The sequence below is a fragment of the Dermacentor variabilis genome, chromosome 1 (genome assembly GCF_050947875.1).
Source record: "Dermacentor variabilis isolate Ectoservices chromosome 1, ASM5094787v1, whole genome shotgun sequence".
NCBI classification, from domain to species: domain Eukaryota; kingdom Metazoa; phylum Arthropoda; class Arachnida; order Ixodida; family Ixodidae; genus Dermacentor; species Dermacentor variabilis.
The window spans coordinates 106,213,259-106,492,810 of record NC_134568.1 but is presented as its reverse complement, the minus strand read 5'-3'; the positions used below and the strand labels follow the sequence as shown (position 1 = coordinate 106,492,810).

At 46.8% G+C, this 279,552-nt stretch overlaps 2 protein-coding genes, 1 long non-coding RNA gene and 1 other non-coding gene across 7 annotated transcripts; 2 read left to right on the top strand and 2 right to left on the bottom strand.

Moving 5' to 3' along the window:
- The first annotated feature begins 54,973 nt into the window (after positions 1–54,973).
- On the top strand, positions 54,974–145,503 carry LOC142582617 (uncharacterized). Its single transcript, XR_012828460.1, has 3 exons — positions 54,974–55,180; positions 58,116–58,414; positions 145,379–145,503. It is a non-coding gene; the product is annotated as an uncharacterized LOC142582617 (long non-coding RNA).
- On the bottom strand, positions 143,504–174,958 carry LOC142582600 (uncharacterized). Of its 4 annotated transcripts, none has more exons than XM_075692484.1 (6): positions 174,526–174,952; positions 174,314–174,439; positions 173,754–173,893; positions 171,257–171,297; positions 160,676–160,818; positions 143,504–143,813 (listed from the first exon to the last, which is right to left on the bottom strand). In XM_075692484.1, the coding sequence occupies exons 2-6, from the start codon at positions 174,434–174,436 to the stop codon at positions 143,721–143,723; spliced, it is 540 nt and encodes a 179-aa protein (XP_075548599.1). In that variant the 5' UTR covers positions 174,437–174,439; positions 174,526–174,952; the 3' UTR covers positions 143,504–143,720. The 4 variants fall into 4 exon arrangements, with proteins under 4 accessions (XP_075548599.1, XP_075548609.1, XP_075548618.1 ...); XM_075692494.1 differs by having other exon boundaries at positions 174,632–174,952; XM_075692512.1 differs by lacking the exon at positions 143,504–143,813 and adding an exon at positions 146,798–146,860 and having other exon boundaries at positions 174,526–174,958.
- A 212-nt stretch (positions 174,959–175,170) lies between these two features.
- LOC142582593 (rac GTPase-activating protein 1-like) lies at positions 175,171–265,768 on the top strand. The gene is made up of 16 exons (XM_075692472.1): positions 175,171–175,359; positions 175,991–176,084; positions 176,754–176,898; positions 181,151–181,211; positions 181,279–181,400; positions 181,894–182,068; positions 186,527–186,725; positions 188,989–189,224; positions 207,615–207,790; positions 220,901–220,973; positions 221,119–221,227; positions 234,071–234,309; positions 238,419–238,515; positions 252,275–252,347; positions 260,346–260,417; positions 265,650–265,768. The coding sequence occupies exons 2-16, from the start codon at positions 175,997–175,999 to the stop codon at positions 265,699–265,701; spliced, it is 1,917 nt and encodes a 638-aa protein (XP_075548587.1). The 5' UTR covers positions 175,171–175,359; positions 175,991–175,996; the 3' UTR covers positions 265,702–265,768.
- TRNAL-CAA (transfer RNA leucine (anticodon CAA)) lies at positions 249,048–249,120 on the bottom strand. The gene has a single exon. It is a non-coding gene; the product is annotated as a tRNA-Leu (tRNA).
- Positions 265,769–279,552: the final 13,784 nt, after the last annotated feature.

Genomic DNA, 279,552 nt, shown 5'->3' with positions numbered 1-279,552 from the left:
CCTGTGCGTTCAGGTAGAAGTTTGTGAAGTTTTTCACAGAAGGTGCTTTTCGTCATGCAACAAGTACGTTGTTAATTAGCAACCTCATATTCGTCTAAGAAGAACTGCTAGGTTAGTTTGTTGTGCATAATGCACAAATATTTAAACACGTATCATTAAAGAAAGATTAGAGGATCAGTATTTGTTCTGCTGAAGAAATAATATACAGGATGTGCCAACTATCATGCACCAACATTTAAAAATATGCAAATGCCACGTACCTGGACAGAACCAATGTGATGTTTTTTGCCGTCGGTTGGAGATACTCCGATTACCTTTTTTTTGCATTTTGCCTAATTACATAATTAGTCTTAATTAGGTAATCAACCTCTCGAATATTATAATTAGATGAAAAAGGTGAATGAGAAAATTGTAGAGCAACATGAAAAACTCCCGATGCAGCTTTCTGTTGCTCAATACATGTTACATAAAAGAGTTTTTCCGAGCGTGAAAGAAGCCCGCGAATGCACGCAGAATTGCAGCGCGACTGGCAGCTTGAGGCATGGTAGATACCTTAAAGGTACCGTGCCGCCGCCTTCCACCGCTTTTCTTTTTCCAACAGTGCAGCACGCCTTTTTCTTCTTGTCGCGTCGAAGTAGTCGGCTGCAAATGTGTGGCCTTAGGTAGATGACTGCGGTCCGTGGCGCTGTTGTCACCTTCATAAACGGCCGCATAATCCTGGCGTTGTCGGCACAGTCGAGTCTTCTGCTCTTGCGTATAACTCGCTAAGCGGTCAGTTTCCGGATAACACTTCCTACCTCTCATTTCGTTGGGCTGCACTGCTGGGCTTAAGCATTTGTGATGGCAACGTCACTGAAATTAAGAACGACGCAGAACCGTATGCGGCCACGACGCCACGCAGGCCTGAAAGCTTACTGAGCCGAAGCGAACCTGTTTTGAACTGAACCTTGTTGCAAGTCTCGTCTCGGCCAAACAACCCGCGGCGCGCCGAACGCTGCCGGCCTGGTCATGAAATGTGGCGCCATTTCTCGAAGAAAGCGGCGCAAAACCCGTGCCGCGGAACTCACGGACCGCTGGCATTGAAAAGGCACAGGCAACCCTGTTTCAGCGCCAAAAGATGACATTCAAGCGTATGGTGCACTGTATCTGCCTTTTGAACGCCCCCCCCCCCTTTTGGAGAGATAGAGATAGCAAAGAGGAAAGGCAGGGAGGTTAACCAGACGAGCGTCCGGTTTGCTACCCTACACTGGGGGAAGGGAAAGGGGAACAGAAAGAGGAAAGCGGGATAGCGGGAACACTGGCTGTGCACGCAGCAAAGCGCCTGGAAATCAGTAGAGTCAAAGCAAGTGCTCCATCGATACGCTAGGTTGCCGTCATTCTGCTGTCTGAAGCTGATCTTGGTGCTTCATAGCTGGCGATGCACGTTGAAGTCGTCAGTGAAGACCAAGGAGCCGGTTGGCGTCAGCAGTACGTTGTAGTGCGTGGCAGTATATCTTAAGCTAAACCACAGCCTCAGGGCGAATATAATGATACGGATGAGCCATGATGCTTACTCAAGAGTTGCAAGTACTGAATTGAGAGCACCCTGCACTTGCATTGCACTTCGCGCTGACGGAGTGTGCAGGTTATTTAAGAGCATTCAAAAAATATTCATCAGAGACCGGAACATCATAACCACTTGCCGGTCTTCTTCGGGCGATTTGTCAGGAACCCGCGCTGTGCACTCTACAGCCGTGCCCAGCTGTATCACTTGACGTGACTCCGGCTGTGGCATCGGCTGCGGCATCGGCTCTGCCACCGACTGTGTCATCGGCTGTGGCATCAGCTGTGGCTTCGGTTGTGACTTCCGCTGTTCTGGCTTTGGCTGTTGCTTTAGTAGTGAGGACCACCTTGTATTGTTCTTCGCCATGACCTTGTCAGATTTAGATTGCATTGCCCCAGGCCTAGGGGGCAGAGGAGGAGGTGTTGTAGGATGGAGCGTACTCTTCACAGAGGCATCTGCGTTCTTTGAAGTCGGATGGCGTCGGGAGCGTCGCTTTCTAACGGCCGCAACAGCTTCCCGCCGAGACGAATGGTATTTCGCCATCTGCTTCAAGATCTCCTTTTCCTTCTTCATTTTATGGCAGTCCTTCGAGGAAGCATCATGGGACCCAAGGCAATTGGTGCATTTGAGAACCGCGGCTGCACAAGATTCTGCAGCGTGGGGCTCCCTGCAGCGTGAGCAAACTCTCGTGTTCTCGCACACGGCGCTCACGTGTCCCAGCCTCATACAATTTCGGCATTGCAGTGGCCTTGGGATGAATGGTCGTACAGGGTGTCTAAAGTGGCCCACCTTGACGTGCGAAGGGAGAGTCTCGTCCGTGAATATAATTTTCACATAGCGGGATGTGCGGAGGCGATACACATGTGTTATGGCGAGGCCATCAACGACAGGCTTCACTAGAGTCGGCAAGTCGGTGCTGGAGATGGAGACGTCCACGTCGTAAATGTCACCAGTAGTGGAACCACTGTTCACGGGGATGTGTGAGCGGAGCTTAACGCCACCTATTTCTGTAACTTTAGTCAAATTTCTCAACGCAGGCTCATGTGTGACGTCGATAGCCAACACATTTTTTTCGTGTGTTGACTCTAACGTCTGCTATCTGATTTGGCACCACCGCTTCAACTTGCACCGATACGGACTAACTGTCGAGTCGCCTCAGGTTGTCGGTAGCGAGTTCTGGTACAAATAGAATCCTGCTGACTGCGGTATCCTGAGTTGGTCCTACCGTTGGCGTGCTCGAAGACATGGATGCCCTGATGGTGTGTCTTCGTTTCGCCTTGCGGCTCCGCACAAGCTCGAAGGCGTCATCGGAGAAGTCCTCACTGCTGAGTGATCTAAGGATTGGAGTCTGGCATGAATCAGATGGTAGCTGGCCCATGCTGTCGTCCAACTTATCCACGCTGTGGACGTTGTTGAAGGGAAGGACTGCTTCTCATCGAGAACGAGGAATATAGGTTTGTTTACAGTATCTACATAAGGACGTTGCAGTTCATCAGTCTAGCATGACTGCGAGAGAAAGCAGCTGATGAGCCGCGCAACAGCTCTTTAAATACACTCTGTCCTCCCTAGGTGAGGGAAAAACGTTCGACCAGAATCATCGTAGCTGAGCCGCCTTTGAGCGGGAGGGCTTGCACACACACTTCCGCACAGGTTTCACTGCCCCCACAGAGGCGAGACGGCCTTCGCTGAACTGGGTCTTGCCCTAAGGAGGCACCTCTTAATCGCCGAGCTGACCCCCCGCAGAGTGGCCGCCGTGGTTCTCCATTGTTTTGCGTCTTGAAAGGCGCGTGAGACGGCGCCGCCAAATACATTCCTTCAGGAGCTCCCCCGCTCCCGACAGACCAGCTCGGTGATGGCGAGTTCACTAACAAAGCCTGGTTCGCCGACCTCGTCTCGGCATTCCGGCGACGAAGAGTTGCTGACTCGGCGTATTGTTGTTTTCCCAGAGCGAGTCATCGCAGAGGGGCCGGGCGCGTTCCAAGGTCTGGTTCTCTGAATATCGCCGCACCCAGCCGCTCCGGCTGGCTGGGAATATTTTATAGGCCGGTACCCTTGCAGCGGCGGCTAGCTTCCGGCGGCTTCCGGCGGCTAGCTTCCCACGCTATGCGTGCCGCCCTCGCACCTGTTTAAGCTTTTTCCTAGACGCTAGAGCTATACTATGCCCACGCAACCTTGAGCGATCGGAAAGCGCGTTTTCCACTCTTGGCCGGCGGAGAGGGGAGGCTTCGTTCCGGCCGCGAAGCTCTCCACATCTCAGTAAGGTGCCTGGTGGTGGTCTCGTGCTGACGATGCCCTCTCGGGGAGCGCATATTTCCCCCCTCATCTTTTAAGAGATTCAATACATACAAGCATTTGTCTCGCAAACCAGATTTATTTTCAAGGGAATTTTCCACGTCTCATTAATTTCTCTCGTCGTATTCGAGTGCTGATTGCCGTGTTATAGTTTGTTAACGAAGCTTACCCTCAAGTCTAAATATTTTTAAGGCAGTTTTTCCTAGTCTCTAAAGCCGCTCGAGTTCACGCTGCTCCTCTGGCGGTAATTTTTTCCAAGAAATTATGCCTTTCAACCACTCAGAATCGACTGTCGCGGACATCATCAGTCCCTTTCCACATAAGTATGAGGCTCGGAGCAGGAGCTATGGCGCTTGAAAGTAACCGTTGGCTTGACGAACCAACCGACTGAGCTACCTTTCCGGGCAACATTGAAGGATCACGAGTTCAAATCACATGTTATGTTCCTTTTTTTCTTTCTTTTTTAATGTCTTTTCCTTCATTTTTATCACTGTACGGAAACCCTCCTAAAAAAATTATATATCCTCAATTATGTGTGGCCACACATGTGCAGGTCATAAATACCAGGTTCTCTAGCCGAGTGCCATCCATGCGGTATAACCGAGCTCAGATTGGTCCACCTTGACTGATCAAATAGGGCACCACTGTAGGTTAAATGAGGCGTACAACTCCTGCGGGACCCGCCGTGGTTGCTCAGTGGTTATGGTGTTAGACTGCTGAGCACGAGGTCGCGGGATCGGACCCCGGCCACGGCGGCCGCATTTCGATGGGGGCGAAATGCGAAAACACCCGTGTACTTAGAATTAGGTGCGCGTTAAAGAACCCCAGGTGGTCGAAATTTTCGGAGTCCTCCACTACGGCGTGCATAATCAGAAAGTGGTTTTGTCACACAAAACCCCATAATTCGATTTTTAATTTAACTGCTGCGGAGACGGTAGAGTATCCGTCTCCAGTGCAAGAGGACCGTGATTCAAATCCCGGTGCCGCGCAATTCTCCACCGGAAAATACAAAAAAAACCGTGTGTTAAGAAAATTGCACAAACAGGCCTGGAGTGCGGCCTGATCCCGGTGACCAGAACCGGTAACGCACTCTCTCACCAGAGCAGGATTGGCCACCCTGGTGCAGTACTTGGCCACAACCTCCTATATGAATACAACAATCAAACCCCGGCCCTCAGTCCCCAGCAGCCGCGAAGCAACTGACCACGGCGGCGGTCAGATCTGTGACGCTGCAGAGGGTGCTAAGAATACCTGGCTCCGGACAGGCCGCCATTGGAATCTGAACCTGGCAACGTTTAACGTTAGAACGCTATCTAGTGAGGCGAGTCTAGCAGTGTTATTGGAGGAATTAGAGGGTAGTAAATGGGATATAATAGGGCTCAGTGAGGTTAGGAGGACAAAAGAAGCACATACAGTGCTAAAAAGCGGGCATGTACTGTGTTACCGGGGCTTAGCGGAGAGACGAGAACTAGGAGTCGGATTCCTGATTAATAAGGAAATAGCTGGTAACATACAGGAATTCTATAGCATTAACGAGAGGGTGGCAGGTCTTGTTGTGAAACTTAATAAGAGGTAGAAATTGAAGGTGGTACAAGTCTATGCCCCTACTTGCAGTCATGATGACCAGGAAGTCGAAAGCTTTTATGAAGACGTGGAATCGGCGATGGGTAAAGTCAAAACAAAATACACTATACTGACGGGCGACTTCAATGCCAGGGTAGGCAAGAAGCAGGCTGGAGACAAGTCAGTGGGGGAATATGGCATAGGCTCTAGGAATAGCAGAGGAGAATTATTAGTAGAGTTTGCAGAACAGAATAATATGCGGATAATGAACGCCTTTTTCCGCAAGCGGGTTAGCCGAAAGTGGACGTGGAGGAGCCCGAATGGTGAGACTAGAAATGAAATCGACTTCATACTCTGCTCGAACCCTGGCATCATACAATATGTAGACGTGCTCGGCAAGGTACGCTGCAGTGACCATAGGATGGTAAGAACTCGAATTAGCCTAGACTTGAGGAGGAAACGGAAGAAACTGGTACACAAGAAGCCAATGAATGAGTTAGCGGTAAGAGGGAAACTAGAGGAATTCTGGATCAAGCTACAGAACAGGTATTCGGCTTTAACTCAGGAAGAGGACCTTAGTGTTGAAGCAATGAACGACAATCTCATGGGCATCATTAAGGAGTGCGCAATAGAAGTCGGTGGTAACGCCGTTAGACAGGAAACCAGTAAGCTATCGCAGGAGACGAAATATCTGATCAAGAAACGCCAATGTATGAAAGCCTCTAACCCTACAGCTAGAATAGAACTGGCAGAACTTTCTAAGTTAATCAACAAGCGTAAGACAGCGGACATAAGGAACTATAATATGGATAGAATTGAACAGGCTCTCAGGAACGGAGGAAGCCTAAAAACAGTGAACAAGAAACTAGGAATAGGCAAGAATCAGATGTGTGCGTTAAGAGACAAAGCCGGCAATATCGTTACTAATATGGATGAGATAGTTCAAGTGGCTGAGGAGTTCTATGGAGATTTGTACAGTACCAGTGGCACCCACGACGATAGTGGAAGAGAGAATAGCCTAGAGGAATTCGAAATCCCACAGGTAACGCCAGAAGAAGTAAAGAAAGTCTTAGGAGCTATGCAAAGGGGGAAGGCAGCTGGGGAGGATCAGGTAACAGCAGATTTGTTGAAGGATGGTGGTCAGATTGTTCTAGAGAAACTGGCCACCCTGTATACGCAATGCCTCATAACCTCGAGCGTACCGGAATCTTGGAAGAACGCTAACATAATCCTAATCCATAAGAAAGGGGACGCCAAAGCCTTGAAAAATTATAGACCGATCAGCTTACTGTCCGTTGCCTACAAAGTATTTACTAAGGTAATCGCAAATAGAATCAGGAACACCTTAGACTTCTGTCAACCAAAGGACCAGGCAGGATTCCGTAAAGGCTACTCAACAATAGACCATATTCACACTATCAATCAAGTGATAGAGAAATGTGCAGAATATAACCAATCCTTATATATAGCTTTCATTGATTACGAGAAAGCGTTTGATTCAGTCGAAACCTCAGCAGTCATGGAGGCATTACGGAATCAGGGTGTAGATGAGCCATATGTAAAAATACTGGAAGATATCTATAGCGGCTCCACAGCCACCGTAGTCCTCCACAAAGAAAGCAACAAAATCCCTATAAAGAAAGGCGTCAGACAGGGAGATACGATATCTCCAATGCTATTCACAGCATGTTTACAGGAGGTATTCAGAGGCCTGGAGTGGGAAGAATTGGGGATAAAAGTTGATGGAGAATACCTTAGCAACTTGCGATTCGCTGATGATATTGCCTTGCTTAGTAACTCAGGAGACCAATTGCAATGCATGCTCACTGACCTGGAGAGGCAAAGCAGAAGGGTGGGTCTGAAAATTAATCTGCAGAAAACTAAAGTATTGTTTAACAGTCTCGGAAGAGAACAGCAGTTTACGATAGGTAGCGAAGCACTGGAAGTGGTAAGGGAATACATCTACTTAGGGCAGGTAGTGCCCACGGATCCGGATCATGAGACTGAAATAACCAGAAGAATAAGAATGGGCTGGGGTGCGTTTGGCAGGCATTCTCAAATCATGAACAGCAGGTTGCCACTATCCCTCAAAAGGAAAGTGTATAACAGCTGTGTGTTACCAGTACTCACATATGGGGCAGAAACCTGAAGGCTTACGAAAAGGGTTCTGCTGAAATTGAGGACGACGCAACGAGCTATGGAAAGAAGAATGATGGGTGTAACGTTAAGGGATAAGAAAAGAGCAGATTGGGTGAGGCAACAAACGCGGGTAAACGACATCTTAGTTGAAATCAAGAAAAAGAAATGGGCATGGGCCGGACATGTAATGAGGAGGGAAGATAACCGATGGTCACTAAGGGTTACGGACTGGATTCCAAGGGAAGGGATGCGTAGCAGAGGGCGGCAGAAAGTTAGGTGGGCGGATGACATTAAGACGTTTGCAGGGACAACATGGCCACAATTAGTACATGACCGGGGTAGTTGGAGAAGTATGGGAGAGGCCTTTGCCCTGCAGTGGGCGTAACTAGGCTGATGATGATGATGACCCTTGCTGGACGTTCGTAACAGCGAGTAGACGCTGGTGTCATCGCCGTCGGTGTCGCTCTGGAGACCAGTCCGGTTCCCAGACGCAGCCGCCGCTGAAATGGCCATTCCCGGCAGAGGCACGGGGACGTCAACTTGCATCCGCGCCACGCACCATGCCGGCTCTCCAAAGATGTACGCAGAATAAGGAGAAAACGGCTGAGCTAGAGAAATAGCGTCCTGGCTCGCAGACACTTCCCCCCTATTGGAAATGACAAGTAAAAATTCAGCGTACTGGAAGTTATAGCTTGAGTGATATTGTGAACAAACATTAGGAAGAAATCTGAACCAATATTTTTGTAGTTTGTTTGGGCAGTAACTAGCGTATGTAATGCGGTCCTGTACAAGCGGTTTGGGGCCAGAGACCGCATTTTCTTAAGTTTTGACTGGTTGCCCAGATGATCTCGTTTCGTTCTCACTCCGTTCTCGTCTTGAGTGCGCGGAGAACGGCTCTGGATTGTGGCTCAAGTTCTCTTGAAGGTCGGTGACACCGGGAGCTAAAAACATTTCATGCTTAAAAAGTAACCTGAATCGGACGATTAGCCGTGGCTAGCCGTTTTTACAAAAGTAAAGGAACGCTTTTAATGACGTTCAATCAAACGCAAATACATGCATGTTGTTTGAACGCTACAATACAGCATTCTTTTAGGAGCACGAGCGGTTTGGCTTGGCCTTCATTAGCCATCACGATAACACCCTCATCAAGACGAATAGGCCAAGACACCTGTTACAATTACACACCGTAACAGGTGCTGCGCTAGTGCTGTGACTCCTGCCATTGATGACAATGATATTCATATGTTCGCACCCTGTGACTTGCCCTCCTTCAGTAGCGCGGTATTTTTTTGCAAATGCGAGATGCGCTTAAATTCTCACGAGCACTGCGTTCTGAGTCCAGTCAGACTTGCAAAACGATGAACGCCAGCGTCCAGAGCTTCCTGTAGGCAATAAATAGCAACCACGTTACTCGCCCACCCACCACTACTCACCCATCTCCCTCAGATTGCACGCCCTTGCTCTTCTGAACACACAAAGAAACAAAGAAAAACTGTACATATTCACGTGATTGAAACAACACCCCTTCCTGCTTGTCGCTTAGGCAATGACGACCGAGTACTCGCAAGGTTACTCAATGTTGAGTGAACCACAAAATCTCTAGTCGAGTGCTAGAGGTCTAGTGCTTTAGCGTCAATCTCGTTTATACAGGGTGTCCCACATCACTTGAGCTAAGAATTTACAGATGAAAGGCGCGTCGGAAGCGAATTGAATCGAACCCATAATATTCGCAATAGCCTATAGTAACTCAGACATATTTTTCTTAATAACTAACTAATTAATTAAGTTTGATTACCCAACTTTTTAATTGTTGGCTGAGGACCCCAAGTATGATACGCAGATTTGTAGAGCCCCTTCAGGAACCACCGATCGAGTTGTTTCCTTTACGATACGTCTCACGTACTCCTTTTTTCCGGGTTGCAAAGAAAGCCCGTGAAATATGAAAAAGGCCACGTGATGGAACATTTGCACAGTGGTATTGTGCTGCTCTCAAGCGTGTGTTCGGTGAACAAGGTCGGCTGCATCGTGACTGGCGACGAGGTGCGGCAGGGCGTTCGTTATCCCATCGGCAGCGCTCGGCCAGCAGCATGCATTTTCGCCGTCATCCGACGGGAGCCGAGCTTGTTCGCCGAACGCACGCTTGAGAGAAGCACGGTACGACTGCGCAAGCGTTCCGTCACGTGGTTTTTTTTTTCTTTTTCGCGGGCTTTCTTTGCAACCCGGAAAAAAGGACTACGTGAGACGTATCGAAAAGGAAATAACTCGATCGATAGTTTCTGAAGGTGCTTTACAAATATGCGTATCATACTTGAGGTCCTAAGCCAATAATTAAAAAGTTGGGTAATTAAACTTCATTAGGTAGTGAGTTATGGGGAAAACAAAACAAAATGTCTGAGTTGGTATAGGCTATTGCGAGTAGTATGCGTTCGGTTCAATTCGCTTCCGACGCGCCTTTCATTTTTAAATTCTTGGCTCAAGTTATGCAGGACGCCCTGCATATATGGTGCGACTAGTTCACGCGTGTAGCTTGGCCCCTTCCCCAATCGTGTTCGCAGCTGTCTGTGGGACAAGAAACCCGTGAAACTACAACATCGACGTACAGCCACCCTGTGACTGCGCGTTCCTATGTTCCCTAGCGCTCAAGCCACGCGACTGCCACGTAATATTGTCGCGCAAGCTTCAGCATTGAAACTACCAAAAACTTCGAGTCGAACGACAAAGAGAATTGAGCAATAATTCACCCCACTGCGTGTCATTCTGCTTGGAATTTCTCGAATTGGTCTTGCGAACGCCAGCGCGGCACTGCAGCACCACCGATGCTGCTGTTCGCCTGAAAGAGAGAGAGAGATACTTGCAGAAAGTTGGTTGAGAAACGAGCGTGCGTGGGGCCAGCGCAGACAGGTTGACGGGGTCATCCGTCAGCGCTGGCAATGCATGCGTGCGCGCCTGCTCGCACGCACGCACGCACCAGCCAGCCAGCCGACCAGTCTGCTGAAGCCGGCGTTATTGTTTCTGTCAGGCAGCGATCTATTCGCGCTACGCATGGTTGTTGCAAATCCGTGGGATGAGCCCTGCGGATTCACCTTCGCAGCACTCCCTTCCAGGGTCTCCTTTCCCGAGGGTGCGAGGTGCCGCCGATGTGAGCGGTCGGAAAGACGTAAAAAGCGGGTCTGGACCGCGCACTTGGCCGGACGCTCCCGACAAACCCGTGAGACACTCACCCCACCTTCTAAATCCCGTTTTTCTCCCTCTTGCGGAGAGCCCTGACCACCGTCCTTTTTCCTTTTTCTTTCTTTTCTTTTTTATTGTTACTTTTCTTTTGTACACCTCGTGTCGCGCAGCCTGCAACGTTTCCTCCTCAAATCCAGCGCCGCCTCTCTTTCCCAATCCCCGAAGGCCAGTCGACGTCTCGTCTTCGCGCCCCGGCATGTCATTTTGTTTCTCTTTTAGCACTGTGTTTCCCCCCATACACCGACGCTGCATTTCAATCAATAAAGTGATGACTGATATTTGTTGCCTGACTTGCTTGTAGCCTCCGTGCGTCGTCTTCTGGCGTACGATTTGCTCCTCTTTGTCCTTTTTATTCCTCATCCCCCTCACTGCTACGGCGTTTTGTTGTCGTTATACTGTCGTGTTCAGTTGCTCTCTCAGGAGCGGCAAAAACATTGCTTTCCTGCCTCAGCACGATTTGTGCTGATGCCTTTCATAACCGTTGTTCGTATGTGCCTGCGCGATCGTGTTACTGACAGCAGTAAAAGTGACCCATGCCCGCGGCGCTGCACGAAATTGTTTCGTCATTGCAAGCGTATATCGCGTGGCAGGCGCGGAATAATGTTTTTGATCGAAATCGCGCAGGCGCATTCATCTTGAGCATAGTGGAAGGCTACAGTGCAAAAACCGACGAAGACAAAGGAGGCACACAAAGGCATACAGCGCTGTGTCTGTGTGGGGCAGGTTGTCGCGCTGTAGCCTTCCACTATACATCTTGAGTTCCCAACAAATATCTTTTTTTTCTTCCTTCCTTTCTTTCTTTCTTTCTAGGCGAAGCTCTTCTAGCGTCTTCCTGAACTTTGGAAATAATCTAACCGCTATCGAGTGCATGCACAGGAGCACTCTAACCCAGCCGCGCTCCAAGAACTCGTGGAGATCATGTCTTTTTTCACACTTGTCTTTTTTTCACGCTGCAGTTACTCGCTACCTTCATCCCTAGTTTCCGGTGCGCTGTTCCACTGAATTCGCGTGGCGAGCCTATCGTCCATGCTCCCGTGGCCGGCAAATTCGGTGAAGCTGCTCCCGCCACACTTTGCCCGGATCAAAGTCATCACCAAATCTACATCTAGGACGACACCCGATTCGTATTATCGACAGCACCAGCAGCGGGACGCTTAAAGTCGAGCAATACGCTCTGGACAGTCAGAGGGCAGGCAGGCACCGACAGGATGACAGGCTCACACTAGTCTTTTTTTCATGCTGCAGGCTACATTTCCAAACTGCCACTTCGTTGCAAATCTAGTAATCGCTTCATTGTCGTGCTTCTGTGCCCAGAAGCATTGAGTGACCCGTTCTGTTCCTTGTTTCTTTCACTATACGCTGATGTGGAAAGCAATTCTAGCCCATCCAAGCCCGAAGTACTTGCTGGAGTACTCAAAACCGTGAGGGACTGAAATGAAAGATATATTAGAATGGAATCTGTACAAAATTCTATGTCGGAGACAATTCATGAGCTGAAAAAACAGCAAAAAACCGTTTCAGATGCTATATCCGACATCAGTCAGAGACTGGAGCACGTAGAAAGCCAGACGGCCATCCTTCATGAATGGAAACATGATGTCAGCTTATTGCGTGAGAAGATTGAAGGTGCAGTAGCTGATACGAGAACGCTTCGTGCGCGACTTGATGACACGGAAGATCGTTCACGTCGCGACAATCTGGTTTTCTTTTTTCGGCTTACCGGATACTTCAACAGAAAATTCTATGCCGTCAGAGCAGAAAGCCCGAGATTTGGTAAATAACACTTTCAAACTCAGTTTAACGTGCGACCACATAGCGCGCGCACATAGGATTGGTCGCTTCACTCAACAAAACTCGCGGCCGATAATAGTCAAGTTTTCGTCTTACAAAACCAAATAACAAGTTCTCTCAAAGCGTTCTGTTCTAAGAGGGAGCAGCCTGACTGGGAGCGAAGACTTCTGTGAGGCAACGCGAAGTATAAGAATTAGCGGGGAGGGGGAGGAGACAAAGAGGAGGAAAGACAGGGAGGTTAGCCAGTGTAAATACCGGCTGGCTACCCTGTGCTGGGGAAATGGGCAAATGGAATAAAAAGTGAAAGAAGAAGAAGAGGAAAAAAAGAAAATTCGAAATTTCACGCAGTAACGCGACACTACGCGCTACAACACTCAAAGACGGTCGCACAATTCGCATGTCCTTAAAAACTTCAGCAAAGCCCTTAAGGCCTTGAGTGACGAAGCCCGTCTAGACCAGTGTCCTAGAGCTTTTTTCTCTGTAAAGGGGCGATTGTGCAGTTTTTCGAGCGCGGTCACGAGCGCTTTTCTTGGCACTTCGTAACGGGGACAGTCACAAAGGAGGTGCTCAATCGTCTCCTCGCAGCCGCAGGTGTCGTAAGTAGGGCTTTCGGCCATTCCAATGCGGAATGAATAGAAGTTCGTGAATGCCACGCCGAGCCACAGGCGGCACAGAAGTGTTGCTTCCGCTCGTGGTAACCCTGGTGGTAGACGGATTTGCAGACGTGGATCCAATCTGCGGAGACGTGCGTTCGTGAATTCATTGGTGTTTCACAGATTCTGCGTAAGCTCGCGGACGAGGGAGCGAAGACTTGTGGCTGCGTGTGTTCGTCACAGTGGTATTGGTATAACTTTGGCACCATCGTGGGCCGATCGGGCGGCGTCATTCGCACTGCGATTACCCGAAATTACGCAGTGACCCGGTATCCACTGGTAGATTATGTTGTGCCCCTTGTTGATTGCGTGATGGTGGAGTAGTCGGATGTCTGCCACTAGTTGCATATATGGTCCGTGGTTGAAAGGGGACATCAGACACTGGAGAGCTGCCTTCCAGTCACATAAGATGGACCATGAATGTGATGATTTGTGACCAACAAACTCCAGAGCAGCACGCATGAAATGTAAGGTGAAATGTAGGCCCCTACGAGCGTGAGTGCGGCGTTCTTGCAATTTATAGTCAAACATACGTACTGATTGTCGTCATCAGGTGCCACTGGGTGTAACCCATACGTGAAATCGCATCTGATATAAACGATGACTTTGCTGCGGTCGCTACAGGTGGCAGATATGAAAGCTTCATATCCTGATAGGCGGATGGCGCTGTCAATGTTTGGTTCACAAATGACGTTTATTGGAAATTTGTTCTTAAAAACAAACGGACGAAAGTCCGAAATGCGGGATTTAATGCCTCTGACATTCCATTGGACGCTTCCTTGACCTCTTTAAGGAAGGAGTGTAGAGAAGCAGCCATGGTGCTTCTCAAGACCGGGCAGTACCGGATTCAGGGCATCCAGTATTTGAAGTGCGCCTCGAGCCACTGGAGTGTGTATGGCAGTCAGTAGTACTCGTAGCGTGTTCATAAGGACCCTTATCATGGTGACAACTTGTTTGTCGTCGTCTTAGTTGCTGCCAGAAGGTGAAGCACGATTCGGCGAGCATGCTACATCTTGTCGCTCCGCTGGTGGATCTAGCCGTGGCAACGGCGGCCACTCCTCGCATGAGGCAATGACATTGGAGACTTTCCGCTTAGGATCCTCATTGCTACTATTGCTAGTTGTATGTGGAAGTTTGTGGACTGTCAGTAGACGCGGTGCATCCTTAGCAATATCAGTGGGTTTCCTAGATCTCCGGCGACGTGAACGTCGACGTCGCACCTCAGCGGCAGCCTCCCTGTGTGAGGAACCATCCCTGGCCATTTGCCTCAAGACTTTCGCCTCGTTTTTCACATGTGAGCAATTCTTTGAAGTTGCAACGTGAGAGCCTTGACAATTGGCGCACTTTTTGTTTTCTGCACGACAGGCGTCGGAACTGTGCGACCCAGAGCAACGTGAGCACACGGCATCATTTGTGCAAACCGCACTAACGTGCCCTATCCTTTGACACTTCCTGCACTGAAGCGGCTTTGGCACAAAAGGCCGTACTATGTGTCGGAAGTGACCGATCTTGACTTGTGACGGTAGGCTGTCTCCTTTAAAAGTTAACTTCACACACTGCGAGTTTCCCAGGCGACGGGCTTGCAATATGGCAATTCCCTCTGTCGCCGGCTTGATGAGTATGTGCAGGTCAGCATCGCTTATGGAATTATCTACGTTATACACAAGGCCGGTCGTACAGTCGTGATCGTCTTGTTTATAGCAGCGTACGTTGATGCTATCCAGCACCTTAACGTTGCTCAGTATGTCTAGCGCGCTGCGGTTTGTGACATCTATAGCGAGGATGTTCTTACGGGCGTTGATCCTTACATCTTTGTTCTGACCCGGAACAAGTGCCTCGAGCGACACAGATGTGGCTTGGCGGTTGATCCGGTTTAGATTGTCACTAGCAGCCACAGGCACAAATAAAATTGTGAGGCCTGATGGCTTTCCGGTCGGGATCACAGTTGCCTTACTTGTGGAAGGAGATGTCCTGACGAGTCGTCTCTTTGCTTTGTTCTTCGCTACATGCACGAAGTCACTGTCATCCGAGGTTTCATCACTGGTCGCTGAGTAGATCACAGTGTCCTCTCTGTCAGTGTCACTCGGGCGACTAGACCGCTTTCTCGGAGCGGCCGCTGTTGACGTAGAAGGACCAGGAACCCCTCCAGGTGACTCCACGTCCATCGTCGTAGTTAAGGGAGCGGCGTCTCCCACAAAGTAGCATCAAATTCGCAGAGACAAAAAAGCAGCGTTCCACACAGTAGACACTTCGTCGTCACCCTTCAATTAGCGGAATATGACAAAGGACTAAATGCTCCGTACAGGCTTCGTTACAAAAGACTACTCGTGGTAGAGAGAGAGAGAGAGGCAAAGGAAGGACAGGGAGGTGAACCAGAGATTATCTCCGGTTGACTACCCTGTACTGGGGGAGGGGTAAAGGGATGCGGTAGGTGAGAGAGTGAAAAAGATAAAAAAAAATTAATTGAAAAACCTATACACACACACACACACGTACACACGAGCTGTTTCTGTGGGCACTGTCACGAAGCCCGCAAAGGCGTTCCCAGTGTTACGCAGTGTCACCGTACAATCCTACGTCACACAGTGTACAGTTACAATTTGTCAGAAAGTCTCGTGTCTTTTAAGTACCGCAGCAGCGCCTTCATAGCGTACCGTGCTCATGTTCGCATAGGCCATTTTCCAAGGATGTTATCTGTCATTGGGCGCTTGTCCAGTTTGTGTAGGCTGGCTGAGAGGACTACTTTTTGCGGGCTGAAACGAGCGCACTCACAAAGAAGGTGCGCGATTGTTTCATTGCACCCGCAGAAGTCACAAAGTAGGCTGTTGGCCATTCCGATAAGAAAGGAGTACGCATTTGAAAATGCTACTCTACGCCATAGACAGACTAGAAGGGTGCAGTTACGTCGTGAAAGCTCGGGCGGAATACGGAGCTGTAAATTAGGGTCCAGGGTATGAAGGCATGCACTTGTGAACTCGGATGAATTCCATTGAGCTAATGTCAGCTCACGCGCAAGTGCGGAAAGTTTTTTCGCTGCGTCGGCTCTCGAAAGAGGAATGGCAACGCAGTTGACGCCGTCATGGGCAGATCGGGCAGCTGCGTCTGCTCGATCATTGCCATGTATGCCACGGTGACTAGGCAACCACTGATATATTATATCGTGTCCTTCGTCAACTATGCGATGGTGGACTTCTCTAATCTCTGTGACGAGCTGCTCATGTGATCCATGGCGCAGTGCTGAGAGTACACTCTAGGGCTGCCTTGGTATCACAGAAGACTGACCATGCATGGGGTGGTTCCTCCTGAATGAAATGAAGAGCCGCACGCCAGGCTACCACTTCAGCAGCTGTCGTTGATGATACATGTGATGTTTTTAGCTCTATTTTGACGGATCTTGTTGGCATCACCACAGCAGCAGCTGAACTTGCAGGTGTGACTGAGCCATCGATGTAAACGTGTACGTGGCCACTGTGCACCTTATGTAAAAGTCCTAATGTGACCTGCATCAGGGCAAATGACAGCATGTTAGATTTCTTCATGATTCCTGGAATGGTGAGGCGTATTTCATGTCTGTGCAGGCACCATAAAGGTGAGGATGGTCTTGCTGCAGGCATGTAGTTCGATGGCAATGAGGTGGGAGTGGCAACAATTATACGACTGAAAGTTGCATGTGGCCTTTCTGTGGGCAGAGCGGCAAGATGGTGAGAAGGTAGTCGGGCAACGTGCCGAATATGCGCCCTGAGAGCGTCGGTTGCCAAGTACGTTGATATTGGGTCATCTCGAGCTATGACAATCGTTGCCGCTGTAGATGCACACTTTGGAAGACCGAGACACGTCCTTAAGGCTTGAGCTTGTAGTCCCTGGAGTACACGCAGGTTTGTTTTGCAGGTGTTACCAAACACAGGAAGGCTGTATCTCGAGTAACCGAGGAACAAGGCGTTATAAAGCTGCAGCATTGACCGCACCGATCTGCCCCATGACTTTCCGCCGAGAAATTTGAGATGTATTATTGCCGCTAACCTCTTCTTTAGGTATGAAACGCGCAGGCTCCATGATAGGTCGCGGTCGATAATTACCCCTAAAAAGCGGTGTTTCCGTGCATTTGCAACTGCTTGCCCATTGACATTTACAAAGTAACGCTTCATTGCCTTGCGAGTGAATGTAAAAGGGCAGCATTTCTCTGAAGATAGCTCTAAGTTCTGTTTTCGCAAGTACAGTGATGTTAACGTAGCTGCCTTTTGTAGCCGTGCTCGTACCTGCAGTCGTGTTACAGTAGACGCCCAAATGCAGATGTCATCGGCATAGATTGATACTTGAACTGCGTTGGGCAAGCATCTGACTAGGCCAACGAGCACTAGGTTGAATAGCGTCGGGCTCCCCCCAACACTCCGCCTTGCGGTACTCCACGGAATGTTTGGTGTTGAGTCGTGGCGCCATCCTCGGTCATCCTGAAGAAATGCCTGTCGGTCAAATAACTGCACAGCCACTGAAAAGTTCGGCCACCGATTCTGGCTTCAATCAGAGCCTCTGTAATGCCATAATGTGCTATATTATCATACGCGCCTTTTATGTCAAGGAATAATGCCGCAGTGAGTCGTTACAGATGCTTTTGATGTTGAACAAACGTGACCAAATCAATGACATTATCTATAGATCAGCGCCCACGCCGGAAGCCAGCTATAGCATCTGGGTGCACGTTGTAATTTTCCAGGTACCATTCCAGGCGCGTCAAAATCATTATTTCCATTATTTTCTCTACGCAACTGGCCAGAGCGATGGGGTGGTACGATGACAAATCTAACGGTGATTTACCAGGTTTCAGAAGCGGAACCAAGCGGTTGATTTCCATTCACGTGCAACCAAACCGTTGCGCCAAGACTCTTTATAATGGTTTAGCAGCATGAGTTGTGCTTTCTGCCTAAGATTGGTGAGCGCCGCATAGGCAACGCCGTCCGGTCCAGGTGACGAAGAGCGCCTGCAAGTCGCCAGTGCCGCTTCAAGCTCCTCCACCGAAAACATTACATCCATGCGGGAACCCCGTGGCACAGGAGTGCCACATGGTGTAAGTGCGCGTTGGAGCTGCAAGCTGGCAAGTCTTGAGCAAAATTCTTCAGCAATGTCAATTTCTCTACGACCTTGGTGCGAAGCGAGAGATTTGAAAGGAACACGCTGTTGCGGGGATACACGAAGTCCACGCACGGTTCTCCATATCTGAGATAATCGCTGACGTGGATCCAACGACTCACAGAAACGTTTCCATCTTTGAGATTGTAGGGCATGAATGCGGCGTTGAATTTTCTTTTGCATCGGCCTTGCCTCTCTGAGATCATAAATGTATTTAGTTCTTCTGTATCTTCTTTCAGCCCGCCTGCGAATTGCTCGTAGTCGCTGCAGTTCAGCTTCAAATTCTTCATATTTCGGGAAAGGCTGAAAACCACGCGTAGCCTCTTGCATGGCTTTTTGAATTTTTTGTTCCAGGCTTGAATGGTTCCCTTGCTGACATACTTCCTCCATGCGCGACCGAAACGCCGACCACTCAATTCGCCGGATTGTCGTGAAGGTGCATTTATATAGTCCCTTGATCTTCAGGTATGTGGGAATATGGTCGCTTCCATATGATTCGATGTCTGGTAACCATTGGACGTTTCTTTCAAGACGCCGAGAAACCAGGGTCAAGTCTAGGCGCCTGCTGTAAGTAAGCCCGCGTAAATATGTCGGATTACCATCGTTGAGGCAGTAAAGGTCGTGCTGTGTGGCAAAGGATGCTAGTCTCCTTCCCCTGGAGTCCAACTTCAAACTCCCCCCAAACTGAATGGTGAGCATTAAAATCTCCGGTGAGAATCGTAGGGCCGGGTGTCGCTGATAGCACGTCGTACAGTCGTTTAGAATCGAAACCACTTGAAGGAGCAATGTAAACAGCGACGAGTGTGAACGTAAGCTTCTTCGTTTTTGCAATCAAACAAACGTACTGGTTGTCGTCGTGAGGCGGGACTGGGTGCAACACGTACGTCAGATCACATCTAATATATACAATGATCTTGCTCACATCACAACAGGTAGAGCACATGAATGCCTCATAGCCAGAAATTCGTATGACATTCCGCACGTTCGGTTCGCAAATTACGAGGATGCGAAAACGTTTTTCGAAGACAAAGTGTCTAAAAACTGAAATTCTCGATTTGAGACCACGGGCATTCCACTGCAATAGAAATGCTTTCTTGACTTCCTTGTGGAAGGGCAGCGAGGGGCGGGCCATGGTGCTATGCGATGCTTTCAAGCACTGGAGTCAGCGCGTCAAGTATTTGCAGTGCGCTGCGAGCAGCCGGAGTGTCCATGTTTGTCAGTAGTAGACGCATGACATTCGTGAGCGATTTGAGCATAGCAATCACTTGTGAATCCTTGTCTTGCATTTGGTCAACAGAAGTGACATTTGACGTTAAGTGGCGAGTCATGTGCTGTGGCTCTGGCGCGTGGCACGTCTTCAGCAGTGCTGGCCACTCCTTACTTGATGAAGCATGAATAGCAGGTCCGCTTTTATCGTTGACATTCGTGCTCTTACTGGAGACAGATGAAACAGGAGGCGGCGTTGCCAGACGAGACTTTTCCCTTGAACCGGAAGAGGATTTCGTAGACTTTCGTTCCTGGGAGCGATGTCCTCTTATCGCTGCAGAAGCATATCTGTATGATGATCCGTCTCTGGCCATGTTTCTCAAGATTTCCTGCTCTTTCTTTAGGCGTGGACAGTCTTTTGAGGATGCAGCGTGCGAGCCTAGACAATTTGAGCACTTCAGCTCTGTTGCACTGCAAGTGTCAGTGACGTGTTGTTCGGAACATCGTGGGCATATCGTTGTATTGCGGTAGACAGAACTCACATGTCCAATTCTTTGACACCTTCTGCAATGAAGTGGTTTAAGTACGAAAGGTAGTGCCGCATGCCGAAAGTGGCCGACCTTTGCATGTGATGGCAGGCAGTCATCTTTAAACACGAGCCTTACACAAGTCGACTTGCCAAGGCGACGAGCTTGCAGTAAGGCAACCCCATCTGTCGCAGGTCTGATTAAAATTGGCAGGCCGCTGTCGCTAATCGATGTGTCAGTATCGTAAACAACACCAGCCGTGGTTTCGTTGTCCTGCGGAATGAGGTAGTGGACACTTATGTTGCCCAGCAGCTTTGCTGCCATCAAAGCATTGATTGCGATGTTGTGGACATCAATAGCCAGGACGTTCCTTCGAGTATTAATTCCGATATCTTTGATTTCTCCTGGGACAAGAGCCTCCAGAGAAAGGGAAATCGCTTGTCGATTAAGGCGGTTGAAATTGTCGGCAGGCGTGTCCGGCGCTAAAAGAATTGTGTGCGCCGATGGCCTTCGCTGTGGCATGACGGTAGACTTACTTCTAAGATCATTCCAATTCATCAATCTGGTAATACGCATAACCTTCCGAATTATAGGCACATTAGTTTGACTTCAGTGCCCTGTAAGATAACGGAGCATGTAATTTATTCTCAGGTAATCAATCATCTTGAATCTAACAATTTATTTACATCTAGCCAACATGGCTTTCTTAAAACATTCTCCTGTGATACCCAAATTCTTTGCTTTACTAACGATTTGCATTCCAACTATGACGCCGGATTTCTTACGGGCTGTATTTTTCTGGATTTCGCTAGAGCATTTGACAAAGTAAAAGCAGCGCAAGAATTCTATACTGACCTATACATTACCCAGAGGATTCAGGATACCTCCACTAGAAACAGTAACGAACAGGATACAGAAACTCCTCCTATAACTAGCGATGAGGTCAAAAGCGCCTTGCAAGACATGTAACGAGAAAGAGTGGCAGGAGAAAACAGAATAACAGTCGATTTAATCAAAGATGGCGGAGACATAATACTTGGAAAACTGGCGGCTCTATATACGAGGTGTCTATCGACTGCACACCAGCATGGAAGTCATCGTGGAGGGGACGCCCATCACCCCCGAAGACCTCGCAATGCAAGTCAGCGATAAGTTCGCCCCGTGAGAAGGCGAGCACGGCCGGAGTCATTGTTAGGCCTAACCCGGCGCGACGCCCCAAGCACCAGGGAGCCTCCTATCCCTCCGCACTACTTCAAAGTGGTGTTGCGAATCAGCGGTGGTTTTAATGTGTCCGGACAACGCCCATCGACCGTCATGGAGGCACTGTGTGTTTCCACGGGACTGTCAAAGCAAGCTTGCGGCAAGGACAGGGTACGTTTGGACGCCGTCGGCAACTTCGTTGTCGTGGGTACCGAGGATGGGGACCGAGCCGACAGTTATGCGACGCTATCGACGCTAAAGGTGGGAAGTCAAACCTATCCGATTAAAGCTTACTTCCCAACTGAAGATCAAGGGAAAGGCATTATTCGCCAAATTCCTCCGCACCACATCCAACAGCAAATTCAGGAGAATCTGTCCGAGAGCGGCATGAATCCCGACATAGTGGGGTTCCGCCGTCTAGGCGAGTTCGAAACCGTCCTGCTGGTCTTCAGGAGACAGGAAGTTCCTCATTACGTCATGTACGGCGGGGCATGGCACCGATGCAATTTATTCCGGCGCAGAGTGCAAGCCTGCTTGATTTGCTACCAGACCGGGCATCGAGAAGACGTCTGTCCGAATCGAGGCACGACCAAGAAGTGTAGAGAATGCGGAACACCCGACACGGCCGACGGGCACGAGGGCACGCCACATTGCCTGTTGTGCGGCAAGAGGAAGAAGTTTGAGACTCCTTTCATCATCCGCCAGCGCCGACGCCGCGAGCGGCGGGCTCGAGAGCGGGAAGAGCAGCTTCAATCATCGCCGCCACGGGGCGACGGCCACCGCAGCCGGTCCAGGGAGAGGCGCTCGTCGTCACTCTCCTTCGCGGACGGCGGGTCGACGGGTGACGGCGGCGCCACGGCCGGAAGGCGTCGGTCAGGAGCCGGAGCCGATGTCGGAACCGGAGCCACTGCAGCCGGTCGAGATCGCGGAGCGCCGCGAGGCAGCAGCCGGGGGGCCAATCCAACTGTGGAGGCCGGGGCCAACAGCAGCATCAGCAACGAAACCAACAAGGAGCCCAATCACAGGTGACGTCCCAAAGAAACTGGGCCAGCATAGTGGCAGGGAGGGGGAGCGAGGTGCATCCCGAAATAGTTACACTTGACACAGTTAAGAATCTACAGCAAACCATCCAAAACATGCAGACAAAGATCGCACAACAGGATACAAAGATCCGCGCCTACGAGAGCGGTTGCTTCCCACAACCAATGGACAGGGACCGAGACCCTAGCATGGCAACCAGCGCCCTATCAGTTCCCTCACCGATATCCGTGCTTATTAGCATACCAACAACTACAGAAAGTGAAGAGTCCGATATGGACTCCCAGGGTCCACCGAACAAACGAAAAGCCAGCCTCATTCACAGGACTCCCACTACAGCCCCAATTGAGGACGCAGGCCTAATGAAACGCGTAGAGCAACACGTTTAACGCGCGGTCAAGGCGGCTATGGACGCCATCCTCCCTGCGATTTTTGAACGCTTCCAGCACTTAGAGAACCGCATGACGGCACTCGAACAGAACCACAACACGCTACCCGCACAGGTCACACAAATCGAACAATACATCCCAAAATTAGCGCCCGTCCAGCCGGAGCAGACTCTCCCTCACCCCGCGGTCGTCCCTCAGGCGGCACCCGTCAGCGAAGCGGCGGTCCTCCGCCCTTCCCGCCTGGACCTGGCCGTCCACACACTCCCAAACAATCAACCTGGCTGTAACAACAAATAGCACCTATCACGTTTGGCAGTGGAACTGCCGCGGATTCAAAAAGAAGAAGGCCAACCATCATCAGCATGTTAATAACACGGCACAGCAAGAATCCTACAAACCTGATATCATAGCGCTACAAGAAGTCAACATGAAAGCCGGCCTCTCCTTTTACCGGGCTTTCCACTGTCGTAACAACTCCAAGAAAGTCACTACGCTCGTTCGCCGAGAACAGGTGACGGTGATCCACGACATCGAAACTTCTCCCCCCTCGGGCATTCCCCACGTTTTCGTAGAGATCATCCCGACGCGCACGTCAGATCCCAGCTTATTCCTCCTCAACGTATACGTCGCTCCGCATGCAGACCCGAAGCCCGATGCGCTTTTTCGCTCGGCCCTCAAAGTCAGCCGCGACTGCCCCCTGCTCATTGTTGGGGACTTTAACGCCTGTCATACTATGTGGAGATACCTGGGCGACACCCGAAAGGGTAGACATCTAGCAGAAGCCGCGCAAGAGTTGAGCCTCACGCTAATCAACTATACTACCGCCCGCACCAGAATCGGCAGCTGAGGTCAGGTAGACACTAACCCGGACCTGACGTTTGTCGTCCACTCGCAAGACTACGCATGGACGAACACCGGCGAAACTCTGGGAAGTGACCACTGCATCCTTCACACGGAAATCTATGCACGCGGCAAGCGTCGCCGGAAGCATCGCTTCTCGGTTACAAACTGGGACGAATTCCGCGAGTCCAGAAGAATGCGAGCCAGTGAAGGATCCATCGCCAATATGTCATCCTGTATGAGCCAACTCCTGGGCGACGTGGAAGAGCATACGGAACATCTTGACCCAGAAGACGCCCCGGAAACCTCCGACGTCGACAGCAGGCTGCTCCACATGTGGCAGGCAAGATCGAGCATGCTCCGGCGTTGGCAACAGCAGGGGAAAGATAACCAAGCCCTAAAGGAAAGAATCACTCGGCTCGACGCAGAGTTCTCCGATCACGCGACCGAGGTCACCCAGCAGCAATGGTACCAAATATGTGATCGCATGAGGGGACGCCTCAGCGCAGCCCGGACGTGGCACCTCCTACGCCACCTCCTGGACCCGGACACCACCAGGGCCGAAGTCAGAAGAAACATGGCCAAGTTAATCTACAGACATGCTCAGGACCTGAGGGCGTTCCTGGCCGAGATGCAAGACAAGTACATCGGCCCGCAACTGAAGACAGCGTTACCTGCGGCCTACCACGGCCGGCCAAACGCGCACATAGACGCAGACTTTACATTCGCTGAGGTGTCGGCCGCCGCCTTCAAGCTGCGGACGAACTCGGCGCCGGGTTCGGACTGCGTTACAAACAAGATCCTACGCAACCTGGACGAGGCCGCAATAGAGCAGCTCACCGAGTTCATGAACGAATGCTGGAAGACGGGCGCCATCCCGGAAGAGTGGAAGACGTCCACGATCGTCTTTATACCAAAACCAGGCAAACCGCTCAATGCGGACAACCTCAGGCCGATTTCACTCACATCATGTGTCGGCAAACTGATGGAGCACGTGGTCCTAGACATCTCAATGAACACGTAGAAGATGGGGACGAGTTCCCCCACTCTATGTTTGGTTTCAGGCCACACCTGTCCTCCCAAGATGTACTCCTTCAGTTAAAAAGGCAGGGGATGCAACCCGAAAGTCGGGCGGACGCTCGCCGATTCGGGTGCCTCCTGGGCCTCGACCTGAAGAAGGCCTTCGACAATGTCGCCCATGGAGTGGTGTCCGAGGGCCTGACCCAACTGGGTGTCGGAAACCAAGCATACCAATACGTCCGAAACTTTCTCACCGACCGGAAGTGCCAGATCAAAGTCGGCGAACATGAAACTGACATTATAGTGCTGGGGAGCCGAGGCACGCCGCAGGGATCAGTCATCTCCCCTTTTCTCTTTAACGCGGCTATGCGCGGGCTCCCGGACCTGCTGTGCTCTATCCCCGGGCTTCACCACAACCTCTAGGCTGACGACATGACGTTATGGGCAGCGGCGGATGATCCACAAACTCTTCAAGAGATCATGCAACGCGGCATCGACGTCGTACTAGCTTATGCGGAGTCGAGGGGCCTAACGTGCTCACCGGAAAAGTCCGAATACCTCCTGATCAAGCTCGGCAGAAGTAGCTGTCCCAGGGGACTACCACGGAGAAGGCGCTTCCTTGAACTTAAGGTCGGAGAACTTACCATCCCGGAGCGCCCCAGTATCAAAATATTGGGGCTAGACTTTCAGAACACGCTGCGCTGCGGGCTCATGTTAAAGAAACTCCAGAGGGCGACCAACTACACACTACAGCTCATTCGCCGGGTGGCTAATCGGCACCACAGCATGGGCGAGGGCGATCTGCTTCGACTTATGCAGGCATACATAACCAGCAGAACCATGTACTCGACACTATATGTCAAACTCGCAGCCACAGACTTAGCCAAATTAAACACAATGATCAGACGAAGCACAAAGGCAGCCCTGGGCCTTCCGGACCACGCGCCTACCGCAAGGCTAGAGGCCTTAGGTATGCACAACACGATCGAGGAGCTCTTAGACGCTCACCACACAGCCCAAGTCCGTCGTCTCTCGCTAACCCCGGCTGGCCGCACAGTCCTCCGGAAGCTCAGTCTCGAGGCTATCCCCGAGGTTACAGAACACATGACGATTCCGCGAAAGGTCAGGGGGCATATTTATGCCCCCCTCTAGCCCGCAACATGGACCCCGAGTTCCATCAGGGCCGCCGGCAGGCCCGTAGTGAAGCCATTTGGCGACGCTACGGCCTTCAAGATGGAGTGTTCTACACAGACGCAGTCAGACACCCTCGCGGCGACCTCATGACCGCGGTGGTAGCGGATCACAACGGAGGATTGATAGAACACACAACAATCACGCTGGCCGAGTGGTGGAAGCGGAGGAAACCGCGATTGCCATGGCCATGCATGCGGAAGCGAATACCGTCATCAGCGACAGCAAACAGGCCATCGGCAATTTCGTCTGCGGTAGAATTTCCAAACAGGCGTACCATGTCCTCACACGACGCCTCCTAAGCGGCTTGAAAACCCTTGTGTGGACCCCCGCTCACGTGGCTGTGCCCGGCAACGCGTCGGCTCACAGTTTGGCTCGAGATCTCGCGCGCCGAGCCTCGTCCGCGGATGCGGACGGCGTGAATGAGGAGAGACACGAGGAACCCTGCGAGGCTTATCATGAAATAGCCTATAGGTATCACTTGAGAAGTCGCGCGCTCCCACCACCGGCCAAGCAACTCGATAAAACGCAAGCGGTCGCGTTTCGGCGACTTCAGACAAACACATACCCACACCCAATGTACTTTAACAAAATCACAGGGGGCAAGGAAAGCAACCAATGTAGGCTCTGTTCAGAAACAGGAACACTCACACACATAATGTGGGAATGCACCTCGCTTCCGTTTTCTCATCCCCCCGTCAGCAGCGAGACTGACTGACTGGACAGCCTGGCTCAGTTCCGGGGACGTCGATCGACAGCTTGAACTGGTGGACTTGGCGGAGAAGGCCAAGCAGGCCCAGGGCCTTACTTGAGCCCAATCCCTCAGCCACGTCCCCCTTTACCCTTCCCCCTTTCACTAAAGTTTATCACCACCACCCAGAAAACTGGAAGAATGTACACATTATACTAATCCACAAAAAGGGAGACTTTAAAGAATTTAAAAATTATAGGCTCATTAGCTTACTCCCACTCTTATAAAAATATTTCCCAAAATAACCTACAGTAGAATAAGGGCAACACTGGACTTTAGCCAACCAAGGGAACAGGCTGGCTTCAGGAAGGGATACCCTACAATGGACCACATCCATGTCGTTAACTAGGTAACCGAGAAATCCGCGGAGTACAATAAGCCTCTCTATATGGCTTTCATAGATTACGAAAAAGCATTTTATTCAGTAGAGATACCGGCAGTCATAGAGGCATTACGTAATCAAGGAGTACAGAACGCTTACGTAAATACCTTGGAAAATATCTACAGAGGTTCCACAGCTACCTTAATTCTACACAAGAAAAGCAGGAGGATACCTATAAAGAAAGGGGTCAGACAAGGAGACACAATCTCTCCAATTTATTCACTGCGTGCTTGGAAGAAGTATTCAAGCTCTTAATCTGGGAAGGTTTAGGAGTAATGATCGAGGGTGAATATCTCAGCAACCTTCGATTTGCAGATGACATTGTCATATTCAGCAGCACTGGAAACGAATTACAACAACTGATTGAAGACCTTAACAGAGAGAGTGTGAGAGTGGGGTCGAAGATTAACATGCAGAAGACAAAGATAATGATGAATAGCCGGGCAAGTGAACAAGAGTTCAGGATCACTACTCAGCCTCTAGAGTCTGTGAAGGAGTACGTTTACCTAGGTCTATTACTCACAGGGAACCCTGATCATGAGAAGAAAATGTACAGAAGAATAAAAATGGGTTGGAGCGCATACGGCAGACATCTTCAGCTCCTGACTGGAAGCTTATCATTATCATTGAAAAGAAAGGTGTACAATCAGCGCATTTTACCGGGGCAGAAACTTAGAGACTGACAACGAAGCCTGAGTTAAGTACCGTGCAAAGAGCGATGGAATGAAGAATGGTAGGCATATCGTTAAGAGACAGAAAGAGAGCCGTTTGGATCGAAAAGCAGGCGTGTATAGCCGATATTCTAATGGACATTAAGAGAAAAAAATGGCGCTGGGCAGGTCATGTAATGCGTAGGTTGGATAACCGTTTGACCATTAGGGTTACAGAATGGGTACCAAGAGAAGGGAAACGCAGTTGAGGACGGTAGAAGACTAGGTGGAGCGATGAAATGATGAAATTCGCGGGCTCTAGTTGGAATCGGTTGGCGCAGGACAGGGGTAAATGGAGATCGCAGAGAGATGCCTTCATCCTGCAGTGGGCATAAAATAGGCTGATGATGATGATTTTGCAAAGTACACCACGCATTACTGCTATCTAGACTCAGCGCACTAAACATTGATACTAATGTACTTAATTGTACAAAAGGATTTTTAACACGCCGCATGCCTTTCGTAAACACTAATGAAGTTAATCCAACTCTAACACACGTGAAATCTGGTGTTCAACAGGGGTCTGTAGTTGGGCCACTCTTACTTTTGACCTACCTTAACGATCTACTTGATAACATTTGTCTAAAATTTGTCTTTTTGCAGATGACTGCGTAATATATAGCAAAATTACTAATGACGCTAATATGTCCTCTTTTCAGGACGATTTAAACACGCTGCTTACCTGAACTAAAAAATGGCACGTGCAACTTAACGTCAAGAAAAGTAAATCGATGTGAATATCCCGTACTAATGAAGCTTGTCCTGCCTATTTACTTGATAGCATTCCTTTAGAGAGCGTAAGAAACTACAAATATATCAGCGTCCATATAACTTATCCTGGAAGTACCATATCGACTTTATAACGAACAAAGCTAATCGCACACTTGGATATCTTCGCAGAAACTTCTCGCTCGCACCATTATCACTCAAACAATTGTTATACACGACCAGGGGAGTGGCCAGGGGGGAGGGGGGGGGGGCTCATGGGGCTACAGCCCCCCCTCCCCCCGAAATTTTTTCGTGCTGTCATGTGCCGCCGACCAAAACAAGCCCCGGCGCCAGAAACCATTCCGGATTTTGTCTAGAATGTCGTTTACACGTTCCAAAAGACATTTCGGCGCGAACATTGCGAAATCGGGATGGATTTCGCGGCAACGCCCATGCAACGAGAGTCACATAACGCAAGGAGCCCCCATCCGAGCACAGTCTCAAGGGCGTTTTGATGGCGAGCGAGCTCGTCGCGGCATCTCGCCGAGGCCGCGGAATCTACGGAGCGCGTGGGTTTCAATTCTGAAACTTTATGAGTATAAATTTCTTATAAACTTTTGATGCGAAAGGTGCATTGACATCTCCAATGTCATGCTTTAGTTTTCAATTCCGGAACTTTGTGGGTTTAATGTTGTTACAAACAATTGACGCCAAAGATGCATTGACACACTATTAGACAAGTTGACAAAACACGCAGTGAGGTCCGATGAGACGAAGCCACGAAGCTTTGTCGTGGTTCATTTTTTCCGTCATGTCACAGAAAATAATATCAACATTTCTTTTTCACCTACGCCAGAGCCTCCATGTCAAGACACTAAAGCCAGCAAAGGTAACTACGTTCTTACTTATTTTTCTGCTTAGTCTATTATTAGCGAGGGCACATTGAGCCTATTCAATTTTTTCGGGTTCTCGCTACCCGCGGGCTGTCGGAGCCAGCAAGAGCGCAAGCGATTTTCTCCGTGTTGTCCTGACCACCGCGCGGCGCACTTCGATGCGCGTTCGTTTTTCTCTGGCCGCGTGGATTTTCGCCTCGCAGAGTGTTGGACGCTTTATGGCTAGCAGACGAGAAAAAGAAACAATGCATAGTCGCTCGCCGCCATCATAGACGTCAGACTCTGGAGTTTTGCAAGACGCGTAGCGCCACCTGCCGGTGCGAAGAGGCAGTAATTGAGTAGTGCGAAGCCTGACTCCCTCGCTAAGTTGCCTATGCAGCTAGCGACTGCGAAACAACGAGTTAACTAGGTCCATATTGGATTTTGGTCCATATTGCGAGTATTTTGCGCATTTAACACCCAGACAGAGAGCTACGAATTTCTACGCTAGTCGCACGCGCCGACGAACTGCCATAAAGCACTTGCTGGTCAGACTGATGGCGGAAACGACGGCAAACGCAATAGCTCCGCGCACTACGAAGAAACACCGCAATCGACGCTATTGTTGTGTTGTAAATTGCCATGAACGTGAATGACTGAATAACAACGTTCAGTTTTACTGATTTCCATCGCAATCGAATGAAAGGGAAAGGCGAGAGCGCTGGATACGGGCCGTTCAACCTGTTGGGTAATCGAATTACTTGCATTCCCCATAACACAGCGGCTCGCATGAGAAAGTGCGACAATTTTGTTCTGCTGTAATTGTGTTGCGTAACCCTTACGGAGGGCCGTTGTAACCAAGCGAAAACTCAAGAATCTGCAGCAGCCACTCCGTTGGTAACAGAAAAAAACAATGTTGCGAACCATCCTGCTTATGCGTCATCGATATTTCCACCTTTTAACAGGCGTCCGCCTCCGCTTGACTCAACAAGTGGAACAGAGATATTTGGCAGGTCAGTTTAACCAAACATTTTGGTTCGTTTATCAGTTCAAAATCCTGTTCTAGAGCATCGTTGCAGATGACAATCGTCATCTGTCTTGCCCGCATTTCCTTTCTTGAAAATGCTGCGCTCGTTACTTTCCTGTCGAGAATACTCTGTCATGCTGATAACGCGCATGCCGTTCGTGACTTGGAAGTAGCGGGCTCGCAGCGTTAAAGAAAGGAAATGCGGGAAAGACAGATGACGATTATTGTTGCGTGGCAAATATACACCCCAAAGGGTGCAACTGTGTTTAGAGTGTATGTCACGCCTCGAAGTGAAAGCGACGTGATGCTGCCCTTTACATGTCTCCACTGGGACGAAGCGCAGCAGCCGACGAGACGGTCATTTGAGGGATCGCTGACATTTGTGCGCAGGCGCGAGTAAGAGCAGGCGCGAGAGAGAAAATCTGGGGGCTTTTGCTCCTTGAATACATGACTCTGCAGAGGAGGTTTTTGGCGCATGTTGTATACTTTGTCCCTATGCGTGCCGGCATTGGTGAGTGGGGTCGAGTTTACGCTCGGACGCTGGCTGCCGGTGCGGTGAAATATGTGAAGCAGCGGGCACTCGCGCCCCATTAGGCGACCGTTGTGTAGGAAAGACTGTCTCGCTCCTGCGGCGCTCGTGCTAACTCAGGCGTGCCGGATCATAGCTTTCTCGCGTCTTATGGCGATGTACCTTGAAAATAACATCGCAGATGTTTCCGTGGGAGCAGTAGGGACCATAGTAGAGGCCGGGCCGCATACATTGAAAATTTAGAAGTCAGAGCGCATTAGCAACCGCTGTTGAACACAAGTAGCTGGAAGGCCGCTGGTGACGCTCGACGCCCCTGCAACCGCTATAATAATACGTCGCGCTACCCTAACGCCTCTTACTTAACCTAACCTAACGTTAGCCTAACCTAACGTTAACCTAACCAAACACGGCCGAGCAGAAAAGACAATAATACTCACGGCGTAACCACTGTGAGAATACGCCGCGCCACCCTAACGTCTTTTACGCTAACATAGCCTAACCTAACCCAACGTTAACCTAAGCTAGCGTAGGCAAGACGCAGAGCCAATAATCCTCACGGCGTGACATCAGGCAGTGGCGTTCAACCGTGGTTGTTAAGGCGCTGTGCGTTTATTTCACTCAAAGGGAACCACTCAAAAATGCTCCAGAAAAGTCGCGGACAGCAGCATACGAAAAGCTTGCCAAGAGCGAAGATACTGTACCAGGAAAGCAGGCCGGGCCTCTACTATGGCTCCTACTGCTCCCCCGGGAAAATCAGTGATGTTTTTTTGAAGGTAGAGCGCCGTAACGGGCAAGAAAGGTTTAATCCGGCATGACTGACTCAGCACCAGCGCCGCAGGCGCGAGAAAGACTGTCCGATGCAGCTTCAGACCGCTTCAGACACAGCGATTACCAAATGGGGCGTCTGTGCCCACTGCTTCACCGCGCCGGCAGTCAGCGCCGGAGCGTAAACAAATTCGACCCGACTCCGCAACACCGCCACGCCTGGGGGACAAGCGCGTACAACACGAGCAAAGAAACTTATGGGCAAAAGCCCCCAGATTTTTTCACTTGCACACGCTCTTACTCGCGGCTGCGCAGAAACGTCGGGTGCCTCCTAAAGTGCCACGCCCCGCTGTGCACTTAGTAGCAAAATGCATCCCGGCCAGCCTAGGGACAAACGAGTACAAAACGAGCACAGAAAGTTCTCTGGCGTAGTGCTATAGGCAAAGACGGATATTCAAGGAGCAAAAGCCCCCAGATTTTCTCTCTCGCACTCGTTCGTACTCGCGCCTGCGCACAAACGTCGGACGATCCCTCAAATGACCGTCTCATCAGCAGCCGTCTTTGTTTCATTATATCTTCCCGCGTTTGAAGCGACGAGTTATACTATGCTACAGCCTAAACAGCGCCATCATGATCCAGATGTGTAACAGTCTATAAGAAAAAGGGGTTAAAGAGGGGAGGGGGCAGGTTCCTATGTTTTACAAAAAAAGGGAGAGGTAGCGTACTACTCGACGTACTGGCCGCTGGAGGTTCTGCCACCACCGCCCTACGAGAACTATCAGTCGGCACAACAGTGTCTTTCTGCTTGGAGCGAAAGTAAGCGTTGTGTTCAGACGCTCATTTCCATGAAAAGCACATCAAGCATATATCAAAGGCATTACACTTAACCTGAAAAACTTCTGCAAATGCTAGTGACGAATAACAAACGGGGATGGTAGTTAACTGCCCCAGTCAAGACTAACTGACAATGAAAAAAGAACGCTTTTGAACTTATTTATTAAAATGCTGCGTTTCGAGTTAGCGAAGCGATTAATTATGCTCAATGTTTCTCCAACATCATGACAATGGAACAACAAACAAACAAGAAAACAAACAAATGGCAGGCAGACATTCTGCACTACAGCTGTCGTCAGATTACCCACCGCCAAGCGAGCATACCGGTGTGTGAACAGAGGTCTTGAAATCGAATTTTGTGCAATCTGCGATGAGGCCGTTAGTGTGCGCGTAAAACGAAATGCAGCAACACGTGTGCAGCAACACGTTCGGTCGATGTCACCATCGCATACACGAGCTTGTTTAACGCTCGACGCTCCTTGCATGGGGAGTCGCTCACAAGCTCTCCCCTATTCTCAGCGTAAACCGCCTACTCGCTATACAGCGTATGGTGACTGGAAATCCCAGTTGACGTTCAACCGCCAAATCGTGTTTTGCAGCCCCACAAAGCGCTGCTTTTTCGACGACGCGCGCTGTATCGTCCCATAGGGGTTCTTCGTCTGTTTTCTTTGCTTCTTCTTCTTCTTTTTTTTCTCTCTCTCTCTCTTTGTGATCATTTTTGTGCCTGCTGTGCTGCTACTGCACTTCATACCCGGCGGCGTGCTTGCAGCGGGTGCACGGGAGCAGACCCGAACTCCCTCTCGGGCGGTCGGTCATTGATCGCGCAGCGGAGCGGCTCAACAACCAGCGGCGTCAAGTTGATCTTGATTCACGATGCATTGCCACTTTCGGCCCAGTGCTTCTTCGCCCTCCAGGCTATATATATCTATATATCTGCGGATGGAGGAAAACGGGGCAGCTGCGCGCGCGCGTTGCCCTGCTTGATTTGGCGACGACCTTTCCTCGCGCGCAAGCGGTGATCCCCTGCGCCGCACTCCAGTGCGACACGGCCCTTCTCTGGAGATCAACAAAAAGCTGCTAAAACAGAGCATTGGCCACAAGTAGTGCTCTTTACTTGCTTTTGCGAAAGTTCTGTGCTGAAATTTATCGGAATGGAAATGGGAAAATGGCCAGCTAGAGACGTGTTCAATTCTAGCACAGAGAAACACCCAAAGTTTGGAAGAACGGGAATACAAGATCAATGCCACTGTTGGCATAAACGCAAGCACTGGTTGTAATGATATACGTCCTCGTGAACTGCGACGCAAATGTGCGCGCGGGCGGTGCTTTCTTGAAGATGCCGTCACTATACGGAGTACGATGCAGCTGTCTTCGTCACCCAAAACCCGGCATAAGGCAAAAGAGAGGCGTCACCTTTTGCTCACTCTCCACACTAAAGGAGCTTCCGTTACACGCTAACAATTCAACGCCATTAGAAGCGTTATAAGAATGTTTTATTAAATGTACTTTTTATTATACCTATTTAGCGTCCATATTACTCAAAACGCCCGGATAGTAAAGGTGTGTGCGAAAAAATGAAAACAATAAGATGTTCACATCTTAAGGAAAGAATTAACACCCTATATATGAAAGATGCTCGTACGCCTAATAGCATGATCGCTATCGTTAAAATCTGTCCTCACAGCTATAAGAATGTTGGCTTCAAGCGTAACGAACGCATTTTCTACGATGCAAGATGTGACCTTGTGCAAGGTTCCTCGTGAAATGAAGTAGTTCGAGTTTCTCGGCAATTTATGCAAATATATACTATGGCAAAGAAGTCCGACGCGGCTGTGGATGACACGAAGGACGCCGACAGGAAGACTCAACAGCGTAGGCTTAGCCAGTCACACCAGGAACAGCGTCCCGAGCCCCACTTCAGTAGCTCTGGCGATCCGGTTGCGGAGCTCTGCACGGCGCACTTCTTCTTCCTTACAACTTCCCCCCTCGCTGGAGACGGAGCCGCATTGGAGGCCTAAGGCGTCGTGAGGACGAAGGGCTCGTGATACGGCTTGAGCCGGTCTACGTACACAGTTTCGAGGCCTCGGCGACGCAGGTCCGTAGGGGGCGTCAGAGGTTCGATGATGTAGTTCACCGAAGTCTACTGTAGAACCCGGTAGGGTCCATGGTAGCGGGATACAAACTTCGAGCAGACACCTGGTGTCGTAGTAGGAGGCACCCACAACCAAACGAGAACGTCAGGCGAAAACTGGTGCTGGGGGCGCCAGTCGTCATGACGAAATTTCTGTACCGCTTGTTCTTGCTTTGTAAGGGAGCGATCTAGTTGCCGACATTCTTCTGCATACCGGGCTGCTTCGGAAACCAGTGTAGCCTCTGATAAGTTGGGACGGCAAGGAAGAATAGTGTCAATGGGAAATGATGGTTCGCGGCCATATAGAAGAAAGAAGGGAGAAAAGCCCGTCGTTGACTGGGGTGCCGTATTGTAGGCGTACGTGACATGGGGAAGGATGAGATCCCAGTTGGTGTGGTTTGAGGCGACATACATCGAAAGCATGTCGCCAAGAGTTCGGTTAAAGCGCTCTGTCAATCCGTTTGTTTGCGGGTGATATGCGGTGGCACAGCGATGAATAACGCGGCATTCAGAGAGAAGTTCTTGAATGACATCGGTGAGAAAGACGCGACCTCGGTCGCTCAGGAGTTCACGGGGAGCGCCGTGACGTAGAACGAAGCGTTGAAGGAGGAAGGAGGCAACGTCACGAGCCGTCGCGGCTGGCAGAGCGGCCGTTTCTGCGTACCTCGTGAGGGGGTCTATAGCTACAATGACCCAGCGATTGCCAGCAGCTGTGTATGGCAGAGATCCGTATAGGTCTATCCCGACCCGGTCAAAGGGTCGCGAAGGGCACGGCAAAGGTTGCATTGGTCCAGAAGGGCGGCAAGGATCAGGCTTGCGGCGTTGACATTCTGTGCACGAGCGAACGTACTTTTGCACAAATGTGTACATACCGCGCCAATAAAACCTATGACGTAGTCTGGTGTAGGTCTTGAAGAGACCAGCGTGTGCGCACTGAGGGTCGGTGTGGAAAGCGGCGCATACATCTGTGCGGAGCTGCCGGGGTATTACAAGCAGCCATTTGTGGCCGTCGGAACTGTAGTTACGGCGATAGACGATTCCGTCGCGGATGGCGAAGTGCGAAGCTTGTCGGCGTAACGCTCGGGATGGTGGGCGTGCAGGTGAATCAGCGATGTAAGCTATCAAAGATGAAATCCATGAGTCCTTGCGCTGCTCCGAAGCCATGTCGACAGCAGTGAATGGGAGAAGTGGGTCGTCTAGGACGGAGACGGTGACAATGTCGGCGTGGACAGGCGAGCGCGAAGGAGCATCGGCATTGACGTGTTTCTTGCCTGAGCGGTAGACAACCCGGATATCGTACTCTAGGAGCCTCAGTGCCCACCGGGCTAGGCGGCCGCAGGGATCCTTGAGAGACGACAACCAGCAAAGGGCGTGGTGATCGGTAACGACATCGAAGGACCGGCCGTACAGGTATGGACGAAATTTTGTGATGGCCCAGATGATCGCTAGACATTCTTTTTCCGTGGCTGAATAGTTCGCTTCAGCTTTTGAGAGAGTGCGGCTCGTGTAAGCAACAACATATTCTTGGCAGCCGGGCTTTCGCTGGGCGAGCACAGCGCCAAGACCAACACCTTTAGCATCCCTATGGATTTCTGCGGGAGCAGTTGGATCGAAATGGCAGAGTATCGGTGGTCTTGTGAGCAGGCGACATAGCGTCGCGAAGGCATCATCGCAAGCCGGGAACCACGCGGAAAGATTGGGGTCTCCCTGAAGCTGTGTCAGAGGTGCCATTATCGAAGCGAAATTTTGAATAAAGCGGCGGAAGTACGAGCAGAGGCCAATGAAACCGCGCAAGTCTTTTAGAGACATTGGCCTCGGGAATTCTTTAACAGCACGGAGCTTAGCGGCATCAGGGAGAACGCCGTCCTTCGACACGACATGTCTGAGAATTGTCAGCTTGCGTGCCCCAAGGTGACATTTTTTCCGGTTTAGTTGGAGGCCAGCGTCACTGAGACAGCGTAAAACCTGCTCCAAGCGATGAAGGTGAGTAGGAAAATCTAGTGCGAGCGCTACTACATCATACAAATAACACAAGCGGTTGTTCCATTTGAGGCCTCGAAGAGTAGTGTCCATCATCCGCTCATAAGTCGCGGGCGCGTTGCAAAGTACGAATGCCATCACACGAAATTCGTATAAGCCGTCTGGTGTGATGAAAGCCGTTTTAGGCTTATCGTCTGCAGCCATAGGCACCTGCCAATAACCAGAGCGTAGATCGAGGGAGGAAAAGAACTCTGCACCTTGTAAGCAGTCTAGGGCGTCGTCGATCCGCGGCAATGGATAAACATCCTTTCGGGTTATTTTGTTTAGGCGACGGTAATTCACGCAAAAGCGGATCGAGCCATCCTTTTTTTTTAACTAAAACAACTGGCGATGCCCATGGGCTGTCGGACGGTTCAATGACACCACGCTTTAGCATGTCACCTACTTGCTCATCAATGACGCGCCGTTCTGTCGACGATACGCGGTATGGTCTCTGCCGTAGCGGTGAGTGACAACCGGTGTCAATCCGGTGACATACAGTCGTCGTTCGGCCCAGAGAAGTGTTATGGCTGTCAAAAGCAGGGCGAAATTTCTCGAGGAGACGGAGAAGGTCATGGCGTTGCGTGGGGTTTAAGGCGTTGTCGAAGACGTGGCTGAAAACGTCTTCAGGCGATGTGGCAGTTACGGGACTACAGTAGAGGGTGTTGACCTCTGACGATACAATAGGAAGTTCCAACGTGGTAATAGAGTCGTAAGGCTCCACAGTGCCGAGAGATTCACCGCGAAGCAACGTAATCGGGAATGGGAAGTGGTTGTGTACAGGAAGGTGAGTCGCACCAGCTTGAAGGCCAAGGAGCGCAGTTGGGAGTGGTGAGAGCTGGCGATGAACGAAAGCAGTGGAAGGTGTGAAGAGTACAGTACAGTCGGAGGCAACGGAACAGGATATAGGTGCCAGAACGGATGCGTGCGTAGGTATTTGGATGTCGTCAGTGAGGGACAGCTTGGGGCAGGAAAGCGAAACGTCATCAGATATGGCATTGCCAAGCGAAGAGAAGGCGACTTCTGCACGGGAACAATCAATGACAGCTTGGTGACGGGAGAGAAAGTCCCAACCTAAAATTATATCGTGCGAACAGGGGGGAACAACGACGAAATCGACTGTGTAGAGCACTCCTTGAATTTCAAGTCTGGCGGTGCACGCAGCCACCAGCTGGACGTGCTGTGCTGTGGCTGTGCGGAGTAAAGGACCGAAGAAAGGCGTCGTGACTTTTGGTATTGAGCGGCATTGTTTTTCGGCAATCACAGATATGGCGGCACCTGTGTCAATGAGGGCAAGCACAGCGACACCTTCAACAGCGACATCAATAACGTTGGGCGGCGAAAGAAGAGGGCTTGAGCGTTGCGACGATGACGCCCTTCTTGCCTCGGGAACTGCGCCACTTAGTTTTCCGTGTCAGCGGTAGAGGGAGGTCGACGCATCGGGGAGAGCGAGCGACGAAGAGGAGGAGGAGAATGGTGGTCGGAAACTGGGCGAAGGCTTGGGCGGGGAAGGGGTAAATCGCGGTCTAATGGTATCTTCGACTGGTCGCCTGTATACCCCGAAGCAGAGTCGGGTAGATCGGTCGTTTCCCGAGCTCAAAGGTAGGGGACAAGCGCGCAAGCCGAACGTGCGACTCGCTCTCGGAGGACAAAATTGCTGATGCGAAGCCACGTGACTACTGCCAACGTCCGATGTTTCGCCTATCCAAAGCTCCCGGCGCTGCCGGAAAAACCGGCGGACGTGCCGGCGGGACGAACGTTCGTCGAGACGCCAGCATGCAGTGGCCTAGGTTGCCAAGGTTACGTTGGGCCGTCGCCAACAGCAGCTACGCGGCGCTGCGATGACGTTTCAATCTCGATGACTGCTCCGACGACAGGGCTCGGAGCGCGTCAGAGCGCTCCAAGATAGAGGACAGCGATCGAGAAGAACCAGCCGAACGCATGGCGCGCACCCTCTTTCAACCAGCCGAAGACAACACCGCTCGCGAGAGCGCTCCAGAGTGCTCAGAAACGACCAGCCGAAGATAGCATAAGACAACGGATGGTCGTATGCGGCTGTGCGTGGGTCGTCACGTGGATGAAGTGGACGGCGGCGACACAGGCGTGCAACGTGTCCGGGAATACCGCACGAATAGCAGATGAGCCGATTGTCCGCTGTGCGCCAGGGATTAATTATTCGATGGGCTGGAAGTCGTGGCGGCGTGGAGGTAAAAACAAAGCTAGGCATCAGAGGCGGAGCCCGGAAGGTCGGCAGCCGTGGTCGTGCGACGGCGTCGGCGTAAGTCAATGGGGCGGTGAGTTGAGGCGCCCGTTCCAGAGGAAGGGCCTCAGACACTTGTCCTTCTATAATGTGTCGTAGGGTCGGACTAAGGGACGAACTTGACTCCGGCGGGTTGGAGATGAGGAAGAGCTGGCGAGCAACTTCTCGGACGAAAGCCTTGATCTGCGAGAGGAGGGTGGGATTTGAAAAGGAGAGGTCAAGCCGGACAACGATTCCTGATGGGGAAGAGGACGGCGGGTGAGGACGCGTTGACGGTGGAGCTCGTCATCGCTTTGGCACAGTTCAATAACTTGGGCAACATTATAGGGGTTCTTTGAAATGAGCATCTCCAGAGTGCTCAGAAACGACCAGCCGAAGAAACGCGTCCTCGTCGATACCCTTCATGATATGCTTGATTTTATTGCCCTCAGTCATGGATGCATCGACGCGTTTACAGAGATCGATGACATCTTCGATGTAGCTGGTAAAAGTGTCACCAGGCTGCTGAGAGCGCGACTACAGACGCTGTTCGGCACGAAGCTTTTGAACAGCAGGGCGGCCGAAGACCTCGCTGAACTTTGTCTTGAACACCGTCCAGCTTCGGACTTCGCTTTCGTGGTTCCGAAACAACAAGTGGGCAATTCCGGTGAGGTAAAAAGGGACGGTGGTCAATTTCCTGATGTCATCCCATTTGTTGTTCAGACTAACGCGTTGGTATGATGAGAGCCAATCATCAACGTCGTGGTCGTCAGTGCCACTAAATATGGGAGGGTCCCGCTGACGGAGTGTGCCGGGGCATACGGAGGACTGGGGAGCAGGTGATGGTAAGCTTGTGGCGCTTTCGGTGGTCATGATGGCAGGGAGAGTCGGGCTGCGCAATTCCAGGTTTACAGGAGACCCAGCAAACGTCCACAATTATGGCAAAGAAGTCCGACACGGCTGTGGACGACACGAATGACGCCGACAAGAAGACGCAACAGCGTAGGCTTAGCCAGTCACACCAGAAACAGCGTCTAGCCCGATCCCCACTTCAGTAGCGCTGGCGATCCGGCTGCGGAGCTCTGCACGGCACACTTCTTCCTTACAATACCAATATTTGAAAACCTGAAACGTGGCTCCTATGTGGCCCAGTGGTTAGGGCGTCTGGTTTCCCCGTGAAACTCTTGGCTTCGAAGCCACCTCCAAGCATTTCTATCGTAGCCTATTCAAGGATGAATCGCTTCTCGTTTGAGTAGTGTATGCTATATTAAAAATCTCGTGAAAAGTATAGCCAATTGAGGGCGAGATTTTGTCCTTTCGCTTCTGCGTCAGCCAAAAAGCCTTTGTCAAGGTTTCGCGGGACCGAATCCCGGCCAGGGCGACCGCATTTCGATAGGGGTGAAATGCGAAAACACCCATGTACTTAAATTTAGGTTGACTTAAATAATCTCTGGTGGTCCAAATTATTCCGGAGTCACTACTACGGCGTGCCTCATAATCAAATCGTGATTTTGGCACTTAAAACCCCATAATTTAATTTTTTACTTAAGAGCTAGTGTTAATCAAATAAGGATGTTTGTATTATGACACACTAAGCGTGCTCCTCTGGCGACAAACTGATTTACACCCATAAGGGTGACAAAATGATTATCGCGTATAGTAGGATACAACTTTTAAAAAAAACAGTAGTTGGCAACCAAGGCACACGGACCGCGCAGGGTTGTTACTCCGCCAGCCAATCACAGAAGCAAACAAAATCCTCGTCATGCGACAATTCAAAATGGCGTCGTGCTTGATAGCTCCGGAGCGTCCGCTGTTCTTAGAAGAGCCCTTTCATCGGCGAAAGCGATGAGGTGTGCAACAGACATGGACAAAGTGTATGGAGTCTCAGCATTTCACTCTTCAAAAGTCCGCGGTAAACTCATTTCACTGCTGACCCAGTTTTACGCATGAAACTTCACTGCCAACTGAAGTGAAACTTGACAATAAATAGTTGCAACGAAGCAAGTGTTTCATTTCAGTTCAATAAAGAATTAGGCTTTCACTGTTCCACTATAATAGACAAATGAAAACGTACAAAATTACGCGCTTATAATTTTTTTTGCGAGTTAGCGCTTTATTTGGGCAACAGGGACAGATTGATGTACGAACTATTTGCAGCCTCGCGGAGGAACAGTGGCTGGTGGTTATGAGGGCGTGGGCGGGGCTTCACTGCAGACTTGAGTTGTATCCGACTATAGTTGCATTTGAGACGCGTCTTTGGTACTTAATGAATGGAATTCTGGGGTTTTAGGTGCCAAAACCACGACTTGATTATGGGGCATGCCGTAGTGGCGGACTCCGGATTAATTTTGACCAACTCAGGTTCTTTAACGTGCCCCCAATGCACGAAACACGGGCGTTTTTGCACTTCGCCCCCATCGAAATGCGGCGGCCGGGATTTGATCCCGCGACCTCGTGCTTAGCGGCGCAACACCATAGACGCTAAGCCACCGCGGTGTGCTTGTGTATTACTGTTGCTGTTAGTTTTACGTGCGAACTTAAAGCATGCTTAGGACTATGTATGATTTTATACCGGAATGAAATAAAATGTAATGAATGGGCGGCTTTCATCACCAGGAGAAATGGTAACACAGTATACCGGTGCTACTAAATTGCATATCCGCTGTTGGGAGAAAAAGGCGAGTGGTGCGTCAATGACATCTTTAATTATCAAAAGAACAGACTGGTGGGCTAGCTGGTACTGCATCACTTGAGGTAAAGCGCAAAAGAGCACGAAGGGCGACAGCTTCGTCTCCTTCTGTCGTCCTTTTTTCTTGCGACAACATGCCTTCTGGCATAAAGAATTATACACGTGTAGATACACGCCGGATTCTCGGAGAAAGTCCAGCAGTGTCCGGTGGTGGGGCCCCAAGATCCAACTGTCTACATCTGGCGGCCAACCTGGGGGTGGTCCACATCGAAGCAGGTGTTTCTGGCGGAGAACGAGTAGAGAGGGGCAAGTCCAGAGGAGGTGCCCAGTGTCCACCTCACAGACAGAAGCGATACAGAAGGGGCAAGAATCGCTGATGGAGGCACGGTGCTGTGCCGACCACGACCAGGTCACCGCAGGGGTAAGGACGACACGGAGGCGTAACCTCCGTAGCAAGACCTCTTCCCAGCGCGCTAGGCCGCCAGGGAGGACGTTACCACACGGTGGGAGAAGTGCTCGCGTGGCACGCCGAAGGAGTTCTTTTTCTGTGAGGAGCCTTGTCTCCGGAGAGGTGGGGGCCGATTGAAGTGGTCGAGAAGTTTTGTTACGACTTGCTGTATCCACTAAGGCTTGTGTGGGATGTACATTGCGACATATCCATTGTACACGTACTGTAACGGGTAATTGCTCAACTGTGTCCTGAATCTCCTGCGCCAAAACGTCTGAATTCAGAACACGCCGCATAAAACGGATTGCAGCTGAGGAATTGGTGAAGATGCCAGTGTGCCTACTAGACGGCAAAAGGAGCGGACAGAGGATGGATATTGCATCTCGGATTGCCAAGAGCTCCGGCCTGTGTCGACGGCCAGGCAGGGGAGCATGCATACGAGCAGGTTGCTATTTCTGTCATTATTTCCGGACAAGCGATGGCTGTGGTGACGTGATCATCACTCACACTAGCGTCGACATACGCTACATGTCTTCGGGAAGAGCTCGCACTCGTAGTTGATGAGCTATTTTGGATTACACTGGACTCACTAAGGTGGCCAACGGATCGTGTGTGTATGCGAGTCAGAGGCCGATTGTCCGTAACTTGCTGATAAAGCCACGGTAGTCATGGCGGGCAGGAATCGCGGGTCATCACCGAACCGTCTGCCATATACTTCTCTAGAGCTGCGGCTTCAGGGATATTATGGCACTTTGCGGAACGAGCTTGGCGACGCTGCTGAACCATTTCGTCTAGCCTATTTAACTGCGCTTCGGCCTGGAGCGCGTGAATGGGCGTAATTTGTGGGGAGCCCGTAATAACACGCATTGCTGCTCGATTGATAGATTCCAAGCGGTCCCACTTTGCGCGTGTCATGTGGTGAAACTGGCCTTGGTATATCAATCTTGGCTGTAACACAGTACGTATGAGGAGGCGGGCGATGGCCGTTGTGGCACCACCTTACTTTTGAGAAATTCTGCGGATGTGTTGCAGCATTTGGGATGCCTTCTGACATGCTGTGCGAATCCAGAGGCCGGCGGAGCCGAAATCGTACAGGTCCAGGCCGAGGACTCGGAGTGAGCTGACGACTGGAATTCTGCTTCTGTGCAAAAAAAGGACGATAGGGGTGGTGTTAAACGCATGGCGACCGCGCGCATTCGTGACCGGAAGTAGAGCCGTCTTTTAAAGGCGACAACTTGATTCCTACAAAAGAATACCATTGATATGTAATTGTGAGAGCGAGCTGCAGCCTTGTGGCTTGAATTTGGAGAGCCGGGTGGACGGTCCAGTTTGTGAGGTCATCCGCATAAATGAGTGCGTGCAGGTCAGCAATGCCACCCAATCGCAACGCCAAGGGTATGCAGTTAATGTTGAAAAGTATGGGGGCCAGCACTGACCCTTGCGTTACACCGCGATGTGGCCGGAAGGATCCAACGTAGTCTTTGTTGATGCGGATGGCGAATTCACGAGATGCAAGAAGGGGTGAATAAACTTGCATATGAGGGCGGGTAAGTGAATCCACCGTAGCACTTCAACGAGGGCAGCGTGGCTGATGTAATCGTATGCCTTGTGCACATCCATGCCGAGAATGGACCTCACTCGGGTCCATTGGCCACCAATCAAAACCATAGAGGGTAAGTGACCTAGGCCGTCCTCTGCACCAAGGTGGGGGCGAAAGCCAACTTGCGACGGATGATACCAGTGACGTATGTCTAGCCACCATTGGAGACGGTTAGCCACCATGCGTTCTAAAAATTTCCATAATGTAGACATAAGAGAAATTGGTCGAAGATTTGATATGTTGTCAGGAGGTTTGCCGGGCTTTGGGATGGCGATTATAGCTACTTGCAGCCAGTGCTCCGGTACTTCTCCTGACGGCCATGCAGCGTTTAATGAGCTGAGAACAGCTTTCAAGGTGGCTCCTTCTAGGTTTTTAAACGCCTCATATGTCACGCCGCCAGGACCCGGGGCAGTTTTCAATTTGGCTTGGTCTATTGCAGCGAGAAATTCAGCCACCGTGAATGGAGACTGCATCCCAGAGATAACATGAGCTGATGGGAGTGCCCCTGTATTCGGCGGAAGCGTAAATGGGGCGGAGACCACAGGTGGTTGCGTATCATAACCGGGAAATAATACCTGCGCCATGTCAAATGCAAGGACCTCTGGAGTTTTGCCCGACGCGAGGCACGCGCTGGAACCCGGGTCAGGAGAGTGCCCACCAACTTTGATTGCTCGGAACGTTCTCCATATTGAGGCGGTGCTGGTAGTTGGACCTAGTGAAGAACATCACGCCAACCAGCGTTGATGTGAGAGGCGGCGTTCGTGGCGTCTAGCTGCCGCTGTCAGCTGACGGTGGCGGAGTTGAGCCTCCACAGAATCTGGGTGTCGGCCGACATGAACCTCTGCCTGGCGACGCTGTGCCCAAAGCTGTAGGAGTCAAAGATCTGGTGCCGGACGAGATTCCTCGACCCATGACGTTAAAGTGACTGTTTTCACCGCCGCTTGTAACGTAGGGATGGGGTCGCATAGAGGGCCGAGAGCGTCCATTGCTAACGAAGCACGAAACGTGTCCCATTCGATCACCGTACATTGGCGACGAAGGCGGTCGGTTTTCTGAGGGGCTAGGCCGAGCCGAATGGGGTGGTGATCACTACCCCAGCAGTCCGGTTCCCGATGCCAGGTAACTGTCTGATGGCCCAAACACAAGGCCAGGTCGGGTGAATACGGTGGCATTCTTGGGTGGGTGCAGCGTCTTGTAGGCATGGATACGTCATTAATCAGACTAAAGTTGTTCAGGGTAAGCGTATCAAGCATGAGACGTCCACGTTCACTGGACACAGAGTAACCCCACTCACGGTGAGGAGCATTGAAATCACCGGCGATGAGAACAGGACAGCCAGGATGATGCCGACGAAGCCAGGTGATCCACCCTAGACGAAGGCGGGGTGCCTGTCCCGAGTGGGGACGCACATAACACGACACAATCACAATCGCACACTGAGAGAGTTGCATCTTTACAGCCACGACCACTTGCCACGCAGTGCACCATGTCACCACAGGTATAGCCGTCTGAACGAGAGAGGTACGGACATATATAGCTCATTTGCGTGGTTTATCACCTGCCAGGCACGCACGGCGATCTGGGATGGAAGGTGTTGCGTAGGTGGTAAACCCCGAGATTCGAGGAAGAGAGTTCTGCTCCAGTAGGAGTAACGCCCAAGCTCGAAGTGAGCCCAAGCGAATGCGTTCTCGGAGCTCACCAACTTTGTTAGCGAAACCCCGACAATTCCATTGAATTACATATGAAGGCGGGTTAGAGGCCATTGTGGCAGCCATCATAATAAGTGCTCCGCAAGAGTGACATCAGTCCAACATGACTGCTTGAGAAAAGTACATCAGTCTAACATGACTGCCTGAGAAAAGTGCACTGAGCAGCCGCACAACAGCGGTTTATAAACACTCGGTCCCCCCCTCGATCCCAAGGTGACGGAAACGTTCGTCATCGTAAACAAGCCGCCTCTCTGCGGGACGGCTTACACACACACACTTCTGCACAGGTTCACGGTCCGGAGCCGACGTCAGACGGACTTCGTAGATTTCGGGGCTTGTGTCAGGAAAGGTGCCTTTTATTCCCCGAGCTGGCCCCCGCAGCGCGGCCGGGTGCCCATTGTCTTGCGTCTTGGACGGCGCGTGGGAAGGGGTCTTCGTAGACGTTGCCGCGGCAACTCCCCCGCTCATAGCAGAACAGGTCGGCGTTGGTGGGTTCGGTAACAATAGTTGGTCCGCCGAACGCATTCAGTCACAACGGCGACGAGGCTAGAGCTTAAAGCCTGTTTCACATGATGCGATTTTCGTCGCACCGGAAGTGCGATTTCCGTCATTTGCGATGAAAATCGCAGTCGCAGTGCCGACCCCCCGATTTTCGGCTGCGACCAACCGGTTGGTCGCACAGTCGCACCGTCGCACCGATCGCTGCGATTTTCCGTCGAAATTACGCGGACAGCTGTCAACGGAGCTATTCCGCCGGTTTGTTTTGGAAAATGGCGTCTCGCACGACAAGTGCAATGCGCGGAGACGTGGATCGTAGAATTCGGTACGTACGCGAAGGGAGAATAAATAACTTGTACCGCATATTCGATTTTCCCATTTATGTACGTTTGTTGACATGCTACGCAGCAAATAAAATGCATTTTCACGTTTGCTTCGTACGCCTTTGCGAGTTGTCAGTGCTAGGAGGTGTTCGATCCCCAGCAGACGACGAGGTCGTCACAATTTTCTTTTGTTGAGTAGCATGCAAAAATCGCGCTTACGGAGCAGCTTGAAATATTTCAACCTCGGCAAAGGCAAATGACAAGACAGCAAAGTACCCGAAGTTTCAACGTTGCGCTGAACGCGGTACCGTTCAGTTGCATTTTCTTGTCGGTTTTCAAGCGTGAATTTCCCGATGCATCTTGAAAGCTTATCTTACCTCGTATTAAATTTGACAGAGCAAAAGTGTCGGCTATCGTAATGAATTTGCTACGATAGCATTAAATCCGTGGCTTGAATAAAATATTACATGCACGTTAAGTTGCACATCTTCTCTGGAGAATTTTTTTTTCTTGCACAGAAACCAATAAACATTGACTATGTTGCGGACTTTGTATCCTTACTGCATCTGTATTAACACTTGCTTTGAAAGGTAATTAACTCTAGAGCTAGTAGATTAAGTAAATTGCTTGCTATAGTGGCACAGTGACAACGTACCCTCCTGCACAATCATGTAGAACTCGTGCAACAATGCGAAAAGCAGGCAAACAGCTTGTTCTTGTGGGGATAAAACAGTATAAAACGACACGCTGAAGAAAATTAAATCAAAAATGTGCCGTGAAGTCAGCCAGTTCAGCCAGTACAAGCAGTTCTTACACGTTCACAGCTGATCAAGTGTGCAGAAACATTCATGCGTTACATGTTTCTAGTAAGTTTCTAATAAGTTTGTGATCACATATATTAGTGTGTAAACCCATATAACGATATCCGCTGCGATTACTATCTTTATAAGTAATGAAATACCATGCTACTTGCAAGAACATATATCACCCGAGGATTTTAGAACAAATTTCTGCATTTCAACTATACACAATATGTGGTTTATTCAATAAAGGACCACAAACTGGGCTTTTTTTGCAATGACAAACTTCTTCCAAACTTTACTTAGATGCGGGCAAGAAACAAAAATTATAGACAGAAATATTGTTCTTCAATTTGTTCACCTGCCACTGTGGCTATAGCATTCTGCTGCTAACACAAGGCGAGGGGTTGATTTGCCAGCCATGGAAGTCGCATTTCGATGGGAGTCATGGGTAAAAAAAAAGCTCTCTCACTTAGATTTAGTTCATCACCTTTTATTGAACCCTTAAACTTCAAAATACTATTGCATAGGGGGGCATACTTATGCAACATCTAACACCAATAGAAAGCAAAGGGCAGAATTGTCAAACAACCATCTTTCTTGATAATTCGAGTGTGTAAGTATTCATTGCATCAATATATATTGTTCAACAGCTCTGCACAAATAAGCATGATCAGGTATAGCAAGTACTCTGTCAGGAAGCTGGTTCTACAGATGTATAAATGTCAAGGCATGAATGCTCATACTACGTCGCACACATAGCACAAAGAAAACCTTTTTCAAGAGTTGTTCCTTCTGGCAGATATGAGTGGGCCATAAGCAGCAGAAACTTTATTGCAGGACATTGTGTAATACCGCTTATGAAAGAATGAAGAGAGTGAAGAGGCTTTTAACAGCAGTACTGCCTCATGCTACTCTAATAAGAGGAACGATGAGCAAAATAATTTCTGGTAGAGCACTTAAACAGTAACTTTCTGAAAGATAGAAAATTCCAGGTGAGAGTTGGAGGTACATTTGGCCCACACACACCAACAACACGGGCATACTACAAGAAACACTACAGCCTATGGTGTATTACAGTCTATGGGAAAGCTATCTTCTATAGAAATCAAGAATGATGCAACAAGTCCTCGACAACACTGCAGACTTTCTTGGCCAGTCTGGCCTCTCGCTTTCTGATAAGTCAGCTCATATTGACGTCGGGAAAAAAAGAAAGACTAGAATCAAGAACTACCCCAGATTGCGCATTGTGATCCACATAGCTGGACAAATATGCCCGCGAATTTCACAAATCCTCAGCTAGTGTAAGGCCATGACGGCACGTGGGTGAAACAATTATGCAATGCCTGGACGCAACTTCCACACCTGGTGAAAAGAATAATCTCGACATCATGGGGGTGGACGAGTGGATATTATGGAAAATCGCAGATGCTGTGCTTGTGTCCAAGATATGGTACAGTATGAATTACCAGCAGCACACAAAAAAGACAACTCATCGAATACAGGCATCGGGTAGTAATAACAGGTCTTTCCAACTTTACCATGCTTGAAGACCTCTATGAGAAAGAGCTAACGAACAAGCACCTAGACAGAGTGCAGTTGCAGCCTGCAGCACAATTCTTTGTCTCAAGAGCTCAGGACCTCGTCCCAAGATACTATGCCAGCTAGCATGTGAGATGCAAAGACGACTACCCCTCCCTTCAGAAATACAACCTCGAGAGTACCTGAACTTGAAACACAACAGGCCCATTCCGTGAAATATGGGGGCAAACAATTAGGCCAGGAGACTATATGCAACTGCCAAACACACAGAGGAGGTTGCTAATCATGAAAATGCAAGCAAACATAAGGCACATATAATATGTACACTGACCTGGAAATAGCAGTGTAACAGTAGTATGACACTACATAAAGCTAAACCCCATATAAGTGAGTACCATTCCAGGTCATCCTACACCTAGAAAAGCTGAACTGAAAGCAATAAAAGCAGCACTTGTAGTGCAGATTACACCCTGCACAACACCCTGCATGGATTCACCAGAAACTGTCTCGGTCTGCACATCACACAAGATTGTCAGGAAAATCAGGAGATTGACGCGCGACTTGTAAGCACATGGCCAGAAATTAAATTACAGGATACATAGCCATGCAGATATTCCAGGACACAAGAGGGCTTATAAGCCTGACATAATAACTGAAAACTGGATGAGTTTGTGTGTATTCATTATTAACTAAAGTTCAACAGATAGACAACAGACAAGAACGAAGCGCTCTGTGTGTTTACTTCGTTCTTGTCCCTCGTATTTCTGTTGCAATATAGTTAATGAATTTACGAGTAGCAGCAGCAGCTCTAGCAGCAGAGCGCGCGTGCAGCAGTCTCTCTCCGACTTCCCAATAGGTTCAAAAATGTGTCCCTGTATTTAATTAAATGAAATGTGCAGCCTTGGTGTGTCACTTGGTAACTACAGTGCATAACTGAGTCATAAACATTATGATTAACGCATTACAAAACACAAGTGCGTAACATAATTCAGAAAGACTTTGATGAACCGCTGGATTAACACAATGAACCACTCATTGCACTTTCCATGATCGTGATCTTGCAAAGTGCGATGTGTGGCATTACAAATAAACAATGTGATAAACCCAAGCCAAACATGTGCATAACCTCATTAAGAAACACAGACATAATCAATAATATAGAAAGACTTGAATAAACCATTGGAATTAACCCAGTGATAAACACCGGGGCCGCACATTTCAGTTTCGCTGTTTTACCGTCTGTACAGGGTGCATGGGCAGTAACTTTTTCTGTTATTGTTTGTTAAGTATTGTATAATGTTGTGCCAGTAAAATACGTTGGGCTAGTTGGTGCAATGTATTGGTACTGCTTTTTTTGCTGTTTTTTTTCTTAATGTTGTGCCCTTCTTCCTTTTGTAACAACTTTTTTATTCCCCCTCGCATAATACTCCAACCTTGCAGCCTGCGAGGTATATAAATAAATAAGTACATAAGCACGTCATTCATTCATCTGCATACACCTCGCACCATTTCTTGCTCAACAAACGTCACTTTGTTGATGTCTCGCAGCGTGCATCTACATTAACTGCCATTTGCGTTTCGGTATGGTTTGTGAACAGTGTAATGCATAAAGATTACTTGACATTAAGGTTGTGACCTATGCGGTGCATAAGCAAACCTTGCAAAAGAGGACATGTTCGATTGTTGAAATTAAGACAAATTGTATATATCGCAGTTACTTTAACAGCATTTAATTGACCACTTAACAAAAACTTCACTTTGCATAGATTCCAACACGTACACTGAATCTGCAGTTTTTTTTTTTTTTTTGCTTATTAATGTAGTCGTTACTGCACGGCCACATTGTAGATTTGAAAACAAAGTTAAATAAATTTGTTTGTTGCAATATAGCAATATGTGTAGATCACTGCGATTGCAACCCCAGAACTTGATACAAACATGCACACTATAGGATGCAGACAAATGCTCAGGACAAATTTCAGAATGTTTGCATCCTGATACTTATGAAAGTGAACGGTTTCATTCCATGGCTGTCAACGAGAGGGAGAGAGAAAACTTAATTGTGTTCGTGGAACAAAAACGCATAGATAAGCTTAGACATATAGTCATTGCTTAACACTTCCGAAATGAATAATTAAAGCTTGCTATCGACATTGAAGCAGCCTTTCGACAGCAAGAAAAGGAATCAGTTTTTCCAGCTCTGAACATTGAATTGCAGGAAATGCAAGCAGGCATAAAATTCTACCAATGTAATCTGTTTAGGAATACCAAATTGGAATAAACATTGAGACTTGCATTTGTACTTTCCCTGGCTGAGCAATCTAGTTTGAAATGACTCCTATAAGCATGTCATAACAATGTCGATCTAATACAGGTTAAATGCATGACTAGCTTAAGAAATCTGGATGATTGCTATAAATTACAGTGAAGAAACTATAATATCTAATAACATTAATAATATAATAATAATATTTACTTCCACAAAACAGGCTAACCGTGAGAGGCGTGCGAGGCTGAGCAGAAAGCTGAAAAATTCTACGGCAAATGCGCCTGCCGTGGGCCTATGATCCTGCATTATGAATAGCGCGCATTGATATGGTCTTCTTGTTAGAAGTTCCGAGTATACTACCAGCGCGAGACACGGGGCAAAAAAGTGGACGAGAAGCGTGTCTTTTAGAATGCTATGTTACAACGTACAGGTTTCTATAAAAGTGACGGTAACTGCTCGAAACATTTGATGCGTCGGCTTTTGCGCCTTTGAAATATTTAGAGAGGGCTCCCATAATATTCGCAGCGCAAGCACGGCGATGGACGAACCAGCCTAGCGCTAAGGTTGAATTTCACAACACAATTTTCATTCCACGTCGTAATCACACAGATCGTTTGAGGCTTCGTTCAGGGGCACCAGCGGGCGTTCGGGTTGGTGCTTCTTGTTGCGTTTGGCGTAAGAATATGGCTAGGAGCAGGCACCACATATGCGCAATGACGGGCAATATACACGCATCATTTCTCCAGAAGCTGACGCCGAGCACTGGTAGCGCGAGGATCTTGTCGGGCTGACACGACAACTTCGTGGCAGCCGAATTCCGAATACAGCATATGCGGTGAGGGTAGCTATATGAACTTGTCGATACGTCATCTTGTAGATTGTTGTAGAGCAGGCAGAACGAAACGGTTATAGAAGGTAGATAAGACAACACACGGCGCTGAACCATAGAATAAAGAACCGCCGAACCACCTGCGAACAGCTGTTTACGTGCGCGATGTCGCACTGAACTACAGAAACCGCCGTCGCGCACTCCAAGACAAACCTTACCTAACGTTTTCAAATTAGTAAACGTACATATTATTTGCTTCTAATCAAGAGAAGTCAATAATATTATAGTGTAAACGTTTTATTCACTACAATAAAAGAATTATGCAGCGTGTGTCACAAAACCTGGCAGTAAGCAACCCTGGGCGTCGCACCAGTCGCATTATTGAAATCGCAATCATGTGAAATGAGCCCTCTAAAGATCGCATAGCGACGCGTGCGACAGCACCGATTTTCGTCGTTGCAGTCGCAGCATGTGAAACAGCCTAAACGGTGGCGTTCCAAGAAAAGTTGACGCCCGCTGTCGCAACTGGCTGGCAAAACTTGCACGCCAGCGGGCCGTTCTTAACACCGGCTAGTAACAACGCTGTAGGTTGCCTGAGGAGTAGATACCCCCTTAGATGATGAAGGGTCATCTTCCTCGATGGTTTCATCCTCTTCTGTTAGCGGAGCGAAGCGGTTGGGAGACACCAACAGGTCCTGGGTATGTGGAGTAGGGCGAAAAATGCGAACGCCGCGTTTACTTTTCTGAGCCTTACGCTTGGTTGAGCAAGTGCGATCCGTTATTGAATGGTCATTGGATTTGCACAGACCATATAGGAAGTCTTGGGAGGTGTTTGGCTCATTTGTCTGCACCGGAGCCGGGTTAGGGCACGATGCACGCATGTGTCCTTGCTGTAGGCACTGGTAACAGTATACTACGCTTGCGCAGTATACTACGCAGTATACTACGCGCCCATTGTAGATAAAGCGTTTGGGTGGGATAGCGGGTCCTGAAACTGCTACCAGGCATGCGCGACCACGCCCTAGGTAGCGGGCTAGCAGCGCATGATGAGTGTCACAAGTCAAAGTATGACGTAGAGTTTCCGGCGATTCGTCGGGTTCGACCCCTGTTACCACGTAGCGAGAGATGTCCGCGCCAGAGAGCAGGCATGCTTGAACGGGCAAGACGCGTCCATTGGGAAGGGTTATTGCTGCCAATGGTGCACAGGACACACACTTTCTCTAAGGACGGCATCCACACGGACACCGTGTTGGAGGCCCGGTGATATGCGTAACCTGAGAAGCCCGTCGCGGTGACGCAAGAAGCGAGCGTGTTCTGAAGGGCCGTCGTAGGGATCTCTTCTATGTTGTAGCCTTCCTTTGGATGGATGGCAACTTTATACGATCCAGGGGGGCTGTTAGATGGGCGTACCGGGAGAGCGTCTGGATTGAGCAGACACGGACGCTTTTGAACAGGAGCAACTGACGAGGCAAGCGCGGGAGGCGCTGCCGGTGACACAGCATTGTACGGAGACGCCGGTGTTCGCGGGTCGTCTATGTCGTTTTCCATCGTCTCTTCGTAGTTGGCGGTTACCGACTCAGCAGCAGGAATAGTCGCCATAATCTCCACAGCTAACTGCTGCCGCAGCTGCTCTTTCTTGCGAGGCGTTATTGCGCCTTGGCGAGATCGCTGTTCACGCGATGAGGCGGCTAAGCCTAAAGCATTCTGACTCACTTTAGGCGACGCTGTCTTGCCCCCGGGAGCATCCCGGGGGCCGTCGATGGCTCGGTTCGGTGCCACAGGTGGACTGGCTACGAGGCGCGGCCAAAAGCGGCGGAATTTCACAGTTCCAAATGGAAAAAACACTTCAAATGCCGGAGCTGCAGGAACACACGTCCGACGAAATCAAGCCCCGCACAGTCCTGCGTGCTGTTTTGCGCTTTACCTCATGTTACCTTTAATTATCTCGAATTAATCGCTCGCTCTCATACCCTTCAAATTTATCTAACGGAAATGATAACGGAAACGATATAGGCATTTCATATCGTGTGGCTGCAAAAACGGGCGCAAGTTCTGCCGCCTGCGCGTCGAACTGTGATCCCCCTTTGTCATTTCTGTTAGATAAATTTGAAGGGTATGAGAGCGAGCGATTCTCCAGCTAAAAGCCACGCTCGAAAGGTGGAAGCGGCAAAAGAAGACGGCATACACATTCCGAGCATTTAATTCGAGCACCGTCGGTCACCTCGCCGCGCGCGGCAAGCAAGCGTGGATGGAAAAAGAAAACAAACGCGACCGTTTACTTTCGAGTCCGCGAGAAAGATGTTCGAAAAAGAAAGACAAAAAATAAGATAGAAAGGCAAGGTGGCGCACAAGGCACCCTTCGCTGCACGGGTAACCAACTCTCCCTCTGTTCACACCATGGCGCGTACATCGCTCCTAGTATATAGTGGCGCCGCGAGAAATGCGTACAGCTAGCAATCGCACGAGCGAGCGCTAAGCGGGCGGGTGCATTCGCGAGAATGCGGCCCCGCAATTCGCCGATGACAAACGGAGACTGTCAAGCTGTGAGCAGGTGCGGCCCCAGCGGCCGCCGCGCGCGTGCAGCCATGCAAATCATGGAGCGTCGTCTCCCTTTCCAGTTCGCTCGCTCGCCGCGTCGCCGTCCGCGAGTCGCTCGAAAAATGCTGCCTGCTCGACGCTCGCTGAACAAACGCTTTTACCCCCCGCGCGCTTGAAACCAGACGCCGCGAGCCCCGCCAAATAGAGTGGCGCGCGAGCACATGCGGCGCGCGCTCCTTGGTCCTCGCGTCAGTCGCGAAAGAGGCGCGCCGCCACGACTTTGGCTTCTCGCGCTAGCGGCGTCTTCGCAATGCGCCCGCTAGTTTTATTATTACCGGTATTATACGTCGGCTAGTTCGTTCCCTCCCTCCTCTGCGCGTGTCCCTTCTCTGGATGCCGTTCCTTCTTTTTATCCTGGTTTTGGAGCGCGCTCCTCCGCGAGCACCTTGCTTCTTTCTGCCCTGCGCTTTACAATTTGTTTCTCCTCTCCCTTTTCTCTTGCCCGGCCATCGCCGGCGAAAGCTGCATTAGTCATCTTGAACGGCGCCATCAGCGAGGGAGCTCCGCCGCTTTCCCGTCAGCGATTCGCGGGGCTGGGATGAGTTATGCCCTTTACTCCTGCGATTATTGAAGTATAAAGAGGGGGGGGGGGGCAGCGAGAGGGAGGGGCTGAAAGCGAGGAGATCACGGAAGCCAATGCTTTCTCCTCTACCTCCCCCATATCTTTTCACGGCTGTGCATGCGACCAAGTGGCGAAAAAAATAAATAAGAACCAACCACGCCAGCAGCCGCATCGCGCATAGCGAAAGAAAAAAAATCATAGATCCACGTGGCGGGCCTTATAGCCACATTGTTCCTGCCTAGCCTTAGTGTCCGTGTGCGTGTTATATATATATATATATATATATATATATATATATATATATATATATATATATATATATATATATATATATATATACGCAGTTCCCTCTCCTTTCGCAAGCCTCCATCATTACGGGCGGCGTGACAGTATAAGGGACCGGCGCGCTCTGATTAAGAGCATCGTTAACGAGCATTGCCGCCTGGCCGAGGAGTATATTTGCTTTCCGACTCGACGACGATAAGACTGTATGGCCTGTTATTCCAGCAAAGGTGTTGCTTTAGCAAGGGCTGAATTATGGAATTGAGAGAACAGGGTGCTGCTACTGGTCCCAGCAATTTTTCCGCCATCTAAGGGTGAGTGGAAAACTTCAGAGCGTGGCTGAGACCTGTGCAAACAGCTTTCTTTTTATTGGAATACTTGGGTTTGCAGTGAATGTCTTGTTCCGCTTGCACGTGTGTGAAATTCTTCTTTCCGGCTTATGACACACTTCCCTGGGTTTTTCTCATCGCGCATTCTCCAGGGTGCTGCGAGGTTATTTGCTTTAGTCTGCGACAGCATTGACATATCGAAGTTCAACAAAATGGTGAGTGACTTGGGCTAGCTGGTTATGTTACATGCTCGAAAACAGCGCAAGACACTGACGAGGGACAAGACGACACGAACGAAAGTGTCACCTTGTCGCTTGTCTGTGTCTTTCGCGCTGTTTTCCTCGCCCTCACCTTGCTGTGCATTTGCACAGCAAAAGCAAAAGCAACTGCAGCAAAAGCATCTGCAGCTCAGCTGACAATCAAGTCGAGCAGCCTGAGCTTATTGCGTGCGAAGTTATAACTCGGTAGTGTAGAACTTGTGCTGTGAGAAAATGGGCTTGCAACTCTCTCTGTTCCTCTCTTCCAAGTACGTGCGAGACGCAGAAATGCCCTTGTTTAGCAAGAAGTGAACCTACGTCATCACCATTCAGCACCATCTATAATATAGTAACCGTACAGGATACGATGGGGTGTTTATACCACCAATGGCGCAATACGATGCTTTTTCCTCCCCTGCTGGAGTATGGGACATTGTTAGATTTCTTTTCGTGTTTCAGTTGGGTGCTGGAGTTGATATATATATATATATCTCTTTTTTTTTCTCCTTTCCACGGCTTCACAATTACCATGCTATTGTGTTTCAGGTTCGTATTATATACAGGTTTTTCTGTTACTTTCGAGCGTTCCTATGTATCGTTCCACAATGTTAATACGTTAGTTGATGCCGAAATTGATAGTTTGACGACATCTCGCCTGGCCGAGCAAAAAATTATTGTTAAAAGAAAAGGCACGGCAAAACAACAACAAAGATATGGTCAATGGACTGAAGACGTTCCAGCTCTCATAGGGAAGCTTGTTCACAAAATATAAACTGTTGGCGAATTCCAATGGCAAATTAGGAGTCCTTCCGGTAATAGTTTTTCTGCTCGCGGAGCAAGTCTATTCCATTGGGAGATTGAGAGTACCTCCCGTATCTTTCATTGGCAGATTGGGAGCAGCTTCGCCGCTAGGTCCACTCCGCGGTGCAACGCTCTCTACCCCGTAAAAATTGACAGATTCGACCTGAAATCGCTTGATGTCAGGCCGCTCACAGTCAACGTACCGCTATGGCGTACGCGTCCGTGGACGCGAATCGCGGTCTCTCGGATCAATGACTGGTGCTTCGCATTGTCAATTTACGCCATTACTGCTTGCCGAGAGCGATGCTTTATCTAGCTCAAGTTCCAAATCGACCAGCGGGGACTCAAGCGACGAAGAAGCTTCGGAAACTAGCGTGTTCAAGCAAGCTTTCGACATCATATGCTTCGGCCACCGCGGCCCAGAGACCGAAGGTTGCGCGTTTCGTCAACAACGTCGTTCGCCAGTATTCGGATGAAGAGGTGACAACGGCTTCTTTTCGGAAGTTCGCATTCTGATAGCCTTTACTTTTCTTGATGAAATGCAGTTCCGAAGGCACTTCAGGTTGTGTCGATGTGTTGCCACCGAACTCACGGCGGACAAGAGAAGCAGACTTACATGTGGTATGACTTCCATTAGAGCACAGGAGGCTAAAAAGAAACATGAAACTTCTTAACACAGCGTGCGCGCGAGTTCAAGCCGAAAACTACGAAGAACGCGAGGAATGCTGGGTGCTTTCGGAAGCGCATCTGAGCTAGCGCATCCCTGCCAATGGCTCTGGCGGGAGTGCGTGTGTTTCAATCGCAGATTTCATTCTGTTGGCTGTAATGGTTGGGGTCGGGCATAAAATAGATGGTAGCTGGCCCGTGCCGTCGTCCAACTCATCCACGCTGAGGACGTTGTTGAAGGGAGAGACTTGTTCTCATCGAGAACGAGGAATATCAGATTTATTTATAAAATCTACATGACAACGTTACAGTTCATCAGTTTAACATGACTGAAAGAGAATGCACACTCAGCAGCCGCACAACAGCTGCTTATAAACACTCTGTCCTCCCTAGATCCCTAGGTGAGGGAAAACGGCCGTTCAACCTTCGACCAATTCGGAACATCCAAAGTATCGTAGCCGACCCGCCTTTGAAGGGGAGGGCTTACACACTCTATTCCGCACAGATTTCACTGACCACACTAAGGTGAGAGAGTTTTCGTAGACACAGATCTTGCCCTGAGTAGGCGCCTCTTGATCTCCAAGTTGACCCCGCAGACAGTGGCCGCCGCGTCTGTCCATTGACTGACGACTTCTAAGGCCCTTGAGACGGCGCCGCAAAACATCTTGTTCAAGGAGTTCCCCCGCTCCAAACAAACCGTGACGGTGACGGCGAATCCACTAACAATACTTGGTCCGCCGACTGCGTCTAGACATCCCGGCGCCGTTCGGCTGGGGATGCCGCGCATTGTCGTCCTTACAAAGCGAGTCGCCACAGCGGGCCGGGCAGGTTTCGACGGTCGCTTCACCGAAGATCGCCAGCCCCCGCAGGTCGTACGTAACATGGCCTCCGGCGTAGCCGAGTGCTCCGGCGCAGAGTTCGTCAGCCACTCCGAATCTGCCATTGGAATTCACTATGTGTTTTTGACATGAACATGTTTTGTGAACAATAAAATTTTATGGAGTGAAGGGTGTAGAAGGACCAGGTGGATGGTACCAGGGCTCCCCCGTATGGAAGCCGGAACGTCTTCAACTATTAATGGAACCTTTTCATGGCATCAATTACATACAAACTATAGTTTGTACGTTTTATAATTGATTTAACTGTGGCACGACACCGCAAGGCTCAAAATGCTTACCCCGCTGCTAACCTTCCAGATGCTGATTAGCCTGCTGCCTGACAGCCTGTCCCTGCCGGTGGTCCTTCCACTTCAGCAGTCAATATCGACGCGGCATGAAGTGAACTATGCCATAACCCGCTCAACAGCCGGTCTGCCGAACATACCGACCGACACACGTCCAGTGCGAATACTGTGTTTCGTCTGGCCACGCTTTTCATCGACAACGTCACCAACGACGGGACCTGATTGGGACCAAATAACCGGACGAGATGGGCAGCTCAGATGGGGCACGACACCGCAAGCCTCAAAGTGCTTACCCCGCTTCTAACCTTCCAGGTTAGTTACATTGGTCTCCAAAACGAATTTCGTAGCAATAATCCGTTCCTAGTTACGGTGCCGTGACCCTATGACATCAGATCGCGTCGCGTCATTGGTCTATGTTGCGATGCTGTAGCCTTGAAGCTTTTAAGAGCTTGTGCCAGATTTTCTGTTACTAATTTCTGGCGATGTGAAACTTAACCCCGGCCCAACTGGAGTACGTGAGCTAGAGCCCATACTATCTAGAATTAAGCGAATAGAAGAAAAACAAAATATTCACTCCGAACTTGTCGACCTCAAGAGTGCTCATGTTACTGAAGACAAATTCCTGTCATCACTAAACGACCACTTAACCTTGCTTGAATCGACACAAAAGGATACAGTAAATAATCACAGCACAAATGATACAGAGCAAATTGAAAGTGACATAGAAATCCCCGAAGCTGCTAGTCTTGACACGAACAATAGATTGTGCAGAAACAACTCGCTCTTTCTTGGTCTTGACGACGCAAAAAACGAAACATGGGGGGTTTCGGAGCAAGAAGTCGTGACGCTTTGTTCTATCTATCTAAAATTACAACTGAACGCGGAAACACTGAGCGTGCACATCGTATTGGCAAATTGGCAAACTGGTCGCCTGCAGCGGAACGACTGCGCTGAATTCTTGGCTGCGAAGTTTGGTGAGTGCGGGATTTTCTTCTTCTGAGTTTTGCCAGGCTTTTGTTAGTGTCAGAAACAGAGCTGGTAATTGTGGTTGTCGTTGCTGCCGGGTTAGTTTGCGGCAAGACAATAGTAGGCAGTAGAGAAAGCAGCATTCAGAGCAGCCATGGATTTGAAGTCGTTGCGCAAACCGAAATTGCTGGAGCTTGCAAGAGAGTTGGGTCTGGATGTCTCAGATAAACTCAGAAAACCAGAACTGCTAAGGGCTATTCTTGAGTTAGAAGCTGAGGATGACGAGCTGTCGGAATGCCTTGAGACCATTGAGGAGAGAGAGAAGGCAAAAAGACAGGAGCGCGAACGTAAAGAGCAAAAAGAGAAAGAGAAAGAGGAGCACGAACGTAAAGAGCAAAAAGAGAAAGAGGAGCGCGAACGTAAAGAGCAAAATGAGAAAGAGGAGCGCGACCATCAACACGCTTTGGAAATGAAGCGTCTCGAGGTAGAGATGGAACGTGCTCGTAATGGAAGTCAGGCACATGGTGCAGGAGAACGAGTATCGTTCAAAATGACTGACCTGATGCGGCCGTTTAAGCTTGGGGAGGACATTGGTTTGTTCCTGGTTAACTGAGCGAATGTGCGAGAAGCAGGTATCTCTCGGGAAACGTGGCCACAGCGCTTGCTCACTTTGTTACCCGGCGAGGCGGCCGACGTAGTCGCTCGCTTGAAGAGAGAGGAGGCAGAGGATTTCGACCAAGTGAAATCGAGTCTGCTAAAAAAGTGCAGGCTGTCAGCGGAGGCGTTCCGTCAGAAGTTTCGGGAAAATGAGAAAGGCAGAAGTGAGTCATATACAGAGTTTGCCTACAGGCTTATGTCAAACATGCAGGAGTGGCTCAAAGAAGAGAAGGCGTTTGGTGACCACGAGAAAGTTCTGCAGTGTTTCGGGCTGGAACAGTTTTATAGTCGGTTACCTGAGAACGTGCGGTACTGGGTCTTGGATAGGCCAGACGTTCGTACGGTGGCTAAAGCCGCCGAGCTAGCCGAGGAGTTTGTGACGCGTCGGGCTCGCGGAGCTAAGGACGGTCAAAAGGGTGAATTTGGCTCCAAGTTTGAGAGGCCGAAGTTCACGCCCATGAGAGCAAGGGGGGACACACGTAGTGCGGATGCGAGTGAAAGCAGTCCGTAAGGGGACGGCGGCAGCCGAAGCCGAACGCAGAAAGCGGTTCGAGACGAGGCAAGCGCGCGTGTGTTATACGTGCCAGAAGCCGGGTCACTTTTCGGGGCAGTGTCCAGAAACAAAAACAAAAGTCGTGTTTTTGTCATTATGCAGCACTGACGAGAACATGAAGCTTCTCGAGCCTTACATGCGAGACCTCCTCGTGAAGGGGAAAGAGTGCCGAGTATTTCGTGATTCCGCAGCTACAATGGATGTCGTTCACCCCTCTTACGTAGAACCCGATATGTTCACGGGCGAGTGCGCATGGATCAAGCAAGCCGTGGAAGCTCATAGCGTGTGTCTGCCCGTAGCAAAAGTGCTTATTGAAGGACCTTTCGGAGCACTTGAGACGGAGGCCGCAGTGTCATCTATGCTGCCCCCCAGTACCCGTACCTATTTTGGAACAGGTCTGATCACCTCCTGCGCGAGAAGGGGCTTTTGTTTGGTGAGGCTAGCGTTCAGGCCTTAACCAGATCGAGAGTTCGGGAGCTCGCTGCAAAGGTGGTAGTTGCGGGGCCGACGTTGTCGAACAATGAGAAAGGGTCGGAGGCGCAGCAAGCTGATATTCAGAGCACGTCCGAACTGAATAAAATTGAGCATGTAGCGTTGAAGGCACCAGATACTGGAGAGGAAATGTCCGACAAGGGAAAGTTAGAAGAGCTATCTGCAGATTTGCTCATCGCGCCTACGTCAGATGGACTTGATAGGTTGCTAAAAGTCAGGCGGTCGGCTTTGATAGCCGAGCAAAAAAAGGATGGCAGCCTAGAAAACATGCGCTGCAATGTCAAGGAAGGTATCGCCAAGAAAAATGCTCGTTTTGTGGAAAGAAGTGGGGTCCTGTACCGGAAGTATCTAGATCGCAGGGGAGTGGAGTTCGATCAGCTGATCGTGCCTCAGTGCTACCATCAGGATCTGTTGCGCTTGTCGCATGGAGGTTCGTGGTCCGGACACCTAGGAGTTAAGAAGACTAAGGACCGTCTCTTGCAAGAGTACTATTGGCCAGGGTGTTTTCGTGACGCAGAACACTTTGTGAGGACATGTGATACCTGTCAGCGGGTGGGCAAACCAGGGGACAAATCGAGGGCGCCGTTGAGGTTGGTGCCTATCATTGCGGAGCCTTTTGGACGGCTCGTTGTTGATGCAGTGGGACCTCTGCCGGTGACAACCACGGGGTACAGACACATTTTGACTGTGATCTGCCCAGCGACAAAGTTCCCTGAAGCAGTGCCGCTTAAAGAACCCAGCTCAGTTGAGATAGTCAATGCACTACTGTCCATATTTGCGCGAGTTGGTTTTCCTGCGGAAATCCAGTCAGATCGGGGCACAGTGTTTGCTGGCGCTTTGACGACAGCCTTTCTCGAAAGGTGTGGGGTAAAGCTGTTACACAGCTCAGTGTTCCACCCACAGTCGAATTCCGTTGAGAAGCTCCACTCCGTCATGAAGCGCGTGTTGAGAGCATTGTGTTTTGAACAACAAACTGACTGGGAGCTGTGTGTGCCTGGGGTGATGTTTGCATTAAGGACCGCGCCGCATGCGGCTACGGGGTTTTCGCCAGCTGAGCTGTTGTACGGTCGCTCGCTGCGGTCTCCGCTTCGCATGCTTCGAGACTTGTGGGAAGGCAGGGGCGACGACCCAGTCGTGGTGGAGTACGTGCTTAGGCTCCTCGAACGCTTAAGAAGGGCACAGGAGCAGTGGCGTAGCAACAGGGGGGGCCGGGGGGCCGTGGGCCCCCGGTGCAAGGGGCCAGTGGGGGAGGGGGGGTGTCATATACGCCTGAAGACACCCCTCTTTTAGCCAGCTTGACTAGGCGCAAATTGCAAAGAATGCTCCGGTGTCCAGTAGCCCGCGCTCATGTACCCGATGCGTTGCGCCGCAGAATTGTCGGCTGCAGCTCTATCAACACCCCACGAAATAATTGCACGAATGTGCGGGCTAAAAAAATTTAATTCGCGAAATGGTCGCTAAACTACTCGCCTTAGCGGAACGTTTCATGTGGGGCGCGCTCATGCCGTGCGTTCATGCTGGGAGCAGGAGTCGCTAAACATACAGTGAGGCGTTGTAAGGCGTTGGGGCTCTTGGGTCTCTCTTCCGTTCAGAACGCGCAGCGAAGACGAACAAAGACAGCAGCGAGAGGGCGTTCAACCAGCGCGCCCGGCGCTCGCGTTTACGGCGAAGCGTTCGTTGAGAGCGACGTTGCATAAGTGGGGCCGTCAAAAGTCGCGAATGGGATTCTCTGGTTCTTCTTCAGACTCGGTTCGGCCGAAGAGTTTGGCGGCGTATGACTCGACAGGGTGTAGTCGCGGGCCCGCCGCGATGCCCGGCTCGCTTTTACTTCCCGTCTCCCGCTCGCTCCGAGAAGCCGCTGCGAAACCTGCCGTTATGTTTCACGCTTTCCTTCTTACCCTCGAAAGTTTCAGAAAACTGTTGTTGTTGTGTGATTTCATGTCACAATTACAGCGTCTGTATCAGCTGCACAGAATATTATATAAAGAAAGGTGAATTTTGTGAGGATATTTCCCGATCGAGATTCTATGAAGTTATGTCTTTTTGTGATTACTAGGAACTCGGTAGCGCGAAAAATATGGCAGATAAGTAATAACCATATCATTAATAATCCCGTAATTAGTACTTATAGAGGAAGCACTTCAATTTGAGAATCGAGGACTCAAAGTCATAGTATTAACTCAACAAGAAATTCTTAAACAAAATCTGTTTGGGTGCTAGAACCTACAGTACTTTGGCACTGCGGGCGGCGCCCAGTATATGGCAGCAGCGAAAGAAATATGAAATAGTAGACCAGTGACGTTGATCCCTTAATCCTCTCCATTGCGAGAGCAGACCAACAATAGTGCAAGCTTTCGCTGGTACGGGCTTCATCGCAGCCTTTTATTTCTTCTTTATGGATCACGCCAAGAATCGACGCGAAGCGTGCTCTATTCTGTTCCCAATCTTGCAGTGGTGCCGCAGCTCGGATAATCACGTTTGTTTGTATAGCAGCAAATGAAAACAAGGCTTTATTGATCAGAATGAAAAGAACTCGTAATTGTCATAGCATTGGCGCCCGCGCAGCGGGGAGGCAGCTAGCGTCAGCGTCACTGACAATTTAATTTTCGTTTTCGTTCAGGGCTGCCCACAGACAAAATACTGCGTGCCACAGATACCTACGACGATTTTTGTGAAGTTGTTGTTGGGCAAGATATGAATGTCGGGCTTCAATTTTGCAAATGCGATATTGCCGCTAAAATTGGTAATTAAAACTTTACTATAAAGATATATTTTGTTACTTGTGACGTGAGCCATATTTTCCACGATGCCGCATTTGTATTGGCTGCCAAGCCTTACAGTCTGACAGAAGATGTGCACATGGGCTTATCACACGTTATCAGTGCAGCACCCTGTGTTATCTGGCGCTGGAAAAACAGCGCGTATATTTACTGCATTAGCGATCTCTGGGAAAGAAAGCGAAGGAGAGGGGGACCCGGCGAACGTGCGCGGTATCCAAGGCGGCTGTACTGGTGCTGAAACCCGGAAATTGTCGATACCCTCGCCTTCCTCGACTACATCAGGGGGGTGGGGGGGGGGGTGACAGAAGACCTATGGGCCCCGGGTGCCAGACGACCTAGCTACGCCACTGCACAGGAGTTGTCGGATGAAGCAATGGCAAAGGCCCAGCAGAGGGCCAAGGTTTATTATGATCGGACAGCCAGGGGCCGTCGTTTTGAGGTGGGCGATGAGGTAATGATATTGCGCACATCGCTAAAAAACAAACTCGACGTGCAGTGGGAGGGGCCCGCACGGGTTGTTCAAAAACTGTCGGACGTTAACTACATGGTGAGTCTGCCAGGAAAACGGAAAGCACAGCAAGTTTACCACTGTAATCTGCTCAAACCCTATAGACAACGGGAAGCAGTGGTGTGTATGATGGTAAACGTTCCCGAAGAACTTCCGGTCGAGCTTCCGGGACTAGGCTCAGTGACGAACAGGGAAGACACCGATCAAGTCATTAGTGACTTAATCAGTAAAGCACCGCTGTCGCCTGAGCAGAAAACCGAGCTACACCAGCTCTTACAAGAGTTTCAAGGTCGGCTCTCTGAGAGGCCTGGTAGGACTTCTGTCCTTACTCATGAAATAGAACTTACCTCCCCAGAGCCAGTACGATCCAAGGCGTACCGGGTGGCACCCCGCCAGCGCGACATTATGGAGGCTGAGGTAAAGAAAATGCTACAGCTTGGTGTTATTGAGGCAGGTGAGAGTGATTATATCTCCCCTTTTATTTTAGTTGAGGCACCGGGCAAGGAACCTCGTCCTTGCGTCGACTACCGCAGGCTTAATTCCATCACTAAGGATCAAATTTATCGGATCCCTAAGATCGAGGAGCGCCTTGAGAAAGTTAGTAGCGCTCAATTTATTTCCACCCTAGATCTTGTCAGGGGTTATTGGCAGGTTCCACTTACAGAACCGGCTAGTAGGTATGTGGCGTTCATTTCACCAATGGGAACATTCCGTCCTAAAGTTTTGAGTTTTGGTTTGAAGAACGCGCCGTACTGCTTTTCAAGCCTCATGGACAAAGTGTTGCGGGGACAGGAAGAATTCGCTTTACCGTATTTAGACGACGTAGCGATATTCTCCGCATCCTGGTCTGAGCATATGGCACACTTGCGGGCAGTGCTAACCCGCCTGCGCGAAGCGGGCTTGACAGTCAAGGCTCCCAAGTGCCAGTTAGCACAGGCCGAGGTTGTCTACCTCGGTCACGTGACTGGACGGGGTCGTCGCCGCCCCTCTTAAATAAAGGTGGCCGCTGTGCGAGACATCCGCAACCGCGCACGAAGACCGCTATTGAGTCGTTCTTAGGTGTCGCCGGCTACTATCAGAGGTACATCCCCAGGTACTCTGATATCGCGGCTCCCCTGACGGATGCTCTAAGAAAAACAGAGCCCCAAACAGTCGTCTGGGACGAGACAAGGGAAAGAGCTTTTAGCGCCCTAAAAAGCGCCCTAACAAGCCAGCCTGTGCTACGACCGCCAGACTACACAAAAGGTTTCGTTGTTCAGTGCGATGCTAGTGAGCGAGGCATGGGCGGTGTACTGTGCCAACGGGAAAATGGAGAAGTGGAAGACCCCGTCCTGTATGCTAGTCGTAAGCTGACCAGTCGTGAGCAGGCATACAGCGCCACCGAGAAAGAGTGTGCGTGTCTCATATCGCGGCTCCCCTGACGGATGCTCTAAGAAAAACAGAGCCCCAAACAGTCGTCTGGGACGAGACAAGGGAAAGAGCTTTTAGCGCCCTAAAAAGCGCCCTAACAAGCCAGCCTGCGCTACGACCGCCAGACTCCACAAAAGGTTTCGTTGTTCAGTGCGATGCTAGTGAGCGAGGCATGGGCGGTGTACTGTGCTAACGGGAAAATGGAGAAGTGGAACACCCCGTCCTGTATGCTAGTCGTAAGCTGACCAGTCGTGAGCAGGCGTACAGCGCCACCGAGAAAGAGTGTGCGTGTCTCGTGTGGGCCGTTCAGAAATTGACATGCTACCTAGCCGGCTCGAGGTTTATCATTGAAACGGATCACTGCCCTCTCCAATGGCTGCAGACCATCTCTTCCAAAAATGGCCGCCTCCTGCGCTGGAGCCTCGCTTTGCAACAATATTCCTTTGAGGTGCGTTACAAAAAGGGGAGTCTCAACGGAAACGCCGATGGCTTAAGTCGAGGCCCCTAACGTAGGAATCAGCCTCAAAGTTGTTTGTTACTGATGTTTTCTTCCTGAGGCAGGATTTTTAACATATTGCTTTTGTTTAGTGTTTCAAAGTCATGACGTGCTTTCTAGTGCAATTTTCCAATTTGTGGACGCGTTCTGAGTGCTGCTAGACTACTGTAAGGAACTAGGCAGTAGTATAAAAGGGAAAAGAGCCTGGCATGGCTTAGTGAGGGTTGTGTCGTGCCTGCTGACTGAGCGGTTGAGTTTCGGCGTAGTTCTAACGCTTGCTGGAAACGATAAAAAAAGGCAACTCTCCCGAAGTCACTTTGCAGTGTCCTGTGTGAACCTGAACGTGAGAACGAGGCCTTCTCGGTGCGCTACGCTCAAGAAACGCCGAGGGACGACCGACTTCGGTTATGAGCATCATCGAGCGACATCCCTCCGGACAGCGGATGCAGTCCCCTGACCATCGGGATCTCCTTCTCCCGGCGGGGCGGTCTGTTACGTTTCGCCTCCGACGTGCGGTATAGCCGGCGCGGATGCAACGGACGCCGGGGCTTCGTTCACAGCGGCGGACATTTTGGCACGTTCAGCGCTGTCCCAACGCCTCCTGCTAAGCGCGTCCAAGCATGTTTCAATGCCACGTGTCTTCGTGTGTGTGCGTGTGTGTGCGTGTGTGCGTGCGTGCGTGCGTGTGCGTGTGTGTGTGTGTGTGTGTGTGTGTGTGTGTGTGTGTGTGTGTGTGTGTGTGTGTGTGTGTGTGTGTGTGTGTGTGTGTGTGTGTGTGTGTGTGTGTGTGTGTGTGTGTGTGTGTGTGTGTGTGTGTGCCCACGCTTGTCAAAGCGGCAGCCGGGGAGAGGAGCTCCCCAACTGTGAAGCGAGGAGGTCTGACCGGCGCCGGCCCGGCGGAGACTTGTCACGACGTGTTCCGTGCGCCGCCGTCACGTGCGCCTCTTCCGAGCCGTTCCTTCTTGCCCTCGACTCCGAGAGTATAAAAGCAGCTGCCCCCGGACGCCAAGAGAGAAGCTTCGATTTGTTCAGTCGAGTAACGTGGTCTCCCGTTTCTCCACTTCGGTCGACCTGACCGGCCGCTCTTTTGCGATGCTAGAATAAACAAGTTGTTCTGTTAGCAGTCGACTCATCCTTTGCCAGGACCTTCGGATGCTTCCAGCTGTGCCCCAGGCCACCAGGCCAACGCTACCCTTGGGGCTTGCGACCCAGTTGCAACAGTGTCTGGAACGTCGCAATGGGGGCATGTGTACGAGTACTGCGTAGGATACAGTCTGTGCATGATTATTCCGTGTACGTAGGTGTTAGTCTGTAGGCGGCGCAGGATGACTTCTTCCTCTTTGCTAAGATTCTTGTGTGGTGAAGCGTACTTTCTTCTGCTGAGTCGGTGGTGTTTCAGAAGCTCCGAGTACTTTAGGGCGATGCCCTAAACGTTGGTGGACGGCCTAGTGTGGGATTGCAGGAAAGCCCGGCTGGTATGCTCGCGGGCAGCGGCATGCGCCGCCTCATTTCCTGCCATGCCCTGATGGCCTGGAACCCAGTTGATGTGGGTGTTGGGGAGCGGAGCGCGTGCGATGTGATTTCTATGTATTTTGAGCAGGGTTTCTGATGTGCGTCCTTTTTGATAGTTGCGAGCTGCTGCTTGGGAGTCTGTTAATATTATTGCTACTTCAGGGCAAGTTGTTATTGCTAGAGCGATTGCCGTTTCCTCTGCAGTCTCGGGGGCTCTTGCTCGGATGGTGACAACTGCAAGTTCTTTGCCTTGGTGATCCGTGACGCTTAGGGCAAAGGCGTTTCGTTTAATATACCGGGCAGCATCGGTGTACCTCGTATGAGGGTCTCTCCCGTATTTCTTGCTGAGTGCGCGGATTCTGCTTTGCCGACGCTCCTTATGGTAAGTTGGATGCATATTGCGCGGTATACTTGCAACGCTGATACAGTCCCGGACTGCAGTTGAGATTCTTGCTTTCTGGTCTGTGTCTGCAATGAAGCTTTCACTGTAGTTGAGGTAGCGCAAAACTGCACGTCTGGTGCGTGTGAGCTTGAGCCGCTCTAGTTGGCTGATCTTATGAGCCTCGACAAGCTCTTCCCACGTATTGTGGACGCCGAGCTTGATGAGTTTCTCCGTTGATGCCATGGGTGGGAGGGTCAAGGCTACTTTGATTGGCTTTCGAATGACAACATTGAGTTTCTTGATTTCTGCCGGCTTGAGCGTCAACTAGGGAGTTCCGTAGGTGATACGGCTAGTTAGCAGAGCTTGAATTATGCTTAGTGTGTCGTGCTCCTTGAGTCCGCTTCTTTGGTTTGGGATCCTCTTGACGAGGTGGGTGACTTGTGACAGTGTGCGTTGGAGACGCGGGAGAGTGGCCGCCCCTGATCCGTCCTTGTGGATATGAAGTCCGAGTACGCGAAGAGAGTCGACTGTAGGGATCTTGGTTCCGTTGAGCGAGACGCTAGGATCGGGTTCGATATAGTTAGGCGGTCTTCCTCGTGTCCGTGCTATCAGGACGAGAAGCTCCGACTTCTCGGGTGCGCATTGGAGACCGCAGTCTCGGAGGTACCTTTCCATAGTATCGACGGCTTCTTGCAGATTGCTTTCTTGTTGTCCAGTAGTAAGTGATTTGGTCCAGAGCGTGATGTCGTCGGTGTAGAGGCCATGACATAGGTTTGAGATGGCGTTCAGTTGTTTCGGTAGCTTGATCATTGCGATATTGAAAAGGAGGGGTGAAATAACTGATCCTTGTGGGGTTCCTTTGTTGGGTGGGCGAAATTTATCGCTGCGGAAGTTGCAGACGCCTACTGTTGCTGTTCGGTGTGTCAAAAAGCTGCTGATGTATTTATAGATCCGGGCTCCGCAGCCTGTATCTTCGAGGTTGCGGAGAATGGCTTCGTGGCTCACGTTGTCGAATGCGCCCTTTACGTCGATTGCCAAGAATGAAGATTTGCGTGATCGAGGTAGTCGAGCAAGTCTTCTTTGAGGAGCAGGAGTACGTCCTGCGTGGACAGATGCTGTCGGAATCCGACCATGGTGTGCAGCAAGTGTCCGTTGTCCTCGAGGTATGTTGTTAACCGGTCGTGCACCATGTGCTCGAGCAGTTTGCCCACGCAAGATGTGAGGGAAATGGGACGGAGGTTTTCGATGCGAAGGGGTTTGTTGGGTTTGGGGATCATGGTGACCTCCGAATGCTTCCCGGCTGCTGGTAGGTCCCCCTTTTCCCAGCAGTCGTTGTAGTACTGTAGCAGTGCTGTAGTGGCAGATTGCGGGAGGTTGCGTAGGAGCTCATTAGTTATTCTGTTCTTGCCGGGACTGGTGTTTCTAGTGAGTTTGGCTAAGGCTGAGTCGAGCTCTGCCTGGGTGAATGGTCGATCGAGATCTGGGTTTGGTGCACCGTCGTACGTCTTTCCGCTTGCTGATGAAGGGGGCTTGTCGCTGCTAAGTTTTTGCTGAAGCTCACGAAGGAGATCATGCTCCGATCCAGCGTGATTGTGGATCTGTCTGCGCCGAACTTGCCTCTGTTGCGTTTTGGTGCGATCGGTAGCTAAGAGAGCGCGTAGGAGATGCCAGGTTTTCTTGGTGCTGAGTGTCCCTTGTATGCTGTCACAAAAGGTGCGCCAATTTTACCTGCTAAGTTGCTCCGCGTAATCTTGGGCCTGTATGGTGAGAAGGGCGATTCGTTGCTTAAGTTCTCTATTGAGCTTTTGTCTCTTCCACCGTTTCAGGAGGCTTCTTTTGGCCTCCCAGAGATGAAGGAGATGCGGGTCGACTGTGGGGGTGTTGGTGCTTAGCTGGATGCTCTTGGTGTGGTTTTCTGCGGTGATGAGAAGGCCCTTGAGCCAATGGTCGATGCCGTCGATTGTTGTGTTGCCGCTGAGGTTGTCTCTGAAGGACTTCCAGTCTGTTAGTCGAGCAATTCCAGACAAGCCAATAACCAAATTTTTTCCCGACCGCGCCACTGAAGGGAATAATTGACGCGATCTAAAGAGAATCGCCCCGGTCTCTGGTCCAAGCCGACAAACATATTGTAACGGTGCATTTGGACCGGACGGTGCGCGCAAGAAAGAGACAAAGAGGAAGTGGTAGACTGTCTACTGTAGCTGTGACCTTTGTAGCAATCTGCGCGTTTACCACTAACTTTTTCCTATGTAAATAGCTATACATACGTTTGTGCGTCGGGCTTCCTCTTCGCAACATATGGTGGAGGTGCGGGGTAACGACTCAGAAGGGAGCTGCTCAGTGGCCGCCGCTTCGGTTCTTCACCGATGTCGCAGGAGACGGCGCTGTTGCGACTGGGGGTCCGAACACGTGGAATGTACTTTGCTCGTGGAGGAGTAAGGAAACGTGAGGTGGGCCCGATATCCAGGACGTTTCATATACAAGTTTATATCTATATATACTTGCATTTCCTTGTAGATCTACAAGGAAATGCAAAGCAGTACCGAAAAAGTTCATGAAGAAGTTGTTGCAGCCCATCACTCCCGCCGTCCGTTGCTCTTTTTATGCCTTGCGTGGTCATTGTTCTGTCACTTCCCCCAATCCGGCGTCAGGAGACCGCTGACATCAGGTCCCACCAATCCGGAGGTCTGTTGCCCTTTCCTTCCGAAGGGAGCTTTGTCGGAAACACACGCACATCACTGAGCACAAAAAGGGAAAGGGGAATCGTACACTGACTCCGTCCCCGACGTCGACGCGCCAATTTGGGCGGCTGACAGGTGATGGACCGTATCCTTGCACTATTTGCCCAAACCTTTCATGACCGAGGTACTCCTGTGTTGACTATAAATACTCCGTTTTGGGAACTATTTTGACGAGGCCGTCGGCCTGCTCCCCATAATCACGCTAGCCGTGACCGGAGGTTGTCGCGGGGTGAACAGCCGATCACAACAGCGTCTGGTTCGATAACACCCGCGTGGACTGCGTCGACTCTCGTACTCACGCATCCGCGTGATCCGGGAACCTTCTGCGGCACGGATGGCGCCGACATCGACGATTGGCTGGAAGTGTTTGAGCGGGTGAGCAGTCACAAAAGTGGGATTCCACAGTGATGCTGGCGGACATATTTTTTTACTTGGCAGGAGCTGCGCGATTGTGGTTGCAAAATCACGAAGCAGAACTCCGTGACTGGGCGGCCTGCAAGCAGAAGCTGCGAGATTTCTTCAGAAAACCGTTGGGGTCGGAAGGTCATCGCCAAGAAGGAGTTGGCATCACCAGTTCAAGCGCCCACCGAGGGTTACGTCGCCTATATACTAGATGTGCTGGCACTCTGCCGCAAGGCCGGCGCTGAAATGCCCGAGTCTTGAAAAGTCGGGCATGTCTTAAAATACATCGCCGATGACGCCTTCAATCTACTGATTTGTAGGAACTGTACTTTTATTAACGACGTTATCACGGAGTGCAAGCGTTTCGAGCAGGCGAAAAGCCGCCGTATCTACCAGTCATTTGCACGACTTCCCAATACGGCTGCAACAACGTCTTGTGAAGACCGACAGGACAATCATGCGCGGCAGAAGCAACAGCAGCCTTCAGAGCAGCTGACGAAGATTGTGCGCCGTGAGCTGGAAGTCATCTGTCCTGCGGCTCTGTACCCGCCTGTCAGCAATACATGCACTCCTATGGTCCCCTTTGTTCAGGGGCTAAGAACTCGCCAATGTCGGCTTACAATCAGTTTGCACCGTGGCCAGTTCCCGGCCGACCGAACATCCTTCGCTCGTGCATACCAAAAATCAATGGGTCCCATGAAGTTCTCACAACATGGCAGAGTGGCGAACACCGAATAACCGACCTATTTGCTTCAGTTGACACCGCGTTGGTCACGTCGCCCGATACTGTCGCAACCACTGGTCCTCAATGCCGTTCTCGAACAGCGTTCGTCCACACGGCAGTTTTCGACATTTCCAGCCGCAAGCCGAGCCGAACCTGCACGCCACGGACGGTATGACCACACGACGCCGTCGTTCACCGTCGCCGAGCAGTCACTAGTCCCGTTCGCCGCAAAGTCGTCGCCCGTCGTCCAGGTCATCCCAGTACCGACGCCTGTCGCCGTCTTTTCGACCTGGGTGCGTACCTCTGGAAATGTAAAAGATGCAGCTCCCGGAGGTGACGCTGCATTGTTGACGTCTCCGCCAAAGCCTCTCACCCATCCGACCAGACGCAATACAGTCGATGTAGAAGTTGACGCTGTACACGTCACAGCGCTTGTTGATACTGGAGCCCATATCTCGGTAATGAGCAACCGTCTTCGTTGCCGCCTGAAGAAAGTCCTTACACCAGCCGCATCCCGTGTTATCAGGGTCGTCGACGGAGCAACGCCCATTATCCTTGGCATATGTGTGTACTGCCCGAATAACTGTTGCTGCTTTCAACACTTCCGTTTTATTTGCTGTTCTTGAGCGGTGTTCCCATGACTTCATCTTCGGCCTCGACTTATTATCGAACCATTCAGCACTGATTTACTGCAGCGCTGGCCTTCTCCAATAATCACTGCTGTCGTCCAAAATCAGCTGAGCCTCGTTTATGTTCTGCAGACTTCATACGGTTGCCGTCTCAAGCCACCATGTTCCTTCCTATCTGTTCCTGATGGTGATTATGTGCTGACTCCTATAATGTGAATGTTCTCCTGCTACGCACAGTTGCCGTGCCTCATACCATTGGGACTATTGCCGACAACCACGTATTCATTCCTATTCCAAAGTTTGGTTCATGTACGCAAGTTATCCCCGAAGACATGTCGCTCGGCAACGCTTTGCCGATCGACGATACCACCATCTCTGTATTCGTTGTTCCGTCCTCGTCTGCAGCCACCTACTGTCCGATCAGTTCCGCAGCGTCCGATCCCGGCATATTTTCAAAGATGATCGCTTACGATCTGCTTCCCGAACAGGCTGCGGATCTCTGTCACGTCCTCGCGTCTTATCGCGACGTCTTTGACTGAGGATCGCCCGCTGGGACAGACTTCCGTTGTGACCCATAAGAATAACACCGGTGATGCTATTGCTATCTGCCGACGTCCCTATTGCGTGTCTCACGCAGAATGCCACGTTATCCAAGCTGAAGTAGACAATATGCTGACCAAAAGTGTAATTGAGCCCTCTTCGAGTCCTTGGGCATCACCGGTTGTCTTGGTCAGGCAGCTGGCGATTTTGACACTCTGCTACCTTCGGTGTCGCGATACACCACGTAATATGCTCATGACGCCTTTGGTCGGGCTCGTATGGCTCGCCAGATTGCCTATCGCCTGATTGCCTATCGTCCACGTATCCCGCTTAAAGCTGTATTGTTCCTCTAGTTCGCTATCATTCTAACAAGCGCTGGGACGGTGCTCCAGTGCCCGGGGTTATGTTACAGTACATTTTGTTGCGATCAGCCTGCAGGAGTACCGACCTGCAAAACTTTTCCGGCCCGCTGCGACGACTCGCTTTGTAAAAGCAACAATGCGCCTCCTCAACAGCCCAACGGCGCCGGCATGTCTAGCCACGTTCGGCGGACCGAGTACTGTTAGTCGATTCGCTGTCGCCTTCACGGTTTGCTTGAAGCGAGAGAACTCCTGGAAAGGGTGTTTTGCGGTGCTTTCTCACGGGCCCCAGAAATCGTCACAGCCAAAGGACAGACGCGGCGGCTACTGACTGCGGGGTCAGCTCTGGGATCAAGAGGCGCCTGCTTGGGTCAAGACCTCTGTCTACGAGAACCCTCTCCCCTCGGTGTGTTCAGTGAAACCAAAGTGCGGAAATGAGAGTATGAACTCTCCCCCTCAAAGGCGGGTCGACTACGATGACTTTGGACGCTCCCATTGGTTGAACGGCAGTTTTCCCTCACCTAGGGATCTAGGGAGGACAGAGTGTCTTTAAGCAGCCGTTGTCGGCTGTTCAGTGTGCATGCTCTTTCAGTCATGCTAGACTGATGAAATGTAACGTTCTTCAACCTTCGTGTAGATATTGTAAATAAATCCCATATTCCTCGTTCTCAATGAGAACTAGTCCCTCCCTTCAACAACGTCCTCAGCGTGGATGAGTCGGATGACGGCATGGGCCAGCTACCATTTATTTCATGCCCGACCCCAATCCTTACAATTTGGACAAAACCGTGCGCGCAAGAGGGAGACGAAGAGGAAGTGGTAGACTGTCTAGTGTAGCTGTGACCTTTAGTGGTCATGTTAGTGGTCAAGTTAGTGGTAAAAGCCTGTGCGTTTACCACTAACTTTTTCCTATGTTGTAGTTATACATACATTTGTGCGTCGGGCTTCCTCTTCGTAACAATATTTCAAAGCGAGTATTCGCCTCTTCTCCCGAATTTCCAGGCGCTGCTGCTGTGATGGTCTTGCCGCGTGTTCCGTTGTGTTTCTTGCAACACCGCCAGATGGCGCTCGCCTCCTGGAGTCTTGCTTGGATTTTGTGGCGAATGGACGTGATTTCCGGGTCTCCGTGGCGGCGACGAAATCATAAGTTTTTGTGCATGCTTTGAGCTTGCTTCTGTTTTTATTTGCTGGTTTTTTGCCTTTAAATATTAATTGGGTGGTTTTCTTTTTCTTTCCTTTTTTGTCCCTCGTATTTCGGGTGCGCGGGTGTGCTTCGTGTACATTTGTTTTGCAGGATGGTTAGAGCGTCCTTTCGTGCCACGTGCTCCAACACGTGCAGCCGGGTGGGACGTTGAGTGTTTGTAGTATTTAAATGGTAGCTTGGAAGTGGCAAGAGAAATAGCTATTAGTGGTTTTACTGTGCGTGTTTTGGTAGAAAAGTGAGAGCGTGGCCGCGTGGTTGAGCACATGCGAGAGCGTGTCATACGTTCAGTCTCCGCGGCATTGACTGTTTTTGAAATAGTGGTGAGAGTTGCTTTGCGGCATTTTGAGGATTTGGATCCTGTGCGTATCGGTTTTTGCGAAAAGGCACGTGCTCTGCATTGATATAGTATTATAGTATTTGCATCAGTAGTTGCATTATTACGGTATTATAGTATTTGCAAAAAGCCGTGCAATACATGGCGAGAAAGCCGGTAAAGCAAGCAGTACGCGGGGGGTCCCTCAAGGCAGATGAGGAGACGGAGGAGAATGGAGAGGGCGTCGAATCAACCGGCACACAATGTGATGTCGATACTAGGCTGCAGAAAATGGAGGCTTTCCAGGAAGAGCTTCTCAAACAGGTGCAAGAGCTCAAAAATGAGCTAAACAGGGAGCGTGATGCACGGAAGGTAGTTGAAAACAGACTTGAAGCAGCCAAGGAAAAGCTGAACAGGGCCGCCATTGTGGCCGAGAATGTGCGTGACAATGGAACGTAGACCCCCGAAGCGACAGGCGAGGGAGGCTCAGCGAAATACGTGGAACGCATGCAGGGTGATGAAGGGTTAGCTGGAAAGAGCGGCACCTACCTTGAGGCCGCTACGCGGAAAAAGCAGGAGCCCAGGGGACAATGCCCCTTGTCTAGTCCGAATCACGCGGAAAAGGACAAATGGAAGCAGGGAGACGTAGGAGAGAGTGAAAGGGTGATTATCGCTGGCGACTCAAACCTGACTGGGCGCTCAAAAGCAATTTTGGAGAGGGTGAAAGGCGACAAAAGAGTGGCGGTAGGGACATTTCCAGGGCGGACACTGGGTTCTGTCATGAAGCGAGCAAAAGAAAAGCTCGCGGAAAATGCCCACGTGCGCAAACTCGTCATAGTAGCAGGTGGGCTAAATGACGTCCTAAACAGGAAAGGGCCAGGACTAGCCCAGCGCTTGGCGAAGGGGGTGGACGACTTGCGTGAGCTATCCCCTCAGGTGCCGGAGGTGCCGGAGGTGCCGGAGGTGCCTGTGCGTGACAGTCACGTACAAAAAGCCGTAGTGGCTGCTAATGAGGCAATATGGAAAATGAGCCGAGAGAAAGGCTTCGAGGTTGTCGAAGTAAACAGGGAAGTGAGAAGTTGTGGCGGTTTTAAACGAGACGGGATCCACTTCAATTACAGGCTAGCACGAGAAGTGGGCTGGTCACTTGGTGGTCGCGCTGTTGCTTTTTTAGGGGGCCCGCGGATGCTCAGGAGGTCAGAGTAGATAGTAATGAAGAAGGTCCCCTAGGGGAACATCAGAAGAGCATCGCCGTCGATAACAGAAAAAGGAGGAAAGCAAGAAAAAGAGCTCGCCATGCAATAGGCTACATAAACATGCAGGGCGGCAGAAGAAAGGAAAAGTGGGCAGAGATTGAGGAGCAGTTAAATAGCGAACAAATAGGGGTGTATGCGCTTACAGAAACGCACCTTAGAGACTCAGAAGAGCCGTCAGTTATTGAGAATTATGTTTGGGAAGGATGCAACCGAACTAAGTCGGAAAGAAAGGGAGCGGGAGTCGGAACGCTCATCCATCAGGGAGCCAAATGGAAAAGAGTAAATTCACAATGTCAAGAGCACCTTTGGTTATCAGGTACAATGAGTGGGAAAGAAACTTGGCTGGGCGTTACGTATTTATGCACCGGGAAAAAATTGCACAGAGAAGAATAAAGAGTTAGTGGAATGCATAAGCGCTGATATTAAAGGTTTCGGGAATGATGCCGAAATTGTCCTATTAGGTGACATGAATTTGCCCACATACAGGATTTAGATGGCTATACCGACAATAACGGGAAGTCAGTGCTAGAGCTTTGTGAGCAACATAACCTCGTGATCGTGAATACAGGGCCTAAGTGTGAAGGACAGATCACGTGGGAAGTGGGAAACCGGCAATCGACCATTGATTACTGTCTGATGACAGAAGGAATTCATGATAAGTTGAGGAAAATGGTCATCGATGAGGAAGCGTTTAGCAGCATAGGGAGTGACCATAAACGCATCATTTTGAATATGGGATATGTAGTTGGGAAAGAGAGCAAGGAGAGCAAAATGGCCACTCCAAATTTGAACGCTGAACGAATAGCGAATATAGTCACTAGAGTTTAGGAAGAACTTGGCAAATTGCCAAATAAAGAGTGGGAATAGGGTGAGCTTCTAAGTGTAATAACGACAGAAATATGGAAAGAGAAGCAACATGCTCGTTGGAAAGGAAAAAAGAAACCGAAAAGCTGGTGGAACAAGAAGATACGAGAAGCGATCGCCGAACGACAGAAAGCATGTCGAGAGCACAGGCAGGCAAAGAAGGTGCAGTTGCCACAGGATGAAGTAACCAGTAAATGGGAAATATACCGGGAGAAAAAGTCTATGGTTCAAATACTGGTGCAAGCAAAATTAAAAGGTGAAAGTGAACGTTGGTTGTCAGAAATACGTGAGAAAAAGAAGGCCGCACCTAGAATATTTTGGAATCACATAAATTTATTAGGCAGGAAGTCAACAACAATACAACAACATATCCTAGACGAAGATGAAAACAGACTGGAAGGAGAAGCGGCAATAAATTACATCCAAAAAGTAACAGCAGAATCTTTCCACGGCAATGACGAGGTTGTATTTGAAGAAAAAAAGAGCAGGAAAGAGACCCAAGTGGAAAAGGAGCTGGTGCTGACAAATTTAAACTGGAAGAAAGCGGAAGAGAAAATTCCTAAGCGCACAGCCACAGGGCTATACGAGGTTCCCGTTAGGCTGATAAATGAACTAGGACCAAAAAGTAAGGAAGCTCTGGTGAAAGCAGTGGAAAAAACTTCAAAAGATAGACGAATACCAAACAGTTGGCGACAAAGTAGAATGAATTTAATTTATAAAGGTAAGGGGGAGAAAGACAGAATTCACTCGTATAGACCGTTGATCATTAGATCGGTAATATACAGGCTAGCAATGCAGGCAATCAAATAAAAGCTTCAAGCATGGGCAGAGAAAAATGGCATTTTGGGAGAGCTTCAGAATGGCTTCAGAATAGGTAGGCGTTTGGATGATAACTTGTTTGTTCTTACTCAGTGTATTGAAATATCAAAAACAGAAAGCAGACCGTTGTATGTGGCCTTTTTAGACATTACAGGAGCCTACGACAGCGTAGACCGCAACATTTTGTGGGATATCCTGGAAGGGGAAGGCTTAGGTAAAGATTGTCTACAGCTTTTGAGAGAGATTTACCTAGAAAATACCGTTTGTGTTGAAAGGGAAGGGATGAGGAGCGAAGACAAAATTCATATCAACAAGGGATTGAGGCAGGGGTGCCCTTTATCTCTGCTGCTGTTTATGATGTACATGGTGAGGATGGAGAGGGTGCTAGAAAGAAGTAATATCGGGTTTAATCTCTCATACAAACAAGCGGGTACAGTAATAGAGCAGCAACTCACAGGTTTATTTTATGCGGACGACATTGTGTTGCTAGCTAACAAGCAAAGTGATTTGCAACGTCTGGCTAATATCTGTGGACAGGAAGGCAATAATTTAGGTTTGAAATTTAGTTTTAGAAGATCAGGTGTTATGGTATTCAATGAAAACAGTGAACAGACAGTGGAGATACAGGGCCGAGAAATACCTCGGGTAACAGAGTATAAATACCTTGGTATATGGATAAACGAAGGCAATGAATATATGAAAACACGGGAAAAAACCATAACATTAAAGGGGAAGAGAAATGCAGCCATAATGAAGCACAGAGCGCTATGGGGATACAATACGTACGAGGTCCTCCGAGGTATGTGGAAAGGTGTAATGGTTCCAGGACTTACTTTTGGAAATGCGGTTGTTCGCTTTAAATCAGGGGTACAGTCATGACTCGACGGGAACGTACCAAAGGTCAGTGGGTCGCCTCGCATTGGCCGGCGCTCACGGGAAGACTACAAATGAAGGTGTGCAGGGTGATATGTGCTGGACTAGTTTTGAAGTGAGGGAAGCTCGCAGTAAAATTGAGTATGAAGAACGGCTGAGGAATATAGAAGAAAGTAAATGGGCTGGGAGAGTGTTCAGGTATCTGTACAGGAAAAACATTGATTCACAGTGGAGGAAAAGAACCAGGAAGCTTACCAGCATGTATGCGGCCTGTAGGGTGGGCAACACAGCAACAAAGAAGGTCAAGCGAAAAGTCAGAGAGGCTGAATTAATCTCATGGGTGGCAGCAATGGAAAAGACACCTGCCATGACTAACTACTTAAGAGGAAAAAAGGAAATCAGGAAAGAAACCATTTATGATAACTCAAAGGGAAGCGCATTACTTTTCGAAGCGAGATCGGGATGCCTTAGAACACGCACCTATAAAGCGAGGTATAAGAAGGAAGAAGAAGCATGTGCTTGTTGCGGTAAAGCTAGGGAAACGACGTAGCATGTTTTATTATAATGTGATGACGTGTACCCAGCGGTCGATTTAGGCACCACTGGCCTCCTTGAAGCCCTTGGGTTCAGCGGCAGCAGTAGTAAAGCAAACATGTCCGCAATAGACATTAGTAAGAGGCAATTGGAGGATTGGTGGAAGAAAAGTAGGGAAACGACAAAAGACGGAGGTGTACAAAAGCACAGTTCGCAATAGGGGATCGGAAAATTTGGGTGTGGTTGTCCATAGTGTTTTTTTTCTTTTTTCTCATTGTTTAACCTAGGTCGGATATTACGCAGTATAGTAGCAAGAGCTTGGTGGTGCAACCCACCGCCCCGTTCCAAAGGGGATGCTCATAACATCCATCCATCCATCCATGCTCGCGCGCACTGCTATGTTTCTTGCAACACTACCAGATGGCGCTCGCATCCGCGAACACGTACAAAAACAAACGGAGACGGGCAAAAACAAAGTTCACAATAAGGGGCCAGAAGATTTGGTTATGGGAATTCATCGTGTTTTTTTTTCTTCTCTTTCTTTTTTTCTTTTTTAACCTAGGTAGGACATTAGGCAATATAATAGCAAGAGCTTGATGGCGCAACCCATCTCCCCGTTTCAAAAGGGACGCTCATAACATCCATCCATCCATCAATCCATCCATCCATCCACCCGCGCATTCTTTGGCTCGGGTATATTCGATTTGCCAGCCCGATGCAAAGGGGCCAGCTACATTTCATCATCGTCATAACCCGGCCGGCGCGGCCGTGGCAGCGTTTCACATTGCTGAGCACGTGCTGAGCTTGCTTTCCTATGCGACAAAAATACAAGTGCTGGGCTATGGAGGTCGCGTGCTGGGCTGTGATAGTGTAAACATTACAATCGTCCATAGCCTGAAGAGAGCGCTTTAAACTGGCGTCTCAACAGTGTGCTGGCCACGTATGCAGAAGGAGCACCTAAACACGTGCCAGCAATATGACTCCAAAGCGTGCACTCAGCGTCGAGGACACCAAGGCAGAAAAGAAGCGTCGCGCGGAGCAGCAGTGCCTTCGCTACGCAGCGAAACGTGGTGCAGACCAGGTGCGAATGTATGTATACAATGTATACACACAACTATAATAGTTACTTGAATTACGCACAGCCCCATAATTCAGTTCCTCCACACTTCTGCCAGGATGCGATGTGCCGTGTGAGGCAATGATAATGCTCAACCCTCTCAGAGGTGATGAAAATTGACTCACAACCACGTCTCGAGCAAATGCGTTTCCCTGTGTGTCCTGTATACTACGCAGACAAACAGCAGTGGTGCACGAAAGGTAACGTTTAACGTCAACTCGCCACTCTCGTATTGAACTAAATGCTGAAGAAGTTACACATTCGCCCTCAACATCACCTCTAATTATCATCAATAAAAGCAAACAGCATACAAAGCTTTCGCTTAGATCGATTCCCACAGTGCATTGGATCCGCATATTTTTTTCTTAACATTGCGGTAACTTACATACGAAGTGTCGCACCTAACTGCGATCACCTCTGCAACTATGTCGGCGATATAGACGCTGATATTATTCTGCTCACTGAAACATGGATGAATGACGACATCGAAGATAGCGAAGTTCTATCTGCAGACTTCTTGTTAAACAACCTTAACATAATTGGCAGGAGAAAAGGTGGCGTACTAATAGCTATCAAAAATAACTCATAGTATTCCCTCATTTCTCACGACAACAACCTTGAGCATACATGGATATGTGTGCATTATTCACCCCTGAAGTCTAACTTTGGAATCTGCTATAGACCGCCAGACAGCTACCCACTTTTCTGCGATAAAGTCCGTGACGCGTTGGACAACATAAAAGAGACGTTCCCCGACTCCGCTATTTTCTCCTTCGGGGATTTCAATTACTCACACATTAATTGGCCTCTTCTATCAGTGTCCCACAGATCCCCATATAGCGAATCTAAACAGTTCCTTGACTTAGCATTGGATTTCAAACTTCACCTGGTTGTAACATGTCCCACTAGAGGCGACAACACGTCCGATCTTTTACTAACAACTTACATCACGGCCACAGTGGCCGCATTTCAGTGGGGGCGAAATACGAAAACACCTGTGTACTTAGGTTTAGGTGCACGTTAAAGAACACCAGGTGGTCCAAATTATTCCGGAGTCCCCCACTACGGCGTGCCTCATAATCAGACCGTGGTTTTGGCACATAAAACCCCATAATTTAATTTTTCTTTCGCTAACAACTTGCCCTAATGATATATCTAGTATCAAGGCTCTACCAGGGCTTAGTGATCAGTTTTCTACATATAATTCTCACGGTAACAGAAAAGGGAAAGTCCCCACCAAAGAAACTAATCTGCGGCTATAGTAAAGGCAATTACGATCTCTTAAAGGAAAAACTGGAACGCTTTTTAAAAGAATTTCAGAGCGCATATCAAACACGTAGCGTCAAGACCAACTGGGAACGTTATAAAAACGCTATGATAATCATAAAAAAATAAGTATATACCTACAATCCTTGAGAAAAGTGTCAAAAATCACCCGTTTAACAAACGCTTAAAAATCCTCCTGAACAGGAAAAACGCCTCTACAGATCAGCTAGGACAAACAATTTCCCCGAATCATGGGAACGTTACTGCCAGTGCGCGAAACAGTACCTCAAGGATTCCGACCAAGAAAAAGCTGGATTTTTGTTCTTCTGATTTACTCGCAATACTGCATAGGAACCCTAAGAAATTCTGGAGTATTATTTCGACCAAAGCCCCAGCAAACAAAATTCAACTCATAAACGAGGATCGTGAGCCCATCAAACCTGATCAGTGCGCAACAGCACTGAATAATCACTTGTCGTCTCTTTTCACTGCTACCGGTGAGTTTAACCTTTAAACCTATACCGGACTTCTGCTCCATAGCTATGACTGATGTTCAATTAAGCCTGGAAGGCATATCTAAACTAATAGAAAGCCTTAAAATAGCATGATCAACAGGCTGCGACATTAACAGTAAGCTTCTAAAAGATACCACTACAATATCTAGTGAAATACTGTGCCTAATATTTAACCAATCCCTGCAAAACTCGATCGTTCCCAACGATCGGAAAATAAGTTGTCCCAACATTTAAAACTGGAAAAGACGAACTTTCCACCAATTACAGACCAATTTCTGTGACTAGTATCCCATCCAAATTGCTTGAAACATAATTGCTTCTAACTTAATGGCACTTCTCGAATTGATTAACTTCTTGTACCCGCTACAATCTGGTTTCCGCAAGCACCGGTCCTGCGAAATTCAAGTGGCAAAATTCACTCATGATTTGCTACATTATATGTATGAGGCCCTTCAGATAGATGCATCTATAGATGCCATATTCCTGGAATTTTCGAAGGCTTTCAATCGAGTATCTCACAATCATTTGCTCATTAAACTTTCTTCCATTGGCATCAGTCAAAACCTAATCCGCTAGCTTGAACTCCTTCTGAAAAGTCGAGTTCAGTTTACCACTGCTAATAACAGTAACTCTCAATTCGCTAGCGCAACATCAGGCGTTCCTCAAGGTGCAGGTTTATCACCACTGTTATCTTTAATCTATATCAACGGCCTTCCCGCTAACCTAAAAAAATCAGAATTACGATTTTCGCCGAGACTGCGTTATCTACAACTCTATTCATAACTCAAACGACCTCACTACTCTGCAACATGATTTAGATAATATCGCCGTGGTATAATCAATGGCTCATTCCCCTAAACTTACCGAATGCAAATAAATATCATTCTTGCACAAACGCAATTCGATAAACCACACATACTTCATTGATTCATCCCCTACCAGCTAGACCGAAACTTATAAGTAGCTAGGAATGCATTTAACGCCATCACTATCATGGGTATCGCATATCAACACCATCTGTCCTCAGACATCACGCACACTTGTATACCTACGTCGAAATTTTAAATGCGCATCCGCTGACAATAAGAAACTGGCATACTTTACATACGCGTGACCAAAGCTCGAGAACGCGTCATCATCATGGCATACATCGCAATCATATCTTGCCAATGAAATAGAAGTAGTACAAAACCGTGCAGCACGTTTTATAACATCTCAATATTCTCCTTTCATCAGTATAACTGCTATAAAACAGACCCTCTCCCTTCCAGCATTAGAATGACGTCGCATAATCGCTCGTCTTTGCCTGCTTTATTCCTTCTTTTATCAGTCGCATACAAGGCACGCACTGCTAAACCCGCCACTCAAATCATCCTCCAAATTAGCCCACGCACGCCCCATTGCACGCATAAGCGGCCGAACACCGGCAATGAATAACTCCTTCCCTCATGCAATACCCTTTCTGGAACGCGCTTCCTAACAGCATAGCTTCATGCTCAAATCGAGGAAAATTTCGCCAACAATTAACCCGCCACCTGCTCCCATACGAAACACGCCAGCCATAGCGTGTTGTTAACTGGTTTTTGTGATACCGTGCGCTACTTTTATTTGTTCTATTTCTTTTGTTAATTTTGTTACCAGTTGCTTTTTATTATATTGTAATCGAGAATTCAGTGTGCGCCCCCTCATGTAATGCCTCCGGGCGCTTAAGGTGCAATAAATGAAATGAAACTTCAAAGGCAGCACACAGCAGCAGCAAACCTGCAACAGCAGAGACTGACAAGCAACACATTGTCTTGAGCTCGCACTGCCTTCTTCAGCGACATTGCTGTTGCTGATTTCGCCTGCGTCATGAAGCATATTGAATAAACGTGCTCAAATTTAAGCAAGTACTCCACTATAGTATATAGCGTCTTGCAGTGCCACAAGAAGACGTCATCCCATCCATCAACGCCTTTAAAACCTTTTTTGCAATTATAATTTATCTTTCGTAAAATATGGCGCAACATTCGTAAAATTGTAGAACGAGCACAAATTCGTAAACTTTACATACATCACGCACTCACGCACGCATGCTAATAAACAACTTACTGAGTTAGCGCACTAACTCACTAAAAGTTTCTTACTCAATTGTCACTCACTAGCGCATTCGCGCATTCTCGCTCGCTCCTTTACTTCCTCGCCATTTTTTTCACACATTGCTGACTAAAATACTTTGTTCGCACGCGGATCTCTGATTTATTCCTCATGTAACAGTCATTTACTCGTGCACCCAAGTCCCTCACTAACAACGGTCACGAGATAATTTCCTCGTTCCTTCCAGGTACTCCCTCACTCATTTTCCAGTAGGACTGACTCATTCAGTAGCGCACGCGCATTATCTATGACGTACCTACTAGTACAATAGCTCGAGATTTTGCTTTCTTAGTAGTCTGTGTGCTATTTAATACCAAAGAGAAAATGAGCAGCCAGATTTCGGCCGCAAAAGCTGTTCAATCCATATTCTAAAAAGTCTCTAAATAAAGGAAATCTCACTAGTTCACTCTCAGATTCTGTCCTTTTCCACAACTCTGTAATGCACTCAGAATCCTTACTCATTTCTCACTCGCTCATTAAGTCCAGTTTCGTAGCTAACAGTTACGTACTGGCTCTGTCCCTTCGCGATCGCTTGTTCGTCCCCTCTTTGCTGACGTTAGATGTGTCATCTGCTTTTCTTTCTGCTAAAATCAGTTACTGACAAAGGATTATCAGTGAGTGAGTGAGTGAGTGAGTGAGTGAGTGAGTGAGTGAGTGAGTGAGTGAGTGAGTGAGTGAGTGAGTGAGTGAGTGAGTGAGTGAGTGAGTGAGTGAGTGAGTGAGTGAGTGAGTGAGTGAGTGAGTGAGTGAGTGAGTGAGTGAGTGAGTGATCATTTGGTCCAGCAAAATGCGATAAAACGCGCACCCGGCTAATCCCACGACGGGACTGACAGCTCTAGTCTGCCGGTCCGATCGCGGGCGCGCTGGACGGCCAGGATTTGGTCCTCAACGACGGGACTTCGCAGGAGCACGTCCCACTCTTCCTTGGTGAACTTCGGGCCCAGCGACCCGCACTCCCAGAGCATATGAGGCAAAGTAGCAACCTCACCACAGGCCACGCAAGAACAATTCGGATAAATCTCGGGATATATGCTGTAAGGGACGTCAGATTTGGGTAGGAGTTCGATTGTAGGAGTCTGAGTGTGACCGCCTGCGGCCTGCTTAGCTTGGAGTGAGACGGCGGGAAAACCCTTCTCTCTAAGTAAAAGAATTTAGTAAGTTCATTACCCGCCGTGGTTGCTCAGTGGCTATGGTGTTGGGCTGCTGAGCACGAGGTCGCGGGATCGAATCCCGGCCACGGTGGCCGCATTTCGATGGGGGCGAAATGCGAAAACACCCGTGTGCTTAGATTTAGGTGCACGTTAAAGAACCCCAGGTGGTGAAAATTTCCGGAGTCCTCCACTACGGCGTGCCTCATAATCAGAAAGTGGTTTTGGCACGTAAAACCCCAAATATTATTATTAGTAAGTTCATTGTGCGTTATAGGAGCGTTTCTGTGTCCGGGGAGAGTGTCGCCCGATCCGAGGGTAGCGCGGTCGGTAGAGCCACGCGCAGCCTCGTGGGCAGACTCGTTGAGGTTCAGAGTAACCCATTCAATCACCCCAACGTGTGCAGGGAACCAATGGATGGAGTGTATGGAGGTGTCGCCGTGTTTGGCGCCTTTCAGAATTTGAATTGCCTGCCGGGCTACCCGGCCTTTCTGGAATGCACTGACGGCCACTTTCGAATCGCTATACACCCTTTTTCTCCGACCGTCTTGCATGGCGAGCGCAATGGCCTCTTGCTCGGCCACCTCGGGGTTCGTATCGATCATCATTTCCTCTGCACAAGCTCACCATTCTGTGTTGCAACAAGTTCCTGAGAACTCATTATTGCTACGTCTCAACACCACAAAGGCGCTAATTAGACGTTAGGCAAACACCCACCCATTCATCAGCGCCTATCCAGATGTCAACACAGTGTGGACACCGATTCGTAACGGGTCCACAAATAGCCACCACCCCCCAGTTACCTGACAGCCTGAACTAAGGATGAAGGGTGGGGGGAGGGGCATCCAGTGCTACCGAACAACGACGGCGACCTTGGATTCGCAGATTGCTATCCTGCCGCATATTCCATACCATCGAGCTTCTGAGGAGGCGTTACTGCGGAGTGTTGCAAGCATGGGCGGGGTATCGCAACGGACTCGCCGATTGTGATTTACTGCTGGACAGTCTTCAGATTCTCTAGTCCATTCGCCTAGGGAAGACGACGGTAGTAAAAGCGGAGACTTTTCGAGCAGTGGGGACAGAGGGTCCTGATGTGAACTCGCACGCTTAACTTGCTCCTGCATGGAGTGGGCTTCCGTAACCGGAGCCGTGTAACTAAGCTAATAAACCCTTTTTCCTTCATTCCTACAACCTGACGTAGCCGTCGATGGGCTTGGTGGATTCATTGCCGGCATCCGACTATTTCCCAAAGCCGCAACATTATGCATTATATTTATACCTGCGCGGGACGCCTTTTGTGTCCAGAGTTTCCTTTTGAAATTTCCCTTTGAACAAAAATACTCTCGCTTGCTCGCAGGGAAACGGCTGCGAAACTAACAATTAACTTTATATATATATATATATATATATATATATATATATATATATATATATATATATATATATATATATATATATATACATGAAAGAAGAGGAAAGAAGAGGAAGAGAGACGGATAGAGTCGAAATCCAATATTGACCTAAATTTATCAGTGCCTGTGATACTATCCTTTGGAGCCTCCATTATTGGGTTCGGTCTCAGAAATGTTCGCTTGGCAATCCACAATTACCTAATTGAAACCAATCGATTACCATGTTAGGCTGACCGTCCTCCCTCCCCCCCCCCCATAGCTTTCTTTTATTTATTATCTATTATTAGATATTTTTCATACACGGTTTTCTTCAGATTGTTTTCCCCCACGCTCAAAAAGTTCACTTTTTAAGCTCCAACGTTCAAATTGTAAACTCCCTTGTCTTTATACACCTAATTTAACGACCCCATTCATGGCCAATCCCCCACTGTGGGCATGTGCCACAGCCACTCAGGACAAAAACAAGTAGCAGAGGGTCAGGGGAATAGTTGGTTTTAGGACGGCTGAGGTTTGGGTGTGTCGTGTACCGCTTGGAACCTGTTCAAGGAGCCGAACTCCCGTTACATTTTGGTGGCAGCGGTCATGTTAACCGGTAGCAAGACGTTCTCCAGTACGATGCCTTCGCTCGCATCGGTGCAGCAGTCTATGCCGGCACCGTCATCGGACACTCAACTGGATGGACCTCGCCACCACTACGCAACCATCGCCATCTCAGGCTTCAGACTCTATTACGATACCTTCAAACATTCACCCTGCCGATTCAGATTACACTCGCCGTCAGCCTGCGCCCGACTTAGCGGCTCTCCTGGAATCTTTTGAAGCACGCCTTGACCAGCAACTGCTCTCCGTTGAGAACTGTTTAGTCCAGCGTATGTTTTCCATGGAGAGTCGCATCGCCGACCTCACCACAAGTGTTTCCAGTCACGTGTCGCCTACTTCCACTGCTAAAGCTCCACCTGTCTCGGCACCTCGATCTCTATTTCCCAATTCCGTCCCTAAGCAATGTCAGGGATCCTTCCCAGGTCAACCTACCTTGGACGGTACCACGTCATGGTCTGCTTTTCATATGCAGTTTGAGTCTGTCGCTGCTCTCCACTCCTGGTCACCTCACCACAAAGCTCAGATCCTCGTGGCTCAGCTTCGTTCTGCTGCCGCTGAATTTCTGGAGTTTCTGCCGGCATCCGACCGTCCAACCACGTAAGTCCCGTCTCGGCACTCGAGTCCCGCTATGGTGATGCCCATCTTCAGCACTTACATCTTACAGAATTACAGCAAATGCAACAGGGCCACTACAGCCGGCAAGAGCTCGCTGCTCATGTCGAGCGCCTGTCGTGGAAGGCCTTGGCTGGTTGTCTGAACTCTACCAACGACTTCATTGCCACCAAAGCCTTCATCGACGCCATCATTGACCGCAACGTTCAACGCTTCGTTCGCCTCGCCCGCCCATCTACAGTTCACGCTGCCTTAGCTCTAGCCTTGGAGGTTCACATAATGGAACGCTCCACTGCAGTGCCCCTCCCCTGCCCTTCTCCAAGTCAACAAGTGTCGGCAGGCCAAGCCAGTCGCTCCGACATATACCGTCAGAGCTCTACGACTATGCACCACTATCAATGCAACGAGATCGGTCATTACAGTTGAGACTGTATGCGACGTACCTTTCGTCGGAAAACTTCACCGCGGGCCACCGAGGGTAACTAGGATACCGCGTCAGTCGTCAAATCCCTCTCCTGTCACTGGGCCGCTTACATGTATGCCCAATTTGGAAGTCCAGCTAGGTGAGCCACCGAAAAATATTGAAGCCCTAGTGGACACCGGTGCAGCTTTTAACTTCATGACACCAGATTTGCTTCCCATTCACTGACATTGAAGCCGGCTATGGTCGCATTAGCCGGCCTCCTCCTAAATGACGGTACTCGTTTACCATCCCTAGGAGAAATCTCGATCACTGTGACTGCTTTCGGAAAAAGTGTAAGTGCCCAATTCATTCTGGTGCAAAACCTCTGCGCACCCTTAATTTTGGGCTGCAGATGGTGCTTAACACTGGGCGTACGCATGGAATTTAATCACGCCGGGTGCATAATAGGACTGCTCCCTCACGATCCGGCACCTGACTTGGCAGCCAACACAGTCGCGAATAACGTGCTGTCCTCGTGTGTGCATCTGTTTTTAAGCTGGCCAGCCACGCGGCCGCAGGAGCTCGCTCCTTTCTGAGCAATGTCACTTCATATCATCATCATCATCATCAGCCTATTTTATGTCCACTGCAGGACGAAGGCCTCTCCCTGCGATCTAATTAACCCTGTCTTGTGCCAACTGATTCCAACTAGCGCCCGCGAATTTCCCAATTTCATCGCCCCACGTAGTCTTCTGCCGTCCTCGACTGCGCTTCCCTTCTCTTGGCACCCATTCTTTAACTCTAATGGTCCACCGGCTATCTAACCTACACATTACATGACCTGCCCAGCTCCATTTTTTTATCTTAATGTCAATTAGAATATCGGTTATACCCGCCTGCTCACCGATCCAAACGGCTATCTTTCTGCCTCTTAACGATATGCCTATCATTCTTCGTTCCATCACTCTTTGCGCGGTCCTTAACTTGTTCTCAAGCTTCTTTGTCAGTCTCCAAGTTTCTGCCCCATATGTTAGCACCGGTAAAATGCACTGATTGTACACCTTTCTTTTCAATGATAATGGTAAGCTTCCAGTCAGGAGCTGACGATGTCGCCGTATGCGCTCCAACCCATTTTTATTATGTGAATTTCCTTCGCATGATCAGGGTTCCCTGAGAGTAAGAGACCTAGGTAAACGTACTCCTTCACAGACTCTAGAGGCTGAGTGGCGATCCTGAACTCTTGCTTCCTTGCCCGGCTATTCATAATTATCTTTGTCTTCTGCATATTAATCTTCAACCCCACTCTTGCACTCTCTCTGTTAAGGTCTTCAATCATTTGTTATAACTCGTCTGCAGTGTTGCTGAACAGGACAATGTCATCTGCAAACCGAAGGTTGCAGAGATATTCGCCGTTGGTCCTTACTCCTAAGCCTTCCCAGATTAAGAGCTTGAATACTTTTTCCAAGCACGCAGTGAATAGCATTGGATAGATCGTGTCTTCTTGTCTGACCCCTTTCTTTATATCTACCGTCCTGCTTTTCTTGTGGAGAATTAAGGTAGCTGTGGAATCTCTGTAGATATTTTCCAGGATATTTACGTAAGCAGTCTGTACTTCTTGATTACGTAATGCCTCTATGACTGCTGGCATCTCTACTGAATCAAATGCCTTTTCGTAATCTATGAAAGCCTTATAGAGAGGCTTATTTTACTCTGCGGATTTCTCGATAACCTGATTAATGACATGGATGTGATCCATTTAGAGTATCCCTTCCTGAAGCCAGCCTGTTCCCTTAGTTGACTGAAGTCCAGTGTTGCCCTTATTCTATTGTAAATTGTCTTGGTGAATATTTTATGTAATACTAGGAGCAAGCTAATGGACTTATAATTTTTCAATTCTTTAACGTCTCCCTTTTTGTGTATTAGTATAATGTGTACATTCTTCCAGTTCTCTGGGACCGTTGAAGTCGATAGACAGTTCGTATAGAGAGCCACCAGTTTAAAGCATCATGTCTCTTCTATCTTTGATTCAATCAACTGTTATTCCATCTTCTCCTGCCGATTTTCCCAGTTTCATGTGTTGCAAGGCACTTCTGACCTCGTCGCTAGTTATAGAAGGAGTCACTGCAACCTGTTCATTACTGTTTCGCATGGAATTATCCTGAGTCCTCTGGGTACTGTACAGGTAAGTATAGAATTCTTCCGCTGCTTTTACTATACCTTCGAGATTGCTGATGATTTTACCCTGCTTATCTTTCAGTGCATATATCTTGGTTTGTCCTATGCCAAGTTTCGTTTTCACTGGTTTCAGGCTGCGTTCATTTTTTACGGCTTCTTCAGTCTTTCTCACGTTATAATTTCGAATATCCCTTATTTTCTCCTTGTTGACCAGTTTTGACAGTTCCGCGAATTCTATCTCATCTCTTGTGTTGGACATTTTCATTCTTTCTCGCTTCTTTATACGGTTATTTGTTACTTGGGAGAGCTTGCCTATTGGTTGCCTTGGTGCCTTACCTCCCACTTCAATTGCAGCCTCTGAAGCCAGCCTAGTTAATGTTTCATTCATTACCTCTATGTCATCTTCATCTCTCTGTTCTAAGACTGCCTATTTGTTTGCAAGTACCAGCCTGAATTGGTCTGCTTTTACCCTTACTGCGTCTAGGTTGGCCTGTTTCTTCCTGACCAATTTTACTCTTTCTCTCTCCAAATTGAATTATAGACCTCACTAACCTATGATCACTGCATTTTACTCTACATAGCACTTCAACATCCTTCACTGTGTGGAATCGGTAGAAAGTATGAAATCTGTTTCATTTCTTGTTTCACCATTAGAGCTTTTCCAGGTCCACTTTCTGTTGCTACGCTTCCTGAAGAAAGTGTTCATTATTCGCTGCTTATTCCTTTCCACGAATTCTACCAGCACCTCTCCACTAGCGTTCCTAGAATCGATGCTGTAATTGCAAATTTCTTGTTCAGCAGCCGGCCTTTTTGCCCACTTTTGGATAAAAGTCGCCGATGACTACAGTATACTGAGTTTGCACTTTTCTTATAGCTAATTCAACATCTTCATAAAACTGATCTACTTCATCATCATCATGACTGGATGTTGGAGCGTAGGCTTGTACTTTCTTTAATCTATGCATCTTATTAAGTTTGATTACGGCTACTGCTACCTTCTCATTAATGCTGTAGCATTCGTCAATGTTGCCCGCTATGTCCTTATGAATTAGGAATCCTACCCCGTATTGCTTCTTATCTGGGAGACATCTATAGCAGAGGACATGGCCGTTAGCACTGTATAATCCTCACCAGTTCTTCTAATCTCACTAAGGCCAATGATATCCCAAACAATGCCTGATAGTTCCTCAAAGAGTCCTGCTAAGCTGGCCTCACTCGACAGAGTTCGGGTGTTGAAGGTTACCAAGGTCTGTTTCCAGTGGCGGCCTGTCCGGGTTCAGAGATTCTTAGCACCCTCTGCTGCCTTACAGGCCTGACCGCCGCATTGGTCAGGTGCTCCGTAGCTGCTGGGGACTGAAAGCTATTGGTTGATCGAATGAGTCATTTGGGAGGGACTTCGTCATTGCGTAAGTATTCAGCTTACTTACGTACGAGTACGCGCGCTCTCAACATGGATATGTGCGCTAACGATCGTGCTTCTACCGAATCCCCGCAAAAAATGAACATGTTCGCCCACCACCACCGCTTCCTTTTTCTGCGCTGGCAACATCTACAGTAACTATACCCTTGTTTTCTGCTGCGTGGGTACTCGTTTGTTGCGACATGTACGCATGCTTACATGCGGATGTCCTTGTTGACTGCACTATCTGCTCGCGACCGGGCAATGAATTTGCCGTCACAAGCTCTTTACTGCGCTGCTCTTCTGCATTTGCTGTCCTGATGTTCAACCTATCAGACAGCCCACTGCGCCTACTCTTTGGAACTGTGTTGGCATCCGGGGCAGCCATTCAGCCCAGCTCCGTCCTCGCAACAGAACAGCACTGTACTTCTCTAGAGAGTGACGATGATTCCGTCGACTTGAATTTGCTCCATTTCGGCCCGAACCTAACGTCATCCAAGAGGTCCGATATTCAAGCATTTCTGGTGAAATGTTAAAGTGTTTTGCGCTATCACAGAGCGAACTTGGCTGTGCTTCTCTTGTTCGTCACAAAATCGACACTGGCGCCTATGCACCCGTTCGACACAACCCTCGTCGAGTTTCTGCTTCTGAACGCTCTGAAATTACAAAAGTGAAAGATATGTTACAGCGTGGCATCATATCTCACTCGTTCAGTCCTTGGTCGTCCCCACCCAGGTAGCACACAAAGTCTTGAAAGCGTCGTATTAAGGGATTCAACGTCTGAAACGGATTTTTGACCAAAATCGACGCATCAAAGACGTTCCAAACAAGATAGCTTAAAAACGAGGGGTGAATACGTATTGATAACGTTGGAAGCCAGGCAGCTTAAAAACGAGGGGTAAATACGTTTTGAAAACGACTCAAGGCGCCACCGCCACGGCGCGTCAGCCTCTTTAGCGGCTTCTACAATATTCAACAACCCATCAACGCGATCCAACCTTGCGCAAGGTGGCGATACCGTCGTCAAATCATGTGACCAAGGTGGCCACGTGATTCGTGATGCCGGGCAGCCGGGCGAGCCGGGCATAGTCGCGTCGTCATGGCGTCGTCGCGTCACCGCACCCGCATTGCGCTGTGGTGTGTTTGCGGCTGTTGTGAATGTGCTGCCGCTGCCCTTTGCTATGTAAGTGTTGCAGTGTTTTGCTGTCAAGAAAACGATATTCTGTGATCAGTTTGGGTTGTGCGATATGTTTGTGTGGTTTTAATTTGGAAATCAGTAGTGTTTTCAATTGTTATGTGACCAAGGCGGCCACGTTATTCGTGAAGCCTGGCATAGTTGCGTTATCGCACTCGCATGACACTATGGTCTGTTTGCGACTGTTCTGAATGTGCTGCCGCTGCCCTTTGTCATGTAAGCGTTGCAGTGCTTTGCTGTCAAGAAAAGGACATTCTGTGATTAGTTTGGGTTGTGCGATCTGTTTGAGCCGGGCAGAATAGCGTTATCGCACTTGCATTGCGCTGTGGTATGATAGCGGCTGTTCTGAATGTGCTGCCGCTGCCCTTTGTCATGTAAGTGTTACAGGGTTTTGCCGTCAAGAAAACGACGTTCTGTGATTAGTTTGGGTTGTGCGATCTGTTTGTGTAGTTTAATTTGGAAATCAGTAGTGTTTTCAATTGGAGGGCGCGGAGTGGAGGGCACTAATCAGCTCTTCAAGTTCATTGTCATGTTATGTGAGGCGCCTTTTCACTGACGCTGTAATTAAGGCGTTAAGGGCAGTATAAGGACGAAAGTTCGAGGGACGAAATCGTGCCTGTGTGTCCCTAGCGTCGCGATCGGCCGCTATGCGTGATCCTAACAAGAAAGCATTTTGCATAATGCGAAGAAAGGCAGCAAAATTTCTGTCTGTGCGCACCTTGCCGATCTCCGCAATAGAGCCGTCATCGTGGTATTTTAGGCTCCCGTTTATCAAGAGTGTTGCAGACAAGGAAACTGGTTCAAACATGCTTTTTTTTAATGATTCAGTACTAGTGCGGTATCCAAAAAGGTGAGGTCAAGTGCTCGCCCTATTTTCTTCTCTCGCGCTACAGCGCACTGACAGAATTTTGCGTGCACCATACCGTGCTTTTATCGCTTGCGCTTCAGGTTCTCGATTGTGTTTTCGCCCCCTTTACCCATGTGATGGGTATTTCATGGTATTACCGGGTACCACATGTGTCCATATATTGTGTCCAATATATGAAACGGCCAAATTCGATTTTATTTGACGCCTCAAATGGGAGTAATGTATTGAGTCCCTTGTCGCTTTGTGCTTGTTATCAATTTTACTATTTGGCGAATGGATACAGCATGTACGCTGCATAACTCGCTTGTGGATACTGCATACGTGAGTCGAGTATGCCCTTAGTATAAAATAACTTGCATGCTTTAGGTAGTACGATTGTTTGCAGTTTGGGACATGTGTCGGAATGTACGCTGCGCGCCCTTCGAGCTTTACGGCGGCCTGCCGAGTTCGTGCGGGTGCCATGTGTGCGCATGGAGTTCGCGAAGCGCTCTCGCAGTTTATTTTTATATATATATACATGTGTTCTGTTCGCACGCTTCGCACAACAGGGCATGTCGCAGTTCTTTGTCCTTGTGCAACACATTTTCCTAGCGTACGTCTGTGCATTATTTAATACCGGTTTCACACGGGCCTCTTTTAGCCGCTATCCAGTCCGTTACAAATCAAATTTCTCGGTCGTGATTGGCTCCTCTGCGCAAGCTACGAGAGTGAGCCAGTCGCGTCGATAATTTCGATCCGGATCGGGCTTGATCGCGATCGAGAGTGGTCGTGTGACACCGGTTTTACACATGGCTCCCACATAGGGAACACTTTAAGTTCAATGCTACTGAGTGAAGAGCAAGTGCATAATATGCCAGTGGTGGTATGTGGGCAAATCTTTCTGGTGAAGCCAATACTTGTGCATTCAAAACATTTCAATCACCAGCGCAGTGCATCAATGTGTCTACTTCGACAAAATGGAGCACCAGTGCAGATATCTGAGCATACATGTCCAGGGCAGCAAGTGTGTCTACATTGAAACCACTACCAGCATGTGCGGCAGTTCTATTTCCAGCAGCGGGACTGCACAATAATCAGTAGGGTGCTCTCAAGCTGTTTATCTATGAAGCTCTGCCTGGACTATGTGCCAAATATTTTTGGACGTGAAAGTGGGGGTGAATTGGTAAACATCAGTGGAGCTGTGCCTGGACTTTGTGGCAAATGTTTTTGGATGTGAAAATGTGAGTGAACTGGCAAAGAATTTGCTCTGGGCTACATGTGTTAAACGTTTTTCTCATTCAGTGTGCTTTTTTTTTACTTTAGGAGACTGGAGATGTGCGCAAAGTGTGACATGTCATTGTGCTATATAATGTATTTGCTGGTTTGCAAATTATTCGTTGCAACTTTGTTTTTGCCAGAGAGGTACAACTTTGCCTCTTGTAAAGGGCTTTTTAGATAAAACACTTACTATTTATTATGACCATTGCTTCCTTTGTTAGACAAATGCAGCTTCCAGTGCATTCCAGTTTATTTCCATGTTTATGTAAGTTTCCGATATGAGGCTTGCATATTCATTTCTCACGTTCTGGAGTGGCAAGATGCAGCATTACTGTCTCATCGTTCGCTGTACTACAGTAGTGTTCACTTGTTACACTTGTTACACGTTTAAGTATTCTGCACTAATTTCACTTTATTGCTTTTTTGTTGTATGGTTATTTTTTCTCGCCATTACCTTCTTTGATATATCCTAAAGGCAATATTTCCAATTTTGCATTGTTCCCATTTTCTTTTATTTCTGTCACAGGATCGTTTTATGATGGTATGCGGTGGTATTTCTTTTTGGGCTCTTTTCAAGCTTCTAGCTGATTGGTAACATTGCTTGGAGGCAGTTACCATCCGGTTCATACTCTTGCATTTTTCAGTCTACTTCTTCCATTCGCTCCGATGTCACTTCTGCATAACTCTAGTCCATCTAATAGCACGTGTACTTTACTATGATAAATTAGACACTTTAGTACACTCCAGGTTTTTCTGTTCATTTTTGTATGTGTACTTGGAATTTTGTTTATGTGCTAGTGAATGTTCACTTTCGAGTTCATTACGAATCCTTTCTGCGACTTTTGTCATTGTTGATGTACTTTTACTTCTATTTGCATTTCTCACACAGTTTGTTCGAACCTTGCATAAGCATTACATTTTAATAAAGTCTTTTTGCTTTGTCACAATGTTCTCATTTCATGCACTCTTGGCATGAAGGGCTTGGTCTGGCCACCTGCCAAGACGTGGCCATTTGTTCTTTGCAGGATGTCATTCCCATTGTGGTTGTAAGCATCGTAGCTTACTAAAGGCGGTATTAAGGATTTATTATTCCTAGCAGGCTCATTTTCGTGCGACTTGGTAGAGGATGCGCCGGCCATGCGGGGAACAGTGCTTGGCACTGCGCCATGGCTCTTACAGTCAACACCGACGCTTCTACTCATCTGGGGTCCGATTGGAGATGGTTGTTCGAAACGCCCGATCAGTTTCACCTCACGCGATTGGCCTAGGCCGTGCCAACGGGTGCGGCTGACGACGTCTGCGCGGCATAGGCCTGTCGCGTGAGGCGAAACTAAACGCATGTTTTGAACAACGATGTCTGATCGCGCCCGTCACCCGCGAGAATTAGCTTCAGATGATCGTAAACCTTTCAAGACCGCTTCTAGACCAGCTTTTTGATAACGCCCTAAAAACGTTTAGAAATTGGTTACGAATAGTTTTGGCCAAGGGATTACTTGTGTCTTTCCCAATCCTATTTCTAGACCAGCTTTTCGAATACGTCTTGCAGACCTGTTCTAGATCGTCTCAAGAAAGTAATTAAGCCGGACATTAGCAGAGATATAGGACGTTTTCCCGCCGAAGTTCTCTCATTCGTGTCTTCTTTAACCCGTTTTTATCGTCTTGGATAAACGCTACGGAAACGTTACGTATCTCTTTTGTGCTACCTGGGCAGTAGTGCTCGTGAGAAAGAAGGACGGCACTGCGCGATTTTGCGTAGAATATCGCAGTATCACCGCCTAAACAACATTACCAAGCCGGATGTATACCCTCTTCCCCGCCTCGATGACGCCTAGAATCGGCTTCACGCGCTGCCAGATTTTTCTCTACACTCGACCTCCTCTCCGGCTACTGGCAGGTCGGGCTCGACGCGAACGACGCGGAGAAGACTGCTTTTATCTCTCCTGACGGCCTGTACCATTTTAACCGCATTCCTTTTGGGCTCTCCAATGTATCTGCAACGTTCGAACGACCAATGGACTGAGTCCTTGGACACTTGAAGTGGTCGATGACGTTGGTGCATTTGGACGACATATCGTTTACGCTCCCACGTTGTCCGAACACCAACGGCGTTTTGAGCTCGTCTTGCGCGCTCTAGATTATGGTGGGCTCTGCATAGCATTCAAAGTGTTTCTTCGGCTATTCAAATGTTACCTACTTGGGTCATGTTGGGAGCGCACACGGCATCAGCCCCGACCCTTCGAAGCTACAAGCTTTAGCAAGCATTTCGCCTCCTACACTGGCCAAACAATTTGAACGTTTTTGGGCTTCGCTTCTTACTTCCGCCGTTTCGTCCCTGGCTTCGCCGCTCGCGCTGCACCTCTGAATGAACTTCTGAAGAAAAATCAGGAGTGGCATTGGGGCCCCGACCAGGAATCAGCTTTCCAGAACATTAAAGTGGCCCTGAGGGCTCCACCGACGCTCACACACTATCAAGAGGACGTCCCTAGCATCATCCACACTGACGCCAGTGGTCTTGGCTTTGGGGCGGTTCTTATATGTACAATCCGACTCCGAAGGGAACGGGAAGCCCGTTGCCTATGCAGTCGCCGCCTCAGTGAACCAGAGAGTCGGTACCACGGTTCAGAACTTGAGTGCCTCGCGGTAATCTGGGTCATTGAGAAGTTTCGGCCTTACGTCTACGGCAATCATTTTACTATTGTTACTGACAACGTTGCAGTGTGCTGGCTCCAAACAAAGAAAGGGGGGAGGGGGGCCAAATGCCAAACTTGACAGGTGGGCCCTCAAACTTCAAAACTAGAGCTTCACGGTCGTTCATCACAGTGGTTCTTGTCACCAAAATGCCGACTACTTTTCACGCAAACCTGTCGTTACTAACTCCTCTGCACCGGCATTTGCAGTACTCGATCTCCGAGCTGCACCATAAAAGGATACCGAAATCTGCAACATCGTCCGGTGCCTCTCTGGTGATACCAGTACACCAAGCGCCGCCTCGAGAGAGAGAGAGAGAGAGAGAGAAGTTTAATGATACGAAATGACGAGAGGTCGGCCTGAGGTATATTCCTCTATACAGCTACTCGGCATTGGAAGAAGGAAAAGAGGGAAAGAAAGAGGGAAGAAAGAGGTTCATTATGGGTGACGATAACGGTATAGAAGGAAGATATAGAACATATGGCAAGCAATTTGGCATGCTCAAAGTCTGCAATCCAAGCCCGTAATTTTTAAAGAGTTCAGTAATACCTGGATGGCCTTGAAACTCGATTGAGCATCTGGCCAAGGGCCTAAAATAACGTCCTCCGACAACGGTGCGCTGTCGAGACGCGTAAGGTCGTTGCCCAACCTTTCACGCTCTTCCACGTACTTAGGGCAGTCACAAAGCACATGACCTGTAGTCTCAGTCACATTGCACACCTCACAGTGTGGAGACTTGGTGCGTCGCATGAGGTGCCCGTATCCGCACGTAAACGCTACCCCCAGCCTTAATATGTGCAGAAGACTGGCACAGCTTCGTTGAATTTTCGGTGGTAGCCTAAAATTCATGGTAGGGTCCAATCTCTGGAGTCGTCTGTGGCGATTATCCGGATTGTCCCAGTGCTTTGCTGTCAATTTTCGAATGACACTGGAGAGGAGACAGTTGGCGTCCGCTCTTGAAAAAGGAATTGAAAGCAGTGACTCTTGTTCTTCGAGTACTTTCTTCGCTTCGGCGTCGGCCAGTTCGTTGCCCTGTATACCACAGTGACTGGGAATCCACTGAAATGTGATGTGGTGGCCGTTTTCTTGCGCTAAAGTGTAGAGCTCGGCAGTTTGAAGAGCCAACACTCTGTAAGCGCTTTCTTTCAACACCACTCTAAGTAGTTGAAGAGCCGATTTTGCGTCACTGAAGACTGTCCATATTTGAGGAGGCTGTCGTGCAATGTATTGAACGGCCTCTCTTATTGCCACTAGTTCCGTAGATGTTGTAGTCGTCTTGTTATGCAGATGAAACCGTCGAATGCCTTGATGCGCAGGCACGACGAAAGCCGCACCAGACGCATACGACGAGACCGATCCGTCTGTATACACGCTCACCGAGGAGTCATATTCTTTCGACATATATTCAAGTGTTAAATGTCTGAGGCCGACGGTAGGTATTCGCGATTTTTTAGAAATTCCGGGAATAGATAGACGTACCGGTATTTTGGACATTACCTATGGGGGCATATGTGGAAGGTCAGCCGGGGCAAAGTATGCTGGTACGGCAGATTCTTGGCATTTAACGGCTCTTGAATAAGTGGAGCCCGGCCGTATATCGGGTAGTGTCGATAACGGGTGGCGTCCATGACGGCAAAGCAATCGCAGGAATACTCGAAGAGGTTCGTATCGTAGATAGACAGGTAAAGGGGTGACGCGAGCCTCCTCAATTGTTCCGTGGGTTGAGGTGCAACGTGGAACACCGAGACATGTTTTCAGCATCTGTGTCTGGGCACTTTCCAGCGTACGCAAACATGACGGGCTCATACTTGATCAAACTGGCAGGCTATACCGAATGTATCCGACGTAGAGAGCCTGATACAGCCGGAGTAGCGAATGCTCAGATGGACCCCATTTCATACTGGCCAGAAAGCGAAAAACTTGAGCAAGCCCAGTTAATCTTTTCTTTAACATTGCCACATGTTTCGACCATGAAACACCGCGGTCAATGACAACGCCGAGGTATTTGTGGTGGTTGACATATGGGATGGCATTTCCATTGATCGTAATTGGATACCAACACATAAGCTCCCGTGTGAACGCTATCGCAGCGCACTTGTCTGGGGCCAGTTGCAGTCCTTGGCACTGCAGGTACTGAGACGTTAAAGAAACAGCTCGCTGCAATCTGGCATGAATTTGCGGTCGCGTGACTACGGATGCCCATATGCATATGTCGTCTGCGTAGGTACTGATGCGTACTGTATCAGGAATTATTTCCGCAAGGCCAGTAAGGGCAACATTGAAAAGAGTCGGGCTGAGAACTCCTCCTTGAGGCACTCAACGGACCACAGCGTGTCTTGTTTCGCCATCATTCGTGGACATGAAGACTGTACGACCATCTAGGTAATTTTCAATCCACATGTAGAGACGGCCGCCGATGCCTAAATTACTGAGGGCATCAAGAATGGCTTCGTGCAGTACATTGTCATAAGCTCCTTTTATGTCTAAGAAAACTGCTCCTACAAGTCGGTGTCGCTTTTTTTCGTGTTCGATCGTGGACACGAGATCAATGACCCCATCTATTGCAGACCGGCCACGTCTAAATCCGGTCATCATTTCAGAATAAAGCTCATTCTTTTCCATGAACCATTCTAATCTAGTGAGCACCATCTGTTCCATCACCTTACCGACACAGCTAGCTAAAGCTACTGGCCGGTAAGATGACATTTCGTAAGGCGATTTTCCTGGCTTTTGGAGGGCCACCAAACGGCTGGTTTTCCACTGCTTCGGGACTGTACTGGATGACCACGTGGCGTTATAGTATGACAGCAGGATTTTCTGACCTTCCATCCCAAGGTGGCACAGAGCAGTATACGAAATACGGTCAGGTCCAGGGGCAGAAGTTCGTCTCGACGCAGCAAGTGCAGCTTCCAATTCCGGCATCGTGAAAGGAAGGTCAAGACGATCATCTTTAGGAGGTAGCACGGGTCGATCCAATATTGCACATGCTGAAACATCGGTACGGGTGACTCTCTTACAGAAGTCTTCGGCAACCTGCACTTCCGTCAGACATTGGTGAAGTGCTAGAGCACGGAAAGGATGTTTTTCTGAGGAGGGGCACGAAGGCTTCGTACTATCTGCCAGATCCTAGAAAGTGGCTTTCGAGGATCCAGAGACGTACAGAAGGTCCTCCACCGTTGTTTTCCCATTTTTTGAAGGTGACGCCGTATTTTTCGTTGAGCTCGTCGACATAAGACAAGGTCTAATGACGATTGAGTTCGCCTAACCTTCCTTTCCGCTCTACGACGGATCGCTCGGAGCCGTTCATATTCAATATCAATCACCGTTCTGGATGTAGGTGCACTGATGAACTTAGTTGTCTTCTGCACTGATGATACAATAATGTATTCTATATCAGATGGTGAAGTGATGTCTCCGCAGTACTCTTCGACAGATGTAGAGAATGTGGACCAATCAGTGCAGCGTACAGCAGATGCGGTTGATTGCACAAACCACTTCATCTGCACATATGTTGGTATGTGATCGCTCCCATGCGTTTCTATGTTCAAGCACCAGTTGACTAAGGGCAGGAGGCTCTGAGATACAATAGTGAGGTCTAAGCAACTCGCGTAGGTAGTGCCGCGGATGTAAGTTGGAGATCCATCGTTGATGACAGCCAGACCTTCAGTGTCTATGAAGTCCATCAAGTTCCTACCCCGACAGTTCATTGCGGCACTTCCCCAGTAAGGACGATGAGCATTGAAGTCTCCAATAACAACATGAGGGTCTGGGGAACTTTGTAATACAGTGGATAGATAAGAGAGTTCAAGTCCTTGTCTAGGAGGTATGTAGGCGCCGATGATCGAAAACACATGTAGTTTATGTTTTAGTGTCACACACACATATTCATTGCTGTCATGTGGAGTGATCGTGTTCCGCACAAACGTCATGTCACTGCGTATACACATTAACACTTTGCTCTTGTGTCCATCTTCACGTGACCAGAGCTTAATGTATCCGGAAAGGCGGAATTCCGACGTGAGATTTGGCTCTCATATCACGATCACTGGGAAGCGGTATTTGAAGACTCGTTGCCTAAAGTCAGACATGCGGCCGCATAGATCTCGAGCATTTCATTGCATTATAACAGAATGATGCATCTTCTGTTCCAGTGTTCAGTGTTTTATCGTGAGAGCCATGATTAACACCCTTATTTTAGAGCCGCTAATAGCGGCTCCATAGCATCTAACGCCTTCACAACCGATAGTGCAGTTGGCGTTGCCAATCCGGAGAGTAATATACGCACAGTGTTTACTAGCTGTTTAAGCACGTCTATCACCTTTTCATTTCTAAGCCTTTCATTACGAAGGAGTATATCCTCCGGAAGCCCTTAGTGGTAGCGAAGGCCGCTCAATAGCCGAAGAGGTTGGACGAACGTTGGATGACGCCTCATTCCTTGACGGGCGCGGAGGTACTGGGGGAGGCGCATGTTGTGTGTGCCGGCCTTGCTCTCTCTGTGGCACGTTTTGCATCCAAGTACTCAAAGGAAGTGCCTCTTTCCCCCGAGGCTTGCTCTGGGAGCGGCGACGCCTTTGCCGCAATCGGCGCCTTTTGCGGACGGAATCGGCAGCCTCCTTGTGCGTGGAGTTCTCTCTCACCATTTTTTTTCAGAATTTGCCTCTCCTCTGCCATTTTGGAGCAGTCCTTGGATGTCGCTTCATGGGCTCCGGAGCAATTTGCACATTTCATGGCGTCAGTCTCACAGGAGTCTACCTGATGAGCACCACCACATCTTCGGCACGACGTAGGATTCTTACACACAGCATTCACGTGACCCAGTTTGAAACACTTGTGACACTGTAACGGTCGTGGCACATATGGACGCACTGAGTGCCTCACATAACCTACTTTGACTGATGCTGGCAAAGAGTCTGACTCCAACACCAACTTGATGCACCGGGAGCGGCCGAATGGGTGGATGTCGAGGATTCGCACTGTCGACGATAAAAGAGATCGCAGGTCTTCATCCTTTGTCAATGTCCACATCTGATATCACACCAGTGCAGATATCTTTTCCGTACGCTAGGAATGAGCGAAGTGGGATGTTGCCAACCACTTGAATGCCTTTCAAAGCATCCAATACTGCCTGAGAATTCACGTCCACCGTCAGAATGTTCTTCCGAGCATTAATGCGGATCTCTCTCACATGTCCTGAGGCTATTCGATCGAAGTATTTGATCAGCGATTGTCTGTTCAACAAATTCATATTCGTACCTTCCGTAGTTGGGGTGTAGCCCACGGAGAAGACCCGTTCGTCACATCTGCTTTTATGATGAGTAGGATCACTTCCTGCTGACGTCCGGCGAAGCTTGCGCTTCAAGTGGCGCGATTGGACTAGCGTGTAATCACTGTCCGATTCCATCTCTGCCGCTGTTGAGCTGTCAGATGAATCGGGAAGCCTATAGTCGGTGATGTCGCGGTTTCCCACGGACAGGGCTACCACAGCGGGACTCGCTTGCCATGAGGCCGCGGAGGTCATCCGTCCTCCATTCTGGAGGACGACGTCTTCGGGAAGCTCCTGATACACAGAAGTCGCACAACTTTGAAGAACCACAGAACAAGGCCTCGAGAGACTTTCATCAATTTATACAGTCCGCGATGGCATCCATTATCATCGGCGTACAGGAAGTGAATCGTACCTACCTGTGGTACCTGTGGCCATGCGACCATGCATACTTTTCATGTGTCCCGACGGCCCCTCTGCTGGCCACCTGGGTCAGCAGAAGACTCTGGCTTGCGTTAAGGAAATATTTTGCTGGTCTGGCATGCGCGCCGATGTCTACCTTTGTATGTGTCTTCCTGCACAATTTGTCAAGTTCGTAAGGTCGCCAGAAACCACAACCTATGCCCTTACAACCAATCGCCCCTCCTAACGAATCATTCCATATCACGGGCATTGATCACGTGGGCCCATTTCCTCGCAGCAAGCATGGTAATAAAGTTTTCGTTGTGACCACGGACTACCTAAGTGGGTAGAAGTTCGAGCCATCCTTGATTCTGCAGCCACTCTTATCATGACCTTTATTATCGAGTGCCTCATATTCCGGCATGACCCACTGAAGTTGCTGATTTTCGACTTTAGCCCAGTATTTATGTCGAGTGCCTTCAAAAATTTCTTGTCTAAACATTGTTACGGTTGCCACCAAAGTTATTACGAGTTGGTATCACTTGTTACGGGGACGGCGTTTCGGCGACCTCCAATAGCGTCTGCATGCTTGGAGCTCGAACCAGGTTGACCATCGGAGAGGGTCTGACAGGGAAGACGAGACGATGTAAAAACAAATATCAGAAGTTTAATTCATCGTTACGAGTGAGCGGTGCACCCCAAGTAAAAAAAAAGTACAGAAACCTTCGGCGTGCGTGCTCCTGCACGAAAGGGCAAAGATGATGTGTTCATAGCGTCTCGCTGGCCTTCTTACACCCTACACCATCCGGGCAACCGCATTCTCTCTTGCTTCCTGGTAGAGGGCCTTGTCAGCACACTAGTCAGTTCACACAGAAGAATACGGAGAAAGACCGCTCTCTGGCAATTTACACGGAGGAATACAGAGAAAAGCCACTCAATGGTGTAGAGGTGGGGAGCGTAGGTAACGTCGGGTCAAAACACTGGTTAACCCACACACAGGAATTCGGAGAGAAACCATTCCCTGGTGTAGAGGGCGTGAATGTAGGACAAAGGTGAGTAGGATTTGCACCCTGGCGCATAATCCCGTCGCACACACCCGACGGACAAGTCTTTTTTTATGTTGGCGAGCGTGGCGATTAGGCACGTCGTGTCTCAGGCGCTTGGCATCCATGCCCTTCATTGTCGCATAGTGATCCGTAACAACTTGGAATACGACACGCTGCAGCGTCCCCTCAAGATCCACAAGCAAATGGAGAGATCGAGCGCACCAACCGCGCCATAAAAGACATTACTTCCTACGTCTGTCCCGCACACGATGACTGGAATGACTACGTCGCTGCTGCGGTTTTCGTTCTAAACACGTCCGAACAGGAAGTCACTCGCACCACGCCGTTTCAGCTGCTCCATAGCGCAACGCCTTAGCCACTACGACACCACGGCGGGTTTATGCCTTGATACGTAGATCAGATTCCGACCAATGACGACTCTGCGCGCAGCCGTCGATCGTTGTGCTTCGAGTGTTATTTTTTTTCCCACGCAAGCTCGCCTAAGAATGAGTTAGATTCGTCACTCCTTCTTTGGGAACTGCCTTTATCTTCACATCACTACGACGTGACAGTATGAACTTGCTACATTTTTCATTTTGTGAATGCTGGGACATTAGCTAGGACTTTTGTTGCGTGTGCGTTTACTCTTTTAACGAAATAATTTATTATTCACAACTGACCTTCTAATCTAACAGGTTGTAAAAGCAATCCAGACATTAACAGAAGGTCACAAGAATAAAGAAAATCTTAATGCTTATTAGCTTTCACCTGATAGCAGAGATCTTATCACTCTGAGGAACCCCGGTGAGTGCGACTGGTCTTTAGCAACGGTGGTAGACCGGCCTCCCGCTTACAGAAGGCATGTATAGACGGCCACAAAAGTTTACGGGACCCGGGTTGCACGCCAAATGCGAACTGCTCTATTAAGGCATAGCGTTTCCATTTTAATTGCGACCCGTCGTGGTGGCTTAGCGGCTAGGGCGTTGCGCAGCTAAGCATGCACGCGTGGTCGCGGTATCAAATCCTGGCCACGGCGGCCGCATTTCCATGGGAGCAAAATGCAAAAAAAATGCCTGTGCGTTGCGCATTGGGGGCACGTTAAAAAACGCCAGGTGGTCAAAATTTCCGGAGTAAATATACTACGACGTGCCTCATAATCAGATCGTGGTCTTGGCCCATAAAATCCCAGAATTCAACTTTAATTAAATTTTTCAATTGATCAGTATATGTAGGTCGCAAATGCTACTACACTGTGAAACATTGAATTTGGAGCTATGTGCGCCCAGGATTCGCGGGAATGAGCTTTTTCGCAAGTCCCGTATCCCACAAACTACTGTGGCCGACTGTACAATTCTGCGAATAGCTGATTTCAAATCCTTTTTACTAGGGCCTAAAATGAAAACTAAAGTCGTTTTCTTTTTCAGCAAGACTGCTTAGCCTGCAGTGGAGTTGAAGAAGCGAGGGGTAGTGTGTGTAGCCGAGATAGCAGGTGGCTTCGTGCCAGCTGTTTTCCCGCGCGCATGAAGCCACCTATCTCGGCTCGCCACTTCACTGCAGCCGCCGCAGCTAACTTTTAGTTCTTCTGGCGTAAACTGAAGAACAAAAAGTCAAGGGCACTTAGGTATCCCTACGTGGATGAATGCGAAAATATTGCGACGTCTTCCCGATAAAGACTTGTTTTGCGAAACGTAATGGTATCGTTTTCGCGTTGCCTTGTATCATTTCTCGCGTCAAGTGCCTTGGCCTCGTTCGCGTACTTGCGTGGATGTCCAAAGGAACCGGGCGCGGCTATTGACTGAGAAGTCCAAGGTTCGTCCATCGGAGCGCACCGACTGGAAGCGCCGCAACGCGCGGCGCTATAGACCGGCCACCGGCTCGGTCTGTCCAAGGATCGACCTTGGTCTGTCTCTGTGACCACGGGATTTTTGTATGATCTCCGATCACGCCGCCGGATTTTCCGCTTCATGAGCCACATAGTGCTTTCGCATTAATAAATGATCGCTACATTGAAAGTAAATGTTCCATCCTTTAGAAGCAACTGCAAACCAAAGCGGAGTAATCATGTTGGCTAACTTTGTCGATGCTTCGTAATTACCTCCAAGTTTCGGAGACGCGGTGAAGCGACCGGCAGCATGAAATGTTTGCTCCACGCTGCCGGCTTTTCATCTCCACGCTGTTAAGAACGGCCCGCTGACGTACAAGTTTTGCCAGCCAGTTGCGACAGCGGGCGTCAACTTTCTTGGAACGCCACCGTTATGCTCTAGCCTCGTCGCCGTTGTCACTAAACGCGATCAGCGGACCAACTATTGTTACCGAACCCACCAACGCCGACCTGCCGTGCTATGATCGGGGGAGTTGCCGCGGGAACGTCTACGAAGGCTCATTCCCACGCGCCGTACAAGACGCAAGACAATGGGCACCCGGCCGCGCTGCAGGGGTCAGCTCGAGGAATGAAAGGCACCTTTCCTGATACAAGCCCCGAGTTCTACGAAGTCCGTCTGACGTCGGCTCCGGACCTTGAACCTCGCGCAAGGAAGTGTGTGTGTGAGTGTGTGTGTGTGTGTGTAAACCGTCCCGCAGAAAGGCGACTCGTTTACGATGACTGGTCGACCGTTTCCGTCACCTGGGTGTCGGGGGAGGACCGTGTGTTTATAAACCGCTGTTGTGCGGCTGCTCAGTGCACTCTCTCAAGCAGTCATGTTAGACTGATGTACTTTCTCAAGCAGTCATGCTAGACTGATGTAGATACTGTAAATAAACCCATATTCCTCGTTCTCGATGAGAAGCAGTCCTTCGCTTCATAAACGTCCTCAGCGTAGATAAGTTGGACGACGGCATGGGCCAGCTACCTTCTAATTCATGCCCGACTCCAATCTTGACAACGAGTTACGAACGGTGGGACTGAGCCCCCAATCCTAACAACTGGCTGACAGCAGTGAGATGGACTTTGCGACGTGGTGCTGTGTCTGCGGTGAGTGCTTGGTTCTTGCTTTGACTCTCGAGGCTTCATTTTGTGGTTGTTCTGTTTAGAACAGTAGGGAAGCTAGATTGTTGAGTGTTAACTAGGTTGTATTTTCCTAGCTAGATTTAGCGAGCAGGACCAAGGCAGTAAAGCAGCAATTATGGAGTTAAGGAGACTGCTGAGAGACGAATTGTTGATTGTTGGCGAGGAACTCGGCCTAGATGTACGCAAAGAAATGCTAAAAGCGGAATTATTGGAGATAATTTCCGAACAGGCCAGTGAGGAAGAAATTGAAATGCGGTTGGAACTTCAGAAAAAAAGAGAGAAACGGGACAGAGAAAGAGAAGAACGGGACAGAGAGAGAGAGGAACGCGATAAAGATCGCGAGTTAAGAAAAATGCAACTTGAACTTGAAAGCAAACCTTTGGAGTTGTCTCAAGGGAGTGAAGGGGCTCTGGGACGATCAAGTTAGGCAGAATCATACCGCATGGACAGGCTGTTAAAGCCATTTGAGGTCGGGACCGACATAGGCTTGTTCCTAAGCAATTTTGAAAGGACTTGCGAGAAGATGAACTTCGGTCCGGGTACATGGCCACAGCGGTTGCTGTCTATGTTGCCGTGTGAGGCGGCGGAAGTAATCGCCAGACTGAGTGCACAGGATGCATATGATTATGCAAAAGTTAAGGCTAGTCCCCTGAAGAAATACCGCCTTTCAGCCGAAGCCTTTCGGCAAAGGTTTAGAAGCACAGGCAAGAAAGTTAGCGAGGGGTATCCGGAGTTTGCATACAGCTTAAAGGCCAACCTAGTCGAGTGGCTGAAAAGCGCAGAAGCGTACGACAGCAGAGACATGATCATTGAATGCATGTGTCTAGAGCAGTTTTACAAAAGCATCTCCCAAGCTGTGAAACTGTGGGTGCAAGACAGAGGGAATGTAAACACTGTGGAAAGGGCGGCTGAATTAGCCGAAGAGTACGCAACGCGTAGAAAGTTGAACGCCAACGACGGTGATTGGGACGGTCGAAATGGACAGCGGAAACCATTTCCGTTCAAAAAGGATTCGCAGACTAGACGATCGGAGCCTGTAGACGTGGAGTAAAAGCCCGCAGAAAATAGCAAGCAGGAAACTAACGGGGAAACGGTACAAAAAGAGCAGAAAAGAAAATTCGAATCTTTTAGACCAATCCGCTGTTATAAATGCCACAAACTGGGACATATAGCTGTAAGCTGCGGGAAGCCCAGTGTAGTTTTTTCCTACATAGAGGAAAAAGACGAGAATATGGAACTTTTAAGCCCATATCTTCACGACCTGCAACTTAATGGCAAACCATGCTGAGTGCTAAGAGACAGTGCCGCCATGATGGACAGTGTCCATCCGTATTACGTGACGGTAGATGACTTCACCGGAGAAGTAGCATGGATCAAACAAGTTGTAGAAGAACACAGCGTGTGTCTGCCCATGGCCAAAGTCAAAATCAGTGGACCATTCGGGGAGCTAGTGACCGAAGCTGCAGTTTCCAAATTCTTGTCACTGCAGTACCCTTACATTCTTTCGAATCGTTCAAATCGGTTACTGCGTGAAAAGGGGCTTAAACTGGGAGAGGGCGTAATAAACCCAAGGCCTAGCTCGTAAAATCGTGTCGCTTTCGGCTGAAAATGCACAAGCTGCTCCAGCGGAAGCAGAAAAAGGGATAACTTCAATACCCGAATCCAAGCTAGGCCCGAGGGACAAAAATACATTTGAGGAGAGCCTGCCAGCTGACTAGCTCAATGAGAGCGCAGCACTATAGTGTCAAAGTTCAAGCCTGCAGGAAGAGCAAGCTGACGCAATCGCAAGCGAGACAGGGCCGTTATTATCATCGGCCTCAAAGAACTTTGATCAGCTCTTATGTGTGGATAGAAAGTCACTGGCAGCCGAACAAAAGAATGATGAGAGCTTAGCTAAATGTCACCACACAGCTAAAGAAGGCATTGCTAGGCGCAACGTGACGATACATGAGAGAGGAGGATTGTTGTATCGGCACTACAGAGATCGAAAGGGTAGGATTTTAGATCACTTAGTCGTACCTACTAAGTACAGGGAGGACCTTTTGAGTCTCTGTCATGGAAATGGGTGGTCCGACCACCTAGGCATAAACAAATCAAAAGAAAGATTACTTATGGAATACTATTGGCCTGGCTGTTTCAAAGACGTAGAAAATTTTGTAAGATCATGCGACGCCTGCCAGCGCTCGGGTAAACCGGGAGAGACATGGAAAGCTCTACTGAAGATAGTGCCCTTAATAACAGAACCTTTCAGACGGCTTGTGATAGACACGGTAGGGCCTCTACCAAAAACAAAATCGGGTTACAAGTACTTGTTTACCATGCTGTGTCCGGCTACAAAGTTTCCAGAAGCAATCCCTCTGAAAGAGCTCAGCTCCACCGAGAGAGAGAGAGAAGTGGTTCTTGTGGGGAAGGAGAAAAGGCTGGCGAAATAGTAGGCGCGCTTTTGACAGTGTTTGCACGAGTTTGGTTTCCAGCCGAAATTGAGGCGGATCAAGGGTCAGTATTCACCAGCGCACTGACTTCCACATGCTTGCAAAAGTGCGGGGTAAAGTTAACACACAGTTCCGTATATCACCCTCAGTCAAACAGTGTAGAGAGGTGCGATTCGGTGCTTAAGCGAGTTTTGCGTGCGCTCTGTTACGAGCACAAGGAGGACTGGGAGAACTGTCTGCCGGCGACTTTGTTTGCTTTGCGAACGGTTCCACATGAAGCGACAGGGTTCTCGCCAGCAGAACTAGTGTATGGGAGGACACTCCGTTCTTCACTAAGAATGTTAAGAGAGATATGAAAGGAAAGAGGGGAGAGTCCTACAGTGGTTGAATACGTGCTAAATTTACTGGAACGGCTAAGCGCAACCCAAGAACTAGTCGGAAAGAACATGGGGGTAGCTCAAAGGAACGCCAAATTCTATTACGACAAGATTGCGAGGCTTCGTACGTTTAACGCCGGAGACCAGGTAATGATCCTCAAACCTTAAAGAAAGAACAAGCTTGAAGTTAACTGGGACGGGCCCGTTAAAGTGTTGCACAAACTTTCAGATACCAACTATGCTCTGAAAATGCCCGGTCGCAGGAAGGAGGTGAGGATATATCACTGCAATTTGATGAAGCCGTATATAGAGCGGAGCGGAGGCGTTAACTATACCGTCAAAGAGCAGGATGGCACTAGTACCAAGTTTAAGGAGTATAGGGCGACCTGCAACTCTGAAATCAGCCTAGAAGAAGTAGTAAAACATTCGGTAAGCTCGCACGCTCTTAGACCCGAGCAGCTAAATGAGCTAAAAGGGGTGTTAGGGGAATATCTCGACAGATTCAGCGATCGGCCGGGTAGAACCGAACTAATAACGCATGAAATAGAGCTGACATCGACCGAACCCGTAAGATCAAAGCCTTACAGGGTGTCTCCAAGACAGAGAGAAATTATGGAGGCAAAGATACAGTGCATGCTAGAGTTGGGAGTTATGGAGCCCGCTGAGAGTGACTACACGTCACCGCTAATACTGGTAGAAACCCCTAACAAGGACCCTCGTCCGTGTGTTGACTACAGGAAGTTAAATGCCATCACTAGAGATCAGCTGTACCCGATACCCAACATTGAGGAATGAATTGAAAGAGTTAGCGCTGTTAAATACATTTCAGCTATAGATCTCGTGCGGGGGTACTGGCAAGTTCCCCTTTCAGAAAGTGCCAGCCGCTATGCCGCATTCATGTCACCTGTAGGCACATTTCACCCTCTCGCACTCAGCTTCGGGCTGAAGAACGCGTCGTTTAGCAAAGACTTGCAGGAGTTCGCCTTGCCATACCTGGATGATGTAGCAATTATTTCGGACAGCTGGGAACAACACGTATCGCACCTCAAACAGGTGTTCTCACGGTTGAGGGAAGCCGGCTTAACGATGAAAGCGGAAAAGTGTAGGTTTGGTTGTTCACAGGTTACTTATCTGGGCCATGTTGTCGGTCAGAGCACGAGATGGCCGGCGGAGCTGAAAATAGCTACGATTGGAGAATTTTCTCATCCGCGCACGAAAACAGACCTTCGTTCATTTTTGGGACTTGTGGGGTACTATCAACGGTACATTCCGAATTACTCGCAAATAGCAAGTTCATTAACGGACGCCCTCCGAGAGGGAGCACCAAGTAGCGTACACTGGGATAAGGACAAAGAGAACGCTTTCCAAAGTTTGAAAACGCTATTGGTTTCTCGTCCTGTGCTTCGCGCGCCAGACTACACAAAGGAATTCATAGTTCAATGCGACGCAAGCGACAGAGGTATTGGCGTGGTACTTGTCAGGTCGGCGACGATAACGAGGAGCATCCTATCCTCTATGCCAGCCGTAAACTAAATGTAAGAGAGTAAACCTACAGCGCTTCAGAGAAGGAATGCACTTGTTTAGTTTGGGCCGCCCAGAAGTTGTCGTGTTACTTGTACGGAGCGAAGTTCATCTTCGAGACCGACCACTGTCCTCTGACGTGGCTCAATCAAATGTCACACAAAAATGGCCACTTGCTCCGATGGAGTCTCACTCTCCAAGAGTACAACTTCTCCGTTAGATATAAGAAGGGAAAGTTGCATAGCAATGCGGATGGTTTGAGCAGGCTAATCTGAATTCTGCGTTTAAGGCTCTCGCCTAAATTTTAGGGTTATTATTGTTAATTTTGTTAAGCCAAGAAGATCTCCTCTCATTCAGCAGGATTCCCTTCATGACTGCTGAATTTGTCAGCACGAAATTGCTTCAAAAATTAGCATAGCGAAATGCAACATTTTTGTTTCTGCACTTATGTTTTCTTTGAAGCCTAGCGGGTCTAAAGTGAGAGACAAGGTACGTCATCTCGGCGCAGAACCGTGTTGTGGGGTTCGTTTTGCAGTTGCCTGTCCTTGTTGGATGTTTTGGGGGGGGGGGAGGTGACATCATTACACAAGTGGTTGCTGCGAGCCAAGACATCACCCCTTGGCCACCAAGCATTATCTTCCTGCCCAGCGGTTGTCAGCGCTGGACAGTTGCGATTTTCCGGGCCATGGAGGCGCTGTTAAGAACAGCCCGCTGACGTGCAAGTTTTGCCAGCCAGTTGCGACAGCGGGCGTCAACTTTCTTGGAACGCCACCGCTACGCTTTAGCCTCGTCGCCGTTGTGACTAAACGCGATCAGTGGACCAACTATTGTTACCGAACCCACAGACGCCGACCTGTTCTGCTATGAGCGGGGTAGTTGCCGCGGGAACGTCTACGAAGGCTACGTCTACGAAGGCTCCTTCCCACGCGCCGTCCAAGACGCAAGACAATGGGCACCCGGCCGCGCTGCAGCGGTCAGCTCGGGGAATAAAAGGCACCTTTCCTGACACAAGCCCCGAGTTCTACGAAGTCCGTCTGACGTCGGCTCCGGACCGTGAACCTCGCGCAAGGAAGTGTGTGTGTGTGAGTGTGTGCGTGTAAACCGTCCCGCAGAGAGGCGACTCGTTTACGATGACTGGTCGACCGTTTCCGGCACCTGGGTATCGGTTTCCGTCACCTGGGTATCGGGGGAGGACCGCGTGTTTATAAACCGCTGTTGTGCGGCTGCTCAGTGCACTCTCTCAAGCAGTCATGTTAGACCGATATGTACTTTCTCAAGCAGTTATGCTAATGCTAGACTGATGTAGATACTGTAAATAAACCCATATTCCTCGTTCTCGATGAGAAGCAGTCCTTCCCTTCATCAACGTCCTCAGCGTAGATAAGTTGGACGACGGCATGGGCCAGCTACCTTCTAATTCATGCCCGACTCCAATCTTGACAACGATACGAACGGTGGGATTGAGTCCCCAATCCTAACGCCAGCATTTTAACAGAGTGATTGCGGTCAGTGGCGTAATAACTATTTTACGAGGGGAGGGGGGCAAGTCACCTCTCTCTCTCTCTCTCTCTCTCTCTCTCTCTCTCTATATATATATATATATATATATATATATATATATATATATATCTGTGTGTGTGTGTGTGTGTGTGTGTGTGTGTGTGTGTGTGTGTGTGTGTGTGTGTGTGTGTGTGTGATGCTGCGGTGGCGTGGACGTAGAATATCCGCCTCGCGTGCAAGAGGCCCGTGGTTTCAATTCCGGTGCCGCGTAATTTTCCACCGGATTAAGCAAAATTCGCGTGTTCATAAAATTGCATAAACAGGCTTGGAGTGCGGCCTGATCCCGGTGACGAGAACCGGTAACGCACTTCCTCACCAGAGCCCTACCTCACCAGGAGGGAACGGAAGAAACTGGTACATAAGAAGCCAATCAATTAGTTAGCGGTAAGAGGGAAAATGGAGAAATTCCGGATCAAGCTACATAACAGGTATTCGGCTTTAACTCAGGAAGAGGACCTTAGTGTTAGAGCAATGAACGACAATCTTATGGGCATCATTAAGGAGTGTGCAACAGAAGTCAGTGGTAGCTTCATTAGAAAGGATACCAGTAAGCTATCGCAGGAGAAGAAAGATCTGATCAAGAAGCGCCAATGTGTGAAATCCTCTAACCCTACAGCTAGAATAGAAGTGGCAGAACTTTCTAAGTTAACCAACAAGCGTAAGGCAGCTGACATCCCTGGCTCCGGACAGGCCGCCATTGGAATACGAATCTGGCAACGTTTAACGCTAGAACGTTATCTAGTGAGGCGAGTCTAGCAGTGCTATTGATGGAATTAGAGGGCAGTAAATGGGATATAATAGGGCTCAGTGAAGTTAGAAGGCCAAAAGAAGCACATACAGTGCTAAAAAGGGGCTTAGTGGGGCTTAGCGGTGAGACGAGAACTAGGAGTCGGATTCCTGGTTAATAAGAATATAGCTGGTAACATACAGGAATTCTATAGCATTAACGAGAGGGTGGCAGGTCTTGTTGTGAAACTTAATAAGAGGTACAAAATGAAGGTTGTACAGGTCTATGCCCCTACATCCAGTCATGATGACCAGGAAGTCGAAAGCTTCTATGAAGACGTGGAATCGGCGATGGGCAAATGAAAACAAAATACACTGTATTGATGGGCGACTTCAATGCCAAGGTAGGCAAGAAGCAGGCTGGAGACAAGGCAGTGGGGGAATATGGCATAGGCACTAGGAATAGCAGCGGAGAGTTATTAGTAGAGTTTGCGGAACAGAATAATATGCGGATAATGAATACCTTCTTCCGCAAGCGGGATAGCCGAAAGTGGACGTGGAGAAGCCCGAACGGCGAGACTAGAAATGAAATAGACCTCATACTCTGCGCTAACCCTCGCATCATACAAGATGTGGACGTGCTCGGCAAGGTGCGCTGCAGTGACCATAGGATGGTAAGAACTCGAATTAGCCTAGACCTGAGGAGGGAACGGAAGAAACTGGTACATAAGAAGCCGCTCAATGAGTTAGCGGTAAGAGGGAAAATAGAGGAATTCCATATCAAGCTACAGAACAGGTATTCGGCTTTAGCACAAGAAGAGGACCTTAGTGTTGAAGCAATGAACGACAATCTTACGGGCATCATTAAGGAGTCTGCAATAGAAGTCGGTGGCAACTACGTTAGACAGGATACCAGCAAACTATCGCAGGAGACGAAACATCTGATCAAGAAGCGCCAATGTATGAAAGCCTCAAGCCCTACAGCTATAATAGAACTGGCAGAACTTTCAAAGTTAATCAACAAGCGTAAGACAGCTGACATAAGGAAGTATATTATGGATAGAATTGAACATGCTCTCAGGAACGGAGGAAGCCTAAAAGCAGTGAAGAAGAAACTAGGAATTGGCAAGAATCAGATGTATGCGTTAAGAGACAAAGCCGGCAATATCATTACTAATATAGATAGGATCGTTCATGTGGCTGAGGAGTTCTATAGAGATTTATACAGTACCAGGGGCACCCACGACGATAATCGAAGAGAGAATAGTCTAGAGGAATTCGAAATCCCACTGGTAACGCCGGAAGAAGTGAAGAAAACCTTGGGAGCTATGCAAAGGGAAAGGCAGCTGGAGAGGATCAGGTAACAGCAGATTTGTTGAAGGATGGTGGGCAGATTGTTCTAGAGAAACTGGCCGCCCTGTATACGCAATGCCTCATGACCTCGAGCGTACCGGAATCTTGAAAGAACGCTAACATAATCCTAATCCGCAAGAAACGGGACGCCAAAGACTTGAAAAATTATAGACCGATCACCTTACTGTCCGTTGTCTACAAAGTATTTACTAACGTAATCGCAAATAGAATGAGGAACACCTTAGAGTTCTGTCAACCAAAGGACCAGGCAGGATTCTGTAAAGGCTACTCAACAATAGACCATATTCACACTATCAATCAGGTGATAGAGAAATGTGCGGCATATAACCAACCCGTAAATATAGCCTTCATTGATTACGAGAAAGCGTTGATCCAGTGGAAACCTCAGCAGTCATGGAGGCACTACGGAATCAGCGTGTAGACGAGCCGTTTGTAAATATACTGAAAGATATCTATAGCGGCACCACAGCCACCGTAGTCCTCCATAAAGAAAGCAACAAAATCCCAATAAAGAAAGGCGTCAGGCAGGGAGCTACGATGTCTCCAATGCTATTAACAGCGTGTTTACAGGAGGTATTCAGAGACCTGGATTGGGAAGAATTGGGGATAAAAGTTAATGGAGAATACCTTAGTAACTTGCGATTCGCTGATGATATTGCCTTGCTTAGTAACTCAGGGGACCAACTGCAATGCATGCTCACTTACCTGGAGAGGTAAAGCAGAATAGTGGGTCTAAAAATTAATCTGCAGAAAACTAAAGTAATGTTTAACAGTCTCGGAAGAGAACAGCAATTTACAATAGGTAGCGAGGCACTGGAAGTGGTAAGAGAATACATCTACTTAGGGCAGGTAGTGACGGCGGATCCGGATCATGAGACGGAAATAATCAGAAGAATAAGAATGGGCTGGGGTGCGTTTGGCAGGTATTCTCAGATCATGAACAGCAGGTTGCCATTATCCCTCAAGAGAAAAGTGTATAATAGCTGTGTCTTACCAGTACTCACGTACGGGGCAGAAACCTGGAGGCTTAAGAAAAGGGTTCTACTTAAACTGAGGACGACGCAACTCGCTATGGAAAGAAGAATGATGGATGTAACGTTAAGGGACAATAAAAGAGCAGATTGGGTGAGGGAACAAACGCGAGTTAATGACATCTTAGTTGAAATCAAGAAAAAGAAATGGGGGGGGGGGGGGGCATGGGCAGGACATGTAATGAGGAGGGAAGATAACCGATGGTCATTTAGGGTTACGGACTGGATTCCAAGGGAAGGGAAGCGTAGCAGGGGGCGGCAGAAAGTTAGGTGGGCGGATGAGATTAAGAAGTTTGCAGGGACGACATGGCCACAATTAGTACATGACCGGGGTTGTTGAGAAGCATGGGAGAGGCCTTTGCCCTGCAGTGGGCGTAACCAGGCTGATGATGATGATGATGATGATCGTTTGCCAGCGCCACAAGCAAACGACGACGGTTCCAGCAGGCTACTTGCAACCAGTTATGCCACCGACGTTACCCTTTGAAAAAGTCGGCATCGACTTGCTTGGTCCGCTCCCAAAGACGTCAGCTGGCTACTGCTGGATTATAGTACGCGCAGATTACCTTACTTGCTACACAGAAACGGCGGCACTTCCATCTGCCACTGGAGCAGATGTCTCTTCATTCTTGTTGCATCACGTCATACTCCGTCACGGCGCACCCCGGGTTGTCATCAGTGACTGTGGACGGCAATTTACCGCCGACGTCGTTGAAGAACTTTTACGGCTTTTTGGTTCTGCATATTGTCATTCCACTCCTTGCCACCCGCAAACCAATGGCCGCACGGAGCGGACGAATCAAACCCTTACCAACATGTTATCAATGTATGTCGCTGCTGACCACAAGAATTGGGACGCCATCTTACGTTTCTTAACGTACGCGTACAATAGTGCCAAGCACAAAGTTACTGTATATGCGCCGTTCTTTCTGCTATACGCACGCGCTCCCCACAGCTTTCTGGACACTATTCTACCTTTATCGTGCCAAGAAGATCCTTCCATCGCCCAAACCCTGTGTCGTGCTGAGGAAGCACGTCGACTGGCGCATCTTATGACGTTGTCCTCACAAGGCAACAGCAAGATTCGCTATGATGCGCGGCATATCCCCGTCAGCTTCACTCCCGGTGATTATGTTTGGTTGTGGACACCTGTTCGCAAAAAGGGATTGTACCGCAAGTTTCTCGCCACTTACACCGAACCATTCGTTATACCCAGCTGCTTGAGTGATGTGAACTATGTCGTCGCCAAAGTGACTGCAAGTAATCGGCGTTCACGTGCGACTCAAGTTGTTCACGTAGCCAGACTCGAGCAGTACCATCACAGGTCCTTTTTTAACTCGCTCAGCGAGCTTCGTCTGCCCCCGGAAAAAATGTCGCAGCACTGCGCGACTGGTGCAGAGGAAGGAGTAATAGAGTGTGCGGGCGTGATCTCAGAGTACACTGCGCTGGCTGGGCCTGGCCTGTAGCTTCCTGTCGGACCTCGTTTCACCCTGTAAATAAACATCATTCGTAACAATATTAGCGAGCCTTCCTGCAGTTCGTGGGCGTCACCTGTCGTCTTGGTTAAAAAGAAGGACAATACTTGGAGATTTTGTATCGATTACCGTCACCTCAATGAGATTACCAAAAAGGACGTGTATCCGCTTCCACGATTTGATGACGCGCTTGCATGGTGCCAGTTATTTTTCGTCGATTGATTTGCGCTCTGGCTACTGGCAAATTGCAGTGTATGAACGAGATCGCGAAAAGACCGCCTTCGTCACCCCAGATGGTCTCTACCAATTTAAAGTGATGCCTTTCGGACTGTGTAATGCCCCTGCTACCTTCGAGCGCATGATTGATTCTCATCTGCGCGAATTCAAATGGACCACATGCCTCTCCTACCTCGATGACGTCATTATTTTTTCACCGACATTTGAGAGCCACCTCCACCGACTTTCAGCTATCCTTGGTGTTTTTCGATGAGATAGCCTACAACTGAATTCTGCAAAATGCCATTTCGGCCACCGCCAAATACGAGTACTTGGTTGGTTAGTTGGGGTTTAGTGGCACAAAGGCAACTAAGGCCATGCTGCGCCAGTCACAAGACAAAAGGAAACGCAAGGTTAGAGCAGGCAAACCTGCATTGCATTATAGTTCGTGTACATAACCAGTTGTCTCTAAAAAGTGGAACAGGTTAGTAAATGGCACTAGCGGGCCATCTGCCAGTAATAGGGCAGGGTGTAAAGGTATATTTAAATTATATAGGTTGTGTAAAAGCTTCCGTCGCTGTGTTTCAAACTGTGGACATGTTATAAGGATATGTATTACTGTAAGAGGTTGATTGCATTTTTCGCAAGTCGGCGGGTTTTCTTTTCGGAGGAGAAAGTTGTGAGTTAAATGTGTGTGTCCAATCCGAAGTCGTCACAGGATAACCTCATAGAACCGTTGCTGGCGAGTGCACGACTTCCACTCACCAATTACGGGTTTAGTCAGATGTAGCTTGTTGCTTAAGCAATAGTCCCATGTCTGTTGCCATTTGGACGTCAAGGCCTTCCTAATCGCCGCGATACTATCCCGATATGGAAGCGCCGTGTTTGTTATGTATTTGTGCGCTGCCATTGATGCACACCTATCCGCTGCTTCATTACCCGGTATACCGACATGGCTTCGTACCCAGCAAAACCTAATTGACCGGCCGTATTTGTTTAATGTTACCATGTTTAAGATGTCCCCTATCAGGGGTTCACATTCGGATTTCGCGTGTAGAGCCTTCAGTGTGCTTAATGAATCAGTGTATATTACTGTGTTTTCGTGTTTGCCAGCGATGCTCTTTTTAACTACAGTCCATATTGTGTATACTTCGGTTATGTAGACAGAGGCATGTTGTGGTAATCGAATGCTTATTTCCCAATGTTCCGATACGGCCCCCACACCCATGTGATTATTTGTTTTAGAGCCATCGGTGTAAAATTCCATGTAATTTTGGTATTTCTCCTGAAAAGCGCGGAATTCTTGTATAATGTGTTCGTGTGGGGTGTCTTTCTTCTTTAAATGTGTCAATGTCCAGTCACATAACGGTTCAAAATCGTGCCACGGGGGCAAGCGCTGTGGCTTTCTCGCAACCTGAAGGATTTCGCGAGGAATGTCACAATCCCGAATATATTCCTCATATCGCAGGACAAGCGGTTTAATCATGTTCGGTTTATTTGTGTAGTGTAGCGTGAGTTGCACTGTGTGACGGTGTTGTAGCATGTGTTGCGGTGATGACTGAATCCTGAGTACGTAAGAGAATGTGAGTAATGCTCTGCGCTGCTGTAATGAGGGTTCATTACATTCAACGTATAAACTTTGAATAGGTGACGTTCTGTATGCACCACTTGCCAGTCGCAATCCAAGGTTATGTACTGGATCAAGTCGTCGGATATAGGACTGTCCGGCTGAGCCGTAAACCACGCAGCCGTCGTCTAAAAGGCTACGCACAAGAGACCGGTAAATACGTAAAAGACAGGTTCGGTCGGAACCCCAGAGCTTATGAGATAAAACTTTCAGGATATTCATTGCTTTATTTGCCTTAATCTTTAGTGTTTAATGTGGGATAGGAAGTTTAGTTTTTTGTCAAAGATTACTCCCAAGAATTTATATTCTTGTTTTACCGGCAGCGCGACATCATTCAATTTTAAATCCGGGTGTAAGTACAACCCTCGTTTTTGCGAGAATAGCACTGTAACAGTTTTTTGAGTAGAGAAGCGAAAGCCATTTTTCTCAGCCCACTCCATTAGTTTATTTATTGTTATCTGGAGCTGCCTTTCACATGTTCGTAAGTTTGAGGCGCGGCACGCTATTTGTAGATCATCTACGTATATGGAGTGCATAATAGAGGGGGGAATTACTTTGTTAACAGAGTTCATTCTTACTATAAAGAGTGTTGTGCTTAGTACGCAACCTTGTGGCACGCCGTTTTCTTGGATAAATGTGCGCGAGAGCACATTGCCTAGACGGATTTGGAACGTTCTGTTGGACACAAAATCAGCGAGACAGTTTAGCATTTTGCCGCGGATTCCTAACGCAGCGAGGTCACGTAAGATTCCGAATCTCCACGTGGTGTCATACGCTTTTTCTAAATCGAAGAACATTGCCAGGCAGTGCTGTTTGTGTACGAATGCCTCACGTATTTCGTGTTCAAGTCGGACGAGGTGGTCTGTCGTTGAACACCCTTTTTTATAGCCACACTGATGAGAATCAATGGAGTTCCGTATATGAAGCGTGAAAGTTAATCTGGCATTTACGATACTTTCATACGATTTCGCCAAATAGCTCGTCAGGGCAATGGGTCGAAAGCTGCTTGGGGATGTGGGGGATTTACCTGTTTTTAAAAAAGGCACAACTATTGCATTTTTCCAACTTTTTGGCATGCTTCCGGATTCAAATACTTTGTTAAAAAATTTAAGGAGAGCATCTACGGATGCTTGGGACAGGTGTGCGAGCATGGAATAATGAATCCGGTCAGGACCTACTGCAGTTTTCTTGCCAGCACGGAGAACCCTGTTAAGTTCTTGTACCATGAATGGAGCGTTGTATTCGTCGCTTGACATGCTAGCAGCTGGTAGTTTCTCCTTTTCTGCCGACAGTTTGTATTTTAGGAACGTGTTTGAATGGTTAGCCGAGCTGGAGACGTTGTAGAAATGCTCCCCAAGTATATGCGCTTGTTCTAGTAGTGTTGTTTGAGTGCCTGAAAGTGTAAGTATGGGTATCGTGTATGATGATTAGTCCCCCTTAAACTTCCTGACCTGTTCCCACATCCTTTTGTATGTGACGGTGCTATTAATTGTAGATACATATTTTTGCCAGGAAATTTTTTCTGCCTGTCTCCGGATATGTCGAACTTTTGCTTTGGCTTGTTTAAAATTGAGAAGGTTGTTATATGTTGGATACCTGCGTAAGATTCTCCAGGCCTTATTTTGCTGCTTTTTTGCTACGGTGCATTCATGTGACCACCAAGCATTAAGCTTTTTCCGAACAACGCCAGAAGATTGCGGAATGGCCTTTTCGGCTGCAGAAATAATACAGTTAGTAAATTTTTCATTAATTTCGTCAATGCTTAAGTCTGTTAAAGTAAGCTCCTCCAGCCTGGCACTTTCTGTGAAAACAGACCAGTCTGCCATTTGTAGTTTCCAATGGCGCGGTTTGTGAGATATAATGGGTAGCGTTGGGAGGTGAGGTTGATTATAGCAGGTAGATGATCACTGCCATATGATGTCTTCAGTACATCCCACTTAAAATCGGTAAAAATGTCGGGAGAGCAAAATGCTAAATCAATGCAGCTAAAAGTACGTGAACTCGGTGAAAAATGAGTTGGCGCACCTGAATTTAAAAGACAGATGTTATTAGTCAAAATAAAATCTTCGATAAGTTGTCCTCTTTGGTCATTCTTATCGCTACCCCAAAGAGTGCAGTGAGCATTAAAATCTGCAACTAAAACAAAAGGCTCCGGCAGCTGGACAATTATATCTTCCAAATCTCGAGTTGTGAAATGGCTATGGGGAGGAGTGTACAATTAACAGATGGTGACAGTCTTAAATGACAAAACGGTGACAGCTACTGCCTCGTACGGAGTATTTAATAAAACGTTCAGTGTGGGAATGCCGCTTTGGACGACAATAGCGACACCTCCTGATAAACGACTGGAGTGCTCGCGGTCTTTTCTTACGACAGTAAAACCTTTAAGAAAATGTGTATGTTTGGGTCCTAGGTTCGTTTCTTGGAGGCAGAATGCCACTGGTGATAACTTATTTATAATATATTTGATGTCACCTAGATTGTGGATTAGGCCTCTGCAATTCCAATGAATGATAAAAGCCATCTTATTGGAATTGGAAAAAAAAATTGCTTATGTGCGTGAGCTTACAAGTTGTAGGTGACGTGTTTTGAAAACGCTGATTACCCTTATAAAGGGCGGTAACCGTTCAGGTTACCTTTCCTTTTCTCACCGGAGTTACAATATGTTTCTCCTTTTGTAAGCGCTCCAAGGAGCGCCGGTCTTTTGGCGTCAATGGCGCCGGGGTTTTAGGGTCGACCTCCATAGCCTTTTCCGAGGCACTGGACGATAGAGAGCCAGGCGCCGAGACGCGCGTCTCGGGCCTTGGGGTACGGTTCAACTTCGGGCCCTGCGGCAGTGTGGTCTGCCGGCCCGTCTTCGTTTCTGATGGAGCAGCACTGGCTGCAGCCACCAGGGGGCCGTTGGGGTTTCTACAGGGGTACCGGACGTGGACCCTGTAGATTCCTCAGACCGGTGTGGCGCTGCCCCCTGCCGCGTCACACTGGCATAGCTTGCTTGAGGTAAGTGGGCTAGCCTTTTCCTCGCTTAAGGGAATGGAATGTTTTCCTTTACAGTTATTGCAATTTTTTTCTCTTTTCCAGCAAGGGCAACTCCGTGAGTAAGCTGGATGATCGCCCTTGCAATTTACACATTGTGCGGAAGCATTGCAGTTATCAGAAGGATGGTCATTGGCACTACATTTCGCACATGTTTCTTTGCCTCTGCATGATTGTGATCCATGCCCGAACCTCTGGCACTTGAAACACCGCCTCGGGTTCGGTGTGTACGGCCTCACGTTGATTTTCAAATATCCTGCGTCGAGTGAACTAGGGACTGTGCTGCTACCAAATGTCAATATCCCATGTTTCGTCGGAATCTGTTGGTCATTGCGTCGTAGTGTGATTCTCTGTACCTAATTAATTACGTTTTGTTCTTGAAATCCTTCGAGGAGCTCTTCATCACTGAGGTTCAGGAAGTCTTCTTCTGATATATAACTCCTCTGCTTGTGTTCAGTGAGCGGTGTGGAGAGATTGTCACTTTGATGTCACCGATAGTGGTGAGTTCGGCGAGTTCTTCTAGTTGATCTTGTTGATCTAGTTGATTCTAGTTGAGGAGGTCTCCGCTAGCCATTTTCGAGGCTTTGCAACCAGCTCCAATTGTATTTGCTAGGCATTTCGAAACTATGAATGGTGACAGTTTTCTTACGATTGTGTTGCCTTCACTGTGAAGAACGTGGTATTTTGGGAATGAGTTTTGGGTTGGTTTTAAAAAGAACTGGAAAGTTGCTTCGGTGCGACCTCTTTTCAGAGGCCGATCTGAAAGTCGCGGGAACGCTTCTGCCATTGGATGGTTTGAAAATTCGGCAGCGGTGGTAGCCATCCACCACCGAGCCCAACAAGGGGACGCTGCAGGTTCCAAGAAACCTGCAGACGCCAGCTATACACCGCCACTATAACCTAATGTATATACCCAAGGTTGAATATATGACACACGGTTAACCCTTGCCACCCGGAAATACGGAAGAAAGACTAAGTGAGTAGAAGACAGGAAAGATTGAAAGTGAGAGAGACAGAAAGTTATTGAAGAGGGGGACAGGAAAAGGCGACTGCCGTTTTCCCCCAGGTGGATCAGTCCGGGGGTGCCGTCTATGTTAAGCAGAGGCCAAAGGGGTGTGTTGCCTCCGCCCGGGGACCTTGAAGGTCCAAACACCCAGCATCGGCTCAACCCCCAGGATCCCCCTTTCCCCAGACACGGCTAAGCCGCGCACGGCTACACGCGGGAGGGGCCAACTCTCGTGTGCTTGGGTACGTGGTGTCGCAACACACGAAACGCCTGCTGACGCAGACGCCCCTGCGGGGAAATACAAGTAGTTGGTCACTTGGCATCCAACCTGATTCTGATAAATTTCGTGCCGTTGGTGAGTTTCCACTTCCGCGTTCTTCTACCAATGTCCTAAGTTTCCTAGGGCTGTGTTCCTATCTTCGGCGATTTATCCAGAACTTTGCCGAAATCGCTCGTCCTGTCCCAGACTTCCTCAAAAAGGGCACCACTTTTCGTTGTGGACCTGACCAGACTGCAGCCTTTTCAACGCTTATCAGTCGCCTTATCAATCCACCCGTGTTGGGTCATTTTGATCCGCATGCCTACACAGAAGTTCGCACTGATGCAAGCGGCCATGGCATTGGCATCATCTTGTCCCGACAGTGGGACACCAATCGCGTGATCGCGTATGCTAGCCGTCTTCTTTCAGCACCAGAGCGCAACTACTCCATAGCAGAACGTGAATTCTTGGCCCTTGTTTGGTCCATTGCTAAGTTCCGCCCTGACCTGTTATAGCACGCGTTATGCCCTAACGCGGCCCCTCCCTACGAGCTGCGCAACTGATGCGGCTAATTTTCTCCTCCATGAAGTGATCCTACATCATGGTGCCCCACGTCAGCTACTCACTGACAGAGGCCGCCGTTTTCTTTCTAAGGTTGTCGACAACCTTCTTCGCTCTTGCTCCAGTGCGTCCCACAAGTTCACGACGGCTTACCACCTACAGACAAATGGACTTATCGAGCACCTCAACACTACACTCACGGGCATGCGCTCTCCATGTATGTCTCTGATGATCACCGCGACTGCACCTTACCCTTCGTGACGTTTGCATACAATTCGTCGCATCACAATATTATTGGTTATTCTCCGTTCTACCTACTATATGGCCGTGGCCCACTCCTGCCTCTTGACTCGCTGTTCCCTTCCGATGCTAATACTACCACGTTCTATGCTCATGACGCCATTGTTTGCGCGGCCACAGCACGTCGCATTGCCCGTGACCATCTTCCGGCGTCTCAGACTATCCAAAAGCACCGTTACGACAGTCGTCACCGGGACGTTCATTTCAGCCCTGGGTCACTTGTCCTGCTTTAGTTACCCTCCCGTCGCGTTGGCCTTTGCGAAAAACTGCTGCCACGATACGTCGGGCCATATTGAGTTCTTCGCCAAGTCACCAGGCTACCGGTGACATGTTTAGCTACAGGGTTCACCTGTAGCAATAGTTGTGCCAGGAATTATCCCAGCATCAACAGGTAGGCCCAGAGTTATCTAGGCCCAACGAAAGCAATACTTCCTTGCCAGTACTCCGGTAGCCCTGACGTCCAGCCTGGTGCAAGGTTCACCCTTTTTTAAGCTGCAGATAGCAGGGACCAGTTCAGCTGCATGAGTCGCATCCAAACGACCCACGCTGACAAGGGTTCAGCTACCATTTATCCCTTGCTAAGCCGACCAGCCCTGCCGCAGCTGATGGCCAGTTCTGCTCACCTGGGCACGTTCCCTGCACCGGGATAGCAGGAGGGGGTAGACATCCCGCGCGTTTTGCCGGGTGCCGAAACATATAGAGCTCCAAATTTTCCCCCTCTCTGCGACCGCAGCCCTCCGACTCCAGACTGCGGCAAGAGCTCCCCCGCTTAGCCGTGCGAGCATCCGACTCCACTCGCGCGTTGCCCGTGACGCACCCCTAGGAGGTGGGGAGAGCTCAGATCCAGAGACCGCCACTCCACCCAGGCTGGATCACACGGACACGCCACAATCTGCATCGTTCAGGCACCTCTGGACCATGAATGGTCGCCGGCCTTTCCCTTGACCGACTTACGAAATGGCCTCCACTGTGGAGGCCAAACTGTGGCCTCCAATTGGCTGGATTACAGGGGCGCACAACCCTCCCCCGGCCCTAACAGTACGGTTATGAACTCTCTCAAGGACGCCATTCCATGCTGAGGCCTCCGTGTAGCTAGATCACAGGGGTCCGCCAAGCCCCCCGGCCACTTCAGGCTGTGGTCTGGTTAATTCATTCATTCCCTGCTAAGGCCTACCTGAAGCAGGATTACAAGGGTCCGCCACGACCCCCGGCCACTTCACGACTGTAGTCTAAAAAAATTAAATTATGGGGTTTTACGTGCCAAAACCACTTTCTGATTATGAGGCACGCCGTAGTGGAGGACTCCGGAAATTTTGACGACCTGGGGTTCTTTAACGTGCACCTAAATCTAAGCACACGGTGTTTGAATCCCACCGATGGCAACGGTTGTTGTGGTCGCACCGATGGTACGACCTGTTGGGAACTCGGCGCTGACGCCCGTTGTTGCACCTGGGTCGCAAGCCCCAAGGGTAGCGTTGGCCTGGCGGCCTGGGGTACAACTGGAAGCATCCGAAGGTCCCGGCAAAGCATGAGTCGACTGGTAACAACAAAACAACTTGTTTATTTTAACATCGCAAAGAGTTGGCGGTCAGGTTGACCGAAGAGAGACGGGAGAGCACTTTACTCAACAGAAGAAATCGGAGCCCTCCTTTTGGCGTCCGGGGCAGCTGTTTTTATACTCTCGCAGTTGAGGGCAAGAAGGAACCCCTCAATAGACGAGCACGTGATTGTACAATGGGATAAGGTGACGCATACTGTCGTAGCGCCGCTGGTCGGGCACAAAGACTGGGAGGAGAAGGTAACTTCTACTCTCGTAGCGCCTCTGGTCGGGCACAATGGCTGGGAGGAGAAGGTGACTTCTACTCTCGTAGCGCCTCTGGTCGGGCACAATGGCTGGGAGGAGAAGGCGACTTCTACTCTCGTAGCGCCTCCGGTCGGGCACAATGGCACATACACTCACACACGCACATGAAGACACGTGGCACCGGAACATGCCTGGACGCGCTTGGCGGGGAGCGTAGCGGCGACGCCGAACGGGCCAAAATGTCTGCCGCTTTGTTGCAGTCGCGCCGGCTAAACCGCGCGTCGTAGGCGAAACGTAACAGACCGCCCCGCCGGGGGAAGGAGATCCCGATGGACAGGGGACTGCATCCGCTGTCCGGAGGGATGTCGCTCGATGATGCTCATAACCGAAGTCGGGCGTCCCTCGACGTTTCTTGAGCGCAGCGCACAGAGAAGGCCTTGTTCTCTCGTTCAGGTTCGCACAGGACACTGCAAAGTGACTTCGGGAGAGTTCACATTCTTGTTCCCGTTCCCGGCAAGCGTTAGAACTACGCTGAAACTCAACCGCTCAGTCAGCAAGCACGGCACAACCCTCACTAAGCCCTGCCAGGCTCTTTCCCCTTGTTATACCACTGCCTAGTTCCTTACAGTAGTCTAGCATCACTCAGAACGCGTCCACAAATTGGAAAATTGCACTAGAAAGCATATCATCACTTTGAAACACTAAACGAAAGCAATATGTTAAAAAAAATCCTGCCTCAGGAAGAAAAACATCAGTAACAAACAATTTTTGAGGCTGATTCCTACGTTAGGGGCTTCGACTTAAGCCATCGGCGTTACCGTTGAGACTCCCCTTTTTGTAACGCACCTCAAAGGAATATTGTTGCAAAGCGAGGCTCCAGCGCAGGAGGCGGCCATTTTTGGGAGAGATGGTCTGCAGCCATTGGAGAGGGCAGTGATCCGTCTCAATGATAAACCTCGAGCCGGCTAGATAGCATGACAATTTCTGAACGGCCCACACGAGACATGCACACTCTTTCTCGGTGGCGCTATACGCCTGCTCACGACTGGTCAGCTTACGACTAGCATACAGGACGGGGTGTTCTACTTCTCCATTTTCCCGTTGGCACAGTACAACGCCCATGCCTCGCTCACTAGCATCGCACTGAACAATGAACCCTTTTGTATAGTCTGGCGATCGTAGCACAGGCTGGCTTGTTAGGGCACTCTTTAGGGCGCTAAAAGCTCTTTCCTTGGTCTCGTCCCAGACGACTGTTTGAGGCTCTGTTTTTCTTAGAGCATCCGTCAGGGGAGCCGCGATATCAGAGTACCTGGGGATGTACCTCTGATAGTAGCCGGCGACACCTAAGAACGACCGAATATCGGTCTTTGTGCGCGGTTGCGGAAAGTCTCGCACAGCGGCCACTTTTATTTCAGAGGGGCGGCGACGACCCTGACCAATCACGTGACCGAGGTAGACAACCTCGGCCTGTGCTAACTGGCACTTAGGAGCCTTGACTGTCAAGCCCGCTTCGCGCAGGCGGGTTAGCACTGCCCGCAAGTGTGCCATATGCTCAGACCAGGATGCGGAGAATATCGCTACGTCGTCTAGATACGGTAAAGCGAATTCTTGCTGTCCCCGCAACACTTTATCCATGAGGCTTGAAAAACAGTATGGCGCGTTCTTCAAACCAAAACTCAACACTTTAGGACGGAATGTTCCCATTGGTGCAATGAACGCCGCATACCTACTAGCCTCTTCTGTAAGTGGAACCTGCCAATAACCCCTGACAAGATCTAGGGTAGAAATAAACTGAGCGCTACTAACTTTCTCAAGGCGCTCCTCGATGTTAGGGATCGGATAAATTTGATCCTTAGTGATGGAATTAAGCCTGCGGTAGTCGACGCAAGGACGAGGTTCCTTGCCCGGTACCTCAATTAAAATCAAAGGGGAGGTATAATCACTCTCACCTGCCTCAATAACACCGAGCTGTAGCATTTTCTTTACCTCAGCCTCCATAATATCGTTCTGGCGGGGTGACACCCGGTACGCCTTGGATCGTACGGGCTCTGAGTTCTATGTCATGAGTAAGGACAGAAGTCCTACCAGGCCTCTCAGAGAACAGACCTTGAAACTCTTGTAATAGCTGGTGTAGTTCGGTTTTCTGCTCAGGCGACAGCGGTGCTTTACTGATAAGGTCACTAATGACTTGACCGGTGTCTTCCCTGTTCGTCACTGAGCCTAGTCCCGGAAGCTCGACCGGAAGCTCTTCAGGAACGTTTACCATCATGCACACCACTGCTTCCCTTTGTCTATAAGGTTTGAGCAGATTACAGTGGTAAACTTGCTGTGCTTTCCGCTTTCCTGGCAGACTTACCACGTAGTTAACGTCCGACAGTTTCTGATCAATTCGTGCTGGGCCCTCCCACTGCACGTCTAGTTTGTTGTTTAGCGATGTGCGCAATATCATGACCTCATCGCCCACCTCAAAACGACGGGCCCTGGCTGTCCGATCATAATAAACCTTGGCCCTCTGCTGGGCCTTTGCCATTGCTTCACCTGACAACTCCTGTGCCCTTCTTAAGCGTTCGAGGAGCTTAAGCACGTACTCCACCACGACTGGGTCGTCGCCCCTGCCTTCCCACGATTCTCGAAGCATGCGAAGCGGAGATCGAAGCGAGCGACCGTACACCAGTTCAGCTGGCGAAAACCCCGTAGCTGCATGCGGCGCGGTCCTTAATGCAAACATCACCCCAGGCAGACACAGCTCCCAGTCAGTTCGATGTTCAAAACACAATGCTCTCAACACGCGCTTCATGACGGAGTGGAGCTTCTCAACGGAATTCGACTGTGGGTGGTACACTGAGCTGTGTAGCAGCTTTACCCCACACCTTTCGAGAAAAGTTGTCGTCAAAGCGCTAGTAAACACTGTGCCCTGATCTGATTGGATTTCCGCAGGAAAACCAACTCGCGCAAATATGGACAGTAGTGCATTGACTATCTCAACTGAGCTGAGTTCTTTAAGCGGCACTGCTTCAGGGAACTTTGTCGCTGGGCAGATCACAGTCAAAATGTGTCTGTACCCCGTGGCTGTTACCGGCAGAGGTCCCACTGTATCAATAACGAGCCGTCTAAAAGGCTCCGTAATGATAGGTACCAATCTCAACGGCGCCCTCGATTTGTCCCCTGGTTTGCCCACCCGCTGACAGGTGTCACATGACCTTACGAAATGGTCTGCGTCCCGAAAACACCCTGGCCAATAGTACTCTTGCAAGAGACGGTCCTTAGTTTTCTTAACTCCTAGGTGTCCGGACCACGAACCCCCGTGCGACAAGCGCAACAGATCCTGACGATAGCATTGAGGAACGATCAGCTGATCGAACTCCACTCCTCTGCGGTCTAGATACTTCCGGTACAGGACTCCACCTCTTTCCACAAAACGCGCATTTTTCCTGGCGATACCTTCCTTGACATTGCAGCGTATGTTTTCTAGGCTACCATCCTTCTTTTGCTCGGCTATCAAAGCCGACCGGCTGACTTTTAGCAACCTATCAAGTCCGTCTGACGTAGGCGCGATGAGCAAATCTGTAGATAGCTCTTCTAACTTTCCCGTGTCGGGCATTTCCTCTCCAGTATCTGGCGCCTTCAACGTTACAGACTCAATTTTATTCAGTTCGGGCGTGCTCTGAATATCGGCTTGCTGCGCCTCTGACCCTTTTTCATTGTTCGCCAACGTCGGCCCCGCAACTACCGCCTTTGCAGCGAGCTCCCGAACCTTCGACCTGGTTAAGGCCTGAACGCTAGCCTCACCAAACAAAAGCCCCTTCTCGCGCAGGAGGTGATCGGACCTGTTCGAAAATAGGTACGGGTACTGGGGGGGGCAGCATAGATGACACTGCCGCCTCCGTCTCAAGCGCTCCGAAAGGTCCTTCAATAAGCACTTTTGCTACCGGCAGACACACGCTATGAGCTTCCACGGCTTGCTTGATCCATGCGCACTCGCCCGTGAACATATGTGGTTCTACGTAAGACGGGTGAACTACATCCATCGTAGCTGCGGAATCGCGAAGCACTCGGCACTCTTTCCCGTTCACGAGGAGGTCTCGCATGTAAGGCTCGAGAAGCTTCATGTTCTCGTCAGTGCTGCATAATGAAAAAAACACAACTTTTGGTGTTGTTTCCGGACACTGCGCTGAAAAGTGACCCGGCTTCTGGCACGTATAACACACGCGCGCTTGCCTCATCTCGAACCGCTTTCTGCGTTCGGCTTCGGCTGCCGCCGTCTCTTTACGTTTGGTCGGACTGCTTTCACTCGCATCCTCATTACGCGTGTTCCCCTTTGCTCTCATGGGTGTGAACTTCGGCCTCTCAAACTTCGAGCCAAATTCACCCTTTTGACCGTCCTTAGCTCCGCGAGCCCGACGCGTCACAAACTCCTCGGCTAGCTCAGCGGCTTTAGCCACCGTACAAACGTCTGGCCTATCCAAGACCCAGTACCGCACGTTCTCAGGTAACCGACTATAAAACTGTTCTAGCCCGAAACACTGCAGAACTTTATCGTGGTCACCGAACGCTTTCTCTTCTTTGAGCCACTCCTGCATGTTTGACATAAGCCTGTACGCAAACTCCGTATATGACTCACTTTTGCCTTTCTCATTTTCCCGAAACTTCCGACGGAACGCCTCCGCTGACAGCCTGTACTTTTTTAGCAGACTCGATTACACTTTGTCGAAATCCTCTGCCTCCTCTCTATCCAAGCGAGCGACTACGTCGGCCGCCTCGCCGGGTAACAAAGTGAGCAAGCGCTGTGGCCACGTTTCCCGAGAGAACCCCTGCTTCTCGCACGTTCGCTCAAAGTTAACCAGGAACAAACCAATGTCCTCTCCAAGCTTAAACGGCCGCATCAGGTCAGTCATTTTGAACAATACGCGTTCTCCTGCACCGTGTGCCTGACTTCCATTACGAGCGCGTTCGATCTCTATCTCGAGACGCTTCATTTCCAAAGCGTGTTGACGGTCACGCTCTTGTTGCTCTCGCTCTTTCTGTTCTTTACGTTCACGCTCTTCTTTTTCTTTCTGTTCTTTAAGTTCGCGCTCCTGTCTTTTTGCAGTCTCCCTCTCCTCAATGGTCTCAAGGCATTCCGACAGCTCGTCATCCTCAGCCTCTAACTCAAGAATAGCCTTTAGCAGTTCTGGTTTTCTGAGTTTGTCCGAGACATCCAGACCCAACTCTCTTGCAAGCTCCAGCAATTTCGGTTTGCGCAACGACTTCAAATCCATGGCTGCTCTGAATGCTGCTTTCTCTACTGCCTACTATTGTCTTGCCGCAAACTAACCCGGCAGCAACGACAACCACAATTACCAGCTCTGTTTCTGACACTACCAAAAGCCTGGCAAAACTCAGAAGAAGAAAGTCCCGCACTCACCAAACCTCGCAGTCAAGAGTTCAGCGCAGTCGTTCCGCTGCAGGCAACCAGTCATCACACAGGGCTCGTTGCACTGCTCCCGGATCGTTGTTGAGCTGCTCAGCATACAGTCAACTGCATATCTTCGCTGCTGGCCTCCGTTGTCGCGATCTCACCGCTGGCAGACAGTTGTTTGGATCCCACCGATGGCAACGGTTGTTGTGGTCGCACCGATGGTACGACCTGTTGGGAACTCGGCGCTGACGCCCGTTGTTGCACCTGGGTCGCAAGCCCCAAGGGTAGCGTTGGCCTGGCGGCCTGGGGTACAACTGGAAGCATCCGAAGGTCCCGGCAAAGCATGAGTCGACTGGTAACAACAAAACAACTTGTTTATTTTAACATCGCAAAGAGTTGGCGGTCAGGTTGACCGAAGAGAGACGGGAGAGCACTTTACTCAACAGAAGAAATCGGAGCCCTCCTTTTGGCGTCCGGGGCAGCTGTTTTTATACTCTCGCAGTTGAGGGCAAGAAGGAACCCCTCAATAGACGAGCACGTGATTGTACAATGGGATAAGGTGACGCATACTGTCGTAGCGCCGCTGGTCGGGCACAAAGACTGGGAGGAGAAGGTAACTTCTACTCTCGTAGCGCCTCTGGTCGGGCACAATGGCTGGGAGGAGAAGGTGACTTCTACTCTCGTAGCGCCTCTGGTCGGGCACAATGGCTGGGAGGAGAAGGCGACTTCTACTCTCGTAGCGCCTCCGGTCGGGCACAATGGCACATACACTCACACACGCACATGAAGACACGTGGCACCGGAACATGCCTGGACGCGCTTGGCGGGGAGCGTAGCGGCGACGCCGAACGGGCCAAAATGTCTGCCGCTTTGTTGCAGTCGCGCCGGCTAAACCGCGCGTCGTAGGCGAAACGTAACAACGGGTGTTTTCGCATTTTGCCCCCAACGAAATGCGGCCGCCGTAGCCGGGATTCGATCCCGCGACCTCGTGCTCAGCAGCCCAACGTACACCATATCCACTGAGCAACCACGGCGGGTTGACTGTAGTCTGAGCTCAGGGACATCATTCCATGCTGAGGCCTCCATGGCTGGATTACAAGGGTCCGCTACAACCCCCGGCCATTTCAAACTTTGGTCTGAGTTCACCGCCTTGGGAATACCCTGGTGAAATTTGCCCTGGTGAATGCCCTTTATTGTAAGTCGGTTGGAATGGAAACGGCCGACATCATTTCTGAGTGAAATGATCAACGCCTCGCCCCCAGGCGATAGGTTACAGAAACTCGCCACAAGTCTCTGGCATGGACCAGTCTTGGCACTGTACACTGCCACGCACTTCAAGCCTCACATATGAGATATCACTAAAAACAAGAAGGGCTGACAGATGGAATAGCACACTGTGGTATAAAGTTCGTAAACAGGGATAAGGTGCCTCAGAAAGGCTGGCCTATCACCTGTGACTTCGACGTCTTCTACTCCACCAAGAAGTGATATCTTGCACCATTTCGCGACTAAAGCACTATAACTCGCACACTGATTCAACAACCTAGGAGCTTCGAGACGATGCTTCTGCCGCAAGGGGTTCATGTCACGTACGAGGTTGTGCCACTGTGGACAAAAGGACGTTGGGAGGTGAAGAGGAGGTTGAAGTGCCTCGACGATCAGTAGATGGTGTTACCCTGGCTACTGAGCTACAACCTTGTAACTGTGTATATATATATATATATATATATATATGTATATAGTTGCGCTGAGGAAATCATGCTGGCCCCTGTAGTAAACTTAAGAAAAAGGGAGTATGACGTATGTTATATTTGCACAGTATATTTCAGACTTTTCGGCTGGTCCACCAGCCGAAACTTCAGTGAAATATACTGTGCAAATCCGACGATTGTAGTACTTTCTTTTTCTTCATTATATATATATATATATATCATCAGCCTGGTTAGGCCCACTGCAGGGCAATGACCTCTCCCATACTTCTCCAACTACCCTGGTCAAGTACTAATTGTGGCCATGTCGTCCCTGCATACTTGTTAACCTCATCCGTCCACCTAACTTTCTGCCGCCCCCTGCTACGCTTCCGTTCCCTTGGAATCCATTCCGTAACCCTTAATGACCATTGGTTATCTTCCCTCCTCATTACATGCCTTGCCCACGCCCCCATTTCTTTATCTTGATTTCAACTAAGATTTCATTAACTCGCGTTTGTTCCCTCACCCAATCCGCTCTTTTCTTATCCCTTAACGTTACACCCATAATTATTCTTTCCATAGCTCATTGCGTCCTCCTCAATTTAAGTAGAACCCTTTTCGTAAGCCTTCAGGTATCTGCCCCGTACGTGAGTACTGGTAAGACACAGCTGTTATACACTTTTCTCTTGAGGGATAATGGTAACCTGCTGTTCATGATCTGAGAATGCCTGCCAAATGCACCCTAGCCCATTCTTCTTATTATGATTATTTCAGTCTCATGATCCGGATCTGCAGTCACTATACCTGTCCTAAGTAGATGTATTCCCTTACCACTTCCAGTGCCTCGCTACCTATTGTAAACCGCTGTTCTCTTCCGAGACTGTTAAACATTACTTTAGTTTTCTGCAGATTAATTTTCAGACCCACTATTCTGCTTTACCTCTCCAGGTAAGTGAGCATGCATTGCAGTTGGTCCCCTGAGTTACTAAGCAAGGGAATATCATCAGCGAATCGCAAGTTACTAAGGTATTCTCCATTAACTTTTATCCCCAATTCTTCCCAATCCAGGTCTCTGAATACCTCCTGTAAACACGCTGTGAATAGCATTGGAGAGATCGTATCTCCCTGCCTGAGGCCTTTCTTTATTGGGACTTTGTTGCTTTCTTTATGGAGGACTATAGTGGCTGTGGTGCCGCTATAGATATCTATCAGTATTTTTACATACGGCTCGTCTACATCCCCATTCCGTAATGCCTCCATGACTGCTGAGGTTTCGACTGAATCAAACGCTTTCTCGTAATCAATGAAAGCTATATAGGGGTTTGTTATATTCCACACATTTCTCTATCACCCGATTGATAGTGTGAATAGGGTCTATTGTTGAGTAGCCTTTACGGAATCCTGCCTGGTCCTTTGGTTGACGGAAGTCTAAGGTGTTCCTGATTCTATTTGCAATTACCTTAGTAAATACTTTGTAAACAACGGACAGTAAGCTGTTTGGTCTATAATTTTTCAAGTCTTTGGCGTCCCCTTTCTAATGGATTAGGATTATGTTAGCGTTTATCCAAGATTCTGGTACACTCGAGGTCATGAGGCATTGCGTATACAGGGTGGCCAGTTTTTCTAGAACAATCTGCCCACCATCCTTCAACAAATCTACTGTTACCTGATTCTCCCCAGCTGCCTTCCCCCTTTGCATGACCCCCAAGGCTTTCTTTACTTCTTCCGGCATTACTTGTGGGATTTCGAATTTCTCTAGGCTATTCTCTGTTGCACTATCGTCGTGGGTGCCACTGGTACTGTATAAATCTCTATAGAACTCCTCAGTCACTTGAACTATCTCATCCATATTAGTAACGATATTGCCGGCTTTGTCTCTTAACGCACACATCTGATTCTTTCCAATTCCTAGTTTCTTCTTCACTGCTTTTAGGCTTCCTCCGTTCCTGAGGGCATGTTCAATTCTATCCATATTATACTTCCTTATGTCAGCTGTCTTACGCTTGTTGATTAACTTCGAAAGTTCTGCCAGTTCTATTCTAGCTGTATGGTTAGAGGCTTTCATACATCGGCGTTTCTTGATCAGATCTTTCGTCTCCTGCGATAGCTTACTGGTATCCTGTCTAACGGAGTTACCACCCACTTCTATTGCACACTCCTTAATGATGCCCACAAGGTTGTCGTTCATTGCTTCAACACTAAGGTCCTCTTCCTGAGCTAAGGCCGAATACCTGCTCTGTAGCTTGATCTGGAATTCCTCTATTTTCCCTCTTACCACTAACTCATTGATCGGCTTCTTATGTACAAGTTTCTTCCGTTCCCTCCTCAAGTCTAGGCTAATTCGAGTTCTTACCGTCCTGTGGTCACTGCAGTGCACCTTGCCGAGCACGTCCACATCTTGTATGATGCCAGGGTTAGCGCAGAGTAGAACGTTTATTCCATGTCTAGTCTCACCATTCGGGCTCCTCCACGTCCACTTTCGGCTAACCCGCTTGCGGAAGAAGGTATTCATTATCCGCATATCATTCTGTTCTGCAAACTCTACTAATAACTCTCCCCTGCTATTCCTAGAGCCTATGCCATATTCCCCCCCTGACTTGTCTCCAGCTTGCTTCTTGCCTACCCTGGCATTGAGGTCACCCATTTTGACTTTATACATTGCCGATTCCACGTCTTCATAGAAGCTTTTGACTTCCTTGTCATCATGACTGGATGTAGGGGCGTAGACCTGTACAACCTTCAATTTGTACCTCTTATTAAGTTTCACAAGACCTGCCACCCTCTCGTTAATGCTATAGAATTCCTGTACGTTACCAGCTATATCCATATTAATCAGGAATCCGACTCCTAGTTCTCGTCTCTCCGCTAAGGCCCGGTAGCACAGGACGTGCCCGCTTTTCAGCACTGTATGCTTCTTTCGTCCTCCTTACTTCACTGAGCCCTATTATATCCCATTTACTGCCCTCTAATTCCTCCAATAGCACTGCTAGACGCGCCTCACTAAATAACATTCCAACGGTAAACGTAAATTGCCAGGTTCAGATTCCGATGGCGGCCTGTCCGGAACCAGGGATTCGTAGCACCCTCTGCAGCGTCGCAGGTCGGACCGCCGCTGTGGTCAGTTGCTTCGCAGCTGCTGGGGACTGAGGGCTGGGGTTTGATTTTTGTGTTCATAAGGGAGGTTGTGGCCAAGTACTGCACCAGGATGGCCAATCCTTCTCTGGTGAGGGAGTGCGTTACCGGGATTTGAACCATGGTCCTCTTGCATGCGAGGCGGATGTTCTACCTCTACGCCACCGCTCATATCCTCCTGAGACCCGGGATGCATTTGGGTGCACAGATTTTTCCTAGACTTTCAGAATAAATCAGTAGGGTTATGAAGGTGAAAAGTGTTAAATATTTTTTCAATAGCCCTGATAGTTACAGCTCAGCGCGATGTCCAATATATTGGACACTGGGATGCTACCCGGTCTTTTTTCACCCAGCGCGCACGTAATGACGTCCCGCAGATATTGCGCTCAAACTCGTGTGCAAAAATATTTTAATAACTCGAAACGCAAAGTAGTGAATAAAATACATAAAAAGAGCATTCCTCTGCTCAACAAAAAATTTTGCTCTTGTGTACACTTCCTGTGGGCAATTTCAAAACATTTTGTACTTGGTGATGCAGAAGAAGAGCCGACATTTGGTGCAAAAGAACTGTGTTTTCATGTCGAAGCCCTGTAATCTGCAACGGGCAGCGTTTGCAGTGTCTTCCAGCATTGAGCAGTGGGTAGTGCTCTTTTCTTGGGGTTCTCGAAGAGACAGTCGAGCCTGCTTTGATGGCGGATGCCTCTCGGCTTCGTTCTCTTTCTCAGTTTCATCCTGCTGCTTCCCTTGATCCACGAGAGTCTCAGCAACAGATTGGCGGAACTGCATATATTTGAGTAGTTCTTTCCGCTGTTTCTTTAGGGAGCGTGTGTCCCACGTGTACTGCACCTTGGAATTGCTGAGGGCAATGTCTAACAAGTGAAAGATGGCTCTGATTGTCCACTGGTTGACGCGTGCTTTAACCTGTAGTATGCGCCATTTTCGAAGGAACAGTAGTAACTTATCATTCGGTCTGCCTTGTCAACACTGGCAATGTTGACGTTGCACATGCGCACAATATCTGGTACAGGGATATCGATGTTTCTTTCCCTTACGAGACCACCTGCGATAGGTGTCCTGCGGGTCCTAGCCATGGATTGAAAAAAGATAAGCTATCCGCTTAATTCATCAGACACGCGAGGCCGGTCCCCTAAAGAAAGAAAGAGACGTCATTTCGTCCACAAGCCGCTAAATGCCAAGAGAAGTCGCCTGCTGTTCATAACGAGGCCATCACAAAAGCGCGGTCAAAATAACCGGGTTGAGTCCTAGCGTCCAACGTAATGGACACGCGAAATCAAAGGAAGCGTAAAAAGAAGTAAGCGCGCGAATAGTTTAAATTTCGTATTCCGCGCGTACGCTGTTGTATTAACTTTATTATAAAATCAAAGATATGCCCCGAAAGCAGGTAGAAATACGAGAAACAGTGCTTACTTCTCCGGCAGCTGCCGTAAAACGCCGCACCGCTGAATGCCGCCATTGTGGAACTGTGTCGGCGGGAATTTGAAAGATGTATTTGCATCAAAGCTGCATAGATGGCGCAAGCAGGTGTCCAATAAGTAGGACAGCGCGGTTTTATAAGGATGAAATCCTTGCCACAGGAGTACTGTCTCATTTCTGAATGTCAAATATATTGGACAAATCCCCATAGTCGGGTCTCAGGAGGATATATATATATATATATATATATATATATATATATATATTGACACGTGTACTTAGCTTTATCGGACAACACGTTTCGCCGCCTAACAAATGTAATCGCACAGTGTGGGACGCGCCTGCATGTATCCGAAGTTTCTGGAAAGTTATCGATGCTTCTATCCGCTGTCTGTTGTCGCCGAACCTTATGTTATCTGATTTCATCACCTGACGCAAATGGTGTAGAACTTTGTGGAAGGCACGCGGGTCCGAACGATTAGTCTGGAACATTTGATGACTGCTGTATAAAAGAGGACGCGCTTGACCCGCAGATCAGATTTTCGACGATCGCCGACTGTGTTCGCCGTTCTCATTGTGCTTTAAGTGTAGCCTGTTTTGTGGGCACAGGTTCGCCCAATAAAAGCTAGTTTTGCCTTTCACAGTATTGCTACTGTGTTCTTTGACGGCACGACCACGTGACAATATATATATATATATATATATATATATATATATATATATATATATATATATATATATATATATATATATATATGCCACCTGGGATCACGCTGCCAGCCCTACTCTGTCCGCACTAACGCTTCACGCCAACAACGGCAGCTGCACTACCCAGCATATAATTTCCCCTTTGACTTGTGCAGTACAGGTTCGTTTTTCATATGCTTTACCACAAAGCCACACGGAAGGTTCCTTCCACGGGAGTGGAGGTTCGCTTAGCGGCATCTACCTAAACTCCTCCTCGTCCGGCTGCCTTTGGGTGGGAAGGAGCCGGCGTGCCTCATTATCAGATCGTGGTTTTGGCACGTAAAACCCCGCAATTTTTTCGGCTTTACGGTGGAAGTTTTGCGTGGTTAACACTCCTTGGGTTAGATCTTGTACACATACATAACTACCCAAGACTGCATGGACGTGGGAACTGCCGTCATCGCCGTGGCACAATTTGTAGTGCAACGCGCGCGTAATGCAGAGGTTGTGGATTTAGCTCTCACAGTCAGCAAGTTGAGTTTTCCTCCATTTCCCATTAGCTTCTGATTTTTGCACTTCAATTAGAAATTACAAATAATTTATCCTATGCTTTCTGTTTCTTCATTATCTGTTTTCATATGGTTCCGACTAACAAATACGTGCGAGCATTCTTACAAAACCGGGCCCCTCGGTTCCCTTTCTTTTCGTCCAATACTTGACAACTGGCTATATTGTGCTTATGGCCTACCAATTAGTCTTTCTTACAGCCTAGTCATGTAGAAATTTTATCTCTTACGTTACAACCAGTGATGTTTTTTCTTGTAAAAGGCTCTATGTTCTTTCTAGGGCACTCAAATACCTCCTTAGCGTTTTATTTTCCTTTGCCATAACTTCCGATATTTTTTCAACAAGTATTTATTGTGCATTTTTGAAAAGTCGGTCAGTTTCAAATGCCTGCCATTCTTGGAAAGCTTGTTAACCACCAGGCTTAAAGGTGTCAAGCGGCTATTCGTGTAATTATTTTCATCACTGTTGTGATCTTGTTTAAAACGACCTTAATTGTGCTTGATAGTTCGACTCTATTCAGTGCAAGCATGTTCCTAATTATACTGAAACAAGTATATTTATTGTGCATTTTTGAAAAGTCGGTCAGTTTCAAATGCCTGCCATTCTTGGAAAGCTTGTTAACCACCAGGCTTAAAGGTGTCAAGCGGCTATTCGTGTAATTATTTTCATCACTGTTGTGATCTTGTTTAAAACGACCTTAATTGTGCTTGATAGTTGACTCTATTCAGTGCAAGCATGTTCCTAATTATACTGAAACAAGTATATTTATTGTGCATTTTTGAAAAGTCGGTCAGTTTCAAATGCCTGCCATTCTTGGAAAGCTTGTTAACCACCAGGCTTAAAGGTGTCAAGCGGCTATTCGTGTAATTATTTTCATCACTGTTGTGATCTTGTTTAAAACGACCTTAATTGTGCTTGATAGTTGACTCTATTCAGTGCAAGCATGTTCCTAATTATACTGAAACAAGTATTCCTGCTGTAAATATGTGCATCTGCATTTGTCTATTTGATATTCGATACTTACTATTCATATTCGATTCGTATTTTAAAAAGTCGATATTCGATTGGCTACCTGTAATATTTATACTGGATTATGACAGCTTAAAGTTTTCATTATCTTCAGATTGGAAGGCTACAAACACAGCACAATTCAAAAGAACACAAGCAACGTAGTTTTCCTAGCATGAAAATGCATTCGGTCTGCATATTATACCTAAATTTTCGTGCTTGACAATCGTGGTAGCAGAACTAGACCTTGTGGAATGCACTAGGCCGCATGTTGTTAACATGGCAATGAAAATTACCCGAGCTTTGTACTGGCTAAATACCATATTTCTCGCCCTTGATCTAGCTGAAAGCCACCGTGAAGTACTGATTGGTCCGAAAGGCGTGAGAAACTGAAGCGATTTTTTCAGTCATGCGTGACTGAGCTAAGCCGTTCCGATAGTTATGTTTTCGCACAGTCGATATGTGGAATTTATCTGTTCTGTTCTAAATCTGAACAGAAAATTTATTCCACTTCGTTTTTGTAAATTAGTTCTGACATGCTTGCCAAGCGTCTACCAATCGAATGGATTTAGTGACACAGTTGAACCCTTAGCGTTTAAACGCTGCGGGATCACGTAGGTTTTGTAATCTTGAATTATATGTACATTCAACAGGTTTTGTAAAAAATTAATAAACTTCAACTTTGCGACCACAATGTCAAGGCTGTGGTGACCACTGTGCTGTGAAGCACTACCACGATGTGATGGCTATACCAACGTGAAGGCAATTGTTGGTTCATGGTCATGGAGCCTATGCATCGTACAGCGAGTTTTGCCCACTAGCATGTGGCTTTTAAATATCAAAGCGCATTATTAAAGGCCATTTTCCAAGCAACCTTCCTAACTTACAAGTTGTTAAAATATCGCCAACTGTTCATTCAAGTCACTAAAAAGTCACTGATTGCTAAATAGCAAACTTTGCCGTAAACAGACAAAAAAGTCAATAAATCTAGCGTGAAAATCACTAAAATGGCAAGACTGATAAAATCCCGGTAAATTATAAAAGCAAATTTGATTTTGGGCCCCAACAAATACGGGATGATGCCAGTGATGGTAGATTGAACTTGTTTGGGACAGCCTAGCAATAGCTTTCTCAGCAATGCAGGCTTTCAAGCCACGTCCCACAGGCGTCTCGCACCGCAAAGTGCCGAGTAATGCGTCACCTGATACAGCACGTGAAGGAGAGGCCCGAAAACAGGGGAAATGTAATAAATAAATCGTACCTATGTGAGCCCAAATCCGAGACAAAACTTGGCCTCAGCTGTTGTTTTGTTGTAGTTGTGCAGCCGACAGTGCCCACTTTAACAAGTGTGTGCGCGTAGGGAGGCGGATAAATGGCCTGCTTTTCCTTTTCAATCTTGATTGTGGGGGAAGGGGTGCACCTCCCCCCGAACCGGTAGATGCACCTATGACAAGCATGGTGTCACGCACATACAGACAAATATAAACACATCTTACTCGATGACCACGAGCACTCGCTGTCACAACGCTGACGTGATGAAGACCGCCGGCAGTGAGAAGCGAACGCTTCGTGCTGCCTCAGTTTCACCACGAGAACAACTTTCACGACCAAATAAGTGAAAGCAGTCTTCAAAGTTCTGGGAGCCTCAATTGCACTATTGAAGTAGCCCGAATCAATATCTAGATGAAGACTTGATTAAAGACTTGCAGACTTGCTGAGGTGGGGAAATTTACGAACCGTTACCGCGTAGACTCTGTGTGCTATATAAATATCAGTGATGAGTGCGCTGAAGAACCAATGTGGCCGAGAGTCCATGTGGAGAGGCCAGACCCCCATTATTAGTGCTTCAAGCCGCTTTCTATAGACCTGAGTGATCTTGGTTGAGACTCTAGGCGCATATATTCCCGGGATTCAAAAGTCAGGGGGCAAATGACCTACTTTGCCCCCTCAGTCAGAGAGTGGGGGGGGGAAGTCACGTGCCCCCCCCCCAGTAGATACACCTACGCTTGCGGTAATCTATCGAGATCTGTTCACGTTTGTGCGCGTAAAATTGTGCTTGTTAATTTAATTAGTAAGGGAATGTTTGCGGCAATTTACATGGCTGACAAAAACAAAAAATGCTACTTTGCATAATTGTCTAATACGTACATTGCTATTGCTATCAATGCTTCGTCGCGAAGTGCAACTTTTTCAAGACGTCTTCTTTGGCGAGTTACCGCCACTTTTCCGTATCAGGCATGCCTGTTTCTAATTTCTGTTGCTAGCCTATTTTGTGGGCGGATCCCGAAGATAGCGATCTAAAGAAGATGCATGTGGCAAAACTAATAATGACAATGTAATGAACAAAATAACTTATTCTGAGCCGCACTGATGATGACTGTGATCATGATGATGATAGCTGCTTACTCCCAACTCGCCAAAGAAGACATCTTTCATGGACTTCAACTAGACGTTGAATCGCCTTCCAACTTTTTTGAGGCGTTCCTGAAGGATGCGTGCACGCCAGACGTGGAAAAACCCCGGAAAGAAGCGAATAACGCCTGTGAAGCCATGCGCCAGCAGGGCAGGATCACCGAGGGCCCCGCAGCATTCTACAGTGGTGTCGAAACTCCAGGAGACACATGGGCACTAGCAAAAGCAAGAAAGGGGGCACATACGTGGTATCAACTGCTATTTTATTGCACAGCTCGTCGATAAAATAAAATTACTACATACTTATGTACAACGAAGCGATCAACACGTGGCGCAAATCGACAGTTAGCAAACTTTAAAAACGTGAAGACGCACCCCAAGACGCAATTTGTGATGTCATGTGAACACTATCAAAGCGCAAAGCTTCAGGCAATGACACTGGTCAACAGCTTTGCTTCTTTTCACAGCAGCTTGCTCAGCATCGCGTGGACTTGAGCAGCTGATGCTCTTTTCTCAGGGTCTTGCACAGTGCAATTGCGAACTATTTCCCTGAGCTGAAACAGAAGACAAAATTGAAGTTAATAATAATAATAATAATAATAATAATAACTTTCTTCAGATCTAAGGACAACTAAATTTTGATCAATAGAGCATAAAGAATACCCCAACTATAACGTGTACAAGGTTTAAAAAATTAGAGCGACATATGCAGATCAAATCAATTGTACTTGAACAGCTATATAGAGAAACTGGTAATTGTTTTTGTTATGCTTAATAGAAACTAGGTGAATTTACTAACCTTTTTTTTAATATTTTTGAGACAACAAATGCTGAAATTTAAAATTAGATGCTGGGGTTTTACGCAGTGGGGGGGGCTCTATATTATTTTCGACCATCTGGGTTTCTTTAACGTGCAGAAAATGCACGGGACACAGGCGTCTTTTTCATCCTCATGAAAATACGTCCGCCGCGGCCGGGATTTGATCCCAAAGTCACTCAGCAACCATGGAGGGTCGTCACATGCTTTAGTCATAAGGTCGTATATCAAAAGTATTCCTCTTCCACACACACTGCAAGAAAACACTGCCTGAAATGCCATAGCTTTTATTTCGATGCCAATTTTAAAGATGGGTATTTAAAATTCTCAAATTGCACACAGCATAATGAGGGATGCCGTAGTGAAAGGCTCCGGAGTAATTTTTACCATCTGGCGTAACACACGGTAAACGAGCGTTTTTGCATTACCTGCGACTTTCTGTGTTAAAAGCATATAATGATATTGTCATTTTCAAATAGCATTGACAGTCCTGTCACCGGAAGTGTGGTTCAATTTGCTCAGTAACTTATAAATACTTGTAAATAACCAATATACAATGTACCGAAACCGAAACAGGTTGCTGTTCCGTGCGACATCTGCGATGAGTCAGTGACGTCAGATCCTACACTACCTTAACGTAACACGCAGTACATGTGGTGCTAACGCCAAAAAACGAAGCTGACAATTGCTTCTGACGACACGGGCAGCTTTTCCAGCTCTTTGGAAGTAGACAGTGGCAATTTCAGCTACCATATGTGCGCTGAAGGATCACCGGTTGCTTACAACCCACAGCCGCCACGTGAGGCAGCCGACATGCCCTAAGCGTAATGCATTGTGCAGTGGCAAGACGAAGATGAGCACCGATTATCACGTCTGTCAAAACGATGATTGTCAGCCGCCATCTCATGGAGAAAGGAGCCAGCTTCGTTGTTTCTGGGCGACGTGGCAGTGTAGAGTCTGAGGTCACAAACACAGCGTAGTCAGTAAAATGTCATACATTTGTCGGCATGAGTCGGGAACATGCAACCAATCTTTACAATTCATTTTGAGGAAAACTAAATGACTTAGTCATATCGTTTGGCCCATATAATCAGAACACAAAAAACACATTAAAAAATTTATGAAGGTGCGTGGACATCGAAGGAAGGCCTGTCCTTCGCAACTCTTTCTTTTTTTCAGATCTCGGCTTGTTAGGATATATTTTTGCTATGACTCTGCAAAAAATAAGAACAAAGATTGGCTCTCCGATAAATGCGGAACCTGCGGCTACAATTTAAAGCGCCTTTCTTTTCAAAACTGCAGGTGACTGCTGTGCTGACCAAGGAGGTTGTTGGCATTGACGTGCAGGGCTCGCTGCAGTGTGTAGTCGCTGCAGTTTACTCCTTGCACACACATGCAGTGCAATACAAGCGCAATACAGTGCAGATACCATTCATATTCCTGCCGCCAAAGAAGACATCGCTGCCCCTATTTTCATGTGACAACACCTCCACGTCGCGTCGGCTACCCCAGTACCAGAGCTGTAGAAGACGATTCGCATTTTCAGGCGGAAGTTTGAAGAAACGTCTGGATTTCTTACACTTTTGTAATTAACTTTAAGGGTACACAATTTATTATGCACACGTATGCAATTAAGAATAAGCTTAATGCAGTAGCATGTTTCAAGCATTCCCAATGACGCAACGTGGGTAGCCAAACTGATAGCTCACCCGACTGACGTCACGACTCAGGGGAGCAGCGCTGACGCAATCAGGAGCGGTGCACATTTTTTAAAACCTTATAATAAATTACATGCTTTACGCGGACCGCTTAAATGTGTCAATGATCAAAAGGCCTACCCTAACTGCTCAGCATGTTTGTGCGAAATCATCAGAATCGTTTCAGATTTCCTTTAAGTTAAACTATACTAACACAGCTCATGGTATCTTATTTCACCTTTGGAGTTCACACTAACAACTGGAGGCGCCTATTCATTACGGAGGGTGGCTCCGGCTCAACAATACGCCTTGGCATCGGAGCACTTACAGCCCAAGAGTGTGTGGTGCCATCCCTGCAGCGGGTAAACAAGCCAGCTGTGACCTGAAGCGTGCCAACAATTTCCAAGGCCACGAGCGTGGTTCAGCAACAGTGTATGTGGTGCTGGGTTAGGGCAGCGGCTAGAGAGTGACGCGTGACCACAGACATGTGCAATCACAGGCACAGCCGGCGGCTATGGTCACCATCAGCCATGGCGACCATAGAAATACAAACTAAAGGCACAGTACTTTTCAGTTAAGACGCTAACTTACGCCAGCGTATTGTGCATGATGCACCTGTGAATTGAGAGCAACAAGGTAACAGGTAAGGGGTCTAGAAAGAAAGCTTCGCAGCTGTAAAAAAAAAAAATGTTAAATTATACTGTATGCAGCTTCATGCTGCTTACAACTGTGTGCGAAGTTTCCTCTTCGTGAAGCTACCTATAGCTTCAGGATTTCACGCATTTACCAAAATACCAGGGGCTAGCTGTGGGACTGAAAACGGCGCACACTGTCCTCTCGTCACGACAGAGATGGTATTACAGGGGAGCCGCCTTCGCGGCTGATCACTTTCAGATATATTTTCCCTTCTGCGCGACATAATGTCCGGCAGGACGCCTCCTGAAGCAACTGGCATGCTCTTCGGTCGCTTAGCCAATGAATGCACAAAGTGATAGAAAGTGATCGAGCGAGAATGCACACTCAGCTGCCGCAAAAAGCATTATGTGCGGTTACTCACTGACAGTGCCACAAGGTACTTGTGAAGTTTCTGAAAGTACACCATAGTTTGTGCATGAAGCAGGCCAGCACACATCATTTAATTAACTATCTTTTCGTGTGGTGTAGAAAGACGGTAAATCACAGAGTTTTCTCGAACAAAACGTGGGCAGAAAATACACTGAGTTCGCAACCCCGAGAGGCTAAGCTAAGAATTCTCTTAGGCTGCTCAATGAACGTACAGGCCGGCATTCGGACGGATAAGTAAGCGCACAGATAGTTTCGAGATGTGGTTTTAGAAACACCAGGGCAAGGAAAATCACAAAACCGACCGCAAATTAGCGAGTTTTGAAATAGGGACCCCAAACATTTAGGGCCCCAAAGAAATAGTGTCGAAGCCACTGCGCATGCATGAGGCACAAACTGTATTTGGGTTTTGCGTCGGGCAAGCTATTTCACTGATTTAGCGGGAGCCCCAAAAACTGCCCCAAAAGATTTGCGTAAACAAACATGGCGACACCCACCAAAGTGATGACTCTAACCTAGCACCAAACTGCGCTCGATTCGTGGTAACGCGTGAAGTTTGCAAGCTAGGAGAAATGACTGCGGTTATCACTTTCTCTCAACTAGCGTGTGTTATGAAGATTGATTCATTAAACGCCGCTGATTCCGAATTCGATTGTGGATTTTGTGGCTCGTAGGCCTAACACGGCTTAGCTTGGCTGGTGAAGGCACGTAAGGTTAGTTACTCAAAACTAAGCTTGTTGTTTATTGCTAATAGAATAACCTCTAAATTGTAATTAAACGATAAAACACAAAAGTCAAAATTAGTATCCTTATCATAAAATGGTATATTTTAATTATTTCCAATAGCTTTTCTTTGACGCCGTAGTGGCGCTGTCAGCGCAAGATGCTATCTGCAAACGCAAAGCCGTATTCTAAAGCTCTTCACACTTGCGTGCCCCAATGCTAACACCCGCAAAGCTTTTTGGGGCCCCAAACTACTGGGGCCCCTATTCTGAAACTGTTTATTCTTTCCAGTCTGGAAGTTGACCCATCAATCAGTAAAATGAGTAAAAAAAAAATGACAGAAAACAAGCCCAGGTGACAATCCTGCCGCGTCAGTCCGCCAATCTCAGATGTCATTAGCGCAGAGCAACACGTGTTTGGAATCGGAGAATCGAAGTGTCAGAAGCATGGAGGAAGGAAAGAATGGTCGGAAGCAGGGTAGAAGCCTTTCGAACCACCAACAGGTCCTGTATATGGTCAAATGTGTCATTTGATAACACTTGAAAATATACCATTTGCAACATCTGGCACCAAAGAATACAAAGCAAGGTGCCGTGGACTAACTGCACTGATGAGCGACACATTAGTGTGCCCATAGAGAAAACTGTGTCCCCCACTTGGCCAGATATTCTCGGTCAGTCAAAGACCTTAAAGCAGGAACATGCACGTCTTACACCACACTATAATCATTTTGCATAATGCTGACAATTCTGCATGCACACTGCTTTCCTGCCATCATCGTGAAGGATAGACATGCAGGTGGGCGCAGGACCTAGCAGGACATGCGCAGAAAGCTTGTGCGCTGTGTGCGCTCTGCTACAGGTCTCATTGAGTTTGCTGTGCTGTTGACATACACATAAGAGTGTTCGCCAAATAACATGGCCCTGCGAACGCAAGCCTGCTTACCCGCAGCGGAATAAGTGGAATGTCCATGCTCCTGCGCGTGCACCATGAAGGTGCCGTTGATTACTATGCGATAGTGGCACCACAAAGAAGCCACCACAAACTACACGAAAAAGAGGGAAGCAAACCAAGAGCGCGGCATGCTGCGATTTACATACTTGTGCAGCGATCACACATGGACATCTAGCACCGGCCTAAGCATGGCCTCGCCAACCCTAGAGCATCTATACGATTGGGTATACTTGTTGCTGCCACTGTTGTCTGGCATATCACTCTTGGCTCAAAATAATGTGACTACTGTCACCTACACGGCTACAGAGGCGAGTGACGTTGCTCTTACGACGGTGCTGTAGCTCATGCATGCGAGAAATGGACAGCTAACCATTTGCACGCTGTACACATTCCTTTAAGTACAGTAGAACCTCGTTCATACGTTTTGGGAAAAAACAAGCAACATCGCACTAACTGGGAAAACGTACCATCCGAAGTCACTAAAATATTCGGCAAACTCAACTGTAGTTCACATATACAATGCACGAGTCATTGCTGCATGAGATGCCGCCGCGCGCCGCTGGTGGGTCCCGTGCGGCCTGGGACACAAGCTGTTTTTTATTGCCTAGTGTTTTAACACGAGAAGCCAAAACAAAATTGAGCTGGTGGGCATTGCCAGAATTCGATACCAATACGGTGCCATCAGGGCGAAACACGAGGCTCACCTATTTGCGCCGCCTGCAGCAGAGAACGGCAGGTGCGTTTGGGTTATCGCCTATTAATAGCATGCAGTACGCTTCAAACAGAGCTGAGGAACACGCGCCGGGAAACAGGTAAGATGCTTATTGCAACAGGGTTGGTGGCAATAGCTCTGAGTGCGGCGTACAATGAACCGTGAGATTTGCTGATACCGGAAGAGGAAACCAAGTGCATGGTGGCATTTTCACATGACAAGGGCAGACGAGTACTACGAGGCGTGGTGGGCACCTACTGCTCTTGATCACGCATCCCTCGCGTCTTGTTCACATGCTATCTAGCGGCTGAAAAATGTATCATACGATAGCAGCTTGGCTATGTACTAAATGTGTGTGCCGAAAGATGGTGTTTTTCAGAAACGTATTAACCGTTTAAATAGAACCGTAACTGTATTGGATAATTTTTCGTGTTCTTGATTGCAAAAGTTGGCGCCGGAAAGTCGTACGAAATAGGCTCATATCAACGAGGTTCTACTGTGTAGTGACTGGTGAATCAAAGCTGCTGCACTTCGAACAGTCGGAACGGCCACGAAGCAATCAAGTTCACAGGTAAAGTCATTGCATTGGACGCCACATTGAATGATAAAGACTTATTATGCACCTTACAGCAGGACCTGTCCATGCCGAAAGAGTGTTTGCATGTCGGCACGCAGCAGTGGGTCAGCACATCGAATATCAATGAAATAAATGCTGCAGAAGCAGCACATAACATACAAACACGCAATGGGGCAGGCGACTGGCTGCTAGAGCCTGCCTGTGTACTATATCCCAAAGAGATTGGTGGTCTATCTCGGTTGTCGGCCTTATGCAAGTCCCCTATACTCATGGAGGAGTTTTCATGCTCATGGCACCACTGCTAGATCTATAGTCCTGCAATTTAGCTTGTTTTCAAATACAGAAAATAACGAAATAAACTGTTTTGTTTTCTGGAGCACATAATCTGAAACACTGCACAACATTCACCAGTCAGCTACTGGCATATTTTTAAATTGAATTCTGGGGTTTTATGTGCCAAAACCACAATTTGATTATGAGGCACGCCATAGTAGGGAACTCCAGATTAATTTGGCCACCTGGGGTTCTTTAACTTGCACCCAATGCTATGCAAACAGGCGTTTTTGCATTTTGCCCACATCGAAATGCTGCCGCTGTGGCTGGGATTTGATCCCGCGGCCTCGTGCTTAGCAGTGCAATGCCCTAGCTGCTAAGCCACCACGGTGGGTATGGCATATCTTTATGCGAAGCATTCCTTGGTTCATCTCAGGCGCTTTGCAGTAAGTATGTAGGTTCCTGCCTCAAATGGTTTCGAGCTTCTGGAATAAAAAGAAAATCCAGGTTTCCGAGTCAAACCTCCAACTTCAAGCTAAGCAGGCCGATGTTTTAACCATTAGGCCATGATCACACGCATGTTTCTCTCGTGCTAACACCAACTAGCTCTTTGAAACAACTGGCATGTTTGTCCTGTGACATAGCACGAGGTAACGCGCACCAGTTTCCATTCGGCCTCCTTTCCTCATCGCAGGTAACGTTACAAGATGCCGTGCGACATTGTACCACAGTGCGTGGGATGCGCATATTTCTTTTTACCTTCATTAGTTGTCCCTTCTAGTTCTCACACACGTGAGCCCATTTCAGGCATTCCTCAAAGACAAAATGGCAACTGTGTCTTCTGGTGAGTGTTTATAGCATGCTGTTCAGCCTGTCATCGCTCTTGGGAGCCCAATGACGAACTTCATTTACAAATGGCAGTCAGAACACACAAAACAAGTGTGTGCAACGTCTACAAGGAAACCAGGCAAACCCATCCGGAATTCACAACCTTCAGCCCGTACAAACGAATGGTAAGTAGATTGGCATGAGCGTGGGTGACGTCAACAGAATGAAATTGAAGGCCCTTCAAGTCTCCCAAGCAGAGAAAACCTTTTTTTAAAGTGCAGGAGCAGCTGCGTGAAAACCGGGATAACAAAGATGCAGTGGTATGACAGCTTCACTAGATCCGAGCTTAGTACTCGAACACTCTCCGCTATATCAGACGCATATTCCTGTATGGTGTGCCGGCTCTACAAATGCCGTGGTCATACAGCCAGTTCAGGTCGCTGACGCAGGCTGCATTGCTCGCTCTTACATTCGATACTGACCACATCGCCACACAAGAACCGTCGTGAAACTTCCCTTAACAGTTTCACTGTAAAAGTATAAAATTGTCCCACAACTAAGATTAGCAAGAACATATCTGTGAAACAAATACATGTTGTGCCTAAATGAGGCGAACTATCTTAAATCTTTTACTCTTTACCTAATCATTCGGAACTCGATATTTACATCCTAACTTCTCACAGAGTTAACTGCACCTGCCTCCGTAGCTTTTGCTTTATAGCCAAGAAAAGTGGTCCACTGGTATAGAAGATTTGAACTGCAAGTGCTACCACTATGATAAATTAGTACAGACACATTTTGTCTCGTTTCAATCGATAGCTCTCGACCCAGTAATTAAAGTATCAAGCCTCAATTCCTTGAGAATGCAACAGCCAGTTACATCACCCTGGCATTATAATATGGCCAGCTCAAAACATGCACCATGTGCAAATGTGCTTTCGGACATTAGCAAGAAACCGAGTATGCTCACAGAAAGTGGCAGTTCTGTGAACTTTGCATAATTTAACTTAGCTAATTAGCTAAATAATTACACTTCAAAAATAGTCTAAGAAACGCAAGCACACGTCGAAAGGTATGCCATCGGCCTCAGTTAATTTCCTTTCGCTTTGTCCTCTGGTAGCTTCAACGCTAGTCAAGGAGGGAAGGTGTTGAAGGTCCGAAGTCGGCGTCCCTCGATGAATCGAGTGCACGGTGGCAGCGTGAAAGAAGAGCCGTTGTCCGACGAAGTGACGTCTTATTCAAACGCCGAGGCGTCTGTCCGAGTCCAAGCCCGAAGTTCCGCTCCCCTTCCACACAACCAAACATGACTTTTTAAGCCCTCAGTTGTACAAAGGAGTCGCAAACCAGCCAATCACACATGCGAGTTCACATCATTGTAACCAATAGCACAACCACCTTCGTGCCGCACACGGCATTGGCGGAAACAGTGGCACTCTTTACAACACGCCAGAGGATAGGATTTCTCAAAGGCACGTGCCACGTCCCTCTCCCCTACGTTCAGCTGCGAGTATCGGCCCCTGATGTCTTCCTCTTTTTGCCTGCAAGCGGCCACCATGCAAGCTGCCGAGAATGTTTCCGTGAAATCACAGATTATTGACTGCATATCCACCGGACAGCGGGCTACCCTGCCAGTACTGAGAAAGCTGTCTCCCGTGCAGCTGTGTGCCGGTTCGCTTGAAATCCAAACACCATAATTGGGACCCGATGGCGATCGCACACAAAAGCATCCATCGGCCGTAGCCGGCTAAGTGGTTTAAAACTACCACCATTTTCACGGGCATTCTTAGAAGGCGCACGCGGATGCCAAACATCAAACCGGCTGGGCAGCGTCGCGTCGCCCAATTTCCATGACCGAGACGGTCGACGGGACATTTGGGAAGCGCATGGGCATTAGCGGTGGCGGTGACCTCAAGCACCCCCCCAACTTTCATCTTCACGCTCGTCTCCCCGAACGCTCCCCTTCAGCTCGGGCCGTCTACCCTTTTGTTCCAAGCGAGGGTGCAGATCTAGTGCCTTTTTTACGGTGCAGCCACTAATCCGTTTTCTCTTCACGCGTGAGTGTTGCCCGCCTCCCCTTATCGCGGAACCCACATGCGTGCCTCATTTCCGGTTATTGGCCGATACAGCAGGTGTGAGCTCGTCCTGCGCTTTGCTGTAGTCGCCTAAGCTGGGCCGCAAAATAACAGCAAGGTCAAGTCCCTAATCTCAAACTGATTGCCTCCCTCATGCAAAATGCAACACTTACTTTTAAAGCTTCGTTCAAGTTACGCGAGCCCCCCACCCAACATATATTAGAAAACACAAAGACTATGAGAGACATTCCCAATGGAGGGCTACGGATTAATTATGACAACCTTGGTTTCTCTAATGTGCAGCTTAATCTAAGTACATGAGCATTTTTAAGTCCCCCCAGATCGAAATGTCACCGTCACAGTCCAAGTCGAACCCGCAACCTCATGCTCTGCAGCAGAATACTGCAGCCCTAGCAGTAGGTCTCTGTTCTAAATCTACTAAGTAATCTGACAAAGTCATAACTGATATACTTGAGGTCACTTTGCTGGCACTTTTATTCGACGTGCTAAAGGAGTACTGACAAGCTTTCTGTCTCATTTTTTTTTTCCTTTACAGTCAACACACCAAGTTATGAAGCTTTTAATTCCTCTATAGCAAATTATTACATTCCCCAACCGATTTTTCAGGCATGAAGGGGACCACGAAAATGTCTGAATAATTGGGAAGTCCAAGAAAAACAAGTTACAATGCCAAGCAGCAAGCACAACCTGTTTACGTGATTCTGCTCACAGCTCTACTTCAATACACATCAGAAGGAAAGTAAAATTAGAGTAAGCAGTGTGCTACATGTGAGGCGACTTTATGGGCTATCAATAATGTCACAAGCATTTTTCATGGTGTAAAAACAAGCATCACAGTTACAACAACCAAAACAATAGTATATGTTAGGCGCGGAACGACCTGCATTTGCAAAGGTGGTAACAGATCAAGTGGTGCAGAAACTATAAAACTGAACCAACATGTCGTAAGCACCATAACCATAACAAAATCAAAATTGGATATTTAAAAAAAGAAAGTAAGAAAAATAATATTACTAAAAAGGCATATTAAGTGGGGTAAAAAGAATCATTGTAAATTACAAACACTGGTCACTGCGAAAGCAGTAAGAGTAGTCAATTGCACTATGACTGCTTGCGCACTGTGCATATCAGCAATTTAAGAGATGACAAGACTACCACATCCGATTTCCATAATGTAACCAGTGGAGTTCTTTGTTAATTCTTATTTCATTTGAGAGCACATTACTAGGCAACTCAACACACTTAATTTCGAGACACTCCTCACACGAGCGCGCTCGTTTGCTATGCCGTGCATGAGGCATGCCTGGCTTCAGAATAATGGTCTACCACCGCATCCGACATCAAGGTGACTGGCTGCACAAATACTGAATACGACAATCATTGCGACCAGTGTACGCGGCAAATTTCTGCGTTCAGTCTTGCACCCTGAGAGTCTGAGCCTTGTAAAGTATGCTTTGCCTGCATCACATAAGTACTGTGCAAAAAAATACTACACTCAAGGAAAGATTGGCAGCGTAAAACAATATAAAAATTTCTCATGGGGTAGGATTACCTTACAAAAGTTGATTTCCTCTCTGAGTGCTGAGATTATATTGTTACCTAGGAAGACGCAGACGAAAAGCTATATACAAGTATATCTACAAAAAAATATGCTGCACTTGGCCAAGAGGCAACAGCCCGCGCTAGCCTCTAATCGTCATCGTCGTCTTCACACTGCTCGCCTCTTCGTCAGCGCAGATACTGTTCCATAGCACTACCCCCGGCGGCAAAAGCGCCGTCCCGGAGCGACTAAACGTCGGACTCGGAAGCAGTGTAATAGGCCTTGAGCCTACTGATATGCATGACATCACTAGATGCCAGAATAGAGGACGAGGTTGAACTTACAGGAGCAATTTCGTACGTCACAGGCGTCACCTGGAGCAGCACGCGGTAGGGCCCTGTGTATTGCGAAAGGAGCTTCTCTAAAAGTCCGACGTGACAAGAGGGCAACCACAGGAGCACGAGCGCACTAGGTGAAAACTGTACGTCACGGTGGCGGGCGTTGTACTGACACTGCTGAGTGGTTTGCGAGGCCGTCAGTCGAGTACGGGCAAGCTGGCGTGCATGGTCGGCGAGGGCGATGGCGTTGCGCGCATACAATGCTTGTTGAGATCGCAGCAGGAGGAAGTGCCGTGTCTAGGGGCAAGGTCAGTTCGCGACCGTACAGTACCGTACAGGTGTCGTGCCGGGAAGAATTATACGCAAATGTGACGTAAGGAAGGGCAATGTCCCAGTCGTGGTGGTCCTTGGAAACGTACTTGGACAGCATATCGGTAAGACTACGGTTTAACCGCTCTGTACGGCCATTGGTTTGAGGATGGTATGAGGTAGTCAGCTTGTGTTGAATAGAGCAGGAACGCACAATGTCGGCGATAACTTTCGAGAGGAAGTTAAGACCACGGTCAGTAAGCAGCTGTCGCAGGGCACCATGAAGCAAGATAATGTCACGCAAGAGAAAGTCCGCGACGTCAGTGGCGCAACTGGTAGGGAGAGCCTGCGTGATAGCGTATCGGGTGGCGTAATCAGTTGCGACGGCTACCCATTTGTTCCCAGAGGATGACGTGGGAAAGGGACCGAGGAGGTCTAATCCAACACGAATGAACGGTTCCACAGGGACGGTGATCGGCTGGAGATGACCGGCAGGTAGCACCTGAGGTGTTTTCCGACGCTGCCAGGGATCACAAGCAGCAACATAGCGTCAGACGGAGCGAGCGAGACCAGGCCAATAGAAGCGGCGGCGGACACGGTCGTACGTGCGGGTTACCCCAAGATGTCCTGCAGTGGGTGCGTCATGCATCTCAAAGAGCACAGTCTGTCGTAGATGTTTTGGCATGACAAGAAGATCAGATCCATCAGGGAGGAAGTTCCTTCGGTGCAGAATGCCGCCCTGGAGGAGATATCGGTGAACGGATGCGTCGGTAGGTGTAGAGCGCAGACGCTTGATGAGTGCTCGCAGCGATGGGCCTCGGTACTGCTCATCGGCGATGTTAGCAAAGGCAGACACCGAAAATACCGTTGGCAGCACTACTGTTGGCGTCATCAGGCTCGTCTACCAGGTAGCGAGACGGGCAGTCAGCGTCGTTGTGTAGTTGGCCAGATTTGTAGGTGACAGGATACGAATATTCTTGGAGGCGTAAGGCTCAGCGACCAAGTCTTCCTGTAGGATCTTTCAGTGAGCATAACCAGCAAAGCGCGTGATGGTCTGTGACAACGGAAAAGCGTCGGCCATATAAGTATGGGCGGAACTTCGCAAACGCCCAAACTAGGGCCAGACACTCGCACTCAGTGATGGAATAGTTGCGCTCCGCGGATGAGAGTAGCCTGCTGGCGTAAGCAATAACACGGTCATGGCCGCGCTGACGTTGTGCCAGTACTGCGCCAATTCCCTGACCGCTGGCATCAGTACGGACTTCAGTAGGCGCAGAAGGATCGAAATGGGCCAGAACGGGAGGCATTGTGAGAAGGTCGATTAGATGCGAGAACACAGAGGCCTCGTTATCGCCCCACTAGAAAGGTGCGTCTTTTTTCAAAAGCTCGGTTAGTGGTCATGCTATGGCCGCGAAATTTTTCATGAAACGGCGGAAGTATGAACAAAGGTCGATGAAGCTGCGCACATCCTTGACACACTTCGGAACAGGGAAGTGTGTAACAGGATGGATCTTGCCTGGGTCCAGTTGCACTCCGTTCGCGTCAACGAGATGTCCAAGGATGGTAATCTGGCGACGGCCGAATTGGCACTTCAATGCGTTGAGTTGCAGACCGGCTCGACGAAAAACATCCAGGACTGCTGAGAGGTACTCGAGGTGCATAGCGAACGTTGGGGAGAATACTATAACATCATCCAAGTAGCACAAGCACGTGGTCCATTTGAAACCGTGAAGGAGTCCATCATGCGTTCAAAAGTGGCAGGAGTGTTACATAGACCGAACGGCATCACTTTGAATTGATAAAGATCGTCGGGTGTTACAAAAGCAGTCTTCTATCGGTCAAGATCGTCCACGGCAATCTGCCAGTAGCCAGAGCGAAGGTCAATAGAGGAGAAATAGCGAGCACCGTGGAGGCAGTCAAGGGCGTCATCAATCCGAGGTAGGGGATACACGTCCTTTTTGGCAACCCTGTTAAGGTGCCGATAATCTACGCAAAAGTGCCATGAGCCATCCTTCTTTTTTACCAGTACAACAGGTGATGCCCATGGACTACATGACGCTTCAATAATGTTCTTGGCAAGCATTTTGCGAACTTCGGCGTGAATAACTTTACGCTCAGCCGGTGACACTCGATACGGGCGACGATGAATAGGAAGGGCATCACCGGTATTGATGTGATGTTTAACAGCTGTAGTTTGGGCCAAAGGACAATCGTTAAAGTAAAAAATATCGTGGTAGGAAAACAGAACGCGGTAGAGCTCACGAGCATGCTCGGACGGCATGTCGGGCGCAATCATTTTCTGTAAGTCGGCGATGGTACAACTTGCCGACTGTGATGGTAGAGGAGGATGGGCTGAACTGTCATCTACTGCAATAGATGCTACTGAGTGATCCTCGAATGAGCAAAGCTGGGCCAGAGACATCCCACGTGGCAGCACTTGTGTCATCAAGCCAAAATTGACCACTGGCAGGCAGACGCAATTTGCCGTAATAGATAAAACTGTATGAGGTACTGTGATCCGTGCGTAAGGAGGACGTCTTGCATAGGAGCTGCGATGTAGTGACCATTGGGGACTGGTGGGGATGAGACTAAGTCAACGTAAGTCAGTGCCGAAGGTGGCAAGCAAACGAAGTCGACGGAACTGAGGCGACTGGGGTGTGGTTCAGCGGGATCCAGAACAGGCAGGTCAAGGCGGAGAGTACTGGCGGAACAATCGATGAGAGCAGAATGTGCGGAGGGTAAGTCTAAGCCGGGGATGATGTCGAGGGGACAGTGGGCGACGACTGTGAATAGCACGATAGTGGAGCGATCGTCAAAGGGGACGCGGGCGGCACACACACCAATTAGGGGGGCTGTTCCGCCATCGGCGACACGGACAACAGGCATCGTAGAGTAGGCAGTATAAGTAGACCGGGTCAGGGAACTCCAGCGACTGCAACAGTGCCGAGAAATGTGCCCGATTCGACGGCAGTGAAAACAAATGGCTTGTCGTCAGCAGAGCGCCATTTAGATGGGTTGCAGAAATGTGGAGGGTAAGGAGATGCGGGACGGGGCGGAATCGAAGAAGCCGGGTGGGTATCAGGTTGATGGGCTGAGCAGGTGGTGTGAAGACCCATGTTTGCGAACTCCTGGCAGACAACTGCCTGGATCCGTGACTGCAGGGTGCGTTGGAGGGGCTGGAGTCGAAGGCAGACGGATAGGTGGCCTCGATCTCACGCCGGACGATCCTGGTAACATTGCCAGTGTTGTTGGGACGAGGAGCGTAGGCACAGGAAGATGTCGCTGGGGTGTTGGGCAGATGGGCAAACTGCTGGTCAACACGTCGGCTGTTAGCGAGTTCCAGGCGGATCACGCCAGTTGTGCCAGGATCACGGGGAGCGGGGAGAGCTATGTAGGTCATCGAAGTGGCAGCAGGTGTTGGAGCCGGCAAAGTCAAGTTGTCGTCGCAGGGAGCCATGAAGGAAGGCTCGACGAACCGTCCGCTGCGAAGCTCCGTGACGAGGTACGGGGATCGATACCCCGCACCTCCACCAGATATGTTATGTAGGAAGACGCAGACAAAAAGCTATATACAAGTATATTTACAAGAAAATACGCCGCACTTGGCCAAGAGGCAACAGCCCGCGCTAGCCTCTAATCGTCGTTGTTGTCTTCACACTGCTCGCCTCTTCGTCAGCGCAGATACTGTTCCGTAGCAATATTAAGCCAACCCTAAAAGAAACCCCTTACCAGGCCCCATCAGAATATTTGCTATAGTACATTGGAAGTTGTGATGCAGGCTTTACCACAACAATTTTTCAGACTGGTTCGTTATTAAAGGAGATAGGAGAAATTGTGTCATCATGTTGCCACGAGACAAGCTTCAATCTGTGATGTCACAATGATGTACTGGTGTTTGAGTTTCGGCATCAAATTCAAAAAACAGAATGCAGTTATGGTAAATAAAAACCAATCAATTATTATTTTTTTTTTTGCATCCTCACATTTCAAAACATCACACCTAATATTACTAGATGCCGACTCAAAGATGCATTACACCCTGCCACAACAATGCTACTCCCACAACTTTCACTTCCTCACATATCAGAACATGACACCTAAGTCACTAGGCCACACATCAACACAGCATAATAAAAGGAACAGGGTCTGTTCCACCCGCCGTGGTTGCTTAGTGGACATGGTGTTGGGCTGCTAAGCACGAGATGGCAGGATTGAATCCCGGCCACGGCAGCCGCATTTCGATGGGGGCAAAATGCAAAAACACCCGTGTACTTAGACTTAGGTGCACATTAAAAGAACCTCAGGTGGTCCAAATTTCCGGAGTCCCTAACTATGGAGTGCCTCATAATCACATCGTGCTTTTGGCATGTAAAACCCCATAATTTAATTTTAATTTTAATTAAGGTCTGTTCCTTTTGCTCCTGGTTTTATGTGTACACAAGTTTTCCTCTATTTATTTGGCTGCTGAAGCTGTCAGGCACACCTTTGACAAATAGCTTCAACAAGCATTGGAAAGCGAAAGCTGTGATGGAAATCAAACAAAGGTACAATTCACACATGTGCTCGCATACCGCATAAACCAGAATATAAGCAGAGACATTCACTAGAAAAACCAGGCTAAAGTCACCCCTCATCTTTAGCAGAATGTTAATCATCATCTGGTAACCTACGGTGTGCATGTTGACAAATGCATAGCCAAAGCCTTATCCATATCCAAATGCGATTGCTGTTGTTTCTGTGCCTAGTGTGTACTCTTCTGGTCGATGTCATGCGTCATATGCTTCTTGTTCCTTGTCTGGTGAGCGACGAGTATTGGCACACGGAGACAATTTTGGGCAGTATTCAAGAGAAAAGTTGTAGACTTAACTGAAGCGAACAATAACATGGCTGCTCAGCACGTTTCTGAAGAAAGCATGAAATACTGGGAGACATTGAAAGGAAAAATGTTAGCGTGCAGCCCACGTAAAACGTCGTTTCGTAGGTGTTGTGCAGTGCATTCACAGCTTCAGTATGCACTTGCAGACTTTGTGTGAAAGCTTGGTGTGCACTCACTACTGGTGACAGTGCCATTGTGAAAATAAATGTGTTTGGTTATTTTACTGTTTTTCCTTTTTTTCTTTCTTTTTCTCACTTCAAAGTAAGGGATCAACCTACGTTCCCACTCGACCTATATTCTAGTTTATATGGTAATACCATCGTGTGCCATGCAAATTAGCTTCAAGGAGAAGACAGCTATGTGCATTATTAAACAAGCAAAAGTTTAATAGCACACATGACACTGTGAAAGCCACCCAAGCATTACCCCACATCACATGAGGGCTAAGTATCAGGTTTAGTTAAGTATTTAAATATGTGCCAGGCCATATTGTATAGAGCACTTAAATGAGGAACATAACCAAAATCTGCGAAACATTTCTAACTAGACATATTTTGTGCAACAGCAATTAAAATTCATTAAATCCAAGTAATAGTCAAAGCTACAGTAAAACTTACAGCTTCTAATATCTGCTCATCCTTGGAAGCAGTTATTGATGGTGTTGATGATGGTGGCTGAACAAGAACAGTTGGTATATCAGCAGAATCAATGGGTGATGCTTCCAAGATGGTAAGTTCCATTGCAGCAGAACTCTTACTGTCTGAATATAAAAATAAAAAATGTACTGTTATTCTAAACAGTTTCCACACACAAAATACAGCTTAAACCACTTATAACCACTTGCACTGCAGAACTGGAAGTAACATGTCCTTTTATGACCCCTGTTTATTTTCCCATAGAACTAAAATGTATATGCATAACGTTTAGAGTGCCACTGCACAACATAAAGTATCAGTTACGATGCAGATGCCAAAAACCCTATGAGGCAGGAGGTGGGAAGTGAGTGTGCTACTCGATGGGATGTGCAGGGTGTGGCAGCGAAGGCATGACCAACGTTGCCTCCTAAAAGTTATAGTAATATGCTTCAAGTGACAATACAATAGGAACAGTTCTATGAATCAACAAATGCTTTTATGCATCATCAAGTGCATCTTCTAAAAAATTGGGGGTGCAGGCATCAACACTGCTCAAATTCTTGTCCAAACTGCCCTTATCATGCACGCCACTTGCTTTAACCCTTGCTTTTGACTTCAGCACTAGAATGAAGCCCTCAAGGTCATTGCAGGTCTGCCTATGCATGAGGCTTTCACTCCTCATGCTATCTCTACTCTCAACCTGCTCCCATTTTGGTCATTCTCAGGGCCTGCAAACAGTTCAACACACTTCACAGACAAATGTCACAGCAAGGTCACTGACATCTGCAGGCCATCAACGAGTTCCTCCAATGGACATGATTCCACCTTCCCCAGCTATAAGAAAACTACCAAATTCCTGACATGCATCCACTGCACCCCCCCCCCCCCCATCCCCTGGCCACATGGATCCTATATTCCACAAGGAACACAGACTACATGTTGCAAAGCAGCATATTTTCACTGCCCCTCTGCCTGACACGACTTCTCCTGCTAATGTCAAGTTCGTATCTGAGGACTCTCACACTAGCAGCACAGGAAAAACCTAGATCGCAATAAGTCAAATCCTAAGGACATTGAGGCCACCATTTGACATTTGCAAAACCCTGAAAGCCCGCTCAAGAAGGAAAAATCACGTACAGTCAAACAACAACTGCTTCAATTAGCCGAGCACAACAACATCCTGGTCCAAATTCGGTCGGTATCAAAGCACATGGGTAACATGGGAAATGAGGCAGTCAACACCACTGCATGAAAGTTTCTATCCATCTACCATAAGAACCAGCAGATCCAACGAGCTGGAATCTACATACAGTGAAGCTCTGTGCAAGTGCATAAAGAGTCGAAACACGAGTTTGTGTTTGTTGAATGTCCACACAAAGTGACATGGAAGGCTTTATTAAAGGGAAGCTGAAACACTTTTCGAAAAAAATGAGTTCTCTGCGGCATTCTACAGTTTTGAGTCCCCTGAACACGAATATCTGGTTCAAAAAGGGAGGAAACAAACGCAAGCGGCTGTTTTTTCAAGAAAACGCGCACCAGCGCCTCAGGGCATCGTGCGAATGCTGCTGTTGCCTGTGATTGGTCAGAGCCGCTGTGACGTCATTCGCGGCAGTCGCCGGTCAGCGCCGCCATTTCAGAGCGTAGCACACTGTTCTGTTCTGGCTTCATAGCTGAGTTGTAAGCATTATGGAACGTTCTCGCTGCCTCGGACAGCTTGTATTTTCGCCGTACATGTTCGAACCGACAGCCGATACGGAAAACGATGGCGGCAACAGTGGCAACAACGATGTTGAGTGTGCCAACAGCGAGAGCGATGTGTGCACCTTCTCGCGCGTTGTAAATCTTAGCTGGTACGTATGTTGTTTTTTTTTCCATGTAGCTGCATGTTCCAATGACGGGAGAAAAAATGCGCTAAAGTGTCACTGGGAACTTGCTGCTGGAAGAATGCCGAAGCACTAACTTCTCATTAGATTGTAAACACGGGTGCAATTCCGCGATGTCAAGCACCTTGCCGCTGCTTGTCTAAAGTCCCGTGGTTTTTTTAGTGTTGATATACGATCGCGAACATAAATGCCACGTTTCAAAGCGCGCACATGCAGTGCTGCGAGGTACAGTCATGGAAGTTGCTTATCATACACATCCAGAGATGGCCAGAGGTATTATATGTGCAATATTCATACTATGGTTTGACAACTTTGCGATTGTGGCTCAATCAAGAATCGGTATGCATGCTCCATGCTAGTGTTGACATAAATATATTAGGCAGTTTTAGCACCTGCTTGTGGTAAACACAATAACTGCAACCGTACGTCGAACGTCACTAGGCAAGCCTATACTCCATTTCATACCCCAGGTGCAACGCTGTGGAAGCTACGCACGAAGTCCGGTCACCAAAATTTATTACTGCGCGCGTTTCCGTCTATGCTTCGCAGCATGCCAGCGGTGTTTGCTCGCACGAGCATGCACGTGCAGCTGCCGTGACAGGCTGCAATTAAAAAATGCCGAAAAGACAATCTATTTAAAAGAACGTGTTAGCAGCCGTATAAGTACACGGATTGTTTCTATGGGTAAATTCTTTTTTTTTTTTTCATTCAGAAATGAGCTTATATATGTAAAATTTTCTAAAAAAATCAGGTCAAGAAACACCGAACTTTTCCTAAGTGCGAACGCAGCCACTGCAAGAAGTATCTCAAACCTCCACAGCGCTGCACCTGATGTATGAAACAGAGTATGGCAACGCTAGCAACAACGCGTTTCCGCATTTGTCGTAAGGCTATCCGGCTATCACGGAAATAGTCCGAGCACAGCACCAGTTGATTTCGTCGGCACGAACTTATCTCTCCTCACCGCACAGACCCACTGCGCTGCAAGCTTCTTGTCCTTCGGGAAACTGTGAAACACCACATCTTCTCGCCCGCCTGTATTCGCACAGCCGAATGCTGCACAGAACGAGGGCATGTTGGGCGCCCTTGGCTGTAGGCACTCACGCAGCACAGAAGGAAAGAACAGTTTACGAAAATTGCAAAAGAACACAAACGTGAGCGGCGGTGGCAGCAGATCTCTCGTAGCATCATTCAGTAAAGCGCAGGACGGAAAGAGGCATGCCAGCACATGCCAGCACGCCGGTCCGGCAGCTCGGTCCCCGTGAATGACGTCACTCTCGCCGGTTCTCTCCTCTGGCAACCACCTCTCCCGGCGCTCCGGGAAGCGATGGGGGCGTGTCCGCGAGGGTGATTTAGAAAGCGATTTCCGCCCCTTATATTAACAAAACGAAGAAAAAAATTTCGGAACCGTAAATTATTAGGTCTGTTCTTCCCAATCCCGGCAATTCATGGAAATTGAAAACCGTTTCAGCTTCCCTTTAAGGCACTGTAGGGAGGCTAATGCAATGTCTTGTAAATGAAACACACACACATGCAATAGATCGCGGGGTATTCCAGTCCTTTTTTTTTCTCTTTCCTCTACACGGCCGCCGCTGCCGTGGATGCACGGAGGCAAGTGCCATCTGGCAGTGGTGCAAGGAACCCAGCGCCGATGACACCGTGTGCGTCCTCCACTGTGATTGGTTGGCCTATTCAGCAAGAGAACAGCCATGCAGCACCCATGGCCACAAAAACCCAGAGAGGTTTGCAAAGAAAAGCTTCATTTTTAATACCTCTGCAGGCATTGCAATGAAACCGGGCAGCATCCCTAGCCTTCCTGTCCAAGCAGCCTAAAACCTCTACTCTTTGCTAGCTGCCCCTGCTGATGTATCAAGTAGGGATAGGTGAATGATTGGTTAACTTTCAATTTAATGCTTTAACTACAACAATTTCCTTACCACGATTAATTGCTTCAGGTAATGTGAGCAAAATTAGACAAGCACTGGCACAGACATTGCTGCTTTGCTTGCTCAACAGCAAGGGAAGGAATGACAGATTGAGCTACAATGTTCTGACTATAAGATGACACCTGCGTGTGTCTCACAGCAAGTGCCACTACCATGCACGCTGCACTTAGTGCCAGTGGGACAAGTGAATATCATCACTGCAGCTGGACTTGTGATTGTGTCTGAGTCACAGTGTAAGAACACTTTAGGTGTTAACACTTGCCACCTGCCACAGTGAAGAGCATGAGCCAGATAGTGTTCGCTGTGTAAATTACAAGCGCCAACTGTGGCGAAGTGGAGCAGCGCTGCAGCATGGAGGCCCACCAGAAGTGCAGTGGCCAATGCAACTAAGTGGCGGGTTCCGCTTCCAGGGACATTTGAAGCTGTTTTATCTGCGTTTTGTGCTGCCACAGTGAACCTCAGCTTGTGAAATTTTGCTAGTTCTATTCTACCTTGTGGTCGGCACTGTGTGCACACTTAAATATTATTTTTTTTTGACTAGGCTGTTGCATCACAGTTTAGTACCACAATGCTCACCCCGCAAGATTCAGTAATGGTATGGGCAATGCCTGCAGACTTGTCGCCTATGCATCTGGTGGCTGTGATGAGCCGTTAGTTATTTCAGCAAACCTGTGAAACCCAGAAGCTCTGTACGACATGGACAAAAAGTGCTTCATTTCAAACTGCAATTTGGGCTACCAGACATGCACAAATTTTTCTACATTTCTTTCTCTTTATGAAGTGGTGAGCAGTAGACCGAGTGTGCAAAAAAAAGCTTGAAAACAAGCTCTTATGAATGAGAAGGCCGTGTCCTCATTGCTGTTCTGCAGCATATCGCAAAAGCCATTGCACCGAAAGATTCCACAGCACCTACAGCTAGGCTGCAGCAGCTTGGCGAGACCTCCTGTCGTGCCGTCACCTTCACCTGAGGGAATGTACGAGGAGTGGCAAGCAATTTCTGGCAGCATCGCCAGGCAATGAGTCAACACCCAAATTATTTTTCTTACACAGTGGTGTGAATGAGTTCAATATATACTTGACACATGTGCACTCAAGCATTGTTTCACTGACAGGATAGATAGCAATGGTAAATGTTGATTTAAATTACACTGTTTCTTTAAGTTCACATCCGAACATCAACACTTAATTTTTTAGGTCACATGCGTGAATCTACAAAGCTGATTATTGCAGTGATTAATGAAATCGATGCCCAGCCCTGGTATCAGGTATATTAAAAAGGTCCTGAACCAGCCCTCGTGCTTGGTGAAAAAACCCAGTCCGCTGATAGCATGCACTGCTTTGAACATCTCAGCCAAATTTTGCTGTTGTGTACGGCACGTGGAGCTCGCAAGCAAAGTGCAATGTCACCTTTTTCTCAAACACTCTTTTTTCAAAAGAAGTCTGCTCCTCACTATTTTCAGGATGCTTTATTTCGTAATCTAGCAGATGCCCATGCGCAGCTACTATTGGCCAACAGATGACATCAATCAAGAAGGGTGTTTGGATCAGTGCGCTTATTCCTATTGCTATTGTGTATATTTATTGACACAGTTTCATAAACAAAGTAAGTGAAATAAGTGAAAATATGCATTTCGAATTTCCATAATACAATTACGTAGTTCCGGAAGAAGCTGACTACCAACCATCTGCTCATGCTCGGCTGCTACCGCCTACGTAGGAATTAAATTTCGGCCAAACTGCTTATCGATGTCGTAGCATCAGGTCTCCCTAATTTTGACTAGTTTTGAACATGCCCCTACCCTCAAACCATGCAAAACTTAAGGCCAGACAACAGGCACACTTGCCAGCGTGCGCTCACTCCTGGCCACTCCTGGTTGAACGCCTTGATAGACTTTGCTTCGTATTGAGCTATTGACAGCAGTTCAAAATGTGCAATTTGGATGTGGCTATTATCCATCATTCAAGGTGGTACAGGACCAAAGAAGGCCTGCACCACATAGCACGGTCAGTCTGGAGCATATGAGCAGGAGCATGTACTCAAACCTTGCCGTGCACAAAGCAAACGCTGCGTATACGCACTACAGTTGCATGTAGCTGGGCTTGCTACGTAGTGTAGATAGTAGCACGGTCGCTGTGGGGTGATGCGACGAGCCCGCTTGCAATGCGCACTGCGACTCACTGAGGACAACAGTGTTTGGCTCGTTGTAGGTACCAAATCAAAAGTAGTGGCGTCTACGTGAACATCCAAAATCAAATTTGAATTTTGCGCCACGGCAACATTCAGTAGGCATTGTGACCACGCTCCGCTCAGCCATAGCCTTCGTGGTGCAAGTAATTGAAGAAGTGAGAGCACTGCGGTGGGGGTGTTCCATTGCCAATAACTACGCCTCCGCTAAACACATTGAAGTACATTTTGCAGCAAAATATTTCTGAAATAGCCTATTTTACCTTCAAATGCATTTCTCGACTTTGATAAAGGCGGTTCAAGATACAGTAGACCTCTGTTAATTCTACCATGACGGGATCGACGAAATTGATTGAATTATCAGGTGAGTCGGATTAAGCAACATGCAGAAGAAAATACCAAAATACACCACTCATTTATTTGGCAGTATTTGCCCGATTATAACACACCCTGAATCAATGCACACTCATGTTCAATTAGTCCAAAGTATATAACTAACACAGAAATTACATTTAAAGGGGCCCTGAACCACTTTTTATTGAACCACTCTTCATGCATTCAGCAGAAGCAGAGTTATTCACAATCAAACATCCTGTTCACGGTGCTCCTGCTTGTTCTTCAATGCCTTGCGCTACAAAGGCTATGACGGAGTGGGGCGTGCCCGCAACACTCTGCCTACTGAACGTCACCATGATGCACAGTCCAAACTTGATTTCGCATGTTCACATAGATGCCACTACTTCAGATTTTGGTGCCTATGATGTGCCAAACACGGTTGTCCTCAGCAAGCTACAGTGCTCTCAGCCAGCTACAGCCAGCAGACTCGTCGCGGCATCCCGCAGCAGTTGCAGTATCTATGCTACGTAGCAGGCTAGAGGTAAATGCAACTGTAGTCCATATGCACTCCATTTGCTCTGTGCATGACAAGGCTTGAGTGCACACCTGCACTAATATGCTCCAGCCTGGTTGTGCTGCGTGGTGCAGACCAACTTTGTCCTGCACCAGCTTGACCGACGGATAGTAGCCACATCCAACTTGTGCATACTGAAGTGCTCATTACGAAGCGAAGTCTGCCAAGGCGTCTAACTGGGAGCGGCCAGGAGGGAGCACCCTGGCAAGCGTGTGTGTGGTCTGACCTTAAGTTTTGTTTGGTTATAGGCTAGTTGATGGTTCAAAACTAGTTGAAATTAGTGAGACCCAACAGCTATGACATCGATAAGCAGGTTCGCCATAGTTCTTATGCAGGCTGCTGCGGCCGAGCATGAGCAGACGATAGTCTGCTTCTTCTGGAAGTATGCAATTGTTGTCAAAATTCAAAAGCACATTTTCTCTTACTTCAGCCTGCTTATTGAACTTCATCAATAGATATACACAGTAACAGTAGGAAGAAGAACACTGACCCAAACGCCCTTCTTGATCGATGTCAGCTATTGACCAATAGCAGCCGCGTATGGGAATCTGCAATATTACAAAATAAAGCATCGAGAAAAGAGTGAGAAGCAGTTTCTATAGAAAAGAGAGCATTTGAGAAAAAAGTGACTCCGGGCTCCACTTGCGAGCTCCACGTGCCACGCACAACTGCAAAATTTGGCTGAGACGTTGGCAGCAGCGTATGCTATACGTGGACTGTTTTTTCACTAAGCCCGAGGGGTGGTTTAGGACCCGTTTAAGCTCCTAAACAAAGCATAAATCTAACACACGCCCAATTTTTTAGCGAGAAAAATGGCCAAGGGTCTGTGTTGCACAATGGCAGCCAGTTTCCGAAAGTCAGCTTTGCCGCACGGTTTATTAAAGGGACACTAAAGGCAAATATTAAGTCAAGCTAAAAGGATAGATCAGACCTCGAGAATCTCTAAGGCGTCTATATTCTCACGAACTGAGCCTTAATAATAGAGAAATTGAGGTAAATGCAGGACACGATTGGAGACTTCCCCGGGATATTGAAGTACTTGCCTGATGACATGGGCACTCAGTTAAATTCTGTAACTAATACATAACTACTACAGAAGTGTCATTGTATTGAATTATACAACAAACTAAAATGCTACTTGTCCAGTTCTATTTCATCTTTAGAAAAAAACTCATCGAGATTACCCTTGACAATGATGCGGGTGGTCGAAAAGGTTTCGTTTTTGCTCAACTCTGTGCCGCCCATGCTTTCGAGTTTCAGTAGTTTTGTAATCGCATAGTGGTGCACTGGTTTTGCTGGCTTGCAAAACTCGCACAAACTGCAAGTAGCAGAGAATTTAACTTCCATGTGATGTCGCGAGATGCCCGAACGGTCCATGCCACTTGTCCAAAAAGTGGCTGCAGCAACGAATCCACCGTTTCTTGGCTCGGTTTCTCCATGGCAGTGCGTTTGCGTTCTGGGCATAAAAACGTACTGCCATATGTCGGGCGCCGTTTTACTCACCGACGGCAGCAACATCACCACTCCCCCGATTGGGACTCCCCCGGTTGGGTGGCAAGAGATTTGAATTTCGAAAAGGGTATTCAGACCGTTCAGATGCAATTTTCTCGTAAACTAAGTCTTTTCTTGGCATGAAACAAGTGTTGCGCGGTTTCTGGAATGGTATTTAAACAGTCCACGCCGACTTAGTATTTGCCTTTTGTCTCCCTTTAAAGGCAGCTTCGCCGCAGTTCATCCAAGTCATGCGATAAAGCACACAAACACTGTAAAGCCGGTTTTGGTTTCATATCCAATTGCACTGCACAAGCAATTTCCACCCAATTTTCTTGGAAAAAAAACAGTCGCACATTAGAATGCTAAATGCCATATTCAGATATTGTGAGTTACGGTCATTGCTTGAATATCATTCTAGGGCCAGCTGAAAATAGGTATTTATGAAGGGAGATAACATGTGTTTAATTCACTGTCCCCTACACTCTGTCGAGACAGACACTGCCACTAAAAGGGGTCACTATTGGCGTTACCACAAGGGTCAGGCATATCTGCTGACTGGTCAAGTTCAAATTATTCAGCGAAGGCCAAATTTAGGATCAAAATAACAAAAGTTCGGGTCCATTTAAATGAATGGGTGTAGGCCAGAACTTTCGGTCAGGAGGTTCTGGCCAGAGGAATTGGCCAGAATCTCCTGACTTGAATCTAGAGGAATTGGAGCCAAGTAAACACAAGTCTACTGTACAAGATACTATAAAAAAAATGGTATAGTCAAACCTCGTCATAATGAAATAACGGATATAACGACGCAATTCTTCCCCCCCCCTTCAACTTCGTTATAATAAAGTTTTACTGTATTAGATACTGGTGCCCACTTTCTATCTACCGTGTTGCCTTGCCTATTCAGTACCCTACGTCATTCAGATTCAAAGCCAAGCTACCCGTGTTGTCAAAATTGCCATAGTTACAAGTTTTCAAACCCACCAAACTGTGGCCAACCTTCAACAGCTTCGTTACCATAAGTTGCCTAATTTGTAGTCAGATTTTTATCATTTCTGCTTGATTTGAAAGCATGTAACGTCTTAACAAAGAGGTTATTTATCGAGATGAGATTTTTCATTAGAAACAATCTTTTGCAAGTGTAGCACATAGTCCCATAACTTTCATGCTAACAAAATTGTCACTAGCATTTCCTGACTTGGCACAATATTTGAACCACACCTTAAAGAGACACTGCAACACTTTATAATGAAGTTGCAAGATGTCATGAGCACACAAAAATATCCCAGCAGGAAGGCCCCCCCCCCTCCCCCCACCGCTTTGGCAAGCATATTTCAAAGGCTTTTTGTATCAGTGGAGCTATAGAAGCAAAAGCTAGCTTTCATTTTTCCTAGCAGTGTTAGAGCTTCGGTTCTGTGCTGCGAGGGCAATGTTATTCCCAGTGATGCACAGCCATGCTGCATTTTCTTTCTTCCTTTTTCACTTTCCTTGCGTCCCTCACAGTTTAATTTTACAGCAGATTTTTTTTCCTAACTGTGGGATGTTGAAGCTAGAGCTAGATTATGAGGAATTTAAAAGGGGCTCTGAACCACCCCTCTGGCTTGGTCAGTAAAGATATTCTACAGTTAGAACACAGTGATGTGAATATCGCCTTTTATGGTGAGGAAACAAGTTACTAACACCCATATGTACACACTCCCAGATCTGCCATGTATTACAATGAGATGGGAAAGTGGCGGTTGTTAATGCGTCCCACCAGTCACATCCTCGCTCCTTTGTCTAAGGCCCACATCGAAAGATTGCCACAAGTGCACCAAGGAGGAAAAGAAGAAAACTGTGATGTGCGGGGCACTGCTAGTGCAGAAAATATGTCTGCCTAGCAACAGCTACTTCCTCAGTTGTGCAAGTAGTTGCAGAAATTGCAGAAAAGCAATTTTAAGCAATCATAAAAACCTTGATCTGTAAGACATAAAGGTACCTATGACTTCTAAATGCTGCTTTTCAAGTTATCAGAAAACCTGACAAACAAGCAAGCTTTAAAATATTCATACAAACCTATCCAAAGAATTCTTCGTCTAGCAAGCACAGCCAACTAAGGACGAAAATTAAAGAGAAATAAAAATTATCAAAAAACATAAGAGTACATACCAGTCAGAGGAACAAAAATCTCATCATTGACAGTTGAAGAGCTGAAAAACAACGTACAAGGGTCACTGAACTTTCATTTGTGAGCGGAGCAAATTTACTTTATAGCATGATTTGCTGCAGAGAAAACTATACAGCATAGCTAGTTTTTTTGCAGTAAGCTTTTCGAAGGAAAACCGTCGGTGTTGATGTCAAAAGAAAGGCTTATACAAGATGTCCAAACTATCATGCACCAAGATTTAAAATATGCAAATCCCACGTAGCTCGACAGAACCAAGGTAATGTTGTTTGTCATCGCATGGAGACACTCAGATTATTTTTTGCATTCTACCCAATTACATAATTAGCCTTAATTAATCAACTTCTCAAATATTATAATGAGATGAAAAGTGTATACGAGAAAATTGTAGAGCAACATGAAAAACTCCCAATACAGCTTTCTGTTGCTCAATACGTGCTACATAAAAGTGTTTTTCAGAGCGTGAAAGAAGCCCGCAAATACACGCAACATATCTCGAGCGGCCAGTCGCACGACCATTGGCGTGTATTTGCGGGCTTCTTTCACGCTCGGAAGAACACTTTTATGTAGCATGTATAAAGCAACAGAAAACTGTATCGGAATTATTCCATGTTACTCTACAATTTTCTCATCGACACTTTTCATTTAATTATAATACTTAAAAAGTTCATTAGTCAATTAATTATGACTAATTATGTAATTAAGCAGATCACAAAAAATAATCTCAGTATCTCCATGCGATGGCAAACAACCTTGCCTTGCTCCTGTCGAGCTACATGGCGTTTGCATATTTTTTAATTTTGCTGCAAGATAGTCTGACCACCTATATATTTAGCTTAACATTCACTATCATGTGGTACGCACACAACGCTCAAGCAAGCAGTGGAAGCCAGAATGCTGGGCTAGCTCTGACAAAGCTTGCTGAGCAGCTCGAGCATGAAGGTGCGTCCACTTCGCATTGTCGCTTTTGGAGTGAAACGCACTTTTTCATGTACCTTGTTAGGAACGGCCTGCAGAGGTGCCGACATGCAAAGTTTTCCCAACCAGCTGCAGCAGAGGGGTTGACATTTTCTAGGAACCGACCGTCAGTCTCCAGCCGAACGGCGCCACTAGGTCTACTGTGGAGACTTGCTTTGAAAGGACGACGAGGCGTCATTCCGCAGCCTCTTGGCGTCATGATGTCTGCTGCGACGACTGACTGTGTGAGGAGGACAATATGCCGAGACAGCAACTATTCGTCACCGGAATGCCGGGACGACATAGGCGAACCAGGCTTTGTTAGTGAACTCGCCATCACCGACCTGGTCTGTCGCGAGCGGGGGAGTTCCTGAGGGAATGTATTTGGTGGCACCGTCCCTCGCGCCTTTCAAGACACAAGACAATGAAGAACCACGGCGGCCACTCTGCGGGGGTCAGCTCGGGGATTAAGAGGTGCCTCCTTAGGGCAAGACCCAGTTCTGCGAAGACCGTCTCGCCTCGGTGGGGGCAGTGAAACCTGTGCGGAAGTGTGTGTGTAAGCCCTCCCCCTCAAAGGCGGCTCGGCTACGATGACTCTGGTCGAACGTTTTCCCTCACCTAGGGATCTAGGGAGGACATAGTGTATTTAAGGAGCTGTTGCGCGGCTCCTCAGGGTGCTTTCTCTTGCATTCATGCTAGACTGATGAACTGCAATGTCCTTATGTAGATACTGTAAATAAACCCATATTCTTCTTTCTCGATGAGAACACGTCTCTCACTTCAACGTCCTCAGCGTGGATGAGTTGGACGACAGCATGGCCCAGCTACCATCTAATTCATGCCTGATTCCAAACTTTACACCCTGAATCCTCTATGTGCGAGCCGCACATGCATCGTTAATTGCAGGACAGCACGACAGCGCAAATGAGCCTCGAATGCCTGTACAACTGCGACCCCAATAATAATGCAGGATGTGCATGTAATTGCTGTTGCACGCAAATCAGTTCTGCCAAAATCGAAAGATAGAGGTAGTTTCATTCACTCTTGCCCTAAGTGAAAAGCATCCAAAGCTGGGTTATCTTATTTATCAACTAGATCGAGTGAGCATGTCCATTACATATAAATGCTGCATGTGCCACAATATGCACCGCACAGTCTGAATCACACTTGTATAGAGTGGTCAATCACCCCATTTGGCCGCAGTCTTTCGGAAAACACACGAGCACAGAGACAGACAGAGGCCGATGCTACAGTGAAACCACGCATGGTCAGGCATCATGCTAGGTCCATACAAACATATGCGGAACCTAGCAGCAGCCGGCCACTCGACTACTCTACCAAATGTGACTCAGACTAGGATCAGGTACGTTCCTTCTCCATGCACACACTCTACTAAAATGAAGGAACAGACATGTGGTGCACGCTCTTCTGTGGTTATGCCAACCGGCGCCCCCTCGAAATGTCACCAAATGACACCTTTGTGCGTAAAGAAAGACAAACAGGCTTCACGAGGAATAAAGTTACCTTGGCGAGTTCGTGCTGTACTTGCTGTCGGCTACAGATTGTGACACACTTCCTTGTCGCCTTTTCCTATGTGCTTTCTTCTTGCTCGACTTTCGTGGCGAATGATACGGATTCGGTGGCGCAGACGGCGAATTAGTTACCTTGAAAACAGATACGGGTAAATCAGGCGACATAGAAGAGTACAAAGCTAGTGGGTCATGTGCTACGAACACGGATGTCACACAGGCCACATCATTGCAGAAAATGACTATTGCAAAAGTGCGTACACTGTACGAGAATGCGTGCATACGAATAGTAATTGCGTACTTCCACTAGCGAGGAAACAACTGCAAACGTGAAGCACGCATTGTAGAAGGCGATGTTCTGCACATTCTTTAGAAAGAGTATAACGAACGAGGGATGTATTAAAAACAGTTTAACCATATTGCACAACCCGAATTATTGTTTAAACGGTGCTGTACACGGCCCGCATTTGACAGCTTAGCGGGCCAATCAGGCCAATATCGGCGCGCTCGCAGACTAGCGAGATGACACAGAAAAGGCTTGGGCCACAATAGTACCTGTGTACTGTGAGACGGAAGCTGAAGGAGCCGGTGTGTTTCTTCAAAATCTTGGAAGTCGTTGATACCACCACCAGCAGCATTCGATGTCGTTTGTGGTGCCATCTCGGGGGCATCGCCCATAATCTGCATCGCACAAAATAAGAGAGGCTGCTACCGAAACTAGTCCAGCAGAGTTCTTATGGCTTCAACGATCATAATTCAATACTAACCGTATTCGTAACTTGGACGAAGTAAGGCTCGATTCTCTTAGCAAACTGCGCGCTTGAAATGGTTTGACGCCAATTATAAGTGATTATATCGGCATGATATGCTCACCTAAGTACTGCCGCATTAAGCGGTTGTGACAGCGCTATCTCGCTGCTTGTCATGGGCGCGCAGCAGTCCGAGCCTAAAAAATGCTCATCAACCAACACAACAGCACATCACCAGAATACGCTGTGGAGTCATGTGGAGTTCTCGGCGTGTTATCTGCAGTGATGCAAGAGATAAGAGGCGCACCTTCTCACTAAATGAAGACGCTTAACAGCTGAGCGATGGCCTCATTAAAAGGATCGCAGCGATTTTATCTTTATTTTGGGTGCAGTACATTAGCGCTATTTTAGCATTCTGCACACAGCGACTAGGAACCGCACGGAGACAAAACCCGACTTCAAAATCGAAACCATAATATCAAATTATATAAACATACTTGGCTCGCGAAATTAGGTCTTTACTTTATATTTTTAATATTTATATTTTTATAAACGGTTTAAAAATTTCAAATTGTGTTACAGATGGCTAGTTTAAGTCGTTCAAGTAACTCAAAGAGCAAACTGGGCCTGAGAGTACGTGCACCGTATCCCGTGATTCAACGCGTAATATGAAGGCGCGAGTTAGGATAAGATTTTCAAACGTTTAGTAACGGGCGGCACTGGCTGTCCCGCGGCACCGCCTTTGTTTACTGCAAGTTCTGCCAACGTAATCTGCGTATTCATCAAGGCGACGCTGTCAGATCACGAAGCTAACTGTGGCACACACCACTTTTACAAGCAGTTCGATATCAGGTCGGTACTAAGATTTTGTCGTGAGTCTACACGTCGGTGATGACTTGTTAACTACTTCGTATCTTCAACTGTTTACCGCCGAATAACCTTTTAAAAAATGCGTGCAGCGTTAAACATCTGTCATGCGACAATAACTCAATAATATGACTGTCTGGACTTAGTTTCCTCATGCTGTCAACACAATTAATGATTACCTTGTGCTCCGTTTCCCTTCTCTGTATGTGAGCCAGCTACATAGTGATGCCAAAAAATCAAGTTTCTGCAAATATTGACTATCCCTGCGATGTGGTGTCCCTCTTTTTTATTGTTGCTGTTTCTTCGCTTGGTGTTCCTTGCGCTGGCACAACCATTGCCACTAGTTGCTAGTACGTAGCTCTTCTGAGTATTTCAATGTTCTGTGTCCCGTTCGTTTGCGCTGAGCTCTGTTCAAGACCGGTAACCATAGGCTGCATTATTACTTTTTTTTTTCTATGTTGAATGCGAAAAAAAAAAACATTACGAGTTTAACCTCTCCTCTTGAGTTGACTTATATATTTCACGAAGCGCAGTAATAGAAACCATTTTGCATAATTAAATGTCCCAAATGGGCTTATGACCGTTTTAAAGTGGGCTTGTCTTTCCTCTTTTGCAGCCCACCATGGCACCAACAGTGTCAAAACTTTCATTGGTCGCCCAGTTTGACGATTTCTGCAGGAGAGTCACGGCAACCGACGCCGCGACAGAAGGTGCGGCTTGTTTAGTTCTTTTTTAAAAATAAGACAGTAATGCGCATGAAAGTTAGCCTCGCAAGAAGTGCGCACACCAGACTTGCTTCTCACTTTACGTGTGTTAATAGTAACGTGCGCCAGTGTTTTCCTTCCATTTTGTAAGTTTTGAATTTTCAGTCATTTTGCTATCCATAAATAGTGCAATTTTGTTTTTCTGCATCTTGAAGTTGCAGACCAATATGTTTTGTTGCCCTGTAGCTTACGAAAGAATCTCTGCCAACAATACTAATTAAATTTGCAATTTACATGTACTTTAGCTTGGTATTTAATATAAAAGTTGTGACTTTGCGATATTTTACTTTTGTGCAAATGTGTGTGGGCATTTATGCTTTTGTTCTAATGTGCCAATGCAATCAGTGAATTGCTCGCTGTGCAGACATAGGGAAATAGGGGCATGTTTTAGAGGAGGCCCACAATCATTGAAGCCAAGTTGAGCTTTCCTTGGCTTCACTGACTGTTGGCCTCTTTTGCAGTGCATGGGGATCGCATTACACTGATCACCAGTAGCCACATAGGTCTTGCAGACCATGATTGTTTGGTCAATCGAATCATTCCTTTGTGAGGATGTGGGCGAGTGCTACTCACTTTAAAGACATTTTCGCTTTTTTTTTTTTTTGCTTCTTCCAGAACGTTTTTTAGAGTTTGTGCGAAACCAGGAAGAGTGTCGCAGACGATGGAATGCCACAGCTATTGAGAATGCTGAGCTGAAAAATGTTGTTGCATCCCAGAATGCAACCATCATGGAGCTCGAGAGAAAGCTGACCAACACAAAGTAAATCTTTCTGGGCTGGGTTATGTACTTGATTCGACAGCAGATAAGCTATACATGACCTTCCGTGGTAATCTAGTGGCTTTCATGTTGTGCTACTAAGCCAGAGGGCACGGGATTGAATCCCAGCTGTGGTGGCCTCATTTCAATTGGGGTAAAAAACAAAAATGCCTGTTTACCATGCATTGGGTGCAGGTAAAGGAACCTCGGGTGATAAAAATTAATCCAGAGTCCCCTACTTTGCCATGCGTCATAATCGTATCATGGTTTTGGCACCTAATACCACAGAATTTGTTTTGAATTAAGCTTTACATTGACTGTGTATTCTAATGTACCTGTCCAACTCTAATTTGTTAGTTACTGAACATTCTCATGCCAATCTCGCTATATAGTATAATCTTGTTGGTGCCAGACAGAACTGCCTGTGCTGCAACGAACTGTTAATGAACATCTGAACTGTTAATGGGATTTTGCATGCAGGACTGAAATGCTGGCTGGTGTGCTGTGCACGTACAAGGTCATTTGCATTAACTGCACATTTGTTCCCACTGTAGTGGTTTAATGGCTATGGGGCCCAGTTACTGAGTATGACATTCTTTGTTTGATCAGAGCTAATCATTCAGGGCAGAATGCAAAAAGGCTCGTGTATCTGGATTTCAGTGTACTGACACTAGGCACGTAAAATTAATTTGCTTTCCAACATGGCAGTTGGACTGAGGTTTCATCATACCATTGGGCGTATAATTCAATTTTTTTATTTTAAGTGTGAGCTATTTGGCAAAACAGCAGCAGCAGCCATGGTCAGGAAAGTTCGGGAGGGTTCTCAAAGAAAGCTTCAATTTAAAACCCATCGGTCAATCTTCAACCCATGAAGTGCCTGCCAGCATGCGTACAATGCATTACCCGTTAGATGTTTATTCAACTCAGATTTCTAGCTTATCCTTCAATTAACCATTATGCAACTTTGACTCATTTTGCATGTCCTGCTAAGGTCAACTGAATAGATGTTGACTATACTTGAGTAGATGCAGCAACTTGGTGCACTTGAACAAGTGCCCCCATTGCCTTTGAGTGTGGCATTATGTATCAGTAATGAATAATTCCCACAAAGTAATTTCATACGTACCGAAACTTTCGAGATGGAACCTTCGCTGTTGTCTTTGGTCTTGGGAGATTGATATGCATGCATTCTGAATATGTCCAGAAAAACCAGTGCACAAAACATTCGACAGATTGAGGACGAGGCTGCATGTAGGTGCAGTTGTTTGGTAACTTGGGTAGACCATGATACAGGCAGTGGCTGGTAGTGCATTGCAGTGTTTGTTCAATTGAGGTGTGCGTGGTACACATTCAAATTTCAGGGCTTTTCTTTGGTACCTATGAAATGACTTTTTAAATATTTGCATGTTTTGCAAACATTTGCCTTAGGTGTTTTTGTTTAAAGAACTAAACTTTCTAGTTACAATTGCAGCTGACTTCAGAATATTGAATCTATGTACATAAATTTAGGTGATTTTCTATCACTGCAGTTATTTGGATAAACAACAGTACAGTAAAGTGGAGTTGCTACAGACACACTTTGTATTTTACTTAAAAATATATCTTTAGTAAATAAGTTGTTGTGAGGTATAGCATGGCTCAAATTTAATTTCATTTTATTTCCTTAAAGACCCCGTGGTAGGGGTATTACATAAGGGGTTGGAATACAACATATACAAACAAGTGTTATAATGCATTCAATTCTGTAAATAAAAAGTTGTTATATCTTGAACAAATTGTGAAGAGCAGGTAATGGCAGGGATTTGATGATGAAGGCCATTCCAGTCTTTAGGTGCTCGGTAGAAAAATGAGGCTGAAAATGTAATTGTGCATGAATGTGGTTGTGCTACCTGCTGGGGATGGCCAATGCGCCGTGACTGGCGGGTTGGGGGAACAATGTATGGTGGTTGATTGAGCGTCAAATAGTAGAACCTGTGGAAGAGGGAAAGGGTGGCAATGCGGCGACGAAGGGATAGAAGCAATAGGGAAGATTCTTTTTTTAAAGATGATATGCTGACATTCTAAGAGTATGTGGAATGAATATACCTGGTGGCGCGATTTTGAACTGCCTCGAGGGCATTGGCAAGATATGCTTGATGTGAATCCCAGATGGCAGATGCGTATTCGAGTTTCGTTCTTGCCAGTGATCTATAGGCTAACAGTTTTACATGCAATGGAGCGAGGCGGAGGTGACGTCTTAAAGATCCCGATGTCTTGTTAGCCGATGAAATAACATTAGTAACATGCGCATTCCAGGTTAGATCATTAGTCAAGGTGATACCTAGGTATGTGTAGGATTCCACGGTGATGTCACCGATCCGATAATAAAAGCAAAGAGGGTGATCACAACGGGTAAACGAGACAAGTTTGCATTTATTAGAGTTGAGTGTCATCAGCCAAACATCACACCATTCTTGTACCCGGTTAAGGTCGGATTGAAGAGTTATTTGGTCAGTGATGGTATTGACTGCACGGTAAATAACGCAGTCATAGGCAAACATACTGATATGGCAGGACACATGCAAGGGTAAGTCGTTAATGTAAATTAAGAAAAGGGGGCCAGGGACAGACCCCTGTGGTACGCCTGATGTGACGAGTGTAATGTTTGAAGCGTGGTTATTAAATGAGACATACTGTGAGCGGTTAGTTAAAAATTGCTCAAGCCATTTTAGGATATCAGGATGCAAATGCAAACGAGAAAGTTTTAGTAATAGGCGTTTATGAGCGATTTTGTCAAACGCTTTCGCGTAATCCAAAAATATGGCATCTGTTTGTATGTTACGGTCAAGATTGGCATGAACATCATGAAGCAATAGTGCAAGCTGGGTCTCGCAAGAGCGGCCCCTGCGGAACCCGTGCTGTGAAGGATGAAAGTTGTTAGCGCCTAGAAAGTTCATAATATGAGAGTAGGTATAAGTAGATCTTGCAGGGAACACTTGTCAATGAGGTGGGGTGGTAATTTAGGGGAGAATTTTTGTTGCCCGATTTGTAGACTGGAGTAACCTTCCCCATCTTCCATTCATCTGGCATGGTGCCCGTGGAAAGCGACTGAAAATAATAAATATAGAAACTCTGCAGAAATGTGTTTCGTGTTTTTTAGTAGTTTAGAGTTAATGTCATCGATGCCAGATGATGAAGACAACTTAATATTTTCTATCGCAGATAAAAGCCCCCGTACTGTGAATGTGATGGCTGACATGTTGCATTGTATATTTGTGGTTGGCGGGGTAGGAAGTGTCCATTTCATTAGTGAAGACTGAAGAAAACGCGTTGTTGAACATATTAGCGCAGGTTAAATCTGTCACTGATTCACCCAGCTCGTTAGTTAGATTATTGATATGTGCTTCTTTGGGGCTTATCACCTGCCAGAATTTTCTTGGATTAGTAAATAAAATGTTTGGCAGGTCATAGTGAAAAAAGGTTCGCTTGGCATCGCGAATTCAGATTAAGTACGCAGCTTCGGCAGCATAATATTTCTCCCAGGCAACTGAGCTTGCCTTAATTTAGCTTGGCGATAAAGGCGCTTTTTTGTTTAATTTTCTAGTCATTTTAAGGATCTCGTAAACCATGGTTTTTGTCGATTGGATCGAATGGTTATCCTGGGAATAAATTGGTTCTTTAGTTCACATAGTTTGTTTTTAAACAACAGCCAGTTATCATGAATCAAATGGTTATCAAATTTATCTGTGAAGGTAGAAAAGAATGCGTTAATTCAGCATTTATAGCCTCATAGTTACCGTTGTCATATAAACAAATTGTCTTCTCGTGCATGTCGCGTGGTGGGGGAGCGAAAGTGAAGGCAGCATGAATAACTTTGTGATCACTAATCTCGCGGAGATATGCAAGGGATGTTAAGCTTTCAGGATGACTGGTTAGTATAAGATCTAAAATATTGGCAGATGTCCCCGACACACGGGTTGGCTCCTGTACTAGCTGTGTTAAATTGTAATTTAAACACACTTCTATAAAGTCGCTCGCTTCCGTTTTATTTATTAGTAAAGCAGTGTCATTGTGCCACTTAATGCCGGGAAAGTTAGTCTCCTAAAAGGAGAATATTAGCATTGGGATGCTTTGAAGTAATTTCATTTAATATGTTGTTTAAGAGATTAGAAAGGTCCAGTTGATGGTGAGGGGGTCGATAACAAACACCTGCAACCAACTGTCTGCAACCAAATTACGTAATGTAGTCTTCTTACAGTCCTTGTTTTTTCCATAGACAAGTTTTGCAGAAGGAGCTTCGTCGCAGAGAAAAATGTGAAGAAGAGCGAGATGCAAAAGTAAGGCATAAAATTAAAATGTTTCATTTTGTGAGTTTGTACTGAAACAATTTTCTCACTTTTTCAGCAACGGCAGCTTGAGCTTATCAGAGAGTTTATCATGAATGATACTGAGCTCCGCGACGAGACCATTGAGAAACTTCCTTTCCTCAGGGCTACCACTGAAGACAAGCAGGATTACACAGACAGGTCAGTGGCAAATTTTTATTTGCCCTCCTGGGTAGGCAGAGGAGGGGATAATTTTTTTCCCCTTTTAATACATTTTGTTGAAGTTCCCCATGAAGTTTTGCATTGTTGTACATAATGTGCCTTGTTTACTTTATAGTGCAATGGGGACATGTATGACATGTAATCCTCTTAAAACTGTGGCAGTTTTGGGGCAGTTGCAACATTATCAGGGCATGCATATTTTTAGCATGCATGAAAGGACCATGGGTAATCATGATTAACCGAGAGCATCCAATCAGGTGGTCTCTCATACCTTAAGTGTGCTTTGGGACGAAACCATAAGAAGGGCCTGCTGTAGCAGGTTTTGCTCTGGAACAAAATAAAGCTCTGCAAAATAAAACCGCCACTTAATAAATTTGATTACAGCTGCATGCATACATCTTAAACCAAATAGGACGCTGCATTTTTTTTTTGCACAGACAAGTTGACTCTGCCTTGTCTTTGATATATTTAGGCTGGGCACCATCGACGAGTCCGTAGGCTCCGCGCTTTCGCCTTCTGGTGATGACTTGGATGTCAGTGACGAAAGTGGGCATCGTAGGAGCTCCCGCTTGGGGGGAAGAGGAAAGCGTCGATCCAGTGCAGAGCGTATTTTGGAAGGTGGATCTCCAGTCAAGAAGAAGTCCAAGGTTGGCCATTTCAAGACATTTCTGGTTCCTTTTCTTTTTACTAGATATTTAAATACCATTTTGCAAACATGCTGTTTGAAAGCATTAAGATACGTAATGATTTTCTGCATCTTCTTGTTCTGTGTTAGCTCAAAGGTATGCAATTGTGGGTGTTTTACAAGTACTGAATTTTCTCTAGTCTAAGAAACTAAAACAATTCATATACCCTTGTAAGTACTTGTTTATCTGGAGTTTCTTTATTCGAGCAGATGTTGAGGCAGTCCTTTTTTTTTTTTTTTTAATGGGTCACTGGAAGCAAAGTCACTGAAGCAGACAAGCAAATGTTATAGAAGGGAGACAGCAGCAGATTTTGCAGTGTCACATAGGATGTCATGTCAAGTGACAGTCCAAGTTGGTGGCTATAAATAAGTTGCGATTGCCGACCACATTTTTTTTTCTTTTTTTTCCTCCCATGTGTTAAAAAGAAACTCGGTCTGTTTAATACGGAGTTTATTAGTGAAATATCCCATTATCGGCATGGAAGAGGCTGAATTCTTAGATTCAAGCAGATATTTTACTTGTAGTTGTCAGAATAAGTTTATATACTAGGTCATACTTGTAACATTAAAGGGATGCTGCAACTGGTGGGAATACTTCTTCGATGTCAAATGGGTGGCTTTTGCCAAGGGTGATGTCATGGTGTACTATAAAACAACATAAAATTAACTTTGCATACTCAAAAATTGCCTTAGTACATGAAAGTACTGAAAATGCTTGATGTCCCATTGACATCATCTTCAGCAATTCAAAAGGGTTGTTCAACCTTTTCTACTCCAGTCAGCTACATATTCTGCTGAATAAGTGCAGAGAAATTTGCAACGCTGACTATATTGCCCTTTTTTTAATGTTTCCTTAGTGCTCATTAAACAATCGTTAGCTTTTATGCACAGGTACGTTCATATCAAATCTGCTTTTGTGAGCTTTCTGTTAGAACTGACAAGTGACCTGAGTACCTATGGATGTTCTGCAAATTAAAAGGATCTGCTTTTACTTCTGAAGGTTTGCAAATGCTCTTGGTAATGGAGAAAGAAATTGTTGCCTTTTGTGCTACTTCAGGCAATTTCCGGATTTTTAGTAACTGTTAGGCATACATAGTTAAAGTGGTAATTACCTCTCCTTTATTGCCAGATGCTCTAGCAGTAAAATACTGCTTGCTGAAAAGTTATCTTGCAGTAAGCCTTATAATTGGAAGTAGCTTTTAATGATGGAGTATCATTTTAGCTTGGTTTGCATGTTTCTAGCCTAAGAATGCCACACCTGAATTGCTCATTTTGCCTGTAAATTTGTCTGCACAAGCCAGTAACAGTAGGCTGAAAGCCCATGATGAACATGGGCCACCAGCGAGTTTCTGTAAAATCCGAGAAACTAGTGGCGGATGTGTGGCATCTCCTAGCATATAGCCATGATATTCATTGCACCACTGTGCCACTACAAGTGGCCAATAGTTCAAAATTCTGTACAGCTCCAACAGGAGTGGTCGTGTCATTCTAAAGTAGAGCATCATAGCAACATGAAACTGCATCGTTCAAGTGCCACATATCTGTATGGCAAGTTGCCAACAGGCCATCAAAATCAGCAAGAGAACCTTTGCTTACCTGTTGGAGGTATCACACTTGCAGTTCTTTTGCAAAGACCCTATCACTAATTCTCTCTCTCTCTTTCCCTCCCTCCCTCCCCTGATATGAGCATGCACGCAGCTAACAAATATCGGATGTAAGAAAGATATTTTCATGTCAGCTGAGACTTCATTAAAACAATGTTCAATCACATATAACAAATGTAGTGCTTTTTTTTAATTATTGATATAGAAAAGAAAAAGCAACACATGCCTAAAATCTTGTTCCAAACCCTCTTTACCTACTTCAAGGAGACTGTGTTTATTGGCAATGTGCCATCCTTACCCAGCACAGGATAGGAAAACCATGAAACCTGGGCAAGATAACATAATGATTCTATTCGAATGCTATTTTTGTGCTTCATCAGTGGTTCGAGCAACGCTCTGCCCACATTGCAGCTGAACCTTGCAATAATGAAATCGGCGGGGAATGCAAAAAAATTCGCTTTTGCAAGAATTTCATTGTTGTGAAATGAGACACCACAGATATGTACAGTGGAATCTCGATGATACGAATCTCACGGGGTCACGAAAAATATTTGTATTAGCCGAAATTCGTATCATCGAAACAATTAAAACTAGCTAAACTAAAGAATCAGAGGTGAACTCATTCAGGCACGTACGTAAAAAGCATTTATTTCTTGAAGAAAAAGTCTCCAATGTCCTTCTGCCTCTTTTTCTTTGTCAGGTCACTTAGCAGACTTTGTTCCAATCCATAAAAACGCGTGCACGTGTCATCGCTGATTTCATCCGCTGCCATAGCATGCCTCAGAACTTTGAGCACGTACAGCATTTCAGGCGCCGATGGTGGAGCTGCGCCGTCGCCCACGTCTAACACAAAGAATGCGGTCCGAAGCACAGCAGCTAATCCGTCCGATGGCACGCGGAAAAGGAGGAAAAGCAACAAAAGCGCCACTGCTTCAAACTCTTCGTGGCATTTATTAAAGCGAAAGCCTTTCATTGCTCATGCTCGCGGTCGCATCCGTCCGTGCGCTGGAATCGTGCCAACTGTGACCTCTCCCCCGCGCAGCGGCGCAACCTCCTCCCCTCCTTAGCAGCCAATGGGGGGCACCGCTGCGCATAGCAACCGTGACGTCACACAGAAGCGGCATTACTTTCTCTATGGTAGTGGTAGAACGAGCGCACGCGCATCAGCAGTGGCAGCTGCACCGCCGCTCCTTCGCCAGACGTCTCGTTGCAGTCGAGTGAGTGTGATGCATGGCTCCGAAGTGGCCCTGTGATTCCGCGCCAAGCGGTTCAGGGAAGCGGCAGCGGACGCCGGATTTCCCCAACGCCAGAACAAGGAACGAATGCGCGTGCGACGACTGAACACGTCACCGAGTGCGAAAGCAAGGGAGGCAGAACGGTAACGCCAACAGCAACTGATTAGATCGCCGGGTACCGAAGGCAGGAAAGCAGAACGAATGCGGCAGCAGCGACAGGCAACATCACCGTACACCAAAGCGAGTGAATTGGAGCACAGACGGCAGCAGCGTCCGGCTTTCGCCAAGCACACTTTAGAATTTCCAGTGTCTTTGGTAATATTCGTATCAACCGACGCGGGTCGAAAATTGATTCATAACAACCATTCTCTAGCATGTTGCAAAGTAATGGGGCTCGGCCAGGACTACAGGAAAATTCGTATCATCCGGAAATTCGTATTAGCCGTAATCGTATCATCGAGATTCCACTGTAAAGCGTCGCAAAACAAAAGTTTGCTGTCGTAATTCCGTTAGCCTACTATGGCAAGCTTTGCTCAAGGATACAAAACCGCATTGCCGACAGTACAAAGTGCGCTGCATACGTCGATCAGCAGTGGCAGCACGACCGTGGAGCAGCATTGTCTGCCAATTGCTTTTGGAGATACGATCACTTTTGCTAGATTTTGCGTAACTCTACACCGGATGCAGAGCAACAGTGCTCCACGCAATAGGCAGCATTTCTCCAGCGCATGCTGTCACCCATAGGCGCCGACACATTCGGTGCCAAGCGCAAAAGTGATCGTATCTCGTACTATACCCAAAGGCAGTCGATTGAGCTTATGGCCCCTACACACAAATCCATGTTTGGCGCCGAATCCACACAATGCCTGTCGGATGGCACCAAAACCAGCGTACTTGAAGCAAGGGATGCGTATTCCCGAACGATTGCTCAATCACTGCCCGATGCATGGCACTCCATGCTGTGACTGCCATCTCAAGCGCCGTAAACAATTCCACATTGGTGGGACATCAATTCACTTGTTTTTACTGCATTTTTCTCACTGAGGTGCACATTATGCACTGCATTAGGTGTGTAAAAACTGTCGTCACATGTTGGTAGCACCACTTCTAAGTGTGATCAACAAACAAGATGGTGGCCATGACGTGTTTCCGGCGCTTAGTTGTTTTTGTAAGCGAAAGTGCCAGCGCCCATGCAAGTGTAATGTGGCAGTATTTTACACAATTTTATTGCAAAGCAATCGAATTTGAGCACATTTTGGAGCCTGCTAGCCTTGCACATGTAGGTAATATGCGGGGTTACATTCCGGCAAATTTCGTTGATGCGGGATGGTAGTACAGTGGCATTTCGTTGTCAAGAGGTACGAAATACACTGAATCCTATGGGCATTCGCCGGGGATACGAAAATATTTTGTTGCGAGGATTTCGTTATCATGCGTTTCGACTGTATCACCCAAATTGACCTGCTGTGAATACTTGAGGAATAGAATTTAGCAAAGGGAATTGCTGCATTATACCGACCCTGTATACCATAGTGCAAACACTAAAGCATAATTCAGTGAAGCATAGCGTGTGTGTTTCAGGAACATGATGAGAATGACCCAACCTGTGCAAACTTGATTGCTACAACAACTGTCACATTGAGGGACGGAAAGGACCTCGTGGCAACCTCTCGAGTGTTCACTCAGCCTTTGACACCAGCACCGAGTGCACCACCACCACCATCTGCACCTTCTTCGGAGACCACTCCAACAATCGTGGTCACCCCTAAATTCACTAGTGGTGAGTTGTGCTCGGCATTGAAAGTGATGTGCAGGATCCCATGAACAATGCTGATCAAATCTGCTGTTGCATTTTCCTTCTTTATTTTTTTTAATTGTGTTATAAGTAGGTGTGCACAAACATTCAGAATTTCAAGTATCAAGTAAATAATCTTGCCTATTTGATCCACTGTTAAAGTTGTCAAATGTCAATTTTGGTTTGTATGCAAATGATAGCAGCACTTATTGTAGTGCACAGCTAGAAAGCCTTATGCAAGTGGTAACAGGCAAAGCAACTTATGATAGAACAATTACGCTGCGTTTGCATCCCTTCAAAACAATATGCAGGCTGGTATTGGTCTTTCCTTCTTGAAACATCTGGTGACGTGCTGTTTCTGTTTCAGTACTGTCATTGTCATGATGTACCAGATATAATTGCCCTTCTGTTGTAGCTTGTATATGCAAGCTCCTCAGTTTATGGCAAGTGCAGTTGTGAATGGCATTACACATATCAAATAATGTAAATAAGCCTTTTTGTATTGTTACAGACTCCAAGCAGTCTTTATATTTCACTTCGTTAAAGTAAGAAGAAAATATTCAGTGTTTTTCTCTATTAGGAAATTTTAAACCGCCCTAGTTTTAACTGTTATGGGAACCTTTTATTATAATACCAGTTGTGGTAGATAAACATGAGCATGAGTTGCGATTGAATTTCATTCTCAAATAAGTTGCCTTTTCTGACAAGAAATATCGAAGTAGACAACCAAAACTCGCAGTACCAATGTGGTAAACACCAGTAACCTTGGTGATGCCAGAACTACGTCTATTTAGAGCAACTACCGAGCTGATTCCCAAGCTCTTGGCATTAGGCGCGGACATGCCACATTATTTGCAGGGGGTTTTCTCGGGAATGTGGGCATCCTTAGTTAGAAGCTGTTGATTGAGAGCATTTGCAGTTTGTGTGCCTCATTACCTATGGATGTGCTGGCATGGATTAAGATTAAATCATTAATTGCCTTTGAAATTTTAATGTTACAATCTGGGTTCCACATTCATGTACAGTCGACCAAAAAAGTTTACGGACCACGGGATCTCAGAAAATTCAAAATATACGAGCAGCCTTTAAAAGCAGCCAGTGAAATTGTGCATCACAATGTTGTTCGCATATGCCACAAAAGGCTGGAAATGGGAATAACAGGCTGTGTCTTGAGACTGAGGAGATATTCAGCTTTTTGTCAGATGTCTTGGTCCGTAAACTTTTTTTGGTCGACTGTACGTACAACACAATCTGCTTAGTGATGCAACAATGGTCATTACAGTACTTTGGGCACACAATAAAGAACCCCAGATGGCCAAAATTAATTGGGACCCTGCTCCTCACTCTCGCGCACATGCACACACACACACACTGTAACATGTCTTGTAGCCAATATGTTGTTTTGGCATATATCTGTCAAATGCTTAATTCTGTCCACAACAGTGCCTACCATGCCAAGGCCTACTTCTATTGTTGACAGCTAAAACAGTATTGAGCTACTTGCACTCTAAAGGATTTGTTAAAGCAAGAGAGCTTGCATGTCGTTCTGCTCAGAGTGAACTTGCTGCTTATAATTTTATTGCAATATATTGCGCAGATTAACTGTGCTTATCATAGGCCAAGCATTACAGGGCCCTTCATGTTCAGGAGAGTCTACCGTGTAATGATACTTATCCATTGGGTAGCACTTGCTTTGAATTTCAGTCGTGATGCAATTCTGTTGTCTGCTTACAATGCATTCTGGTCAGAAGCGCATTTTTCCTCCCTCTGGCAGTGGGCATGGTAAACCAAACTTATATTAACAATGCTATCGGAATTGCTGTCTGTAGTTCTCCTGTCATGAGGCTAAGGAGAATATCGACTTTGTGGCATTAATTTTGATACAATCTTTCACTCGACCTCACTAATTATTCATTTTCTTTCATCTGAACTCAATAATTCCACCTCAGATCTGTACAGTGTTCTTAAATCTCTGCACTTGGAAAATTTTGTTCTGTTTAACACTTGAAGCCTCTGCAGCTTTAATGCAGATGCTAAATTATTTGATCCAATTACCAGATGGAGAGTTCGGCACATTAGTGCAATAACTTAAATATTTTAATGGCAAAGAGGTTAATAGTATGGTTGGAGTAAATGACTGAAATGGAATAGGTGAATACATGAAGTTTTGCCAAATGTTATGCAGAGGTCCACTTTTCAATAATTTACTGAACTAAAGTTGTCTTTTCTGGTGGTGTTGGCACTGAAGGCTCTGCACCCAGCACACCTGTCAGTCAGCGTCGTGGTGACAAAGGCTTGGAAACTACAACTCCAAAAAGGAGCAATTCTGCTGGGAAGCTGCTCTCCAGGGAGCATACTTTTTGCCCCAAAACAGTCATCAAGTCTGAGAGCTGCGGTCCATGTGGCAAACGCATCAAGTTCTACAAGACTGCATACAAGTGCAACCGCTGCCGCTCAGTATGCCATCCAGAGTGTAAAGATCAGGCAAGTTGGTACTTCTGGCTATACTATGCAACATCCTAAGAACTTGGTACAAGTTGAATGCACACTGCACCTGCCCTCTTCGCCTTTGTGCTCCAAAATAGTTCCCTGAGAGATGCCAAAGTAGGTCACCTGTACCATGATGTTGCTGATGAGTTAATGTAATTTTCTGGTGCATTTACAGAAATTTTACGTGCCGTAGCAGCCAAGTGGCTATGGCATTGCACTGGTGAGCTTGAGGTCGCGGGTGTGATCCCAGTCACGGTGTCCGCATTTCTATGGGAGCAAAATGTAAAAAAACGCTCATTAACTCTTTCTGTACCACGCCCATTGGGCATCGTTAGCCCGCTAACGATGGTTTGAAACGCCGGTTTCATGACTTTCTGCGCCACCCACAAAGACACTGCGCTATTGGACATGAAAGAGGAGTGCTATTCTTTCATTTAAGAAGTTCACTTTTCCCCCCAGGCAGTGATTTTCGAATGCGCTCCAAATTTTTTTCGATCGTCAAAGTAGAAAGCAAAAATGGCCGCCCACTATTGATGGTTTGAAACACTGCTTTCGAGACCTTCCGTGCCGGTAACGGACACACTGCGCGCCATAGGACGTGACGGAGGACAACTATATTTTTGTTTTCTAAGCAGCTTGCCTTTTCCTCACAAGGCGTTAATTTCTTAACACACTCTGCATCGGAGGATGCCCACAAGGCTCATTTGGCTGCAGCAGCTGAAACAAAGCAGGCCGACCCTCAGGTGGGCCTTGCTATGAGTCAGGCAGGAGTAGAAGCAAAGTGGGCTAAGCGTCATGCAGATGACAAATAACGACAGCACAAGCTGAGGTAAAGCAGTGCAAGCGGAGGTGGCAAAACGTAGAGCAGGAAAGGCCGCAGAGGTGGAGTGGCAACATCTTCTGCACATTGGTACAACAAATGCCATCAAACGAGACGTGCGAGACCTATTTCTGTCAGATCGACCATTAAAGAGACACTAAAGGCTAATACTAAGTCGACGTGGACTGTTTAAATACCATTCCAGAAGCATCTCAACGCTCGTTTTGTGCCATGAAAAAAACTTAGTCTACGAGAAAATTGCATCTGAAGGGTTCGAATACCTTTCTCGAAATTCGCATCTCCCGCCACCCAACCGGGGGAGTGGTGACGTTGCATACACCATCACCGCCCTTTGCTGCCGTTGGTGAGTGAAATGGTGTCCGACAAACGGTGGTACCGAGCCAAAACGGATAAAATCAGAGCCGCGGATTCTCTGCTGCAGCTGCTTTTTGGCGAACTGGTGTAGACCGTTTGGGCATCTCGCGACATCACATGGAAGTTGAATTCTCTGCTACTTGCAGTTTGTGCATGTTTCGCAAGCCAGCAAAACCAGCGCAGCAGTACACGATAACTACTGAAACGCGAAAGCGTGGGCGGCACGCAGTCGAGATAAAACGAAACCGTTCAACCACCCGCATCGTTGTCAAGGGTAATTTCAAAGTTCTTTTGTCTAAACATGACATAGAATGGGACAAGTGGCATTTTATTTCGTCTTATAATACAATATGAGGATATTTTGTGCAATAAGGGGTTGACTACTAATCACAGAATTTAACTGAGGAGTGCTTTTGTCATTGGGCAAGTACTTGAATGTCCCGGGGGAGTTGCTAATCATGTCGTGCATTTACCTCAATTTCTTGATTATTAAGGCTCTGTTCGCGATAGAGATTCTCAAGCACTAATTACTTCAGCTTGACTTAATATTTGCCTTTAGTGTCCCTCTAATTCTTTTTTTTTTTTTTTTTTCAGAGAAGGCTCAAGCCTCCTTTGAGCCAAACAATTTCTTCCTTTTTATTTATGCATTCTATGCATTTTTTTCTTTATATACAGTCGACTCTTGTCACAACAGACCCTGATAATCCGACAAAAAACCGTCAGTTTTATCTGAAGTCCCTAATTTCCGAGACTCCTCACTTACGAAACTTTCGTCGGGATGTCTAACAACTTTATTACAAAGAGTGGGTGACCATCGTCCAAATAAAAAAAGAAAAAAGTCGCAGTTTCGCCCGAAAGGCGAAGCATTAATTGGGATAGAAAATTGAGAGAAGCGCGGCAGCAGCCACGAGCGAATTGCCCTTCATGCTGTCTCTTGCTTCAACGCGAATGTCGAAAGCACAGTACATATGAAGCTACCGGCGCTGGGCGCACTTTGTCCACATCTCGGATCGCTTTCAAGATACGGCGTACGCACCTTCAGCAGTAGCCACTGGAGTAGAACCCCCACAATCTTTCCCTCCCCACCCCGCGACTCGCGCGAAAGATAGCGCCCCGCTTTCCTCCCTCCCTCTTGCGCAAGATATTGAGCATCAGATCGCTTTCGAGATACAGCGCCCGCGTGGGTGCGCACCTTGTCCACATCGCAGATTTCTTTCAAGATACGGTGCCCGCATAGGCAAGCACTTTATCCACATCGCAGATCACCTCCGAGATATGGTGGCCGCGCCATGTGCAGCAGCCGCTGGAGTAGATCCCCATTCTCTCTCTCCTCCCCGGTTCCGTGCCTCGCGCGCGAAAGACTGCATGTTTCCCCCTCACCTTCCTTCTTCCATCGCGCGCAATGTTGAGCCGCGATCGTCGGCTGACCCTCGTAAGTCAGTTGTCAGCCCGTGTCAGCACATCAAAAATCTGTTTTATATGCCCGATTTTCACAAAAATTGCCGCTAATTTCATCCACTGTAGCTGATAGTCCGTTGTAGCGTGGTTCATTAAAAGCAAACTTCGTTCCATTAAAATAGGCAGACCAAGCTAAGGTTGAAAAATGGTCCGTTATATCCGAAAGTCTGTTGTACACAAGTTCGTTGTAACGAGCATAGACTGCCTATGCTTAAATTATAGGATGCATGAAACGAAACCATATTTTTTTTTTTCAGACTTTTTGGCCATCATCATCATCATCAGCCTAGTTACGCCCACTGCAGGGCAAAAGCCTCTCCCATACTTCTCCAACTACCCCGGTCACGTACTAATTGTGGCCATGTTGTCCCTGCAAACGTCTTAATGTCATCCGCCCACCTAACTTTCTGCCGCCCCCTGCTACGCATCCCTTCCCTTGGAATCCAGTCCGTAACCCTTAGTGACCATCGGTTATCTTCCCTCCTCATTACATGTCCAGCCCATGCCCATTTCTTTTTCTTGATTTCAACTAAGATGTCGTTTACCCGCGTTTGTTGCCTCACCCAATCTGTTCTTTTCTTATCCCTTAACGTCACACCCATCATTCTTCTTTCCATAGCTCGTTGCGTCGTCCTCAATTTCAGCAGAACCCTTTTCGTAAGCCTCCAGGTTTCTGCCCCATATGTGAGTACTGGTAACACACAGCTGTTATACACTTTCCTTTTGAGGGATAGTGGCAACCTGCTGTTCATGATTTGAGAATGCCTGCCAAACGCACCCCAGCCCATTCTTATTCTTCTGGTTATTTCAGTCTCATGATCCGGATCCGTGGTCACTACCTGCCCTAAGTAGATGTATTCCCTTACCCCTTCCAGTGCTTCGCTACCTATCGTAAACTGCTGTTCTCTTCCGAGCCTGTTAAACATTACTTTAGTTTTCTGCAGATTAATTTTCAGACCCACCCTTCTGCTTTGCCTCTCCAGGTCAGTGAGCATGCATTGCAATTGGTCTCCTGAGTTACTAAGCAAGGCAATATCATCAGCGAATCGCAAGTTGCTAAGGTATTCTCCATCAACTTTTATCCCCAATTCTTCCCACTCCAGGCCTCTGAATACCTCCTGTAAACATGCTGTGCATAGCATTGGAGATATTGTATCTCCCTGTCTGACGCCTTTCTTTATAGGGATTTTGTTGCTTTCTTTGTGGAGGACTACGGTGGCTGTGGAGCCGCTATAGATATCTTCCAGTATCTTTACATATGGCTCATCTACACCCTGATTCCGTAATGCCTCCATGACTGCTGAGGTTTCGACTGAATCAAACGCTTTCTCGTAATCAATGAAAGCTATATATAAGGGTTGGTTATATTCTGCACATTTCTCTACCACTTGATTGATAGTGTGAATATGGTCTATTGTTGAGTAGCCTTTACGGAATCCTGCTTGGTCCTTTGGTTGACAGAAGTCTAAGGTGTTCCTCATTCTATTTATTTATTTTATTTTATTTACAAATACTGCTGTCTCAGTTTCTGAGACATAGCAGGAGTGAGTACAGAGTAACAAAAAAACAAAAAATACAATTTCAAGTACTTTTAACAAAATTCACCAGAATACTAGAAAACATTACCAGAATGCATAATTACACAATTCTTTTTCAAAATCCTCAGTACCGAGTCTGCGCAGAGACCCATCAAGTTTATTCCATAAATCCACCGTCCGTGGAAAGAAGGAAAACTTAAAAGAATCAATATTCGACCTGAAGGGCACAATGTTCAGGGGATCAGATCGTCGAGTACAGCGTGCTGAAGCTGCAACAAAAGAAATCGGCGCCAGAACACTCAAGCCGGTGTGAACTATCTTATGAAGAAGGATAACGCGATCAGAATTACGCCGATGTTCGAGAGATTGCAGCGTTAAAACGTGTGCATGCGAAGTAGGCGAGAATTGCCGGTCATAGCGACAAAAAATGAACCTAATTGCTCTTTTTTGGACAGATTCTAACATAGCTATGTCGTGCTTGAGGTGAGGTGACCAAACAACCGATGCATATTCTAGTATGGGCCTGACCAAAGTTTTGTACGCAGTCAATTTGCATTCTCTTGTTGAGTTGCTTAACGTGCGCTGGAGATACCAAAGTTTTCGACGAGCCTTATTGCAGATCATTTCAACATGCTTGCGCCATTTTAAATTTGACGCTAGAGTTACACCGAGGTACTTAAACTCCGTAACATGTACTAGACCGACTCCGTCGTTAGTATAAGTAAAAGAAAGGGGTTGTTTCTTGTTTGAAAAGGTCATGGCCACAGTCTTCTTTAAGTTAATAGACATTTGCCAGGTTTCACTCCAGTTACAAAACAATGAAAAAACGTTATTTAGCGCAACCTGATCATGAGCATCAGAGATTGTGTTGTAGATTACGCAGTCGTCTGCATACATTCTAAGTTTAACTTGAGTATCGCCAATGATTTCTGCCACGTCATTTATGAAAATAATGAACAAAAGCGGCCCCAGCACCGAGCCTTGCGGCACCCCAGATGTAATCTGTACCTCAGACGACTTCGCGTGGTTATACGTAACAAACTGAGAGCGCGACCGTAAGTAATCAGCTATCCAATCAACCAGCTTGCTGTCACCAAAATATGTACGAAGTTTAACTAAAAGCTTAGCATGGCAAACTAAATCGAAGGCCTTAGAATAGTCAATAAATATGGCATCAAGCTGTCCTCGGCTGTTAAGGGAAGATGCAATGTCATGCGTAAATTCAAGCAACTGCGTAACAGTGGAATAGCCAGCACGAAAACCGTGCTGCGATTGGGAAAGAATATTGTTGGCATTTAGGTATTCCACAATGTGCTTGTGAATAATGTGCTCCAAGAGTTTCGAGCTGGTGGAAAGTAAAGATATTGGCCTATAATTCGGTATTATTTGTTTGTTTCCCGATTTTAATACGGGCACGACATTAGCCAATTTCCACAGCCGGGGCACTGTTGTAGAGTCTATTGATTTTTTAAATATTATAGTCAGATAGCTTGCGCACCATTCCGAGTACCTCTTTAGGAACATATTTGGAATGCCGTCTGGGCCTGGGCTTTTCGTTACATCAAGTTTTAATATGAGGTTATGTACTCCAGAGGAGGTTACATCAGGATTTGGAAGAGAGGGCAGATTGCGGCACGCGGAAAATGGAGGATTGGTGCCATTATCGGTAGAAAAAACAGATTCGAAGAAGTTGTTGAAGGCGTTGGCTATAGTTTCAGATTGGGAGCAGGATTGGTCATTAACAATAAAGGAAGAAGGTAGAGACGATGCAGGACTAATCGATCTCCAGAACCTAGATGGGTTTTTTTTCATAAATGTAGCCAATGTATTATTAAAGTAAAAGCTCTTAGCCTCTTGCATTTTCGCTCTTAATTTAGACTTCAACGTGTTGAAGAAAGAAGCATTGTTCTTACACTCGGAACGGCTTCGCTTACGCAGCCGCTTAATGCGACGAGTGAGCTGAATTATCTCCCTATTATACCAAGGGTGTCTTTGGTTCCGTTTAATACATCTTTGGGGCACGTACTTTGACAGGCATTCATGTACAATGTCACAAAATTTAAGGAGCAACGTGTCTACATTGTGCAGTTCACTACAGTGTTGGAAGTCATCAAAAGTTGAGGCTAAAGTGTCAAGTACGGAAGTATCGTCAGCTGCAGAAAAGTTCAAAACGGTTGTGAATGCAGGTCTTAGTCGAGGGCACACTAAGTTCAAGGCAATTTCAACTGCTTTGTGGTCAGATAAGCCTTCGGTGACTTCACATTTAACTCCATGCGATAAGAGTTGTTGGTTTACAAATACAAGGTCTAATATTGAGTTTTCGCGCGTTACGAAATCCACAAGTTGAGTTAACCCAAATGAAATAACCAGGTCGATCAGGGAAGCACAAAGCGCCCTATCACGGCCAGTTGGGGTAAGTGTGCTCCAGTTAATGCATGGGAGATTGAAATCCCCTGCTAACAATAGTTTGCAACCACACAGCTTGTTACTAATAAGGTACTCATTGATAGCAGGAAAAATATCGTCGGAGTTCGGAGGGCGATAAATAACACCAACAACTATTACAATACCTCTGCTGTATACTTTGCACCAAATAGCCTCAATGCCAGGAAGGTGAGGTAATAAAGAAAATTTAAGGCTTGTTTTAATGAGAACTGCCACACCACCACCACGGCCAACTTCTCTGTCCTTCCGAAGTAGTGAATAACCGGGAGGCGAAATTTCGATATCAATAACAGATTCATGTAACCAAGTCTCTGTAAGACAGACAATTGATGGGCTGTGGCTTTCCACCAAACAATTGAGAGCTTCAACTTTGTTGAGTACACTCCTCGCATTTACATTGAGGACAGTTATATTCTGCTCGCAGCGTCAGTCAACACGAGCCGAAGCAGTATTAGCCGAAGCTCTATTCCTGCCAGTCGCTTTTGCAGAAGCCGATTTCACGGGAGCCGAAGGCACAGAGGCTGACACCGTTGAAGGCGAGCGCGCTGAAGCCTGAACAATGACATTCTTATCAGTGTCCCACATGTAACGAACACCATCAATCGTGAGTGTGTCATGTTTAAGTCTATATTTACCAGCATTCTTGCGCATATCTTGCGAATTCTGCCACAGCGCTCTACGTGCCATCCGTACACGTGCAGAGTAGTCCTCGTTTATGTATATATTAGTCCCCTTAAGTTTCCGGGCGTTGTTCAATATAGCAACCTTTGTTCTGAAATCCAGTAATTTAATGATTACTGGCCGAGGTTTATCCTTTCTTTCAACTCCAAGCCTGTGGCAACGCTCTATGTCGTCACATTTTACACCGAGTTTAACTGATACAAGTTCCAATACAGATTTAAGCAGATCATCAGCCGACTCGGAAGGCTTCTCACGCAAGCCATGAATAACCAAATTGTTTTTTCGGAGTCGATTTTCTAAGTCATCGTTCTGACGATCTAGCTTGTCTACTAGTTTTTGAAGCGCACCGACGGTGTGCTCCAGTTCGCTTACACGTGGTGCAATGTTTGACATAGTCGCCGCCATTTGCTCAACATTTTTTAGACGACTATCAAAGGATGCAACCGTTTCAGATAGGCTAGCTATATCTTGGCTGATGCGGGCCTGCCCATCCAGCAGTTGCGACAGCATTTCGTCCACATTTGGTCCAGGATTGGTCTCAACGTCACCGCAAAGTAACAGCAATGACATTTTTAGGCAATGCACCAATTCTTTCAAAACGGCAGTACAATTCAGAGGGTCCGGCAGCAGCAGCAAACAACGATTATCACTTCTGTAACATTTACAATTGTATGTTACCTGCAAGATGAAACAGACGTGCTTGAAACGGGCGTTCGCCATGCCGCCACCGGACCCACTGAAGTAGTGATCCCACGGAGCTGCTCTTATAGCCTTGGGCATCCATGCTGCCAGCGCCACCTTTGTACCATGACGTGTGCGGTTGAGATAGTTGTTCATAGGCACGCTGATGGACGGAAAATCCATCTCCGGAACAGCAGCGCATCCCTGCGCAGGCGCAGATGGAACACCACTGTCGGTTTGGGCGCTGCTCGATCGCGGTAGGAGCCTGTGCGGCGTGTCGTTTGCAGGATCTCGTAGCAGAACATCGGGACTACTGGTGATAGCGGCAATCTGCAAGATGAAACAGACGTGCTTGAAACGGGCGTTCGCCATGCCGCCACCGGACCCACTGAAGTAGTGATCCCACGGAGCTGCTCTTATAGCCTTGGGCATCCATGCTGCCAGCGCCACCTTTGTACCATGACGTGTGCGGTTGAGATAGTTGTTCATAGGCACGCTGATGGACGGAAAATCCATCTCCGGAACAGCAGCGCATCCCTGCGCAGGCGCAGATGGAACACCACTGTCGGTTTGGGCGCTGCTCGATCGCGGTAGGAGCCTGTGCGGCGTGTCGTTTGCAGGATCTCGTAGCAGAACATCGGGACTACTGGTGATAGCGGCAATCTGCAAGATGAAACAGACGTGCTTGAAACGGGCGTTCGCCATGCCGCCACCGGACCCACTGAAGTAGTGATCCCACGGAGCTGCTCTTATAGCCTTGGGCATCCATGCTGCCAGCGCCACCTTTGTACCATGACGTGTGCGGTTGAGATAGTTGTTCATAGGCACGCTGATGGACGGAAAATCCATCTCCGGAACAGCAGCGCATCCCTGCGCAGGCGCAGATGGAACACCACTGTCGGTTTGGGCGCTGCTCGATCGCGGTAGGAGCCTGTGCGGCGTGTCGTTTGCAGGATCTCGTAGCAGAACATCGGGACTACTGGTGATAGCGGCAATCTGCAAGATGAAACAGACGTGCTTGAAACGGGCGTTCGCCATGCCGCCACCGGACCCACTGATTACCTTAGGCGATTACCTTAGTAAATACTTTGTAGGCAACGGACAGTAAGCTGATCGGTCTATAATTTTTCAAGTCTTTGGCGTCCCCTTTCTTATGGATTAGGATTATGTTAGCGTTCTTCCAAGATTCCGGTACGCTTGAGGTCATGAGGCATTGCGTATACAGGGTGGCCAGTTTCTCTAGAACAATCTGTCTACCATCCTTCAACAAATGTGCTGTTACCTGATCCTCCCCAGCTGCCTTCCCCCTTTGCATATCTCCCAAGGCTTTCTTTACTTCTTCCGGCGTTACCTTTGGGATTTCGAATTCCTCTAGACTATTTTCTCTTCAATTTTCGTCGTGGGTACCACTGGAACTGTATAAATCTCTATAGAACTCCTCAGCCACTTGAACTATCTCATCCATATTAGTAATGATATTGCCGGCTTTGTCTCTTAACGCATACATCTGATTCTTCCCAATTCCTAGTTTCTTCTTCACTGTTTTTAGGCTTCCTCCGTTCCTAAGAGCATGTTCAATTCTATCCATATTGTACTTCTTTATGTCAGCTGTCTTACGCTTGTTGATTAACTTCGAAAGTTCTGCCAGTTCTATTCTAGCTGTAGGGTTAGAGGCTTTCATACATTGATGTTTCTTGATCAGATCTTTTGTCTCCTGCGATAGTTTGCTGGTATCCTGCCTAACAAAGTTACCACCGACTGCCATTGCACACTCCTTAATGATACCCACAAGATTGTCGTTCATTGCTTCAACACTAGGGTCCTCTTCCTGAGTTAAAGCCGAATATCTGTTCTGTAGCTTGATCTGGAATTCCTCTATTTTCCCTCTTACCGCTAACTCATTGATCGGCTTCTTATGTACCAGTTTCTTCCGTTCCCTCCTCAAGTCTAGGCTAATTCGAGTTCTTACCATCCTATGGTCACTGCAGCGTACCTTGCCGAGCACGTCTACATCTTGTATGATGCCAGGGTTCGCGCAGAGTATGAAGTCGATTTCATTTCTAGTCTCACCATTCGGGCTCCTCCACGTCCACTTTCGACTAACCCGCTTGCGGAAAAAGGTGTTCATTATCCGCATATTATTCTGTTCTGCAAACTCTACTAATAATTCTCCTCTGCTATTCCTAGAGCCTATGCCATATTCCCCCACTGACTTGTCTCCAGCCTGCTTCTTGCCTACCCTGGCATTGAAGTCGCCCATCAGTATAGTGTATTTTGTTTTGACTTTACCCATCGCCGATTCCACGTCTTCATAAAAGCTTTCGACTTCCTGGTCATCATGACTGCATGTAGGGGCATAGACTTGTACCACCTTCAATTTGTACCTCTTATTAAGTTTCACAACAAGACCTGCCACCCTCTCGTTAATGCTATAGAATTCCTGTATGTTACCAGCTATTTCCTTATTAATCAGGAATCCGACTCCTAGTTCTCGTCTCTCCGCTAAGCCCCGGTAACACAGTACATGCCCGCTTTTTAGCACTGTATATGCTTCTTTTGTCCTCCTAACCTCACTGAGCCCTATTATATCCCATTTACTACCCTCTAATTCCTCCAATAACACTGCTAGACTCGCCTCACTAGATAGCGTTTAACGTTAAACGTTGCCAGGTTCAGATTCCAATGGCGGCCTGTCCGGCCTTAATCAGTACATTTTAACCTTCCCTGATGAAGCCAAACTGTCGGAAAAATTAGATGTCTTCATTTTTCTGTGTCCTGTTATTCAAGTACCTTAAATACTGGATCCAAGGACATGTCTGAATTCATTTTATATATATATATATATATATATATATATATATATATATATATATATATATATATATATATATATATATGGGCATCCGCTAGTCTGCTCTGTGTCACAGCCGTGACCGTTGTGCTGTAGTTCCCACCTAATTCAGTTGCGCAAATTTGAGTCATCTCATACAGCTTGTCTCATTAATAATGTTACTGGTTACATGCAATTTGTTACTAAAAAAAAGTAACTGAATTACAGTGAGCGCTACTGAGTAAAAAAAAACGACCAATTGCAAAACTGCCAAACAAATGTAATTGATTACATGTAATTTGTTACACACAAGTCTGATATATATATATATATATATATATATATATATATATATATATATATATATATATATATATATATATATATATATATATATATATCATACACATGCACAGTTAAACCTCGATGTAACAGTCGGCAAAATCTGCATTTTGCTCCGCTATATCCAAATTTTGCTGTATTGAAATTCAATCTTTTTTGCAAATGAGTAGAATCGCCGATCAATTTTTCTTGCATGGGAAGGGGCTGCAGAATTTTCAGAAATATAGGGCAGTCGAAAAAAGAAAAGTTGAATGAGAAAACAATTCATCTTGATAAATTTGGGAGTTGGCGACGAATGATACGGTTTCATGCCACGTACGTCAACAATATCTTTTTGGCGGTACGAATTAAGCGAAGCCAGCCACACTTTCACGTGCACTCTGCCCCCGCGGCTAATCGCGGCGCCCGTACTGGGACGGCGCTATCAAGAGAAGTGCCCGCAGTGGCAAGCGAATGCTTTGTCCGCCTCTCGCTCTAATGGGTCACCAAAACTCGAGATTACGCAACCTCCAACACTAAACACGCGGTAAGACAGCTTACATGGTGCTACACCATCTTGGTATGCCCACTCTGCGTGCGCGGCAGATTGCCTCTAAAGCAGGGTGGGCGGCTGCATATGTGCTTAGCTGCACTTACAACCATGCGCAGCCACGGCTGAGACGTGCATCAAATTACCCCCCACTCCACACCCCCCCACGCTCGCTCCCCTCCCCCTCTTTGCCTTTGTGCAGGCGGGAAAGCAGCACTTGTGAAGCCACCATGTTTCTTCTCTCACCCTCGTACACTTTCACTCGCACCTAAAGCTCACAGTGCGCGTGGCACGATGGGATCTTATCGCACTTGGACTTTATGTGGAACATGATGCGGCTCCACTTCGGCGGTCGCTCTTGTCTCGCGGCGTGTGGTTGGAGAGGTGCATTTGCAAACAGCCGCTTGTGATTCAAGCATTTGTCTGTCTGCATCCACCAGTCTCCATTTAGTCTCTGCATTCTTTTGCGACAGCAGTGAAATTTCATTATATTGAAATGGCATACAAACTCACTTTGTTATATTGAAGTTCTAAATGCATGGTGTTTTATGGACAAGAGGTTATGAAAAGTTAAATACTTCATTATATCGAGAATTTCATTATATCAAAGTTTGTTATATCGAGCTTTAACTATATATGTGTATATATATTAAAAATGCACAAAAATTACCACTACACCCCAAGCACAGAACAAGAACCACCTGATGAATTACTTGGGCGTTGGATGTATGCGGATAAATTTGAATGTCAGTATGTGTGATGGCTTAATGATCTGTGAATCTCATAGCAAAATGCTAAATTAAATAGTCATTAACAACTCTTTACACTTGCCTCTAGTACAGCTATTATGCTTTGATATGCAGTAAAATGTTAATTCGGATTTCACAAGGCTGCAAGAAATGTCCGAATTAACTGAATGTAGCATTATCGAGAGTATCAAAAAAACAATGAACAGATGCCTACTAGTACGTCAACATCCTTTTATTTACTGAACTAATCTGCAAATCCTGTTTCTACTTTGCAGAAAAGCAGTGCGGAAGCTGCAATTCTCATGTCGCGACTTCTTTCTCAGCGCAGCTACAGTGCGCGTTTTCATCCGAGACACGCTTTTCACTACCACTTGCAGATCCCGATTATTTTTTTCGCTAGTGAGCTGGTCGCCAACAGATGGTCCATCCATCGTGATGTAGTCGGCACTCTTCACCCTCGATAGCTTCTGCCATGTTGGTGGCATTACGCACGCAGCTATTGCACCAAGCCAAAACGAAACTGCGGTCACTATTGACACAATCATGGACGGTAACTGTGCAGTTATGAAGGCACACACAGCCAACTCGGAGTTATGTGCGGTGATAAATACAAGAATGAAGACTGTAAAGGCGCAACTAGCCACAAAGTGTTCCAGCATTCCTGTCATTCACATACGGTGCCCGCTGATGACTATGGAGATGTGGACTCCACTGCCTTCGTGTTCGCAAATTTGCTCCCTGGGCTATGCAGCTACATTAGGAACAGGAGCGGACATTTCTTTTTTTTTTTCACTCTTCTTGAGAACGGTTTTGCGAATCTAGCTCTTATTGTTATCTTTGAAGGTTAACATATATATATATATATATATCCTCCTGAGACCCGGGATGCATTTGGGTGCACAGATTTTTACCAAACTTTCAGAATAAATCAGGGTGGTTATGAAGGTGAAAAGTGTTAAATGTTTTTTCAATAGCCGTGATAATTTCAGCTCAGCGCGATGTCCAATATATTGGACACTGGGATGCTACCCGGTCTTTCTTCACCCAGGGCGCACGTAATGACATACCGCGGATATTACGCAAAACTCATGTGCAAAAATATTTTAACAACTCAAAAGGCAAAGTATTCAATAAAGTACATAAGAAGAGCATTCCTCTGCTCAAAAAAAAATTTCGCTCTTGTGTTCACTTCCCGTGGGCAATTTCAAAACACCTGTTTGTCCTTGGTGATGCAGAAGAAGAGCCGACATTTGGTGCAAAAGAACTTTGTTTTCATGTCGCAGCCCTGTAGTCTGCAACGGGCAGTGTTTGCAGTGTCTGCCAGTATTGAGTAGTGGGTAGTGCTCTTTTCTTGCTGTTCTCGAGGAGACAGCCGAGCCTGCTTTGATGGCGGATGCCACTCGGCTTCGTTCTCACTCTCCGTTTCATCCTGCTTCTTCCCTTGAGCCACGAGAGCCTCAGCAACAGATTGGTGGAACTGCATATATTTGAGTATTTATTTCCGCTGTTTCTTTAGGGAGCGTATGTCCCGCGTGTTCTGCACCCAGGAGTTGTTGAGGGCAATGTCGAGGTGAAAGATGGCTCTGATTGTCCACTTGTTCACGCCTGCTTTTATCCTGTAGTAACTTATCATTCGGTCTGCCTTGTCAACAACGCCCATGTTGAAATTGTACATGCGAACAATATCTGGTAGAGGGATATTGATATTTTTGCCTTACGAGACCATCTGCGACAGTAGGTGTCTTGCGGATCGAAGCCATGGATTGAAAAAAGAAACGTTATTGGAATAATTCATAAGACACGCGAGGCCGGTCCCCCGAAGAAAAAAAGAGACGCAATTTCGTCCGCAAGCCGCTAAACGCCATCAGTACTCGCCTACTGTTCATAACAAGGCCATTGAAAAAGCGCGGTCAAAATAACCGGGTTGAGTCCTAGCGTCCAACGTAATGGACACGCGAAATCAAAGGAAGAGTAAAAAAAGGTAAGCGCGCGAATAGTTAAAATTTTGTATTCTGCGCGTACGCTGTTGTATCAACTTTAATATAAAATCAAAGATATGCACTAAAAGCAGGTAGAAATACGAGAAACAGTGCTTGCTTCTCCGGCAGCTGCCGTAAAACGCCGCGCCGCTTAATGCCGCCATTGTGGAACTGTTTCGGCGGGAATTTGAACGATGTATTTTCATCAATGCTGCATAGATGGCGCAAGCAGGTGTCCAATAAGTTGTACAGTGTGGTTTTATGAGGATGAAAGCCTTGTCACAGGAGTACTGTCTCATATCTGAATGTCCAATATATTGGACAAATCCCCATAGCGGGGTCTCAGGAGGATATATATATATATATATATATATATATTATTTCAAGGCTGAAAATCTTTCAGAGGTTTTTGAAATGTTCATCCTTTCAGTCTTGGGATTTTTGAAAAGGGACGCACCTCTAGTGTCTGTTTCCTTTCTTTTTCTTTTCTCAGATAACATAAAACGAACACAACGCTTTACTTTAGGTTATTCAGAAGAGGAATGTGACTGATAATAGCAAATGTACTCTTAGTATGGTCCTCACTAGAGATAAAAAAAATGTATGGGTATGTCAGTGACATGGTGGAACAGAAACACAGAAACATGCTGGTAAGTCAGCGGCACTGAAAGAGTTTAGCACGAATAGTTACCTACTTACTCAACATTGACACTTGGTATTTGAGGCACTTATGCACATCTGTTAGTGGTAGTTCATGTCTTGATATTTATGCACAACACCATTTAGCATAATGAGATGCTCCCTGTGGCCAATTTAGCATTTGCACATGCCTTTGAATAAAGTAATTACAAGTGGATTTTCTTCCAGCTACGAGGTTGAATGAACACGCACCAGCGGTAGCACACATTCTTATGCATTGACGACAGATTGAATTTGAATGTTCAGCTAAAGATGGCACTGCTCCTGTAAAAAAAAAAAAAAAAGAGTTCTCAGACTTCTGCTGCTAAAGAGTTTGGCATATAATTTTCAGGATTCACAGAATTGGTAAAACAAACACCAACACCATTATTCTCAATTCATGAGAGCATGGTGCACTGACAACCTTCCTTCCTTTTTTTAGATCTATTTTATCAGTTGCTACACAAAGCAGTAATCCCTTAGGAAACTGTTTGAGTATTGGTAATGTTTGAATATTGCTAACATCACAATGTTGTGTAATCGTCAGAGTGCACACTCTTCAATCTTTCTCGTGGCCCGGCTAAGAGAGATATGGAGATAAGATTTGGTTTAAGAGAGATGAAGTGGAGATGGGAATGTAAAATTTAAGGTTGTTTGGTAGTTATCGTAGTAGTAATTAGTCGCTAAAAATGGGCTAAATTGAGGGCTAGTGGCATGCTAACTAAGGGCAGCAGGAAGAAATTAGCCATGCAGAGCTTGCGAAGTCACATTAACTGCAATGTCATAGTTGTTCACAGCTGGGGAGAAATCACTTTCTGGTCGTGCAATGGGGCTATCGGGTGAGGAAGTGGGACCTCATACTGGCACCATGTGACGTCTTGAGTGAGGTTTAAATGGGCTCCTTGTAAGACCAAGCAATTTGAAGATGAGCCAAGTCTTTCTGATTGTGTCAGTGATGCGGAAAGAGCCAACGTTTAAGCTTGTATATAGGAACAGGTTCAAACTGCTTTGCGCACTAAATTGCTTAAACTCTGACCTCGAAAATTTATTGTATAGTTTTGGCTGTGTATCAGTCTACAAAGAACATATAACAGCCACAAGAATTTTTTTTAAGTGCTGTAATAGCAAAGTTACAGGCATTTGATGAACCGCTATGCAGCCATCAAGGTTCCTCCTTCACCTTCGCTGCCCTCCCCATATATGCTTTCTCCTACTCTCTGCACACTCGCCAAACTCCATGCAGTGCAGCGAAAGCTATGGGTCACATCAATGAATACTTTGTTTAGCACAAAACGACAGGCACAAGAAAGACGACCAGGACAAGGCGCTACTCTCAAAGTTGAGAGTAGCGCCTTGTCCTGGTCGTCGTTCTTGTGCCTGTCGTTTTGCACTAAACAAGGTATTCGTGGATTCGCACCAACTAGCCCGCCAACGCATTGTGCGGGGTCACATCAACACCAGAAAAAAGGCTCCTCCATCGTCTACCCCTAATCACCCTCCGCACAACACCGACTAAATGGAAGCTTCCCTGAGGAATCGGTAGCACCCAATGGGTGCACCGTTTTCCTTTTTGGAGCACACAGCCAGCTCTTGTCACATTGGCAGTGTCGTACCTGGTTGGCCAACCAATTGACAACTTTTACTCAAGTCGTGTCATGCACAGAACCCTGCTGGTGTTATGACATGCTAAGAAGGGGCCAGAAAAGCCTGGAGAGGAGCACAGGATTGTTACTTGAGTTTGCGGCTTTTCCACAGCGCATAATACTGCCCTGTTGGCCAAAGATGATCGTCGCAGTATTCTGTGCATGATGCGTATGTTTATTTAGGTGTTAAATATGTCAGAGGAGGTTTTAGGAGCCTTTTGATACCAAAAGTGTGTCAATTTCAAATATTTTTAAGGGGACTTATAGTTTAATGCCCATGAAGATTAATCCTTGTAGGAGGCTCTGATTGACTGAAACAGTGGTGGCAGCTGTACTGTGTTGTTGAATTGAGAAGTCTTAACAAATTGCTTGTCAGCCATAGTTTGAGTTCCACACTTTGAGTCGTGCTGTTCGTTAGGTGACTTGCAAGACAAAACAGTGCTGCTCCTGCTTGTTTGCTTCACTGTGCCGTTGATCATGCCCACCCAAAGTCAATTTATCTTTTGCATAAAATGCATGGCATTGCTTGTTTTTGCCTGTGTATTTGTGAAAATCATTCCATTGAGTAATTATATTTGTACAGTAGAACTCTATTAATGCATTTTTCAAGGGACTACATAAATAAAACCTAACAGCCGGGAAAATGTAACAGTGAGGAAGGGCATGAATTACCACAGCACTGTCATAGACAGCTCTGAATGACTGCCAGTACAGTTATTAGATGTCACGGTGCTCGTACTGTGACCAGCGAAAGGTGCATGTGCACATTTATATTTAAGGAACACATACTGTATCCTGTGACAGTGGCCCTTTTCCCATCTTCATATGCTTCACTATGATATTTTGTGTAGGCTTCACCTCATAACATCTCTTTATTGGGGCGAAGCTTATTAAAGAGAAATGACCAATTATGCAACGCATATGATACTTTTGCTGGCCCCAAAATAAATGTAGCCTGTGCCCAGCAGGTGTGGCCGGGTGTGTATGGTTCCCTGTTTCAGCTGCTGCACACCTTTTCGGGTGCTTCGCTAACGCGACTGCTCTGTACACTTTTTCTTCCGATGCTTGTTCAGCACCTGGCTTGTGCAACTTCAGTCGCTTATTCAAACTCAAGTGTTTCGATATTCTGGTCACTTGTTGCAATGTGCGAGAGCAAATTTCCCTCTGCAGCACTAAATTTTCCTGACTGCTGCGTTAAACGCAACGCAAGATGCAGGAATAGTACAGAATGGCAACGTATGAAGTGGGAACATGACACTACATGGCAATCAATGGGATTTAGGTCAGCGCCATGAAAATGACATAGCAGTCGGGAAAATGCAACAGTGAGGAATGTATCAATGGAACTTCATTGTATAATGTTCTGTGTTCTCTGCCAAGTGGGAACTTCATTTGATGAGCTCTGGCACATTGCAGCCACCTGCCAGTGTGTGCAAGCCTAGTGGGCCCACAGTTTTCATTGTAACTGGATTTACATGACTGCTGCTGCTACATGAACCAATCTGGGTGCGTTCTGACAGAGGCTGTCATGATGGGCGTCCATGATAATGTGGGCCTGGATGTGTGCACTCCGCCGCTTGCAAAGCCGTTATCGTTGGGCTTTGTCATCATGTGTTATGTGACTTGTTTTGAACAGGTACCTTTGCCTTGCATTACGGCCAGCCAGACACCTACACAAGGGGGAGCTGCAGGCCGCCGGGGCACAATTATCTCTGATCATGTGCCATCCATGCCTCCAATGGTACCTGCTCTTGTTATCCACTGCATACAAGAGGTGGAAAGACGAGGGCTGCGAGATGTTGGACTCTATCGGTAAACGCTTTTTGCAGTTGAACTTGTTGGCTTCAATTTATGTGAATGTGCAGCCTCTCATGCTGGCTGAAAATTTTTTTACCATTTTCCATGTAGAAAGCATGGAATGCCACGGTACTAGTCAGTTTCACTGGGCAGTCCCACCATAGATTGCTGAACTATGGGCCTGATAATACATTCTAAAGCTGAGCTCTCAACTTCAGACAGTGCTTGCTATCAAAAACAGTCATGCCCATTTAGAACAATGCATGACCATTATTTATCTGTACTCTAATTGTGCAATTTTGGCCCGGCGCACATCCACTACTGGCACCACTGTGTACAACTGCACACCCCATGAAGATGTAAGCATGTGCAAATAGTAGATTTTGAGTACGAATTGAATTTTGAATAGCTGTTGTGCAGAGAAGTGGCTGCAAACTTGTATGCATAGGAACTACTGTATCTTGGAATTTATGACTTGGTTCTGTGGAACAATGGGACCAAAATTTAGTTTGGTAGAACTCGTTAACTAATGTCAGATACATCCGCCGTAGTGGCTTAGTGTTATGGTATTGCACTGCTAAGCACAAGGTCGCAGTATCAAATCCTGGCAGCAGCGGCTGCATTTTGATAGGGGCAAAATGCAGAAACGCCTGTGTCTTGCGCTTTGAGGGCATGTTAAAAATCCCCTGGTGGTCAAAATTAATCCAGTGTCCTCACTACGGCTCGCCTCATAATCAAAATGATTGCTTTGGCATGCAAAACCCCAGAATTCAATTCCATTCAAATGTCAAGGATACATAGAATTTAATGAATGGCAAAGCATGATGCAACTACCTTTGTGCATGTAGGAAGTGAATAAGAACACAAAAGTAAAACAACGCACAAATCAACAATGTAGACTTTTGCAATAATTACAGAAAATGTAAACAAAAGATAGTTCCATACCAGTGCTTTTATTCTGGTTAGATGTCTCGGTGTTCATACCGTAACCAGAGATGGCATGTGCACACAAGGAACGTGTACTAAGCCCTGTCAGTGTCCCTTTCCACCCTTGGTATGCTTCGCTGCACGGCAAATATGGTTCACCGCATAACACACTTGTATTGCGGCGAAGCTGAATATAGGAAACCGATCATTGTACACCTTTTGAAGCAAATATCGAATAGAACAATATTCGAAATTACCATTTGGAAATCCAAATATTTGCACACTACAAGAATGCCTAAAAATCAGCACGAACAAAAATATTTGAAACGCGCTATATACATACATGTTAAAGCACTTCTTATTGCATTTGCACTCCAAAATTTCTTGACATGTGCGATGACCACATGAAGCCAAGGAAAACATCGGGGGAATTAGCTGTTGTTAAAACTGAAATGTACAAGATAATGAAGAAAAGGGAAATGAAAGTGGACAAAGATAACTTGTCGCCGGTGGAAGCCAAATTCACAGCTTCTGCATTACGCGTCTGTTGCACTACCAATTGTGCCACGGCGACGGCTATCAATCCATCCACTAACTTGGGTATTTATGCTTACTAGATCTAGCCCTAGGAGATCACCCACTCAGAGCCATGGTGGGTGAAGTATTCATGTTACATGTGCCAAGTATGTTAGTGAAAAATTACAATGTAGACTCCTGTGTGTTTGTTGCGGCAGTGTCATCATTTAGTGTGTTCTCTTGTTCCATTATTTTTTCCAATAATGATTTGGACTAAGTTGCGTTACGTGTGTGGCACCTTACTTGGCCATTATCTTAGAACCAAGTTATACATTATAAATTGTGTGTCGCTCTGGAATTTTGATACCCATAAGCAACTATTTATAAGAGTATTGAGTCCAGTGGTTCCAAGGGACATACTAATTTATGGCACCTTTGTTTGTTTCGGAGCACTCCTCCAGTGCCGCCAATGTAAGGCACCAACTAACTTTTCTAGGAGCCATGACATGGTAGTTCTACTATTCTCAGTTTATCATGGATGGTATACTGAGAGTGGAGGGGCTGATGTGGTTATACAGTAGACTTCCGTTAATTCGACTGACTGGACTGACGAAATTGGTCTAATTATCCAGCAGGCTAAATGAAACAATACACAAAACTTTGAAACATACCGCTGATTCATAGTATGTATTTTCATCAATTCTAAAACGACCTCGAATCAAATGCTCACCCAGTTTTTACGAGTTCGAAGTATAAAAATTACATTAAAGTTTCTAAGCAAACTAAAAATTGAACATGCACTCAATATTTTATCAAGAAAACAAACTGTACCATGCCTTCAATTTCTGGCAATAAGAAAAAGACAAAACCAGCAAACTTTACCTTCACAGAATGGAACTTTATTTGCCTTATGTCCACTGTCATCATTCTTCGACAGCACTTTATCACTGTCTATTAGCCCCGCAAATCCAACATATTTGATAAGCTGAATTTGGTGCCTAAACACTGAGTGCAGGTAACCCAGTATAGAACCCATACTAGCGTTTTTGATATGCTAGAGAGAGTTTTCAGTTGTGAATAGTTCAGCAAATCAATTACTAATTAAGTCATTACTATACTAATCCATTTTTACTTAATTATCGTTGCACTGTTTTCTTTGTACCAATGGCCAGAAATAAATGTCAACAAGTTATTTTATTTGATCTGGTATGGCGATCGGGCTTTATGATGTTAAGAACCACAGCGTGTTGCCTTCTTACAGTTGATAGGGCATAGTGATAGTCTGCATTTATCAAATGACTTTGGAACAATTTCAAATAGGATTGTGGCCCAAGCCTAGACTGACCACTTCGCTTGTTCATTCTGCAACGCGTACAATTCTCTCGAATGCCAAGAACATATGGTGCTACTTTTTGCCACTAGCTTAACATGAAAGATAACTTAATGTTTGAATGTTGGAAAGTTTGTTCTGTTGCCAGCCAGGGAGATGATTCTAAGCGTATAATTGAGGTCGAGGGAATCGGAAAGGATGAGAAAGCAAACAAAAACAAGGAAACAAACGCCAATAGCTCACTAAAGGTCACATGATCTAACACCTATGTGACATTTGAAGGCACAGGCATTTTTAAGTAAAGGAATGCACAGAACAAATTACCATTAGTATGGAGAGGCCACACAGGTGGCGAGGGCAGACATTACTGTAGATGCAGTCGCTTATATCAGTGTTGTGCTTACATAATGCCATGATTGTACCTCAATAACATTGTCAATTTAATTGCAAAATAAAGAGCAGCAAAGGTCTGCCAGGAGTGAGTTCATTGCAGTGCATCTATCTCTAGTTTCAACTGAGCAAACAAGGATGTTTATTTCAGCTTATAATGGGAAAGTGAATTTACAACGGTATCTATATGTATGTGTGTGTGTGTGTGTGTGTGTGTGTGTTTATAAACTTCTGCACCTTTAATTCATTTATCGCATTGTGAACCGTTCTAATGTCTTAGTACTTATTCCATTAGCAAAAACTAAAGCATTTTATGTCGTGGAATTGGGGCATAAACATTCTATGATGATGTTGCAAGCTTCCCAATTAACAGCATGCAGAGGCCTCTCAAGGAATCTTGAGAGGCCTCTGCACGAAGCAGCTGCCGAAGTAGAATGTCCTTCCGGTGCCTCACACTACAGAGGACAGCGAGCTTCCTCCCTGCTTTCCTCCTCTTGCGCACACAAGATTGAGCCGCTCCCGTTGGGTGACTCTCACAAGCTTCACTCTCACATATAGCATACGGTGCGCGGCAACGATGATGGCAGAAATGGGCCTGGAGTGTCCGTATAAGTGAAAAAAGAAAAAAAAGGTGTGCTTTAGAATGGGGTAAATACTGCAACAATTCATTGTGAGCTACCGTTTTCTCTTCGAAATCTTCTTGGGGAAGACCGAAAATAAGCGTTTTCGACAGCAGATCATGTGTGTTTGACACATTCACTCTACCCCATGGACTTCCAAGACAGATGCTGCCACTACAAGATTTGGCAGTTAGCATTATCCTGCAAAGGCTAATTTCAGGACCGAAATAATGAATGTTTGGTCCCATAGAAACGTATGGGCACTGGCTGAGATCTTCGGTCAGGACGAATTAACTGGAAAACCAAATTAACCAGAGTCAAATAAATTCTACTGCACACGCAAATAAAATTTTATCTGTTGGCACACATTTCAACACGTAAATTTAAATTCGAAATCACTGCCTCTCTCCTCCCTCCAACAGTGACTACCATTTTGCCATGGCTTGTGTTATGTCAAGAAGTGTGGGGCCACTGCTGTGTCATCTGCTTCGAAACATTCTGAAACCTTGTATGCGCCAAGCAAACCCATTGCTGTGTGAGTGCATCTTGGGCTGACTGCCAAGATGCACATGCGAATATGAGACTGTGTATACTGCGCACATTGATCACGTAGAACACACTGCGTTTTTTCACCCAGCACTATTGTCAGACTGTTGTATGATTCAAGTGCAATGTAAAAAAAACTAATACACATTTTTTACACCCACGGAATGTCCTCACACTTTGCCAACTAGCTATCAGACGCGTGCAGTCTAACATGTGCTGCATAATTCAAGCTCAAATTTAATGTAATGGCCCCAGATTTAGCTCCAATATCATATTTTTGCATGTATAACCTTCACCAAAAATTCAAAAAAATTCGTAGTAAAGTGTGGATGTGGGTTATATGCAAATTCCACCTTGAAGTGTGGGTTCATGGCAGCGTGCACTGTGCTGACATGAAGCCACACCTCAAGGCAAGGCTCTCTGCCATTCAAAGTTTGGCTATATCCTAGGGAATCCCACCCTTTCCCCACCCCTACATGTTGAAGCTCCCTTCTCCCCTCTTTCATGGTCACCCATTCTCCTCATCTTTACGACTCTCCAATTGTCATTAATAGTTAGCGAATTGCACACGCGGCACCAGTAAACTCGTACATCACCTGTTGCTGTGGTGCTCCCCGAGTCCACCAAAGTGCTTCGCGATACGGCGGTGAGCCAAATCATCTGGATTTTCTGCTTGGTCATGTTTGGAACATCGCCATTGCCCAAGCGAGGGCTGCTCCTTCTGTTCTGTGATCCGATTCAATTCACATCGCATATCATGGGACTGATTTGTCCGCAATAACATCCAGCGTGTGATTCCAGCTTTATCATTATCGTGGGGAGCAGAGCCACTGGCTGAAGATACGACGTGGACGAGTTGTGCACCTCTATGAAATTATCATTCAGAGATGCCATTAGAATGACCTGCTGGCCTTGCAGGATTAGGTGATTTTTCACAAATGGCACTTTGTGTGAGATGCCATTGATATACTCGGCTGAAAGGGCTTGTTGCTGGGAAGGTGGTACGTGTACTACAGTTAACTCTTGTTACAACGGACCCTGATACTAATCCGAAAAAAAAAAAAGTGTTTTATCCGAAGTCCGTAATATCCGAAATGCCTCACTTCCGAAGCTTTCGTCACGATACCTAACGACTTTATTGCAAAGAGTGAGTGACAAATGTCCAAAGCAAAAAAGAAACACAAAAAAAGTTGCAGTTTCACCCGAAAGGCGAAGCATCGATTGCGATAGCAAATTAAGCAAGATAAGCGCGACAGCAGCAGCAAGTGAATTGACCTTCGCGCTGTCTCTCGCTTCAACGCAAACTAAACGTCGAAAGTACAGCGCATACGAAGCCACTGGCACTGGGTGCCCCTTGCCCACATTACAGATCGCTTTGAAGATGAAGTCTGTGCAGGTGTGCACTTCGTTCACATCGCAGATTGCTTTCAAGATACGGCGTACACATGGGCACACACTTTGTCCCCATTGCAGATCGCTTTCAAGATACGGCGGCTGTGCCGTAAGCAGCGACCACCAGAGTAGAACTCCGCCGCTGCCTCACGTGCAAAAGAAGACTGCGCCTTACCACCCTGCCTTCCTCTCTCGCGCACGTAATATTGAGCCGCAATCATCGGCTGACCCTCGCGAGTCAGTTGTCAGCCCGTGCCGACACGGCAAAAGTATGTTTTATACGCCCGATTTTGAGAAAAAATTGGTGCTAATTTCATAGCTGTAGCCGATAGTCCATTGTAGCATGGTCTATTAAAAGCAAACTTCGTTGCATTAATCAAATAGGTAGAACAACTAAGGCTGAAATATGGTCAGTTATATCCGAAAGTCTGTTGCCCGTGGGTCCGTTTTAACGAGCATAGACTGTAGTTGTAATCCGACTAGTAACATAGCTAAACAGGACATATATGTCACATTTTATGATATTAAATAATCTCTCAAAATCTCGCCTAATAAAGTGCATAAATGTACATCAAGTTTGGCGAGACTGTAATATATGTTAACCTCAGCCTTTCTCCTGTAATAAGGAATGATTTATATGCGGAGAAGTCATGAAAAAGTGCAATTGTAAGTGCCATGGGAAAGAGCATGTTTTCTCCCAAATTGAAATTGCCTGCAAACTGACAAAATAAGTTATCTAGCCTCTAAGATTCTTATGCTGCTAGGAAGCCCTTACAGGCATTGTTTGAGGTCGTGCTCTGTTAATTTATTGATGAGTGAGGAAATGGCAAAGGTAAGGCACCGTGCATCTGGAAACTGTTTTGACAAATGGTGTGAAAAGAGCTGTGTCAGTGAATCTCTTCATTGTGAAGCCAAAGAAAATGGCTGTCAAATGCTTTTTTTTTTCTTTCATTTCTTTTTTCAAGTGCAGCACAATATTCTTTTGCCTCTCCTAGGCAAATGTCTCGCTTCAATTTTTTTTAGCAGTTTTACTCGTTAGATGGCTTTGTGCAAGTGGCAGTAAATTACTGCACAGTGAGATCCTGAGTAACATGCGAGTGGTGGAACAGCTGTGCCAAGAGTGTTCCTTTGCACCATTCTGCACCAAATACACTCGAACCTCGATATAATGGTTATACTTGCTGCAAAAAACTTTGTTAAATTACAGATTTCTTTCATTTGAGGTTTTAAAGTTTCAGCAGTAATAACTTATTAACTTCATAGAGCATTTCTGGTGGATATTATCTTGTTAATAAGCACTCATACAAAAAATTGCAAGGACGTCGGGCCATAGTAGCAAGTTTATGAGCACCAGCACGTGCGATGCACATCATGCCAAGAGCAATGCATCGACGTGGCTCACAGCGTCCGAGTTACTGTATTTACTCACATAATGATCGCACTCACGTAATGATTTCACCCCAAATTTTGTCATCTAAATTCTTTTTTTTTTTTTTTTAATTTCCCGTGTAATGATTGTACCCCAAACTTGCCGCAGCGATATGTTGTGTGCCAACTCTAGCTAATAATGATCGCGCTTACCATCTATCGAATGCTACACGACCGACTCTTCAAGACAAACCAAGCGGTCTGCACGCACCAAATATTCTTAAGCAGATGCCCCATTTCATTCCTTTCATCACTTTCCGCACTTCCACGACAAAAAGAAAGCTACAACCAAACTTGCCTTTATTATGTGCAGGCTTTATAATGGTTATGGTCAACAACAAAAAAGGTGCCTTTCGTTTCTTCTTGTCTGCACTCGTGGGTACGCAACAAATCGCGAGCGGCAATGATAGCAGCCACGTTTACACTGATACGTTAGAAGTGTACCCTATTCATACGCCGACACTTGTAATACAGCTAAGATATTCGCCCACCCTTAGCGGAAACGGGCTGTATTAAGATAGTAGTGAAGACAAATACCGCAGCTTCCGCAGCATGACCGCCATGTGTTCCTATGTCACTGGCAGCTAAGCGCGCCCAACTGTTTCTGTCCCCTCAAAGTGGACATGGCTACGTTATTGCCGCAAACTTGCCAATATTAATGATATTCATTACTGATACGGAAGAAACTGTTTCAATGCACGTAATGTACTCGCAAGAAGAAAAAAAATCTCATTCAGCGTGCTCAGCTTGCTCCGCCGGCCGCAATTTTTCTTTTAGTGTCCCGCATTACATACAGCGGCAGCCGCCTATTTGTTGACCTGTTGTCATCCCACAGCAAATGCGGGATGAAAAAAAAAATTTTTTTTTGTGGGAAATTTAACTCTCGTTATGATCGCACCCCTGAATTTGCGTCAATTTTTTTTACAAAAAAGTGTGATCATTAGGAGAGTAAATACGGTATGTGTGTTGCATCACGTGGTGCCGTAAATCTAAAGCCCCAACCAGATGTACGCATTGGAACGCGTCCGCACGCACCGCGCTCACTCGACGTCGCGCCGCGCCCGGCGGAGAAAGAGGGCGTGCACCCAAACGATGCTGGAGTTGCCGCGCGCTCGTCACCGCATGTTTCGTCGGGCCCAGCCTACGCTTAACAGTCACGTTAAGCAATGTGCTGAAGGTGGCAATAGCATGCAATAAGTATTAACTTAAAATTTGTTTTTATATTTTAAAAAATGATGTTGCAGGACTCCTAGTGATTCAATCTGCTAACTGTCAGTATTGTGAACTCGGTGAAACCTGCAGCAGCGTTGGCATAGCATCACTCGCGTGGTCTGTGCCTTACGCGTTCTGCATGCTCTGTCAGGTGCCGAACGTCGGCAATGAAAATATCATTAATAATGCACCCGTTGCGGCTGAAGACTTCAGCAGCTGCCATCAAAAAAAACCAAAACCCGTGCGGATTTCCAATCACAACGCACGCAGCCTGGCCTGCCAGGCTTGCCTGCACGCCGCGCGAAGAATAGTTCAGGAAGTCACGTTGGTTCGCCGTCGTCACGTGAGGCGTGTCGGGAGGGTGATGCGAGCGGCAGCTTCCGGCGCAGGCGCAAGAAACCCAGCAGTGAAAGGTCTCCACGCCGCCGCGCGTCAACATGCGATGCAGCCTCTGCGCCTGATGCCATACGCATTCAGACGCGGCGCGGCGCGTGCGGGCTTTAGTCGCCATAAATGACCGTGCTTAGTGCCCACAGTTGGCACTCGCAAATTAAAAACAAACGTGTAAAAGATACGGATATTCGTTCTAAGAAAAACAAAAAGTCAGCTTCGCTGAAAGGTGGAACATTGATAGCGATAGCAAAGAGACAACCACACAGTAAGGTTCGTAGTTTTATCGGTGTCATGCGCGCTCAGGCAAACATTAACAGGTCTCACTTGACCACGAACACTCGCTGTCACAATGCAAGTGAATGCTTTGCACTGTCTCAACACTAGACACGTGGGAATACCATGCATATCAAGGCACAAATCATCTCGGCTAGACACATGGCCCACGTGTGGGAACGTGCTAGGAGGAGAGGGCCAATAGACAATAGGAGAGGGCCCTGTCTTCCTTCTCCCATCCCCCATTCCATCATTGTGTGCTTAATCACGCCTTCACTCCCTCCTCTTTGCCCTTGTGCAGAATGAATCGTCAGCTTGTTTCTCCGCATGCTGCGAGCTGCTGTCCACCCTACGACCTCCACAAATTGTTTACCAACACAAGAAGTGGCAGAGCAGTGTTTCCCGCCTGCTGCGTCGCACCGCGCATGCTTTGATGACATTATTGCCGCAAAAACATTTCATGCGGAAGGACGCATGCCTGTCTTTTTTCTAGACTTACTAATTACTAGACGTACAGGCTCCAAGGTATGTTTGATATGGCAGAAAATTTCAACAAATCAAAACCACGTCACGAAACTACTTCGTTAAATAGCGAGAAAATATACACGGATTTCAATGGAACTTCAATTGAGAAATGAAAATAGTTTGTTACATCGCAAATTTAGTTAAATCTAGGTCTGTTATGTCGAGTGTTTAACTGTACATATAGGAAGAAAAAGAATGAAACCCTCCTTCCGTTGATTTTGTCTGGGCAGTAATAAAGCTTAGACCAAAGTCAAGAGCGCGTCACCATCATCATCATAATCCTGGAAGTCAGCGGAGCGACATTCTCGGCTGTTTTCACATTTTCATTGCATTTCTCTTCAGTAGATGTTCGAATGTACTGCCAGTGTACATTACTTTTGTTTGTGCCGTTCGTGCTGAAGTTCGGTATTCCTTCTACCAGTGCGGCACAGAGCTGACTGGACAGGCCCAATTTTAGACTGGATTATTGATTACCTCACTAACCGTACCCAGTTTGTCGAAATTAATAATGAGAAATCCGTAACAGCTGATGTCACATCAGGTGTACCACAAGGAAGCGTCTTAGCCCCAGTGTTATTCCTAATTTTTATAAACGACCTTCCTGCTAACATTTCTAATATTAGACTTTTTGCCTATGACTGCGTGCTATATCAGGAAATTAACTCTGTCATCGACCATATAGCTTTAAATAACGCCATAGCAGCAGTAGCGAAGTGGTGTGAAGATTGGAAGATGACTATTAGTGTTGACAAATCTGTTCTATTATCTGTAACAAGGAAGCAACACAGGTCACTCTTCCAGTACACACTAAACAGCATTCCTCTTGCTTCGGTCTCTGAATACAAATACTTAGGAATTTTACTAACCTCTGACCTTAGATGGGATGCTTACGTTAACAAAGTCATGGCAACCGCACTAAAACAGTTATTTTTTATTAATAGACGCCTCAGACTAGCACCATCTGATATAAAGCTACTAGCATACAAAACATTTGTTAGACCGGTACTAGAGTATGCAAATGTTGTTTGGTTTCCTTTCACCAACAAGCTGGTTAAAAAACTTGAAGGTGTTCAAAGAAAAGCGCTCAGGTACATTTTTAACAAACGTAGGCTAACAGACTCGCCGACAGAACTACTCAAACAAGCCGGGATGCCAACTCTTCAAAACAGAGCAAAACTAGCACGCCTTAAAACCATTTACCAACTCGTAAACAACCAATTAAATCTGGATACCTCAGGATACATAACGAAATCTCAAACAAGGAAAACGCGTCATAACCCCTCCCACACACTAAACGAGTATTCATTCCGTACTGACACTTTTAGGTATTCTTTCTTTCCACAGACTATACGCGATTGGAACGCTTTGGACGTGAGCTCTGTTAATGGTTCATCACTAACTGCCTTTATCACACTTGTTGAAAACGATCTGCTTACTCAGTAATTATTTTTGCTTATTGTCAGTATCACTTTGTTACTACCTTTGTTTTTTGCATTTTGTGGCACAATTATTCTGTCCAACCCAAATCCTGCAGCATGAACCTCATTATATATTTTTTTTACTCCTGCTGATGTATAAGTTTATTCTATGTATTATTGTGTATTTCTAAACCGTTTTATATTGGTCATGTTTGTATGTCAATGTACTTTTTCAATGCCCTTTCTGTTACGATCCCTGGCGGGATTGACAGTATTGCATAAATAAATAAAATAAATAAATAAAAATCCAACAAACAGTGATACCAAGGACAACACAGATAAGATTACTTGTACTTGCTAATTGAAATGAAGAAATTGTAAATTAATGGAATTAAAGGTGCGTGAAAAAACAACTTGCCATAGGTGAGGAACGATCCCACGTCTTCGTATTACGCTTGCGATTCTCTAACCAATTTAGGTACCGTGGTGCCATCTTCCCATCCACTTTCTCGGGTATTTATGTATTACTACTAGAACTAACTCTGAAAGTGTTAGCCAGCACACCACTCGCAAACTGTGGCGTTGGGTGCAGAACATTCTTTCTGCCGCAGGGGTCACGAGTATGTGATATTTTTAGGGTGAAGGCAACTGGTCAATACACCCACGCATGCTACCTGAAGGTGTCAATCTTGCTGGACTCAAGGCTCTCGTAATGTAATAAGTGAGAAGAAAGGGGGTTAACCAAGGGGCCCGTATTTTTATTAAGCATATCGTAAGAAGCCAACAAACATTGACACCAAAGACAACATATGTTAACAATGTCCTTGTTAATAACAATAAAGAAAGGAAATAAACTTATGAGAATTACAAATTTGATGCAGTGTTATACACGTAGTTCAAGGCATAGAAAATGCGCACACAAGAATATTTTGCAAGTCTCAAATATTCCTACGCTGACGTCCATAGCATAATCGAACTCTGTAGGTGAGCACACTCCAGAAAAATGTGTGGTGTGCCCGTCGAAAAAGCAAAACGTGTGACAAACTTCCGCTAATCTCCATCTTATCGCCAACCAGAGGCAATTACTTCTCGCAAGTCCCCCCCAAATTAAAAAAAAAGCACATGCCAGGCGGCATCCTTTGTATGTGCACCCCTGTGAGCAATAAACGTAACAGGCGGTTGCCGTTTGAGTGATTAGTAACGAGATAGCCATCAGTTTTACAAGCTCAAGAAGACGAAACCATCCGGGGAACAAAATTCAAACCGCAGCCCGTCTGCGCGCACGCACCAATGCGCGAGTCATCGCATATAGACGCACCAGAGCAAGCTAACCATGCAACAAAAACCGAGAGAGGGAGGCACAGGAAAAAAATTCCCTGTATTCGCGCATAGTGGCAACACATGCCAGGAAAGAAAAAGTTAGGAAATTGGCACGCTTTTTAAACGTACAGACAGCCCCATAACTATACGGCATCGACCATTTTAGGCTTGTTCGTAGCGCCGTATATTTAAGTCATTGACCCTGAAAGGGTTGATATCCTCACTGCAACAAGTACATGTTGTCAAGTGTAGCATTCCTTTAATAAAACTAATAGTTGTCCAGAAGCGTTTGACTATTTGCTCACCTTGACAATCACCGTCAAGGACTTCTGCACAATTTTTTTTTTCTTGCTTGCTGGAAGCATGCCAAATGCACGGCGCCTGTTGCAAGTCTAACTGGTAGAAGCAGCTTTATACTGCGGTTAGACACAGGGAAAAACATTCTATTAAAAATGCGCAAAACTAGTTTGCCAATTTTTATCCTGAATGCCTCATTGATGTGCATAAAACCAACTCCACTATGCTTATCGGCTATTTCAGCTAAAGTGAAACTATATCTGGTATATTGATGCATGTTGGACACTGCACCAAAAGGGCTTTTTGCTGCACGAAATTTGATTTTTTTCCTGCGTCAAGACCTGTGTTACAAGGTGGAAGGGCTGTTACACCACTATGAGATTTGCACAGTGTTGCTCAAAAAGTGATTGTGCGGCTATGTAGTGTCATTTGTGTGAAGTTTTTGTTGCTCCAACTTATGCTCCATCTTTTTGCCATTTCTGTATTATTGTTAGGTCACCAGTAGAAGTTGCTTATTGCAAGTCTTTCTATGCCATAGGATACCTGGGGCAGAGCGAGAAGTACGCGAGCTGAGACAACAATTTGAACGGGGCAAGGGTGTACCCAACATGGTAAGTTTTGACCTCATCACTGCCGTATTATGTGCATTTACTTATGTACAATATTCTTTTGTACATTTCGGTGAAGCATGCTGGTAGCTTCATTTTCATATTTCTTGTTGCATTCTGCATTACTGACAGCTGCTTTTCTTTTCAGTCCAAGGCTGACATTCATGCTGTGTGTGGTGTCCTGAAAGATTTCCTGCGGTCGCTACGTGAAAGTCTCATTGTCAAGTCTCTTTGGAAGACATTTGTCGACGCAGCACGTAAGCCCAAGGCACTTTAACACTTTCCTATCCGCAGGAAAATAGGCAGTTTTTGCATAGTCTAGTAAAAAAATATTTGCTGCGACAGCAAATGCTTGATATTAGAATGTATGGTATCAATTTGTAGAAGGAGGAATGTGCTTTCTAATGGTATTCTTTTCAAACGAACATTTATTAACAATGAAAAAATTTATGCAATAAAGAAATTAGTTACAAAAACGAGAAAACTCCGTAAAAACACTGACGCTGCTTTGCACCAAGAGAACATTTAAAAATTTGAAATATAAATTTGGAACAGAAAGCCTGTATACGACATTCCTGAAAATGTAAGCTTTCTGTCTATAGAAGTTGTTTATATACAAAAGAAAATCTTAGCCCTAGCAGCTAGCATGCTTGTATGGTGGTTCTCACAAACCGCCATGTGGCACTGCAGAGCACAATAATTGCGAAATGCCGAGGTCCACTCCTGGCTACCTTCTTGCTCAAAATTACTCTTTGTGCCGCCACCGGCAAGTGGTCCTGCTCAAACAATGCTGACACCCTGCAGATAAGAACTGTGACCTTTAGAACACACTGGCTACTTTAGATATGAGCATGGCAGCGATGAAATGGTTTGGAGTAAAAAACGAAACCTGCCAGTGGATACTTGTTGAGTTTCCGGGGCTATTTGATGCACATTAGCCATCCGTGCTGAAGTCCGATGAATCAAAATCTTCATCAGAGTTTGCGTTGCTACCAGCATCAAAAAATTATGACAAAGGCTCATGTGGGAAGCTATGAGCGCTCGTCACGTCAGGCCCTTTAAAAATCCCCCCGCGGTGAAAAAAAAGAAACGCGAAAGCGAAACTAGAAAAATAATTTATTTTTTATGCGCTGGATGACACTAGCTGTTCAAAAGCGCCCCGAGCGCGGCAAAACTTCAAGTTGAAACCATCGATAACGGACTATTGATGGGTATAGACGCGGACAGGAAAGTGTTCAGCAGCCCTTCGGCTTAATTTCTGTACTAGTTTCCTTTAATACCATGCTATGTTAGGCCCAAAATTATTCCAAAGCATCCTACTACGGTGCCTCTCATAGCCATATTGTGGCTTTGCAACATAAACCCTAGGAGACTCGAACTTCACAAGTTAGCAATGTAACAAACTATTTTTATTTTCCCCATCTTAGTTCCATTGAAAACCCTGTATTTTTTTTTTTTTTCTGTGATGAAGTAATGTCATGACACAGTTTTGATTTTTAAAAGTTTTCGGTAATTTTAAGCATGTGCTTGCAGCTTGTATGGCTGGTAAATCTAGCATAATACTATAAAAATGTCAGTCGAGGCAAGAGCTTTTAGCAAACATGTACAGTGAAACCTCGTTAAACCATAGTTGGCCAGAGCTCAGAAAAAGTACATACTAAACAGTAGTGCTGCTTAACCAAAATAGCATGAGGTCGCCCACTTACCTGTCAGAAACGGAACTCGGAGAGAGTACGATGAAAGGGGAAAAGACATGCAGTATTTATTCACTTCGTACGGCAAAAGTTATTTTTGTTTGATGCCACGGCGGCCTAGCAGCGACGACAGCGGCTTCAAACTTGCTGAAGCTGCAAACCAGCTTTTCAGCCAGCCCCCTCTTCTCGGTGAACACTCGCATGGCAATTCCTCGTTGGCGTTGCATGTTCTCCGTGCACGCGGGCGATAGCGCTGCAGAAGTCGCGGGGCGCCTTTTTCGTTGCAGGCTGCTGTTCTCGTTGCGACGATTGCATTCATGAGGCTGACGTAACACGCAGCTTCTGCCACTGTCGGGCCTGAATCGCCCGTGCTGTCGCTTTCCATGTCGTCCTCGTCACTGACACTTGTCGACACTTCGGCAACAACAGAGGCAACGATGGCGAAATGTCGAGCCTCGTAGCCAACATCTCTTCGCAGTCGCAGCAGTGCTGCCGAGCAACTTCTTCACATTCCAAATGCCACACACCGTAGTCAACAGTAGATCCCTGTCGCATGCCAGCGCCGACTTCTTTGTGTCACATTCAATAGCACGAACAATGTCTAATTTTTCTTCTATGCTGAGCACCCGGCGTATTTTTTATCCGAGCACCCACATGACACGAGTCATTGTTTGCACGATGCCACAACTCTCTCTGGCACGGTGCCGAAATGATGTTGGTGTTGATGTGGCTTCACGCGCAAACTCACAGGGTGCTTGGAGGCCGTTGTTCTGATCTCTGAGGCTTGTTCCACAGGGCTGCCCGATGGCGGCAAGGCACCGCCGTCTTTGCGTGACTATAAGTGGAAACACTGCATGTTAACCGATACGTATGCAATAAGCTGGTACGGTTTATGCGGATACAAAACACATTATGTTGAATCGCCACTGAGTCGGGGATTTGACTTTACTACTTTTAAAGCGGGCACGGTTAAACAAGGTTTTACTGTATCCACATGAAAAGTTCGAGCAACATAAACACTGCCGAAGCACTTGCACAGGGAGGTAGTATGCAGGAAAGGCACTGTGCCATTTGTTGCTTTGGTAAACAACTTGCTGAGGCTGTGGGGTGTGCTGCAGCTCGGAGCATTAGGAGAAACACAAGAGCTGACAATTCCTTCAGCTGTTCAAGGGGGATGGCAAGGGGTGCTTGTGCAGTAACGTGATGAAGCACGTGCTAGGGCTAGGAGCAGGAGACACACATCTGTCTGCCATCTCCCCATAGTATGCGAGTCTCCTCCTCTGCCCTTGCTATGGCTGTGCATGGTTGTCCACACGTGGGCCATATGCCATATCTTGGAGAAAATCTGCGACAAGTGCAAAGAAAAAGCTAAGGCAAGATGGTTGATACCTTGATACGCATTGTGTTCTCACGTTCCCAGTGTTGGCGGTCACATAATCTCAAGTATCAGAGACACGGTGCAAAGTGCTCGCTCATATTGTGACAGCAAGTGTTTGTGGTCAAGTGAGATCTCTTAATGTTTGCCTGAGCGTGCATGACACTGATAAAACTACAAACCTTACTGTGCGTAGTTGTCTCTTTGCTATCGTCTACAATCTTTTGCTATCACTATCAGTTTTTCTATACTCTTGTTTTTAATTTGTGGGTGCCGGCTGCGGGCGTTAGGTGTGGTCATCTATGGTGTCCAAGATCTACAGTGCCACGTGACGCAACACATGTAAACCTTGGACACTGTGAGCCACATTGATGCATTCCTCTTGGTGCTATGTGCTCCGCACGCACTGGCACTCATAACCACTCTATTATGGCCTGACCTCCTTGTGATTTATTTGTTTCATTTCATAATACTGTGGAGCCTTTCTCAGGCTCTGACAGGTGGAATGAACAATAGGTAGTACAACAGGTTTAGTGTTCCAGAACATAAATGAAAAGGCACATAGCTTACATAAATAATCGAATCAAAAGTGTGCAGAGCTGTAGAATCGTACAATTCATGACTCATAATCAAGAAAGCTATGGCTACAACAGATTTACAGAAGGGACTGCTCTTCAAAGAAATATTCAACATTCGCAACAAAAGCATCGAGCAACACATCATTCACAATATGGTGGGGCAGGTTATTCCATAGTTCTATGGATCGAGGAAAAAAATGAAAATTTGAATAAATCACATCTAGCAGCAAATGGTTGTATGCACGTGTCGTGGTTTATTCTTTTGGAGCGATGGTGAGGGGGCTTTAGGTACACTTCTTTAGTTATGCTGATGCAATCATGATATAACAGGAAAAGAAATTTCATACGTGCAGTTAGTCATTGGCATTCTAACGTCGAGATTTATCCCCTTTTACGGAGAAGTGTCACGCTATTGTAACGGGAATAAATAAAACTGAGTGCTAGGCTTTGAATTCTTTCAAGTTTCGTTTTCAGATAAGACTGATGGGCGTTCCAAACTATGTTGCTGTACTCAAGAATGGATCTTACTAGAGTCTTATAGGCGTTTAGTTTTACATGCGGGGGTGCAGCTGACAATTTTCGTCAGATGAATCCAAGTTGTCGGTATGCTTTGGTACATATGTTATATATGTGGGATTCCCAACTCAGTTTTTCAGTAAATGTTACCCCCAAGTATTTTACTTCATTATTACACGTCACAACCGATCCTGATAAAAGGTAAGTAAAATAGATGGGCGTTTTTTTCTTGTTATGGTGACAGATGACGTATTGCTTACATTTCATATCCCAAGTTTTACACCAAGAATCATTGTTAGTCAGTGTTAAGTGCAAATTATTTTGGTCATTTTGTGAACGAACCACAGTTTACACAACACAGTCGTCTGCAAATAATCTCAGTACAACATTAGGAGTGACACGGGAAAAAATGTCATTTATATAGATTAAAACAAGTGCAGGTCCTAATACCGATCCCTGTGGAACACCAGAGCAAACATCTAGGCTATTGGATTTGGCATTTTTTATTTCGACGTATCGAGTACGGCCTGAGAGGTAAGCTGCAATCCAGGAAACTATGTTTGAATTAATACCAATAATATTAAGCTTCTCAACTAATTTACAGTGTGGGACAGAATCAAAAGCCTTTGCAAAGTCAACGAACACTGCATCCACTTGCAAACCAGAGTTAATAGCAGCCGTGAAGTGATGTGTAATTTGAAGTAATTGCGTAACTGTTGATAGTCCCTTCCTAAAGCCGTGCTGGTTTACATATAAAAGTTTATTGCTTTCCAGGTAGGTTATGACTGCTTTGTTAATTATATGCTCCATTAACTTGCAGCAAGAGCTGGTTAGTGATATAGACCTATACATGCTTACTGAGAGCCTATTCCCATTCTTTTTTAACACTGGGACCACTTTCGCACAAAGCCAGTCGGCAGGCACGGTTGCTGTTTCTATGGATAAGGAGAAAATTTTATGAAGGGGAGACAGTTGTTGCGCGTATCGCTTTAGAAAAGCATGGGGTAATCCGTCGGGCCCAGGCGATTTCTTTTCATCAAGCTGTAGCAGTAAGTTAAGAATGCCGCATTATGTTATGACAAGGTCAGGCATGCGGGAATGGTATTCGGCTTGATTGAATTCTGAGGCAGAAGCACGGGTGAACACAGACTGGAAATAGTGATTAAAAACGTTCGCGATACAGTCTGCGTCATCTGTAACCGCTCCGTCTATTTCCATTTGGTCAATCGAAGCCCCCATTTTTGCCAGGTAATGCCAGAACTTTCTTGGCTTGTGTGTCATAAAATTGGTCAGCGTATTTGTGAAGAAATTGCTTCTTGCCGAAGAAATTTCTGCTCTGAGCATTTGCGAAAGTTCGTTTATAGCATCGACGTTGGTTTTCTTTTCACGCATTCTTTGTAACCTTTTTAGGTGGATAATGCTGCGTGTAATCCAAGGTGTCTTCCTATTTACTCGCTTTTTATTGATGGGACAAATTTTTCTTCACAGTACGCTACGATTCGTTTCAGCTCCAACCATAAGTCATTCACGTTTTCAAATCCCGACTGTAAAAGACTATCTAGCGTTATTTCAATGTAATCAATAACACTGGCATCATCTGCCCTGCTGTAATCCTTGACAGATATACGATTACTTAAATGATATTGCGCGACAAAAAGACGACACGGACGTGAGATAAGACGACACACCAAGCGCTAACTTTCAACTAAGTTTATTGTGCCACTGTGTCGATTTGTGCCACTGCGTCGACACACAAATCGACGCAGTGTCACAAATCGACACAGTGGCACAATAAACTTAGTAGAAAGTTAGCGCTTGGTGTGTCGTCTTCTCTCACGTCTGTGTCATCTTTTTGTCGCGCGATATCATTTAAGTAATGGATTACCAACTTGCCCGGAATGCTGCTCTCATTAAGATATACGAGATATACTGGTGATTTTGTTGGGACTGAAACTGAAGTTATCAAAAGTAAGTAAAAGCATTTGATGGTCCGAGATTCCATTTTCAATACTGATATCAGGGTTAAGTGTCTTGGAAACGAAAGCAAGATCAAAAATGGAGCTTGCTTGCCCTTATATATGCATTGGCTCCCTAACAAGCTGGGTTAAAGAAAAACTAAACATAAGATTCAGAAGCATTTCACAACTACTGTGCTCGTTTCTGCCAATTGTCAGATTTCCTCAGTCAATCCCCGTTAAGTTGAAGTCTCCGACTAAGATCAGCTCAGTACGCTCATTAATTTTACGGCACAGAAAGTCGTGCAATTCAGCAAGATAGTCAGCCGGTGCATTTGGTCGTCGGTATATGTCGGCAACGAACACTGACATTCCATTAATAGTGATAGTGCACCACACGCTCTCGTGATTCGGTATTCCTTCGTCTTTCTTAAATGATAAGCCTTCTTTAATAGCAATGGCAACGCCCCCTCCCCGACTATCGCGGTCAAAACGAACGATAGAATAGGAATTGGGCAGCACCTCTGAATCGTGAAGTGAGAATGCAACCAGGTTTCGGTGATGACAATTATATTGGGGCTGTATACCAGCACTATTTCTTCTAATTTTTCAGTTTTATTGACAACACTCCTTGCATTCAAACACAATAGCGAGAGTTGAGAATTTTGTCACGAGCTGGAGTGACTATTTTCATAAGCCACACGGCTTTCGCATTTCACGAGTGTCCTCTTATTTTTAGTGCTATTCCAGGCATACAGATCGCTGTCTATCCTCAATTTATCAAATATTAGCTTCACCTTGTCTCCTCTGGTATGATTTTCTTGGGATGAAAGCCATAGTTTCCGGCGCATCTCCCGTACTGCTGGTGAGAAGTCTTCTGAGATTTATATGTTTTCACCTTGCAACTTAGAACAGTTTCGAAGGACAGACATTTTCTCAGTGAAATCGAAAAAACGAAGGATTACTGGGCATTCACGTGCAGTACGTTTCTTGCCGATACGATGAATCCGTTCAATAGATTTAACTTCTACTCCAAGAGTATCCTTGAAAATGTCACGTCACGTGTCACGAGTTTTTCCAATATTGCCGGACTTTTGTTGTCATCCTCTTTAAGACCGTATATGATTAGATTGTTCTGACGACTTCTGTTTTCCAGGTCTTCTAATTTATTGCTTAACCGAGCCATCTCCCGATTCATAGTGTTAATAGCTTCCTCGCATTTTAGAACCTTTTCATTATGAAGCTGGAGAGAAGCAAGATTTGTCTATTTCTGTAAGCCTGACTTGGACAGTCAGTAGACCTGACTCTTAACTGATTTTGTGATGTCTTAATTTCGGTAACAGCGCTTAAAATCACATCCAGTTTGCCTTGATCGGGCCCTGGGTTCTCTTCAATGTCACCACTAAGCTTTAGTATGATGAAAATAACACGAGATAGGTCGACACAACACTAGAACAAGCAGTGGGGACTCGGCAGCACCAGTAATCCAACACAGTTACTTCTAAAGGGCTACTATAAAATTGTTTCTCACCAACCTGTACAAAGCAGAACACAAAATTCAGCATTGTGCGCCGTACGGTGCCGCCAAGTCCACTGAAAGGTTCGGCCGGTCAGTCCATCTTTTTATGCTCTTCTGATGACGTGATTCACCTGGGTCGTGCGCAGAACGAGGGGTCCAGTTTGAGCAGCCCTGCGCAGCTGTCCTCTTGTGGTGGTGCTTTTGGTGGGTAAACGCATGCATCAGTAGTCCGCACGTGATTGTGCAGACACAATGCTGTTGGTGCCTCTGTACATGCACGGGATGCGTAGTCGGTCGGTGGCAAGGAACAGCCATGGGCGGATCCAGGCAGCCACAGGAACACCTGTACAAAGCAGAACACGAAATTCAGCATTGTGTGCCGTACGGTGCCGCTGAGTCCGCATAATAATAAGTGCTTACTAACAAGATACTATCCACCAGGAATGCTCTAGGAATTTGTGAAGCTTTTACTGCTGAAACTTTAAAACCTCAAATTAACAAAATTCATGATTTAACAAACCTTTTTGCTGCGAGTACAACTTTGTCATATTGGGATTTGACTAGCGCAATGTTTGCTACATGCACAACTGGGCTGGAGAGCGCACTTATGATCGTGTGCTCCAATCTGGTTGTGCTACGTGGTGCGGACCGGCTTTGTGGGGGGGGGGGGGGTCCTGCATGTATAGAAGTAGCCAAATTTAGATTATGTATTTTGAAGCGCTAGCTCAATATGAAGCGATGTCTGCCAAGGCAAGGCATCTAACCAAAAGCTGTGAGGTGTGGCAGGCGTAACGTATGGTGGTCTGGTTCTAGGCTAGTTGATTGTTCAAAACTAAATGAACTTAGGGCGACCTGACTGCTACGACATTGATTAGTGGCGTGGCCAAAGTTTCATTCTTATGTGGGCGGGTGTGGCCGAGTGTGAGCAGACAATAGTAACTTCATCTGAAAGTATGTAATTCTTATCGAAATTCAAAACTCAGATTTTCACTTCAGGCTGTTTAGTTAACTGCATCAAATAATATACACATAACAGCTAGAAGAAGTGCACTCAATACCCTTCTTGATTTCTTGATTGATGTCAGCTATTAGGCAATACCATTTTTCTATGGAAATCTTGCATATGACAACATATGGAACTCGCTGGCAGATTCGAAACGGCTGCAAAGGCCTCTGTTTGAAAAGAGGGTGTTTGCGAATAGGTAACTTTTTGCTCCGCTTGTAACTCCATGTGCTACGCACGACTGCAAAATTTGGCGGAGATGTTCACAGCAGCGTATCCGATACGTGGAATGTGTTTTTTCACCAAGCCTAAGGGGCTAAGGGCCCTTTTAACTCTTTTGCTACCATGAGAAAATCATAATTTCTCAAAGGTCTAAAAAAGTTTCTTGGCACTGTAAATGATTATATAATGTTTATAATGCAGCACTATAAACTTTAAAACATTTATTGGTGTTTCCAAATACAGTAGAAACCTCATTTATACGTTCCTGTTCATACATTTTCCCGGCGCCAACGTTTGCAATCGAAAAAAAAAAAAAAAATTACCCCATAGGGTTACTCATTTTTACCGGTTCATACGTTCCTGGAAAACGCAACTTTTTGGCACTAACGTTCAGTAGGTCGCCAAACTGTGATCGTGTGATACGTTTTCCAGCTGCTAGGTCCCATGTAAACAAGAAAATGCATGAGGCATGTGTGATCAAGAACAGTATATAGCTGCTCGTTATGGCAGCTTCACTGCAATACTGTCCCACCTGTCTCACAGGAAAATGCTGGCGCGCACTCAGTTTCTCATTTCGGTACCAGCAAATTGTCTCCAGGGTCGTCGCACGCAGCATTCACAGCTATCACCGCCAATTCTATTGTGATAAGCATCTTCGTCTAACTGTTTCACAGTGCGTGGTGCCGTCGGAAGCCTAGCGCATGCTTTTAATAGGCGATAACTGAAACGCGCCTCCGTTCCTTGCTGCAGACTGCAATCATATACATTTTTCGGCTGCCAGATCCCATGTGAACAAAAAAAGTGCGAGGCACACAGTTTATTTTGCTACCAGCAAATCTGCGGCAGGGTCATCACACACCACATTCACAGCTATCGCCGCCAAACCTATTGCGATAAGCATCTTCACCTATGTTTTACAGCGCTTTGTGCATAGTGCCATTGGTACTGTACTGCACGCTTTTAGTAGGCGATAATCCAAATCCACCGCCGTTCCGTGCTGCAGGCAGCGCGATGAGGGCATGCAGGCAGCGCGATGTGGGCATCATGTTTTGCTTCGGTGGCATCCAGTGTCGCCAACCAGCTCGATTTCACAGTCCAACCTTGTTTTAATGAAGTACATCCAACAGAAAAATACCTTAGTTGTATCTGATTCATAAGCCAATTTGTTACGCACTGATATCAGCAATAAATATTTTAGATTGACTTAGTTATATCTGATAATTCGTTACGTACTCAGGCTTGTTATATCACGGTTCGACTTTGTACGTTTAACAAGCTCCAAGAAGATTTTAATGCGATGGTGTTAAGGGCCCCGTGTCGCAGAAAATCTGGCGTGAAGGCTGGCGCTAGCGTCCATCCTTGAGAAAATCATCCCGAACCACACAGGCCCTCCGCATGGTGCATAGCCGTTACTGAAATAGTTGAATTTCTCAAAGTAAAATGCATCAGAAGATTCGTAAAGTACGGCTGTAGGTTGTGTGTAATTTGAATATACGAGAAAACAATCCTGTTGCGCGGAAACTCTAACACAACCCCCTTTTCCAGCTGCCGTTTGAGGTCTGTCTTAGTAGGACATAATAGTTCTGCGGAAACCCTCAAGGTGGAGAGAAGTAATTAATAAAGGGAAAATCGGAGATCCACCCGTTCATAGCAGTTGCTACAAAGGAAACCCATACGGTTTCCTCGAAAGAAAAGCCTCGCAGTTGAAGAAAAATTCGTCCTGGTCCAGGACTCTAACCCGAGACCACCGCCTTTCCGGAGCAGCCGTTCTACCATCTGAGCTAACCAGGTGGCTCACAGATGGTAGGCCGAAGTCAAATTTGTCAACAACTCAAAGCAAAGGCAAGAGTTTGACATAATAGTTCTGCAGAAACCCGCAAGGTGGAGAGAAGTAATTAATAAAGGGAAAATCAGACATCCACCCGTTCGTAGCAATTGCTACAAAGGAAACCCATATGGGTTCCTTCTCTCCACCTTGCAGGTGGAGAGAAGGCTCTATAACGGCAGTGTAAAATGGCAACAGGTAGTTAATATGCCAAACGAGGGTTTATTAAAGGGCCCCTGAAACGGTTCGGACAAATTTTGTAGACCCGTAGGATAAAGCTAATCATTCGCACCACATTTTGTGTGAAACGTCTCATATTAAGAGAGCTATGGGCAATTACAAGTTACCCTCCTCCATAGTCATGCATTTCCTCCTCAATTTGTTCGCCGAGTGATCGGGGCTAAGCTCCACCTTCACTGGCTCTGCATCATGACACATCGTGTCGTCGACTTCCAGTTCTCTAGGTGCGAGTGCGCGAATCCTCTCCAAACTCTCAGTCAGCTGCTTGGCAGTTGTCCCCAAGCGAGAGCCATCAAAGCGGCGTGCGTCGCGAGCATTCTGCCGCAGCGCCGAGCGTGTCTGGTATTCCGGTAACCACAAGCGAGCGGGCGTTTCGACATATGGTTGGAGGCGTAAACTCAAGCTAAAGAAGGAACTTTAGCGTAGACGTACGTGAGCAGCCTGATCGGTCTGCACGGTCCAGCCACCTGTTGGCGCATAGCTTAACCAGCTAAACAAAGCGCTAATATTGCTCTAACCAAGTGCAAAACATTTTAAACATTTACAAAAACAACGTGTCAACGATTGCACTGCTGCAAAAAATTTACACCAACAGCAAAGCAGAATACATTTCGTTACTGCTACTGTGTATGGTTGAGCTCTGTGCCACCAGGTGGCTGCACCGTGCAGACCATTCACATTTGTGCATCTGCTCATCCCGTGAAACGACACGGTCAGATGGCCTGGCCCTGTCCCCTTACGCTTAAGTTTACCCTAATACCGGACTTGCGAAACGCTATTGCGTTAGTAATCTTCCGGTATAAAGTGACGGCCGCAAATGCTCAACTACTGCCGCCGATCGGATAGTGGCAGTCCTATACGCTGCAGCCAGTACGCTCGTCTGCTGCCTTGCAGAAGGACACGATGTCGCAGCTTGACGTATTGCCAGTTGCTATGTTTGCAGTCCACAACGCAACAAAGTCGAATCATAGTGCTCGCGAAAAGACTGAGACGGACTCTGACTGCGGAGCTCTCGTCAAAATGGAGCACGTAACACAAGCAGATGATACTTGCTCTGTCCCGGAAGCGCTTAAGTGTAGTGAGAAATTGTTCTTGTGCACTCTCTTTCTGTTACTTTATTTTTATAGAAACAAATTGACTAACATTCCAACTATTATGAACATCATTTGTTCATGATAAAGGTGGAAAAATTATTGATGACGCGTCCTGGGCAGCCAATTGAATAGCTCGCCCTACTGACATCAATTAGGTGATTTACGTCATATGGGTAGGGGCGGCTAAAAATTCTGCCGAGCAGTGTGCTGCGATCGGCAGCGACGTACATTTTTAAAACCTTATAATAAATTACACGCTTTACGCGGAGCACTTAGATGCATCAATTAATGATCAGATAGACCTACTCTAACGACTCAGTATGTTTGTAGAAAATCGTCAAAATCTGTTCAGGGTTTCTTTAAGATATCAAGCATGTACACTGTTACAGACAGCGCCTACTGTTTTCAAGGTTATTCTCAGGTAAATGTGCTCATAAACCTTGTACTATTGACATTGTGGTAATAAAGTTATCTCCAAAGTTGGTTCAGTAATAACTACTAATTATGTGATGATGGTACGGGATCAAATCCCTGCCACGGCAGCCACATTTAGATGGGGGCGAATTGCAAAAATGCCTTTGTATCTTGCATTGGAGGCACGTTAAAGATCCCCTGATGGGCAAAGTTATTCCAGAGTCCTTCACTACGGCGTGCCTTATAATCAAATCGTGGTTTTGGCACATAGTACCCCGGAATTCAGTTAAATTTATGATAATGGTAAAAGTGTTTTATTAAGGGATGGCTTGAAGGCCTGTCTAAAAAGACACAAAAAGTACTTTGGGTTTCTTCAAGAGGTTGATACTGGGGGCAAAATGCAGTCGGTTTCACCTTTCAAGAATGCTTTGCCTCTTTTACTTGTTATGTGTTAGCTAAGGCACCCATATAGGCTAACTGCTCATTGTGGTTCCAGGTGTGGTTGTCTGGTTATCTTTATTTAGTAACAGAAAAGTGAGCAAACCGCTGGCTTATGCAGGGTACTGTTTCTGAGGACAGAGAGGTTTGTGGTTTGGTCACAGTTGCTCAACGAACTTACCGTGCACTAGTATGTGGATGCTGATGCTCTTTGCCGGCTGGTGCAGAGCTGGATGATGGCGACCGCATGTGGGCCACGTGGCAGGCAGTGATGCAGCTGCCGCAGCCAAACAGAGACACACTGGCTGCACTGGTGCTGCACCTGCAGAATGTGGCCTGCCATCCTGAGACCAAAATGCCTATCAGCAACTTGGCACGTGTCTTTGGACCAACTATAGTGGGATTTTCTGCTAATGACATGACTGCAATACCTCACTTGCTGGCAGAGACTGAGCAGCAGGCACAGGTAAATAGGCTTGTTAAAATACCTATGTTGAGTTCCAAGAGAAATGCTTTTTAATCTTTCTTTCTTTCTTTTCTATTTTCGAGCAAGAGCAATATGTATGCTTATCATACAATCGCAGTTTAGTGTGGTACTGAACATTGGTGCTGAAAAATTTTGTGTTCCGGGAACATATGAACTTGTAAAAAATTAGTGTACCTCTCTTTGGGTCATTTTCTGTGCTCTCCATCATTTGTGCTCTCGGGAAAACGTACATAACGGGAACATATCAACTACGTCTTACTGTACATAGGCAAATCGACCACAGATTAACTAGAGATTAGTTAGAAAAAGAAAGTGAGGGAAATGCTGTTTACTGCAGCCAAGCATATCTAGAGTGGCATTTGGGCTGCTGCTGAAGGATTCTCACACTATCCTTTATGCAGATGCAAACTGCTTTTAACATTCCGCCTTTGAACAAACATGAAGGCAGTGTTAAAATTATAGTACAGAGTACAAAATGTGGGCATGAAAGGTTTTTCGGGTCCGATCATTGTGCAGCTCAAAATTTTCAATGTTGGATGATGGGACCCGAAAAACCTTTCATGCCCACATTTTGTAGTCCTTGTACTGTAAATTCAACACTGCCTTCATGTTTGTTCAAAGATGGAATGCTGCAAGCATTTAGCATCTGCATAAAGGGCAGTGTATAAGAATCCTTTGGCAGCAGTAACCAGCATTTCCCTCACTTCCTTTTTCTGTCTAGTCTCTAGTTAATCTGTGGTCTATTTGCCTATGTACAGTGGCACCTCGTTGATACGTTCCTGTTGCGTATGTTTTCCTGGTGCCAACGTTCGCAATCGAGAACACAAAAAATGACCCAAAGAGAGGTACGCTCATTTTTTACCGGTTCATACACCGAACTGCAATCGTGTGATACGTTTTCCGGCCGCTAGATCCCGTGCAAACAAGAAAATGCACGAGGCGCGCGAGATCAAGTGAAGCTGCTCGCCACAGCAGCTTCACTGCAATACTCGCCTGCCCGTATCCATTGGCGTAGCTAGGTCGTCTGGCACACGGGGCCCATAGGTCTTCTGTCACCCCTCCCCCCCCCGGATGTAGTCGAGGAAGGCGAGGATATCGACAATTTCCGGGTTTCAGCACCAGTACAGCCGCCTTGGATACCGCGCACGTTCCCCGGGTCCCCCTCTCCTTCGCTTTCTTTCCCAGAGATCGCGAATGCAGCAAATATACACGCTGTTTCTCCTGCGCCAAGTAGCACAGGATGCTGCACTGATAACGTGTGATAAGCCCACGTGCACATCTGTCAGACTGTAAGGCTTGGCAGCCAATACAAATGCGGCATCGTGGAAAATATGGCTCACGTCACAAGTAACAAAAATATCTTTATAATAAAGTTTAATTACCTATTTTAGCGGCAATATTGCATTTGTAAAATTGAAGCCCGACATTCATATCTTGCCCAACAACAACTTCACAAAAATCGTCGTAGGCACTATGGCACTATGGCACGCAGTATTTTGTCTGTGGGCAGCCTTGAACGAAAACGAAAATTAAATTGTTTGTCAGTGACGCTGATCTCCCCACCATATTGGAAAACGCTACCTGCCTCCCTGCTGCGCGGGCGCCAATGCTATGACAATTACGAGTTCTCTTCATTCTGATCAATAAAGCCTTGTTTTCATTTGCTGCTATACTAACAAACGTGATTAACCGAGCTGCGGTACCACCGCAAGATTGGGAACAGAATAGAGCACGCTTTGCGTCGATTCTTGGCGTCGCAAAAAAAAAGAAAGAAAAGGCCGCGATGAAGCCCGTGCCAGCGAAAGCTTGCACTACTGTTGGTCTGCACTCGCAATGGAGATGATTAAGGGATCAACGTCACTGGTCCACTATTTCATATTTCTTTCGCTGCTGCCATATACTGGGCGCCGCCCGCAGTGCCAAAGCACTGTAGCTTTTAGCACCCAAAACGATCTTGTTCAAGAAGTTTTTGTTGAGTTAATAACATGACTTTAAGTCCTCAATTCTCGAATTGAAGTACTTCCTCTATAAGTACTAATTACGGGATTATTAAGGATATGGTTATTACTTTATCTGCCATATTTTTCGCGCTACCGAGTTCCTAGTAATCACAGAAAGACATAACTTCATAGAATCTCGATCGGGAAATATCCTTACAAAATTCACCTTTTCTTTATAAAATTCTGTGCAGCTGATGCAGACACTGTACTTGTAACATGAAGTCACGCAACAACAACAGTTTTATGAAACTTTCGAGGTTAAGAAGGAAAGCGTGAAACATAACGGCATGTTTCGCAGCGGCTTCTCGGAGCGAGCGGAAGAGGGGAAGTAAAAGCGAGCCGGACATCGTGGCGCGCCCGCGACTACAGCCTGTCGAGTCATACGCCGCCTAAAAGCGAGTAGTTTAGCGACCATTTCGCAAATTAAATTCTTTTAGCCCGCAAATTCGTGTGATTCTTTCGTGGGGTGTTGATAGAGCTGCAGCCGACAATCCTGCGGCGCAACGCATCGGGTGCTTGGGCTACTGGATACCGGAGCATTATTTGCAATTTTCGCCCAGTCAAGCCGGTGGAAAGGGGGTGTCTTCAGGCGTATATGACACCCCCCCCCCCCCCCCCCCCCACTGGCCCCTTGCACCCGGGGCCCACGGCCCCCCGGCCCCCCCTGTTGCTACGCCACTGCCCGTATCACGTAAAAATGCCGCCGCGCACTCAGTTTCTCATTTCGGTACATACCAGCAAATCTCTTCTGGGGTCATCACATGCAGCTTCCCACAGCTATCACCACCAATCCTATTGCGGTAAGCATCTTCGCCTCTGTTTCACAGCGTGTGGTGCCATTGGAAGCGTAGCGCTTGCTTTTAATAGGCGATAACCTAAATGCGATGCCGTTCCCTGCTGCAGATTGCAATCGTATATGTTTTCCGGCTGCTAGATCCCATGTGAACAAGGAAAGGTACGAAGCGCGCGCAATCGAGAACAGTATATAGTCACCCGTCTCACGTGAAAACAACAGCGCGCACAGTTTATTTCGGTACCAGCAAATCTCCGGCAGGGTCATTGTTCGCCGCATTCACAGCTATCACTGCCAAACCTATTGCAATAATCATCTTCACTTATGTCTTACAGTGCATGGTGCATAGTTCGTAGCGCCATTGGCAGTGTACGACACGCTTTTAGTAGGCAATAGTCCAGATGCACCGCCGTTCCCTGCTGCAGGTGGCGCGATGTGGGCATCGTGTTTCGCTTCGGCGGCATCCGGTGTCACCCACCAGCTCGATTTCGTTTCGGTTTCCTTGCCCTCTTAAGACATCGTGCAATAGGAAAACAACAAAACGCGTCTCAGGCCGCCAGAGCACCACCAGCTCCACGCGCATCTGCATCTCGTACCGCAACAATCCACGCAATGCTTCGCATTACGTATACATAGATGTCAACAATGGTTGAGTCTGTGAGACTTTTTTACGTATTTCAAATCGTAAGTTTTCCTGGTTTTTACATTTTTTCTCGCGTTTTTTTTTTTTTTTTTCCAGAATGTATGAACGAGGTTCTACTTTACTACCGTACTTTACTACCATACCACCATAGTAGGTGTATTCAAACACCTACTATCAAATTACCTGTACTATAATGAAGAATGCCACATGTCCCGGCCATGTTCCTATTTTTCACACGTATTGAGAATGCCTCTACAACGAAGACCACTGCAACAAATTTGCCTGTACAACTAATAAATTTTGGCATCCCTGATGGCTAATTCGTTGCTTTCCAACAAATGCACATACCAGCACCACTGCCACCATTGAGCTGCAGTGAGCATACAAAGCGCCAGTCAAAACTACAGCAAAGACTCCAAACATGCCTTGAACCTCAATGCTATAAGGTCAGCTGCAGTGGCACATTTTGTCGGCGGGAGGGTATAGAAGAAAATTAGCAACTTCTTTTACTAAGTATTTCTCGTGTTAAAGGTTTTCTTTTGTTGAACATGCTTATATTTTGCAAGTCCTAAGCAGTTCGTTATGAAAGCATTTGAGTATTTTTGTATTATGCAGACTTTTGGGAATTTTCATCTCTGCCTCTTGTTTTTAGGTGATGGAAGCACTCATGAGTGTGCCTGCTGACTATTGGGCACAACTGTTGGATGTGGATAGTGACGAGGATCTTGGTACCCCTGAGACAAGAACTAGTAAGTTCTATTATGACCAGTTCAAGCTTTCTTTCATTACTAGAATAACGAAGACCAAATATTGAGTAAATTTTTCTGTACACTATACCATGCTCTAGTGTGCTATGAGCTAGAGTAACGTTCTGTTGTCTGGAACTGCCTGCGTCAGTACTTCTCTGCCTTAATAGAACAGATTCAAAGGAAATTCATCAAGGTATATCACAATTGGTACCTACAGTGACATGTCAGTTGCAGGTATGAAAGGATTGTAGAGCTCATTGGTATTTGTTCCCTATCACAGAGGCGACTTGTCCATGGCAAGTGCTCCCTGCACAAGTTAGTGCATGGGGCCGTATACTCCTATTCACTGCTAAGCACAATCATTTTTCATCTTCATACCTGCTGTTGCACGTCTTTCCTGTTTTATCCATCCCACACCCTCCTCAAGGGTCACTTGAACTGCTGGCAAATTATGTACTACTTCCTTGACATGGGCAATGTAGATACCTACATTCATGTAATTTAAACACTTCTCTGAGGATGTTATGAGCAGTGTGGCTCATCTCTGTGTTGAGTTACACGGCTGAGCTCTGTGTTAAGCCCACGTACAACCTCTGTCTTTTTTCCACCATTATTTTCCCCATCCTTTCATTTACTTCTTTTGTTTATATTGTAACGCCATACCAGAGGAGCATGGAAAAGGAAGAATCGGCGTGAGGTTTTTGGGTGATCGGCTGTTTCAGACCATCCCATGTCTTCTCTACCCTTTTCACTGTAAATAAATCCGTTGCGCATCCGTAACAAGTGGTGAAGGTGCAGGTTACTGGATGCCCTGGACAACCCAGTCCTACAAGATCTTTGAAGAAGCAGACGCCTGGCTGGACTACCACCAGAGCCAACAAGCATGGCCAACGCCCAAGCAGGCTGGTCATCAATCACCATCAGAGAAGGCATTGTTCAAGTCAGTCAGAGGCCAAGGCAACCTAGCTACTGGGCGGCGTAACCACGCATATTCTCAGGTAAAACAGATGAAGACGTGAATGACTGGCTGAGACACTACGAAAGAGTAAGCCGGTATAATGGGTGAAGTACGTCAGCGCAGCTTGTGAACATTGCGGTTTTTCTCATTGGTACCGCCCTTCTTTGGTCTGACAATCATGAATGCATGCTGACCACTTGGGAAACCTTTGTCCAGGAATTGAAAGCCTGCTTTGGCAAATCCGATTCCAAAAAGAAGAAAGCGGAACACGCTTTCGCGCAGAGCCCAATTGCCTGTTGAAACATGTACAATGTATATTGAAGAAATATTGAAACTATGCGGAATTGTAAATGCGAGTGTGTCTGATGAAGACAAAGTAGGACATCTGTTAAAAGGCATCGCTGAAGACGTCTACTATTTTTTAATAGCGAAAGAAAACCTGAACATTCCTTCCGAATTCAGGCAGCAATGTCGCGCATTCGATGCTCTGAAGACCCGAAAGATCTTACTGAAGTTCGGGCATTTGGACAATGTCGCCACAATTGCAAGTATGGACCTCGCTGCCTGCGATGGCATTGCCTCAATTGTGCGTCGAGTGGTTCAAGATGAGCTAGCACGACTTCAGGGAGTAGGCGCTGGTTATCAGTGCGCATTTGACGAGTGCATTCCCAAAGCACCATTCTGGTCACGAGAACATCGCATCAAGCGCCGACCGCCTTCTGAAGAACCACACTTAAATAACCTGAGTTTTCGGTCACTTCCGGCGAATCTCAGTCGCCGCCAGTTCTCACCAGTACGTCGTGACACTACGGAGTACTGCTCAACACCACGACGTGTTCCTGTGGAATACCCATTGCCACGACATGCTCCTGCGGTATCATACCTGGTGCTACGCGTACCTGCTCCATTTAGTTTCAACCGCGACCTACCCGTCTGCTACGCCTGCAGTTCCCGAGGACACATTGCGAGCTTTTGTCGCCGCTGCCTGCAGCGAGCACCACGTTTTTTGGTATACACAGCTCGTGTGCACGAAGATGCGTCCGCACCATTTGAAGTCTATCCTCTGCGGCAACAGTGGTCATGCCAATCGTGCTATGAGTCCCTTGTCTCCGAGCGCAGCCTTACACCTCCACCGACCCGACTGCGCTGTTCACCATCCCCGCGCTGTTGTCGGTCACTTTCCCCGCCGCAGCTGGGAAAACTAGCTGGTGCGGCCAATGGAGGTGCAGTCGCGGGACAGTCAAACTCACCAATTCCTGTCTGTTGTTATGCTAAAGAACAAGGTGTGTGTGTGTGTGTGTGTGTGTGTGTGTGTGTGTGTGTGTGTGGGTGTGGGTGTGTGTGTGGGTGTGTGTGTGGGTGTGTGTGTGTGTGTGTGTTGTGTGTGTGTGTGTGTGTGTGTGTGTGTGTGTGTGTGTGTGTGTGTGTGTGTGTGTGTGTGTGTGTAGACAGTGTAAATACTACTGCTCTTGTTGATACGGGTGCCGCTATTTCTGTTATACGCCTTCGCTTCAAAATCGCTGAGGACAGAAAGTTACGTTCGCATGGGATCGCAAAGAAACTTTTCGTGGATCATAAGAACTGGGATGCCGTATTACCTTTCATCATGTATGCCTTCAACACAGCCAAGCATGAAGTCACAGGATGCGCACCTTTCTTTCTCCTCTACACTCACCATCCTCATACTTTTCTCCACAGCATACTTCCTTTTTCACCTAACGACGATGCTTCTGTCACACAGATATTGTCGTGCCGAAGAAGCATGTTGACTTGCTTGGCTCAGAACCCGATCATCACATGTTCATGCTAAGGCTCACTACGGCGCGCATCTGCCCGTCAGATTTGCCACCGGTGACTTCGTGTGGCTGTGTACACCGGTTTGGAAAAAAGGACTTTGCCAAAAGCTTCTCTCCAAGTATTCGGGCCTGTTCGTCATTCTTAAATGCTTGAGTGAAGTCACCTATGTCATCGCTAAAGTGACGGCTGATATCTGCCATTCAAGCAAGACGCCAGTTGTGCACATCGCACGATTGAAACCGTACCATCAATGCGCACTCTGACTCGCTCGGTCAGCTTCGTCTGCCCCGGAGGAAAATGTAACGCCGCACTGGAGGAGCGTGGAAGAGGAAGAAGCGGTGCGAGGGTTTTGGGTAATCTGCTGTTTCGGACCGTCCCATGTCTTCTCTACCCTTTTTACTGTAAATAAATCCATTCTACATCAGTAACAATATGTATATGTGTTGGTGTGTATACGTATAGTTTGTGTTGGTCCTGTGCCATGCATTGTTTATTATGCTTTTTTGTGTGTTTACACAAACTGTACATATATGTATGCTGAGTTCTTTGTTGTATAGATGTGTGTATATGGTATAGTTTGTGTATTGGGCCTGTGCCATGCGTTCTTTTGCTGCATGCATTGTTTATGCTTTTTTATGTTTGTGTTTTCTGTAAGGTTATTATGCTTTTTTGCTGTAATATACACCATTCAATTTGTACTTTAGTACACCACACTAAAGAAGCCAAGCTGTTTGGGGACACATAATCAATAAAATTAAAGACACTAAAGGAAAATATTAAGTTGAGTTTGATCGATAGCTCAATCGTCAGGCTACAATCATTTTCTGTTTGTCAATACAGTTGAACCTCTGTGTAGCAAATTATTTATTACAATGTAACATAAAATCCAGTTGGTCATGGTTTATTTCAGTGAAGTATTCTCTTGCTATAACAAAATGGAAAGTGTGGGATCCGACATGGTATTGATTATACTAAAGCAAATTTTTATTTACATGTGCCCCAAAATGCCAGGCGTTAGGACATATCGCAGCACCGCCAGCATTTGCTTTATTGCTGGCGTGTGCTTTCTTTTTCATTGTACTGCCGTGGAATTTCAGTTGGTTGAGTAGCTTTGCGCTGCAGCACTTTTTTGTTTCGATTTTAAGATTTTATACACTACAAGAATATCTGGTGTTTCTCTGTGCCAATTTGAACCAGATTTTGCTCTATGCACTATCACAGAAATGGAAAGAATGTTAGTTTAAGCAGAAGGTCAATGGTTGGTTAATCCTGGTAGCAAATTTTATAGCATGCATAAACTTGTATGAAACGTTCCGTTTGCAAGTGTGAAGTGACCCGCTGTGGTTGCTTAGTGGCTGTGGTGTTCGGCAACTAAGCATGAGGCCGCGGGATTGAATCTCTGCCACGGCGGCCGCATTTCGATGGGGGTGAAACATGAAAACACCCGTGTACTAGGTGCACGTTAAAAAACCCCAGGTGGTCGAAATTTCTGGAGTCCTCCACCACGGCGTGCCTCATAATCAGAAAGTTGTTTTGGCACGTAAAACCCCATAATTTAATTTAAATTGTATTTAGGCTACTGTGGCTATGTGAAAGTTCTTGCAATTTTTTTCAGAGTTCAGACTTTGGCTAATTTAGAATGTTGCCGCCAGCATTACGACCGACACATTGCAACTGCGTTTCAAAGAGCCACCACATGCGTAGAGCGTCAAGCGAAGCACTGCAAGGCAACGCTGGGCCGGTGCTGACAGACCGGTGGCTCGGGCGAGAGAATTGGACAAGTGGCACGCGACAGGAGGCGACAGATGAGAACGACGTTTGAAGAAGCGAAGCTCGAGGGACGTTTTTGTTGTTGTTGAGTGTTCAGTCGGTTTTTATTGACGGACACAGGTTCGCCCAGAATAAATTAGTTTTTGTAGAAACGGCTGTCGTAACTGTTAGTTACATATCTGGTGGAGGTGCGGGGTATTATTCCAAGCCCCACACACGTCAGGGAAGGTAGCCTGGATCCCCGAAATTTGGAGCCAACAGAATTAACGCCTATCCACCAACGCACGAGCCGCCGCATACTAGGTGAGGCCCCCGAGTTTGGTCCTCTCACCGATTCACCAAGGGCAACGGCAGCAGTCAGCCGAGGTACCAGTGCGATGGCTACTCAAGTAACCCCTCCTCACGTCGTCGTTGACTCACCCTGGATGCCAGAATCCTTTCACGGAGACACATTCGAGGATGCCGAGGACTGGCTCGAAAACTTCGAGCGTGTCGCCAGGTGTAACGGTTGGGACAAGACTGGATGGCTGAGGACAAGAAATTGCGGCACCTAATGCGCGGTGTGAAACAGGAACTCTTTGCTGGCCTGGTTCGTAATCCACCCCGCACTATAGCCGAATTTCGATCAGAGGCGACGACAATGGAGAAGACGCTGCAGCAGCATGCGAGGCAGTACAACAGAGATGTAAGCGTCGCATCATTTGACGTTGGGTCAGGAGCCCTCCCCAACAACATGGACATCCTACGCGAAATGGTGAGGTCTGTCGTAAGGGAAGAGCTGCAGAAACTGCAGTTGGCCCAAAGCCCTCCTATGGTGTCCTCACTTGCTGACGTCATACGCGAAGAAGTCTGGCAAGTAATTTGTGAGTCATAGCCTCAGGTATAGCCCCGTGCACGGCCAAAGCGTCAGTCGCGGATATTGTACGCCGAAGCTTTACGTCAGGACCTAGGACGCACCGACTTTGGACGAACGGCCACAATACCCCAGGTACTTTCTCGCAATGTGCCGCCCATGCCAGAAGGAAGCCCACGTAAAAGCGAGGTATGGCGCACTGCAGACCGGCGTCCCCTCTGCTACCATTGTGGAGAGGCTGGTCACCTATACCGGGAATGCCAGTATCGCCAAGTAGGACTGTGTGGCTTCTCTGTGAATGCGCCTTGCCCTCGAAACGGTGAGCACCTTTATGAAATTGAAGCATTTTTATCTACGCGCCAAACTATTCGGAACCCACAGCAACATGAACCTCGATCGGCAGTGCCCATGCATTATAGGTCGCCCAGTCCGCGTCCCTCTTCCATTTCATCGAGGCGTCGCTCACAAAGTCTCGACGGGAAAACTAGAGCCAGCAACCTATGGAGGCAAGGCTGCTGACGCCCGGAACACCGAAGGCCCTCCATCGCCAATCCGACAAGATGACGGCAGTGACAAAACGACGAACAAGTGCAGTGATGACGCCGTTACTTCAGAGTTGCTGGTCATCATCGACGACTTCGAAGTGACTGCGTTGATAGACACTGGTGTGGACTATAAAGTTATTTGCAGTGTACTCGCCAGAAAATTAAAAAAGGTATTGACCCATTGGACCGGATCTCCAATACGTACAGCGGGGGGACACTTAGTCGACCCTGTAGGAATGTGCACAGCAAGAATCGGAATTAGAGGCTTTACATACGTCAGCAGCTTTATTGTTCTCCCTGAGCGTTCTTGTGAGCTGATACTGGGCATGGACTTTTTGCAAACGAATGGCACAATTATCGACTTGCAAGAATCACGCGTGTTGTTTTCCACAGAAAATGCTGTTATCATTTCTGATGCAGAACAGCCACATATTTCTTCTCTCCGTATTGTGGATGAGCACGTGACTGTGCCGGCACAGTGCAGTGTGACTGTTGTTGTAAGGAGCGACGTATTTCGTTATTATGAGGGACTTGCAGACGGAAATATCGGGCTGCTACTGGAAAAGCAAATATGTGTGGCAAGAGGCCTAGTTCACCTGCGTAACGGATGTGCGGATGTCCTCTTGACTAACTTTGGCAATGAGGCACAACACGTGGCGAAGGGAACAGCCATAGCGTCTCTTCATGACTATGCTCAACTTGCGGATGTGTCAACCCTCGATGCAGCATCACCAGCTTCTGTAACTTTAGACAGTGTCCTTACCTCTATTGACATTGACCGAGAGCTGTCATCACTACAAAGAGATAAGATTGTGAACTTGGTCACAGAGTTTGCAGAATGCTTTTCGACTTCATCGAAAGTTTGTCATACTCCCGTCGCAAAACACCGCATTGTGATCGAAGAACCTGCAAGACCAGTGCGCCAACACCCGTACCGAGTGGCTCCAAAAGAAAGAGAAGTGATAAGAAGTCAACTACAGGAAATGCTCAAGGACGATGTAATACAGCCATCCAATAGCCCGTGGGCATCTCCGGTAGTCCTGGTCAAAAAGAAGGTTAACACCCTACGATTTTGTGTTGATTACAGGAAACTCAACCTCGTCACGTAGCGGGATGTTTATCCACTCCCACGCATCGACGACACCTTGGACAAACTATGCAATGCTTACTTCTTCTCCTCTTTGGATCTCAAAAGCGGATACTGGCAGATAGAAGTGGACGAGCGAGATCGCGAAAAAAATGGCATTTGTGACACCGGATGGTCTATACGAGTTTAAGGTGCTTCCATTTGGTCTGTGTTCTGCGCCCGCCATATCCCAGCGGATGATGGACACTGTTCTCTCGGGACTGAAATGGCAGTCGTGCCTCGTCTACCTTGATGATCTGGTGGTTTTCTCCACTACATTCGAGCAGCACGTGCAGCGACTGAGTGCAGTTCTGGATGCTATTTGCACGGCAGGATTGACCATAAAACCCGAAAAATGCCACTTCGGCTTTCACGAGCTCCACTTTCTCGGACACAGTGCTGAAGGCATCCACCCTGATCCTGAGAAGATCACTGTAGTAGAAATGTTTGCGAAGCCAAGAAACAAAAAAAGCTATTAGACGTTTCCTAGGACTGTGTGCCTACTACAGGCGTTTCGTAGAAAATTTTTCTAAAATTGCCGAACCACTCACTCGACTGACAAAAGATGTCCCTTTTGTGTGGGAGAACGAACAAGAATACGCCTTCTCTGAGCTACGACGGCGTTTGCAGTCCTCCTATACTTGCCCATTTTGATGAAAATGCCGAAACAGACATTCACACCGACGCGAGTAACATTGGTCTCGGTGCCATACTTATTCAGTGGCAGAATGGTAAAGAAAAAGTCATTGCGTATGCAAGCCGTACCTCATCGAAAGCCGAGACAAATTACTCAGCTACAGAAAAGGAATGCCTGGCAGTTATGTGGGCCATCAGTAAGTTCTGGCCATACTTATATGGCAGACTGTTTCGAGCCATCAGTGACCATCGCTCATTGTGCTGGCTGGCAAACCTCAAGGACCCTTCTGGAAGACTCACTAGATGGAGTTTGCGTCTGCAGGAGTATGACATCACGGTCGTTTACAAGTCCGGTCTCAAGCACAATGATGCTGATTGCTTATCACACACACCAATCGAAGCTACGTCACCTGAATACGAGCAAGATTTCCCATTTCTTGGTGCTGTGAATGCGACGGAAATGGCTTATCATCAGTGTACTGATCCGGAATTACTCCTGCTCATAGAGTACCTGGAGGGTTGACAAGTGCAAGTGCCTCAAGTTTTCATCCGCGGATTGTGTTCGTACGTCCTCCAGAACAACGTCCTCTACAAACGAAAGTTGGAGCACAGTGGTGAGATGTTTCTGCTTCTCGTACCATCATCGCTGCGAGCTGAGATCTTAGAAGCTTGCCATGATGACCCTGCAGCTGGCCGCTTAGGCATTAGTAGAACTCTGGCGAGAATCCGCCAGAAATATTACTGGCCGAAGTTGATGAATTCGGTGCAGCACTCTGTCAAATCGTGCCGAGATTTTCAAAGACACAAAACACAGCCACCAACAGTGCCATTTGAACAAATAGGAGTGGATTTACTTGGACCATTTCCCATTTCAACCTCAGAAAAGCGGTGGATTGTGGTAGCAATCGATTATACTGCATTATATTATCTGCCCCGGTAAGCTGAGACCTCTTCTCTTACAAAAGGAACTGCCATTGAAGTGGCTCAATTTTTTGTCATACACATAGTGTTACAACATGGCGCACCTAAGGTACTCATAACAGACAAAGGAACAGCTTTTGTGGCCCATTTGATGCAGTCTGTTATGAAACTAACACATACTGCTCATAGAAAAACCACAGCGTACCATCCGCAAACAAACGGCCTGACTGAACGGCTCAATAGAACGCTCGCTGACATGATCATGTACATGGACGTCGAGCATCAGACATGGGACAGTATTCTACCATTTGCCACCTTTGCATATAATACTGCAGTACAAGAGACGACACATTTCACGCCATTTGAACTTGTTTATGGTCGAACAGTAACAACAACACTAGACGCAATGTTGCCTGTAAACAACAGCACCGAAGACGACCCTAACGTTGGTGAATACATAGAAAGGGCAGAAGAAGCACGGCAGTTGGGAAGGCACTATAACAGCAATACGTCGACGCAAACCGGTACAACCTAGGGCGAACAGAGGTACAGTACAACCCTGGAGACAAAGTGTGGTTTTGGACGCCTATACGTACGCCCGGTCTTTCAGAGAAGTTACTGTGCCGTTACTTTGGCCCTTACAGAGTATTACTTCGCTGGTTAAGTCCCTTAAATTACGAGGTAACTCCTGAAGGCCAAGTCTGCTCCACAACACGACACAGGACTCGCCCAGGGGTCGTACACCGAGTACGAATGAAGCCATACCATGAAAGGCTTGATTAACAGAAGTTGCACATACGATCAAGCTTAGCACCGGCCATCCTCTGACCACCGTCCTTTTAAGCATTTAGCGTCTCTAAGCCTTTTCTACACATCAGGATGATGCTTCTTCGGAGGGGGCTAATGCCGCCAGCATTACGAGAAGAAAAAAATAACCGACACATCGCAACTGCATTTCAAAAAGCTGCCACACCGCGAGCGTCAAGCGAAGCACCGCAAGGCAACCCTGGGCCGGTGCTGACAGACTGGCGGCTCGGGCGCGAGAATCGGACGATTGGCACGCGACAGCAGGCGACAAAGAGGAGACAGACGTTCGAAGAAGCGAAGCTTGAGGGATGTTTTTTGTAGTTGTTGAGTGTTCAGTCGGTTTTTGTTGACGGGCACAGGTTCGCCCAGAATAAATTAGTTTTTTGTCATAACTGTTGGTTACAATATAATGTAGTGAATCTTTATCGGTAACAAGCTAACTAGGCCCGAGCAGATGCCATCAAAATCTGACATTGCGACGTACTGGTGCAGGAACTTGAAAGCAGCGTTGTTACCTGGCTTTCATTTTTGTCTTTTGTAATGTTAAGAGTTACTTTTCAATTCAACTTATTTTTTTTCTCTTTAGTGTCCCTTCAACCTTTGTATCCTGGCTTCCTTGCTGCCTCTACAAGAGACATACTTTTGCTTATTCAGCTCCATTGCAAGAAGCAGTAGATTTATAAATCCCAGTCAATTTTTATTCTGCTTTCTGTTCTGTACAGCAATGGCCATCCTTGTGGTAATAACTTTATTTTCTTGCTTGGTTTCACCATTGAGTACGAATTCCTGACTAAGTCTCTGCGGTGAACATTGAATAACGATTGGCAAGCACCATTTGTTGTTTTAGAGCAACAACACTGGATGAGGAAGTAGTTTGGCACGCTACTCGCTTTCTTTTGAAATTGAAAGTGGTGTCACACATGTGATGTAAAGCAAATGAAATGTACATCTGTGGTTCACATATGACGAGATCCGTCTGTACAAATTCCAAATGAAGCCTTATCATAAGAAGCCAACAAACTCTGACACCCAGGACAACATAGGGGAAATTACTTGTGCTTAATAAATTAAATAAAGAAACGATAAATTAATGGAAATGAAAGTGGATGAAAAACAACTTGCCGCAGGTGGGGAATGATCCCATAACCTTCGCATTTTGAGTGCGATGCTTTACCAATCGAGCTACCGCGGCGCCGTTTCCCCACCTTTGGCAAGTGCAAAATTGGGGGAAAAGCGCACGGGTGACCAGGCAATTGGCAACTACAGCGTCGATTCTGGAAACGCTAGAGGAGAGATGCTGGTAGAATTCGTAGAAAGGAATAAGCTCAGAATAATGAACACCTTTTTCAGGAAACATAGCAACAGAAAGCGTACCTGGAAAAGCCCTAATGGTGAAACAAGAAATGAAATTGATTTCATACTTCTGCCAATCCCAGCATAGTTCAGGATGTAGAAGTGATAGGTAGGGTAAAATGCAGTGATCATAGGTTAGTGAGGGCTAGGATTCACCTAAATTTGAACAGAGAAAGAGTAAAATTGGTCAAGAAGAAACAGGTCAAGTTAGAGGCAGTAAGGGTAAAAGCAGACAAATTTAGGCTGGTACTTGCAAACAAATATGCAGCGTTAGAACAGAGATGATGATGATGACATAAAGGTAATGAATGAAACCATAACGAGGCGGGCTTCAGAGGCAGAAATTGAAGTGGTAGGCAAGGCACCAAGGCAACCAGTAGGCAAGCTCTCCCAAGTAACAAAAACCTAATAAAGAAACGACAAAGAATGAAAGTGTCCAACCCAAGAGATCAGATAGACTTCATGGAATTGTCAAAACTGATGAGGAGAACAAGGAGAAAATAAGGGATGTTAGAAATTATAATGCGAGAAATACTGAAGAAGCCATAAAAAATGGACGCAGCCTGAAATCAGTGAGAAGGAAACTTCGCATAGGACAAACCAAGATGTATGCACTGAAATATAAGCAGGGTAATATCATCAGCAATTTCAAAGGTATAATAAAAGCAGCAGAAGAATTCGATACTGACCTGTACAGTACCCAGAAGACTCGGGGGTACTCCATTCGAAACAATAATGAACAGGATACAGAAACTCCTCTTATAACTAGAGATGAGGTCAGAAGGACCTTACAAGACATGAAACAGGGAAAATCGGCAGGAGAAGATGGAATAATATTGATTCAAAGATGGAGGAGACATAATGCTTGGAAAACTGGCGGCTGTCTATACAAATTGTCTATCAACTGCAAGGGTCCCAGAAAACTGGAAGAATGCAAACATTATACTAATCCACAAAAAGGGAGATGTTAAGGAACTGAAAAATTATGGGCCTATTAGCTTACTCCCAGTATTATATCAAATAGTTACCAAAATAATATCCAATAGGATAAGGGCAACATTGGACTTTAGTCAACCAAGGGAACGCGCTGGCTTCAGGAAGGGATTCTCTACAATAGATCACATCCATGTCATAAATCAGGTTATCGAGAAATCCGCAGAGTACAATAATCCTCTCTATATAGCTTTCATAGATTACGAAAAAGCATTTGATTCAGTAGGGACATCAGCAGTCATAGTGGCATTGCATAATCAAGAAGTACAGACTGCTTATGTAAATACCTTGGAAAATATCTACAAAGATTCCACAGCCACCTTAATTCTACACAAGAAAAGTAGGAAGATACCTATAAAGAAAGGGGTCAGCCAAGGTCACACAATCTCACCAATGCTATTCACTGCGTGCTTGGAAGAAGTATTCAAGCTATTAAACTGGGAAGGTATAGGAGTAAGGATCGACAACGAATACCTCAGCAACTTTCGGTTTGTTCTGTTCAGCAACACTGCAGATGAGTTGCAACAAATAATTGAGGACCTTAACAGGGAGAGTGTAAAAGTGGGGTTGAAGATCAATATGATATGCACAAGACAAAGATAATGGTGAACAACTGGGCAAGGGAACAAGAGTTCAGGATCGCAAGTCAGCCTCTAGAGTCTGTAAAGGAGTACATTTACCTAGGTCAATTAATAACAGGGAACCCTGACCATGAGAAGGAAATTCACAGAAGAATAAAAATGGGTTGGATCGCATACGGCAAACATCAGGAGCTCCTGACTGGAAGCTTACCGTTATCATTGAAAAGAAATGTATGCAACCAGTGCATTTTACCTGTGCTGACATATGGAGCTGAGACTTGGAGACTGACAAAGAAGCTTGAGAACAAGTTAAGGACCGCACAGAGCGATGGAACAAAGAATGCTAGGCACAGCTTTAAGAGACAGAAAGAGAGCAGACGAATATAGACAATATTCTATTTGACATTAAAAGAAAGAATTGTCGCTGGGTAGGTCATGTAATGCGCAGATTAGATAACCGTTGGACCATTAGGGTGACAGAATGGGTACCAAGAGAAGGGGAAACGCAGTCGAGGACGGCAGAAGACTAGGTGAAGCGGTGAAATTAGGAAATTCGCGGGCGTTAGTTGGAATTGGCTGACGCAGGACAGGGGTAATTCGAGATCGAGGGAGAGCACCCCCCCCCCCCCCTCCTCCTTGCGGCCTTTTGCGCGACGAAAGACGCGCAAGGTTGAGCCACGATCGTCGGCTTCCTTCGCGCGGCGACGACGACGGCAAAAATGCACCTGGAGCGTGCATATAATTCCTATCGCAATAAAAGCATTAGGCATGGTGTCGGACACAATCGCGCCCACCGGACACCATTTCAGACGCCAAATCGTACCGCATGTCACCTACTTCATGACAGCAAGTTCAGGGTGCGATCATTATGCGAGAAAAAGGAGAAAAAACAAACTTCTTGATTGGAAAAGTGGGGTCTGCATTTATTACGCAAGTGTGTTCACTATGTGGGTAAATACGGTAATTACTTAGTACTGAAAAGAAGACCCAGAGTTTCACCCGTACCTTTGGAACTCTTCTTATGGTAAAATGATGCCAGAGTGGTACTTTCTCTGAACCAATTGAACAAAATCAGCAACAGCACAGTGGCTGAAAAAGCTGCTGCGATTATGAATCCTATAATGTGTTGCTTGTTAGTCTATCCTGTATCAAGTTTGCTGCTGTTTGTGTAGTCTGTATCTGAAGGTCATTCATCATTAATAAAGTTGAATGTATCCCACAAAATGTGTGTGCTTAGGGAAAAATGTGTTTGTGCATTCATTTCTGGACATCATACACCCCCGTAAATCGGTTCGCAGTGCCACAGGCAAAACGAGTAGACTTGAAATGTCGGGTTGAGAATTTAATAGGTTTTTTTTTCTTTAAGCAAGGTGTCAATTGGTATAGCATGTTCTCATTTTTCCTTTTTTTCCTTTTTAGCACCAGGAAGCACTCTGCTGGGTCCAATCTATGGTTCTGTTGGTAAAAAAAACTCTCGATTGACACCAAAAAGGTAAGTACTTTCTGCCTGTATTGCATTTAAAAGTTAACTTGCATCTTGGCTTTAACAAGATGGCTAAACATCCCAGCTGTTTACAGCCTGCATATTTTAAATTCTGCTTTACATACTAAACTACTTAATAAGCTAATACACATACCATACTTCATTGTAGCTATTCAGCTTCTCAGTTATGCAATTACAACCTTTGTCCATGAATTTCCAAGATTTATTTTCTTCTGTAGTAGTGATTCCCTGAAACATGTTTGATATGTGTTTGTACCGCCATCTTTTAAGACTAAGCTGTGTTGTTTGTTAGTTGCTGTGGCAGCCCCTAGATGGCATTTTGTGGTTGAAACATCCATTGCTGCCACTCCTTGGTTGCATTCTACTGCAAGCGACTGTGAACAGACAGATGTGAGCTTCTTCGTGGCGCTTACAGCAATGAGGCATTATCCCTGGCCTGAGTGTTCGCAAGTGGCACAAGCAATTTATATTGAGAACATTAGTGGAAGATCACACAAGGCAGGGGCGTCCTTCAATCTCATGGAATGAACACATTGTAGCTCAAACCAAAGAAATTGTGCAACAAGACAGTACTGTTAGCCTGCATGCTGTAGGATGCTCTCGAAACCAGTAAGGCAGTATGCCAGCAAATCTTGTGTGAGAACTTGGAGAAATGAAATCTGTATGCCAGGTTAGTGCCAAACTCCCTCATAGAGGACCAGGTTGAAGGAAAAAACAGACATAGATAGGTTTGTGCAGATTTGCTCTTGGAGGCGCACATCATTGCTGAAGACAAAACATGGCGCTTTCAGTACAGTTTTACAAAACGTCAACTGCACGCCCAAATAAAAATAAAATTGGAACAAAAGTGCTGTAAATTTCACCCTCATGGGCATAGTATAGACACAAAACATCAGAACTTGCATAGTGGAGCAGGCTACATCACTTAGGTAGCCATACTTTACTGACTGTGCAGTGATTATGTATTTGCACTCTCTCAAGAGCCCTGTGCATGCAAATACAGTCGACTCCCGATAATTCAAAGCCGCTTAATTGGAATTTTCGGTTAATTAGAAGTGAAGTGCTTGTCCCGTCAGTTTTGCATGTAATCCTATAGAAGAAATCGCTCGATAATTCCTCATCCAGTAATATTGTTTAATTGGAAGTTAATTTTCAGCCGGGATCCTCGAGGTGACCGTCATTCTTTGGTAGAATGTGCAATTTTTCAAGTGTTGCAACAGTTCCGTGCTCCGCGTTGGTGTCATCGCCACCGCAGCCGCCCGCAACGCCATCCTTCTTGGAGCGGCGCGATTATTCATTGCTACGGCTGCTGTGGCCTCCGCGATCAACTCCGGCGGGAGGCGGAGCGGCTCCCGCCGGAGGCCACGCAGGTGCCATAGGTGCACGCAGCGCTGCATACTGGCAGTGGCGAGATTGTGCGAGATTAGTCTTGCAGCGTATGCTGCGTGAATATCTCGCCGAATACAGACCGGAAGACATCTTCAATGCAGATGAGACTGCACTCTTCTATCGGTTTCTACCAGAGAAGACCCTGACATTCAAGGACGACGACTGTGCTGGGGGCAAACGCAGCAAGGAGAGAGTGTCGGTGCTGATCGCGGCAAACATGACTGGCACGGAACGATGTCGGTTACTTGTGATCGGGAAAGCCGCGAAGCCGAGATGTTTTAAAGGCGTGAAGACGCTGCCTGTGGACTATGAGGCGAACAAAAAAGCGTGGATGACGGCCGAAATCTTCAAGAGCTGGATAAGCAAATTGGACCGCAAGTTTGCTGCTTCGAACCGCAAGGTGTTGTTCCTTGTCAATCACTGCAGTGCTCAGGTGAATGTGCCAGCCTTGAGTGCAATACGCCTCGCATTTTAGCCTGCAAACACAACGGCTGTTTTGCAGCCAATGGACCAAGGCATCATCAAGAATGTTAGTCCTGTACAGGCGGCACCTCCTCGAGCGCATGATTTTGTGTATGGATAGCTCCACAAAGTACGAGGTGAGCCTGCTTAGTGCCATCCACATGTTGGCGCGAGCATGGGATCGTGTGAAGCAAGAAACAATCGCAAACTGCTTCAGGGCTTGTGGTTTTGTGGCAGCTTCTTCGGAGGATGCCTCTGAAATTTCAGCGGAGGAAGCGTCAACAAGCGAGCTTGACGGCACTGATTTTGGTGATGCTCTCGGGGACGTCAATTTTGAAGATTACGTCGCCGTAGACAAGGCGGTCGAAACGTGCGGTGTGCTGACGGATAGCGAAATTGTAGATTATTCGGCCCCAGGAAGCGACCCAGGAAAGCGACGATGACGTTGAAGGCGAGCCGCAACCTAAGGCTGCCGATGTAGCTGCGGGCCTTGCTCTTGCGGAGCGCTTCTTTGCCACTGAAAGTAACGCGGAAGAAGCATTCCGCCACATCTACAGCCTGCAGAACTTGCTTTCAGCAGCGCGATTCGGCAAGATGAAGCAAAGCAAGATGCCCGACTATTTTTCTTAGAGAAAATACTCTATTTCGCCACAAATAAAGTGCTGTTTTTTGTGTTTTGTGCTTAATTGGAAGTTCGTTTAATTCGAAGTTTTTTGCGGTCCCCGTGAACTTCGTATTAACGGGATTTGACTGTAAACTACTTGTTTGCTCCTAATGCTCCATTTATGCTTTTGATAAACACTTCCTAATGTACTATGTAATGGCAGGAACTTCCTAACTTCAAGAATACTAGTATGTGAACATCTTTGCCGGGGTATCCGCATTTCAATGGGGGCACATTAAAGATCCCCTAATGATCAAAATTAATCCGGAGTTCCCAACTATGATGTGCCTCATAATCATATTGCACGTAGAAACCCAAGAATTCATTCATTCGGCAGCATAACAACTATTCATTATCTGAAAACTATTCAAACATTTTATTCCACTTTCTTTAAGACTATAAATTTCAGAAACAATTTATCGTGCACTTTTCTCGGCTTGTCCGTTGCCTTTGTATGGTTGTAGTGCTATTTGCAATAATGTAATGTGGGAGGCACACTAAAAAAGTATGTATTGTAAAAGAATGTAATGTATAATGCAATTTTCATCTATGGGAAACAAACTAAGTGTTTGCACATTATTCCTCACATTAAAAAAAAATTTGCTTTAAGCCTGGCGGTCTTTCGTGTGCCCCAGCATTGCCAGACAGCATTGACTGCCCACCCCCCTTCAGAGCGACATGCCGCTTATATTGTACAATATAATCCTCTAAAGAGACAGCCATATTGGCACTTTATACAAACCTATGCTTATACAAGTACTGACGTAATTTTAACTCATTGACATAGATTTATTCCATGGGACCTCTTTCTGTAAATAATTTATGTAGGGTATTCATTGTGAAACAAATGTGCAATTAATCTCAAATCTCTTAATATTTTTTCATTAAATGAAGATCCTAGACCTCTAAACTCCAGAAAAATGTACTGGTAAGCCTCAGAGTGCTTTAAATTATTCAATACAGTAGATTTTGTACGGCCAGTTGTGTTTTCATTTTCCAGGTGATTACTGTGTCGGGACGTCAACACACAGAAGGTGGTCACAGGACATTGCCAGGACACAGGGCATATCCAGGACATTGTGACCTTTTAACACTCGCTGCGGCTCGCTTGGTTGCCTTCTATGCTGTTATTTTTTGGTAGGGCCAATGTAACAGCAGAGCAGACAACTGAGTGAGCTCGAGTGTGTGTCAAAACATCGCAATGTCCTGCTCCCACATGACTCCCTTCTGGATCATGATGTTACAACACAGTAGGAACAGAACTGAAACTGACCACAGAAAGCTATTATATTACATTATTTAGGGCATTCTGAGGCTTGTCAGTATTTCTTTTAGGGTTTAGAGGTCCCGGGCTTTCATTTAATGCAAAAAATGAAGTCTGAATTATACTTTCAGTACTCTAACATGTCAACTGTATTTGTGAAAATATGGCATATAGTGTAAAGTGAACTTCGTTGTACAGTTAAGCCTCAATATAACGAAGACTGTAAAATCGGCAATTTGCTTAGTTATATTGAAATTTCGTTGTATTGAAATTCAACCTTTTATGCAAGAAATAGAGTTGGCGAACGAATTTTCTGAATTATCGGGCAATCGAAAAAAGCAAATTGGAATGAGAACGATTTTTGATAAATTTGGGAGTTGGCAACGAATAATACGGTTTCATGCCACGTACGTCGACGCTATCTTCACATCGGCGGTATGAATTAAGCAAAGCCAGCCACGCTTTCGCACGCACTCCACCCCCGCGACTGATAGCGTGGTCCATACTGGGACAACGCCATCAATCAGAACAGCGCCGGCAGCGGGGAGCGAATGCTTCGTCTGCCTCTCGCACCAACGAGTTACTGAAACTCAAGATTATGCAATCTCCAATACTAAATGCGTGGGAAGACAGCTTACATGGTGCCATGCCGTCTTGGCACACCATTATTTGTATACGCCACAAATTACCTCTAAAGCAGAGGGTGCGCGACTGCATATGAGCTCAACTGCGCTTACAGCCATGCACAGTCACAGCCGAGACACGCGCGAGAAATCGAGACGCGTGCCAATTTGCCTCCCACTCCGCCTTCTCGCGTGCACTTGATCGCGTCACTGCGAGCTCGCTCCCCTCCTTCTTTCCCGTTGCTCGCGTGGGAAGGCGACACTCATAAAGGCACCATCTTTTTTGTCTCACCCTAGTACATTTTAACTCGCACCTAAAGCACGCGGTGCGCGGGGTGCGATAGGATCTTATTGTATTCGTACTTTATACAGAACATGATGCGGCTCCACTTCGTGGCACGATTTGAGAAGTAAGTTTGCAAGCAGCCACTTGTAATTCAATCATTTGACCATCTGCATCCCCCGAAGCTTCCATTTATTGTCTCGGCTCTTCTTTTTTTTATTCCCCAGCGCCAGTGACATTTCGTTATATTGAAATCATATACAAACTCATTCGTTATATTGAGGTGTTAAATAAATGGTGTTCTATGGACAAGAGGTTATGAAAAGTTAAATACTTCATTATCTCGGGAATATCTTATATAGAAGTTTAGCTGTACTTCTAAAAATGTTGATTGGGACATTTTAAGGAGCTTTGAAGAATATTGTAGAAAATAAATGAAAATAACTAGTTGAGCATTCTTGGACTAAACGCTAGATTACAATTTATGTTGTTTTTAAAGAGATAGAGTTTTTAAAGAGTTTTTAAAGAGATAGAGATAGTGCTTCGTTTTTTGCAAGTTTAGAGTGCTTGATAAGACTTCTACTTCTTGGATGAACAATATTAATCAAGAATTGAGGAAATATGAATTCTTTATTGCTACATTTGTTTGATATTGTTCAAATTGTGTTAAGAGGAAGCTTTATCTCAGTACCAACTCTGATACCGCCTATTAAAGTACACGTAAAACACAGGAACACTTTTATGAAACAACCCCTGAACCAATTTAAATTAAATTTGTTGTATTTGAGAGAGAACAGTGCATTCTAGTGACGGTAAAGAGTGAAATTCCAATTGAGGGCCTGGGATTTTATACAAAAATTCGTGAAAATTGATATGTTTAAAACAAAATGGAAGCATGAAGTTTACGAGATGGTAACTCTGCACTGAAAACACAGACATGGTAGTTCTGTGAACTGCATCCTTTTTAGAGCGCCCAAGTGGACAATTTTAATATATTAATTTACAGCTTAAGAAAATTTGTTACATTTACGAGGGTTTTGCAAAATTCCTACTCGCATAATGGTATATTTCATTGTAATATATAATACATCGATTTGGTTCACATTAAAGTATGAGGACAAATGCCCCTATTTTTTATTAGCCAAAGTAATATACACACAGGTAATTACAAATGTATGTACTCTTCTACGTACCTTACACTATTTTTCCACATAGTCCCCACACCGGTTCAGACACTTGTCCCACTGCAGCACTAAATTTGAGATTCCTCTGTGGTAGAATTCGTCCGGCTGACTGTAAAACTAGCGTCGGACTGTGGAACCGCCGTCAGCCTTTTGCGAACTCGCAACACCACCACCTCACACTTTTTAAAGTGAGACACCTTTCCTCATATGTGGGCTGCATTTCCCTGTGGATTTCGATGGGCATTCGTCTCTTGCTCCATAGAAAACTAATCACACTTAGTTGCTCGTATGCTGTGGACGTGTGAAGCACAACCACAGTCTTCAATAACTGACAGCAGCACCTTGTCGCAGAGCTACCGGCAGATAAGACCAGGCCAGGCCAAGAAAGGTCCACCGCTAGGAATGGATATGTTGACTTTGCATTTACAGCCATAATTTGGCTAAAAAACAATAGGCGCAAAGACTTTTCTGATTCGCCCTCGTATTATTAGGCGCATTTTACAGAATTGTGATATCGTCTTTCATTGCCAAGTTCCAGAGTTCTAGGCATGATTGTTGTTTTTTTTTTCTTCATTTTACTATTTTAAATTATTCTGATTTAAAAAGTTGATGACCTCAATCTCAATTTCGCTTCCTAGAGTCACTGGATTTAAAATTTTTCTTTTAAGTGCAACAAACCTCGTCAAATTCGGTGCAGTGATTGCCAAGAAAAAGTTGTTCTCCTTTTGCATGTATTTAGATAGGAGCCCCCAAGCTAAAGCTTCCTCTAAGGACATTTTACCATGTTGACCTATAGGAGAAAGGGAAATCGCTGATCAGTGAGCATAGCATCGTGCCGTTTCCTGCAGAAAGGCCATGGCTGTATGCTTTACACATTCATACTAACAGCATATCACTCTTTGTGGATCCTGATAGTTAATATGTTGGCTTCTTTCGAGTGCATGCGTTCAGTACATCCTTTTAGTCTTTAAAGGGCCCTTCACCAGGCCCTATAGCAAATTTTGGTTATACACTGGAAGTTGTTCGTGTCCTCTAAGGAGCGTTCTGCCACAAAAATTTTTCAGATCGGTTCATTAATAGACGATATAGAAATATTTCAGGGCTGCAAACCCACGATTTCAACAGGCGAGCTCCACTGCATAGCAAGACACTCTCTCCACTCGCCCAGTCTAGCCACTGCAAGCGAAATTCCTTCCCTGCGTTCTCCCATACTGGACCTCGAGGATCTTGTGACGCATACATCACGGGCCCCGTCCTTTTTTTTTTTTTTTTCTTTTTTTTTCCTCCTCTATATTTTTTTTTTTCTTTTTTTAACCCTGCACTGCACACTTTTGCTGACGGTGTTACACACGAGCTGTTCTGATTGTCCGGTTTCACGCAGCACACGATTTTGCTCGCTGTGCAGAAGGACACATGACTAGTGGTATAATTCAGTGCTACACGAATACTGAGGCAGAACAAAGCAGATCGTAGAGCATGATCACTCGTTGGAACATGGTAGAAAATGGCATAGTTGCGGCACCTGCGCACATGACTCCATAACCGTGGGAATAAGCAGACAAAATCGAAGTACATCTCTTTTGCTTCGATGCAGAGTAAAACAAACAAACACGAAGACATTTCGTTTGCGTGTTTTATTATTTCTCTAAACTTCAATTCGTCAATTCAAGCAACAATCGCACAAATACCAGAAGTTGCCTTGAATAATTCTCGAAGTCACTACGAGCGACGTCGCACTGCAGACTTGAGTACGTAGGCGCAGGGACAAGAGCACGTCACCGTCCGGCTTGGAGCGTGGTCGCCGCGACAGAAAGGAAAAACTGTGTTCGGATTGAAATTTCAAACTTTTCCACGGCGCGTAGTGATGTAATGCTTTGCAAATACAATCATTAGCCCACATTGTATGCTCTGCGCTTGTCAGTTTAAAAGGGCCAGTCCTGGTGAGGGGCCCTTTATATATCTCGCACCAACTTGTGCTCCAAAGATAAAAGAACTGGAAAGGAAGGATCTGGTACTGCACTAAGCTGAAGGCAGCGTCAAACTGTATGTTTGCATCTTCGGTGCAAGTGTTTCATGCTATTTGTTTTAATTTGGTTTTCTCATCTTTTGTCTTCAAGACCTACACCAGGCAGTTGCAATAGGCTTGGTAGTAGCGCAAGCGCCAAAAACCAGAGGAATCTCGCCAAAGGGTTAGTGTTTCGTTTTCACTTGTGCTGTCTGTGATTTTCTTTCTCCTAATTGCCTTGTGTGCATATTTTTTGCTCAATGTGCTGTGGTACGTCTATCTAGTCTCCCCACAGTGAAATTTGTGGGCTTATTACAAAAAACTGAAACAAGCATGTTGTGTAAAAGAATACCTTTATATTGGCAGGTTTTCTCAATGCACATTCTTTTACTTGAAAGTAAACCACCTCGCACCTTAGGGCAGCTGTAGATCAGTTAGTATTGCACAGATGATGACTAATTTGTTCACCCAAATGTATGCAGCCACATGAGTTTATGTTCACTTTTTTTTTACGAAGTCAGTGTGTCGGGTTATTTGGTAAGTGCAAGATGGTTACACATAACATCGAACTCCAGCTTTCTCTGGTTTAAGCATCCCATAAAAAATTTAAAAGCTTCAAACAAGCATGTCACAAATTAGTGACAAACAGCCAGCAGCATGCGTTGCTTCTGTACTACCTATCCTCTCCTCCTGTCATTACTCCCACTACCTCTCCCCCCTCTGCTGGCAAGATAGTGAGCGATTCCTGGTGACTCACCAGTCGGTCAAAGTGCTCCTCAGGAATATGGCAAGTGACCCACTGGTGGGTCATCACATACAGTAATTGGGACTTCAAAATGTACTGCCTCAGTGAATGTGTTGGAGGGATTGTAGCCTGTTCTTAACATTACCTAGTCTCAGCAGACTTGCTGAAGCCAAAACTGACTAATAAAAAGAGCATGTCTATCTTGCTGCTCTCTAGCTTTCTTCATGCAGCCGCCATAATTTCTGAAGGCCCTGTAAGCCCTAAGCTTTTTGAAAACCTTGTTGTGCAAACACAGCACATGTATTTTTTTTTTCATCCATAACACCAGCTTTAAAACATTAGGATATTCTGAGAAGCAATAAGAATGAAAATGGGCCACATGGCACAGACCTGTGGGGCCATTTCAGTGGTAACACTAGCACCATAATGAAAGGCAGAGGGTGGCAAGATTGACATTACACTTTCCTCAGTTTCTTTTAATGCGTCTTCAAAGGTGAAATAATTGCTCATGTAGTTGCTGTGGCAGATCCTTTTCTCAATTTTCGATCAATTAGCTAGATAACTTCAAGAAAGCTTTTCAATTGCTTCAGTGAACATCCCTCAAAAGTGAATAATTAAAAGGTCACCTAAATCAACTCTCTCCATTCTGAAACTGCACAAGTTGCCCTTTAACTAACGGCCACGAAGCCATGTACTCAAATATTAATCATAGTCTCTAGGATTTAATGTAGTTGCATAAAAATTGGTTGCTTAAAAAAAATGCTTATACAGTCTGTGCTCGTTACAACGGACCAGAGTACAACAGACTTTCAGATATAACAGACCATATTTCAGCCTTAGTTTTTTTTTCTACTTATTTGATTAGTGCAGCGAAGTTCACTTTTAACGGACCACGCTATAGCAGACTATCGGCTACAGCGGACAAAATTAGGGGCATTTTTTTTTTTTTTTCCCCAAAATCAGGCCTATATGTAGAAACTTTTGGCTTGTCGACACGGGCTGACAACTGATCTACAAGAGTCAGCCGACGATCACTGCTCAATATCCCACACGCGATGGAGGGAGGGAGGAAACATGCCATCTTTTGCGCTTGAGGCACGGAGTTGGGGAGGTAAGAGAGAATGGGGATATACTCCGGCAGCTGCTGCTTACAGCGCGGCCGCTGTAGCTCGAAAACAGTCTACGATGTAAACAAAGTGCTCGCGCGCGGGCACCGTATCTTGAAAGCGATCTGCTATGTGAACAGTGCACCCAGTGCCGGTAGCTTCCTATGCACTGTGCTTGCAATGTTTGGTTCGCGTTGAAGTGAGAGACAGCTCAAAGATAAATTCGCTTGCTTCTGCTGCCGCGCTTATCTTGCTTATTTTGCTATCGCAATCGATGCTTCACCTTCTAAGCGAAACTGCAACTATTTTTGTTTATTACTTTGGACATTCGTCACTCTCTTTGCAATAAAGTTGTCAGACATTGCGACGGAAGTTTCGGAAGTTAGGCGTTTCATATATTACAGACTTCGAATAAAACGGACGTTTTTTGTCGGATTATCAGGGTCTGTTGTAACGAGAGTCGACTAGTACTTCGCAATACTATACAGTTGCCGGACTCAGTGGGGAATGCCTACATGTCTGAGTAATCAGAAGCTCAAAATATTGGATTTTCCAAACGACTTTATTCCACAAGGGGCCAAAGAGTGTGCTGTATTCTCGGATCATCACTTTTGGGGCGACTGTCACTTTCACTATACACTGCAACCAAAATACCGCAGTCTCTGCTTGACTCAGTGACTAAATTAGTCCGCAGTCGTGCAGGCAGAGTCAAAATTGTCAAACTGCATGCTGTAAGGTATCAGAAATTTCAGTCCTTGTTACTTTTATGGGGCCAGTGGCAGTGCTGCGAAGCTATCCGTATAAACAAGCATGTACAAATTATAGGTCAGCGACTGGATAGCCTCTAACAATAAGTACCTATAATTGTACTGTGAAAAGAGTAACAGGGCGTGCTTTCATATTATTCATGCTGGAAGACTCTTCGACTGCTTGAAAAGTTCGTGATTGCATTGTGACATGAGGTGAAATAGGGTGGAATTCTTTGGCCGCCTTGCATGTTGGTTTATTACCAGCAAATATTATAGCTAAACTACTGTTCTTACTTGTCGCTCTACTTAAAGGACTCCTCACCAGGCCACATAGCAGATTTCGGTTATACACTGGAATTTATGTGTCCTTTAGGGAGCGTTCTGCCGCAAAAATTTTTCGAATTGGCTCATTAATAGCCAAGATAGAAATATAGTGCGAACCCATGATTTCAGGAGACGAGCACCACTGCCAAGAGAGGCACCCTTTGCACTTACCCTGTCTAGCCTCCCCAAGTGAAATTCCTTCCCTGCGCTTATACCGCACCTCGAGGATCGCATGACGCATACATCACAGGCCCCGCCTTCCTTTTTTTTTTTCCCCCTTTTTGCTGCATGGCGCACTTCTGCTGACGGTGTCGTGCACAAGATGTTGTTTGTCTCGTTTTGAGCAGCACACGATTGTGCATGCTGTGCATGAGAACACCTGACTAGTGGTACAAGTCAGTGCTACACGAACACTGAGGCAGACACAAGCGGATTACAGAGCATGATCGTACGTTGGAACACTGTAGAAAATGGCATTGTCTCAGTGTCAGCACGCACGACTGCACGACGTGGGAACAAGCAGATGAAATGGAAGTACATCTCTCTTGCTGTGGTGCAAAGTAAAACAAATACACGCAGACATTTGGTTTATGTGTTTTATTATTTCTCTAAACCTTAATTCATCTATCGATGCAACAGATTGCACAAATAGCAGATGATGCCGTGAATAATTCTCAGTCATGAGTTGCTAAGAGTGACGTCACAGCAGACACGTGTACATAGGCGCACTAGCACATATACGTCATCCCTCTAAGGCAAACAGCATTGGGTTCGAAATTTCAGCTATTTCCACAGCGCGTAGCGATGTAATACTTAGCAGACAGTCGTTAGCGCGCATTGTATGCACGGCGCTTGTCAGCTCAAAATGGCCAGACCTGGTGAGGGATCCTTTAAAGGCACACTAAAGGCAAATATTAAGTCAAGCTAAAGTGATAGATTTGTGCTCAAGAATGTCTAAGGTGTCAATATCATCGCAAACAGAGCTTTAGTACTCGAGAAATCGAGGTGAATGCGGGACACAATTAGACTCCCCCAGGACATTCAAGTACTAGCTCAATGACATAGGCACTCCTCACTATAATTCTGTCACTTACACTCAACCACTTGTAATAGAAGGTTGCTTGTATTGCATTATAAGACGAAATAAAATGCTACTTCTCCAGTTCTTGTGAAATAACTCATTGACATTACCCTTGGCGGCGACGCAGACGGTTGAAAGGTTTCATTTTCTCTTTTCTCCGCTCAGGAGCCGCCCATGCTTTCGCATTTCAGCAGCTTTGTTATTGCATCATGCTGCACTGGTTTTGCTGCCTCGCAAAACTCACAGAAACTTCAAGTAGTAGACAATGCCACATCCACGTGATGTCGCGGTATTCCCAAACGGTCCACACCACTTGACCAAAAGCAGCTGCAGAGGCAAATCCAACTTGGCTCAGCTTCTCCATGACCATGCATTAGTGTTTAGTGCAGAAAACCGTAGCGCCGTCTGTCAGGCCCGTTCTACTCCCCAACAGCAGTAAAGGGTGGTGATGGGGTATGCAACGTCACCACTCCCCAGCTCAGGAGTGAGCGATTTGAATTGCGCTAAAGGTATGCGGACCCTTCAGACGCAGTTTCCTTGTAAACTAAGTCTTCTTTTCCTTTTTCTGGCACAAAACAAGTGCTGCGATGTTTCTGGAATGGTACTTTAACAGTCCACATAGACTTAGTATTTGTATTTAGTGTCCCTTTAAAAATGGAAAAAATATATCTGCTCATACTGGTTACTCTGTATACATGCAGAAAAAAAAATACTGTATAACTCAAATTAAATGCGAGTTCACCTGGTGACAAGGAATGCTGCTAGGGCAATGTAGGCCAGTTTTTAATTCTGCGACCATAGTTAACAGCTTAGTTAGTTTTTCATACCTCTCAACATGCTTCCAGTATTAAAATGAGACTTGGTGATAACGGTAACCAAACGATCACCTGTACAGTTTACTCTAAATTGTAGGAAATATTGCTACATAGCAGCGACATCATATATGAGCCAGTGGGTGTTGCAGACTTCCAAAATGTACCTTCAATGGAACAGTGATAGCTACTATAAACTTCAAGTGCACATAGTCCTTGGGCACAATTATTGAAAGCACATCTGATGCTGCCAACACACACTTCAGCCATTGATAGTACTCAATAGTTGTTTTTTTCATTCATTTTCTGCATCCTTTATAACCCAACATGCACCAGCAATCTTGGTTCATCTGTTTAATGAATAGCCAACTGTGTCAATATGTGCAGGACTTGGTAACAAAATTTCACGGAGTGCAAGTGATGCATTTGAAGTTGTACTTAAGCATTGTCAGTGCATGTTTTACATCTACAAGCTAAAGCATAGGGCTATGTTAATTGGCCTTTCAGTTCATTGTGCTATATTAAAGGCTGCCTGTCTTGTCTCATCAAATGGCAGCGCTTAGTTTAGGCATTCACTGGTTGTTTCCTTCAACTTTCAGGAGTTCGTCTGGTTCGAAGAGGATCAATTTTTATTCACCTATTATGAAATGACCTGGGCACGCCCGAAGCCTCCATTATTTTTATTTGCCTATCAGGAAATAAAAGAATACAACAACAATTTGTTTCTCCATTTAAAAAAATGGAGAGGCTCGAGCCAAAAGCAAAATAAATTTGCTTAACAGGCATTCGAGCCTCCTTTACATGGCAGTTCAGATACAGTAAACAGCAGTCTGAATTTTTACTTGTAATAATGTGCAATCAGAGAGGTATGTGCACAACACTTGATTTGATAGCTGGTTTGGAACAATCTAATCACAGATATTTAATCACACCAGCTATGCACTATATTAAAACGCGAACCATGCGTTATATACAGATCATTACACACAAAAGAATAAATCACAGCCATTGCAACAAGGAGAGAAAAAAAAGCATATCTAAACTCGTGGAGGTACCTGATCAATCAAGTGTGACGAAGAAAGTTTTTAGACTAGTGTAGCTTAGATTTTCAATTTCAATTTTACTTCCAGGTAGTTGATTTAGTAAAACAAAGACAGGGCCAAATAATTTGGTATCTACAGGTAGTGACAGAGAATGAAATATTCCATCGTAGACATGGCCTCAAAGGATATCTATATATTAGGTGTGCAATTGGGTTCTACATGTTGCCGATGCTACAAATTCCCTGTATATAGCAATTAGCTAAACACGAGTACTTGTTACGGATTAAAATCAGCTGGAACTGTTTGAACATGTCCTGTGTGTATGTGCATCTGGTTTGAGATTGGCTACATGGTGGACAGTTCTCTCGAGTACATGTATCTTGTTTAGATTGGTTAGCATTGTTTTGCCCTAGAACAGTAACTAATATGAGATAAGAATAAAGTATTACGTATGTGTAGTTTTACTGCTGTTGGTAAAAATTTGAATTTAGCATGCATACCTGCACATCTTGATATTCGTCTATAAACGTTAGCGACTTGAATATCCCATGACATAATACGGTGGAAATGTGCACCGTTTTTTAACTGTATAGACAACTTCTGTGGTACACTGACCAAGTGTAAATGTGGTATGTAGTAAACACCGAGACTAATTGTCTAGGCTGAAAAAAATTCGTTTTGTAGTTCATTTATAATTAATTTAATGTGCTCCATATGTACAGTTGGTCAAGTGCTGTTTGAACAGTTGACAGCACCAAATGAGGGTTATCGTGAAATAATAATGTGTCATCTGCATATATTATGCAAGTCGCATGAGGACTTGTAGTTGTACTATCACTAATATAAAAGTTGAAGAGAAGAGGACCAAGAACGGTACCTTGAGGTCTTCCTGCTTGTATGGGATAAAGTGGAGATAAGTGATTTTGTATACATACTGCCTGCATCCTATGTTTTAAATATCGACCTGGGCTCTGCCAAAGCCTGCATCATTTGCTGTATATTGTGACCAGTTGTGTCCAGCACAAAGTTTTAATGAATCTTGTGCTTACCCGACATGGGGTGCGATTGGAGATGGTTGTTCGGCGCGTTCGTCCGGTTACCGGCGCGCGCGATTGGCCTACTCCGCGCCGACGTCGCTAGCCGCGGGGCGCAGCCAACACGTTTTTGGTGACTTCAAAATGACGAAACGCTCCTGTCAATCATCCTCCCACCGAGCATTTCGTCTGCTAGGCGCCGAACCGGACTGGAGCTGGGAAGTTTGGAGCGATGAAACGGCTTCGCATGGCGCGTCTGGTGGATTGGATTGGATCCAACGGGCGGCCTTTTCGGCTGCGGAATGGCATGTTTGAATCCAATCCATAGTTTAATTCGAGAAAATGGCGCTTCCGTTGGGAACTTAGGTTGTTGCGCTGGCGTTTCTAGAGGAAGGAGGAGAGCGGGTGGCGGTGTGAAACGCGTTTGAAGAAATGGCAAAAAGTGAATTCCGGCGTCGTTTTTGTTTCTCGAAACAAATAATTCGTTGGTTGTACAGAGAAATCGACAACATCATCGGTGCCAGCGAGCCATGGAATGTTGTCGCTGCCTCTTGAAAAGTACGCCACTCTTCCCGTCGTTCTTTTTTTTTTTTTCTTTTTTCTTCTCGCTGTGCGCGACACCACCTAGGGACGACGCAAAGAACCTAATAGTTATAAATTGCAGTAGTCACACGTACTACTATTTGAAAACGTGTTTGGGCTTGAGAAGTAAAAATACATTTTTTTAGATAAATATTTAGTTCATTTGGAAGACGAGAAACATTTGGTTTTGTAGTATCTGTTTGCAAGCAGACGACAAACGACCGAACTAAACTTCTGGGGAGGTCACCACTTCCTGATTGGCTGCTCTCTCCGCCCTGCTGTCACAAATTTTGCATACTGCAACTTTGTGACGTTGCAACCACTGAACAGAACGCGTATCGAACAAAATATCTCCAATTGCACCCATGGTTGCTTAGTCACTTTGACTTTTCGCTGCCAAGCACGAGGTCACGATATCATATCCTGGCTGTGGCAGCCACATTTCAATGAGGGCAAAATACAAATATGTTCGTGTACCGTGCATTGGGTTCAAGTCAAAGAACCCTAGCCGGTTGAAATTATTCTTTAGTCCCCCACTATGTCATGCCTCATAATCAAATCGTGGTTTTGGCACGTAAAACCCTAGAATTTTAATCTTATGCTCATATCATACAACATATACTGCAAATAGTTGGCTTTGCTTCGCATGCATCTTGGCATCAACATTTTTTGCTCATTTGCTTGAACTGCTAGGTTGTGCTTTTCTACATTCGCTTTCTTCAGAATGAGTGATATTAGTGATGATGTTACCATTTAATGGTCAGTGTGAAATACAAGGCAGATGATGATGAATGAACTTTTATTGAGCAAACGGTTGTCATCCTATGGTGGGAGGCCTCCCTTAGTCCAGGAAGCCTTGGTGCCAAGCCTTCGTCTTCGCCCGCTCGACCAGCTTGTGCTGATCATCCGGGTGTGTGCTAGTCAGCTAATGCTCCCACTGCTTCAATCGGACCAGAGCCAAATTAAAGTGATCGTTTTATTTTTCATGAAAGTGTACACTGTTGTGACTTCGGGGTGGAGAACGAAAGACTGACTCATTCCGTAGACGAAGAAGAAACGAAAAATTTTATACAACATTTACAGATAGTGGATGATAGCGTACAGGTAGCAGTAGGAGCGCATCAGACCGACTGGGCGGCTGCAAGCGACTCTCTCTTCTCACAATGGGCCGGTTCTCCCTTAAATCCCTTCGGCAACACCTCGTCGGCAGGAACCGGTTTGGGCAAGTTCTCGTCAGCAGGAACCAGGCGGGGCAGGGGATGACTTCGCCCACATCGAAGTCCTGATTTGTCGTGGAGATGCCTGGGCGCTGCTTGAAGTCGCATCCCGTGTCGAATTCTTGATTCGTCGCAGAGAAGTGGGAGCTCTCGTTGCCTCGTGGTAGCCACATGGTGCATGTAGTCTGGCAGCTCCCGTCGCCTCGTGGTCACCACGTGGTGCTCGTAATATGGCACGACAGCACCCCCGCTGCCAGATAATACATCAAGAAGTCTAGCTGTTCAACGCGGCTCGACGTATGCAATGTGTTGATTGGGTGACGTCCTTGACGGGGCCAAGAAAATGGCTTTACCGCCCTTTCATCCACTGGTCTTTCCTTTGCTTGGATCTGAGAAAGCTCACGGAGTGCCCGAAAATCAACGCCAATCAATTCAGTGAAAGTGAGCATCCTCCCAATGCTCTCCACAACGTCAGACCATGAAAACAAACGCTCTAACCCCCTCTGTGCTGTCAACAGCGCCATTACAGTTGTACTAAACACGAAACACGCACCCGATAAAGAGCCGGGGATACAGACCTCCACAAACGGTGATCTCAAAGACACATTCAGAGAGAATAAACAGCTAAAGGCAAGACACAGCTGAGGCGATCAAAGAAAATTTATATTTTGCCCTGTCTCGCTCCGAGTGAAATTCTGTCACTTGTCATTGGGTTTACCAACTTGCTGACATGCGTCGCATGACCGAACAAGTGTTTCAACCTCTTTCCAGCATCCTGGCCAATAGAAGTGACCCGCCCAAACATTCCCATGCGCTAACTCTAAAAGCTGTGGACGGTACTTTTCTCACATGACTAGTTGGTTGTATGTCCAACCCTTGAAATCCTGATATTTCCAGTACTTGAGACCTGACCTAGTGTAGAACGAGATGTTCTTTCGGGCCACTCCTTCATTTACATTAGCCTGCAGCACAGTTAGCAGAGGGTCACTTTTCTGTGCCACTATAAGCACCTTTCGTTCAACCCTACTAAGCTGTTCCCAGCAAAAGGAGGCGGCACTAAGCAATGAACCTTCCACTTCAGCCCTAGGCGCCCCATTTTCCAGAGTCTCGAAAGGCTCCTGACCCACTGTCACTGATCCGGTAACTGATCCATCACAAGTCTGAGTCATCTGCTTTTCATTGGCCATATCTCCTGGCCTAGACTGCCGTTGTGAGAATGTTACATTGCCAGTTTCCTCGTTTGAAGATGTGCTTTCACGTTCCTTTGAGAGGGCGCATGACCACGATCGCTTTAATGCCATGCAAGTGACACCGGCAGAGAACGACCGGCCCTCATTTTCTAAAAGCTACTCCAATTTGTTTGAAAAAAGATATGAAAAATGTGCGGGTAAACTTGGACTCATGGCTGCCTCCGTTCGCAACCTTCCAAACGCGCCCTCGAGGGTTGCCTGGCAACTGGCAAGCGCGTGCTCTTCTCTTCGGCGACTTGTCTGATCCAGGCGCATTCCCCTGTATAGTCTCCGGGAGAAACACAGGACGGATGAGTAACATCCATGGTGGCGGCGGAATCACGAAGTGCCCTGCACATTTTTCCGTTTACCACAACATCCTGCATATGTGGCTCGAGCAGCCTCAGATTTTTGTCCGACTGGCTAATGCTGGCGAACGAGATTTGCTCCTTGCAATTTGAGGAAATATGACCTTCCTTTCAGCAACGGAAGCAGATAATTGGTCTCCGGGCCTCGAACACGCACTCTAGGTCTGCCTTAGCTTTAGCGGCCCCAGCTGACTGGACTGTCTAGCCCTTCCCTCGCCACCTCAGCCTTAGTCGATACTCCCTTGCTGAACTCGTCGCTCGTGGATGATTTCGTATTCGGCGAAACTGGGTTGCAAGGGGAAAACCGCTTTCCAGAATAGTCCTTTTTTCTAGCCTATCTTCCTGAATAGGTTTTCCTTGGAAGTTTCGGCGCGTTTAATATTCCTCCGCGAGCTGCGCTGCCTTTTCTAGGCCTACCTGTGGGAGCCTGTCCTGCAGCCAAAGTCTAACTTCTTCTGGAAGAACTCGGTAAAACTGCTCTAGTGCTATGCATTCAAGCACCTTGTCATGGATGCCATACACTTCTGCACTTTTGAGCCACTCTTTTAAGTTGGACTTTAACTCGTACGTGAATTCAGTGTGCGGCTCACTGCGCCTTTTTGCCTGTCTAAACCGCTGTCGAAATGCCTCCGCAGAGAGGCAGTATTTGCGAAGAAGCACAGCTTTTACCTTTCCATAGTTCTCGTAGTCTTCTTTAGACAAGCGTGCGAGAACTTCCGCGACCTCTCCCGGGACAACTGAAAGAAGTTTTTGAGACTAAAGCCTCTCGTCCAGCCCTATCTTTTCACACGTGCGTTAGAAATTCACGAGAAAAAGTGCGATATCACCGCCTATCCTGTACGGTAACATTAGGTCCTGTATTCTCAGTTTAGGCATATCGTCTCCACCGCAAAGGGGACTTGAACGTGCTGAGCTGATTCAAATTTGCTCTATTTTCAGTTCTCTCATCTTAAGAGCATGATCTCGTTCTTCAGACCTTTTTCTCTCCTCTGCCTCGTCACACCTTTTCTGCTCCTCTCCCTCCTCGAGCCTTTTTTTTCTCGCTTCTCCTCTCAAGAATTTTTCCCCAAACCTCTTTGACTTCCTCCTCAGTTACCTCTTGTGCCCTCAGAACGTCAAGAATGGCTTTCTTTCACCTTGCCGCAGCAACCGAGATGCCCACCTCCTGACAAACATCAAGAAGGTCCTGTATCCTGAGCTTCTCCATCGCGATCTGACGGCTTGTCTCCGGTTTTGCCTCTAAATTAGCTTTGCTTCCGGAGCCGGAAATCTGTGCAAGGCCTGAAGCGAACTAAGACAAAAGCACTACAACCCTTTCAGAATACTTGAGCAATGCTGCTTAGCATTTACGTGTGCAACAAAGGTCTGGCGATGCAAAAGGCAAACATCGGGCACTCACCCCCTCCAAAGTAGCTGACACAGGTGGTCCTCGTGGCTGTCGTTGAACGGTGTAGCGGGCATTATCTGGCTTCGAATCCCACAGCTTGCCATCCATTGTTGTGATTTCGGAGTGGAGGATGAAAGACGGACTCGTTTCCTAGACGAAGAACAAACGAAAAACTTTACACAATATTTACAGATAGTGGATGATAGCGTACAGGTAGCAGTAGGAGCGCATCAGACCGACTGGGCGGCTGCAAGCGACTCTCTGTTCTCACAATGGGCCGGTTCTCCCTTAAATCCCTTCAGCGACACCTCGTCGGCAGGAACCGGTTTGGGCGAGTTCTCGTCAGCAGGAACCAGGCGGGGCAGGGTGATGACCTCACCCACGTCGAATTCCTGATTCGTCGTGGAGATGTGTGGGCGCCGCTTGAAGTCACCTCCTGTGTCGAATTCTTGATTCGTCGCGGAGAAGTGGGAGCTCTCGTCGCCTCATGGTAGCCACGTGGTGCATGTAGTATGGCAGCTCCCGTCGCCTCGTGGTCGCCACGTGGTGCTCGAAGTATGGCACAACAATACGTGCTGCAAAAACATGTTCATGTCAAAAAATAAAAGCGAAATAAACAGACCAGGAAGCGACCAACATGTAGAGAGAATTCTACGGCAGACATCCATTATCCTTGCAGTCAGTTTGAGGATAGGGAGTTGGTCTTGCCGTTGTTGTGTGGTCCAGTTAGGAAATAACTCTTGCCTTGAACTAATTTGACGTCCATCTCGATCATGTAAGCACGAACCCCACGGAAAGAAATTGAGTGGAAAGAGGTCAGGTGACTTAGCCGGCCAATTTACAGGCCCGTGCATTCCAATCTATAGCACATAAAAAGATTCATCAACTAGTTCCGTGCTTGGATGCCGCTATGTGCTGGTGCTCTATCTTGCTGATACCACAGAAGTGAAACACGTGATAGCATGACTTCGCTGCGAAACTCATCCACCACTCCTTCAAGGATTTCGTTCACGTAATGCTGTCCAGTCAGTGTGTGATCGAAGATGGGAGAGATCATGTAGCACCGGCGTAAATTCCGAACCACACATTGAGCGACCACTGGTACTGGTGCTGATTGGATTTGCCCAGTGTGGATTGGAGTCCCTCCAACGGTGTGCGTTGTGCATACTTACCTAGGCGTTTCTGCGAAAATTGGCTTCATCTGTGCACATAACTCCCAAATAGTCTGGTGAAGCATCGGCTTTTGTGAAACCCAATTTGAGAAATCTAGACGATTCCACAGGTCCCTTGCAAGCGTTGGTGTTGGTTAATGTGGTACAGATGAAAGGCCGTCGCTTAGAATCCTCCAAATTGATGACTTGAAAATTGGTGCCTGTGCGGCCACGTCCCACACTCTAGCATGAGGGTTTGAGGCCATAAATGCTAGAACATCCGTGTGTAGGCGGACTCAAAGACGGAGTCCTCCGCTGCTGTTTCTTGAAGCTGCCAGTTTGTCTCAGGTTTTCATAATTTTTTATGATAGTCGATGCGTTTGGACTATCACCACACTTTGATGTCTGATGTGTATATTTGCGGCCTTCCTCTTGTTGCCATTTGCAGATTCCAAGGCAAGAATCATGTCTACCTTCTGCTCATTAGAGATAGACATGGTGACTGGGACGAAATAAAACGTACCTTTAATCCTTTGCACTGACGTCAATTCGCTTTTGTGGTAATAGGTATTGTGGGAAAAGAAAATCCATGCACTTTAACTACGCTAAGACAACAGTTATCACAGCTTGTTTCCGACTAACGCCAAACGCGACACGTTACTTCGGCCAGGGCTCGGCAGATTAGGAACTAGCTCGATCACTATGTTTTTCTTTATTTCATTCTGGATAACTCAGAGGGAGCCTGTTCGAGGGCGCTGCTTTATGATGTGGGTGGGAGCACAGTCGCATGGTATTTTTCGTTTTTCGTGGGGTTTATTTATCAGTCGGAAAAAAAAAAAGTACACAATTAGTACGTCACTGAGAATACCACTGTTAGATATACCTAGGCTTTGCCTTCAAATGCCTCATTGACACTTTGATAATTAGGATAGTATGTCTCGAGTTAGATAATTACAATTACCTAATTAAATCTCAGTAACGAATTACTGGCAGCTACTCCACTGTACTGTAAACAATATGCGCTAGGTTTTCTTCGACTGAAGCATTGCTCTTTTTTTCAATCTTGGTGCATTATAGTTAATTGGGACACCCTGTATATATTTATGACCTTTGCATGCAAGTGACGATATTTCCATGCCTAATAAATCTTGTAAATTATTAGAAATTATTTTCTTTCATGAGTCGTTACCATTGCTTACTCGAAACAGAAGCAATACTGAGACACACAACATTCACGTGCATTTCACACGTCATTCATAAAAGACTCTGCCGATGAGGTAACTAAGTTTTTTTCATGGTCAAAAAAGCACCCAAAACAATTTGAAGCATGGTGAACATACAGCAACATGTTCATTCTCAAGGCGTAGGCTATCTGTACCTTTAGAAAGAATTTTTAGTATGCTACCTCCATCTCTTTCCAAAGTATAATAAACTTTGACCTGTGTACATGTAGATTTAAATATATTCTGTATGTGCATGATGTTTACAGTGGAAATTTAAAACAATGTTGAAATGAGAAAATACTGATGAGGCAGCCGCCACTAGTGCTAATGCCCGTGTCCTCCTATTGTCAGAATTTGCAGAAATAAAATGAAAGTATCAATTAAAAGTCGTGCACATCCTATTGTCAGAGAGAGTAAAAACTTTATTGAATATAAATAAAATAAGGCAAGATGGTTGAATTTGCAGAAATAAAACCAAAGTACGAATTAAACGTCGTGCACGTCCGCACCAATGACGATGCAGCAAGATATTAGCCCCAATAAAATTTCAAGTGAAAAGATAGAGGAAATTCAAAGGAAACCTCAAATTATGTAGGTGACAAAGCTCTCCTAATGTAATGGCACTTTAGGTGTGTGTGCGTGTGTGTGAGGGGAAAGGGTATCGCCAGGGGGGGGGCCCAGCCTCCCCCCACGCTCCCCCCCCGTAGTTGGCGCCTATGGGTAGAGAGGTTAACCGGACGCGCATTCAGTATGCTAACTTGCACAAGGGCAAAGGCAATGAGGGATTGAAAGAAAAAAGGCAAAAGGGGAGGAAATTCATTAACATAGAAGCAGACACATGGTGTCTTTAAGAGTCTTTCAGATCAATTGATTTCAGATCTAAATTTAGAGCTTTTAGATTTTAGAGCTAAATGCTTCTCTTCATTGATCACACCAAAATACAAAGATATTTTACATTAAAACTAATGTTATAATTGTGCTATTATTATTACCAACTATTCTGTTGTTTGGCGAGGTTACTCATCGACTCCTATTTGGATCCAGTGATGTCCAACTGGAACCAACTAGACTTCTCGTGATTCCCAATTGGAACTTGGGCCTCCGATGGCGTCCAATTGGAACCAGTTGGGTCCCAATTAAAAATCCAGCTGGACTCATTGTTGTTGTTTTTTTTTTACTGAGCAGATTTACAAGCTGCCCCAAAACGGCGTTTATATTAGAGAGTTTTCGAACAGGGACCCCAAAGATATACGTCAAAGCCGCTGCGCATGCTCGAGGCGCAAACTGCGCTTGGGCTTTGCGTCGGGCTGCTATGGGCGTCTTGCGCTGGAGTTTGAGGTATAGTAGCGGCGCGAGAAGCGTTTTCTGGGTAGTACCGGCTTGGGTAGTATTGAGCCCTGGCATTGGCGAAGCACGTTTCTAGCCTGAGTTTTGCGTCGATTCGCACTTTTTTCTGCCTTGTTGCGAGTGCGAAAAGGCTCGTCACTTCTCACAGACCACGCTGCGAGCTATCCGCAGCCTATAGTTTAACGAAAACGGACTCTCCGTGAGACGGAAGCAGAAGGAATCGGCGACGCCGATCCGGCGAGTCCTAGCTCAGCCTCGAAAAAGCGCCACTGTCGTTACTTAATTCTGTGTCGTGCGCTGCCATGAACAAGAAGGCCTGAATCCCAACATCACATTCCACCGTTATCTTCCAAGCCCTCACGAAGCGGAGCGTCGGGCGCGCTGGATATTGGCCACGAGCTCCACCACTGGAAAATCTGGCGCTACCGTCGGCGAGACGTGCTAGGAGGGATCACGTGGACATAGCGGCCGCGTCGGCTGCTTCGGGCGCGCCGAAGCGAGCTGAAAACGAGAGTTCAAATTCCCTCGTACGCTGCGGTCCTCATTTAGTGGCGAGATTTGCCCGCTTCGAGTGTCTCCTTTACAACGCTTGAAAGCACTACAATAGGTAGTGGCTGCCTTCGAAGGCGCACAATATGGTAGGCTACTGCTCGGTGCCGCAATGCCGGACGCACGCAACGGAGCACGGTGTCAGCCTTATTCACACGTAGCCGCAGGACAAGAAGCTGTGTGAAGCTTGGCTCGCGAAACATAAAACCGGCAAACAGTCATCGGCTACAGCTCGGGTATGCAGCAAGCACAGACGCGAGGAAGATTTCTGCTACGGCGCCCCGTCTGCGATGTTCTGAAAACGCGCACTGAGACGCTCGCCCGAGTCCGCTGCCCGACTAATGTCATGACAGTTTGGTCTATGAACTTGTCGATGCTATAGATACTGGCAAGTTCAGTGGAGTGGAAAGGCAGTGGTAAGAAGCACATTTAAAAAAAGCATGGCATATGGTCATGTTTGTGTTATGAATTAATGCACTGGATTACAAAAAAGGAGCAGCGGGGAATTGCACGCTGAGAACACCGATAAACATACAGTGCGACGCAACTCGAGAAATAGTATTGAAAGGTCAAAGAATTTAGTAGAAAAAAAAGATTGAATCGTCGCGACGGCACATCACAGTCCCCGTAGGCGTCGAAGTCTCTACAATGAAATTATTTTTGAACAGCACTGATAGCGCCCACGCAACAATGGTTGCTTGTATACTGTCAAATGCTCATATTCTGCGGCCTAAAGCTCATGGCACGGTGCGAAAACGCGCTCGCGGAGAAAGCGAAACAGTGCGCGGACAAGCATGCAGACGCGCAGTCGGTCGCTGCGAATCTGCGCGATCGCTTCATTGAGGCTTCATTCTATTACGCTCCATTTAGTTATACAAACACTATAAGAACATATTTCAGATAGTTTGCTCTCAGCGTTTACTTACCTTTCACGCAAGAAGCCGGTTCGGGAGACTCCATCGCGGCGACCGCGCGCAGTGGCGCGTTCACTGTACGTATTCGGTAAAGACATAGCGTCTGGAAACGATTGTGTGCTTTCAGTTTGCCCAAGATTATTATTTAGACAGTAAGAAACTTCTCTCGTTTCGAAAGTACTTACAGAAATGTCCGGGAGAGCTCGCGCATGGTGTTTTCAGTGAGCGCTGACAGCAAAACCTATGAGGAGCGCGCCACGTGATCCCTCATACTACGCCAGCGAGGCGCTTCCGATAGATGGCGACTCCGTAACTCCTCGCCGCCAATAGCTGCAGTTCGTCGCGCTGGGTAAGCGAAACTTCGCACCATGCTGACTGCTTCGCCTGTCGTGAAGCTTGCTTGATTATCTGCGTTCTAAAATTCGGTCTTTTGCACCTACAGTCCCGACGGCAGACCGACATAGCAGCAGGCATGGCTGGTGATTCACGATTCGAGACCCGGCCACAGCGACAATTAACAATTCGACTGGTGCGAACTGGTGAAGTGACCAGATGTGTGCACAAATGACACAAATGACCACAAATAGTCGGGCTGATTTGGTGACAATTCACTACACTAGTATACGAGCAGCACAGGTTATAGAGAGCTAAATGTGCTCATCCTTGACTTCATGCCAGCACGTTGAGGCAGCGCAGCAAGGTAGTATTGATTGCAGCACAGCGATGTTCGAGCGCTGTCATTAAAAGCTACATCAAGCGAGCAGCGCACGAGCTCGCGCTGCAGCGCGATTCGCACGTACGTTACTGCGAGCTCATATATGCATTGCATCAGTTTTTTATCAATTGTTAAGGGACAGATGGCCGCTACTACAGTGCAGGCATAACTACTTGTCTAGCGGCATGCAGTCAACAAATATTGCAGGAGGCCCGTCGTTTCGCGGCATGCTGAAAGGCCGCTGCCGTCGCGGCGCGTACCGTCGTGCGCTAGAGCAGTTCCGTACACATGTCTGCTTATCGCTGCTGCGAATTCATTTATAGCAAGCATTTTTTCACGTTTGTGCACCTGAATCTAGCCTTACCTGAAGTTGAACTTCGTACGCGACTCGCTTCACTTGCTATTGACACCGCGCTTAAACTTCGCCGCTTATTTCTTGAACGGCGTACACGTATTCGGCGATGCATAATTTATTGCCTTTACGCAGCGTGCCACCCCTGAAAAAATCTTCGGCGCCCGATATTCGCTGCAAGCCGTGGTACAAGACCGAAAGTGGCGGGTTCATATTGTAAACGTGCTTTCCGAAGCAGACGACCGAGCTGGTACTACCCAGTTCAGGACAGAGGGCGCTTTTTAGCACCATTTCTTAACACCATTTTAGCACCAAAAGAGTGAAATGTGAGGAGGCGCTGCGCGCTGCTGCTGGTGTGAGGCTTCAGCGACTTCGTTCATAGCTAAGTACTTTTTTATCTTAATTAGCTAGTGTTTTGAAGTGTTTTCTGTTGCATGGAGTAGGGGCGCAAATTTTGAATTCTTGGTAAGAGTAGCAAACGTACCGGCTTTGTCTAGGTCTGGCGGCTCCCCCGTTAGGCCTAGTTGGTAGGAGGGACCTATTGATAGGCTTAGTTAATTCTTTCAGCTAGCTCCTCGTATTCTTACATGGGGTAGGGAGTGATAATTCTTTATTTTAGTTTGGGATAGCGGTCGAGGTCGGCTTTGCTTGAGTGATTTGGCGAACTTCCTCGTGGGGTCTAGGGACGTAGGCCTAGCGATGAAATCGAAGAACGTGAAGGCCGCGGGGGACGGGGAGCAAGTGCAGTGCGACGAGTGCCTGCGATGGTGCTTCCTCGACGAAACTAAGTTCCAGAATTTAGCAGACGCGGAGGGGTCTAGCTTCACGTGCAGGTCGTGCGAGGGCGTCAGGGAAGCCGTCCAAAAACTGGAAGGCAATTGGGCGGCTAAGTTCGACGAGCTTAAGGCAGACCTGAGGGAGGAACAGGAGAAGCGGGTAGCACTGCAGGCGAAAGTTGACAATTTCGTCAAGGTGGAGGCGGCCCAGGCCGCGCAGTTAGTAAGGACCGTGGCCGAGCTTGAGGAAGAAAAAGGAGCGCCGAACTGGAAAGGCGGCTCGACGCGCTGGAGACGCGGGCAGCGGAGAAGGTCGGGTCAGGACAACAAAGTGCTGGCAAAAACTCAGAAAGTAGGGTAGACCCTACAGGCGAAGTGGGAGGCAGGGAGCCAGAGCAAGCCGTCGTCAGCTCGCCGCCGGTGAAACGGCGTAGTTATAGTGAAGCTGCACAACGCGCCCCGAGTGAGGCGACGCTGCAGCCACAGGGGCGCCAGCGGGCGCAAAGGGAGGGGCAGGGGACACAGGCTGCAGTCGAACGGTTTGCACGTAGAAGGGTCCTGGTGATAGGGGACTCCAATGTGGGGAGGGCCGAACAGGGCGTGATGGCGAGAGTG

Excerpts from the sequence above, each read along its gene's own strand:
- LOC142582600 (XM_075692484.1), bottom strand. The coding sequence starts at position 174,436 with ATGGGCGATGCCCCCGAGATGGCACCACAAACGACATCGAATGCTGCT. Across the intron at positions 173,894-174,313 it reads TTCCGTCTCACAGTACACAG|GTAACTAATTCGCCGTCTGC; the intron begins GTACTATTGTGG and ends TCTGTTTTCAAG. Across the intron at positions 160,819-171,256 it reads GATTTTTGTTCCTCTGACTG|ACAGTAAGAGTTCTGCTGCA; the intron begins GTATGTACTCTT and ends TTTTATATTCAG.
- LOC142582593 (XM_075692472.1), top strand. The coding sequence starts at position 175,997 with ATGGCACCAACAGTGTCAAAACTTTCATTGGTCGCCCAGTTTGACGAT. Across the intron at positions 238,516-252,274 it reads TACCCCTGAGACAAGAACTA|CACCAGGAAGCACTCTGCTG; the intron begins GTAAGTTCTATT and ends TTTCCTTTTTAG. Across the intron at positions 252,348-260,345 it reads TCTCGATTGACACCAAAAAG|ACCTACACCAGGCAGTTGCA; the intron begins GTAAGTACTTTC and ends TTTGTCTTCAAG.